The sequence below is a fragment of the Lepidochelys olivacea genome (assembly GCF_965140295.1).
Source record: "Lepidochelys olivacea isolate rLepOli2 genome assembly, chromosome: 4".
Taxonomy (NCBI): domain Eukaryota; kingdom Metazoa; phylum Chordata; order Testudines; family Cheloniidae; genus Lepidochelys; species Lepidochelys olivacea.
The window spans coordinates 17,082,818-17,359,985 of record NC_140414.1 but is presented as its reverse complement, the minus strand read 5'-3'; the positions used below and the strand labels follow the sequence as shown (position 1 = coordinate 17,359,985).

General features: G+C 45.5%; 2 protein-coding genes and 1 long non-coding RNA gene across 5 annotated transcripts; 2 read left to right on the top strand and 1 right to left on the bottom strand.

Annotated features, from left to right (window-relative positions):
* The first annotated feature begins 34,792 nt into the window (after positions 1–34,792).
* EREG (epiregulin) lies at positions 34,793–48,503 on the top strand. The gene is made up of 5 exons (XM_084625620.1): positions 34,793–35,060; positions 43,352–43,438; positions 43,970–44,093; positions 44,945–45,091; positions 46,871–48,503. Exons 1-5 carry the CDS (start codon positions 35,012–35,014, stop codon positions 46,956–46,958), a joined length of 495 nt encoding a protein of 164 aa, XP_084481746.1. The 5' UTR covers positions 34,793–35,011; the 3' UTR covers positions 46,959–48,503.
* Positions 48,504–66,229: 17,726 nt separating this feature from the next.
* Positions 66,230–249,904, bottom strand: LOC311519634. 3 transcript variants are annotated; one of them, XR_014711331.1, is made up of 11 exons: positions 249,807–249,904; positions 231,748–231,836; positions 206,050–206,148; positions 100,138–100,280; positions 99,802–99,833; positions 97,277–97,364; positions 96,997–97,028; positions 95,224–95,437; positions 71,820–71,999; positions 71,346–71,440; positions 66,230–70,123 (listed from the first exon to the last, which is right to left on the bottom strand). It is a non-coding gene; the product is annotated as an uncharacterized lncRNA (long non-coding RNA). The 3 variants fall into 3 exon arrangements; XR_014711332.1 differs by lacking the exon at positions 96,997–97,028; XR_014711333.1 differs by lacking the exons at positions 96,997–97,028; positions 249,807–249,904 and adding an exon at positions 232,282–232,380.
* Positions 77,909–87,864, top strand: AREG (amphiregulin). The gene is made up of 6 exons (XM_084627370.1): positions 77,909–78,030; positions 78,719–78,916; positions 81,889–82,078; positions 82,546–82,704; positions 85,284–85,383; positions 86,962–87,864. The coding sequence occupies exons 1-5, from the start codon at positions 77,988–77,990 to the stop codon at positions 85,369–85,371; spliced, it is 678 nt and encodes a 225-aa protein (XP_084483496.1). The 5' UTR covers positions 77,909–77,987; the 3' UTR covers positions 85,372–85,383; positions 86,962–87,864.
* Positions 249,905–277,168: the final 27,264 nt, after the last annotated feature.

The following is a 277,168-nucleotide window of genomic DNA, read 5'->3' as shown; positions in this document are numbered from 1 at the left end:
ACTGAGGTTATGTCGGGCTGCTCAAGTGAAACACCCTCAGTTCCTTCTCAACCACGTTGGCTTGAGATGGCACTTAAGAGTGTCCGCCTTGAGCATGCCTTGGCTAAAAGTTTTTTCGCTTCATTGATAGTTTAGTTTTAGATAGTTTGCTTGTTAGTTAAATTAGCTTAGTTTAGGAATCAAGAGGATTAGCTTTGATCCTCTAGCCTCCCTCTGGGGAAGTTTGTCTTTCTTGGAAAGGCATGTCTGGCTCACTGGGCTTCTAACACTGCATCCCTTGCTGGGTGGCCATCACTGTTGGCGACGGTCACTCCACATTCCTTTGTTTCCTTGGAAAGTCGCAGATTGATGTGTCATTAGAGGAGGTTTTGGAACAAATTGATAAACTAAACAGTAATAAAACACCAGGACCAGATGGTATTCTCCCAAGAGTTCTGAAGGAACTCAAATGTGAAATTGCAGAACTACTAACTGTGCTTTGTAACCTATCATTTAAATCAGCTTCTGTGCCAAATGACTGGAGGATAGCTAACATGATGCCAAGTTTTTAAAAGGGCTCCAGAGGTGATCCCAGCAACTACAGGCCGGTAAGGCTGACTTCAGTACTGGGCAAACTGGTTGAAACTATAATAAAGAATAGAATTGTCAGACACTTAGATGAACATAATTTGTTGGGGGAGAGTCAACATGGGTTTTGTAAAGGGAAATCATGCCTCACCAATCTACTAGAATTCTTTGAGGGGGTCAACAAGCATGAGGACAAAGGGGACCCAGTGGATATGGTGTGCTTAGATTTTCAGAAAGCCTTTGACAAGGTCCCTCACCAAAGGCTCTTAAGCAAAGGAAGCGGTCCTGGGATAAGAGGGAAGGTTCTCTCATGGGTGGGTAACTGGTTAAAAGATAGGAAACAAAGGGTAGGAAGAAATGGTCAGTTTTCAGAATGGAGAGCGGTAAATAGTGGTGTCCCCCAGGGGTCTGTACTGGGCCCAGTCCTATTCAACATATTCATAAATGATCTGGAAAAAGGGGTAAACAGTGAGGTGGCAAAATTTGCAGATGATACAAAACTACTCAAGATAGTTAAGTCCAAAAGCAGACTGCAAAGAGCTACAAAGAGATCTCACAAAACTGGGTGACTGGGCAACAAAATGGCAGATGAAATTCAATGTTGATAAATGCAAAGTAGTGCACATTAGAAACCATAATCCCAACTAGACATAGAAAATGATGGGGTCTAAATTAGTTATTACCACTCAAACGAGAGATCTTGGAATCATTATGGATAGTTCTCTGAAAACATCCACTCAGTGTGCAGTGGCAGTCAAAAAAGCAAACAGAATGTTGAGAACCATTAAGAAAGGAAGAAATAATAAGACAGAAAATATCCTATTATCTCTATATAAATCCATGGTACGGCCACATCTTGAATACTGCTTGCAGATGTGGTCGCCCTGTCTCAAAAAAAAAGATATAATATATCTAAAAGGAAAAGGTTCAGAAAAGAGCAACAAAAATGATCAGGGGTATGGAACAGCTTCCGTATGAGGAGAGATTAGTAAGATTGGGACTTTTCATCTTGTAAAAGAGATGACTAATGGGGGATATGATACAGGTCTATACAATCATGACTGGTGTTGATAAAGTAAATAAGGAAGTGTTATTTACTCCTCATAACACAAGAACTAGGGGGTCACCAAATGAAATTAATAGGCAGCAAGTTTAAAAAAGACAAAGGGAAGTATTTCTTCATACAGCGCACAGTCAACCTATGGAACTTTTTGCCAGGGGACGTTGTGAAGGCCAAGACTGTAACAGGGATCAAAAAAGAAATAGATAAGTTCATGGAGGATAGGTCCATCAAAGGCTATTAGCCAGGATGGGCAGGGATGGTGTCCTTAGCCTCTCTTTGCCAGAAACTGGGAATGGGCGACAGGGGATGGACACTTGATAATTACCTGTTCTGTTCATTCCCTCTGAAGCACTTGACATTGGGCACTGTCAGCAGACAGGATACTGGGCTAGATGGACCTTTGGTTTGACCCAGTATGGCCATTCTTATGTTCTCTCCTTCCCTGCTTCTGCTGGTCTCTAATGTCCAGCTGTTTCTATTGCTCTAGTGCAATGCAATTTATATCTAGGCATTGCTCTCAAGCAGCAAGGGAGGAAACAGTTACCAGCAAGACCAAAAGGAGCCCTCCTTTTCCATTCCCTGGTCCCACCCACTAGACACCACCTAGGGCTCTGTCCTGCAAGGCAAAGGGCACAGAATAAAAATAATTCTCCTTCTCCTTTGAACCATGTCCACAAAGCCTCTCAAGCAATTATCTGTATTGTACAGCTGGGGAGGAGAGGCACAGAGAAATTTGGCCAAGGTCCCACAAGGAGTCTCTAGCAGAGCCAAGAACTGAACCCAGATCTCCTGAGTCCTTGGCTGGTGCCCTAACTACTGGAACCTCCTTCTTTTCCACTGATAGTGAGTTTCTCAATGAAATTACAGTAAAATATTTGTATTGTGCACTACAGTAGTTCACAAAAATCAGAAGAGAAGGGGTAAGAAGGAAACAAGCTATCACTCTCAAGGTCAAGCAGTGTTGGAAGACCACGAGCAAATACCCTTTTTTTGACTATACATATGAAGTCTGCATCATCACATTAAAACTTGGTATTTGTCTGTGTATCCGTTCCCAGGGAAATGTCATGACAAACTGGAAGGATATGTCAAAATTATCATTTGAGAGTCTAGCTAAATAAGCTGATGGCTAGATTGTGCCACCCTTAGTCCCCTTGAATTAGAACCCTCCTCCTCAAGTAGTTTAATTGATTTCAAGGGCCACTCCCACAGAACAGAGCTATATGAAGTGAGTTAGGGTGGCTGGGTTGGCCCCTAATAAGTAAGCATGAAAAAGTAGTGAAGGGGGGAAAAACAGAGAAGTAATCTGTTATGTTTCACTAATCCTGGTCTTGGCCAAGTAACATGCACAGATTAGAAGTATCAGAGGGTTAGCCATGTTAGTCTGTATCCACAAAAACAACAAGGAGTCCGGTGGCACCTTAAAGACTAACAGTTTTATTTGGGCATAAGCTTTCGTGGGTAAAATACCCACTTCTTCAGATGCACGCATAAATATATATTGGCAAATGAAGAGAAGGGAGTTACCTTACAAGTGGAGAACCAATGCTGAAAGCCAATTCAATCAGGGTGGATGTGGTCCACTCCCAATAACTGATGGGGAGGTGTCAATACCAAGAGAGGGTCCCTATTCAAGCCCAAATTGATGGTGTTAAATTTGCAAATGAATTATAACTCTGCAGTTACTCTTTGAAGTCAGGACAGGCCCAACAAGGAAAATAACAGAACACCACTGGCCATCACTTACAGCCCCCAGTTAAAACCTCTCCAGCGCATCATCAGCAATCTACAACCCATCCTGGAAAACGATCCCCCACTCTCACAGGCCTTGGGAGGCAAGCCAATCCTTGCTTACAGACAGCCACCCCAACCTGACGCAAATACTCACCAGCAACTACATGCCACACCACACCACAGAAACACTAACCCAGGAACCAATCCCTGTAACAAACCCCGTTGCTTTCTCTGTCCCCATATTTACTCTAGCAACACCATCATAGGACCCAACCACACCAGCCACATCATCAGGGGCTCATTCACCTGCACATCTACCACTGTGATATATGCCATCATGTCCCAGCAATGCCCCTCTACCATGTACATTGGCCAAACCAGACAGTCTCTATGTAAAAGGATAAATGGACACAAATCAGACATCAGGAATGGTAACATACAAAAGCCAGTAGGAGAACACTTCAATCTCCCTGGACATTCAATAACAGATTTAAAAGTAACCATCCTTCAACAAAAAAACTTCAAAAACAAACTTCAAAGAGAAACTGCAGAACTACAATTCATTTGCAAACTTAACACCATCAATTTGGGCTTGAATAGGGACTGGGAGTGGCTGGCTCATTACAAAAGCAATTTTCCCTCTCTTGGTATTGACACCTCCTCATCAATTATTGGGAGTGGACCACATCCACCCTGACTGAATTGGCCCTGTCAGCACTGGTTCTCCACTTGTGAGGTAACTCCCTTCTCTTCATGTGCCAGTATATCTATGCCTGTATCTGTAATTTGCACTCCATGCATCTGAAGAAGTGGGTTTTTTTACCTACGAAAGCTTATGCCCAAATAAATCTGTTAGTCTTTAAGGTGCCACCTGACTCCTTGTTGTTTATGCACAGGTTAGTAACGTTACCAGTACGCAGTACACATACAGTACTATGCTCTGCAAGGCTGATACAGATCTGAGAGCTCTGAACTTCATCTGTCCCCTGTTTTCCCAGCATCTCTTTTTGGCAGTTGCGTTTGTCTGTTTGGTCACATCCCACTCCAAGCATGTTATTGTCCTTGTTGATATCAAGTGGAAGACACCTGTAGAGGTCCCTATTGTACTAGGTAAATCATTTGGGACTCCTTCACAGCCCAGGTTTAAAAAGGGATTGCTCATTAAGAGTTCAGTGTAAACAGTCTTTAATTACCATGGCAGCAATAAAATCTTGTCCTATGACTACTTTCTGGACCTGATTCTACTCTCTCTGAATTCAATGGGAGCAAGGCCTATTAGAATCAACCCTTATTAGCCTGGAGGAGCTGGAATGCTCCCTGAGTCACAGGGAGGAGGCTGCCATCTCCGGGTTGTCAGTGTGGTTGAATGCTGAGTGCATTCTGCAGAAGAGACGCACACACAACAGTATGATGATTATAGCAGCCCCTAGACGCCCCAGTCACGACTGACGTCCCCTCATGCTAGGTGCTGTATGCCCACATAAAGAGAGGCCAGTCCTGCCCCAAAGCACTTACAGTCTCAGTAGACAAGATGGACGAAGGATAGGAGGGGAAACAGACGCACAGAGAGGGGAAGTAATGTGACCTGGATTGCACAATGGCAGAGTTAGGAACAGAATCCAGGCTTCCTGCCACCCAGTCCAGGGCATGCTGCAGCGTTAAGGCTTTGCTCTTTTATTAGCCACTGCAGGAGAGATCAGGGTAGTGTAAGGGCTTGAAAAGAGAGGAGAAATGAATCTGGAGCAGCACCCTCTGGTCCCCAATGTTGCAGCTCACCCCCATGAGAATTGTGGAGGTCTTGGCAGGACAAACAGGAATTTGCAGTATCCAGTGAGGGCATTTTCTTAAAATAGGAGAAAACAAAATTCTCAGCATTCTTGTGGTAGTTCCTGCCTTCTTGGGACTGCAAGTTGATAAACAAAGTCACAGAAAGGACATCAGATGGCAGGTATTTAGAGTATGAAAGGCTTCAAGATACCTGTGTTTTATCCCTCTCTTGTCCTTCTAGTTCATTTCACTCTACCCCTTCCTGGTTTCTCCCAAAGCATTATGGTCCCAAGCCTGCAGTCAATTCCATGTGGACACCATAGTTCTCATTGCAAGACTGGGGCCCTGGCGGTTTAGCTTGTGAGACTCATTCATTGCTTTTGTTGGATAAGAATCTCAAACACAAATTAGAATAAGGACTATTTTAAATGACCATCCTTCATAAGAATTAGAGATGGGCTTAGAGCGTGGGTTTAGACATGTCTTACTGCTCCAGATTCCAGGGGAGGTTCAATTTGAGGTTTTCATTTGCCCCAGTATAGAGATTGGGCCATCTGTGGAATTCACATGTGGATTCAGAGTTGAATTCCTAACCCACACAAAGTTCAGAGATGTCCAGATCTGAGGTTTTGCTTCAGGCCAATACTTAAAAGTTGAGGTTCACGAATTTTTTTGCAATGAAGACTTTGTGATAAATTTATCTGATGAATGTCCTCAAACAGATTGTGATTTCCTCATATTTGTTCATTATTCATATCTATTCATCTTTTCCCCCCCTTCTTTTGCTCAATGGATGAATTGCAAATAGTTCACTGTGCACATTTAATACTTGATATTTAAAGGTCAAGCCGTGTGTCTTAGACATGACTGGTCAGAGAAGTCAAATAGTATTTTCTGTTCCCTGCTTAAATGAGCATATAACAGAAATACTGACACATGTGATGTTGACATTTGATTTCTGCAGACATTGATTCCAGCAAAACTCAGAGGTTCATGGACAGCAAACACAAAAGGGTCACAAAACAGGGGGATTATTTCATCCTGTGTTTTTAAAGCAAATCTGAATTTCTACTTTAGTGTCACAGTGGTTTGTAATGGATCTTTAGTCTTTTGTGGTAGATGCTAAGATAGGCAGTGATATTATAGAGCAAACATCTCTGTATTGGATGTTTTTCTACATGTTCTAGTTCAAATAGAAATTAATTCAGGGAACTCCTATTCCTTGTATTATACAAGAGATCAGACTAGATGTTCACAATTATCAGCTTTGGCTTCATAATCTATGAACAGTTAAACTTGCAACCTATTATCAAATGTGATTTTTGACTTCCCTTAACTTTGATACACACACAACCCCCTTCTTTTGGCCAGAAATGTCTGTCTCTCACGGGTGGGTTTCTTTTCCTTTTCTTTTTTTCTTTTTCTTTCTTTAAGTTCAAAGGAAATCAAGCACACGCTTTTAAGAAACCTGTTCCCCTTCCAGTGCCTTCTTCCTTTTACAAAGAAATGTCCACCTTTGCTTGGTGATACATACCACTCAAAAATAGCTCAACTTTTGGAGTTCAAATGTCTTACATATTTCAACCCTGATTAATGGAAACCCTTAAGTACATGCTTAGAGTTAAGCACATGTTTAAATCCTATTGAATTCAGTTGGATTTCAGGATGTGCTTAAACTTAAGCATGTGCCTAAGTGCTTCACTGCATTGGGGGTTAGCAGCCCTGCCCAACAACCATTTAAAACCAATGGGAGTCTTTCCATTAAGTTTAATGGATGTTGAATTGGGCCATGATGCAGTATCAGAGGGCAGAATTTAGTGCTTAAAGACTGAAATAATTTGTCACTACTCAGCAAAGCTCACTAGATATTAGTACTGGCAGTTACTATCGATATCGAGAGATGAAGGGCTCAGATATGGCTCTCGCAAAGCTGACCAATGCTGGGGATAGGGAGGCTGCAGTGCCTGTAAGTATTATGCCTTTGACAGGTATATGTAGAGGCAGGGAGAATGCAGGGAAGGCTGCCTTGCTACACCTGTGTCCAACACACAAGCACAGCCATCCAGTGTGCAGTGCAAGTAGGGCCGCAGATCTGCCTACAAATTCCCCTTCTGGAGCAGCTATCACTGCTGGCTGTGTTAGGTGCCAGCCCTTCCACTCCCCAGGACTGGAGCCAGATTACTGCTGGCCCCTGGATAGGGCGTTCTGGACCTTTCTCCTTTGTAGTGTGCCATGTTGCAGAAGCAATGTTTCGCACCGTTTTTACAAGAAACCAAAATCTGTCCAAATAATTCATATGCTAGGATGCTGTGGAAAGACTAATCTAGCTAGGAAATGTAGAAAAATATAGCAGCCAGAGCTGCAATAATTAAGAAGAGGAATGACTCTGCTTCCTAGATGTTTATGACTAACCCAGGCAAAGTTAATTACGTTATGATGAAGTATTTAAACTGAACTACCTAGAGATAAGAAAGTGTATTTGTCTCCTATTGTTATGGCAAGACAATAATGAGCTGCATTTTATTGAATTCTTGAGCTGCCTAATATGGGCAGCAGAAGATTTGGATATGACACACCTTCCAGGGCACCTCCCAGGGGTTAATAGTGCAAAGCTTAATGGTAGCTAGGCAACAAATAGATGGGAGAGAGGACTAATCACACAGCTACTGCAGCTTTATGTAGCAGGGAGGATCCACTTGCGTGAATGGGTCCCCACTTTGTAAGCAAGGCAGAACTGGCAGCAGCCAAAGTTCATGTGGGCTCTGGGTGAGCTGAGGCAAGCTGACCATGCAGTGGAGGATGTGAGGGACTGTTATCCCTGAATCACGATCCCAGAGAGCTGGACAACGGGATACGCATTTTACTGACGTCTTTGTGAATTTCTGGGGTCTGCGTATGTGTTTGAGGGCGGCTATCTGGACACCCAGGGACATAGAGCAGGAAGCAGGATGCCAAGGCCTTGTCTGCATTTGTGTGTCCTTCATAAATTCTCCACTCTTGTCTGTCACTGGTAGGGCCCTGCTTATGGTGTTCGCTGATGGAGTATTAGGGTACAATGCGTTTTCACAACCCAGACATCTAGACCCGCTCTGAGCAGGCTCATGTGACTCAGTAGTTAAAAACATCTATGCCCTGTCTACTCTAGCTGCACCAGTGGGAAAATCACTGACAACTTTTAGTGTAGACGCAGCCAGGCAGAGGGGGAGAGAGAGAGAGAGAGAGAGAGAGAGACTACTGGTAAAGGCAGCCATGCAGGTGTTCTAACTGGAGCTCTGAAAGGGGAATTGTCTCTGTGAAGTTTTGAGGTCTTTTCACTGGCTTTGTCTAGGTGAACAGGACTGGGGTACATATTGGTCCAGATCCCCTGATATGTTGTACGTAGGTGTAGTTCCATTACAGTCAGCAGAGCTATGCTTATTTACACCAGCGGAGGATCTGACAAATATCCAGGTTTCTGTCCACTCATTTCGCTCCCAACAAGGAAAATAACTGAGTCTAAAGTCCCAGCTTCTTATCTGACTGCTTGGCAGGCAGGATGGTATTTGTTTACCATGGGCTTGATCCTTCCATTGAAATCAGGGTCAGATCCTTATGCAGAAATAAGAGCAAAATCTGGGATGTGTAATGGCTGTCACTGTTTTAGGGGTGGCTGTTAAAATCTTTATAATTGGTTTCCATTAATAAATGTTACCATCGTATTTGCAGTCATGGTTCTTAGGCAAAAAGGCAAAATTTTAAAGATTTGAAAGATATGAGGAAAGATTAAAAACACTGGGACTTTTCAGCTTGGAAAAGAGACGACTAAGGGGGGTTATGATACTGGTCTATAAAATCATGACTGGTGTGTAGAAAGTAAATAAGGAAGTGTTATTTACTCCTCATAACACAAGAACTAGGCAGCAATTTTAAAACAAACAAAAATAAGTATTTCTCTACACAACACACGGTCAACCTGTGGAACTCCTTGCCAGAGGATGTTGCGAAGGCCAAGAGTAGAACAGTGTTCAAAAAGGAACTACATAAGTTCATGGAGGATAGGTCCATCGATGGCTGTTAGCCAGGATGGGCAGGGATGGTGTCCCTAACCTCTGTTTCCCAGAAGCTGGGAATGGGTGACAGGGGATGGATCACTTGATGATTACCTGTTCTGTTCATTCCCTCTGAGGCAGCTGGCATTGGCCACTGTCGGAAGACAGGACACTGGGCTAGATGGGCCTTTGGTCAGACCCAGTATGGCCGTTCTTATGTTCTAACCACTGAACATACTAAGTATCCAGTTGACTGTGATTAGCTGTGGCTGGCCCGCTGGCTGAAGTGCGCTGTTCTTAATGAGTCTTCCACATACTCACTGAAGGATTGATCTGGTACCACTGAAGTCAATGGGAGCAACACTGAGTACTTAGGGACAGAATAAAAATTCAAGAGACAGATCCTCACTTGGTGTCAATTGACGTAGCGCCATTGAAGTCAATGAGATCTGGGCAGATTTCCATCCTCTGCAGAGCTAGCCTCTACTACGCAGGTATCTAAACGATCCAGCAGTGCTTATGGTTTCTGGGTTATAAAAGGAGAAACAGTTGCCTGCACCCCTCGCTTTGGGGTTTGTTTCTGGTGGTGTGCTCACGTCATCATTAAAGAGCTGGCTGGAGAAAGACAAGCTGGATTTGGTTCCAGTTCCCACTCACACCAGGAATTACCCATTTTAAGGCACTGCTTGTCGCTTGCTTCTTCCACTCACACTTAGGATATTACGTGGGCCATGTACTGTGCATATATCATAGATAAACACAGGCTAAAATGTGATCGATCCCTGTCTTCCAGTCAAAGCTGTTACTGACAAAGAGCTCTGTGTAGCTCGAGAGCTCATCTCTTTCACCAGCAGAAGTTGGTCCAATAAAACATATGATCTTATCAACTTTGTCTCCCCAGTATCCGGCTACAACAACCCCACAAACTGTGAATACACTTGCACATGAGTCACAGCTGAGTAGTCTACTGAGCCTTCATCACAATGCCCCATACAGTTGTCTTGGATTGCTGGAATGGACCAGCATACAGAAAATACAGCCACAATGAAAGCAGGATGTCTAAAGATGCTGTAAACGGGAAATTCTGTTGCTCACCTGGCCCCCTCCCCCTGCCTCATTAGTACCTTTCTTGATTTTTTTCCTAGTCACACACTCAATACTTTCACACACAGGCATTTCTGAAAGTACGTAAGCCGAACGGTTCTTTTCCCTCAGGCTCTTCAATAAAACCCCCTAAATTCTTTCCTCCATCTCTATCTGCTTTTCCATCAAGATTAGAGCTACAAAAATGTTCTCCATTGAGGCTGTGGGCCAGATGCTTCCATAGGCATGAAAACCTGTGCAGGAGCCAGCAAATTCCATCAACTTCCTTGTAATCATTTCAGAAGGTGACAGGTCAGGGGCGTGACTCTCCAAATACGGCACTGTCCTGAGATCTTCAAAGAAATCCTATGGATGTCTCAGGATGGCAGTGAGAATCAGGGCAGAGCCCCAGCTGCTCCAGAGCTGCCATCCCCTATGGAAACACGGCTACTTCCAGAGCCATCCTTCTATGGCTGCTCCAAAGCATCCCCCCCAAGTGCAAAGGTCTGTCTGCACAGGGAAATTTACTTGGTCCACTTTGTCTCTAATGAGGAAATCTCCATGGATATGGAGCCTTGCCCTGACCCTGAACCCTGCATGCCCTTCTAAAAAGCTGAGCCATACCCCTGAGGAATGAAGAGCAGAGAGTCTTCTGCAGGGTTGGGAGGAAGGACAGAACATGCCATATTGTTACTGCTTCACCCTTCAGTGGCCCCCTGGCCAGTTTCCACTGGCTGTGACACCCCTCTGCTCACCGTAGCAGAGGGAAGCATATGTCCTCGCGCTAAGTGATATGGCAGTTGCTCTGATGCTATCACTCTTTAATGCTTCAGGGTTTGTATTCAGCCCCGGTGAGCTGCAGCATGGAAGGCCCTGGATCAGGCATTCTGTAAGGCTTTATTCTGAGCTTTTCTTTTTTTAAAACCAAGTATTTGTGGAATTTGGCCAGTTAAAAATCTATCTTTACTGAGGATTTTTTTTTAAAAAATAAACTGTACATGAGGCTGAGATTTTCATAAGCACTCAACCCTGGCCTAACTTTGCCCTGCTGAAGGCAATAATAAAACTCCAGTTGACTTCAATGGGAACAGGGATGGGCCAGCATGAAATGCTTTGTGAAACCCCAGCCTGACTTTCAGTAAATACAATCATGGAACCGTAGGACTGGAAGGGACATCAAGAGGTCCCCTAGTCCAGTCCCCTGCACTCCTGGCAGGACTGAGTATTATCTAGACCATCCCTGACAGATGTTTTTCTAATCTGCTCTGAAAAATCTCCAATGACAGAGATTCCACCACTTCCCTGGACAATTTATTTCAGTGCTTAACCACCCTGAAAGTTAGGAAGTTTTTCCTAATGTCCAACCTAAATCGCCCATGCTGCAATTTAAGCCCATTGCTTCTTGTGCTATCCTCAGAGGCAAACAAGAACAATCAAACTCCCTCCTCCTTGTAACAACCTTTTATGTATTTGAAACTATTATCATGCCCCCATCAGTCTTCTCTTCTGCAGACTAAACAAACCAAATTTTTTCAATCTTCCCTCATCGGTCATGTTTTCTAGACCATTAATAATTTTTGTAGCTCTGCTCTGGACTTTCTCCTATTTGTCCACATCTTTCCTGAAATGTGGCACTCAGGATACGGGACACAATACTCCAGTTGAGGCCTAATCAGCACAGAGAAGAGTGTAAGCAAGACACGAGAAGTAATTCTTCCAACAATCCTGCTAATACATCCCAGAATGATGTTTGCTTTTTTTGCAACAGTGTTACACTGCTGACTCATATTTAGCTTGTGATCCACTATAACACCCAGATCCCTTTCCGCAGTACTCCTTCCTAGACAGTCATTTCCCATTTTGTATGTGTGCAGCTGATTGTTCTTCCTAAGTGGAGTACTTTACATTTGTCCTTATTAAATTTCATCCTATTTACTTTAGACCCTTTCTCCAGTTTGTCCAGATCATTTTGAATTTTAATCCTATCCTCCAAAGCACTTGCAACCCCTCCCAGCTTGATATTGTCCACAAACTTTATAAGTGTACTCTCTATACCATTATCTAAATCATTGATGAAGACATTGAACAGACCCAAACCCAGAACCAATCCCTGTGGGACCCCACTTAGTATGCCCTTCCAGCTTGACTGTGAATCACTGATAACTACTCTCTGGAAATGTTTTTTCAACCAGTTATGCACACACCTTATAGTAGCTCCATCTAGGTTGTATTTCCCTAGCTTGTTTATGAGAAGGTCATGCAAGACGGTATCAAAAGCTTTACTAATGTCAAGATATACCACATCTACCTCTTCCCCCCATTCACAAGGCTTGTTACCCTGTCAAAGAAAGCTATTAGGTTGGTTTGATACAATTTGTTCTTGATAAATCTATGCAGACTGTTACTTATCACCGCATTATCTTCTAGGTGTTTTCAAATTGATTGCTTAATTATTTGCTCCATTATCTTTCCGGGTATTGAAGTTAAGCTGACTGGTCTGTAATTCCCCAGGTTGTCCTTGTTATATATTGGCACTATATTTGCCCCTTTTCAGTCCTCTGGAATCTTTCCCATCTTCTATAACTTTTCAAAATAATCACTAATGGCTTAGATATCTCCTCAGACAGCTTCTGCAGTATTCTAGCATGCATTTGATCAGGCCCTGGTGGCTTGAAGATATCTAACTTGTCTAAGTAATTTTTAACTTGTTCTTTCCCTATTTTAGTCTCTGATCCTACCTCATTTTCACTGGCATTCACTATGTTAGACATTCAGTTGCTATTAACCTTTTTGGTGAAAACTGAAACAAAAAAGTCATTTAGCCCTTCTGCCATTTCCATATTTTCTGTGATGGTTTTTCCCCCCTCATTGAGTAGAGCGGAAGAATTACTTCTCATGTCTTGCTTACAACACTCCTGCTACTACAGCCTACCCTGTCCTTGGTCTTCCTCTTGCTTCTAATGTATTTGTAGAAAGTTTTCTTGTTACCCTTTATGTCACTAGCTAGTTTAATCTCATTTTATTCCTCGGCCTTTTTTATTTTGTCCCTACATACTTGTGTTATTTGTTTATATTCATCCTTTGTAATTTGACCTAGCTTCCACTTTTTGTAGAGCTCTGTTTTGAGTTTCAGATCACTGAAGATCTCCTGGTTAAGTCCGCATGGTCTCTTGCCACAGAAGTAGAAGGAAGGGCCCAGACCCAGCATCCTCAGGCATGCGTGCTCCCTCTCTCCCACCCTTCTGCGTGGCTGTTTATCCCACTGCCGGTCCATTCAACATCCCCTCCCGTTGGGAGAAATGGGCAGGGTGGTATTACTGCTAATCAGCCTTTACATTCTCCCTTCCTTACTTCTGTCCTGTCACCCCACATACCACCCTAAATAATGACTATGCCTCCTTGGTGTTTACACCTTTCAGATATGTGTGCACTCTTCGTCATGCCACCTAGTTGTCATTGTAAGCAGAGCGGATAGTGATGCCTATAGTTAAGGTTGCCTAACGCTTTCCATTCCATCACCCTGGTGTCAGTTCTTATAACTTTGCCAAACTTGAACCACTTGGGTCAAAATTTTCCATGCCAGGTGTCTGACTCTGGCTGAATTGTTTTGGAAAGTTCAGCAAAAACAGTTCAACTGTTTCTGAAAATGAGATTAGGGAAGATACGTTATTTTGTCCATGTTAAAAAGATTCTTACAGTTGTAACATTGAAACACTCTAGCCCCTTCATGCTTTGGAGCAGAGACTTGAAATTTAGCAAAGGGGTTATCGTCATCCTGGGAATATTGTTGTCTCTGTAAAGGTATCTCTCCATATTCCGTTATTTTATAGCCAGGTCTTCAGCTGGCATAGCTCCATTGACACCTTCTGAGGATCTGGCCCATTGACTTGGATGGAGCTATGCCTATTTACACCCGCTGAGAATGTGGCCCTTACCCTTTCTTCACATGTCAGTCCCTCCAATGAAACTCAACAAGTGACCTCATACACCAGTATCTACCATGAAACTAAACTGTATTTCAACCCGTCTATCAAAGTGCTTGCAGTTTTCATTTAGAAGAAGGTGGAACAATAATAAAATATGGACCAAAGTCCATATGTATCCCTAGCATTTAATAAATAATAAATAATTTTAAAATGACATCAACCCATCAGCTCTTGCTAAGTCTTCTTATCATATAGGAGTAGAAAATGATTTGTTCATCCATTAAACATTAACTTGTTGCAGTAAGCCTAAAAAACCACCATGCTATCATACTCGTGTATCAAACCACACTCTGTAGCAATACACCGTATGTTATAGTAATTGAGAAAAGGGAAAACAATCGAGACGGATAATAAAAAGGCAATTGAAACGTCTGCTGCCACCCAGGCATAATTTCTGCTATGCCCAATGACTCTAAGTGTTATGGGTTATTGGCATGCAAATACATAATAAAATGTGATACATGCATTCCAGAGCCATATAAAAATGTCTAATTTTAGTGTGCATTCCACAGCCTATGCTAAATTGGCTGCTTGTTTCTAGGGGAGAATGCTGTGGATGCATATTCGCAACACAAAGCTCAGCTAACACAAAATGGATCCAGTACGGGTGTCCAAAGGAGTCAAGTTAGGACACTATGCTATTGTAAGTGGGACTGGGATCATCTCTTCTTTGTGTGTGTGTGTGTACAACACCTAGCAGGGTAGAACCCTGATCATGGGGTCTCCATGTACTACTGAAATTCATATAATCTGAATAATATCGTTGTATATCAGTTGTACACTTTTGTCTCCTTTTTGTCATCCGTAGCAGGAGAGAGAGACTGAGCGATGGTAAACTTCAAAACTGTGTCCACTTCGGGCTCTGACTTAGATATCAAAAAATAGGAAAATGTAAGAATAGGTCGGCAACTTTACCCTGAATTCCTAAGGGAAAGCTTTGTTAATGTGGAATTAAGGTGGTTCGACTCAATTGCGTGGGAGAAAACCCTGCAGAGAACCTTACCATTTTCTTAGACCCCACCCCAAATAAAAGAGATCCTGGAAATTTCACATTTAAAATAACCCGACGTGGGGAAAAAACCAGTTGCAGGATCAGAGCCTACGTCATGTAACTTCTAGCGCGAGGACAGGCTGCTGTCCTCTAGCTATGCCCCACGGCAATCACATACACGAAGTTGCCAGATAAAGACTTATGTGTGAAACAGCCTGGCATTGCAGACATCCAATTTGAAAACCCCTGGTTAGTGGATCTCTACAATCTCCCTGACCTGCCTGTCACACCTCCCTCAGTGCTGAGTGCACACGATCTGTAAGCAGTCAATGTTCCCTTTGAAACCATACTGCTGTTACCCTTCTCCCTTGGCGTTGCAGGCAACTGCAGAGATGGGCAGTACCTGGCTCGCTCCCTTTGCAACTCACATCACTCTAGGGTGACCAGATGTCCCGATTTTATAGGGACAGTCCCGATTTTGGGGTCTTTTTCTTATATAGGCTCCTATCGCCTCCCAACCCCTGTCCCGATTTTTCACACTTGCTGTCTGGTCATACTACATCACTCACCACCGCCACCATCACCAAACAACAGGGGGCGTTTCCGAGTGGTAGGAATGTCATTGGGTGGTTTTAGGTTAATGTTTGCCTGGGGAACTTTCACAACACTCACTAACAGAGGCTTTTGGTGTAAGCAGTAAAACAAATTGCTCCCGCCCTCCGTCAGCACACAATGTACAGTGAGCAGTGTCTGCCCCCCGGGTCATGTGCTGGAGAGGCTAAATCCAGCAACTCCTGCTTGGCTGGAAGGCTGGGGTGAAACTCTGGAGTCCTCTTGCCAAAGTCCAAGCAGCATGCACAGACCCAATGTTTCCATTGACAGGCCGGGCTACTGCAAGTCTCAAACAGAGCTGAGCATTTTGGGTTGGTGGGACGCATTCCTTCGTCCGGGTTGCGCATCCCTGCAGTGTGCTTAATTAAGAATGCAGTTTAAGCCTTGATTTCCTTTCTTTTGCGGGCTTGCGTCAGTCCTGTGAGCATTATTTGAACAGAGAGCTTTGTTTATCTGTCCCTTTGCCTTGTGAGGGAAAAGCAAGCAACCTTTATGTCTTAAATACCTCACATAGCTCCCTGAGGGTGTTTGGTTATGTTATTCCTTGGCTCTCGCTCAATCGTGGGTGCGATGGTACAGTTTCCTCCTCCTGCACCTGAGAAGAAAGCTGGAAATATACCCTGTGAAGCCGTGTGCAGCGTAGAAGGACAATATGCAATGAGTTTTCCTGAGCAAAACTAGTGCCAGCATAATGCTTTGGGTCTGACCAGTGTTTTCACCTCAGTTCTGAGAAAGAAAAAGATACAATTATTCCCTTTAAAAGTGAATCACCGTCAGATGCAGTGGACTGTGCATTTCAGTTGCGCTGCAGCAGGGTCAAGAGCATTGACATATCCCCTGCCTATGGTAGCCCCTCAGGCAGTACGGGACTGCTGGCATGACTCTACACCAACCCCCATTCCCATCCTCCAGCATAGGAAGTGCGGAGAGGGTGTGGCCACAGTCTCAGATGCCCACGGGGCCTATAGACAGCTAGATTGTAAATTAGGGTCCCCCCGAGGCTGCTCTAACTTACATGAGGAGTCAAACGTATCCACAGTTGTTCTGAGCATAGGCGCCAACTCCGTGGTGCTCCAGGGCTCAAGCACCATGGAAAACAATAGAGGGTGCTCAGCACCCACCAGCCACAGCTGTTCAGCGGGGCTGCCAATCAGCTCTTTGACGGCTGGCAGGAGGTGCTCGCGGGAGGGCAGAGAGCAGTGAGGGCTGGGCAGAGCAGGAGAGGAGCAAGGGTGGGGCCCCCGAGGAGGGGGAGGGGCAGGAAGAGGTGGAGTGAGGGCAGGGCCTTGGGGAGGAGTGGAATGGGGACGGGGCCTCAAGGCAGTGCAGAGGTAGAGCACCCACCAGGAAGAATAAAAACTCAGCACCTGTGGCTCTGAGAATATGGGGAGCTATCTTTCCTCTCCTTCCATGTGACCGATGTCAGAATGGAGAAAAGGAACAGCGGGGCCAGTGTTATGGTGACAACTCCGCTGTGGGGGTTGCGCTGGGAAACAAGCTTAAAATGTGGTATGCATTCCTGTTTTCCTTCAGGATGGAATGGTACTCAGCCGACAGCTCTTGCACCAAGCCTGGGCCTTCCGGGTCGCACTTTCGCAGACCCTGGATCTGAACAGCGTTTGTCTTGCTCTGTCTGGATCTTGCCCGGGCTGAGAAGAGTGCTGCTCGTAAGCACAATCCCCACACTGGTCTGCTACATCCACGGTAGTGCTGGGAGCACCAGAAAACTGGCCTGGTGGTGCAGTGAAAAGGAGCCGTGGTGATCCTTTCTGCAAGCAGAGCTGGGGGAAAGAGAAAGGAAAGGAAGAGGAGAAACAGCCCCGCTCCCATCGGCAGGGAGTTGAAAGGAAAGCGAGACAGAGCTGGCACTGAAAGGAATGATGGAGACTCGAAGGAGCTCTGGTGATGAGGTACCTTGGTGATGCAATGTCACCACTGATGTTTCACAGCAGAATACAGAGAAATGTCCTGATGACTTCCTGGCTCTTATGGACAGGTCTATTGGCTGGGCTCTCCAGCCACTCAAAGTTGATATCACTGTGCTGGTCTAGACTAGAACTGTCTCAAATGTTTCAAACTGGTTTTATTTTCGTCGAAAAATGGCCTTCTTTTGTAGGGATTCTTTTGGGGGAAAGGCTGTCAACAACCATCTTTTCACAAAATGTGCCTTTTGATGTTTTGAGCGAAACCATCAGGGAAAAAGCTAGCGCGTGAAAACTTTCAGCAAACAAAAAGGTCCGTACCCGTTTCGATAATATTTTCAATATTAAAAAAAAAGCAAACCCTAAAAATGTGGGAAAAAGCCAGAAATGGGTCTATTTTGAACACTTCAAAATGCACCCGATTTTGAAAGCTCCAATATTTTGCCAAACCGATCCTTTCGTTTTTCACCCAGCTCTGGTATCCAACGCAGCTCAACATGCATGGGGTCTGCTGCTGCATGTTAGCAGCTCTGGAGTGAAAATATCACCAAAGAAAAGGGCTGTTCCTAAAATTCCCACCTTTGCCTATGGCTGGCTGTGTGTCTGGAGGGCTTTACCTTACAGAGCACTACCAGGCATTTCCTTGCACGCAGAGAATGGCCAGGGTCACTGCTGAATCCCCTGAAAGAGCATACTTCATTCCGGGGCAGAGATATAGAGTTCGATGATCCAAGCCAGTAGAGGAGTAGGTGGGTGGCGGACGCCTCCAAAGGCCTTACAGGTAGGGCTGCACTGCACTCTAAGCCCCCTTCCATCCACACACAAATTAGTCTGATTCAGGTTAGGACCTTAGGACCCGGGTTCTAGAACCCCCACTGGGGGAGGGGCTTGAGTCCTAGTCCTGCTGTGACTCTGGTCCAAGCCCTGTCTTTTTGCAGTGTGGACACAGCTCAAGCCACAGACCCAAGTCAATAAGGATGCATTAGTAGTAGCAGTAAGGATGCATTAGCAGGTCCAGGAAGTCTAAACCTGGTTTTACAATGCAGTGCAGACGCTTAAATGTGGGCTTGGAAACAAGTGTCCCGTAAACCTGGGTTTACAATGCAGTGTAGACATACCCTAAGTTGCTAGTTCCAAGGAAAGCCATCCTTCTTGGGTGCAGAAACAGGTGTCAGGCAGGATCAGTTCGCCATTCCCATCTTATCTAGGGTCAGAGGCATGTGCCATAGTGCCCAGAACAACCAGTGTCCAGGGAGAAGCCTATGTCTATCTAGGCACTTACATGGCCCCATCATCACCACAGGATTATGAGGGCCTAGGGCAGCTGTAGTGTGGAGCTGTGCAGAGAGCAGTGACTGCAGGTAGCTGCCATGGAGAGGGGAAGGAACGGAGAGGCGGGGGAAGCAGCATGGGGACTGGTAGGAAAAGCCCCTGGAGGGAAGAGATGTGATGGGGAGATAAGCAGTTCAGCAGCTAGAAGGGGAAAGAAAGGGACCAGCTATGGGAGCAGGCCCAGACAGAAGCCAAAGGAGGCTACTGCCGACCACCTGTGGAGCTAGAAGGACCAGCAGTCTCCTTCTGCATGGTGCGTGACGGGGTGAGTGGAAAATAAAGGAACAGGGCAGGAAGGCCTCCGCAGAGATGGAGAGCAGCCCGCTCAGAGCAGCGAGAGCTGATTGCAAGGGTGGGGGACAGAACAGTGGCCCTGCAAAGACACAACACTGCAGAGGGGCCTTTTGCAGGAGCCAGTCCTCCAGGTTTCCCTTCAAGGGCAAAGCCAGTGAATTCGGCCCTCTTCAGCATGAGCAGGACCTGGGGCAGTGGAACCTTGGCTGTGGATTGGGCTGCAGGGAAGGGTCAGACTGGAAGGAGTTGTGGACCTTAGTAGAGTGTCTCTGTGTGGGTACCTGTGGTGGGAGATTGTGTGGTCTGTCCCCCAGAGGTTGAGGCTGGCTAGTGAAGCACATGAGACCACTAGCACATTAAGCTGGAGGGGAGACAATGGAGAGGGGGCCCCAATTAGACCATGGGCTACACCAGGATATGGGTAAAGCCCTGGTCTGCCCACCAAGGGAGAGATGGCTTCAGGCTGGAGCCCCAAGGGATAAGGTTAGCCCAGTACATGTGCCTCTGGCACTTTCCCCTCGGGGTTTTGTTAAGAACTTGCTCTGTGTAACTTCAACTGCACCTGGCTGCCCGGGCCAAATTCTGCGCACAGATGTGCACATCCAGCTCCCATTTAAGACAAAGGGACTGCAGATTTGTTCTTGAATTTGCAAATTTGCAGGCTTTAAACCAGGGTTTCTCCACCCTTTTCTTTCTGCCAGTTGTACTTAAGACTTCGTTCACATTAAACATGTTGGTGAGTGCTTATTGAGAACCCCACGTACTGCCTAGGATCTGGTGATTTTCCTCTGAGCCAGTAGTGTATTGTCAAGCTACCAAGTGCTAACACGCTGACAGTGATCCCTGCAGAAGGGAATTAGGAGTAGCAGAGCTTTGTATGGTTAATTCTTCTCTGTCGACTATTCTTCAATCAGTGGCTCTGTTAAAGCATTTGTATTCCTTTCCAAACTGGAGATTCCCTATGCATGTCGGCAAAAAATGCCCATCATTTGGAACTACACAGGGGAGTACCAATCTTGTAAGTAATTGCTGAAAATCCAGGTTGACTGTGTTCTGTTTTATACAAAATAATACACTTGGTATTATAGAGACAAGGTGGGTGAGGTAATATCTTTTATTGGACCAACACTAGGTATTCAGTCCCAAAGAAACGTTTCACCTCTCATTTGTCATGATGAGCTGTCATGTCATGGTACAGGATGATGGAACACAACTGGAATGTGCTGACACCTTTGCTAAGAAGTATTCTAAAATTTATTGCAGATGAATGTTGTGTTTATGTGCCGCTAAATGGTGATCCACCCCAATCAACTCCCATTCATCAATGGTTTAGAAAAGTCTTAGCAAATTCTTATAAGGCAATGAGTTAATAGGAATTCCTTTCATATTTGTGTGGAAGAGAACCTTTATAATCTCCAAGTAAAGTCTCAGGGCAAGATGTGCTAAAGCAAACTCCGCACGAGCATGATTCAGGCTGTTTTCTGTAGGCAAAGATGATCAGAAATGCACTACAATTGTGCAAACCCTCGAAAAATGAGGGTAGCAATAACTTATTACTTCCGTTAATTACTAAAGCCATGAGTTATAGTCCCCAGCTTACTAATAAAGCCATGATTTATAGTCCCCATGCACCATTGTAAAGTCCCTCTGACTCACATGAGATGTAACCTTTCCAATTTATGAATTAAAATGCGAAATACGTAAAACTGGAGGCAGATGTCATTGTTAGCAGTGATTGTGCAACTTTACCAGCAGATTCTTAATAAATCGAGACAAGTAACAAACTAGCGTGTTTAAATTAATCTATTCTGAAGCTGCAGATTCACAGCTGATGAAATTTCCAAGAGGATATATACGATTTGTTAATATCCTGTTTACAAAAACTGTGTAAACAGTAGAAGCCCATTACCCAAAGATCCACGTAAAGGATGCTTCCAATGTTTGTAAGACGGATGGCAATTCAGATGGTATGTGATACGGCTGATGCATATTGTAATCAAATGATGCCCCAACATAACCAAAGGAATGTTGCAATTTGGACTGCATTGCATCAGACTAAAATAAACAGATTTCCTTAAAGAACTTATTTTAAGTGCATTAAACCTCTGTGCCCATTAAAACCATGCACTTGGAAGGATAAGAAATAAGTGTTGTATACTGAGGCCTGAAGAACACCAGCCATTCATGGAGCGCTAGCTGGTGCTCCACAGAATGGAATATTCCGAGACCCAAGCAGAGGAAGTGATGGGAGATGAGGTGGGTCTGGGAGACAAGCCCTCTGTTACAAAGTGTGCTGCAGGATTTAAAGACTGGCAAATACCTGGTTTGTCCTGGCTAATCTCCTGTACTAAGTCCAAGGGTTTTGTTTTGATTTTGCACGGAAGTTGCATGTGTGTTCAGTGATGTGTGTCTCGAGCAGGGTAGATTAATATGGGTGTGGAGCTGGACCGGCTGTACATTATGTATGAAGGGACAAGCTCTGCTCTCAGACACATGTGCAGGACTTCTGTTGAAGTAAAGGGCCAAACGTTTGTAACCTGGGTGCATAAAGTTAGGCCTCTAAATCCCATATTTAGCCTCCTAGATAAAAATGACCCAATGTTCAGGGACACAGAGCCCACATCGAAGTTCTCGGTGGTGAGAGCAGGGTTCATCAGTGCCTCTAGAAATCAGGCCACTTTCATTTAGGAACCTAAATGTTGGATTTAGGTTTGCAGATTTGACAGTGATTGGATTCCACAGCCCCGTCCCCCATTCTTCATGTTTGTTTGATCTCCTGTGGTTTTTCACAGCACCACACCCGGTGCCTTCCATATGTATGAAGAACACAGTCCCCGCCTTCAGGAGTGTACAGCATTGGCTGTCTATCCTGGATTAGCGACACTCTCAGTTCAACGGCTAAGCCAAGTCCAATGAAACACAAGTTTCTAATACTGTCAGCTAGTTAAAAACAACGGTCACGGTGTTCAAAGAGCTGGTGTATCACTGACGTAGGGAAAAAAACCCTGCAGGCCATGGGATGTTGTAGCCCCAACATGGGGCAGGAGGTGTCTCTCTCTCTTTCTTTAATTACATGGGCTTTCGAAAGAGCCCCTGGTAGCCCCCCTCCTCGTCCTCATTCAGGAATAAGCTTGGTCCCCTGCTGTAGCATCCAAAGAGGCCCCCGAAAGCTCTCCTATGAGAGCAGCAGTGAGGCAGCTGCAGGAAGCAAGCCTGGCTGCTGGGGACAGCAGGTCTTCTGGAGAAACCACCAAGGGAGAGGCCCCACCAGAGGCTTCTTAAGGTATTCTTAAGATGCGCCGGAACATCTACCCTGTAACCCTCCTGCCTTGCACGGTCCCTGAGCGTGGGCTTGCGCCCAAATCCATGCATCTACACAGCAATTTTACAGCCTCCCCCAGCCCAAGCCCCACAAGCCAGAGTCAGCTGACCTGGGCCTGCCGCGGGTCTTTTATTGCCATGTTATCACACCCTTATAGCTAACAAGCAGTGCTGCAGGGCAGCCTTAGCCAGCCCGTCCCCACAGGCCAGTAGATGCACTCTGCTCCCTGCCAGGGCAGCTCCGGAACCTGCCCCTGGGAGGGCAGAACAGGCTGTGTTTGGCCAGCTCTCCCTCCCAAACCCTGCTTAGAGGGAAGGATTTGGCTCCCTTTCCAGGACTGAGGGCTGGGGGAGAGGATCTGGCCAAATACCTTTGACCTATTTCCTCTTTCCTGGTAGCTGGCGGCATCTCTGTGTGCAAAGGGTGGGAGAAGGGAGATTGGTGCCTCAGGCAGCTGGTTTCCATGAGTGATGAAACTGGCTGTGGCCTTCCCGGCTCTCCACCTCGTGAGGTGTTTGTGGCTTTTTCTCACGGGGCATGCTTAGGGCCAGGCCAGAGCCAGACTGGCTGATGTCTTAGCTACTGTGTCTCTGGCGAGGCTAATGCCACAGGCTATGCCCTGCCTGCGGGCTGGCTGGAAGGCGATGACAGGTGCCGCTGTTGCTCTCCCATTACCGCTGTAGTGTGGGGTTCTGGCTATAGAGAGAATAAATAACAAACCTTACATTGAGCTGTCAGGGGAAAAATGCAGAGCTGGAAACTGTTTACTCAAACTGATCATGGAGTCCGTATGTGAGCGTGTGATCTAGACACACATATGTATGGTACCTATCAGGGAGAGAGTAAGATAGATACCCACCTTGCACCGCTCCATGTGACTTAGCCAGGCGGTGAGCCACTTCTTTGCTCAGATGGTAGAGCAGCTGGCTGTGGGCCACAGAGGTGCCAGCTGGCATTGTGACAATGGTGATGAAGTGGACACACCGATTTAGAAGCTTTCTAGGGCAGGGACATCTCTTCACCTGTGCGTGACAATGCCTCGCACACTGGGGCCCCAGTCCTAATTGAGGCCTTTGGATGCTACCAAAATAGAAATGATTAATGTTAATTATAACAACATTAGGAGTGTCCTATAATTCTCCTGGATGGGGGAATTCCACTAATTGGTTGAGTCTGCTCCAGTGCCTAGCTACTAGTTACCAGGCAAAACAAATACAATATGCACATAGATTTCATTTCCTGCTAATGCATATGTTGGCTAAGCTGTCTGGATCCTGGAGTTTCAGGTGAATGTTGTTTATTCCTCCACTTGTCATTACATAGTCATCATTTTTATGATGTCCAGTAAAGATTAGGATGCTCATTCTGGGTTATTGGACAGCCAGAGATAAAGCACATAATGTCATAAAAGCACATAAAGCTACTAATGTCTACCCGCTACCTGGGCATAAGATGTGAGGGTCATGGCTAGCCAGAGTGTGGATACAGAAAGCCCACCCACCCCCAGAGCTTTAAACACACCAGTATACATCAATGGCCAGACTATAGTGTAGATTCCACTGTCCACATAGGGCAGGCTGCTGTCCTGACTCAGGTGAGAATGCCGATGGCTTCATAGGGACTCTTCCCTGAGTCAGATTAGCCAGGCTCCGCCTAGAGTGCACAGAGACTGACCCAACTCTTTATATAATGTATGTTATTTAGTTACTTCAAAATTGGGGGTGGGGTGTATAGGGCTAGGCCCAGGATTTAAGGGCCTCAGAACTGTCTGTAGTCTCCAAAAGCTCCAAACTTTCCTACTTCCCCTCTCCTTCCCTTGATTCCCTCACCTACTTCAACGCCAAGGGTAGTGTCACAAAGTGCAAAGTAATGCACATTGGAAAACAGAATCCCACTATAAGTAGAAAATGATGGGGCCTATATGAGCTGTTACCGCTCAAGAGAGAGATCTTGGAGTCACTGGGGATAGTTCTCTGAAAACACCCACTCCACATGCAGTGGCAAGCAAAAAAGCGAACAGAATGCTGAGAATCATTAGGAAAGGGATAGATAAGAAGACAGAAAATATCATGTTGCCGCTATATAAATCCATGGTACGCCCACACCTTGAATACTGCGTGCAGATGTGGTCGCCCCATCTCAAAAAAGATATATTGGAATTGGAAAAGGCTCAGAAAAGGGCAACAAAACGATGAGGGGTTTGGAACAGCTGCCATATGAGGAGAGATTAATAAGGCTGAGACTGTTCAGCTTGGAAAAGAGGCGACTAAGGGGGGATATGACAGAGGTCTATAAAATCATGACTGATGTGGAGAACGTAAATCAGAAGTGTTATTTACTCCTTCTCGTAACACAGGAACCAGGGGCCACCACATGAAATTACTGGGCAGCAGGTTTAAAACAAACAAAAGGAAGTATTTCTTCACACAACGCACAGTCAGACTGAGGAACTCGTTGCCAGAGGATGTTGTGAAGGCCAAGACTATAACAGGGTTCAAAAAAGAACTAGATACGTTCATGGAGGATAGGTCCATCAATGGCTATTAGTCAGGATGGGCAGGGATGGTGTCCCTAGCCTCTGTTTGCCAGAAGCTGGGAATGGGTGACAGGGGATGGATCACTTAGAATCATAGAATCATAGAATATCAGGGTTGGAAGGGACCCCAGAAGGTCATCTAGTCCAACCCCCTGCTCAAAGCAGGACCAATTCCCAGTTAAATCATCCCAGCCAGGGCTTTGTCAAAGCCAGGACTTGATGATTATGTGTTCTGTTCATTCCCTCTGGAGCACCTGGCATTGGCCACTGTCAGAAGACAGGATACTGGGCTAGATGGACCTTTGGTCAGACCCAGTATGGCCGCTCTTATGTCACTATCCTGGCTGAGAGCTGAGTATTTACTCTAATGGAGCAGTTCAGCAGATTCAGCAAAGGCACTGGACAAAGGGCTGCTGAGCAAATGCATCACGTATTCGCTATCTAGGCCTCAGTTTAGGTGGCAGAGGAAATCCGTACTGAGTGCTGCTGAGGCCAAGGCCCTGGATCAAGTTGAGTGCAGGCTCAAGTTATCATCTGCCTCCTTGTGAGGGCAGCCCGGTAGGATTCCATACGGAACATCGTCAACGACCCAGAGTCGCCTTTGTCAATATCTGAGCTGGCTGTTCAGTTTACAAGCAAAGGAGAAGTACCCAAGCTAGGTGAGGAAAGCCACAGCCAGTGCTGTCAGCTGTGCTGAAGGCCACGCAGCACAAACTGGAGAAGCCAGTTCCACCAAGCAAAGATCCTTTAAGTCGTTGCAAATCCCTTTGGCGGCTCTGCTGCTATCATTTCTCTCCCCTGAGGTCAACGTCACTCTCTGGGTTGCCCCGCCTAGTCACAGCTCTGCTCTCTGTGGTCAGCAGGCACAAATGCCGTCACTCGTTTAATGGAGCCATTTTATTTGCTTGTTGTTAAAAATAAAATTTGTGTCAGTCATTAGGCAGAGAACTGCAAAAATGATGGGAACATGCCTGTCAAGGCACTTTAGGGTGACCAGAGGTCCCGATTTTAAAAGGACCATCCCTATATTAGGGGCTTTGTCTTATATAGGCGCCTATTACACCCACCCCCGTCACGATTTTTCACACTTGCTATCTGGTCACCCCAAAGCACTTACTGCAGGCACCATCTAGAGATTGTCTCTACAGGAAAACCCCCAAATGGATGACAGGATTAACCCCATTTCAGTCTGTGACAAAGATCCCATTGATTTCACTGAGGCAGGAGCAGACCCGAGGGTTATACTGGCTACTAGTCACAAATTCAAGGGCTGCACCCAAGTGGCAGACAGTATTTACGTACATAGTGTTATCAGCAGGAATAGACCAGTCAGAATATTTGCACGTGGTTGTATCTTCCTGGATAGGTTAAGATGTATCTTTCTTGAGAGACGAGGGTGACCAGATGTCCCGATTTTATAGGGACAGTTCCGATGTTTGGGGCTTTGTCTTATATAGGAGCCTATTGCCTTCCCCACCCCACCCCCATGTCCTGATTTTTCACAGTTGCTGTCTGGTAACCCTACGAAAGACGCATCAAGAGCATGAGTATCTGGCTGGTGAGTCTAGCCCACATGCTCAGGGTTCAGCTGATTGCCATATTTGGGGTCGGGAAGGAATTTTCCTCCAGGGCAGATTGGAAGAGGCCCTGGGGGTTTTTCACCTTCCTCTGTAGCATGGGGCATGGGTCACTTGCTGGAGGATTCTCTGCGCCTTGAAGTCTTTAAACCACGATTTGAGGACTTCAATAGCTCAGACATAGGTGAGAGGTTTATCGCAGGAGTAGGTGGGTGAGATTCGGTGGCCTGCACTAGATGATCATAATGGTCCCTTCTGACCTTAAAGTCTATGAGTCTATGATCTAAAGCCCACTGAGGTCAATAGAAAGGCCTTCCCTGGACTTTGGGTCAGGCCCTAGGTGTGGACATCACATTTTCAGGTTGATATTGGCAAACTGGAAAGAGTTCAGAGAAGAGCAATGAAAATGCTGGGGGCTGTGGTGGGAGGGCCGGGTTAATTTATGAGAAAATATTTTAAAAAATACTCATGGTGAGAGGCAGCATAATCCAGTGGCTAGAGCATTGGACTGGGAAGCAGAGACCTGCATCCTATTCCCAGCTCTGCCACTGATCTGCTGGGTGACCTTGGGCAAATCACTTCTCCTTTCTAGGGTTTGTCTGTCTGGTCTCTTTAGATTAGAAGCGATTTGGGACAGGGACTGCCTCTTAGTAGGTACATGCCCAGCACTAAACACCAGGGGGCTTTGACCTTGCTTAAGCAATCTAGGCACTACAGTAATAGAAGAAATATGTACAGCTAAGCAACAAATAAAGGCAGAAGGGCATGAAAACAGGCTACAACTATCTGAAAGGTGTAGACCCCAGGGAAGGAGATAAATCATACACTATGGGGAATAGAGATACAACTAGGAGGAATGGGATGAAATTAAGAAAGACTGAATTTCAAGAAAAGCTCCCTATCCGTGAACAGGCTGTAAAATAGTCTCCCAAGGAAAAAGGGTGGAGATTTTTTAAAACTGGACAGCACTGTGCTCTAGAAAATGTCCTGTACAAAGCAATCAAGTGTGACCTGGCTGATCTAAGAAGCCTTTTCTGTCTCTATTGTCTATGATTTTGTGGGTTGACTAGGAATTTCTTTTCAGTTTATTTTTAGGTTTACACTACGCCTGCAGCTGTGCTAAGGCAGTGAAAAAAAACCGACCATCCAAAAACAAACAAAACCCTGTGGTCAAATAGCTTTGTCCTCACTGCATTATCTTTACAAGTTAGAGAAGGTGTTTCCTCATCTCCAAATCCTCTATGACATCAATGATAAATAAACCAATAAAACAAACCCTGTCTGAAGGCTGGTCCATACCTTTGGATTTTTCATGGATAGGCTGTCTGTTGAGCTGTCTGAAAGACACAGTGACCAAAGATAAAAATTAGGGTTGTCAAGTAATCACAATTAACTCACACGATTAACTCAAAAAAATGAATTGCAATTAAAAAAATTGGTCATAATGAATCGCACTTATAACAATAGAATACCAATTGAAATTTATTAAATATTTTTGGGTGCTTTTCTACATTTTCGATATTGATTTCAATTACAGAATACAAAGTGCACAGCGCTCACTTTATATTATTATTTATCACAAATATTTGCACTGTAAAAATGATAAACAAAAGAAATAGTATTTTGCAATTCGCCTCATACAAGTACTGAAGTGCAATCTCTTTATCATGAAAGTGTAACTTACAAGGGCAGATTTTTTTTGGTTACATAACTGCACTCAAAACCAAAACAGTGTAAAACTTTAGAACCTACACGTCCACTCAGTCCTCCTACTTATTCTGCTAATTGCTAAGACAAACAAGTTTGTTTACATTGACGGGAGATACTGCTGCCCGCTTCTTGTTTACAATGTCACCAGGCGTTCGCACGGCACTTTTGTGGCTGGTGTTGCAAGGTGTTTATGTGCCAGATATGCTAAACATTAGTATGCCCCTTCATGCTTCGGCCACCATTCCAGAGGACATGCTTCCATGCTGATGATGCTCATTAAAAAAAATTAAATTAAATTAAAAATTAACTTTGTGACTGTACTCCTGGGGGGGAGAATTGTATGTCTCCTGCTCTATTTTACCCGCAGTCTGCATATATTTCATGTTATCATAGTCTCGGATGATGACCCAGCACATATTGAATCTATTGCCCCGTGTTAAGTATCCTCATGCCTTTATGTCAACTGTCTAAATGGGCCATCTTGATTATCACTCCAAAAGTTTTTTTCTCCTGCTGATAATAGCTCATTTTAATGAATTAGCCTCTTACTCCACCTTCTCATGTTCTCTATATGTATGTGTGTGTGTATATATATATATATCTTCTTACTATATGTTCCATTCTATGCATCTGATGAAGTGGGCTGTAGCCCACAAAAGCTTATGCTCAAATAAATTTGTTAGTCTCTAAGGTGCCACAAGTCCTCCTGTTCTTTTTGCAGATACAGACTAACATGGCTCCTACTCTGAGAGCCAGCACATGTTTGTTTTAAGAACACTTTCACAGAAGATTTGACAAAACACAAAGAAGGTATCGATGTGAGATTTCTAAAAATAGCTACAGCACTGGACCCAAGGTTTAAGAATCTGAAGTGCCTTCCAAAATCTGAGAGGGATGAGGTGTGGAGCTTGCTTTTAGAAGTCTTAAAAGAGCAACACTCTGATGCAGAAACTACAGAACCCAAACTACCAAAAAAGAAAATCAACCTTCTGCAGGTAGTGACTCAGATGATGAAAATGAACATGCGTCGGTCCACACCGCTTTGGATCGTTATCAAGCAGAACCCATCATCAGCATGGACGCACGTCCTCTGGAATGGTGGTTGAAGCATTAAGGGACATATGAATCTTTAGCACATCTGGCATGTAAATATCTTGCGACACCAACTACAACAGTGCCCTGCGAATGCCTGTTCTCACTTTCAGGTGACATTGTGAACAAGAAGCAGGCAGCATTATCTCCTGCAAATTGTAACAAACCTTGTTTGTCTTAGCGATTGGCTGACCAAGAAGTAGGACCGAGTGGACTTGTAGGCTCTAAAACTGTACATTGTTTTATTTTTGAATGCAGTTTTTTTACATAATTCTACATTTGTAAGTTCAACTTTCCTGATAAAGAGATTGCACTGCAGTACTTGTATGATGTGAATTGAAAAATACATTTTGTTTTTTACAGTGCAAATATTGGTAATAAAAAATAAATAGAAAGTGAGCACTGTACACTTTTGTATTCGGTGTTGTAATTGAAACTAATATCTTTGAAAATGTAGTAAACATCCAAAAATATTTACAATAAATGGTATTCTATTGTTGTTTAACAGCGTGAGTAATCGCGATTAATTTTGACATCCCTAATAAAAATGTGTAACTGCAGCAGAGGGCTCAAGGATAGAATCACGTACAGATGTGATCAAACACAGTTGATCTGAATTGGGCCAATATACTTTTGAACATGGGTTTTCTTCAACGGTGGGCAGTTAGAGAGTAATTCAATTTTCGGTTACTGCAAGCACCCTGCACTAGTAATTTCACGGTAATCATAAACTATGTTATGCACCCTGCACTAGTAATTTCGCGGTAATCATAAACCATGTTATACATCCTGCTTGAAATGGGAAGGAAGGGAAAATAAGCCGTAATAAGTCTTTTGTACAAATTATTTGCATATTTTGTAAACACTGTGTGCTAACTGACCTAGTCCATAGGCATCATAAAAGGGGGGAAATTCCTACCCTAAACTGTAGAATGCAAGAGCCAAATGTTCAGCTGGTGCAAACTGGTGTAGCCCCACTATTGACTTTCATGGCGCTGTGCCAATTTACGCTAGATTAAGATCTCACCCAGTGGCTCAAATATATACACTCAGCGCCCAGTTGTGCTCTCCCACTCATATTGAATAGTACCTTACTACATACGCAATCTCTGTGACTTTAGTGAGTCTACCCATGAGTCTACTACTCACTGTGAGCAAGGGTGGCACAAGCTGGCTCTTAAAATTGCACATCTAAGTGAACTGAAGCACTGAAATTTACCATTTGTAGAAGACTGTTTTATAGGATGTTCAAAGAGGCAAACGCCATTTCTCAAAGTAACATTTGTAGAGAATACAGTGTACCAGCTCAGATGAGTGATGAGAAATTATACGCCACAAGACAAAGAAGATTACAAGAATACGAAACAAAGATGTTTATATGATGATAATTGTTTTCCTTACATTAAAATTGGAAAGAGGAAATTCCAATGAATTGCCGCGATCATGTCAGCTTTAAATGGTATCTGGGTACCAATCCAAGCCTGTAATTAAATGCTCTCCGAGCACTCATAAATCATAAGAGAGGGTAAGAGAGAAATTAGTTATAAGGTCATAAGTCAGTGGAAGTGCTGTGGTGATTCTGCTTCTCAGGCAGCTTCAAAAATCCCCATATGAACAAATAGTACAGAAACCCTTCAAGCTCTCTTTCTTTTAATCACAGTGATGCTTGCAGAAGCATGCAATAAAACACTTACTAAAGGGGATCAACCCTTATAAAGGAGAAACAATGCTGTGGGAGCAGAAAAGCTGCCATCTATTGACATCAATGCAGAAGTCTGATCTTACTGGGATAAGCGATGACCCTAATGCTGGGGGAATGGGAGGGGAATCACACGGAGACATCATCATTCTGTAGAGTGTCCTGTTACTATGCAAAGCATCTATCTGTCAGCGCTCTGTCCAATCAGAAGACTTACTTTATCATACTGTTTTCCCTAATCCTTGCACAACTTTGAGGAACAGTCTGTGATATCAAAGCACATAGTAACCTACTGCTTTTGCCTAATGTTAGCATTCTTATACTTCCTTGGGGCTTGTCTACACAGGGGAGTTATTCTGGAGTAAGGCTGGGAGTTAATTTCAAGTGCTATAGCTATTCTAGAATAACTCCCTGCGTGGATGCCCTTATTCTGGAGTAAGTGTCCAAAGAGGGAGTCATTCCTGAATAGTTATTGCAGAATAGCTTATCCCAAAATAGCTATTCTGGTCAATTTCTCTGTGTAAACAAGCCCTTCCAAAATGGAGAAATCTATCCACAGATTTTTGAATCAATCTGCTATTAAATTTCACTGCATTGTCACTGCTCAAATTCTTTCACACATTGAGGGAGGTACATCAAATGTTCTGGATTAAGAGAATAGCGGCATCTCCTGTGTTCTTAAGGTGAAAACCACAAAGCAAAGCAAAATGATTCTGCTACTTTAAACAGACAAAAACTTTGCACCCATGTGAGAGGAGAATGACGCCTACGCTGATTTAGATAATAAAAAAAAATGGTAACAGAATACACAGCCTTTTACTGAGTTACTGGTCAAATCCAGCCCAGTTCAGTAGCGATCATGAATTGCTAACATCTGATGGCTCTTCAGTGGTATACACAGGGCCTGGTTTACAATGGCTACCAGTGGCACCATAAGCTGGGCCCATGCTCAGAAGGGGCCCCGGCCTGCTCTGCTTGCACTGTGCCCCGAGACCCCCCCATCCCGCCCACCACTTGCTCCTCCCAGCAAGCCCACGGCTTATCTCTGCCCCCTGGCCGGCCCTCCAGCTCCGGGCAGCCTCTGCTTCCCACCACCTGTGCGGCCCCGCCTGTCTCCCCGGAGCTGAGCCACCTGGGACTGGTGCAGAAGCCTGGCCAGTCTCAGCCAGTTGTGGGGAGAACAGGTGGGGAGGGAGCCTTGCGTGGGCCCCTCCAGTCAAGTGGGGCCTGAGGGAGCCTGGCTGATCTCGCCACTCCCGAGGGGCCAGAGCAATTCCCAGGCCCGGGACCAGCCCTGGCTGCACTGGCGGCTCAGCCCGGCAGACACAGTCGCCCCCCAGCAGGGCCGGTGTGTGCAGCGGGGAGGCAGGGCATGGGGGAGTGGGTCTCTTGAGGGTCTGGGGGGGTGGGGCTACTGGGCTGTGAGGGGGTGAGGAAGATCTCTGTCTGTTGGGGCACTAGGCAGTGGGGGTTCTGTGTGGGGTGCTGGGCAGTTGTGGTGAGGCTGTCGGCAGGGGGGCGCTGGGCAGGGGTGGGGTTGTGCAGGGCACCGTGTGGTGCAGCATGGACAATTGTGCGTCTGGCAACTGCCGGTTTGTAAACAGTGCCCTTGCACTGTGCTGGGCGGACCATGTCATGCCCCTGGCCAGCCCCTTGCTCTGGGGACCAACACCGCACTGTGCTCCACTGCCCCCATGGGGGCCCACAAATATGTTTTTCACGAAAGGTTAATCCGGCCCTGGGTCTACATGAAATGAATTGGAGGTCTCAGTGGTACTTAGTGGACTGGTGTTCCCACCACAAAAACCACAGCCAGTATTGATACTAATGATCACCCTTGCTGGCAGGCTGTGTACAGGGCCGGAGGCTGAACTACCCTCAGCCCTTGAGAGAGCAGCCCTCTGGGTCAAGGTTAGGCACAAGGGTGGGGTACCTGGCATTCCTCTTGCCTGGGCTGTAATTTAATGGAGCATTTCAGACTCCCGAGCTGATTCCATGGCAGCCAGATGCTGTACTGCCCTGGTGGGAACATGAGAAATGTAGATAGACCTGAGATTAGATAAAACAGCTGCCAATCCAGCAAGGAACACTCATTCTTTTCAAAGCCATTCAAAGAGTGCTCTGGGCAACAGAACAGCCAAACAGCTCCTCCTACACATGGCGGACACAGACAATGATCAGCCATTGGTCCTTCCTGCTAGACTGGGGTCTCATCCCACTAAATTCACGGTAGGTAAATTTAGAACAAATAAAAGGAAACCCTCCAGGCAGTGTTCAGTCAACCATTGGCATTTACTGCTGCAGGAAGTCGCAGTCAAGTGCTGGGGCTGGAATTCTTTAACTGGCTGGCTAATATTATGACCAATAATAACATTTAAAATAATGCTTGCTAAAAATAAGGACCATGAAACCACAGGCTTCAGGGCTTCAGATGACAAGGGCCAGGAAGGAATTCCTTGTCCGCCACCCCAGTATAGTGCTGTGCAAGGGGTGAGGTGCATGGTGGGAGGTTTGGGCTCCTCTCTCCAGCACCAGGTATAGGTCACTGCTAGAGTAGAATAAGCAACGGCAGATCCAGTGTTTCCGCTGTATTCAGTGCTCTACTTTACAATGAAAGAGGTGCCCAGGCTCAAGCAATTAGGGGCCGGGGCTCAAGTAATCTTTTTACATTCATAAGGGATGCAGCCCCAGAGGTGCTGGGGCTATGAACTGCCAAGCCTGGAGGTGCCAGGGCTCAGCTCTGGCACAAATTAAGCACTGACTGTATTGATTCATGCACAGACCAAGGACACACAGAGTCCGTTCCTACCCTGAGGGACACTGGTGTAAAGTGAGAGCAACTTCATGGAAGCCCCTGGAGTGTCTCCAGAAGGTCAGGGGCCTTGTCAGGAGGGATAGCTCAGTGGTTTGAGCATTGGCCTACTAAACCCAGGGTTGTCAGTTCAATCCTTGAGGGGGCCATTTAGCGAAAATTGGGGATTGGTCCTGCTTTGAATAGGGGGTTGGACTAGATCCCTTCCAACCCTGATCCTCTATGATCCTATGAGGAGGATTGCAGCCACCCCACCTGTGGACCGCTCTCATTTCCCACCCTGTAAATCCGGAATAAGTCCATTGCCTGGGGGGGAGCTACTCCAGATCTACCCGGGGGTAACTGAGAGCAGAATTTGGCCCACTGATTTCCAGCCCTTGGAAGCTTTCCTTTCCTTCCTGCCCTGCCGCAGGTGCCTGGTTCTCGCCTACCCCAGCAGCAGGGGCTGGTCCTCTGGCCCGGGCCAGGCGCCCCTGCCGCCTGGCGCTAGGCCGGGGCCAGGGTCTCTCCCTCCCGCCGCGCGGGGGGTCCTGGCGCCCCGGGGCGCTGCGCCGCCTGGGCTGGGAGGAGCAGAGGGGCCCGCCCGGTGACCCGGCCCGGCGGCGTGCGAGGGAAGCCGGGGGCGGAGGAGGGATTCCCTGGCCGGCCGGCCGGCGGCTGCACAGCCGGCTCGCTGAAGCAATCCTCCCCGGGGCGGCGGGACAGGGCGGCCGGCCCCAGCCTCCGCGGCCGGCCCCGGGATTTCGTCACATGGGGAACCCACGCCGCGGCTTCCGCCTCCTCCCGGGCAGGGTATAAAGGGCGAGGCGGCGGCGGCCGGGGCTGCAACCAGCCTGTGGCCGACGCCGGAGCCGCGTCTCCCCCGGGATCCGGAGCGGTGCGGGATGGACGCCGGTGGCTGCCCGAGGATGCGGAGCGCGCTGCTTTGCCTCGGTAAGCGGCGCCCTGGGGGGCTCTCCTGAGCGCTCCGCGGCGGGTGCCGGGGGCCCGGGGCAGCCGGGGGTGGGGGGCAGGCTCTGGCGTGGCCCGCTGCCCATGCCCTGCCCGCCTGCCGGGCGTGCCCCGCTGCCCCTCGTGGGAGCGGGCAACCGGAGCCGGGCTCCCTCCAGCCGTGGCGCACGGGAGGCCGGAAGGGAGGCGGCGAGTCTCTGCACGTCCTTCCAGCAGGTTTCCTCTGCATCGCCATGGCAGGCAGCAGGGAAGGTCCTGTCGACTCGGGCGGCCTGAGCCTGCGGGGCTGCTTTGAATGGAGCCCTCTGGGGAAATCGCAGAGGGCTGTCGTCGCTGAAGGGCGGGCTCGGGCTCGGGCTCGCCGGCCTCATTGGTTTCTGGCAAGGCTTTTTAGCAGGTTTAGGGCCAGGTGTCCTCCGCACTGATCAGTGGCTGAGACTGGTCCCAAGGAAAGCAGTGGCTTTGCTTGGGTAGTAAGGTGGCAGGTGAGGGTATCGAATCTGGCCCTTGTAGGTGTCCACAAGGTCTCCCTTGCTTTCAGCTGCCTCATGGTTTTAGAAAATATTAATCCCTTAAGGGGAAAAAAAACAATTTTGTGTTCTGTTATTTCTTGTATGCAGGGTAGCTGTAGCCCTGTTGGTCCCAGGATATTAGAGAGAGGGGGTTCCTGGGGAAATATCTTTTATTGGACCAACTTGGACTCCAAAGCTTCTCTCTCTCATCAGCAGAAGTTGGTCCACTAAAAGATGTTTCTCCACCCACCTCATCTCTCTATTTCTTGGGATCTGAGCAGCAAGCTGGGCTTTTAAAATCTCAGGACCATCCTTGCAGTCTCATGAAGACAAAACTCCCATTGACCTCAATGAGAGCTTTGCATCTGTAAGGACTGTGGGGTCCCACCCTCTATATATGGTAATCATCATCCCATTCAGAGAAGGTCCTGCAGTCTTTAACTCTCAGTGACCTCAATGGGAGGTTTTCCCAGGACAGACTGAAGGGTAAGGGCCTGCCTTCTTCTCATAAAATGGTGACCAGTTTCCCCTGATGTCTAGGTTCTTCACCTTTTCAGTGCAGTGCAGTTCAGTTCAGTAATAAATTCAGTGTATGTCTGAAAGTTTGGCAAAGCCATGGGTGCCTAACCTGTGCATCTGTAGAGCTGGGACCCACGTTGATGGAGCAATAACAAATGCTTGTACTGCACCTTTGCTGGGCAGTGGTAGTGGTGACCCATGCTTATTGCTGCAAACTGACCAACTAAGAGCATGACTTAGCTTTGGTGCAAGGAAGATCAGAATCAGGCCCAGTGGGAGTTGTGCCCAGGTATCTGAGGGCAGAGTTGGGCCCAAAGTGTTTGAAAACGCCATTCATTGCTCTGTAATTCCAAAGTCTATTTTAATGTCTACAATGGGTTGTTAATTGAGACATTAAATAACAGAATTACATTGTTACCATACACCTAGTGCTTTTGAGCCTTCGCAAAGATGCTTAATTACAGAGCGGCTGTTTCATCATCTGCCAAGCCTATTTCAGCATGAGCTCATCAGTTTCTGTTTTCCACATGTACTTCCATGCCACTTTACATTCCAGCTATTATACCACCATCTTATTTGCCAACACGTTACAAATAAGCCATGGGCCTTTGTGATCTGGGCATCGACTGTTTCCAGCACAAGGATGACATTGAAATGTATTGTGCAAATGTCTGCGAACCGATGTCTCTTTTGGCATGCGTAAAAGCCCCTAGTAAAAAGGCTAGATTTGACCACCCTTACTCACAGAGGGCCAGACTGTGATATGCCACGTTAAACCGAGCTGAATAGTGCGCTACTCTACAAATGGACCCATTGGCTTCAGTGGAAGTAAGATGCTCCTCAGTAAGAGCCAGATTCCTTCACTCTGGCCTATGGAAGAAGAATGTGCCTCCTAAAATCTACTCCACATTCCTAGTTTTGGAGGGGATGTGTCTTTCCGGCCGCCACCCTTAAACCCTAGTCTATTTCATGACCGAATCTTATAAAACGATTTAGAGAAATTACTTTGGGCCACAGTGTGATTCTCTTATTCATACTGAAGAGCTCCTTCCCCCCAGAGGTTGTCCTAGTCAGTCCTTGATGCTGCTTTTAGAAGTAAGGCACTACTACCTGGATGAGCGTATGGGTCTGATAGTCTGGCCCTCTGTGATCTAAGGAGTTGTGGTCCAGAATCTTTAAACCTCTTGAACAATTTCTCAGCTGATTTAGAGCACTAATGTAAAGGTAAACTTGTGTTCAGGAAGGTAAACCTGGAAAGGAATCATTAGCATGGATTGGGCAGCCCTGCAAGAAAGGCTTATTTTTGCCTACAACACTTTTAGCCAGTCCTGTAAAAGATGTATTAACTAGGAAAAAGAAATGTTATTTATAAGGTTAAAGCAGCTAAACAATCAAATTGAGGGCATTATCACCGTGACGTTAGCTGAGAGATGATGATAGTAGCTGCTATAACATGGAAGCTTTACATGTCCTTTAGGGCTAACCCAAGCTAAACAGCTAGGGACCCCTTGCTTATGCTTAGAACTCTTCACCTCTCAGACTTCAAGCAGCATTGGGATACTAATTCCTTCTTAACAGGGATTTTTCCCCCCTTCTCTGGCATTCAAGTTGTGATGGGATGGGGGCTTGTGCACTACCCGCTTCAGAGATGTGGGGAAGCAATCAACAAAGTCTTTTGTCTACTGATGCTCCACAGTCCATAGTGTCTATAGGCCTTTTTTGGTTGGGAAGGAGATAACCACAAGAGGGGTTATTTCACATTTGGTAATGCTTCTCTGTGGTTTTACAGTCTTGGCAAACGTGTTTATAGTTACAGAACAAACACTTAAACATTCCCTTATAACATGGGATACAGATATAACATGCAGCATCCTACAAGCATTCCATAAAGTTTAAGCACGTTCTTATAACTCTAATATCTATTTTAACAATACAAACTCAGAGACGAGCCAGACAACTATGTTTGTAAGCCATCAGTGAGGCTGAGTGGCATTGGGATGAGCTGGCACTTGATCTGCCAGCGTCACGGTAATAATGCCCTCAATTTGATTGTCCGTAATCCCCACTTAAAGATGCACCAAATTGCACTGAATTAAAAGATTAGCTCATCTCCACCACTAACCTACATCCAAATGTAATGATATGCAAATGTGCTAATTAACATATATATTAACACATTCCACTGATGACAGTGGAAACTTTTTCCAAAGACGCTTTCCCAGAGGTGCACAGGGAGGAATTCAGACAGCACATCCTAAGCGTGGACATTATAAAATACACCGTTACTTTTAATGGGCCCAATCCTGCCCCCTTTTGACGTCAAAGGCAGTTTTGCCATTGACTTCAATGGGTGTAAGATCAAGTCCCAAATGAAATGAAGCGATTAGTTGAATTATGCCTTCCATGAACAAACTGCTACACAGCATGGCCCAGAACTTAGTGGTAAAACACACTCATTTGTGCCAGCCTAACTTATGCACCCAAATACTAGATGGGCCCACACAACTACCTGATTTACAATGTACATTTGGAACTTGCACAGCTAAGTCACTTGCACACAGTTATTTATGTGTGCATAGCTTTCTCTCTCTTGTACTGTATTGAAATGTGGGGCGTGTGACCTTGCTAACCATGGTCAGGAATGTTCCTCCATGTTAAATTCATATATTACTGATGACAAGTAAAACCTGAGAAGTGACAAAATGACATCTAAGAAACTATTTCAAAAATAAAAAGATTGGCCTATATTGCCTTAAAATGGGTTTAAATTTGCTGGAAGGATGTGACATAGATAACTGAGAATCAGGTCCATTGTAATTGGAACATATTAGAATTACTTTTACCTAAGACCCTACTGACCACTCTTGGTAGCTGCAAAAAGAAAAGGAGTACTTGTGGCACCTTAGAGACTAACCAATTTATTTGAGCATGAGCTTTCGCTGTTGCATATTGCACATCTGTTATGGAAAATCCCTGGTATACCACCCTTGGTCTGATTCTCTTCACCCCACACTTGGTCAACAGCATTAAGATTCCAGTAAGGCAGCCTGCAAGTATGACACTGCTAACCTTTCGTAAAGCAGGAAAAAGCATTCCATTTACATTCCAGCAATGCAGCAATAAATGTAAAAGTAACATTCCAGTGAATCGGTAATAAATACCCTCCATCTTGCTACACTCTGCAGTACAAGATAACAGTATTTGCTTACTGATCAAGGTAGTGGTATTAATACAAACAGGACCCCACCTTTCCCAGAATCCTCATTCGACACTCACCATAGCAGCAATAGACACATGTGTGTTGTGAAATTAACAGCCACCTGCAGGTAGTCATTATGGGAAAGGCTCTCCGCTTCGATCTACAATGCAGATCCCTTATCCACCACCCGGATCGCCTTTGCACTCCCATTGACGTCATTGGGAATTGCGTGTATGGAAAAAGGCCAGAATGTGCAACAAAGATCCCCTGTGCAGATTGGAGAGGAGAATTTTGTCCTAATGCCAGAAGATACAAAGGTGTATCTGAAAATGTACTTGCCATGTTGTGCTTTTGTAATGAACTTCTCTCCCCCACCTATCTGCAATCACCTAACACAGGAGCCCATCAGCTATTCTGCATAGGCAGCAAGTGACATGTTTTAGTTTGGGCTCTGACATTGCTGGCTTATTTTGTCTCTTTCTGTTGCTTAAATATGCATGTGTTCACTGTCTCAGGATGGACAGTACTGGGCCCCATTGAAGGGAAGTGTTGATAGGAGACACCTGGTATACCATTCAGGACTAAAGAAAGTTGCAGCTTTTGCACATACAGGGATTTCCAACTCTTTAGTTAGGGTTTTTAGTAAGGCCAGGTTCTGATCTCATTTACACTGGTATAAATACATCAGAAATCTCTTAATTTTAGTAGTCATTCTGGATTTACAGTCGTGTAAATGAGATCAGAATCATACCCTTTCTTTTTCACCCAAAAGAGCCTAATGTCTACAAAGGATCTAGAGCCTCTTGGGTTAAATTCTGCTTTCTGGTACATATGCACAGCCCCCATTGGCTTCAGTGGGAATTGTCTGTGTGAACCTATAAGGCAGAATTTGGCTTGTGCTATTCTCTGGAGAGCAGGTGAAGCTGGTCTCTTAAATTCACAGAATTTTTGTGGGTGTGAGATGAGAGTTGGGTTAGTTGACACTTATACATTCAACATTACCCTTGTGGTACAGTAGTGTGAGTGGGGTGCTTTTGAAAACCCCACTCCCTACCATTGATTTCAATGGGAGCAGAGTTCGGCCAACGTTGAGCACTCTTAAAAATCTCGGCATCAGTACCCAACTACCAGGGGCAAGCATCGTGAGTCAAGGATCTTGTACAGGTAAACCTCCCATCCAGGGAGATATTTACTTGGGGAAGGAGCTCAGGATTTGGTCTGTGTTTTGGCCCAGGTCCTCAGCTGGTGTAAATAAACATAGCTCTACTGTAACAAATGCAGCAACATCGATTGACGCCAGCTGATGATCTGGATCTTTGTTTCTAAATGTGAATTCATTTGAAAGGTCAGGTTTTGGGGTTTTTTGTTTTTTTCCCAAAAGCACTATGTGTTGGGGTAACACTGCTACACTCAGTCAAATGGTCCCATTGAAGTCAATGGCCAACACTCTGTGCCTTTGAAAAACCCACCTCGTAAAGGAAGCCCACCTGGAGCCCTTCCCTACTCCCATCTCATGCAATGGGAGTTTTGGCTGAGTAATGCTGGCAGGATTTAATTTTCATTGATTTGGAATATTTTTAATGTTTTTTTTTTTAAAAAAACAAAAACAAACAACCATTTGGTTTCCTGTGACATAACACTGTTCCAATGGCTTCCCCCGGCGAAATAGGAATCTATGCCCACTTTTCCCATTACACTAGCTATACTAGATAAAGATGTAAACTGAGTAATCGTCTCATTGTTTCATTAAAATGTTGGGTTTCAGAATAGAAAGTGACAAATATATATTTTAAGAGGGACAGAATTGACGTGACTCCATGGTTCATGTGAAATACATAGCACTTGGAAGTGCCTCATTAACTGAAATGAAGGAGAAAAGGGAAGCCTATTAGCAATAGTATAAAATGGAGTGGCAGCAGGAAGTCCATAATCATTTTGGAACTGACGTGGCTGAAACATAAGGAAACTTTCTAATAACTGGAAGTTTAATAAAAAGGATGATCGCGAAATTATGAAGGCACACTCCCTTCATTAGGCACTCATGACCTGACAAGTTGAAAGATGCTCGCAGCCCAAAGGCAAAGACAGAAATTACAGACTGCAATGGAATGGGGCTGACAATTAAACAGTTCATGAGCGGGTTAGCTTGTGACCACAGCAAAGGTGTTAGCAAAGCGGATTTCGTGACCAGTTTGGGCAAAGATTGATTATTCATCATGGGACTTCCGAATATTTGTAAAGATTAGTATCAAAACCTGTGCGGGGATGCACATTCCATTGATGGAATACCTGAAATCTATACTGGGGCAGCACCTTCTAACTCGAAGGACGCCAGAGTGCTTTACAAACTGTATCTCTAGGATTTCCCCTCATTGCTATCATGTGGCCACCTCTGCTATGCAAATGCAACAGCCATTCTGTGTCAGCAATACGGCACTGTGTGGATTTCTGGAGGTGAACTGAAGGGAAATGTACCCAGTTTAAACTACAGAGCCAGAGACTAGTCACACTTTTCCTGGGATCTTGTTCCTATTTCTCAATGGTTCACAAACCAATACACATGCAAATACAGCTGGAATTTTCCAAGGCACTGAAGGGAGTTAGGCACCTAACACCCATTGATGTTCAATGGTGACTGAGTGCCTGACTTCCTTAGGCAATACTGAAAAGGAGTACTTGTGGCACCTTAGAGACTAACCAATTTATTTGAGCATAAGCTTTCGTGAGCATAAGTTTTCGTGATGCATCCGATGAAGTGAGCTTTAGCTCACGAAAGCTTATGCTCAAATAAATTGGTTAGTCTCTAAGGTGCCACAAGTACTCCTTTTCTTTTTGCAAATACAGACTAACACGGTTGTTACTCTGAAACCTGTCATTAGGCAACACTGATGATCCCCACCTACATGTGATTGCATGCACAAATGGGATATTTATGTGCATAGATGGCCAGTTAAGTATTTAACTAGCCATTTGAATGAGCAAATATCTAGCTTGCGATCTCAGGCCTGATAACCATGTGTGTGGTACAAAATCAAACCCTTGGTGACCAGCTTTCACACAGGCATCATCTGAGCAGATGGTGTCCCCTAAACCCCAGAGCAGGGTGTTGGTTCAATGCTGAGTCAGCAGAAAGAGTGCCATCTACTGACTCACCAATGCTTCCCGCAGCATCTGGGGGGTTGCCTTTTAAAACTCCTCCTCAGTACTTGACCTATTTTGGTCTTGCTTGATTTATGAGTTCTAACAATATTAGTCTCCCCATTAACTTCAATTGGGCAAGCCCCGGGAATGGGAGCCTAGCATTTAAAAACAAATTTATTTAGGAGATCAGCCAAAACTTTAAAAGGTAAATGGCAGTGAAGACGTGAACTTTCTTGTATTTTGAGTGCAAATTTTGTGTGAGAAGTTCCTATTGCATCAATGGAGTATGTACATCCCAGTGTGGCATTTGGTACTTAGTTAGATCAGTGTGAGATCCATGGCCCCAAATCGGCAAAGTGTCTGAGCACATGCTTAAGTTCCATTGAAGTCCATGAGATTTCAGCATGTGCTTATGTATTTTTACATAGTCAGGACTCATGTCTGTGAGGCTCATACCACTGAGGCTGCAGTCAGAACATGGGTCAAATCCTGTTCCCCTTCTCATTCATAGAATCCCAATTCAACAAAGCATTTAAGCACATATTTAAATTCATCCCTACTGAACCTAGCAGTTAAACACAGGTTTAAATTAATCCTATTCCTATCACTATGTACTTTGCTGAATTGGGGCCATAGACCTCCAACATGGTGGTTTTATTATTGATTATTGCATTTTAATATTTCTGTTTGGATTGGTTGATCCTAAGGACCATACCTGTATTTGTTCTCTGGCTATATTAGTAGGTTTATGTTGAGATTACGATTAAACTCCAGAAATAAGTAAAGAAAATCTCTCAAACTGAGTAGTACTCCAAATACTATAACTAGAAGAGATTCCTCTAACACCACTTTTATTTCTTGGTGCCATTAATAGGAATTTTTGTTATTTGTCTGTCCCATAGGCTTTTATCTATTGCAAGCTGTCTTTGGTACAACAGTGATCCCGTTATGTGAACCAAATGAAATGGAAAACTGTACCACAGCGCTGAGTAAGTACGACATTTTAACACTGCCTCTTTAAGGACTTGGCCCGTTCAGCAAAAGTCTTCAGCGTCTGGCAATCCCCATTTTTCTCAGTGGGAGCTGAGCGCTTTTAAAAATAAAGTGAGCTAATATTTTAGGGCCTGCAAGGTGCTGGGGCTGAGAAGAGTTCCAAAAGGTACTAAGCATCTGGCAGGATCCAACCCTGAGTCTCTATTGCTATTAAACCGAGAGCGTTAAATAATTATGCCTCAGAAAACAATTCACTGTGGTACAGTATCAACTGAAATAACTACTCTTGTATCCAGAATTCCCAATAGAAAAAACAATTGGGGTGGGATTTTCAAAGCCCATCTTAAGGGTTTGGCTGCCTAAACCCTATTTATTTTAATGGGAATTGGCTTTGAAAATTTCAGCCCTAGCCTAGGTTTCATAAGAATAAATGCAAATGATACAGATAAACTCTGAGCAGGGTTAAGAAATGCAGGCAAAATTGTTGCAAAAAAGACTAACAAAACATTAACCAAATCTACTTCCAGTTCAGACGGAGAATAACCCGCGGGTGGCTCAAGTTGGGATAACCAGATGCAAGGCTGAAATGCAAGACTACTGCTTCCATGGACAGTGCATGTACCTTGTGGACCTAGACGAACATTACTGTAGGTAAGAGGAAATCTGTAGAATACCATTTTGCCATTTCTTCCTGAGTTTGAGTGCATATGTGAATTGCACGCAATTGCATGAACTGGCTTTGATCTCACCTGTCACCTGCTTTCAGACTCTGTCACATGAAAATCAAAAGCAATTTAGGGCACTGATGCAGTGAGGTATTTAAGCATTTGTCAAACTTTAAGCATATGAGTAATCCCCTTGATTTCAATGGGACTTGAATTCAGTGGTTTGAACTGACTGCAGTCAATTGGACTATGCGTGTGCATAAACTTAGGCACATGCTTAAATATCTTGCTGAATCGGAGCCTGAACCTGGAGAGGGAAAAACCAAAATAATGGCAAGTCACATAGGATGGCCCATTAGTACAGATCTTAAACTAGTCATTGGTCAATCATTGCAGCAATGCGTAAGTCACTTACGCTGGTGTAAATGAGGAGTAACTCTCTGGATTTACACCAGTGGAAAAGAGGAAAATGTGCCCAACAACTTTTACATACAGCATCTGACTTCCCAAGCCTGGTTTGGGCCAAACAGCCCATTGTTTCTTTATGAGCTTTGCCTCCACATGGCCCTGCAGGGCCAAGATCCTGGATATCTTATGAAGGCATTACCCTCTTCCCAGAGATGCTAGAGCAATGGGGATTATTGAGAAACCAATTCAATCCTAGAAATTAGACATGGAAAGGAGCTGTTATCATCTGGTCTTGCATGTGCCATTGCATGATTGTTCTCTGCAGGAAATTTTCTGGAGCTTCCCCATCCATAGTCTTCCATATTGACATTGGGTTTCAAACCAACACGGTGTATCTTTCTATAACAGTGACTTCCTTTGTTTTTTCAGGTGTGATGTAGGCTTCTCCGGGGTCCGATGTGTGCATTCGGAACTTCTCAAACAGCACCTGAGCAAAGAATATTTGGCACTGACCGTTATTTTAATCCTATTTTTCCTCATTACAATCTTGGTTACAACATACTACTTATACAAATGGTAAGGCACTCTCCTATTTTTACTGTGTGCTCTTAAAATATGACTCAGCTTCTCCAGCAAAGGAGAAAAGCTTTGGTTTTAACGAAGATGTCAGATGAGGAGTTCACAAAGAAGTCACACTGAGATTTTTTTTTTTTTCTTCTTGATTAAATTAAGTTTTTTCGGATACCGTGCATGCTTATTACACTGCGCTTATTGACTTAACTACTTTTGAAAAGGGTGGATTAATTATGTTTGCTTTGGCTACATGATCATAAATGAAACTTTGTGTATTTGCTAAAATGTATGATACATTGTTGGCATCCTGAATAGCACTAGTTCAAACAATAGACTCACATTGCTAGGGCACAGCTCTATCCACTGAATATAGAGAAAAACTAGAATGAAAACCATCTGGGGCCATGCCCACAATCCAGACAGCAGGAAGTGTGGGCTCACCCTTCTCTGTAAGGATATGGGGCAGTTCTATGGAACCACCACTAGATGAGTCAGACTTGGCTCAGAGTCCTGTGGCACCTTATAGACTAACAGACTGATTGGCGCATAAGCTGTTAGTCTATAAGCTGCCACAGGACTCTTTGCCGCTTTTACAGATCCAGACTAACACAGCTACCCCTCTGATACTTGACTCAGTTATCTACTCCAGACTACTCAGGTTCTGACTCCTGGTGACGAAACAGCCAAACCAGACAGGTTTCCACTTATATAGAAAATCTAAATGCTTAAGCAAAAAGAACCAAGCAATAAGTAAGCAAAAAATAACTAAGCAAAAAGGATAAAAGGGGGTTAATGTCAAATAATCACCTTAATCTAGTTACCAGGTTGGTCCAACCATAACCATTAAACCAACTGTTCTTTAATAAGCTATCTAATACATTTGGTATCATGGGATGTTTGTTCAGCAGTCAACATTATCCATCTCCAGGCCAATTGGTATTTTTATATATACTGCAGAATGGCTGAGACAGGGAGGTTCACAGCACTCCCGGGTTGAAGACTACATTCTGATGCTAGTTTAGGCAGCCTCCCCAAACTATGGATGGTTAGGTGACCACAAATCTTTCTCTATCCTCACCTATGCTATTCCTTTGAGTTGTAAAGTGCAACAAATTATGTTGTCTTGAGTTATGTTGGAACATTTCAGAGAACCCTTCTAGGGATAATGTGATTTCTCAGTATTAAATACACAATTTCTAATGTGTAATATGTGATCTTTCAAATAGCAAGATTATTTAACCTAGGGCTGTTGTGGGTGTTTTACCTAGTCTCTGGGTGCTGTTTGCAGTTAAATTCTGTGGGTTCTTTGTGGGCACGTATGCCCACCCTCTCATTACTACTAGCAATCTGCTGGAGTTCAAAAAAATTCCAAGGGTAAGAATACTAAAATGGAGGCATCACTCTCCTAACACAACGTAGAAAAAGGAAACAAACCCCCAAAAGGTCAATACTTATGCAGGAGGCTTGTTGTATCTATTGTGGTTTAATTCAGGTCTATGGTTGAAATGGTTAGCTGGTGATTTTCTTGGTTCAGTTGTTGAACATAAGCTCTAGCCAGCCAGCAGAAGTCTAGCACTTCATGGGATTTAAGAAAACGTTTTTGTACTTTGTTGAACAGGGAAGTTTTTTGCTCAGCACCTTGGAGGATGAAAGCTTCTATGGAGAAGTGGAATAAGTGTTAGAGCTGCTAAGTGGCCTTTTCATTCAGGCACAGTTATGCGTTTCATTGCTTTTTCTCTGGAGGCAACGTTTTAACAACCTCTCTGATCTTAATATTTCCAGGTACCAAAACAAGAAGGAGAGGCAAGCCAACAACCAAGAATACAAGGAGGTTGATGTCCATGAGAAGAACTCAGCGCTGCTTCCCTAGTGAAGGGGGAGAGAAACACACACAGACCAAGGATTTGTCAGCTCGCAGCTATTTAATATTAACCTTATTTTATTAATATTTATATGTTCTAAACAAAACAATTTAAATTTGTGTTAATCAGAATCAATATACAGGTCAAAAATGGATTTTTTTTTTTTTAGTATAAATATTTGAATGTCTCATTTTTAATGTTTTTATTTTTATTTTTTTATTTTAATGTTGAATATTTAATACTATCCAATGTGGAGATAAAAAAAAAATCCTACCTCTACGTAGGATTATACATAGATATATATTTTTATAAAAAATGTAAGCTTTTTGCCAGTAATAGCTGGCCTACCAAAATACTTTGTTTTAAAAAAAAAAAAAATACAATTTTGTATTTGTTCATGTGAACATAATGAATGTACTTTATGCTTCTTAAAATTAAGTCTTCTAAATTGGGTTGAATGAATGTGGTGTAACAATGGCAGGCAGTTTACCTGATCCATGCACTCGCCTTCAGGGAAGTTTCAGATAATCAGACATGAAAACATGGAAAGTACCTCTGGCCCTGGGAAATGTTGCTCCTCTAATCAGTCAGATGTTGATTGGTAATTTGTAGTTGGGGGTGTATTGTCATATATTTGCATCATGTTATGTTGCATACCTATGCAGGGGGGTTTTCACCAAAACTAAACTGAGGTCTAATATCCAGCTTTCAGTGAAGGCCTTGTTACTGGCACAATTTTGACACCCATGTGGGAAAGTAAGGAGGTGTAAGATGTTCTCTTACTTTTCTAGGCAGGCTACTGGCTGCCCCTTAATTAGGGGAGATTGTAAATCAACCAATCATTACCACAGTCCTTTATAGCGAGGACTGTCTTCTTCTTCAGAATATTTAAGTCACACATTCCCTTACAACAACTCAGTTTGCATTTTGGGACCGATACGCAACTGTTCTGTTAGCCTCATACATGCTGCCGGATAGGCCTTGTCCACACTAGGAAGAGTTAGCAGGCATAGCCAAAACTTCCAGTTGAGCACTGGAAAGTCTGACCCACACAGGTTAAAGGTGTGGAGAGTATCTCCCTTTGGTGGACACCCAGCAAGCCAGTTAGCTGTAAAATCCCTCTTGGTCTGTTTTCTGCTTGCTTTACTTGTAAAGGGTTAACAAGCACCCAGGTAAAAGAAAAGGAGTGAGCACCTGACCAAAAGAGCCAATGGGAAGATAGAACTTTTTAAAATAGGGAAAGAAACTTTCCCTTTGTCTGGTCTCTGGGCTGCAGGGACAGAGCAGCAATGCTGTATAAGGCTTGAACCATCCATACCTAGAACCTTATGAACCTTATACCATATGAACCTTCCATACCTAGAAGAAATTTATTTGGATAGGGAATGTTTAGTTAGACACAATCAGGTTTATATTTTATTTTGGCTTGTGGATCTCCTCTGTGCTAACCCCAAATGCTTTTATTTGCTTGTTACCTTTAAGCTGAAGCCCCAAGAAAGCTATTTTGGATGTTTGGTTTTTGGAATTGTTCTTTTAAATTCTAGCAAAAAGTTCCAGATGTAATGTTTTCCTTGTTTGTTAATAAAATTTACCTTTTTTAAGAACAGGATTGGATTTTTGGTGTCCTAAAAGGTTTGTGCACATTGTTTGATTAGCTGGTAGTTAATTTCTTTTGTTTTCTTTCTCCGCTCTTCCCCGAAGGGGGGCCGGGACTGAAGGGGCTTGAGGGTACCCCACAGGGAGGAATTCCCAAGTGCTCCTTCCTGGGTCCAAGGGGTGTGTGGTGTTTTTTGGTTTGGTTTGTTTGTTTGTTTTTGTTTTTTTGCATTTGGGTGGTGGCAGCGTTTACCAAGCCAAGGTCAGAGAGAAGCTGTAACCTTGGGAGTGCAATACAAGCCTGAAGAGGCCAGTATTAATGTTTAAAATCCTTGTGGGCCCCCACCTTCTGCACTTGGAGTGACAGAGTGGTGATTCAGCCTTGACAGGGTCCCACTGACCATTCAAAATGGGTGTGCATGTTGCTTTCCTCTGTTCCCCTCTGCTGTGGGATGCAGCTGATGGCCCAACAGTCTTGATCAAGCTCAGCTGTAGCTTCATCAACCCAATGACATATTTGTGGGAGTGAAATCTTACTGGAAACAAACTCAGTCCCATTGTGCTTTGGTGTTGCTGCCCTGGTGTTCCTCTGGCAGGTGGACTCAAAGCAGGGGTGACAATGACTGTACTGGCTACCCTGACTGGACCTCACCTCCAAATTTCCTTTCTTCTCTGGAACGAAGCAGGAGTGGAAGGGGTGCTAGGAAACTGGGTTTTTCTCTTTCACAAAACTCAGTACGGGCACAGGACACAACTAGTGTTAGCAGAAAAAAAATAATTTTAATGCAGAATTTCTGGTGAATACGAGTGACACTTTTTGCAAACCATTTAGGCCAAAATTTGCCAGACTTTTACATTATTAACCAGTAGCTTCAGGTAGCTTGAAATCCTTAACAGAGACTGAGAGTGCAATTCGTTGGGATGGTGCCGAATTGGCGTGGCCGTACTGAATGAATGGTGCTAGAACATGGCTTGACATGACTGAACTGCGAAAGAGGATTCTGGGAGCAGAATCCTCCTCTTAGCATCAGGCAGATACCAGAGGTGAAATTGACTGGCTCCATGCTGCGTGTAGGATCAATACTGATCTTTGGGTCAGCAAATAAGTCCACCTGAAAGCAAAGAACATGTGTAGAATGTCCTGAATGGAGCATGGGCTGATGGGGGGCATATTGACCCTGTTGAAGGACATCACGCAGGGGGCTGAAGTGAATGATTGATAAGGGAGTGAATGTGGGGTAATGTTCAGTTGGCATCGCTCTGCAGTCTCCTCCAAAAGTACTAACCATGTAAAAATTAGTAATCACACGCCCACTGGGCATGCTTTTAAGACATGTGACCCCTTTGAGGAAAGAGAGTATAAAAATCAAGCAAATTAAATGACTTGTTGGGGGCAATTCCTTAATTAACACTTAAAGAAGCAACGCTGCTAGACAGAGTAGCCAAAACTCTGCTCCGTGGGCTCAAGTAGGACTGTAACCAGAGGGGTTTCCAGGCAGCCGAGGCCTGGCCTCAAGGGAATCCAAGACAGACCAGAGGGCTGAGGAGACCAGACCTGGAGGGAAGAAGTCATCCATAGAATTGGTAACCACCACTTCTGTTTGCCAAGCAGGAACTCTATGAGGCGAGCACAGGGCCTGTTTGTGTATGTTTATGAAAGAGAGGCTCGCTAAGAGGAATGTATAGCTCTTACTGTATAGTTCTTTAATGTCTAACATAGGAGTTATGTGCTTAATGTAACCCTTTACTGCTTGGGTAATTCCTTCTCAAATAAAGTGCAGTGTATGCAAGTTAATTACTGTGGCCCTTTTTCATTGGTATGACAGTAATCTGCTCCACTGGGAGCCATCAAAGATCCATTCAGGGGTAGTAGCTCCCTAGTGCAAACACAATTCACCAGCACAAATAGGACCATATATACATCACTTATACAGGAGGGTTGAAGTGGTACATGGAGTCTTGTGCTGGCCTTCAGGTGAGCATGAATTGGATTTTGTGTGTAAACTTTCCTTGATGCTTTGTCACTATAGTGGCGTGTATGGGCATTTGGTCCCAGAGCCTCAGCTGGTGTAAACTGGTATAGCTCCACTGAGTAGGGCAAAGGCTTTTTGCTATGTTATTTGATGTGAATGGCGGTAATGGGTGGGTCTGTTTATTAACAAAGACTGGTTCTTGACGGCTGCAATGATCACCAAGCACAGGATTTTACAAACATGGAAGCATCAGCTTATGCCCAGAATAGAGCTGTGGTATTTGAACCTGGCTGAGTTAGCAGCCAAAGAAGAACAACTTATTGCTGTAGAGAGAAAGTATATGAATTTGAAGAATGTGGACCCTGGATCTAGATATATTTGAATAAAAAAAGTTGAGATGATGCAAAGAATGCCAGACCTGCACTCCACTAAACCTGCCTCTCTTCCCATCCTTTCCTTCTTTCCCCATTCGCATATGTCTGCGCCTGGATGAAATCAATAAATATGTTGATTTCCAGCAGCTGAGAATCCAGCGCGCTGTGTTTTAATATGTTTCCCATAACATATCATGATGTTATTGCCATGCATTTTTAAAGTGATCCAGGAGTACTATTATATATGGTAACAAACCGTGGAAAGGGAACAGTTTTATTGGCTTTATTATTCATGCTGAGGGGCAATAATGAGGCAGAGCAAACTGAGGAGGCAGTGTGTCCTAGTGGCTAGATCACTGCACTGGGTCTCAGTAGATCTGGTGTCTATTCCTAGCTCTGCCACTAACCGGCTAGGTGATCTTGGGCAAGTTGCTTCACCTCTCTGGCCCTCAGTTTCCCCATCTATAAAATGGAGATAATGATACTGACCTCTTTTGTAAAACACTTTGAGATCTATGTCTGAAAAGTGCTCTCTAGAAGAGCTAGTATATTCTTATTTATTAAATTATTAACTCACCCATTAACCTCATGATAATGTTTGGATTTATTCATACTGTGCAAAGAAAATGCAGTAAAATATTAGAAAAAAATTGTTCTTGTGATTAATACACTGGCAGTATTTTAAATATTATGTGATGGGTTCTCTTAATTAAAAATCCTTGTGATGGGGTAGCCATCTACCCCATGCCGGAAAGGAAGGGGTTAAAAGCAGCCTACGGAGGCTATGCAGCAAGCAGCCAATTGGAGAGAGGCTGCACGGTGCAGTCAATCAGGGCCCAGCAGGCTTACATAAAAGGAGCTTGTTACACTCTGTGCCTCAAATTAGCACCCTGGCAATCCCATGTTCACCACTGTCTTATAATTTTATGTTTTGTGGGGTATCACTTTAAAAGTCTTGATCTGTTGAACATTAATATCCTGTTGGATTGTAGGTGCTATCCTTGTACGTGAAGTTATGAAGTACTGCTATATGTGTTACTGAAATATGTTGTGGGGTTGGGAACACCCACAACCAGCCTTTCGGTTACAACAAAGGAGTAGCCATCCATAGCCAGACAGCATCAATGGCTCATCAACCCCCAATCCACTATCCCAGAGACTTCTCTGAAAAGGCACACACATCATGGGGCACACTAACCTACGTCACAGGAAAGATCTTTCTAGCAAGCTGGAAGAAAGTATAACAGAGAGACAGTGACATCATCACTTGACCGCTTCCCCCTGCTGCCCCATCTCAACGCCTGGAGGAACATCTGGAGAACAAAGACTCTGAACTGGGGAAGAGTGGTCCCAGGCTGGAAAGGGAGTGCAGTCTGTGTATTGAGGAACTGTAACCTGCTTGTGTCATCTGTCAGGATGAGAAAAGCTGTTTGATTCAACACTTGTTTAGACCAGAAGTTTAGGATATAGAATGTGCGTTTCTATTTTTATTTTGTAAAGTAACCTATCTGTGACCTTTATCCCTGCCACTTATAATCATTTAAAATCTATTGTTCTGTAGTTAATAACCTTATTTTAATGTTTTATCCTCACCAGTGAGTTTGTCTGATGTGCTCGGGAAATCTCAGTGTGGGGTACAAAGGCTAGTGCACGTCCACTTTCCAATGAAGACATGGCAAATGAGGCCTTGTCTACACTACACAGTTTCATTGACAAGACAGTGGAGGTGTACACACTAAAACACTCCTCCTGCCAATGTAACTCCCCTGCTATGCCGACATAATAAAACCACCTCAACGAGTGGCATAGAGCTTTTTGCGATGTAGTTAGAGCGACACAGCACCGGTGTAGACACTGCACGTGGTTATGTTGCTCTAATTGGCCTCCAGGAGGTATCCCACAATGCCCATCCTGATCACTCTGGTCAGCAGTTTGAACTTGGCTGCCTTGAAGGTACACAGGTGTGCGCCCCTCCCCAATTTAAAGGCAGGGGAATTTTTGAAATTCCTCTTCCTGTTTGCTCAGCATGCACAGTTAACACAGCATCTTCCCAGCTGACCACAACGCTGGCTTTCCGCAGCAGCCACTCTCCCACCTGGAGCACACTGGAGCTGTTGGATCTGCTGAGTGTATGGGGAGAGGAGGCTGTGCAGTCTGAGGCCACACCAGCCATAGGAACTTTGATACCTACAGGCTGATTGCTGGTGGCATGCAGGAGAAGGGGCACGAATGGGACATGCAGCAGTGTTGTGCTAAAATCAAGGAGTTGAGGCAGGGTACCAGAAGGTACCCAGTTATTTAGGCCAGTGTTTCTCAAGCTGTGTTCCATAGGACCCTTGCTGGTGTGGTGGCCTGTGGGAGAGTTCAAGGAGGACACAGTGATGGCTCTTTCTCCTCATTTCCAGTTTCAAAACTTCATTAAAAGCAGCTAAACATTTTCCTGATGTTATTTTTCCATGTAAGCAACTGATGTAGTTTTGACTGTGAATGGGAAGGGAGGCAGGCCGCGCAGTCAGCAATGGCAGGTGAGGTATCTGTGGCCCACACCGTGACACGTCTGAGCACACCTAATTTAGAAGAGGATAATCATGCGGGATGATGTCTGCTACCTTCGTCTCCGCCTCCTGGTTGATGCACATCCTTGGCTCACTTTTCCTGTTTTATTACTACTGACAACTACTGACCACAAGGGCGTTGCAGTCCCAGCAGGTGGGAGCTACAAAGAAATAGGTCCCCCAAAGGGTGCAGATTTTGATTACACCTCTACTTCTAAATGGAATAATTAGAACTCACTGTAACAGTATATTAAGCCCCTGATGCAACCTTAACTCCGGATCAAGAGACATGACAGCTGATAATATTGTCTCATTCTGCCAAGAGTCTGTAAGTAACTGGGCATACAACATACATGCAAACCAAGCAAGAGCTTGTTCATCATAAACTTTGAGATGAAATTAGGGTTTAATCGAAGATACTATTTCCCAGGGAAAAATCTACCTGGCTAAACATGTCAATCAGAGTAGTGGATGACTTCCCCATCTCCATCAAACTCAGTGCCATAGCCTTGGATTACCATATGGAGTAATCCCACCATTACAAGAATGTATCTCTCCTCCTTACATAATGTCACTTTACAATAGCCTTCTCACAGGGTGACTGGCTCCTAAGGGTGGGCTATGATCAGTGCCCCTGTGCCTTATTAGCAAGGCCTTTTGTTTTCAGGTTTTATTTTGTTTCAGATTTCTCAGGAATGTATCAGTGTTTATTACAAAAATGAAGAAATGGGTGAAAATCATGACAAAAAATGAGTGTCTCAGTTTTTTGAGTAAAGATCAGAGGACAGGGGAAAAGTAACACACAGAGAAAAGTAAGAGTATCGAAAGTAAAAGTAGTGTAATGTGGTGATTTATTTCATGAACTGTACATTAATGGTACATACACATGTACACACACATGTGTGTATCTTCCACTACATCATCTCACTTTAGCAGCCAACCCCACATTTTCACCCCCTGTATTTTTTTTCTCCTTCATGGCATTGAGCAACCGAAGAGCCTGTAGCCACAGGCCTATCAGCTCAGCAGATGGGTGGACTTTTTTTTTTTCAGTTCACCAAGCTCTCCTGGGTCCCTGGGGCACACCCCAGTAAATTGCTCCAAGAGACAAACTTCCCTCATTCTTATCATGGTTTCTGCAGGGATCACCTCCAGCCAGTTGCCCAACTCTTCACCATTTGTACGCCCATCTCAGCTTAAACTTTGGCTGCCTCTTTCTGTGCTGATGGAAGTGCTTGCCATGGGCTTCCGAGCTGAGGTTAAACCTTTCCTATGAAACGGCTTTGATCCATGCACAGCCTTCCTGGCAATTCTCTGGCAGTTCCCCTTCATCAGATGCACCCCTCTTCCCAAGCCCGGAGAGCCAGGCTAAGTGCAGAGGGGCTCCATGGTGACAGGAGGTGGCCCTGGAGATCTTCCTTGCCCATTTCTGCAGCCACATCAGTCCTCAGTTCTATCAAAATGCTCTTCTGAAGGTGTTTTCTGTTGGACTGATGATCACTTCCTCCTCCTAGGAAGCTCTGCCTTTTAATTCTGAGCCTTCAAGCACAGGCTCGCCATTACCACTCTTGAGGTCTACGTGAACACAACTTCCTTCATGTGTGTCTTCAGCTTTCTCTCTGTCAGTTTACACCTTACAGAATCCCAGGCCTGCAGGCCCCTAGGTCTGGATACTTTATTATCCTAAATCCATCACAGCCTCATGGGATTCAGGCAATCAGCTTTTGATTGTCAGAGCTTGCTCAGAGCAAAAAAGAGAACAGCTCTTCCCCTCACACCCTACACACATGAGTTCTTCTCCGAGATAATATTTACCAAGAACTCTCTCAAACATGCTTTCCGTGGGCAAACATCATTTGGTGGAGACATTTCCTTCACATTCAGATCAACCTGAAGCCTGATTATTATTATTAGTTTTTTAGTGAGAGAGGCAGAAGAAAAGCTTTGCAAGCAAAATTAGAAAAAGACCATAATGGGAATGGGCACACTGTATGAAACCCATTTACCCACTGTGACCCCAGCCCTGTACTCAGCTACTCAATGTATTAGTTCTGCCAACACCTATGCACCCACTATCACTGCGATCGAAATGACTGTAGATAGCTGTCCACGCACTATGCACATCAGACAGATTGATATAAAAACTTCTTGACTATCCCATTAACCTAACCCAAATATTTTGTCTGTGTCCCAAGGAACAAGTGAAAGCAAAATGTATTTTTTTCGATACTCTTATCTTCCTCAGTCCAATTGCAATACTCTTCCTGCATCCTTCTGGCCAGCTTCTTACAGAGACTATGGCAACTCCAAATGAATAGGATGAAAATGTGCTTCTCTCTTGGGTTCCTTTAAGAGTGGCAACTCCTTCCTTACAGGTTCCTTGAAGAGTGGACTCTCCTTCCTTAGGGGTGTTTAAGGTCAGGCTTGTCAAAGCCCTGGCTGGGATGATTTAGTTGGGGATTGGTCCTGCTTTGAGCAGGGGGTTGGACTAGATGGTCTCCTGAGGTCCCTTCCAACCCTGATATTCTATGGTTCTATGATTCTAACTTGTAGCGTAATGAGTTAGTGCACTAGTATCTCGCACAGGGAGGCTTGTGTTAAAATCCTGGAATGTTTGGTAAATGTATTCTAGTCTCCGTCGATCACAAAACAACCGGAGGATTTGGTACAGCATCCTGTTGCAGCTCGAAGAAAGGATCAGGTCTGGACTAGCAGGGGTGTTGTGGTGAAGTGTTGGTGAAATTTACAAATCATTTACTCAAAGCAAAGCTGGACTAGGCCAAAGCTAGTCATCCCTCTCTTTCATGGCCACTAAAAGAAAGAAAGAAGAGCTCCATCAGTAACTATAGAAGAATTCGGTCTTGCACAAATAGCCTTAATTAATTTAATGGAGCTGGCGCCAAACCTAAATTACCTGAGCACTCCCATTATATAATTCCATTCTGTATGATTAAAGCTTTCTCAGCAAACCCAGAGATCAAAACACAACGCTGGTGCAAATTTTTAGGACAGCTCAAAAAGATTGGGAAATCTCTATACGCTGCCTGGAATGGTGCCAGGCCGATCCTTCTCAACCAGCGATCCCAAGGCGCCGCCTGTCCAAATGCTATCAAGCATTGTCCAAAATGTCACCAAGCCTGTTATAGTCCAGATTTAATTACGGTATGGGGCAGTGGTTCTCCAACTGTGCTCTATGACACATTTGCTAGTGGACCACAGAAAGGTGGCAGGTCACATGACGCTGGCTCTTTTTTCCCCCCTCCAGCTGCTTCTGTGGCCCCATTGTCAGGTCCTTCCTTACAGCGAAAAGCCTGGACAGCTGTAAAACCAGTTGGAAACAAGGGAAGAGAAGCCAGCTTAGCTGCCTCCACCAGAGGCTGCTGCTACGTCACTGGAAGAGGAAATAGTAACTGACCTCAAGGATTGGAGCTGTCAGCCAGCGGGGCCAATGGGAGATGAACATCCACCAAGACAGTGGAGAAGACAGTGTATCCGCAGAAGGGAACCAAGCAGCTGAGCCAATTTGCAGGTGAGACTGGGAAAGTGGCAGGGCACTGTATGGTGGAGAAGAATTGGACCAAGCAGGGGAAGCATGTGCAAGGGGGCTGGACACAACTGAGATACAGAGCAGATGGGAGTGGGATTAAATGAAGAGAGAGAGAAAGAGACAGCAAGACTAGGAATTGAGGGTAGTGAACATCTCACCACACCCTGGCTGAACTCCAAACAGTTGGCTTTCATTTCTCCATTCCTCCTCCCCTTCGCTCCGCACTCCAAAACCAGATCTTTGGTCTGAAATGATGAGACCAAATGTGGAAAGTTTAAGTCCCAAAGGAAACTTTTCAGCAAGTTAATACTCCTACCCAGTTCTTACCTAGCGCATCCCCTCAGTAGATCTCAAAGCACTTCACAAAGGAGGCCAGTATCATTATCCTCACTTTACAAATGGGGAGTCCCAGGCACAGAGATGAAGTGACTTGCCCAGGCCACCCAGCAGGCCAGTGGCAAAGCCAGGAATAGACCCAGGTCTCCTGAGTTCTGCTCCAATGCTGTAGTCACCAGGGCTGGAAGCATTTAAACACGTGCGGTCAGATTCTCAGTTGGTGTACATCAATTTACACCAGCTGGAGATCTGGCTCAGGGAAGGGGTTAATTTAAACAATCACTTTTGCAACCACTTTGATAGCTTTTGCTGTTAGTGGAAGCTGTAATCATTAGAGATGATCCTCAACCAGCACCCTGGCTCCCATCACTCCTAAACTTCCGGACAGTTTCTCTCCCGATCTGAATGTTGTCAGTCTCGAATGATAACCCCTTTGCATCAATTTTTGAAACAGCAGGAGAATATGTAATGGATTTTAAATCCTGACCTGATCCACAGTTGCTTCTCCTTGTTTGCTTAGCAGCCAGGGAAATGCGGAGCTTATATGCAGCCACCGGAGGAATGCTGGTATCTAGGGCACCAGACTCTTTGTCACCAATACCAGACATCTCTCTTCTTCGCTCCTTCCCTTGGGTGCCGCACTAACTCTGCCAAGGCCGTGATTTCCCACCTCATCACCTTGTGCTGACTCACTGAATGCCAGCTCTGCTGCTACCTCAGCAGATTCATCTCCGCCTGCGCTCTGTGATGCACTTCATCCTGAAACAAGTCGAGCCAGTAGCTCTGCAGCCAAGGATGCCGCACTTTCCATTTGAAATCGAACTGGCTGGGAATTTTGCGATGGAAAATGCAGCTTCCACACATTTCTGGCTTTGTCAGGAAAATCAAATGAAGTATTTTTATTTGGGGCTGGTTGGGCTTGAATCAGAATATTTCAATTTTTTAACTGACCCAAACCATTCTGTTCCGAATCAGTTAAAAAAAATGTAACTGCATTACCCTATTGCACTTTGTCTTATGGGATGTTTAGTCCTGGCCCCCATTCTCCTTGGAGGACTATCTCTGCCATATCGCAATGCAGATTGTCCTGTGTGGTGCATCCTGGGAGCCATGTGGTTCTGGATGCATTATAGAAGATGTAGTCCAGCCATAGGAGAGAATGGGGGCTGGAACTACAATTCTTGTAATGCATTGCATCATGGACAACGCAGTTTAATGTTGAAATGACTTGAAAGGAATGCTTCCAAATCATGGCAACAAACGGAAACGTTTCAGGTTTTGAATTCTGAAACGAAAAGTTGCAACATTTCCAAATGGAAATTTTTTTGGAATTTCTGTTCCACCGGATATTTTGAAATTTCAACTTTTTATTCTCCACTCCAGGGGAAAAACAAAAGTTGAAATGTGGGAATTTCCCATGGATGGAAATTCTGAATTTTGCTCAGCTCTACTTTGAAGTGTATAATAGTTCTATAATGATCTCATCAAGCATTATGTTTCATGACCTCAATTTAATTACAACTGTTTAAGCAAGACCAAGCGCCTCTACATTTTACTAGTAGAGCTTTCTGTCCGTCTGTCTCTCTGTAACTTTATTGGCCCCAAGATAGAAGGACTAATAGCAGTTGCTTACATAGGTTCTGTGCAACCAAACTGACTGCTTCTAAGCACTGACCCACAAGACCACAACTACCCCGAATCCCGGCCTCTCTCGAACAGAGGCTGGAAGCTGTGTCAAATGACATCATTGATTTTCAGAGCAGATTTTCCTGCAATCTCACCAACTTCAAAACGATCTGCTAGAGCTCATCTGAGAATGTAATAGTCACCATCCGTGGGCTCCTGGACACTTGGCATGACATCAGCTGGGAGACATGTAGCATCCCAGTCCACCAGCAAGTAGCCAGAACTATAAAACCAGTGAGTGTTACTATAGTGCCATGTGGAGAGCAAACCTGAGCCCCTGGTGGAACAATGCGGAGGAATCCTGGTGAAGGTGAATGTCCTCTTGGAGACATCCCCCTGTTGCAGCAAGGGCAGTCCAGCCATAGGGCAGTCCAGCCGTATGGTTTTTCATATACCTCTATGGGCTAATTCTGGGTAAACATTTACTTTTTGATTCATCACCCAGCTGATCCCTCTGAAATGTTTGTTCATCTATGGTTTAGGAAGAAGACCCTTGGCCTTTTGGCCCGTGCTCCAGAAATAAACTTGCTGTCTTTGTCCTGCATCTCAAACAAACTATTCCATTTATTGGCAGAGTATCTTTAAAAGCAACCACTCTGCTGTTTTCAGGTAAGGAGGTGTTTACATCTCTCAGTTTCTAGTACCAAGGGCAACCGGAGTATGTTTTCAGGTAGCAGCAGAATTTTGGGGTGCATGAATTTGCCTAATGTCAGCATTTTGGGGGTTGTGCCTCTGTGGAAAGTTGTTTGCAGATGTATTTTTCAAGCTGAATCTGTGGCCCATTCATAGTTAGAGATTGCACCATTCCCACCTGACTATTTCAATCTTATGGCCTGCTTGCTTCTGTCCAATTAACTTTCCTCGGCAGCTTGCACGGGAAAGGGGCATTGGCACCTGCTGAAGATGAGCAGTCACAAATGAAGGGCAGCTTCTAATCAAATATATATGGCATGCAATCCACCAAAAATGCCCGGAATCAATATGCAAATTGCTAATATCACACACACCACTTTGAAAATGTAACTTTTAAGTTTTATACTACTCTTTTGTAGTCTGATCTCTTCCTGTAGGTGGAATTAAGGCTTAGTCTATGCTTAAAGGTTATATCAGCATAGCCACCCCTAGCAACATAGCTACGCCAGCAAAACCCCCAGTGTAGACGCAGCTATGTCAATGGAAGAATGTTTCTGTCAACGTAGCTAACGTTGTTTGGGGAAGTGGTGTTCCTACATCAGCAGGAAAAACTCCTTCTGTTGATGGAGGCTGCATCTACACTACGGGACTACGCTGGCATAAGCTTTGTAGTGTAGCCCGAGCCTTGGAGCATATAACTTTCTCCTCTAAAAATCTTTGAGATGAGCCGTATGACCATGTTCTGTGGTAAGTAATTTTTGAGTCCGTTATTCTGCTCTATAGCAAAAATATATCAGGAGGCAAACTTGTGTTACTCTAAATAATCACAGTCAAAATCTTCAAAATTTTGGGTGCCAACTTGAGACCCTTTAAAGAGGATGACTTTTCAGAAAGCACTGGGCACCCACCCTCTGAAAACCAGGCCTCTTCCATGGCTCTCAAGTTGGGCCCCCAAAATCACGTCACTTGTAAACATCGTGGCCTACCTCCCATAGCAGGAGCGTGGGAGTTTTAAATGCACTCAGCTTTGGTCTAAGTCTGCTCCCACTGAAGTCAATGGTAAAACCCTAGCCAGTTAGACCAAGGCTGAGTGCTTTCAAAAATCCTGTCTTAAGCGCGTAGCAACAGATGTCCAGCCATACTCATCATCTGTCTTACATTAGGACATCTGAACAAGGTCATCCAGGGGTCAGGCCTGCAAAATGCTGAGCATGCCGGTCCCAATCCAGCAAAGCACTTAAGCACATGCTAAACTTTAAGCACATCGCGATTTCCATTGATTGCAATAAGACCACTCACGAAAAGTTAAGTATGAGCTCATGTGCTTTGCGGGATCAGGGCCAGAGTCAAGGACTGCACCCTTATTGGTTGAGTAAGAACTGCTGCCGATTGATTCACTGTTGACCACATTCCTTCCGCAGGAAGCCACCATGCACCAGACACCTATCAAGAGATTTTTATCAGTTATGGAGGCTACCCCATCTTCTCATGATGGCCTTGCAGTAACAGCACATGCTGAGATACTGCAGCTCTCTGAGCAGGGCTGCTCCACCATTTGGAATGAAGCAGCATGTTAGTGGAACCCACACCCACGCGGGGCGGTGCTCTGGCCCCGGCTAGTGGTGGTCGGACGGCAGATACAGGTTGATGATCCTCCTACGGCCTTATAGAGTTGGGCCTTTTAGCTCCAGGAGTAGGGTCTCATAGTTTAAGATCAAGAGGTTGCAGGTTCAGTCCTGGCTCCAATATCCCACCCAGGGGTGTTGTGTTACAAGTGGCTGCCTGTGTGGGGCTTGGAGCACAGTATTACATTTGCACAGTATCTGGAGCTACCATGATGCCCATCCTCCCTCACTGGCTACTTTTATAATGGCCAATTGATTTTCATCTAAGACTGTTGGTTTTTAAAGTATGGAATGTTGCACAACTGGGCTGTATTCCAGACCTGCTTCTCTTAGTTTAATGGGTATCTGGGTACGTGCACACCCTTTAAGGATCCCACCGCCGCAACTTGAGTCAGTCAAAGCTGGATTTTCAAAAGAGCTCAGCTCCCATTTATGCTCCAGAAATAAACAGGCAGATTTTCAAACATGCTCAGCCTGTTCTTTTGAAAATCTGATACGTTTTCATCCAGCTTAGAGAGCGGTCACAATTTTTCCAAAATGTGATGTTTCAATGGAAAAATTTCAGGACAATTTTTGGAAAAATTTTGGAAAAATTTTGCAAACGGCTTTCTGCATTTTTTTGACCAGTGCCATCTTTGAAATGCATTTTAATGTATATGTATTATGCAGTACAGTGCCCTGGGATCATAAGTGTATTTATGTGGAAGGGCTTTATTATTACAATTATTGATGATTTCTCTCAATATTATTACATTTTTTGTTTGCAAAATTCTAAAATAACTTACATTTCATATTTATTTTTGCGCTCTCTCTCTCGCTCTCTCTCTCTCGGGTGCACAGTGGTTTTTACTTCTTGTTTGCCGTGTTGTTATACCCATGTTCCTCCCATGATTAGAAAGACAAAATGGGTGAGCTTACATAGAGCTTCTCAGCAGACTAGAAGAAGAGCTTTGTGTAGCTCAGAAGCTTGTCTCTTTGACCAACAGAAGTTGGTCTTTTTACCTTATCTTTTTACTTCTTGGCAGTTGTCAGATTGAGACAGGTTGGAAGTAACTTGTCTAGGTTGTAACTGAAAGAGGAGACCATTCATTGTCAGCGATGCAGGTAAATCAGAGAAAAAAGGAGACTTTTCCTATTACAGGAAATGTGTTAATTATCCAATTCCAGTCATAATAAATCCATCCTGCCCCTACATAGACAAACACCTATCAGGGATGGTCTAGGTATACTTAATCCTGCCTCAGCACAGAGGGCTGGACTAGAGGACCTCTTGAGGTCCCTTCCAGTCCTGCATTTCTAAGATTCTGTGTAAAATTTAAACATTTAACCATCATTGACAAAAAAAAAAAAAAAAAAAGAGAGAGAAAGAGAGAGAGAGAGAAATAGTTTTGTATCCAAGTGGCAGATTTCTACCACAACCCTTCTCCTGCTCACCACCAACAGGTTTCTTCCTCCAGGGACTGGTGCTCTGAACCAGACTTTCATCTCACATCTCCCTAGTTTTAAACCAATTTATTTCCATTGACTTAAGCTGAGCCACCTGTAATTTAATAGGAGAACAGAGTCAGGCTGTAACTCTTCAGGGAGATGTAAGCTGGGGCAGTCCAAAAAGAGGAGAAAGAGGAGTCCAAAAAGTGATGTCCAGTATGCACAAGAGTCTGCCACCCTCACTCACCTTGCTCCAGGGGGAGTCATATTGAAATCAGTGGAACAACTAGTGACGGGACATGTGGCATGTTGATTAGCCCCTTGCTACACCTGAATAGAGTTTCTCAGGGTGGAAGGTAAAACTCATGTGAGAAGGGTATCAAATCCAGCTAAAAAAACAAATATTTTTTTAAAAAGGAGTGCTCAGCGGCAGAATGGCTGAATGTGGCCTTGAATAAGCAGAGATACGTGGTAATAGATGTTTGAGGACAAGGGAAGAGATAATCAGCTGAACATGAGCTCCCAATGTGATGCTGTGGCCAAAAGAACTAATGCGATCTTGGGATGCATCAACAGGGGAATCTCAAGTAGGAGTAGAGGGGTTGTTTCACCTCTGTATTTAGCACCTGTGCAACCACTGCTGGATACTGTGTCCAGTTCTGGTGTCCACAATTTACGGAGGATGTAGATACACTGGAGAGGGGTCAGAGAAGAGCCAGGAGAATAATTAAAGGATTAGGAAACCTGCCTTATAGTGTAGTCTCAAAAAGCTCAATTTATTTAGCTTAACAAAGAGAAGGTCTTAAGGGGTGACATGATCACAGTCTACAAGTACCTACATGGGGAACAATTATTTAATACTGGGCTCTTCAGTCTAGCAGAGAAAGATTTAACATGATCCAATGGCTGTGGAAGTTGAAGCAAGACAAATTCAGATTGGAAGTAAGGTGTACATGTTTAATGGTGAGAGTAATTAACCATTGGGCCGTGGGGGATTCTCCATCAGTGGCAATTTTTAAATCAAGATGGGATGTTTTTCTAAAAGATCTGCTCTGGGAATTACTTTGGGAAGTTCTCTGGCCCGTGTTATACAGGCGGTCAGACTAGATGATCACCATGGTCCCTTCTGGCTTGGAATCTATGCATCTTGGATGTGTGACCAGAACCCAGCTCTCCAGTCTTCCTAGCCATGTGTTCTGTCAGTGGGGCTTCTTCATGGCTTCAAAAAGTGGCACTGCTTCTATACAATTGCGAACTTCTCCCTGCCAGAGGAAACAATTAGCTACTGAGTGTGCCTTGGAAGCCTCATTCAGGGCCTGATTGCACAGCCTCTATGCTAATGAGCAAGTACTCATGCAACAGTCCCCATTGGTGCTCCCCAAGGTGAGTAAGTGACCCACAGTCCAGCCCTGCTCCCTGCACATAGGAGCCGCTCTAAGAAGTGGAATGGATCACGGTGTGTGCACAAGTTGCAATATGTTCGGATCGGGAGGTTGGTAGTAGCCTTGCAAAGCAGTAACCCCTCCGTGCTATTTCAGCACGTCAAAATCAATGGCCGTATATGGCCGTGGTCGACTTATTCCAATGGCACCTTTCACCTTTACAGCGCATTCATTAGGGCCGCGGCATAATTAATTAAAAGCCACCAACGTCACAAGAGTGACTCCTATGCAGGCATATGCAGGTACTCCCAGCAAACAATAGGATTTCCAAGGAAGCAAAACAAACATGACTGTAAAACTGAATGCACTCTCGGGTCTCTTTGCTTATTCACAGTTTGTGGGACAACAAAATCCAGCGAGGTCTGCGTAATCATTATGTGCGTAGAAAGGCTTGCCTGGGCTTTGTTCTGGTGAAGTTTCTACTTTGTAATAGAGCTAGAAAAATCTAGTTTTGGCAAAGATGTAGAGGAAAGGAATTTTTAATTGCTTCAGTCTTTGCTTTGTGATTCATTGTTTCTAAACATGTAAAATTCCTTTAGCAGGTAAAGTAAATAGGACATTCAGTACTCGGACGGGAAAAGCTAAATGCAGGGGACACATGGTATAGTCCGTTCAGAGTAATGATGACAGTGAGATGCTGGCTCTGATCCTGCCCTCCCTGAAATGGGTGTAAATCAGGAGGAAATCTATTCAAGTCAGTGGGGATATATGAGCCACATTTACACTGATGCTCCTTTATGCTGCTCAGGCCGTGGGAAGGGACACTAAAGTGAATGTAAATATACCTTACGCCCACTCTCAGGGCTCTCAGTGGAGATGAGGATCAGGCCCACACAAACGTAAAACTGGTCCAGATGAGAGGAAAACAGGAACTTAATGCACAATTCTAAACTGATTAGTACCCTTTGGGCCTGCTTCTGATCACGCCACTGAGTTCGGCAGAGCTAGAGTACTCCTGGGTCACCTGCTGTAGGATGATCAGCCAGTGCCCCTCCACTGTAGACAATGGGCTTGCAGAGACAGGAGGCGTACTTGGGTCCTGCTTTCGCCCAGCACTTAAGCAGGTCCTTATTTTTAATCCCATGCTTGAGCCTCAAAAGATGTCAAAAGATGCAGTGTCAAAAGATGATTCCAAATGATTTCTCAGATTTTACTGTTGGCCCCACTGAAGTCACCGGGAGTTTTGCCATTGAATTCAAGGAGGTAGGGGGAGGTCAGGATTTCACCTCAGATGTTTGTATATGCACAATAGAGCGGGAGCATCTCGGCACAATCATCATAATAACAAACAAATAAATAAATAATATTTAATAATGATTTTGCATTTCTATGTGCTGAGAAAGGTGTTTCTTTTGAAATTCCACCATGGCTATCAGAGGGAAAAGGGGCCACTTTCTCGTTAAATAGCACGAAACATAGGAGAGAAAAAATATGATTGCTCTGTCATGGGCTGCCAACAATTGCCTAAGACTACAATCCCCAAAGTGGACAGATGCCCTAGACCTTGCTTGCATGCAGTGGGTTGCATGGGGACTTTTACATTAGCTGATACACATTTTCAGATACATCTTCCTAGTGGCTTCGTATCTAAGCCACTCATATAGAAGTATAATTAACCCTGCTGTACAGAAGCAGTTATTCTGCCTATGCAACCTTCATGTTTTGGACTGTGCTTTGCACTCAAAACATCCCCTTCTGGGAATCCTTTTGCTCAACCCGGGATTGGTGCCGCTCCAACCTAGACCCCTTCTGGATAGATCGTCATGATTTATGCATTGCATCAATGTGACCATCATAATACCTCATTTAAATGCTATCTCTTGATTGTATCAACGCAAACATGCATTTTATGGACTAAGGCTAAGGTTGGCCCGTGGAGTCTAAAGAGTTTTAATGGCGGTAGCACCAAGCACGTGCGCTGACAGAAAGTCTTTTATCACAGTTACAGGTAACATGATCATCAGGAAGTAGTGGGAGATGAGCGATGTTAGGGGGCTTATTCCTTCACCCACTTACTTCCCTGGTCCTTCTCGCATGAACAGAGAGCAACAATACCCGAAGTCCAAAGGTACAAACAATTCGATGTTTATTGGGGTGAACTTCCAGCAAGCATGATTCCAGTTTCCTTCCTTAGTGTCCCACTTCCCACCTCTGACACCACAGAGCCTTACACTTGTGTCCCTGTTCCCATTCCTGCCCTTAGCCAAACATGATTCCAATTTCCTTACCCCCATTCCCTGTTCCCATTTCCCCCTTTAGCAAAACATGATTCCAATTTCCTTACCCACATTCCCTGTTCCCATTTCCCCCTTTAGCAAAACATGATTCCAATTTCCTTACCCCCATTTCCCTGTTCCCATCTCCCTCACCCACACACCCAAGCACACACCCACCCCCTCACTTCCTGATTGACTGCAGACTATATAGTAAAACTTGAGTTCGGCTTAGCTATACCTTAACCAATCATTTTCCTGAAATTTAACTAACCAATCCTAACATATTGTAACATGATTATGTAACCAATTATATCCCACCACCTTAATTAGTTTACTCCCAGCAAAATTAATTATACAGCAGACAGGAACAATCACAGAACCAGAGAGATTATACAGACAAACAATAACAAAGTGGGAACTATAATGACAAAACAATACAGAAGTGAGGATTTCACATCCCAGCTATTGATAAGTGAGTTCTTGCCAGACAGGATGCTATCAAACTAAGTTTCCTTTTACATCTTCTAGGCACTTCCCTTTCTCTGGAGGTGATAGGCACTATCAGGACAGGATTGTATTCCTAACAGCCCAATAGCACCTGATTTCAATGTGACTAGTTTGGAATGTGAGGATGTGACCGGTCGCTTCCCAGCTTATGGCTTCCTCTGTTGCTTAGCCAAAGGCCTTAATCTAAGAACAGGGCCTCAGACTGTCACAGTAAGAGAAGGCCCTTACACTGGCAGACAGTGATTTTGATTCTTTCTTTTATACCTCTAACTAGCCAAGTGATAAGAATACACCTAAATTCTTAAAGTACAGGCCTTTGCAGACAGGCCCGAATATCTATATCCTAACAAGCGGAATAGAAGATGCATGACTAACATCCTAGGAATGAAGTAGTAGCCAGACTCAAGCCTTTAAAAAGCACTGGCTGATTTAACATGTTGACAATTTCTCTTTAAATGTTCAGCTCCATGCTCAGGAATTGGCTATCAAACCCCTGGGAGACTGAAGAAAATGCTTATTGTATTGAAGTATCATCATCATTGTCCAACTACTGTACTGAGCATATAATTGCAGTCGGTCTATACATCTATTGTGTTCTGTACAGTAGCTGTCAGCAGGCTGCGAGAACTTTGAGACCTATTCAATTGCAATAAAGAAGACCGGGCCTTTGAACTTTCCAACATAGCGCCACACTTAAATGGAGGAGCACTTAGAAAATGACATGTTGGCCACATCACAGTCTGGAAACTGACTAAGAGGCTGTTGTACTATACGAGTTGCAGGCTGGCCTTCATCTAATGCTGATTACTGCACAGAAATTTTACCAGGCGAACGCATGAAGTGATCCTAGTGTTAGTCTCTAGCAACTAACTAGGTCTATTCATAGGCAGGTTAGCAGCCACCGTTTTATTTTCAAAGCAGCAACAGCCCATGGCATGATAGACAAAGAGCCAGATGCTCAGAACGTCAGTGAAGCTGCAGTAAATCACAGATTCCCCCCAGTGAGGATCTGGCCCCAAATCGTCATATGACCTATAACAATGACATGGGACTGTTTATTTCTTTTAGTTCCATAGTGCCAAGCCAGCACAGTCACTAAGACTGTAGCAGTCTGTATTACCATGGAGATCTAGGGTTGGCAGGGAACTTGAGGACTCAGTCCCATGGGTAGGGCTGAGCACAGATGCTCCCGGAGGATTCGGCAGACAGTTTCCCTGTGCCACCTTATCTATATCTAGTAGCAACTGGAAAAAAGGACACAATTTATGTTGCTTTCAAGCACGCCAATAGGCTTGGTCATATCGTACGCTGGCGGAAGTCAGCTGTGGGCCAGATTCTGCTCTTAGTGATATACCAGCATAAATCCAGAGTAACCTCACCAAAATCACTGAGTGGAGTTCCTCTCAATTTGCACGGCTATAAATGAGGTCAGACTCTGTCCCTGAGTCCTGCAAACTGTCCCTGCACAGAGCTGGTTAGCACTGATGAATGTATTTAGTTATATTTTACATGAGAAGATGCTCTATGCACCATTCATAGAATAAACACACACCCCGAAAATACAGCAATAATACGCCAGAACTTAGCTCCAACACAACAGAGCTTCTGTGAAACCTTTCTTGGCCTACAGCAAGGTCTCTGTCATGGCCTCATTCCTGGGAGAATAGGTGAGCCTTGCAGCATGTCTTGAAGATCACTAAATCTCAGAAACTCTGCCAGTTTCTGCCCTCACGTTTGTCCCACCTGCAGAGCTCTGGTAAGCACAACGGTGAGGGCAGCATCTGATCCACCAAAGAGCTTTGCTAGACCACATGGAATTTTGGATGGAATGGGTGATTGGACTGCACTTCAAAGAGACTCGCTGCTCCCTTTGCATTGCTCCTTCAGCGCAAGGGAGTGGAAAGCAGCCAGGGATTCCCTTGGCATGGAGAGCCCCCAGCCGGCATAGAGCTAATGGAGCTGGCTCCTCCACCACGTCCCCATCCCTGCAGCCTTGGCAGTGTGGGTTGGGAGCCAAGAAGACTGGGTGTGGCTGGAGTGTTGGCAGACAGCCATTTGGGGGCCCTAGCCAGCTGGCATAGTTTAGAGTCTAGATTGTGCTAACCCTCCCTCTTAGCTACACTCTGAGAAAGCAAATGGACAGCAAGGGGGCCAGGATGTGCCCCAACATATGCAGATATTAGGCACCATTCCCCAGTGCCATGCCCCTCGGGTGGCTGTTTACACATGTACAAGGCAGATGTTAAAAATCCTGCCATTCTGAGTTGGTAGCATTTTATACCCACTTTGCAGGGGGGCAGGGCTGTGGAGAATCAGGCCAACTGGCCCAAATACTTTAGTACAGTTGTATGTTTCCTATCTGCATGAATCGCTACTTTATTTAATTATGGGCCAGATTCTCAGCTGACTTACCCTAGTTTAACACCAGGGTAACTCCACTGGGCCAGATCGCCAGATGGTGTAAATCAGCATTACACCACTGAAATCATTGGTGTTATGTCAGTTTACACCAGCTGAGGATCTAGCCCATGATTCTAATGGGGCTACTCCTGAGTTACACTGCTGTAAGTGAGAGGGGAAGCTAGCCCTGTTTGTCATGTAGACCCCTGGGTTCAGAGCTTCTATTGTATTTTTTGGAAATGCCACAAAATTCACTTTTTGGGGGGGGTTGATTGTTAAGACACTCAAAATACATGCAGCCAGACAGCTTCCCATTGGCTAACCAACTGATGATGGTCAGTTGTCAATTATTCCATCCCCAATCAGTTTTCAATTACACAATCATGCTCCAGTCCAAATCTTTCTGGGAAAAGGTAGAAAAATTGCAACAGTTTGGAAATTGCATCTCTCTGGGGCCCAGATCCCAACCCCTTTTGGAGGCTGTGAGCTCAAAATGCATACATCATGTGGATCTGCAGATCTTGGAGGCTGTGAGAATTTGCATGACCAGCAAAATGGTTACACTCAGGCCTTCACTTGCACTAGAAGTATGACCAGATCCTCAGCTGGTGTGAAATGGTGCAACTCCATTGTCTTCACTGGGGCTGTGCTGATTGACAGGAGCTGAGGCTTGGGAAGGCAGGTCACCAGCCCGATTGCAGCACTTCTACCCGATAGATGAGGGCAGTACTGATACCAGAAGACAGTGACATTTGCCAATCAAAAGCTGAGAGAAAGTCCAGTGAGCCACCCAGACAAATGTAAATTCCGTTTGAGTCATTGCTTTTAGCAGGTTCCCATGCAGTAAGTCATATGCTGGAATGGTGAGAAAGGATAAATCATGCTCTAATACCCAGGTCAGTCATGCCACACCCTTAGAAAATATACATTTTATTCTGCTGGAGCAATTGATGTGTATGCACTTGATCCACTTCCTTTAGATTCATGCATTTCAGTGGCACATTAGTGAAAGCAAATCGGATGAATAATGAGAGATCTTAGTTGGCACATGTACTGTCACTGAGGATGGAGGCCCGAGCCCTCTGCATCATGCCAAGCTGTTGTCAGGCTCAGTGAGTCTGGGGCAGAGCTCACATTCACACCACTTACTGCCACATTCACTGGCATTCTTGAGTAATGGCGTGTGACACAGAGCAGACTAGCTTGTGCCTCAGTGGCTACTGGATTGGGGCTCTGAATTGTTGGGGGGAGCAAAACTATGCAATAAACTAAACCAGGACAACTCGGGGGGACACAAGCCTTGATCTTCAGCTGTGGCTGAGATACGCTCAGAGCTGAGGAGTGGAATGGGAGAAAAGGGGGTTCTAACCTCCCAAATCCTTTGGCTGACTGGGAGTGGGGGTGCCATTCTGGGGCATAATGTAGCTCTAGCAATATATAACTTCACACACCCCTTGCACGTTACCTCTGGAGCTTTGCTCACTCCGTCTCAGAGCATCTTAGCTGGTGTAATTACCTGGCGAGCCCAGAAGAGAATGGTGTAACAGGAAAAAGCAACTAGTACCAGGTGTAAGTTAATACAAGATCTGGCCTAAATCTAGGAGCCTTAAAATTCCACCTGTCGTGTAGCAAGAGAGGGTCCTGTTAACATGAACTCAACGATAGTCAATGGAATTCACCATGTAGCCAGGAAATTCCTGCAGAACAAAGCCTGATTCTTCACTCTGTTATGCCAGCTTATGACAGTGTGGCCTTCTGGCGTCAGGACTAGACAACGCAGCCTTTTTATTTATTATGAAATGCAATCGTCTCATTAGATGCTCAGCTGTTCTATGGTGATGAGCATGGGATAAGTGCGATTTGGTAGGTAGACAGATTCACTTAGACTCCCTGGTGAATTAGGTCTACTGAATAGGAAATTACTGCATTTCACGAAACCAGCACCAGGATAGCATCCATCCACTGGTTTCAGGAACAGATACTTTGTGCATTGGGGGCTGCTTCAGCGAGTCAGTGTGTTGTCAAAGTTTCACATGCCCCGGGTTTAACAAAGCCACAATAAAAGTCTTAGTATTACCTGCATGGTCCTAGGCCATTCGTTTCTGTAGGGAAACCTGCAGCAGCCATTCCTCCAGCATGTCGTCCCCTAGCTCTGGCCGGGGGGATGGTGGCCTAGCAAGAAGGGAAGGGCTGGGGTCGGTAAACCAGCACTGGATGGACCCCACATATCCCTGGCTAGAGCCACCCTTCAGAAGAGCCTCTACTTTGCCTCCAGCTCCTGGCTTCCCATCTAGCAGCACAGCTGGTCGATGCGTCACAATGGCACTGGCTGCTCCCTCCAAGGAGGACTTTAATGGCTTGGGGCAGGGACTAAGGCCGGCCTCAAGAGCATTAACATCCGTGGCAACTGGCTGTGGCATTTTAGTCCTGTCCCAGGGAAGCACACAGTATAGACGAGCTACTCACTGGCTCCACCCCTTTCTCCTGCCAGCCTCCCACCCATGTACAGCAAAGCCCCAATCACACGGTGTCGATGCAGAATAATTCTCACCTGCTCAAAATAAGGCGCATGCTTCAGAGATACAAAACCCTCCTCCTCCATCCCCCATGAGAGAAGAAGGATGGTCCAGTGGTTACAACACTGCCTTGGCTTCAGTTTCTTCCTCTGCTACAGACTTCCTGTGTGATCTTGGGCAAGTCACTTTAGACTTACATCGCATCAGCTCTCCACCTGTAAAATGAAGACGATTTGAGATGCTTGCTCCAATGTTACCTTTCTTCTCTGATGTGAACAATAATTTTATTCTGGTTTGCAGCCACAGCAATGGAGGCGGGGATCGCATCAGGTGTTCTGACCTATGCAGGCTAATGGGTTCCCCGGCCAGGAAAATCCAAGTGCTGCAGGAACGAGGCTGGTGATTCAATAGGTGGCACCCTTCCCTCCATCGGAGTTAGCACTGAACCAATGTCCGGATGGAATGCTGGAGGCGTTGTCCTCCAGGTGGGGTCTACGTCCATCACCCACAATGAAGAACAATAGATCTTTAAGAATGTTACCAAAACCAATCTTTGAATTATTGCTGGTGAATGACACAGGATGGACAGTCCTGGCATCCTCTGTTTAAACAGAAATCAGCTATGGGATGAGCAATGGCAGTGCCCATTTCCCAGTGCCCACTGCCAATCTGGGCATGAGAACGGAACTTGGTTTCTAAGCCCATTTCATCTGTGGCGTCTCTGCTGAGACTGGCCAGAAGAGACCAAGGACTGACAAGTGCTGGTGTTTTTCATGATGCCACATTCTGCACAAGTTTGACACAGGGCATTGGGCAACAATAACTTTCACTCACTACCCGCCCGAGGCAGAGTTTTACTGGCAACCCAGCAGTGAAAGTGTATCTATGTCACAGCCACATCACCAGTCCCTTGAGCCTCACGGGGACTTGATTATAGACCCTGATGCTGTGGGGGTATCTGACACTGGACTCAGGTGTACATGTTATTTCCCCAGGAGTAATGGTCCCATTAAGAGCTCTTGATGCCGCTAAGACAGTCCATTGAGAAGGGGCCTTCCAATACTGCAGTAACACTGTGGCGAATCGGGCCGACTGTCTCCGCAGGGCATGCAGTGAGTTGGGGCATCTGAGATCAGAGACCACAGGCCAAAATCAAAAGGCCATGAACGAAAGAGGGCGCAAATCCTGCCAACTTCACTCAGGCAAAACTCCCAGTGGCTCCAATAACAGTTTAATCTCAGGAAGAATATGGTGAGCACTTCAGGATTTGGCCCTATAGATTTGAAAGGTAGGATTCTCTAAAACAGAGACTTCTATGGAAGCAGAATGAAGCCAGTGCTGAGTGCTTTATGAAGATCCCACCCTACTTGTCTTGTATTAGACACCCTTGAAGAATGGCTACCCTGGGGAGCAATCAAGTTCAGGAGTGGTTTCTCTGCTTCAGATTTCAGAGGCATGAGTTGCATTCTTCCCCAAGCACGAAACCCCCAGTATCTACATTACTGAGTCAGGGCCGGGTTCTGCCTGTCTTACTCACTGAGTAGCACCTACCCCATGAGTAGTCCTATGCACTATCCTGCACAGTGCTGACGCTGTGGCTCTGAGGAGGTCCACAAGGCCAGATGGGGGCAACCACTATAGCTCCAGGGGCGTGGTGCCAATTTTCCCAGGTGGGTATCTGGGCCGTAGGTTTCAATGGGACTAATAATATTCTTAAAGTTAAGCCCTTAGATGCTATTCGGGGTGATAAGGATGGCAGAGTTGGGCCCTCAGTAACAGAAACTAATTGAAATGGGCATTAATTTGCAAAGCACGTGTTTATTACATTTCCACAAGGGTTCAGGAATTCTCATGATGCTACCAGCACTCCCACTGACTAGGGACAGGAGACTGTGGCAATGAATTGAGATTTGGCCAGACTATCATCTTCCAGAGAAATGAGTGAAGAAAGTTTTTGCATCCACCTTCCAGGGCCTCCAATGAGAGTAATCACATGCCCTTCAATGGCCTTATTTCCACAAGTAAGGCAACCAGAATGTGACTCTGAAAGCACATGGAGAAGGAACAAGTATAGGAAAATATTTGAGATTAATTGAGCACGTATCCAGATTCAAAACTCCCTGGAAGCTAACAAAAGAGGCAGGTAAGGCAAACTTGATGCCTCCAGCAGAAGCGAGTAAACGGTGGCGTTTCTGCTTTCTATTTTTAAAACCGGGCAAGTTCTGAAGAGTGTGAATTAGGCAAATAGCACGCTTCACTATCACAGTTGAACATCAGCAATGTCACGAAGAACGCCAAAGCTCTCCAAAAAGTTCATTTTTCTTTCAGAGGGGAAAAAAAGGTTTGTTGACTATTCCACATATGTGAATATGTATCGGGGCCAAATTCTCTGCTGCTGTGGATCAGGGAAGCTCCGTTGGCAGGAGAGATGGTGTAGGGTAGAGAACTGCACTGGGAATCAAGAGACCTGGGATTTATTCCTGATTCTGCCACTGACCTGCTGCAGGACCTTGAGAAGACATTTCCCCTCTGTTTCCCTTCCCACCCTTTGCCTGCCTTGCCTATTTAGGCTGTCCAAGTAGTATGCTCCTTGGGGCAGGGGCTGTCTCTTAGTATGTGTTTGCATCTAGCACAATGGGACTCTGGTGTTGGCTGGGGTCTCTAATCGCTACTATTATACAAATAGTTCCAGGCAGCGCTACCAGCTAAGGTTGCCCTGTATCCAGTTGCTTGTAACTTTGCTACCTTTCATCGTTTGGGCTGAAATTTTCCATGGCCGGTGTCTATCTCAGGCTGAACTTTTTGAAAAAGTTTCAGCCATTTCTGAGAACAAGGATAGGTAAAAATATATTGCTTTGCCAGGACTGGAAAAAAAAATGCTTACAGCCCTTTCAGTGAGACGGAGCACCTCCATGCTTGGGAGCAGGGACTTGAAATTTGGCGGGGGTGGGGGGTTGTCTATATGTCAAGGATGTGCCTTTGCTGCCCTATGAAAAAACATCCACATTTGGCCAAGTTATAAGCCTTCGGGAAACTTCAGGTCACACACACTCAGGGGAGACTTGTTCGAGTTTGGCATCTGAAGTCTCAGAAGATTCCATCTAGACTGAGCATGTTCCACCCAAGGGTTGCACGGGCTGATTGCGACTTTCTCTGCAACTACTGCTCCTGGCTGCTGTGGAGAAGGGCACTGGAGCTGAGAGTGCAGAGAGAGTGGAAAAAATAGGATGTGATCATGTAATTAAAGACTGTATCAAAGTGCACACACGCAAGGGAGCCACATTAAGGCTGCACAGGCGACCACAACTCTTGCATGTCCAAACATCGGAGTGCTTGATTTTACAACCTTCGTGTTCTTTTAATGCATTTCCTTGGTTGTTAAAAAATTCCATCCTGTGTAATCATTAACGCCCACATGGGTCATCAGCTGGGCTGGAATCCCCCTCTTTTGATCTCCCTCTTTTAATAAGCCTGTGTTTTGTGGGTGACAGCAATTAGCAGACACTGGGAGACAATTTGGCCCATTGTCTCTGGGTCAGACTGACCTGGATCTAAATATAGAGCTAACCTGAGCTGGACACCTCTCTGAGAGCTATCTATCGCCCTTTGCAGTGTGTAACACAGGGATGAATGAATGAATAACTTGGAACGCCACCAAGTTCAGCAGAGGATTTTATAAGTTTACTGAACTATAAATAAAATACAGATTAGAGGAAAAGAGCCAATGCAAAATATCCTTCCAGTTCCCCTTATTCATTTCCAGGAAAGCATGTCCTTGCTTGAGACCTGAATCTTTAGGGGGCCAAAATCTCTCTCCCACACAAGCTAATCAAAAGGAATCCAAGAGATGATTTCACCTGTCATGGTGAAAAACCTTGGGGTCACATTCCCAGGGCCAGCTTGTGCCTGACCCTCACCCGGAAGTGCACGTGTGGTGGAAGGACTCAACGAGCCTTCCCTTGCCCCCCTTGTGTGACCCGTGCACTCTAGAGACCTGATCCCCTATCCAATGGAGTCAGTGGAGCTGTGCTTTTTTCTAGTGGACACTGGGAGCACAGGGTCAGTTCCCTCCCTGCTAGAGGGGAGCACAGTGAGTGCCCTAGAGTTGGTGAGGAGATGAGGCTATAGCTCCCCTACACAATGGCCCAGCAGATCAGGGAGGCCATGCAGTAATTCAGGCTGCAAACTGCAGAGAGGTGTAGTAGCAGTCACCCAGCATATGTGCACCTGGAGTTCTAGGGAGCATTGTGTCTCTCCAGTGTGAATACCCCTCTCCCTCCCAATCCCCTTTCCCCCCCACTCCCACCTAAGTGACACAATGCAGCTGTTACTCATGCCTTACTCAGGCAAACACTCACTGGCTGAGTAAGGAGATCAGCATCTGTTCCTTTAGTTGCTTTTTTGCTGGTGAAAAGTCACATTCACTATCATATCTAGCATGCGTCCACCCACGTGGGGGGCAGGGTGACCTGCCGGGATCGTCCCTGCAATAAACTCCTCATTCCTCTGTGTATGACAAATGACCCGTCCCTATGGCAACTCTTTGCGGCTTCACAATATTTTCACTTTACTGTGTAATTGAGTCACAGCAGAAGCCGGGGGTGGCGGGGTGTCAGGTGTGAGGAGAGACTGGCTGACACCTGTACAGAGAATTTTTCAGGGGACTTTATAACATCGTATACAGTCTGCAAGTTGTGGCAATAGTAAAAATACAGGCCCTGATTTTCAGCACATGCTTCAAGTTAACAGGATGTCAGCACAGGCTTAACAGTCAGCAAGTGGTGAAGTCCTTTGCTGAATCAGGGCCCGTTTGACATGGTTTTCAGTTTGGTTTCTAGTCAACAGCTGGGATGTAGCGTTGCTCTCTTAATCATAGAGCCAGGGTGGCAGGAGCCTTCCCAGGCTCATGGGTCAGGCAGAACTGCAATGGGGTATTTAGGTAGTCCTCTCCTCCGAACACCCTCAGGAAGCCCCAAAGGGGCAGGGAAGGGATGGAATCATGGCTCCCTCCATGCCAGCCAGCCCCCTGAGGAGGAAGCCACATGGGGGCAGGGTGGGGGTGTCATCAGGGCTGCACACCCCGAAGCATTGTTCCCCCAAGGCAGTGCTCCCCCCTGCAGCACACTGATAAGACAGCGCCCCGGGGGGGAGATGATACAGAGGCAGAATGGAATGCTCTCGCAGAGGGGAACCTATCGGCATTTACCCATAAAATGCTAATCCTTCCAAGCCTGCCAGGAAGGAAAAGCCCGGCCCTGCACTAAATCCCCTACAATCTTAGGTCCAGATCTTGCAGACCCTTATGCACCATCTTAGCCGTACACAGCCAGGCAGTCGCATGGACATCCAGGCGAAGTTTGGGCATAAGGTTTTGTAAGGCTGGACTCTGGGTACATGGGGAGAGCCAGCAGAGGGCTACAGCAAGCCATCCTTTCCAGGCAACAGGTGCTACCAATACCCACTTTCCTTAGGCACCCGAAGGCTGTTCTCAGAAATAAAACAGTCAGTATGAACGACCGTTAGAACAGATGCAGCAAGGAGGGAAATCTTATTGGCACGCCAGATGTTGCTCTCCCCATAAGCTGGCTGAAAAGCAGCAAACACTTGTCGGGATCTTTTTGAGAAAAACGGGGGGGGGGGGGGGGAGCATTTGCCTTAGATTTCGACATGCGCCTTCTTTGGACCAGGTGTAACTGGAAGGAGGCCAAGCTAGGCCAGCGCCAGGGCCAGTCAGCCGGGCGGACTCTGCGATCAGCTGGCTGCCCGGGGAGCCTTTCTGGGGGGACAAACACGTGCCCTGAGCCCGCACGTGGGCCGGGGTGGGTGCAAGGCGCTGCAGGCGGGCAGCGCACGTGTAAGGGGAAGCCCTGCCCGACTTTCACGGCCCCGCCCGCACTCTCCCCCCTCCCCACCCACGGCCCCGCTGGCGGGTCCCCCCTTTTCGCTCCGGGCCACGCATTCCTCCCGGCGGCCGCCCTGCGCACCCAGGGGTGGCGCCCGCCCCGCCTCCAGCCGCGCTCCCCTCGGCTGACGTAGGCCGACGCTCCCGCCCCAGCCCCGCCGGCCGCGGCCAGGGCTATATAGCGCGGCGGCCGCGGGCGGCTCCCCATGGAGCGCAGGCAGCTGGGGCCGGGAGCTCAGCGCGCACAGGGACCCCGCCGCGTAGTGAAGCCGGCCGGGAGGCCGGGACGCCGCCGTCTCCGATGCGAGCCCTGCTGCTGCTCTGCGCGCTGGCCGGGCTCTGCGGTGAGTTGCGGGGGCGCTGAGCCCGGAGCCGCCGCGGTCCGGTCGCGGGGCGTTCCGCCGGCCCCCCGGGGAGGGAGCCGCGGGGCTTCCCGCTGCAGGGCAGGCAGGGCGCTCGGGCTGAGCAGCGGTCAGGTCTCCTAACCCGTGGCTTTCCGTGCGGGACCCGGCTGAAAAAGAGCCTCCGGTGCTGTAATCCGGATTAGAACCCCCTGTTTCCTTCGGCCCGGCCAACTGAGTCGGTTTTGCTCCTCTCGTAGTACTTACCATGGGCCTGCGTTGCGCTGTCCAGGGGGGTCCGCTTTCCCCTGGTGGCCAGATGGAGGGAGGCTATTCACTCTTTAGCAATTTGGAAACTGCTGAAATCCCTCTAGAAACTGACTGCGGTCAACCCCCGCTCTGTCTTGCGGGGTAGACTGGCCCCCTGCAGTCCCCCTGGGTTTTAGGTCTGTCCTAGCTAAGAAGAAAACCTTAAAACCCAGTCTTTGGTTTTTAAATCCTTGGACTGGCATAAGTGAGCTTGCATTTGAAAAGCTCAGCGCTGCTTCTTTAGTGACTCACTTGTGGGTGATGGCATGTGTCCAGTAGCCGCTTAATGTGTGCTCCGAGGTAAACCCTTTTGCCAGCTTTGATTTGAGGGGTAGGCCTGGGATCCTGATTCACTTCAACGCGTCTTCATTCTGTTCTGTAGGGTGCCAACCTGCCGCTGGATTAGGACTAAATGCGACCGAGCAGGAGGAAAACGTGCCTATGGTATGGGACCACAGTGTGGATGGGAGCACCAGGCCTTCAGGAATTGACTATGAAGATGCTGAGGAAGATGAGGAGGAGGAGGAGGAGGACCGGGACCCAGCGGTGCCTATGTACATTGTAGATGATTCAATTAGAGGTGAGTTGAAGTGACGCTTCTGCGTGTTGTCCCCAAGGACCCCAAATCGTGTTTGACCAGGATAATGTATCACATGGAGAAATCTCTTTGGGTGAGCTTGCTCACTACTTGGCTACTAACTGTTACATACAAGAATAATCTTATTGTTCTAAAGATGACTATTTTGATGAGCCTTGAACTTGCCTTCCATTGATTCGTGCATCCTAATATTACACTGCTTGGTTTGCCAAATATATTGGCAACCAGTGGTGTGCAGGATGTTGAAGCAATTTAGCATTCCCCAAAAACCTAAAACTTTCTAGCTGCTATTCTCTGCTGGTGTAGTTACTTTAAAGTCAGACCTATGAAGTGGCTGGACTTTCATATGTGCCCTGTACTTCCTGCTCTCACGAGGTGCTAGTCAATGTGGAGTACTTGCAAAAATCTGTCTTAGAATTTTTTGACTTGCAATAAAATCAATGCAAATTCTCTGCTGGGAAGTAGCTACAGGGTGACTAGCAAGCACCAGTTTATTGTGCAATGATTGGAGTATGCCTAGACTAGGATAAAAGGTGGGTTTTTAAATGGTAGCTACTTGTCTTGTCCAACATGGTCTTAAAATATTAGTGTAGGTGGGGCAAACTTGTGTTGTAGCATGTTAGCTGGTTGAGGTGAACCCCAACTGCAGCTTGTCCGCACCAAAGCCTTTAACTTAAAATTCACGTTAGCAAATGTTGCACCTTTCTGTTTAGGTGAAGCCTCCAAGTTGCCCGTAACTGTTTTGTATGCCTGCGATCCAGGAAAGCACTAGTGTATGGTGACTAATAGTACAGGGTCTTCTCCTGTTTCCTGTTTGGCCCATGCCCTTGTATGTTAGGGAGGCTTAATAGGGAATGGCAATGGAAAAAGTCAGAGAGCTACTTACAGGACTTGAGGTCACTTCTGCAGTCTATAAGGTTGTCCTTGTATTTAACATCCAATAGTCTGCACGCTCCAGTGTGCTATGGGGCATGATCTGGTTGCCATTAGTCAGTGGAAAGATGCCCATGATTCCAGTGGTAGTTCAAAGGATCTGGCTCTTAGACGCAAGCCTGAGCTACAATGTTCTAAGTAGAACTTGCTTTTTGTGCAAGGTGGGTTTGGTCTGGGCCCATCTCTGATCTGTTGTGCCGAATGGTCTAGGCTTCCGTGAGAAAATTGAATCTGTCAACATAAGTTGGGCCTCAAATGTATTGGTTCATGGGCTAGATAATAGATGCACTTGAAACTGGGCTGTTAACCAGAGGCTGCTGTTTTGTTGATGGGCTATGGACTTTTTGCACTGGGCTGCTTAAAGCCCCACAAACTTAAATTCCGCATCAGATTGCTTCCCACACCATACCCGAAGATGCCTCAGCAGCTTTCTAAGGATATACAACTTGCAAACTATTGTTGGTTTGTATTAATAAAACCACCAGGACAATTGGACAACAGCCTTTTCCTTTAAACCCAAACTTACAGGTTGAGTCCTGTAAGGTAAGGGATGAAAGAAGGACCTGCTGTCAAAGTAGATCGATTGTCTTGATCTGCCAAAGTTAACTGAACAGCTGATGCCCTTGGCCTGACCATAGTGACTATGGATGGCTTTATTCTTCTAGGGGAAAAGAAACCAGACAACCGGGCCAGTACTTTTTGGTTTGCCTGCTGGTATAACTAATATCACTTCACAGGCAAAAATGTCTGCTAGCTGAGGATGGTGTCTTCTTTTGAGTAACCAAAATACATGACAAATTTAGTTAATAAGAACTTAAAATGCTCAGGTGTATATTTGGAGGCTTTTCCGCAGCTAAGTAGACTCTGGTTTTATGATAACCAGGGAATTGAACTAGCCTTTGAGAAGGGTAAGGTCATGAAGCGAATGACTCTCAAACCAATTTGATAAGCCATAGATTGAAAGTTGCATCATGCTGTGAGAGAGAGTAAAATATTTATTCTAGAGTATGTGGTGTACTGCTTGCGCCCATCTGCAAAGCAAGCAAGATCGATCAATAACTGTAGTTAACAATATATTTCATGAAAAGGACTAACACTATAAATAGATTTTCCTTGCTGTGCATTCCTGTGTATATTATCTGCATTCTAGAGGCTGCTAGGACTGTATATTATAGCTAAAGAGAAGTAGCTTGTCCTTTGTATTTAAGGATGCTACCATCTTTCTTTTGGAATGTAAAGAGAGGCCGTATAATTGCCTAGGCTAGCAGCTGAAGTTAAAAAATCATTTGCAGCATCATTAGTTTCCTCAAATGTATCTAATCTGGGATGACAATAACAGTAGAAGTAGTAGACCTGAAGTGACTTCAACTCTGGTGTGAATTTCCTTTCCAGTGTAAGATGTGAAGAGCTCTGAAGTAGGCGTAGTTACACACAATCTAGCATATTGCACACACTTATTTTCTATCTATGTATCCCACATAGCCATTGGGGATATCCTCACTAAGTTGTGAGGTCAAATTCTGCCTTTACAGGTGCATGCTGGCACCTGGTTGACAAGTGCTACCTCCGCTCACTGATGCGGTGGGGTGGGGGGGGAGACCTAAGTCAGTGGTTGCGGAACTTCACTCATAGTGGACCAAATCCTGTTTGTCTTGCAATTATTGTGAATAGTCCATTTGGGCCAATTCTTCATCTTGGCTTAAATGTGCCCCTGTAAACTAATACAGCGAGGATACCTTAATCAGTGTTTTATCTAAATTAAAAACCACGTGAAACAATGCTTAAGTTTTCCCTTCATCCTTCTATAGGGGTCATGTTTGAGGCTAAGTGAAAGAATCTTGGCCACAGAATGCTTAGTTATAAATATTCATTTGCATACGAATGCTTGCATTGTTTTTTTCCCCCCAAGACTCACTTCCTCACCCTTTTGCTGTAGGGTTAAGGCCTAAGGTATAATTCCATGTTGAACGGGATTAGCTGTTATAAATTCTGGACTGAACGTGACTTTATCTCTTTCCCAGTTGAACCGGTGATTAAACCCAAGCAAACAAAAACATATCGGGAAAAGAATCCTGACAAAATAAAAAAGAGAAACAAAGGGAAGAAAAATAAAAAGAAGAAGAAAGGGACACCATGTGAAGCAGAATACAAAAATTTTTGTATTCATGGTGAATGCAAATACCTAGAAGATCTCAAAGAAGTAACATGCAAGTAAGTTACAACTCAGATGTTGTCTAGATTATAAAAGTGTGTATCTGAATCTAGGGCAAGGTACTCATTGCGAATAATGGCTTAGTCAGAGGGAAATCAACTTGGTTCAACCTCTTGGATTGTCACGCAAGAGAAACTTTCCGCCATGTAAATTAGATGATGGTGGAATTCATAATCTGCATAACAAGCCACTGAACTCATCAGTTGGCCATAAAATTGAAAGCAGAAGGAATGGAAAGGCGTGCCTTCCTGAAACATCACACCCAAACTGATCTCAACTTGTTTCAATACCAGCAAACCTTGGGCTAGAATGATGACTGCATTTCCTGCAAATTCTTTAACACTAGCACCTGGACCCCTGTGTCAATTGACTGAAAAGTCACCTGAAAGTGTCTGTGTGCTTGGCTTCAGACAGGCCACTCAGTGCTGCTGGAACTAACGCTGATATTCCTGTGGGCTATTTTCAGGTGTCGCCAGGATTACTTTGGTGAACGCTGTGGTGAACAGTTCATGAAGACTCAGAAGAGAAATGACATCGACAACGATTCAACAACAATATTGGTGGTGGTAGCTGTCCTGCTCTCCAGCATCAGCTTCATTGCAATTGTCATCATTATTATAGCACAGTAAGTATAGCCCTTCCAAGTCCATCTGCTTGCCTAATTAAATAGTAGCTGGCACAGTATGGTGCCATTACAGAAAAATACTCTGGGGTTACACTGCCGCAGAGCGGGTTAAGGGCGCTCGGCCCTTCACGTGCATAAAATAAGACTGGTCCCTACCTTGAGGAGTTTACAGTCCAGCGCGCATTTAAAAAAAAAAAAAGGATCGATCAATGGAGATGAGTTTGTAAGGTGACCCCAAAGGTGGTTGGCTGTGCATGGAGCACAGGGAGTCTGGCTCGGTCACTCCTGTTCTATTGTACAGCTTTGCCGTAGCTGGGAGCAGAAGTGGCATTGGAGGACACGCAAGTGGAGACTAGTAGTGAAAAATGCTAATGCTAACTTGTTTAGTTGAACAGTCTCTGTTACAAGTAGATAATGTCCTCTAACGGGAACATGGAGCTCCCATTGATGTCAGTGGGGAAGGTGGGAAGTGGAGGTGGAGTATGACTGTATAGACCTCTAAATGTACTCTTAACTTCATAGGAGTAGGCCATCCAGATCACTAATCCCAGACAGAAAAACTGTGTAATATATATGCTTAGTGTAATCTCTATGGACAAGAGGTTGATTGGCAAGAAACTCAGGCAAAACTCTACCTCTACACTCGACCAAACGTTGATATATTGGACACATAACGGGAGGGAGCAAAAGTCATTCTTCTCAAGAGCAAACTACGTCAGTTTACAAACAAAAAACGAAGTTGCATAAGTAGCTGCCTCTTGGAAAACTGAACATGAGGGAGATGGAGTAACTGCCAACCCCAAATCTCACTGATTTTACCATCTCCATCTTGGTTCAGATGGTGATCTAAATGACGTTTATCTTGGATAGGCACATGCAGGGTCGGGGAAGTAAATGGGAACTGTTGACTTCTGCCGTGCCAGGTTCACAAGATCATGTCTTCAAGGCTAGGTGCCCAGAAAGCACAGTGAACTTGTGCTCTAATATATTGCCTTGATTCTTATCTCCGTGATATTACTCATGCAACTGGGTGACCACAAATGAAGTAATTCCATTGTTACGCTGGTGAACTAGAGCCCAGGCTTCAGTGAAGCATTCCTCATGTGGGCATGTGTCAATCAGATATCTGTCCCTTCCTCTATTCCCCTAAAATGTACAGAAACACCATTCCCAGATAAACGCAGAGGGCACTAAATGTAGCCAAAATCTGGAGCTCTATCCACAATAAACCATTTGAAAGCTGTTCTTCCTATCCTTGGCAAAATTAGCCAGTTATGAGCACTGTGTGGTAGCTGATGACACTCTGGTTTGTGCTTATGTCCCCCTTTTTAAAAACTTTCATGTCCGTTAGGGCAGGCTGGTATATGATGTGTAGTGAACTAGCATAGAATGCCACTGTGGAACTTAAGCTGGCTACGCAATAAATCGTACTGTACTGCAGCCTGGGATAATGCAAAGCAAACCCCAAAGCCAGGATCTAAAATTAGACTAGACAGACTACACTATAATAACTGAATCAGGTACATGCTGTACCTATTCCTGCAATTCAGGAAACCAAGGTGTGCACTTTTGTCTGTTTATTGCTTCATACTTAAGTCTCATTTAAGAAATGCTGTTGCAGACACAAATGGCCTTAAGTATTCACCACATTACAGATGGGATACTTCTTTCATACTCCGTGGCATTGTGAAGAGTAACTGGTTCACATTTGAAAAGCATGTGGGGAGGGTGATTAAAATACGGCTTATATATTAGTGTGGGATAAGACCAGTTTTTAATTTTATTTGATCAAACTAGGACCTTCCACAAATGTATCTTTAGGCATAAGTCTCAAGTTTGCAAAAAACTGTCTAAAATCGTCCAGATCTGAAGCCACCCTTGGAAAGAGCCGCTGGAGCTGAAAGTTCATTGAGCATGCTATGTGGGGTCCAAGTGCTCTGAAGATGAAGTACTAACACCCTTATAACAACCACATGGAGTAGTTAAATGAGACTTAATTTTCTGTGAGATATGGAAGCTGCTTATCTTTCTGAAATAGAATGTGGGGGTTTTTTTTACATTCTCCTGCTGACCTATGCTTTGGGCAAGAAGCCCTCAAAGTCTTAAGAACAGTAATAAGACAGTAGTTAAAGCAGGCGCAGTTGCGGGTGGTGGTGAATTCTTGGCTTCTATTCCGGAACCACTGTATAATCTTGGACAAGTTACTTAGGGTAGAATTTATCAAAAGCACTCAGCCTTGGCCTGTTCCCATTGGAAATCAATGGGAAAACCGATCAAAATGAGGATTGTGATATTTAACCCTTTCCTGTAAAGCACATGGATGAAAAGTCCCATGGAAATGTCCAGTATTCTAGAACTTGGAATTTCCTTTTGCTGGACCCAGCCCTGGAGCTGTGCATGGATTACAGCAGTGTATGTTCAGAGCTGGAGAATGCTTGGCAAACAAAAGCAGTTCTCCTGCTTTCCACAAGCTGGTTCCTTAAAGTTACAGTCTGACTATTGGAGGATACGCTTTAGGGATGGGGGGCAAACATACTCACTCAGAATGAGCTCTAAACCCTAATGCTTTGACTCCACAGGCTCAGGAAAACGTATCCTCAATGTGAAGAAAAGGAGGAAAGAAAAAAGCTCAGACAAGAGACTGGAAATGGCCACGTCGGCGTGTAAAGGAGAGCGCAGGTACAGAATGACATTGCCTTAGTTTGATGATATTCTAAGCTTGTACCATCCACAAAACACTTACACGCTTCATAATTCTGCATAACCGGGAGTTTTAGACTCTTGCTGTGTGCACAGCTGTTAGGAAACAGGATCCTAAACTCCTGGTGTGGGTAATAGCCTTGTGGGTACTTGGAGAACCTGTTTCTTGTCTTATGCAGAGGCAAGGGATAGAAAGACCTTGAAATGCCTGATCACAGGTGAATGACCTGGTAGCCTCTTGTCTCCGTCAAACCTTGACAAACATAGACCTGCGCAGAAATTCCTGTGGCTTTAATAGCATCCACGCTCCCTTCTGTGTCTGCTTTCCCCTGGCTCACAGGAGGGGCTGGAGCTGAGGGAAAGCCTCACAAAGGGAGCCATTGGCAGTATGGGAGTAGTACAGAACCTCCCTCCCCATCGGCTCTCTGGCAGTTTGAAGCGTGTGCTCCCTCTGAGGCCACAGACTGCTTGAGTCATGGCAGAAAAAGAAACCGAGCGTGGGCCGCCTGAGGGGAGGGTGCCAAGCACTCCTTTCCCTGTCATGGCCTTTTCTATTCATTCCGTTACCGAGGGAGGCTGTGTAGTATCTAAGTGACGTCCACACTTAGCTCCATGAAAGTTCATTCAGACTTGGCCTTGGAGACCAAATTTCCTCCATATAAGAACAGCACAAGCTTTGTAACGGCTTGTCCCCGCCTTGGACTGCAGGAGCTGTATTTAAATGTGAGGAAAGGAAATGTGTCTAGTTGGTCAATACAGACATTGTCCACTTGAGTGCCTACAGGGCTGCCAGCCTGCTATGATGTGGGCATCTGTCCTGTTAGAGAACTGACACCACCAGCATGTATTTGCAGGGGAGGGGTAAGAGGAGAAGGCAGCACATGTCCTAACTGAGTGCTGTAAAACAAATTCTCTTGCATGTCATGTGTTGGCTAAAACCTTGTCATGTCCTAGCTGTATCTAAATGTGAACTAGTGATCTCCATGTGACTTGGTATCCTGGCAGTTCTTTGAGCCATCCAGTTCTGCTTGGTCTTCCAGTCCTCCCTAAAATCCTTTTAAAATCTAGCTTTATCTCACCTACTTATGCAAAATCCAGATTGCTTTTCTTAATGCAGTAAGTGATCACTTCCCCCTCTTTTGGCTAAAGGACTAGGTCTGATCTCAGAGCCAAGGACCCCAGGCATATCTAGCTCATTGACTATAAGGGGCTGATGCAGTTGGCTAAAAAATAACTGGAAAGAATAATTTTGAGTACAAGCCATGGGGCCACACCTTGAACTGTTGTAAACTGTAGTTGGTGGATATATGCAGATTTACACCAGCTGGGGATCTGGCCCCATAGCTTTAGATTTATGCCTGGACCAGTTGATACTTACTGCCTTTCTATTAAGGCCTGAATACTTATCTCCTTGAAAAAGCAGTAAGAAACCCCAAATCTTTCAACATAGACTCTGACAGCAAAGACTGTGTTCAGTCTGCTGTGGCTTGACTTTCAAATCAGGTCATAACTTGCATTGCCCTTCACATGGTATGATTTAGTCTTTGTCTCTTGCAGAACATGAAGCTGAAATGACCTTTGCCGAAGCGACAGAGTAACTCCTTCATGAAGATGCATGTAGGAGATGCCCAGTGTTGGAGCCACTAGGAGCTGTTGCCAGGAGGCCCCACTCAATCAACATGGATCCTGTAAGGAGGCATCTGAAGAACAACTTGATGCTGAGAAGCTAGCTGGGCAGGGCTGCTGCCTCCACACTGGGCAGCCAGGATGTGTTGGATGTTGCAACTAGAGGGTTAAAAGCACCACTGTTAGGCGCTACAGGAACTTCTGACATTGGGCCCCATCCAGTTATTGATGGAAGACTACTATCTTTCTGCTGCTACCTGGATAACATTCCTTCTGACTCTTGCGGTTTGCTGCGAATGTTGTAGAAAGTCTCCCTTTAGGGAGATCATGGCTTTAAGGAGAACAGAGAGCTTGTTGCCCCTCTCTGCCCCATTGTTACACAAAAGGAAGTGGGACCAGATTTGATTAAGCTTGTTCCCCAGACCTTTGTGACTGGAGGTGCACTACAGGTGTGGGGACGAGCTTTCTTCTCCCACCCCTGTGATCCTACGTGCTGTATCTGCTTTATTAGCAGCAGGCCAGGAATCTGAAGGCTTGTCTGGACCACCGGGGTCTGAATTCTAGTGTGCTGTGGACTAACTGGTCTGTGTCAACCTTGCTGGTGCACGCTACAGATTTACCTAGTGCAAAGTTATAGTCCTGTTCCAAGCAGTAATGCACACTGGGAAACTTGCAATGCCAGCAGGGTCCACATAGTCCAGTTTGCGCATGACATACTAGTTCAGACTAAAGCGTGGTGTGGACAAGCCCTGACTCTGGTTCTTCCCCAAAATCTACTCATGATATCTCACTGAAGATCCCTTTTGTAATAAACCTGGGCCCTGATCCTGCGAACACTTAAGCATGAGTAATTCCATTGACTTCAATGGGACTATTCATATGAGTGAAGTTATGCACCCATTTGCTGGACTGAGTGATTGCTTTGGGGTCTCAATTAGAATCATAGAATATCAGGGTTGGAAGGGACCTCAGGAGGTCATCTAGTCCAATCCCCTGCTCAGAGCAGGACCAGTCCCCCACTAAATCATCCCAGCCAGGGCTTTGTCAAGCCGGGCCTTAAAAACCACTAAGGATGGAGGTTCCACCACCTCCTTAGGTAACCCATTCCAGTGCTTCACCACCCTCCTAGTGAAAGATTTTCCTAATATCAAACCTAAACCTCCCCACTGCAACTTTGAGACCAGTACTCCTTGTAGATTGTCTCCAGGTTTTTCTTCTAGTACCTTGGACAATGAAAACCTTTGTTCTAATTTTAAGTTCATAAGATCAAGAACTAGGTGCTGTTGCCCAGCTAAGATGCGCATTAAAGAAAACATGAGCACTCCGAAATTCCAGAAAATGTGGAATCAAACCCTTAGTTTTCAGGCATTCCTTGGGTCTTTTTTACAGAACCTCTGCCAGATAATTTATTAGTCATTTGTCTGTGATCTCATTGTCCATAGCTTCCTCCCTGGGCTTCCAGATCTTGGTACACCAGACCCTCGCTAGAACGTGGGATTTGGGATCCATACAAGGTACTGCGTTAACGCAGGGACCGCATTAAAATGAATTGCAATTAAAGTAATTAAATTTGGCATCCATGGCTGCGACCGCATTATATGCGAATTCGCACTCTATAGATGCGCGTTCTAGCGAGTGTCTGGTGTACTTCCAACTAAACCTCAAGTAATAAAAGATGATAAAAGATGTTTTCTAGATCCAGTAATAGAGAACCTCTCTTCTGGAGAAGAGCTAGAGTCAGATACTACTGCTTGCTGAATATCAACAATAACTTTTATAGATGTTGTGACACCCCCCCCGAAATGCACAGAATTTTCTAAAGTACTTTGTCTTAAAAATCTCCTTTTGCTGACCTGTGTCCTTATGATCTCATTTGAGAACTTTCCTTAACAGATTCAAACCAAATCTTACGCATGAAGTATTGCATTCTTTTCAGGAGTCAAGTATGTTTATAATTTATTTCAAAGGCTTAACCATCAGAAAAGATTTTTCTATTAAGCAAAACTGTAAAATTAAATTTTATTTCTGTAAAGTATGTAAGTACAGAGTTTTATACTATTGTAAATATTTATTACTGTATTTAATATTTAAGGTATGTGCACAACGTAAAGGAAACCTATTTATTTTGTAATTAAACTTTCTTTTTACATAAATAGTCTAATTTATGCTGATCAAGGGGTGTTGAGATAAAAGAAAAATGATGACCCAAAACTTGATCCCTCAACTAGGGTTTGCGAACAGGGAGAGAGACTGTAAACACACCCCCTTCTTAATGAGAAGGGTAAATTCTCAGTTTTCTGTTGTGAATCTCTAGTTTCCATGGGCAAGGCTGCAAACCAGTGATCTAAAAAACTTAGAGTAAATTAGTTATACAGGCAGATCTCCAAAGGTATGTAGCCTCACCCACATGCTGCTCTAACCAAATATGGAAAAGGAAGACACTGATTTGGTAAAATAGGAGCACTTAGTTCCTTTTACAGGAGTTACTGAACAAAGCTTCCAAGCCTTGCGTTAATGAATGGGGGAGTTGGACCTAATATCCGCGGTTCTGTAGAAGGTCTAAACTCTAGTTAGCTGTACAGACCATCAGCCCGACAGTATGGAATGGGAGGGAAAGCTATGCATAATAAAAGTCAAGAGACTATTTAGTCTTTCCTATCCTGCAGCTCTTTAATGAGTTTAGTGGCACGCTCTACTAGGGCTCCTCATAGTCTTGAAATGGTATGTAGAACAGGAAAAACAGAATGTTTGAAGGTTATTAGTCTGTCCGCATGTTGCCTTAAAGCCACAACTAGTCTCTGAATTGAAAGTGTCTTGCCAGTTTTAGTCTGTCCTCCACCTTTTTCACCTTATGTTGCTACCTGAGTCTGCCGTTAGCCTTTATTGACAAGATTTCAGAAATGACAAAAACAGAAGTGTAGGCGCATGTGGGGTGACACCAAGGGCAGGGATAAGAGACCTTTCTGGGAAACGTCACTCCAGCTGGACCGGGGTACAGCCTTATCTCTTGACTTTTCTAAGTTAATGGCTGGATGTTACTGACCGCTTCCATTACAAACAACATCTCTGTAGCGGGCTGGGGCTGGGATTCTGTAAGGGATGTTGGTTCTAGAAGTACAGTCAAGTATGTAGGGGGAGGGATACTCAGTGGTTTGAGCATTGGCCTGCTAAACCCAGGGTTGTGAGTTCAATCCTTGAGGAGGTCATTTAGGGATCAGGGCAAAAATTGGGGATTGGTCCTGCTTTGAGCAGGGGGTTGGACTAGATGACCTCCTGAGGTCCCTTCCAACCCTGATATTCTATGTCCCTTGGGAGAGCTGTTTGATGTTACTGCCTAGGCATTGCCTTGGTGGCCTTTACCACATGAGCATAAAACAAATTCCTAGTTTTCTTCACATAAACTTGCCGCCCTAATTATCTTAGCTGCAACCTATTACCAGGAAACACTCCGTGTACCTCATTCCTTCTGTCCTACTTGTGAGTGTGAAATTGGATTGAACATCAAGGAGACAGCTTCCGCCTGACTGGAATGTATTGTGACATTTTATGGCTAAGATTGCAGCACTTTGTTCCATGGAACCAGCCTCTAAGTAAACAGCATCTTCTTCCCCCCCCCACACCCAAGGTGGCTTTTTCTGCTGTTTCTTGCTACTAAAACTGGCAGGAAAGGCTGCCATCCTGTCTTAGGTGTCATGTGAGCCATTTCCATTTTGCCTTAATAAGCTGTTTAAAGACTCCGTGCTGTGAGAACCCAGTGTGTAGAATCAAACCGCCATGATCCTTTCCCTGTAAGCTCCAGCAACCTCACAAACTCTCATTCACATGATGGCTGCCTACCTGCAGAGTAAGTCCCATCATTTATTATTTGTATTCCTGTACAGCCTAGGAGTCCCAGTCACAAACAAGGACCCCATGTGCTAGGGTCTGTACAAGCCGACTAAATAAATAAAATGGTGAGCCTATGCTTAAGGTCTGCAGCGTCTGCCATGATGCGCTAGATTCCACTTTGCGTCTCAGTGTGAAGCACGTGCCGCCGGGCTGGGTTGCGAACTGATGTAAAGGTTTATACGTTAAAAGTCTCATGAGTCAGATTAAATGGTAATTATGTCCTCCAGCCAAAATAGTCATGGACTACAATTGTTTTTTAAACATGTGCTAATTTTTCCCTCATACAGCCTTTAACGCTGAATGATTACTGCCCGTTACCAGCTTTTACTATGAATCAAATATGCAAGTGCTGGCAGGAGCTGGTGCGTGAATGAGTGTATTCGTGCCAATGGGCCAGCCCACACATCAACGCTGCGAGGAAGAGCTTTCAGCATGGCTCCCCCACTTTACGCAGACGGGTGGTTCCCAGACTTTGATGCCATGACCTCCTTTGGGCTCAGTGCTGGTAACACGACCTTCAGGGTCCCTAACTACAAGTGTTGGATGTGGGTTGGGTCAGAAACCAACCCAGCTTTGGGTTGGGCCAGGCTGGGTTCCCTCGCCTGGCCTGTGGGCTCCGCACTGCGGCAGCTGAGGCCTCCCTGTGGCGTGGCGTGAGCGTGCCAACATGTCGCAGCACACACAGCGAGGGGCCGGCGGAAGAAGGGCACGCCGCCCTCTATCACTGCGCAGCACCCGTCTCACCACACTCTGGACCCAAAGTTTGGGAGATGCTGACAGGGAGGGAAAGGGAGGCGTATGGAGGGTCGTTACTCGCCCACGGTCCTGCAAGAGTCTATGGCAGAGCTAGGACTGTTGCCTAGACTATTTGCTCTGGTTTCTAATCACGCCCAGAAAACTAACCTGCCTCCCGTCAGCCTACTTGTGCTTAAATAAATGCCATACCCAGGTTAGCTTTCAGCAAACCGTGGGGATGGGGCTTTCACAAGGGCTCCGATTGGGTTTAAAAGGAGCCGAGTTGGATTTAACAGGCCAATGCTGCGCACCTTTGAAAAAAATCCTCAACTGAATGTATATAAAGCAATTGCGTCTCTCTGACAGCAAAGCGCTTGTAGCTCTTTCCTTTGGAATCTCACTGATTGACTTGATACTTGGTTTAAATAAGGAGCCTCATTTCACGGGGGGGGGTTTAACACTTTTTTTTATATATATCTATATAGCGCTAGAAAGGCCAATTTATTCCCAACACCAAGAAAAGAGGCTAGTCCCTAGTAGGCTAGTCCCTTTTTCCTACAATGGCCATCAGGTACAAATGGGAGCCAATAAAGTTATTTGTTTTGGCAGCTTCTACCTTTGAATGTAACACAGTGAGTTGTCTTTCTCATATCCTTGATGGCATTTCCAGTAATGGGTGTAAGAGCCGTTTCCTTAAAATAACTCCTGGCAGCTTTTAAATCAATATGCTAACAACACTGATTCATAGGCCAAATCTGTTGGTAAACGTTACACATCCGAAAGCTCTATTAGTGTCAGGAAGAAATCCCTCTCCATCTGAATCTTTATCAGTAAAAAAAACCATCCCACTCTCCTGCTGGTAATAGCTCATCTTAAGTGATCACTCTCCTTACAATGTATATTTTTTCATGGTCTGTGTGTATATATAAAATCTCCTCACTGTACTTTCCACTTTATGCATCCAGTGAAGTGAGCTGTAGCTCACAAAAGCTCATAATCAAATAAATTGGTTAGTCTCTAAGGTGCCACAAGTCCTCCTTTTCTTTTTGCGAATACAGACTAACGCGGCTGCTACTCTGAAATTTATCAGTAAAGACTCTCTAAGCAGCTGCTCCTTCAAAACATATGGAATGGTATACATACTACAAAGGGCTACTATAAGACAGCTTTAGAAGCACACTGGGCTATTGCTAGTTTGTGGAGAGGCATATAACTTTGAGCTATCGAGTGGTTTAATGAGGCATCTATCATTTGTCAACATAGAACAGTGGTAGATCAAATGATACCAAGCTCAAATATTTTCCTGCCACTGCACTGTCTTGCAGCTCCAAGTTTGGTGCAATTTCATGCCTTGTGAGCAGTTTAAAACAAGAAGTGAGCAAGGGGAGCACTAGTCACCTGTGAATTTGCATATTCATCCCCCATCACATGAGCGCAATCAGTGGACAAAAGTGTCAGACAAGCTTTAATAAGCAAAGCTACATCATTCCTACTTCGCTGGCTAAAGCCATGCATACTTATCATTCTCTCACTTGTTACAGCGCCCTGAAGCAAGCTACCCTCATTTACTGCAGCTCCGGCTTTGCCTGTCGCTAAAGATTGCTCCTTTTAGCGCACTGTATCCGGGAGGGTGGAAGGGAAACGGTGTCATACCAGCCAGTGTTCACTTGCTGTAGCTGTACAGCCTGACAGAAGCATGAAAGATGCGTAGCATCCTCACTCAGCCCTGGTCTACACTAGGACTTTAGGTCGAATTTAGCAGCGTTAAATCAATGTAAACCTGCACCCGTCCACACGATGAAGCCCTTTATTTCGACTTAAAGGGCTCTTAAAATCGATTTCCTTACTCCACCCCTGACAAGTGGATTAGCGCTTAAATCGGCCTTGCCGGCTCGAATTTGGGGTACTGTGGACACAATTCGACGGTATTGGCCTCCGGGGGATATCCCAGAGTGCTCCATTGTGACCGCTCTGGACAGCACTCTCAACACAGATGCACGATTGTTTGCTGTTGCTCTGACGCAGGGAGGGGCGACTGATGACACGGCTTACAGGGTTGGCTTCAGGGAGCTAAAATCAACAAAGGGGGTGGCTTTACAACAATGAGTATTTCAGCAGGACTTCACGGAGGGTTCCAATAAGAAATGGTGCACCTAAGGTATTGTTCTTATTGGAACAAGGAGGTTAGCCTGGCCTCTGATTGATAAATGGCTAGATTTACCTCGCTGCACCTTCTCTGTGAGTGACTGCAGTGTGACCTAGAGGAATAAGTCCCCTAGATGGGGCTGGGGGGGGAAGCAAATGAGTACAAAACAAATCTGGTCTATTTCTTGTTTTGATCCACTCCATCTATCTTTTACATCTTTGGCTGGCAGCAGACGGTGCAGAAGGACTGCATGCCATCCACATCTCATGGCTGCTCGGCAGAAGATGATGCAATAGGACTGCTAGCAATCCGTATCGCCTGCCTGCTCACCATAAGATGGTTCAATAGGACTGACTGCAGGACTAAAGAGAATGACTTGATCAAGTCACTCCAACTTTAGTCCCTGCGCCCATGTCTGCCCAGGTGCTCCTGATCGACCTCACACAGGTGACCAGGAGCACCTCGGACACGACGATGACGGCTACCAGTCCTATTGCACCATCTGCTGCCACAAGGCAATGGGTTGCTGCTACTGTGTAGCAATGCAGTACCGCGTCTGCCAGCAACCAGGAGACATACGGTGACGGTTACCTGAGCGGGCTCCATGCTTGCCGTGGTATGGCGTCTGCACAGGTAACTCAGGAAAAAAGGCACAAAATGATTGTCTGCCCTTGCTTTTATGGAGGGAGGGAGAGAACGGGGGCCTGACGATATGTTCCCAGAACCACCCGCGACAATGTTTTAGCCCCATCAGGCATTGGGATCTCAACCCAGAATTCCAATGGGCAGCGGAGACTGCAGGAACTGTGGGATAGCTCCCCACAGTGCAACACCCCGGAAGTCGACTCTAGCCTCGGTACTGTGGAAGCGCTCCGCCGAGTTAATGCACTTAGAGCATTTTCTGTGGGGACACACACACTCGAATATATAAAACCGATTTCTAAAAAAACGAATTCTATAAATTCGACCTAATTTCGTAGTGTAGACATACTCTCAGACATGCCCTAGAAGCTGAGAGCTACCAGTGCCAACGTAGCATGACTATTTCAATAACGTTGTCAAGGTTTTTTTGTTTTTAAACTATAGAAAAAGGCACGCTTTCCCCCCTCCCCCCCCAGAAAAAAACAAACGTCAACAATGTCAACAACAAATGAACACACTTCAGTTTAAATTGGTATAAATTATGTCACTCGGGGGCGTGCATAAGCCACTCCCTGGAGCGATGTAAGTTATACCAACCTAAGCGTAGGTGTGGACAGCACTATGTCGGGGACAGGGAGTGCTTCTCCTGCCACCATAGCTACCGCCACTCGCAGCGGCTGGAGGAATTAAGTCAACGGGAGGGCTATGCGCTTGCAGTGCTACAGGCAGTGCAGCTGTAACCTCTGAAGTGTAGCCGTAACCTTCATTTGAAAAATTTTCACCTGCTTTACTGGCAGCTGTTGGGGGCCAGGATGCGAAACCAAATGGTCCATTGGTCTGATCCACTCTGGCCATTCCTCTGATCCCATCCATAGTCACCTTCTCTTCATGCATAATTCAGACACAGGTAACATCAACATAGCTTCCATCTGTTTTTGGCCAGATTTTTCAGCAATAGTATCCTTCTTGCACGTCCAATTTTCCAATCCCAGTCAGCTGTGAGTGCAAAGACCACAATTAAGTACCGGATTGAAACCACAAATCAGGTCATTCCAAATGGTGACCCTTCAAACTTTGCCAGTTTTATTGAAGACAGATAAGCTATCGTCAGCCTCAGAAGTATTCCCTTGTACTTGTTAAAGGCAAGCCCTTGAATACTGCAGCTAACTAATTTCAAAGACATATTTAGTTAGCTAAAACAATTAGCAAGTTTTTAAGGGCCATGACTGTATAGTCTATCTACTAAGTGCTTTGAGATCAGTGGATGAAAAGCACTATATAAGAGCGAGGAAATGTTATTATATGGCTCCCACCACTGTAATGTCTGAGCACCTCAAAAACATTCGCGACTTTCCCCTCACAAGACCCCTGTGAAGTAGGTAGGTGTTCTCATCCCGGTTTCACCAATGGGGCCAGAGGTACAGGATGATTACGCGACTTGCCCAAGGTCTCACAGAGTCAGGAATTGACCCTTGTGCCAGTCCAATGCCTTAACCGTGAAACCATCCTTCCTCTCACAACTATCATCTGTGTAAGTGGCATGATTTGTGCTCACAACTGCTTACAGGTGTGACAATGCAGAGGGAAGTAATTGCAAGCGCAAATTTCTGACCTGATTTTCAGAGGTGCTGAGCATCTGTGGCTTCCACTGACTTCAGTCCCTACTTTTGCGTTCTAAGATCTCCACCAGAACCCCTTGGCTCTCTAGGTTTTAGCTGAACACTTTGCATGAGGGTGATCTCACATTTATAGGGCTCCTTCCAATCACATGGATTCCAGAGCACTTTACAGTCTATGCACAGGGATCACTTCAACCAATTCTGAAGTGCAGCCACCTCTTGGGTGAAGCATGGCAACTGGCTTACAGAGTTGAACAAAACTGCGCCATGGTTTTGGACAAGAAACGCCCTCCCAGTTGCCACACTATTCATTTATGATGAAAGTCAAATTGAGAAACATGAACATGAACTGTGAGTCTCAATCTTATTTAGATGTTATGTGAGCACGTAGAAAAATAACAAGATAACAAGATAACAAGATAACAAGAGTTTAGCCTTAACAAGATAACAGAGTTTGGGATATTATAATATTCCTAGTCTTGCAGGTGGAGTGAGGTGAGTGAATAGTATCAAAACAAAACAGCCAGGAATCAAAAATAACTCCAAGCTGTTACATCTTGGTAACACAACAATAAAACTGCCATGAAAAATGATACAGGATTTTTCAATCTCTAAATACAACCAAAGGACAATTTGAATTAGTTCTATCATCAGACTTAAATCAACACTTCAAGTGTTAAATGCCCAAAATCTGACCTAGGTTTTTTTCCCCCTATCTCTTTGCCAAGCCCATGCAGATGTTAAAAACAAAATACCATCAATAAGCCACATTCTATTTTTAAAATAAAACAAATAGAGAGCATCCATAACAATGCCAGCATTCCTGTACATACAGTCCACCCTACATTAAAGACCTTTGTACATCTGTGCAATAGCAGAACGGCATTATGGGAATGTGGGAAGGTAGTGCGTACTGTGACAAGAAAACAGATTTACCTTTCAAGCTTCCAAGAAGTTCATATAAACAGCTGTGAGAATAAAAAAGGATTTTTAAAAAAGCTGGAAAGCACCTTAGAGAATGCACCCTTTCGAGCTTTACCAATTGCCACATAGGTATGAGGAGTTTTTGTTCTGCTATTTTTACAGTTAACATAAGACCATAAGAACGGCCATACTGGGTCAGAGACCAATGGTCCATCTAGCCCGGTACCCTGTCTTCTGACAAGTAGCCGGTGAGAAGATGCTTCACAGGAAATGAACAGAACGGGGCACTTACCGAGTGATCCACCCTTGTCATCCACTCTCACTTAGAGGCTTAGGGACACCCAGAGCATGGGGTGGCTCTGAAATGGCTGAGGAGCTACCTAGATGGGGAATAAACTGTAATTGTCAGCCACACAACCATCTCTTTCAAAGATAAGGTCAATGTTTTAAAACAAGTTTGAGATCCAAAAATACACGTCAATCTGGACGTAGGTTGCACACCCAATGACTGCAGTTGCACATACAAATTAGGTGTCTGCATGCACAAAGGGGTAGTTAGGTGAATTTGTATTTGCAACTGGCCAGTTTGCACACACAGCTGTAATTCGGCTTGCAGCTGTACAGTTGCAATTGAATGCATATTTGGATACATGCCCTTTGGATTTTCTTCTTTAAAAACTGGGCCCTAAAGGTGTGTCTGTACTGCAATCAAACACCTGCAGCTGGCCCATGCCAGCTGACTCGGGCTCACAGGGCTCGGGCTGGGTAGCTGTAAAACTGCAGTGTAGACTTTCAGGCTCAGGCTGGCACTCAAGCTCTGGGCCCCCGCGACAGGGAGGGTCCCAGAGCCCAGACTCCAGCCTGAGCCCAAAAGTCGACACCGCGATTTTGCAGCCCCATACCCTGAGCCCCGTGGACCCGAGCCAGCTGGCATGGGCCAGCTGTGGGTGTTTCAATGCCGTGCAGACGTATTCTCAATGTCTGTGTCAGTGGTTCTCAACCTGGGGCCCAAGCAGCACACAGCTGCCTCCCAGGTGACACCCTCAGGGCCATACAGGCAGTATAGATATTGTGTGGACGTGGCCCACATCACATACAGAGAGCTGCATGTTCAGTCCACAAAGGTAAATAGGTTGAGAACCAGGCTCTTATGATTGACACAAGTATTCCCACAATGCAGTGGCTTTGTGCAAACAGTACAAAACCCGACAATGCCCCTCTGTTACCCAGGGTATCATTAGGAAAGCCAAGGTGGGATTTTCATGAACTGTCAGCATTGGCCTAAATGTTCCGACTGAAATCAAGAGGAGTTTTTACCATTTACTTTGAACAGGACCAACGCTAAATGGATTTGAAAATCCAAGCTTCCCTGCTATTATGTCGCATGACAAAGTGTTCTTTAGGACTTGATTAAAGCCCTTCATAATTCTCACTTCTGGAGATTATCCTGCCAGTGTTTAACAGCTACTTTCACTCAGGAAAATATACATGGCTGGATAAGGTCATTCTGTTGCGTTCAAATGTACTTTAAACACACTGTTTTAATTTGCATCCCTAACTGCCTATGAAAACCTTGGTTCTTGAGTTACTTTATTATGTGTAAAACCTTATTGAATAGACTTGAACCAGGTCCAGTTCAGTTGTTACCTATAATCTTCAGGTTGCATTTAAATCCCAATTCTGATAAGTGGGTTTTAGCCCACGAAAGCTCATGCTCAAATAAATTTGTTGGTCTCTAAGGTGCCACAAGTACTCCTGCTCTTTTTAGGGAATATTTAGTAATTCAGAGTGAGAATGGAATTAATATGGACGTCAAACCAGAGCAGTCCTTTAGCTGTCACTTGGGAACGTTGCATAACAGCAATCGCAAACTCTAAATGAGATCCATATTTGCATCATGCGTGATTGCAATACATCTCCTCCACATATGTATTGTTAGGGTGACCAGATGTCCTGACTGTATATAGACAGTCCCAATATTTGGGACTTTTTCTTACATAAGTGCCAATTGCCCGCCACCCCCTGTCCCAATTTTTCACACTTACTATCTGGTCACCGTGTGTATTGTTATTATTAAACATGTTTATTACAGTAGTGTCCAAGGACCAACCAAGAATGAGGCCCAGTGTACTCTGTACACAAGCATAGAGTGATGGACAGCCTCTGCCTTGATGAGCTTTCAATTGAAATAGACCAGCCAGAGAGCAGGTGGCGGGGAGGAGCAGAACATATATGCAGAATGAGCTGGTGATGGAGGAAAATGTCATGTTAGTTCCATGGTTTTATTTTAAGGTGGGTTTAATTAGGAGCTGATCTGGTGGTCCCTCCTGGCCTTAAACCCTACAAGGAGAGGATCAGCTACATGGAAAGAAAAGGGACAAGAGAGGGGCCATTGAAGTGAAGGGGGGTGAGGGTAGGTCAGGGGAGAAGATGGTAAGGAGCAGGTGTGGAGTGACCCTGAGGTGAAGAGTCTGGGAAGGAAGTGGGAGGGTTGGAGCAAACAGCCAATCAGCACAGGGCAGAAAAAGTCCAGACAACACTGTAACTTCTCTGCCTGTGCAAAGGGCCTTGCTTTGGCTGCTTCTGTTCCTACGAGCTGGAGTCTCTTGCTGGTCCCTCTGCAATTTTCCCATGCTACAGAGTGTGGGGGAGGGGAAGGACCGCCTGGGTCTTAGTTTCCCTAGGATGTGTATGGGGGTCTTCCCTGCACAGTTATGGGTCCTGGGCTGGCTGGCATGGAAGGGTGGCTCCAAGTGGGCCCTATTTTATTCCCTATCCCCAGTTGTTTGCTTTGGCTGCTTCTGCTGCTGCTCCTACCGGTTGGAGATACGCCCAATGGAATGGTCAGCCTGTAGGAAAACAATACATACAATCCATTATTTGTGAAGAGGAGCTGATTAATAACACCAGCTATCATCAAATGCAACTTCACACATTTTCATTTTTATGGTGCTTCAAACTGGAAACCTTTTGTGCGGCCTTACGCTCCACCCAGTAATTCTAGCTAACCCCCTCCCGGCCAAATTCCAATAGGCAACGTTGAGTTTGGAGCAAGGGTTTGAGCCAGTCCAGAGGGACATGGTTAGAAAATAGCTAGCTGGTTCGTTAGGAGATTTAATTCAATTGCACGAGTACTGGAGATGGAATGCTCACCGAGCTGGAGAGACCAGTTCTGACGGTTTCCACACGACTCCGCCCACCGGGGCTCCAGCATGGCATTTCAATTATAAGCATGACATCGCCAGACCAGACTCTCATTGGATGAGCCAGTGGGCCTAAAAGTAGAACAGTGTCACCTGGAGAAAAAAACAGCGAGAAGATTAACTCTTTCATGGGTGTGGGATACACCACAGGCAACCTGGTGAAATAAGAAATGGCACCATTCAAGTAATGTTGCCATCCCGGGCAATAACCAACCATCCCCAAAGTGACAGCTACATCACCACAAAACAGATGGGGCAGATTCTCAGCTACTATAATTTGAAATCAATGGAGCTATCCTCATTTACACCACCTACGGGTCTGGCCCCAAACATGAACCCCACTTCAGCTTTTCCAGGAAGGACGGCTTTGATTCACTATGTCATCTGCTCATGATTTGATCGTAAGTCTCACCCTTTTGGCAAAAAGAATGAGGAATACTTGTGGCACCTTAGAGACTAACCAATTTATCTGAGCATAAGCTTTCGTGGGCTAAAACCCACTTCATCGGATGGATGAAGTGGGTTTTAGCCCACGAAAGCTTATGCTCAAATAAATTTGTTAGTCTCTAAGGTGTCAGAAGTACTCCTCGTTCTTTTTGCTGATACAGACTAACACGGCTACCACTCTGAAACCTGTCACCCTTTTGGGTATATTTCCTAAAGCCCCCGCTCCCGCTATCCTGAGCATCTCAGCTGTCATTAAAAATAATACATTTCTAGCCCTCAGGGCTGTGCTGGAAACCTTGAAAACATGAAGAGCGTGCACCCCAGTGGCTAGGAAACCAGAAGACAAATAAAAAGCACAATATATAGACAATGATTTGCAAGCCAATCTCACGATTTTTGGGGGCGTTTCATGTTTTTTGAATGCTGGGCAACAACTGCCCTATAGCCAGGGGGAAAGAACTATGGGCCCTCAAAGGAGAAATGCCCATCTCATGCCCAGTCCGTGTTAGACCATGCGATAGTCAGAGGTTCCAACCTGCTGATCTCATGTGGAGCGACGGGAAGTAGGGCAGTCCTCAGCAGACAATCCCTCAGGCCTGGTTGTGAAACATACATGTACAGTGCCTCCAATTATGAAGCGTACCAAGGCCCACAGCTGCGGTGAGTATTTTACTAATTATGTCCCTGCCAGTGCAAGGAGGCGTCTGGCTCCCCCACCCCCACACTATTACTCCTGTCTTGAAAAAGCTGCATTGGGAATGACATTGCAGCCTAGAGAATGCTGAGTAAACAGGTGATATCACAGGATAGTGCCATAGAGTGGCCACAGCTACCGCTCAGCTGTCTTTGCAAAACAGGATACATAATACAGCACCCGTTGTCAGCAGGCATAGCCGCATTATTCAGTGCCGTGGAGCCAAGAGCTCGGATGGTCTGTCATGGACGTGCAACCTCGCCCACAGCTATGCTGCTTCTAGTAATGGAGATTTTGGCCCTCATGTCTCACATACATTGCCACAAAGAGTCCGGATATGTATGTTAGCAAACCTGATGATAACAGCAAGAGCCAGGAAGTGCAGGCTGCCCTGAAGATTTTGGATTTTATGCCACTTGGTCATGGGAGAATTCCTCGCTCCATGGGCGTTCCCCAAGTACACCCACCCTTTTCTCCACGTTACATTCCTGTCCTTGACGTGGTGCAGAAAGTCCTGGTTCCAGCTGCCAACATGCTAATGATTAGGTGTTTCTGCCTTATGGATGCTCTCCTAGGCATTCCAGTGTACTCAGCTACTTCTCACAGAGGGGCCTACCCAACCGAATTCAGCGGCACCTACATTTCCTCTCTACCCCTAGGTGTTGAAGGACGTGGTGCTGGTGTTTAGTGGGGAGGGGAGGCAGTACACCTTGTGTACTCAGTGACAGCTGTGCAAATGGGGTGTGTCACCCTAGCATGTCAGAACGAGGCAGTCTCCATTAAAGATCTCATGATGCTTTTCACTAGAGTGTTCTGGCCAAATTGCAACTTGGGTAATTATAGCGTGCCCGCCTGCCTGTCTTCCCCCTGAAAACTTTAATTGGTGAAGACATTCTTCACTTGCAATCCCATGCTTCAGGGGTGTTGTATGTTGTTGATGCAGTTGGACGACAGGTGATGTGATCCCTGGGTGATTACTGGGGGCCCGCTGGTAATGTTTGCAAAGTATTTGGAGATCCTTCAGGATAAAAGGAGCAATTCAACACATACAGGATACTTACTGCGGGTAGCCTAACTTGAAGATTAAGCTGCTTGATTCTCCTTGACACTAATTCTCCTCCCACTACGCCACTCTGGCAGCAGAAATGTAATGCCCTCCACCACTCTCTTCAGACGTTTTTAGTCTGCCACAGAGGTGCAAGGGGGCCTCCCTGCAAAGGAGAACCAAGCCTATCTTGTCTAGCCTGCAGGAGACTACCAACAAGGTGTGGAGCATCACTTTCGGGCACTAGCCAAGAATATGGCACTTGGTTCTAAATGGCCGCTGGTTTCAGCACTACTAGGACACCATATCTCAGTGCCTCAGCTTTGAAATACAAATTTTAACCTTGGGTAAAAGACACCAGGGTGATTTGCACGCTATGGCAACCAGTGCTCTCGATAGATAGATAGATAGATAGATAGATAGATAGATAGATAGATAGATAGATAGATAGATAGATAGATAGATAGATGTTCACCTATTTATGGCTATTTAAGGTTAATTTCCACCAAAATGAAAGTATTGCATGAAATTATAGTCCTTGCACACCAGCATCCCAAAAGGAATCTAAATCTTCTAGAGATACTCTCAGGGAAGAATAGCTTCTTAGCGCTATGCAGGTCCTTTGTGACCATCATCATCAATGAGGCACATGGGTTAAAACCCCCATGGATGTGTTTCTCTCCAACGCCCACCCAACTGTGGGACAGACTTAGCCTCACAAAGGGACCACAGAGCAACTCCTTAAAACCCAGCCTCCCTTTTTGTACGGGCTATAAATACTTAGAGTTTCACACCTGTAATTGTGCGCTGGAGCAACCGATGGTGAACTCGCTGTCATGCAGGCACAATCACAGAGATGTTTAAATTACACCAACTGCATGCACAATAGTCTTCCAGCTGCAAAAGTTTAGGCCCAACCAGTGAGCCTGGGTTGAGGGCCCATTCGAAATCCGGCCTTTCTCAATGTGCATTTCCACTGGTGGCCAGTGGGGCTTTTTAATAAGCTGCAAAATGCGATAAATAAAAAATTACAGAAGAATATTTCCTCGTATCTAGGAGGAGTGCTACGCAGCCACTTCCAGTCTTTGTTTTTTCTGTGCCACCAGGACAATGCATAGAGTTTCTGTAACAGGTTCTCACCAATCCACTATTTCAGGATCTAGGTGTATCTACGTACTAGCAAAAATTTATATAAGTTAATTCCCACACTCCCAAGTCGTGAATCATTAAGGGAACAAAGAAAGGTGCCTCCTTTTAAGCATCATTGCCACCTGCATTATGAACATACGCCCAAGAATACCTGCTGCCTATTTAACCCTTATGAAAGCAAATATATACTGCAGTCAGCTCTGGGATTGCCTTAACCTTCTGACACACATACCAAGAGGAAATAAATTCCTGCATCTAAAAATGCTAATACAAGGGTGAAAAAAAATCCCATGTTGTACTGGCTGAGCTATGCAGCTAAGTTTTGATCCTCAGAAATGCTAGCAGTGTCAGCTCCCATTAACTTTGATGGGAGTCTAAGGATGGGCCGCATCTCACAGGTTATGCTTAGTACATTGCAAGATCAAGCCCCGAATGAGCTCTTCATGCTGACCAAGCTTACAACTCTTATTTAGCTATTCACCTTGCTAGTAACTGATCCCTAGTTGAAATGAAGTTTTTGACTTTGTCAAAGCCAGGCAAGAGGCAGGCTCTTCCAGCTACAACTTCCATGGCTTCTGGTCACCAGTACTACAGTTTAGGGTGTAATCTTGAGTTAAGAATCTCCAAGGCAAATGAAAATAGGGGTAGGGTCATAACCTTTGTGGCTGCGTTTGGCACAGAACTGCAGGCTCGGTTGGTTTCTGTGTGAAATGTTGCAAATAGGCGTGCCACAAATAAATGAAACGAGATAAGCTCTATGTGCTGTATTAGCACATGAAAGAAAAAGCAGCAGACGCAGCAAAGGATTGCCACATCTCGTTCACATTTCAAAATACAGTATGTTGGTAGCAAGAGGCAGGTGCTTCTGGGTGATTGCTGCTGGTCACTCCTCCAGCCTGAGGAATCTTTTGTAGCATCATTCAGTTTCATAGTACTGTGGACAACTCAAGTGTGAGGTGGGAAAGGAGCGGATGAGCAATCACTGCCCCTGCTAAGAATTGTCAGTATTCCCATTATACTCTTGTTGGTAAGGATGGGCCTGAATCTGAGTGGAACGTTGGGATGCCGGGCCCAGATCTCAGCTGCTGTAAACTAGCATAAATCCATAGAAGTTAATGAAGCTATGGGTCTTCCTCCAATCTGTCACGGCTGGTTTAAACCAGGACCCCAGATTCGAACGTGGCTGCATTTTGGGAACGTTCACATCAAGAGCGGAATCTGCACTTTGAGAATCAAGCATCTCTAGTCTTAGGGATTTATAACCGGGCTCTAAAACTTTGTTCCATTCTAAAACTTGTCGTCTGGCCAAGACGCGGTTCTAGCCCAGGAACAAACATCCATTAACGTGTCTTTATAAAAACTCGGGAGAGATCCCTAGCTAGTCCATATCAGTGTCCCTCCATTCACTTCAATGGCATTTGCAGCACTTGTATTGACTCTTTCTAAGAAATGATGATGAGAATCGTGTCTTCCCACTCCCTTGTAGCTTATGTAATCCTGTACACTGGTGCAAAGTAAGCCTGATTCACTGGTGTCACTGGCTACTTCGTGCCTTGTTGGCAATGCAAAGCACCTGTAGAACCGGCCACTTACACTGAGTTTCTAGCTGCATTGCTCTAACTCTTGGCTCAGGGGGGTTTTGACTAGTTTCTTCGTGTCTTTGAAATCCTCCTTTCTAAAGTTTAGTGTCACTGTCCTAGTTTCTGGTAGATGGTTCTTCCTCCAAGAAGGTTAAATTTAATTATATTGTCACTTTTCTTTACTGGCTTTAATCTCACCCAATACAAACTCATAAAGCATTAAGGTTCGGCTTAGCACGTCATACACGTGTCTGCTGTGGATTATGCATTTCAGCAGGGGTTTACGTGATAGAGTCTGTTTGATTGATTGGGCGATGCCTCAGGACCCATCTACAGGAATTGTTTGAGTGGGAAGGTCATCGGAATCTTGGTCTCTTAAAAAGGATTGATGTTGATGAGCCAAATGACGTTTAAATCAATTAAACCAAGTGGGATCAAGAATTGTGGTGGTTAAAGTGTCTGGCAGCTGGGACTGAAATGCTATGCCAGGGAGCTCAGCAAAAGCTAGTGATTAGAAATAAGACTCAGAATAAGAAAACCCTAGCAATAATTTTTATGTATATAGCACATTCTAGTGAGTAGCCCCAAGTGCACTGAAAACATTCATTAATCCAATAGGCAGTAAGTCACTCTTATTACCTTTCTACAGATGGGTAAACGGAGGCATCAGATTTGCCTCTTCCACATCACCAGTGACCTTGCTTAGTCAGAAAGGGAGACACTTCCTCCCTTTGCCTATGGCCTAGGATACAGAAGCCTAGAACACATAAGGGCCCTAACCACTTGGCTGTCGAGTATCCTGTCTCAAACTCATGTATCCCCAGCCTGTCTTTCATGTCAGGCCCAATCTTCTGGGTGCACTCTGAGAACACCATCAGGGCCAGGTTTTGCAGGGGGCTAGGTTCGGGAATGCTTAGTCTGGGGATGCTGCGTGGGGCTAAAGCTCCAAGCTAAGGGTGACATCAGAACTTAGTCAGCTTTGCGCCTGCCTCCTGGTGGGAATGTAGGGGACTTTAGGCCGCAGCTGAACAGTGGTTTCGATAATGTCAGCAGCATCTAAATGTTGGCGTTAGGTGCCCAAGTACCTTTGTGGCTCTGGCCCCAACTGACTAGGAAGCCTAAATCACATAGGTGCTTTAGAAATGGTGCCTTATTAAGACTTGTCTTTGGATAACTAGGCCCTTGAATTCTTGCTGTGCAGACACAGCAGCTGGTTTTGAAACATCCTTCTCTGTGTCATTTGGAGGCTTGCTTCACCATGGCCTGGATCCAGTAGTATGCAGATGTCACTGCACTGAAATCACAGGAGCCAGGCAGTGGTGAATCAGGCTGCTGCTTGCCTTTCCACTGCATGAAAATCAGTCCCGTGGGCTAATACATTTTTAGAAATCGAAGCAACTTGTTTTTTTATTGGGGGAGGAGGGAAACTAAGCAATTTCTTATGAGTTGAGGGAAATGACCTGTGTGGCTGATAGATCTACACAAGCTCCGGATACACTGCACGGCAATCAAATCACTGAATCAGTAATTGTGTTTGGCTGATTACATGCAGGCCTGGCATTTGGTTCCCCTATGCAGCCAGGTCCAGCCGTTGCCTAGGATATGCAAATACCAGGGGCAGCAAAATACGTGGGGGTTGTTGATTATGTGTGTGTCGCTGCGATCAATGAGGGGCATAGATATGCCAGTTTGCCTAGGGCAGTGAAGAGGGTAAGGGTGACCAGTGAAAAGGTTTCCTTCTGTGTGACCGGATATTTGCTTTGTGAGCACTTTTATATATGGTGTTTGCTCTGGGTGAATGTGGGGTGGGCGTAGCTCTGCCTTTATTGATCCAAAAGCAGCTACAGTAGAGGCTGCAGAGTTCTGATTATTATGCAATACTGTACACAGAGAAAGGAATTTCAATCCCATGCTGTGCCAAAGCGAGATACCTTCAGTGGCCTTTGTCTTTAATACAATGGGGATCACATTTTTATTATTCTGAAGTATACTGCCAGGCTGAGAGAGATTCCTCCATACATAGCCTAGCGTATAGGAATAGAGTAGTATCCCTTTACATAGTCTGTCTGCCCATCTGCGCTGTGTTTTAGAAGAAACCAGTCAGAGCCGCATTCTCTGTATAGCTCGGCCTTGTGTGTTTGTGGATAGTGAATAAACGTGGTTCTTTGGGACCAGCTCTGCATGGGTCGTTCCTCATCTTGCTTTTGTGGGGTAGAGCCCAAAAGACACTTCACATGTTGCTCAAAAACTGCCAGGACTGGTGACAACTTGCACGACCCTAACAATTCAAATATTTGAGTGCAGAAGTGAGAGAGAATGTAAGAAGCTGCTTTTGAATGAATCTCAAAGGCCTGGGATGGAATGTCTTTGGGACTTGTTCTTTGGTTGTTTCAGTAAGCTAGCCATGAAATCCAAGAGGTGGGAGGTGGAAGGGTTCTTGTTGGTGGGACAAGGAGAAGAATTGTGACGATAATGAGTCAGATCTTCAGCTGGTTTAAATGTAATTTGTGCCTAGTGACAATGTCTTTTTGGAATATACCAGAAGTCCATTGCCATGGTGTAGCATTCCTGTATGCAAGAGGAATATGTAAAAACCTAGTCAGTGAGTATATAAATTGTATAAATGTTGCCTATTGCTTTCTCCCTTCTCCTGACCTCTGTCTTTAGATGGTGAGCTTCTCAGAGCAAGGATTGTCACTAAGAATTTTAAAATGCCCAGCACATAGTGGGTGCTACCGCAAATAAATAATATGACCACCAATAATGTCTATCATGCCCTTCTACTGGATGGAATTGGAACTGCATATCTGTGTATCATGTGCCCTATATTGCTTACAGGCGCGGCGGGTTTTCCCATTGCTCAAGTTACAAGGGCTCATCCTTATGGGGCAGGGCATCAATCCTGAGCATTTCCTACGGTCTGCAGCCTCTGGTCAGCAGTGAAGTCCCGAAGTGACCCATATTTGTTAGAATATTTTTTGCTTCAGTATTGACTTTCTGCCCTTTTCTTCCCCTTGTGCCAGAGATTTACCCCAAATTGTATTTAATCTACAAGGGCCAGATGGGATGGAATATGGTCTGAGGTGCTGTGGGGGAATGGGTTTTATTTGATTTTTTTTTTTTTTTTGGTAAAGAGGTGAAGCTGTTATGGCTGTGGCTTGCATAAATGTTGTAATTTCGAGTGACAGAAGGAGGCTCAGAAAGAGCCCAGGATGGGCCTCTGTATAGGAGCATGTAAAATTGAAATAAATAAATATACAATCCATGTATTCATGCAGGGTTAAATTCTGCCTCTGGTGTACACACACAGCTCCTAGGGACTTGGTGACTACTAATGCTTGCTTGGGATACATAAATACCGACATTCCTGCAAAGGTATCCTGAGTGCACAGCACAGTTCTTGGACCTCACCCACCCCAAGCACACCCCAAAGGCCAAAGCAAGTACCTATAAATAGCTACACCATTTGGGAGCCTGCAGGAGAATGTTGTAGCCGCAGCATTTGATCAAGGCAGAATTTACAACGCAAAAACATGCCTATAAAAACCTGTGATTAAATAACCAAGGCTGGGATTGTCAAAAGCACCCAGCTTTTGCCTAACCCAGGGCAATGGGAGTTCTACCATTTCTTTCAATGGAAGCAGAGTTAAGCTGGTGCGAAGCACTTTAGAGTATCCTGCCCACTAAGTAATCCTTACGCTGGAACCTGCTACAAGACAGCAGTCAGTTACCGCAGAGCACCTAAACATGAGTACATGCAACTTAAAACCCCACAGACGGCAAAGATCTCCACAGCATGTGAATGCCTGCCAGGTGTTTACGGATTTCTCCTCCCAGCACTCTGGGAAAGAGGGAACGTCCATTATCCCCATATTGCAGCAGCTTGCCTAGGGTCACAGAGAGCCACCGTCTGAATCCAGGTCCTTTTCACCCAAGATCGCTTCCACCTGCAAATCTGCAGGTCTACAGTCGTATGCACAAACAGAACATAAATGGATTCAACACAATGTCTCACCCTTTGGGATGAGCTCAGGCCCCACCAGCTTTCCTCCCAGGCCTGGGATTTGTACTGCAGGGATCAGGTAACTGAGAGCTGCATGGCCGGCTGAGAAGGCAGAAGCAGGACATAAAGTGCTTCCTGTTCTCGCTAGGGAAGAGAGATCAGAGGGGAACAGCAGCTGTCTGGGGAAGCCCTCCAAGAGCGAGGGGTCTGGGTCAGGGCTGCCATGATTCCTGGTGGAGAGGAGGTCAGAAATGGATGGCGGGAGAGGCTTGCCTGAAGCCACTTGGGAAGGTGTGGGAGGAGACCTGGGGAAGAGCCGCAGCAAGGTGTCTGGATCCAGGCAAACAGTAGCTCCCCAGGGAGAGGGAACAGGGGTGGTGGAAGGGCTTGGCAGACAGAGGTGCTGGGGAGGTTGCAGAGAAGACTGAAGGAGATAGGGAGAAGTAGGAAGTGGCCCTGGGAACTGTGAAGCAAGACAATTTGGAGCTCAGGGCAGACACAGAGTAAAGGGTTCCAGCCCCATGACACATTCTGATATTTCGGTGTTTGGTTTTGTCCCAAATTGGGATGAAAATTCATGGAACAAAAAGGCCAGAGAAATTTCTTGGAAATCTTGAAACGTTTGGTTTCTACTTGGTTCAACACTGAATTGTACCAGCCTGAGCCACTGTGGTGCCTCATGGAAGCTGTAGTTCAAGTGCCTCATGGCCCAGTTCTCCTCTATGGATGGGGCTTCCCCATCAGACTACATCTCCCAAGATGCACTGTGGTCATGGGACTCCCAGGATGCACCACAGTGGTTACGCTAGAAAGGATCCTGCAGTACATCATGGGAGATGTATATCCAACCAGACATCCTGTCCCTCAGAGGAGAATGAGAGCAGGAGGCATCCAAGCTACATCCCCATGAAGCATCGTGGTAGCTTGGGTGGACACCGACTAGCGTTGTACCGATCCAGTGTTTTGATTCACGTCAACCTGAGACCAAATAAACTATTTTGTTTCAATTTTCCATTTGGGCAAAATTAAAATTTTCCTTGAGAAAATTGCCTATCGTCCCTCTCCCCCATCTCCTGTTCTGTTACACCAACAGAAAAGACTGACACTGATGCAAGTTATCGTTTGTTGGTATAAAGTACATTCCGCACACGGTATAAAGTAACCACGCAGACATCAGCGGCTCCTCCACCAAGTGGATTGACTAGCTAGATGCATCTTGAAAGAATAGCCCAGGCTAATGCTCATGGCCCAGACTGAGCAAAAGCATGGTGTCCCAAACCCCATGCTTCCTTCTCTATGATTGTATGAAGTCTGGACATTCTGGGATACCCATGAAAAATCCCATGGAGTGGGGAATATACAGAGCATAGCCCGCAAGTCAGCCAGTCTGTTTAACCCAGTTTTAATCCATCACTGAAGATAGAAAATGTAGTGTTTGCTCCAAGATGTTGATTTACCAGAAACTTTATCACGTTTCTCCAGAACACTATCTCAGAAGGATAAACTAAACATTGCACAAGTGACAATGGGCATTGAGTGCTGTTGCCCTGCTGGCCTGCCTCTGTGATGACTGTCTTCCACCCCAGAAGTGAGTGCATTTGAGTGCTGGGGTCTTTCTGACTCTGAAATCTATCTGCAATGGAAATTAGCGGAATCTAGTGTGCATGAGGGTGGGGTTGCATATGTGCACCCCCTACAGGCGACTCATCCACACTACCAGCTAAATCCAGTTGTCTTGTGTAAGGAAGAGGTCTTTATGGATGCAGATGATCTGAGCAGGTTCTGCTGAGGCCTGTAATGGTTCGATTATTAACACGTCATCCTGCGCAAAAGTTAGAGCCTGCTTATGCCAGGGCTGAATAGAGGGAAACTCTGCAGCCAAGGAACGATTGTCTGAATAGGTACTCAAAACATCTCGGGCTAGCGTCTCCTCGACACCTTTGTAAATCTGGAGTAGCTCCATTGAAGGGAATCAGATTTCAGAGGAACAGCCGTGTTAGTCTGTATTCGCAAAAAGAAAAGGAGTACTTGTGGCACCTTAGAGACTAACCAATTTATTTGAGCATAAGCTTTCGTGAGCTACAGCTCACTTCATCAGATGCATTCAGTGGAGGTATTTTCTACTGAATGCATCCAATGAAGTGAGCTGTAGCTCACGAAAGCTTATACTCAAATAAATTGGTTAGTCTCTAAGGTGCCACAAGTCCTCCTTTTCTTTTTATTGAAGGGAATGGAGCTGTTGTTAAATAGATGAGACTAAGAGCACCACCAGGCCCCTACTTCCTTGAATCTGGCTCTACTGAAGTATTTCAGACACACAGGGATCTAATGACTGCTGCAGCATGCAGGTGTGGCCTACAATCTGGTTAAATATGCTGTCTGAGCTGTTCTGTAGACTGTAATCAAGGACAAGCTGTGGGAGATGGGTGTACAGCTCAGCAGGATGGGTACAGGGAAACACAGAGCCACTGCTCACTAATTGCAGCCTGGATAAACCACATTTTTCATTTTGATCCAGTTCCTCCATGGGCCCAGACAACCTTTTGTTCCTATATTTATATCAGTTAATGGTATTAAAGCATATTTCTGGTCATTTGATATTATTTATTATTTTCATTATGGTTTGCTTAGGGGCCCCGGTCAGGATCTGTTGTATCAAGTAGTTTGCATTAGATATAGGACTTCTGATTATCAGTTTTCACTGATAAAATATCCCAACCAAAAGAAAATTGGTGTTTACCCAATAAACAGTGGCTAGCCACCAGAAATGTTACTTGTATCTAAGGACTTGTCTACATGGAGCAGTAATATGGACTATGGGGTGGGGGGTGATTTCTAAAGTGGAGTAATGTGTTGTGCATTAATTAGACCCTGGTGAAGTAGGCACTAAAGGGTCCCTAGTGTGGTTTAACATAGGGCTGTTTGAAACAGTTAGAGTACACTAGGGAACATTACAAAGAGATTACTCATTACAGTACAGTATATGCTACTGTAATTGGTAATGTAAATCATGTACATTACTCATTACAGTAGATACAAAGAGACAATTCTGAAAAATAAACCCAATTTTGGACATCTACCTAAAACTCAACCATTGCTAAACATAAACTCCAAAAATGAAATGAACAAACCCTGCAAAACAGAAGCCTTAATTCTATACATATAGCATTTAAGGAACATTGATCCTAATTTTTACTTGCCATACTTCTCCATCTTACAGGGCCTGATCCTGCAATCCGAGATGCTATGGCCGAACTTTGTGGCTATATGGAGCCCTATTAATTGCAGTGGGATTCCAGCAGGTTGCATTGGCCTGAATGGATCCTACTGCAGGACCTGGGCCTAAATACGGGACTGAGTCTGAGCCAAAGATCGAGCAATGAGAGGCAGAATAAAAACGATGAACACAAAAAGAGAAATGAGCTGCAATTGTATTTTTAAATGACTCTGTCGGACCAATGTCTTTAGCACAAGAAGCGCTGCTTATTGTAATGTTTGATAAGTACTCTGGTGTCTCTGGTACCCTGGTGTCAGCAGTAGCAACCTTTGATAATTCATGAGCACCCAGCTCAGTTTGAACACACTCAGGCTTCTGGAGACACAAGGACAGATTGTAAAGCTGGTGTAAAGTGATATTGCTGTGCTGATTTGCACCATTGAATTCACTCTGGGCATGCTCAGAGGTGTAACACAGGTGTTAGACCAGGCACTCCCATAGTAGCAACTTGGTGACGATTAGAGCCAAGTGAAATCCAGCATTTCCATCCTGCAGGAAATTCAACATTTGTTCTTTGTCCCATAGCACCCTGGTGGTCTCTCCTTGTGGTGGAGGGCAGGCAAATGCCCCATGGAAGTTCCTGTCCACGGCGCGTAATGGGAGATGTTGTCTGGCTGGGAAGCCCAGCCTATAGAGGAGAATGGGGGCCAGGGAAAGTGAACTATAATGCCCAGGAGGCACTGGGACAGGATGTCCGATTCATTTGGGGGGGATTTGGTTTCTGATTAAAAAAAAAAATCAAAATTTTCCATGGACAGCAGGCATGGTTTGTGAAAAAAATACCATTTGGTTGAAAACCCAATTTGCCACTGAAAAGCAGTTTTGGTGGACATTTTTTGGCCAGCCGTGTTCTCTGCACTTCACGCATCCAAAGCACACGCAGGACCTGTGTATTACTTATGCCCTATTTTGAGGGCTTTCGTGAGACTTAAATGGTACATAGGCCTTTTGGCTGGCCCTCTCCATGAGGGTGCCTCGTTCACCCAGAAGGAATGCTACGGTTATGTTAATTACTTGCGAACACTCATTATAAAGTTTCTAATGTATGTTGAGTTGTTGCCTGTAACAGCACAGAAGGACCTAGCAAGGAGACATCTTGATAAGGAGGAATGAACACGGGATTGGAAGGCACAAAGCCCTGAGTAGTAATCTTTGTTCTGACACCGATTTGCTCTTGTAGCCTTGAGCAAGTCACTTCCTCTCTGTCACAGTACTGCCATCTCGACAATGGGGATGATAAAGCACATCAAGCCACCTCAAAAGGGCACTGTGAAGGTTACTTAGATAATGTTTATGAAGTGCTCTAAAGCTCTATTGAAGTGTTACATGTTGTTATTGATAAAGAATGATCACTTGGCTTACAGAAGCCACGTGACTTTCTCATGGGACTGCACTCTAAGAATCTCTGCAAGTGGAGTGAGATGTGTGTAAAAGGGAGAGAGGAAAAGGATCATTATCCAGCATAGGTGCTGACTTCTAGTTTTCCCTGGGGGTGCTTCACCCCCAAGGCCCAGCACTATTCTGCCCCTTCCTCCAAGGCTCTGCCCTCGCTCCGCCTCTTCCTGCCCCTGCTCTGCCTCCCTCCCCTGAGGCCCCCCCACTCACTGCACCCCCTCCCTGAGGCCCCTGCCCGCTGGCTGCTCTCACCCAAGCCCCTCCCCGAGCTGCCAAACAGCTGTTTGGTGGCATCGCCAAACATCTGTGGCTGGTGGGTGCTAAGCACCACCACTATTTTAATTCCGTGTGTGCTCCAGCCCCAGAGCACACACAGAGCCAGCACCACGGCTACCCAGAGCGCCTAGGTTTGGGATGACTTCGGTATTTGAGTTGGTTTTTATTTTAACTTTGCAAGTCCCAATTCCTGTAAATCCACATTTTTTGAACATATCACAAAATCTGTTTTATTAATAGATTCTTTGATTTTACAGCCACTACAATCATCTAGTCTGCATAATATGGGCCAGAGAATTCCAACTGCGAAGGGAGAATTATCCTTCCTGGCTATGTAAGGCCTGATATAGTAGGCCATATTATTCATCAAAGCACTTAAGCAGGTGCTTAAAGTTAAGCATGTGCTCAAATACTTTGCTGACCTGAATACTATTGAGCGCAATAATCAGTGGGTGAAGTAGAAAGACATCTAATCTTCATTTAAAGACTCTAAGTGATAATGAATTTACCATTTCCTTCAGTAATCTGTTCAAATGACTGATTACATTCCTGCTTTAAAAGTTGCATGGTGGGGCAGGGTATGCCCCAGTTCTAATTTGCTGCGGTGTTGCCAGCTCTTGTGATTTTTACCATGATCCTTGTGATACTGGGGGGGAGGGAGGGGAGGTATGTTCTGAAAGTCCCAGCTCCTGGAGTCAAGTGAGAATCTCAGCTTCATTTGAAAAATAAGTGTGTTTTTGGCCCTCATAACTGTAAAAAAAAAAAAAGTGTGAAAACATGTCTCCTGTGCACCCTAAAGGCTCAGCATCCAGAAGGCAAACTAAAATCATTCAGAAGGTACTATTTTAAAGCCAAGCTCGTGGTTTTCGAAATGTTGGGGTTGGCAGTACTGCTGATGTGACCTAACCAGCAGTGATACTACTGGCAGTGGAGGAAAGTATCAGTTTGCTTATTGGAAAATGAGCGCCAAGTTGGGCCCCAGGAACTCCTGAGTTCTAATCCCAGCTCTGTCACCAACTCATCGCATGGCTTTCTGCAAGGCCCACCACCTCTCTGCCTCAGTTATCCCCATCTGTAAAACAGAGATAATAGCACTTACCCTACTTAATGCATTGCGTGCGTAAAGTGCTCCGTATTGTCCCATTCTGTGCACAGGTTCCAAATGTCTCCTGACCTTGCTCTTCTTTTTTGAAAATGAATAGGCTCTAGGTTATTTGTGTGTCTGTCTTCCCACCTCCTGTACTGTGGACATACCACTGCCCTCTACTGGATGGAAAGGGTGTGTTTGCCTTCTGGGGAATTAAAACAGTAGTGAGCAGCAGCTGTATAGAAATTACATATTTGTACTGTAGGTTCGCAGAGTGGTTGGGGCAAAATCATGTAACAGTCCCAAGGTTGGTTTTTGGTGGGAGGTTCCCTATCCCTGTTCATTATTGGCAGGCTCTGAAATAAACAGCCTGTGAAACTGCTAGGGAAACAATCTGCATGCATGTAGGTCTAACAGCCCTGAGTTTGCTTAAGGAGGACCACTGTCCTGAAAAAACACCACCTTTTAAAACAAGGAGGAGGAGAATACAGTGACCGTCCCATTTGACAGCCAATTCCGTGGATTTTAACTGAAAGGCAGTGTCAAATATTATCCTGAGTCCCCCCCTGCCACTCCCATTTTTAATTGCCTCTTAAGGGCTGTTTGTGTCCTGAGTTGCCTGTGTAATTAGGGTGAGAAACAAAGAGGGGACAAACCCATAATGTTTTGTGATGACTGTAGGTATAGCTTAATGAAGCACCTGATCATGGAAATTGCATACAGTTGAACAGCTGGAAAAGTCTTCCTGTCTCCCAACAGCCAGAGGGGTGGGGGGGTGGGTGAAGGATGGCTGTGTGGTTAAGGCCCTGGCTTGCGACTAAGGAGATCAGGGTTTCATTTCAGTTCCCTGATCTGTGTGACCTTGGGTAAGTCACTTAATCTCTCTTGTGCCTCAGTTCCCCAGCTACAAAATGAGAAGAAGAATACTTTTATGTGTTGCCTATTTAGACAGTAAATTCTTTGGTGGCAGGGACTGTGTCTCATTATGCGTAGCACCCAACACAATTGGGCCTCTAGGCACTCCTTTAGTACAAATAACAAACAATGGCATTTGGTACTCGGAAGAGCATTAAAAACTGCTATTCATGACAACCCTAGATCTAAGTACACTCAGCAAGGAGAGAAGGTAACTCAATGAGTTGTATTTTTTGTCTTTGATTTACTTCTCCACTGAGGATCAAAGGTAATGAAAATTGGAGCAGATTACATAGAATTCTACACTTTGATTTCTTTTTTTAATCCTTGCTCTAATTTGGTCTTCTCAGATCCACCTATTTTTGTTCTTCAACTGTATTAATGTGGTTTTCCTCCTTAAATATATATTAGTCCATGCTAGTATGTGCCAGGATCACACGCATTCTTCAGCTTTATTCACGGTTTATTTGCCTCCTTTCTTTTGCTAAATCTTAACCTTTCTTTCTCTTCATTCTGTAAAACGTTAGGAACCCTTTCCACCGGAGCATTGTGAACAGGCTGTTCTTGTAAATAGTCCCTTTGTTCTCACGTTCCTTCATTAAACAACCCCAAAAATGGATTGTCAAAATGTTATGTTTGCAAATGTCAAGTACAGTACTTAAACTAACAAAGGCTTATTTAAAAAAGGACAAATACCCAACTTCTATTAATTCTGAATGCACACAGCCAAGTTTATTTTTAGCCATTATTACTAGGTATTCAGAATCAATTTTCATTGCCATTATATTAAGTGTGTAAAGAACATGCCAAACCTGACCCAAAGCCCATACCAGTCACTGGGATGACTCCCATTGTGACCAATAGGCTTTGGATTAGATCCGTGGAGTAATGCTTGCTTAGCGTTCATGGCAGGGTTAGAGAAGACCAGAAACAATGCTGAATTGCCTATAACACACGTAGGCAGATGTTCTGCTCATGGGAACAGCAGTGAAATGGTTAGCAGCCTCAGAAGTTAGGGCCATGTTTGTAAAAGACAACAATGGGATCCTACTTCCATATGTAAAACACATGGAGAGGAGTGTACAGTTATCACAACTTCATGCGCAAATGCTAGTTAAGTTTCTAAATAACACAGCAACAAGAACATAATAATAATTAATAATACATAGCTCTTTCCGTCGCTTTTTCATCCACAGATCTCACAGCACTTTACAAAGGAGGTAAGTATCATCATTAAATGCCTCTCATCACATTGCATATATTTTTCTTTGCAATCATGAGGGCTAGCAACTTAAGCCAAAACTCTCAAATTTTGGCAACAGACTCCTCAATGAAAGATTTGCTTACAGCATTGGGTCATATGAGTTTATCTGTTTCTATCACTTGTTCCCTTCATGAAGCCATAGTTTTCTGTTTGTGACATCATAATCATCTCCATAGCAACAGGTTGTGACTTATAAACGGAGATTTATGGCTTCAAGTTAAGAATAAGTCACATGAACATGTGAACTCTTAATAACAAACAGCATGCAAAAAAAAAAAGAAAAAGTCAAGGAAACACAAAAGTAGGACCCTGCACTGTATGAACTCTTAAGAGAATGTTTTCCCCGAGTCATTAGCAGGCATTCAAACATATTCAAAATGCGATTTTTTAGTGACCGTATTGAGCCTGATTATTGGGGAAAGGGAAATTCCCAGTCTGAGCATGTGGCAAGAAAAATTCTTTTAAGGCATGCACAAAGGTATGTACTCACTTCCAAGTGTCAAATTTTGAAAATTATGCCACTTGCTTCTTATTTGTCTTTCAGTGATCTGTGACAATGTAAGGATCAATAGAGACTTATCAGTAAGAAAAGCTATTTAAATTAGCCATGGAATTATTATACCCTCATCAATGGAATGCTAACATAAAATCTGACTACAAATGAATTTTATCATCTGTTTATATTTTGTTGCTGTTTGCTCTTAGTGATGATAATCATCAGACTGGTTGGAAGCTGACATTTGTACTGTATCAGCTATCTGGGTTATTTTTTACTATCCCTTTCATGTTTTATTTGCTGATTTATTTCACAGGTAGAGCTGGATGAAAATTTTCTGATGGAACTTTTAATGCCTTTTAATCAAGATTGAAATTTTCCATGGGAACATGTCAATTTTGATCCAATTTTGTTGCAAAATCAAATATTGGAATAGTTCCATTTCAACCGTATCAGAACAGAATACTTTGATTTTTCATTTCAAAATGACTTTTTGTTTAGAAGTGTATTTACTTTATATCATATACCAGGGATCGGCAACCTTTGGCCCGCGGCCTGTCAGGGAAATCCACTGGTGGGCTGGGCTGGTTTGTTTACCTGCAGCATCCACAGGTTCGGCCGACCACAGGTCCCACTGGCCGCGATTCGCCATCCCAGGCCAATGGGGGCAGCGGGAAGCGGCGAGGGCCAAGGAGAAAGCTTTTGCCGTGGGTTTCCCAGACATGGGATTTGAGTGGTGGAGTTAAAAAAAGCAAAATGATCTTAAACATCTTGCAAACTTTTCTCACTAGATCATATCAGTGTTTAAACAGGGCAATTTGTGAAGGGCTCAGTTATTTGACAGTACAGTACCTTGTTAAAGCCAGATGCTCATGACCAGTTATCCAATGTATATATTTGTGGTTTATTTTTCACACTTTATATTTAACTGAAAAGGGAAGGTACAAATGAAAGTAGACTAACATTTATATTCCCAAACCACTAAGCAATTCTTCTAAACCCTCAGCCATTTAACTCCAGCTTTCATGTTCCAAAACGGGGAAGAAATTTGTCTGAAAATGAAGGATTTCTGCCTTCGCAGAGTGGCCAAAAAGGAAAAGAGCACTGAACATCTTTAAACTTGCTGCCACCACAAAGAGGAGTTTAGTCACTTGGCCAGCGTTCTCATAACCGCTGCTGCCTCACCTCAAAGTCTGGCTAACTGCATGAGAACCCGAGAAACCGTGCCAGATCCTCAGCAGAGGTGAATCTGCCTAGCTTCATGCGGGTAGATCACAGTATGATCGGCCACTCCTGGGAATCTGGTTTTCTGTGACCAATATGCATAAAACTTTTTCTTTATATGCGTGTCCCATGTTTAAAGGACACTGTGAGAATCATCTACCAGGTTCATTTATAAGGAGAGACTAGAGGAATCTGTAGGGCATATTGGCCCACGGGGTGGGGGAGGAGGAAGGGGGTGCTATCCTTCACCCCTAGATCTGTAGAGTTTCTGTGGGGAAGGAAGGGGGCCATTATTATTTACTTTACTTGGCCTACACTACTCCTGCATGAAATGTCAGATATCAGTGTCTGGCACAAGAGGGTCATTCTGAAGCAGTTATCACACGGCAACAATCTCTTTCCTGCAACCGCACCAAGCTGGAAATCCACCAGCTGCACCCAATGCTTTGCACCCCTTCAGAATTTGCCACCTTTTGGCATTCCAGTGAAAAACAACTTAGGTACCACAACAACCATGACCAGCAACAGAAGATAGAGAAACTCACTGTCCTTCAAAGGTCAAATGGTTAATAAAATTAGCATTTAAGTGGCTTCATTAGGCTTCAACATTAACATAACCCTGTTCTGATGAAAGTTGCAATCTCACCCTCCTTTCAGTGTTGGTGTCACTCTCAGGCTCCCTGCACAACCCAACGTGCTACAAACTTCATTCACCTTTACACTCTAGAGACAAAAGCAATACCTGTGAAGAGGCTCCAGCTCCCTCTTTTTTCCATGCCTGTGGATTTTTATTTGCCCAGTGTATAAGTCTTTTACAAATATTTGACTGGAAATGGGAATGCTAACGGCAAACCAGAATATGATTGTGTAAATCTAGTGCTAACACGGCTGTTGCTGAGGAAAGCATGCCCATAGAGATCTATTGGGTTGCCTTGGAGATACTTTGCAATTGATCAGAGGGTGTAGTTTAGTATATATACACAATGTGGCTATTCCTGAGAAACTGTCTGTAGCCTCTGGATTGTATTTACACATTTGTCCAGTATCAACTTGGTTTGAATATATGAAATAAAGGCCATCACGTCTTTATGGCTCATCCCTCCCTCCTACCCCAAACTCAGGCAAACTTGAAAAAGGTGGCATCCACTTCCATTACCATGTGACTATAATTCCAAGACAGTCCTTTTAAAAATTAACCTTCACCTGGTGGAGGTGGTATAGTGTGGAATCCTGCCTCAGAGTCAGTTCTTCAGCTCTGTCCTGCATGGAGATCATTTCATGGTCAAAAAGAAAAAGAGTACTTGTATCCCTCTTGTTGCACATTCCCCTATCGCTATTCTCCTCCTAACATTACTGCCATAAAACATCCCTCTTACTCATGCAATATAACTCCTAGATCCACCTTCTCGCCTCCCTTGCTAATTACCATAATTAGCTGGCTAGACAAGTGTGTCATGGGATTAGAATTTCATCACAAAACAGGGTCATCTCAGGAAGTTCTTGCCATTTGGTTTTACGTAAATTTGTCATCTCTAGAGCTAGAAGGCAATTCTAAGTCTCTAAGGGTATGTCTACACTACGGAATAAGATCGAATTTATAGAAGTCGGTTTTTTAGAAATCGGTTTTATATATTCGAGTGTGTGTGTCCCCACAGAAAATGCTCTAAGTGCATTAAGTGCATTAACTCGGCGGAGCGTTTCCACAGTACCGAGGCTAGAGTCGACTTCCGGAGCGTTGCACTGTGGGTAGCTATCCCACAGTTCCCGCAGTCTCCGCTGCCCATTGGAATTCTGGGTTGAGATCCCAATGCCTGATGGGGCTAAAACATTGTCGCGGGTGGTTCTGGGTACATATCGTCAGGCCCCCGTTCCCTCCCTCCCTCCGTGAAAGCAAGGACAGACAATCGTTTCGCGCCTTTTTTCCTGAGTTACCTGTGCAGACGCCATACCACGGCAAGCATGGAGCCCGCTCAGGTAACCGTCACCCTATGTCTCCTGGGTGCTGGCAGACACGGTACGGCATTGCTACACAGTAGCATCAACCCCTTGCCTTGCGGTAGCAGACGGTACAGTACGACTGGTAGCCGTCATCGTCATGTCCGAGGTGCTCCTGGCCACGTCGGCTGGGAGCGCCTGGGCAGACATGGGCGCAGGGACTAAAGTTGGAGTGACTTGACCAGGTCATTCTCTTTAGTCCTGCAGTCAGTCCTATTGAACCGTCTTATGGTGAGCGGGCAGGCGATACGGACTGCTAGCAGTCGTACTGTACCATCTTCTGCCGAGCAGCCATGAGATGTGGATGGCATGCAGTCCTTCTGCACCGTCTGCTGCCAGCCAAAGATGTAAAAGATAGATGGAGTGGATCAAAACAAGAAATAGACCAGATTTGTTTTGTACTCATTTGCTTCCCCCCCTCCCCTGTCTAGGGGACTCATTCTTCTAGGTCGCACTGCAGTCACTCACAGAGAAGGTGCAGCGAGGTAAATCTAGCCATGTATCAATCAGAGGCCAGGCTAACCTTCTTGTTCCAATAAGAACGATAACTTAGGTGCACCATTTCTTATTGGAACCCTCCGTGAAGTCCTGCCTGAAATACTCCTTGATGTAAAGACACCCCCTTTGTTGATTTTAGCTCCCTGAAGCCAACCCTGTAATCCGTGTCCTCAGTCACCCCTCCCGGCATCAGAGCAACGGCAAACAATCGGGCATCTGAGAGTGCTGTCCAGAGCAGTCAAAATGGAGCACTCTGATGGGGCTAAAATATTGTCGCGGGTGGTTCTGGGTACGTATCGTCAGGCCCCCGTTCCCTCCCTCCCTCCGTGAAAGCAAGGGCAGACAATCATTTCGTGCCTTTTTTCCTGAGTTACCTGTGCAGACGCCATACCACGGCAAGCATGGAGCCCGCTCAGGTAACCGTCACCCTATGTCTCCTGGGTGCTGGCAGACGCAGTATGGCTTTGCTACACAGTAGCAGCAACCCATTGCCTTCTGGCAGCAGACGGTGCAATATGACTGGTAGTCGTCCTCGTCGTGTCCGAGGTGCTCCTGGCCACGTCGTCTGGGAGCGCCTGGGCAGACATGGGCACAGGGACTAAATTTGGAGTGACTTGACCAGGTCATTCTCTTTAGTCCTGCAGTCAGTCCTACTGAACCGTCTTATGGTGAGCGGGCAGGCGATACGGACTGCTAGCAGTCGTACTGTACCATCTTCTGCCAGGCAGGCAAGAGATGAGGATTGCTAGTAGTCGTATTGTACCATCTTCTGCCAGGCAGGCAAGAGATGAGGATGGCTAGCAGTCGTATTGTACCATCTTCTGCCGAGCAGCCATGAGATGTGGATGGCATGCAGTCCTTCTGCACCGTCTGCTGCCAGCCAAAGATGTAAAAGATAGATGGAGTGGGTCAAAACAAGAAATAGACCAGATTTGTTTTGTACTCATTTGCCTCCTCCCCTGTCTTGGGGACTCATTCCTCTAGGTCACACTGCAGTCACTCACAGAGAAGGTGCAGCGAGGTAAATCTAGCCATGTATCAATCAGAGGCCAGGCTAACCTCCTTGTTCCGATAAGAACGATAACTTAGGTGCACCATTTCTTATTGGAACCCTCCGTGAAGTCCTGCCTGAAATACTCCTTGATGTAAAGACACACCCTTTGTTGATTTTAGCTCCCTGAAGCCAACCCTGTAATCCGTGTCCTCAGTCACCCCTCCCTCCGTCAGAGCAACGGCAGACAATCGTTCCGCGCCTTTTTTCTGTGCGGACGCCATACCAAGGCAAGCATGGAGGCCGCTCAGCTCACTTTGGCAATTAGGAGCACATTAAACACCACACGCATTATCCAGCAGTATATGCAGCACCAGAACCTGGCAAAGTGATACCGGGCGAGGAGGTGACGTCAGCGCGGTCACGTGAGTGATCAGGACATGGACACAGATTTCTCTGAAAGCATGGGCCCTGCCAATGCATGCATCATGGTGCTAATGGGGCAGGTTCATGCTGTGGAACGCCGATTCTGGGCTCGGGAAACAAGCACAGACTGGTGGGACCGCATAGTGTTGCAGGTCTGGGACGATTCCCAGTGGCTGCGAAACTTTCGCATGCGTAAGGGCACTTTCATGGAACTTTGTGACTTGCTTTCCCCTGCCCTGAGGCGCATGAATACCAAGATGAGAGCAGCCCTCACAGTTGAGAAGCAAGTGGCGCTAGCCCTTTGGAAGCTTGCAACACCAGACAGCTACCGGTCAGTTGGGAATCAATTTGGAATGGGCAAATCTACTGTGGGGGCTGCTGTGATGCAAGTAGCCCACGCAATCAAAGATCTGCTGATATCAACGGTAGTGACCCTGGGAAATGTGCAGGTCATAGTGGATGGCTTTGCTGCAATGGGATTCCCTAACTGTGGTGGGGCTATAGACGGAACCCATATCCCTATCTTGGCACCGGAGCACCAAGCCGCCGAGTACATAAACGGCAAGGGGTACTTTTCAATAGTGCTGCAAGCTCTGGTGGATCACAAGGGACGTTTCACCAACATCAGCGTGGGATGGCCGGGAAAGGTACATGACGCTTGCATCTTCAGGAACTCTGGTCTGTTTCAAAAGCTGCAGGAAGGGACTTTATTCCCAGATCAGAAAATAACTGTTGGGGATGTTGAAATGCCTATATGTATCCTTGGGGACCCAGCCTACTCCTTAATGCCATGGCTCATGAAGCCGTACACAGGCAGCCTGGACAGTAGTCAGGAGCTGTTCAACTACAGGCTGAGCAAGTGCAGAATGCTGGTAGAATGTGCATTTGGACGTTTAAAGGCGCGCTGGCGCAGTTTACTGACTCGCTTAGACCTCAGCGAAACCAATATTCCCACTGTTATTACTGCTTGCTGTGTGCTCCACAGTATCTGTGAGAGTAAGGGAGAGACGTTTATGGCGGGGTGGGAGGTTGAGGCAAATCGCCTGGCTGCTGGTTACGCGCAGCCAGACACCAGGGCGGTTAGAAGAGCACAGGAGGGCGCGGTACGCATCAGAGAAGCTTTGAAAACCAGTTTCATGACTGGTCAGGCTACGGTGTGAAAGTTCTGTTTATTTCTCCTTGATGAAACCCCCCGCCCCTTGGTTCACTCTACTTCCCTGTAAGCTAACCACCCGCACCTCCTCCCTTCAATCACCGCTTGCAGAGGCAATAAAGTCATTGTTGCTTCACATTCATGCATTCTTTATTCATTCATCACACAAATAGGGGGATGACTACCAAGGTAGCCCAGGAGGGGTGGTGGAGGAGGGAAGGAAAATGCCACACAGCACTTTAAGCACAGGACTTTAAAAGTTTACAACTTTAAAATTTATTGAATGACAGCCTTCTTTTTTTTGGGCAATCCTCTGTGGTGGAGTGGCTGGTTGGCCGGAGGCCCCCCCACCGCGTTCTTGGGCATCTGGGTGTGGAGGCTATGGAACTTGGGGAGGAGGGCGGTTGGTTACAGAGGGGCTGCAGTGGCAGTCTGTGCTCCAGCTGCCTTTGCTGCAGCTCAACCATACACTGGAGCATACTGGTTTGGTCCTGCAGCATCCTCAGCATTGAATCCTGCCTCCTCTCATCACGCTGCCGCCACATTTGAGCTTCAGCTCTGTCTTCAGCCCGCCACTTACTCTCTTCAGCCCGCCACCTCTCCTCCCGGTCATTTTGTGCTTTCCTGCACTCTGACATTATTTGCCTCCACGCATTCGTCTGTGCTCTGTCAGTGTGGGAGGACAGCATGAGCTCGGAGAACATTTCATCGCGAGTGCGTTTTTTTTTCTTTCTAAGCTTCACTAGCCTCTGGGAAGGAGAAGATCCTGTGATCATTGAAACACATGCAGCTGGTGGAGAAAAAAAAAGGGACAGCGGTATTTAAAAAGACACATTTTATAAAACAGTCGCTACACTCTTTCAGGGTAAACCTTGCTGTTAACATTACATACATAGCACATGTGCTTTCGTTACAAGGTCGCATTTTGCCTCCTCCCACCGCGTGACTACCCCCTCAACCTTCCCCCCTCCCTCTGGCTAACAGCGGGGAACATTTCTGTTTAGCCACAGGCAAACAGCCCAGCAGGAATGGGCTCCTCTGAGTGTCCCCTGAAGAAAAGCACTCTATTTCAACCAGGTGACCATGAATTATATCTCACTCTCCTGAGGATAACACAGAGAGATAAAGAACGGATGTTGTTTGAATGCCAGCAAACATACACTGCAATGCTTTGTTCTACAATGATTCCCGAGTACGTGTTACTGGCCTGGAGTGGTAAAGTGTCCTACCATGAAGGACGCAATAAGGTTGCCCTCCCCAGAAACCTTTTGCAAAGGCTTTAGGACTACATCTAGGAGAACCGCAAATGCCAGGGCAAAGTAATCCTTTCACATGCTTGCTTTTAAACCACGTATAGTATTTTAAAAGGTACACTCACCAGAGGTCCCTTCTCCGCCTGCTGGGTCCAGGAGGCAGCCTTCGGTGGATTCGGGGGGTACTGGCTCCAGGTCTAGGGTGAGAAACAGTTCCTGGCTGTCGGGAAAACCGGTTTCTCCGCTTGCTTGCTGTGAGCTATCTACAACCTCCTCCTCATCATCATCTTCTTCGTCCCCAAAACCTGCTTCTGTATTGCCTCCACCTCCATTGAAGGAGTCAAACAACACGGCTGGGGTAGTGGTGGCTGAACCCCCTAAAATGGCATGCAGCTCATCATAGAAGCGGCATGTTTGGGGCTCTGACCCAGAGCGGCTGTTTGCCTCTCTGGTTTTCTGGTAGGCTTGCCTCAGCTCCTTCAGTTTCACGTGGCACTGCTTCGGGTCCCTGTTATGGCCTCTGTTCTTCATGCCCTGGGAGATTTTCACAAAGGTTTTGGCATTTCAAAAACTGGAACGGAGTTCTGATAGCACGGATTCCTCTCCCCAAACAGCGATCAGATCCCGTACCTCCCGTTCGGTCCATGCTGGAGCTCTTTTGCGATTCTGGGACTCCATCATGGTCACCTGTGCTGATGAGCTCTGCATGGTCACCTGCAGCTTGCCACGCTGGCCAAACAGGAAATGAGATTCAAAAGTTCGCGGTTCTTTTCCTGTCTACCTGGCCAGTGCATCTGAGTTGAGAGTGCTGTCCAGAGCGGTCAGAATGGAGCACTCTGGGATAGCTCCCGGAGGCCAATACCATCGAATTCTGTCCACAGTACCCCAAATTCGAGCCGGCAACATCGATTTAAGCGCTAATCCACTTGTCAGGGGTGGAGTAAGGAAATCCATTTTAAGAGCCCTTTAAGTCGAAATAAAGGGCTTCATTGTGTGGACCGGTGCAGGTTTACATCGATTTAACACTGCTAAATTCGACCTAAAGTCCTAGTGTAGACCAGGGCTTTGTCTCCTGGCAATTCACATGGGCTGAGTAGAGGAACACAAACTCAGACATGAGTCTCCTCAAAAAACACTGGGTGAAATCTTGGTCTCACTGAAGCGAATAGGATGATTGCACTGGACCTCAGTGGGGCCAAGATCTCGCCCACGCTCTTTTACTTGCTCAAGGAGTCATCCTCTAAAGACATGTAGAAGTGTATACATGAGCTTGCTAATCAGGTGCACTAATGCTTACATTTACTTTATCACCTGGTTAAAGAGTTTTAATATTATAGAATTGTTATATTTTATTGGGTATCCTTCATCTGTACGTCACTTCACTTTACCCCAGTAGAACTCTGTTGAAAGTGACATTGTACAGCCGAAGTAATAGTGAGGAACTAGGTCCCTCATTTTAAAAAAATGCCCCAGTTTGTGTTAAATCCATTGTCTAGTCACCTGGGTCCATATCCTCAAAGGTATTTAGATGCTAAATACCTCTAAGGTTCTGGTGCATTAAAACCCTGTTCCAGCAAAGCACTTGAAGCACATGCTTAACTGCTCATGTGGTTAAAGTTAAACATGTGTTTTTATGGGCTTGAGCTGAAGACCAATGAAGTCAATGGGCGTCCTTCCATTGATTTCAGTGGGCTCTGGATCAGACCTGAAGTGCTTTGCTGGATCAGGGCGTAGGTGTCTGAATTGCAATGTTTATCTATGAAGGCCAAAATGTGCAAACTTGGTAGCCTACATAAGGCTACTACAATCCACATTTAGGCACTTAATTCAATTTGGCCTGATTTTCAGATATGTCCAGCCTCCAAAAAATCCCATTAAAATCAATGTGAGTGTCGGGCCTTACCACCTCTGAAAATCAGGCCTAAATGTGCATTTAGGAGCCTTAAACGGCAGCTCAACTTGGAAAAGTGATATCATGAAACCACAACTTCTTACTCATCAGAACTACTCTGTTTTTATGCCCACTGTGCGGCTAGCCCACTGGATCAAGAAACAGCCGCTCAATTCTCTAGGGCACTGTTTCTGAACTGGTGCGTTGTGATGCCCAGGGTGTCATGAAAGGCCATCGGGGTGTCCGTGTGTAAGATTTTATTACAATCTAAAACGAAGAAAATCTTCTTATCCTACATACTCTTACCCTTCAAGGTCAAGTATTTCTGACAATCTCATGAAACACACACAAAAAGAAACTATACAGGCTTCTCAGAGTGATCCTTGATACTTTTTTAACTTTTATAGTGAATGCAAGGGGTTTGCAAAAAATTTTGACACCGAAGAAGGGCTTGCTGACCTGAAATGGTTGAGAAACTCTGCACTGGGCCAGATAAGACCTCTGTATACTCAGCCACCGCTAATTTCTTTAGTGACATGATTTTTTAAAACTCTTTTAGTGCTACTAGTCCTGGAGAACCAACACAGCTATGAATCTGGATTCTGTTGTAGCTCATGCATCAGCAACAGACTTGTTAACTCAGTATCAAATACAGGGCCAAATCTTCTTCTTAGTCACACCTGTACAGACCTACCAATGACTTGAGCTGGCTGAAATGTGCATTTTTTTAAAAAAAATTCAAAACTTAAAAAAAAATAATCAGGCAACATTTCAATGAAATGTTGTACTCGGCTACAAAGCAACTAAAAATATTGCAATTTCCATGAAATGTTCCCTTTTTTTTTTTCCTAGCTCTAGTGAAGACTATGGGAAATAAAGTTGAGGGTGTTATTTGAAGAAAGTGGGAGTTCGACATAATTGACTTTTTTTTTTTCAAATTAATGTTGTCAAGTTCCCCCCTTATTTCTTTAAACCCACTACTATGGGAACACAAAAAAAAACAGGAGTACTTGTGGCACCTTAGAGGCTAACAAATTTATAAGAGCATAAGCTTTCGTGGGCTACAGCCCACTTCATCGGATGCACAGAATGGAACATATAGTAAGAAGATATCTATATACATTCAAAGAAGTTGGAAGTTTCCATCTAGCAGCCTCTTGTTCATATTCCAACTCTAACTCCACATTCTACAGGCCATTATCCTCTGATCCCACAGAGGATTACCAAAAGAAACTACACCATCTGCTCAAGAAACTCCCTGAAAAAGCACAGGAACAGATCTATGCAGACACATGCCTAGAACCCCGACCAGGGGTATTCTATTTGCTACCCAAGATCCATAAACCTGGAAATCCTGGATGCCCCATCATCTCAGGCATTGGCACCCTAACAGCAGGATTGTCTGGCTATGTGGACTTTCTCCTCAGGCCCTACGCTACCAGCACTCCCAGCTATCTTCAAGACACCACTGACTTCCTGAGGAAACTGCAATCCATCTCTAAGGTGCCACAAGTACTCCTTTTCTTTTTGCGAATACAGACTAACACGGCTGTTACTCTGAAACCTGCAATCCATCAGTGATCTGCCAGAAAACACCATCCTGGCCACTATGGATGTAGAAGCCCTCTACACCAACATTCCACACAAAGATGGACTACAAGTCTTCAGGAACAGTGTCCCCGATAATGTCACGGCAAACCTGGTGGCTGAACTTTCTGACTTTGTCCTCACCCAAAACTATTTCACATTTGGGGACAATGTATACCTTCAAATCAGCGGCACTGCTATGGGTACCCGCATGGCCCCACAGTATGCCAACATGTTTATGGCTGACTTAGAACAACGCTTCCTCAGCTCTCGTCCCCTAATGTCCCTACTCTACTTGCGCTACATTGATGACATCTTCATCATCTTGACCCATGGAAAAGAAGCCCTTGAGGAATTCCACCATGATTTCAACAATTTCCATCCCACCATCAACCTCAGCCTGGACCAGTCTACACAAGCGGTCCATTTCCTGGACACTACAGTGCTAATAAGCGAGGGTCACATAAACACCACCCTATACCGGAAACCTACTAACCGCTATACTTACCTACATGCCTCCAGCTTCCATCCAGGAACCACCACACGATCCATTGTCTACAGCCAAGCTCTAAGATACAACCGCATTTGCTCCAATCCCTCAGACAGACACAAACACCTACAAGATCTCTATCAAGCATTCTTAAAACTACAATACCCACCTGCTGAAGTGAAAAAACAGATTGACAGAGCCAGAAGAGTACCCAGAAGTCACCTACTACAGGACAGGCTCAACAAAGAAAATAACAGAACGCCACTAGCCATCACCTTCAGCCCCCAACTTAAACCTCTCCAACATATCATCAAGGATCTACAACCTATCCTGAAAAATGATCTCTCATTCTCACAGATCTTGGGAGACAGACCAGTCCTCACTTACAGACAGCCCCACAACCTGAAGCAAATACTCTCCAGCAACCATACAACAAAAACACTAACCCAGGAATCTGTGCTTGCAACAAAGCCCGATGCCAACTCTGTCCACATATTTATTCAAGGGACACCATCATAGGACCTAGTCACATCAGCCACACTTTCAGAGGCTCGTTCACCTGCACATCTACCAATGTGATATGTGCCATCATGTGCCAGCAATGCCCCTCTGCCATGTACACTGGCCAAACCGGACAATCTCTACACAAAAGAATAAATGGACACAACTCTGACATCAGGAATCATAACATTCAAAAACCGATAGGAGAACACTTCAACCTCTCTGGCCACTCAGTAGAAGATTTAAAGGGTGGCAATTTTGCAACAGAAAAGCTTCAAAAACAGACTCCAGGGAGAAACTGCTGAGCCTGAATTAATATGCAAACTAGATACCATTAACTTGGGTTTGAATAGAGACTGGGAGTGGCTGGGTCATTACACATATTGAATCTATTGCCCCATGTTAAGTATCCTCACACCTTCTTGTCATCCTCACACCTTCTTGTCAAACGGGCCATCTTGATTATCACTACAAAAGTTTTTTTCTCCTGCTGATAATAGCTCATCTTAACTAATTAGCCTCTTACAGTTTGTATGGCAACTTCCAACTTCTCTGTATATATATCTTCTTACTATATGTTCCATTCTATGCAGTCGATGAAGTGAGCTGTAGCCCATGAAAGCTTATGCTCAAATAAATTGGTTAGTCTCTAAGGTACCACAAGTACTCCTTTTCTTTTTGCGGATACAGACTAACACGGCTGCTACTCTGAAACATGGGAACAGTGACTGAGAGCAGAATCTGGAGACAGGGGCTTTGCGCAGATGTAAGTAGAAGCAGGTTTTCAGAGTGGAACTACAATAGCTACATCCCAGGACCCCAAACCAGTGTTTGGACGTGTACATGCCCATCTCACTCTAATTGACTAAAGCAGCCAGCTCTGGGATCTTGGCATTCTGGGTATAGACTCATAGAATATCAGGGTTGGAAGGGACCTCAGGAGACCATCTAGTCCAACCCCCTGCTTAAAGCAGGACCAACTCCAACTAAATCATCCCAGCCAGGGCTTTGTCAAGCCTGACCTTAAAAACCTCTAAGGAGGGAGATTCCACCACCTCCCTAGGGAACCCATTCCAGTGCTTCAGTGTTTGTAGGATCTAATGTTTGCAAACAGAGGGCTCTCTTAGCTGCAGCTCCTTGGCGACATGCAGATGGGATTCCTGTTGTCTATTTCCTACTCCAGGGAGGGTCTTGATTTTTTCCTGAAAAAAGAAAAGGAGGACTTGTGGCACCTTAGAAACTAACCAATTTATTTGAGCATAAGCTTTTGAGAGCTAACAGTATGCATCCGATGAAGTGAGCTGTAGCTCACGAAAGCTTATGCTCAAATAAATTGGTTAGTCTCTAAGGTGCCACAAGTCCTCCTGTTCTTTTTGCGAATACAGACTAACACAGCTGTTACTCTGAAACCTGATTTTTTTCCTGGTGGCTGGTTGATTTGCCCATGATGATGTGGTTTCATTTGCTGCTTGCAGAATAAGGCAAATGAGTGACATTTTCTTGCATATAATTCCCATCTTTATGCTATTATCCTCCACAGTGTTTCCTGGAATTCCTCTTTGCTTTAAGCACCATTGGCAGTTCTGCTGGAATCAGTTGCACTTTTCAGGTAGTTACCCGTTGCTGTTGGACTGTTTTATGACTGTAAATGTTTAATTTTCCCATTGTGTTTCATGTCAGCAGATGAGACGAAGCAATCTGTCTCTCTATAAATCTCACATGACTGCATCATTTGCATGCTAACTAACTGTCCAGACATACCAAGGAGCACTATGTCACTACTGCACAAAATAGCTTCATGCCTTTTAACAGACCTATGGCACCAGGAAAATTTTATATTACCCCATTAATACTGCAAAAAGAAAACGAGTGCAGCTGTAGGTATAACCAAGCAAGACACTCCCTCCTTCAGCTACGGCAGCAGTTTAAATTAGAGATGGCTCTGGCGGTCATGTGTCTTATCAAATGCCCCTTAGACCTTCTACAAAAAATTGTTAATCCTCCAAGATGCCTCAAAATTCCGGGATTGAATTAAGCACATCAGGTGAAACAATGGGTGTGTTGTATTTAGTTTCCCTAAGAAATAGGGATTTCTACAGAGACAATAAGAGATTAGAAAAATCCTATAAAATGTAAGAGAGAGAAATCCAATAAGGGTCATTCAATGTTCAATAGGGTCCTGTAGAAGTGACCCTAAATACATACAAAGTTTAATAGAGAAAGATATGCTTTCTAACAAAATGTTAACCCACCTGTAGAATTGAACAATTATATCCCCTTGCTATAGAATTCTATAGGAGAGTTAGGCAAAAACCATATTATTCTCTATTAAATTATAAAAGACTGTTCTCTATGTAAAAACAACGAGGAGTCCTTGTGGCACTTTATATATTTTATGCCCAAATAAATTTGTTAGTCTCTAAAGTGCCACAAAGGCTCCTCGTTGTTTTTGCTGATACAGACTAACACGGCTACCGCTCTGAAACCTGTTCCATATGTGATACATATTTAGCAGTGGCTTCTAGAGCCTGGTCCAGTTTGCTGGTTTTCCTTCTACAACAAACTTTTCTTATTTGTTTTTGTAGTGTGGGTTTCTGAGTGAGACCCAAAACTACCCTGGTAATAAACTACAGCTGTTCACTGGAAAACTTCCAACTCCTTCCCATCTTTGATCTAGAATGTCTGTGATTCTGCAGGTAAAGCGGGAGACAGAAATATATTGGGGCCTTCTTCTGAGCCAAAACAAAGTCCCAGCATTACACACATACACCCTCCACTCCAACATTTAGATGCAAGAGCGTATCAAAAAATGTGAGGTTGAAATTTTTGAAGGTGCCTAAAGGAATTAGGCACTCAACCCTTTCAGAAACATAGGACTTGCCAGACTGGATCCGACTCCTGGTTGCTCTAGTCCAATGTCTTGTTTCCAACAACAGCCAGAACGAGAGCCAATGAGAGGAAGCTGCCATTTGTCATAGTAGACAGATGTGTGATAATCTGCCCTCTACATGAGATCTCCTTCTAATCCCTAACAGTAGAGACTCTAAGGTGCCACAAGTACTCCTTTTCTTTTTTTAGTAGAGACTGTTTAAACCCTGAAGCATGAGGTCTAATAGCTCCTCCGCAATTTACATAGCATTGTCTGTTATAGTCAAGCTTGTCAGAAATCTTTGTTTAATATACAGTGTTGACAGATGTCATTTTATTTTAAAACATTTTAATATGTTCATTGACTTAAATTTTTATAGTTGCCCAAAATTATGAGGTTTTACCATTATTTTTGGTTATTTTTATTGATTTAAATCTTCACAGTTGCAGGAAATTATGGGAGTAGGCCAGACAATTATTTAGTGAGCATAGACATTGAGAATCCAGAAGTTAAAACACAAATTGTCAACATCACAGATCAAAATCGCCAAAGTAAATATCTTTACATCAACAAATCATACCTCTTTTTTATTATTCATTGGCTTGTCCATTTGTAACAAGGCTAATGCAAAAGTCGAAATCACTGGATTTTGATGCTCAGAAGTTCTCAAGCAGCATTTTCCGTATTTGCCTATCTGTACATTTTGATGAGTGTCAGTGGAAATATATTTTTGTCAGTTTGTGTGTGGCCAGTGAAATCAACGGGTACTGACATTTACAGATGACAGTCTCATCCTGCCACGTCTAGTTCTAATGCTGGCTAGCCAGCTACATGTCCAATCCCTTTTTGAACCTTGCCAAATAGTTTGCCATAGGTGCCTTCTCACCCTACAGAGAAGCTCAGCTCCTTCCCTTCACATTTTCTCATTCTACAAATTTTGTAAGATGACCAAAAAACCTGCTGAAAGATGACGCTTTCTGCTAAGGGTATTCTTGCTGCATGGCACCAAACAAGGAGGGGTCACTGTCAGAAGGGATCACGGTCAGAGGCACTGACTCCATGGGTGCTCTGGGGTTCAAGCACCCACCCAAAAAAGAGTGGGTGCTTAGCACCCACCAGCCACAGCTGTTTGGTGGGGCTGCCTATCAGCTGTTTGTTTGGCAGCTGGCAGGAGGCGCTTGCGGGAGGGCGGAGAACAGTGAGCAGAACGTGGGCGGGGGGTCTTGGGGGAGGGGGCAGAGCAGGGACAGGGCCTTGGGGGAGGGGGCGGAGTGGGATGGGGCTTTGGGAGAAGGGGCAGAGTGGGGGTGGGGCCTGAGGGCAGAGCACGGCTGAAGCATCCACCGGGAAAAATAAAAGTCAGCACTTGTGACCACTGTGATCGTCTAGTTGACCTCCTGCAAGAAATCATTTGATCCCTTTCCATTTGTTACTGATACACTAGCTGACTTGTGAGTTCTGAGACCATCTCTCCCTTTGTTCTTCACTGCAGCCGCTGTGCGCTACATGGCTAGTGCAGCTGACAGTCTCCAGGCTTGGGGGATGAAGACAGGACCTTCTCCATGAAAGGGCCCACAGCAGTGGAACATACTACCTCCGGACATTAGTATGAGCCTGAATCTTTCAGTTTTCAAGACTCAGCAACATTTCTTGTGGAAAACCACGAAGAGCAATTCACTGGGGATCATGACTTCCTGTGGGTCATGGGGACATCTTGATGGGAGACTCTGGGTCCTAACTATTAAACAAAATAAAAACAGAAGGGGTCTCACAGGTTCAGAACTGAGGGGCCTCGGCACAGTAATTTGGGGAAAGTGTATGTGATTATCGCCATTCCTATTAGTTTGCAACCTTCATGACCACCATATTTTACTGATAATGTTAAAGTCTCACTAACAGCCAGAGAGAGTGACAGAGCTCCAGGCATTAAATTCACTCACCATCACACATCTCTTCACAGAGTGCTACTGGTCCCCACATGGGGGGAAAAAAAGACTTTCATCTTTCCACTTGTCATTTACAACTTCATTTAGACTGTTTAATAGGATGTTAGAGAGACAAGGTGGGTGAGGCAATATCTTTGATGGGTCCAACTACTGTAATATTGCCCCTGGAGTTTGTTAGGAAGCTAATTACCATTTTACTCATTTGTGGAGTCCTCCTCCATGAAGGTTTGGCATTATCCCACTAGCCTGCTGAGCCAAGGACTACAAAAGAAAAAGAATGGCTTTTCAGTGCTCTCTCATCTCTTCTCAAGTCCCTCATGTGTTGTTTATTGCTGAAAAATTACTCATTGACACTAGATATCAAGAATGAAAAAAAACCCACACCCATAAGCCTAAAAAGTAGGTTTCTAAAGCCACCTTTCGGCTTCAGCTCGCATCAGTGGGAGCTGATGGATGCATGGCATTTTGAGAATCAGGGCACTTATTTAAGTGCCTAACTGAGCACAATGCTAAATCAGATAGAGCAATGCATGCCTGGACCTGTCCTTTCTGTGAGCTGCATCTCCATACTAAGAGGAGAGTAAATGTGCAGCATTGTAGAACTCTAAAGGCCACACTCTGGCACCCTAATTAATACTCCTAGACAAAAACTCTATGAAGACAGAGCTAAGGTTGAGAGCACATCTCAGTAATTTAGGGCAAAAGCATCACAGAGGTATTGCAATTACATCATAACCAAGCATTATAAACCAAGAAATTCAGAGCTATGGTTAAACTCAAAGGAAATCCAAACACAGTAAGGTATGGGAATGCACAGTTAGGGCACTGAAACAACCTTCTCTCTGCCCTGTCGAGAAGGCACACAAAAACCCCATGGTTAGGTTTATGGAATTTAGTATTGGCGGACTCAGTTTAGATTAGGCTGACCATTCAATCACATTCAATTTTTAACTTTCCCCTTGCGGCGTCACTACCAGGCGGAGGTAGCATTGTTCAAATTCTTTCAGGATCGCTCATTCTACGCTCTTGCCATGTGCAGACTACCCATCGCCGTCGCTGGGCTGAGTATTTGGGAAGAAGGCAGACCGGTGTGAGCAACCCCACTGCAGGGAGACGCTGTGACGACTGTCGGGTAAGGCAATGAATGGACCACAAGCTCAGAGGCAAGTGTGGTAGGCACTCTACGCTCTTCAGGAGCTAGCCCTCGGTGGGTTCCCCAAAACTCTGGCACATGTCAGAGCGTAAGAGTCCTTTACGAGGGCTGCCATAAATAAACACACGAGGCACGACTGCTCTGAGAGTGACAGCAAAAATGCTAAATACAATAAGTTCCCAGCCTAGCCTCCGGGCTAGAGGTATGAAAGGAAGAGTCTGTCCTCCTGCTGCAGTTACCGCTAGCCCCTTGCCACCATCGTCCAGCTCTTGGACCTTCCAGGCCCACCACCCGAGCTGCCTGGTCTCCGGCCTTCACAGCCAGCGCCCAGGCTTCTGTGGAGTCCTCTACTGGCTAGATGCTGAAGTGGCTGGTTGCAGCGCCCAGGAACAAGCCAGCAGGCTCATTACACGATGTCCAAGATCAAACTGTTGCATGCCCTCATCATGGCCATCCTATTAGCCATCTCCTTGAGCCGCCTAGGCTAGAATGGACCCCTGGGCAGAGGGGCCTGCATAATGCCCAGTGCGCACCACTTCACTCTCACTGACTGGGCTTTGGGTGAGCTTTCTGCACAAGGGTGAATTTCACTGTCCATTCTCTTCCCAGTTGAGATCCAATGGCCTGCGCGGTAGCTCTTACCCTGTCCGCTTTGGCAGCTCTCCTCTCCCCAACTCTTCTACCACCTGCCTTCCCCAGGAAAACCAAGCCGTCTGGGCCGGCATGCTGATCAGAAAGGTAGCATTCTCCAAGGAATTTGGGGATTTTCTTTACTTCATTAAATGAAAAAATTAATAAATGAGCATCAGTGTGGAAGTGTCAGAGAGCAAAAGCCTGGCTCCTTTCCCAGCCAGCAGATTAAAATGGGGGGGGAGGTATCCAACACCGTCCTGTCATTCTGGCTGAGCAGGTTCAGCCGCAGTTCACAGGCATGAAATCATGGGGTGCATCCCTGCGCTGGATTTATTTCCTGTCAGTCCCTAAGGAAGGCGACGCTGCCTTTCCTGCTGGCTGCTTGAACTCAGGTACAAGGAAGAGAGCGCCACTGCACAGGCAGAGTTTGGCTTTCATTCTACATTTAAGTATTTGTCTAAAAAATAACAAATCTGTTTAGAAAGCGGGGGCCTTCTGATTGCGGCTGGCTAGCGACTGGGCTTTGCTTAATGCTGCAGGGCCTCCCATGTCCTGCTACATACATGAGATTCCATGATGCAACCTTTGACAGGGCTGTTCAATAATCTCTATATTCAGAGGCCGGATTGGGACAGGAAGTGCCTGGACTTTTCCCTGCTGGCTGCCATTTTGTGCTCCACAAGGGCAGGTCCTCCACCCCAACTCCTGCTGCTTTGTTCTAAATGGCCAACCGACGAGTCCCCCTTGGCAGATGAAGGGGTGTGCTGGGTGCGGCCTGATCCTCATCTGAAGCAGCAATTGAAGCTGCCATATGTTGGAGAAGATTTATACTGCTTGAAAGGGGATTTTTTTTCCCCAAGCCAGTTTAGGATTTGAGGTGTGCAAAGCTGGTTTAGACCCACCTTTCCCCACCATTTTCCTCAGACAGGCAATGTGTGAACTCAGCCCCACTATGAATCTGGCCCTAAACCTGAAGTCATTATGACTGTGACAGAAAACCTTTGCAAATGTTCACAATGCAGTGATGCCTGTCTGCATCTACAAGCCACCTGGAAGGATAGCTCAGAGCAAAATGTGCACTTATTCCATTCTTCTCATCCGGGTGTTGACTCTGCAGCGTGTTGACTGTTAACAGATATGCCACTGACCCACCCTTAAGAGCCAGAATGGGCAAGCCTTTGACGAAGAACTGCACCATCTCCTGAAGGTGTCATTTCATGAGTGAAAAGAAAAGGAGTACTTGTGGCACTTAGAGACTTAGTCTCTAAGTGCCACAAGTACTCCTTTTCTTTCTGCGAATACAGACTAACACGGCTGTTACTCTGAAACCTGATTTCATGAGTGGGTGAAATTCGGTCTGTGCGGGGAGTATCTCAGGAGAGTATCAGCACTTGCTCTGGTCCCCTAATCTGACCCCAATTCATATTAACAATGCATCTGTAGCCTTCTGAGAAGCCTCCTTCACTGAAGTTACAAGGTGGAAAGAGACTGCTCACAGGATACTATTAACAGTTTGGAAGCTGTGGCCATATGTACCCTGATCTAGATCCTCAAAGGTGTTTAGGTTCCTTACTTCCACTGATTTCAGGGGAAGTTAGTAACCTAAATACCTTTGAGGATCTGGGCCCTGTATTTCCTCAGTCATATGGCTGCTGGTCCAGAAAATCCTGGCATTTGAATGAACCTGTCTTCAGGTGGACTCACAAGGGGCCACTCCGATGAAGAAGAGAGAGAGGTTCTGACTAAAGTCCTTGCCAGGTGTCTACAGAGTATGGCAGTTGCCGATCCGTAACTGCCAGCCCTCTCTGCACAACGCACTTCCACGCTGTTTATCTGGAACGGATCTCATTTCAGTACATGAGATGTGGCTTCCAGGATGGGATGGGTGGCCTCCTTCCTGTGCTCTGAGGTTAGCAAATTCCCTCTCCAGCCCTATTATGTCTGCCGCACTGAGTAGGGGACACACACAACATGTTAGCTTCCCTCACTAGCATCTCTGCAGCCACATGTGACTGCCGGCGCCCCACCAAAGTAGCCAGCACCGTCCACTCATATCATGACACTGCAATGTGACTGTGCAAGGACCCAATGCTGGGATGCAGTGCTGCCCTTGCCCTTCCAAAGGGTGGGGGAGGGGACGGAGGCACCAGGGAGATCACAAACCTTAAGCAACTGCCTAGATTTTTTGTTGGGCTGTTTAATTCTCTTTCTTCCCTTAGGGTTTAGAGAGCTTGGTTCTGTGTCTCAGCCTGCCACTCCCCTTCAGCTTGACAGGCATGCCCTTCCCTCACTCCCAGACAGTCCCTCGCCACCCCAATCTGATTTCCACCAGCCTGAGGAGGAGCGGATGCTAATGTCACTGGTATAAACGAGTTCTCCCCCCAGGCAGCGTAACAATAAAGTGCAGCATTTATGTAGCTCTTTCCATCTTCAAAGTGCTTTATGAACATTAACTAATTAATTAAACAGCCCTCCGGGGGCGCTGGAAATAGAGGCATTCTGGGTGGAGCTCAGTCCCCTTGGGAACCTGGATATTTTTTTGATGGGTCCACAGAAGTCTCTCCACCCCAGGCCCTCTCCCCCATCTCCAGCACTGACAACATCTCGTGCTGCTGTTTACTGAGCCTCCTGTACTTAGCTAAACAACACACCAACTCTGGAGAGATTATCCCCTATGTACCATGCCTTGCAGTAACGGACTCAGGGAGCTCAATCTATTTAGTTTAACAAAGAGAAGGTTTTGGGACGACTTGATCATGGTCTGCAAGTATTTACATGGGTGAAAAAATGCTAATGGGCCCTTCAATCTAGCAAACAAGATCCAGAGGCTGGAAGTTGAATCTACACCAACTGGAGACTGGAAATAGGGTATACAATTTTAACAGCGAGGAGAGTGAACCACTGAACAATTTCCTAAGCGTCATGGTAGATCCTCCATCAGTGGCGATTTTAAAATCAAGATGAGATGGTTTTTAGAAGGATGCGCTCTAGTTGAAAAGGAATTATTGGGGAGCAGTTCTCGGGCCTGTGCTATACACGAGGTCAGACTAGACGATCACAGTGGTCCCTTCTGGCCTTGGAATCTATTAATCTGTAACCTGTTACCTCTGCTCTACCCATATGAGGCAGTGAGGCCTTGTCATTTTCTGCAATGATGCTTCAAACCCTATATCTTGGCAGGGGTTAGACGAGATGACCCTTGCGGTCCCTGCTAACTCTGCGGTTCTATGATTCAGAGACAAGTTCCCCGCCGACCAGGACGCACCAACTCAAAGCAGCACCAGACCTGCAAATCCAAAACCCGCAGACATATCTCCACTGCTACAATGATCAACACAAACACACCTTTCAATATCCAGGAGTGCTACACAATGCCTATCACAATATGTGGTGTACCTCATCCAGGGCACTCAATGCCCACAAGTATGTGGGTGACACTGGATAATCACTACGCTCTCAAATGAACTCGCACGGGAAAATGATAGAAGACAAAAACACCCCATCACCTGTGGGTGAACACGTCTCACAAAGCGATCGCTCCTTATCTGACCTCGTCTGCAAAGGAAACCTGCACAACACTTTCAAAAGCAGAGCCTGGGAGCTTCACTTCATTAAGTTGCTGGACACTAAAAATCATGCTCCTAATAAAGACACTGGATTTACGGCTGATTACAACACTCTGTAACCCACTAACCTCCCTTTTTGTCCTCTGACTACAGGGGTGGTAACAGGCCACTTCACCGTGAACGGTCCCTGAGAATATGTGCTAACTACTTATGGTGAACTCTCTGTTTGACCTAGTATTTAGCTGTGACAGGCTGAGTACCTTTCCCAGACCTGAGGAAGAGCTCGATAGAAGCTTAAAAGCTTGTCCCACACACCAACAGAAGTTGGTCCAGTAAAAGATATTACCTCACCCAGCTTGTCACTTTAGTGCAAGGACTATTGGAGAAATAATTGAACATGCCTTTTAAAAAAAAATTGTTTTATTAGATTTGCAATCTCCGATACTGGAACCAACTAGGTCATGGTGAGATGGTCAAACGCCTTCCTTGTTTACAACAACATCCCAAATCAGCGTTGCACTGACACATGAAGAGGGAAAGAGGAGGAAATGTTCTGATGCACACATGCAAATAGCAGACATGAAGCAATTGTTGCCTGAGCATGTCTTTACGGGAACAATACATCAGATCTGCCTGTTGACAATGCTATGTGCAGCCACACCCTTCGCCTGGATGAAACTTACTTTCTGGAGGAAAACATCACATCGCTGCTGGCTCTGAACCGTTATGAACATGGCAGTGTAGCTGAGAGCCAATCCAGACAGAAGAAACTGGCTGATTCTTCAGACCACAGAGCAACATTCTGGGATACTGCCACCTTATGGCAGCTTGGAGTCATGTCATGGCAGTAGAAAGCGAGAGAGGAAATAGATGGGAGAAGAGGAAGTAGTTATTGTACACGTGTGACTCCAAGAATTAGAGCATCCCTCCCCAGCCATGTACTGCCTTGGTGCCACTGGGTTCTCTGGATGTGCTGGGACAGTACACAAAGAACAGACAACTTTATCAAGCTTTCTCTGGCAAGTTGGACAATGCTGGCGTAACAGGCATCCTAGATGTTGAGATGCTATCTGCACAGAGTTGTTCACACTGTATTTGCCATTCTTTTCTCAACCCACCAGAAGAGGGATGAGCTCCCCGTGCCCTGGTGGTGGCTTGACTGGGAGGCAAATGCTTTAAACAAAGACATGCCAGCAGGGAATGTCAGCAGGGAATACAGGTAGCATTAAGCAACCTGCTGTCCTGCAAGTCTAGCTAACCTTTTTTGCTGCTCCTCTAATGTTCCACTGGAACACACAGAGCAGTTCAATGTTTAGGATGGCAACCACATCAACAGATGTGAAATCCCCATGGTGGCACCACATTATCCTTTGCATAATACAGCCCTCCCCACCTCTTTGGAAATGTGCAAACAATGCCTCTGCTCACGCACCCCAAATCTGGAAACCTGGTGCAAATCTCATTTGCAGGATAGCTGCAAAGACATTTTTCAAGCAATTAATATAAGGGGTTACTTCTATTGCTTATTAGATACCTTGACTATCCTACGGTACAGAGGGGAGAAGATGGGAAGGGTAACACCAAACCATTAAGGGCTGGGATTTTGGAATGCTCGCCTCCTCCTTAATGCACGGTTCTATCTGGAGACTGACAATGGACAAATAGCAACTTCTTGCTGTACAGATGTGCTTCCTGTGTGCATTCAGACTCAGGTCAGCTCTCTTTATAACAAGTAAGAGTTTTTTACTGCTCTTCCCTCCTGTTATCCCACTCAGATAAGAGAAAGTGAACTGGATTCCATCCCTTCTCATGCATCACCAGCAGGATTGTTTACAACATTTCAATCAGACAGCCAATCAGTTACGGCGGTGCAGCCCCCTCGCGGAAGGCATCATTTGAAGATGGAGGCATTGTACAGGTGTAAGTGAAGACAGAACTTGCAGAATCTTTAATATTGGTGCACAAGAAGGAAGGAATCTGACTTGATCTTCAGATTGCAGGTTGAGTTTGCAAGGCGGGGAGTTAAAAAAAACAAGCCAACATACAAACGACCATCATTTTACTTGAAAACTGAGCATGTTTGATATAGAATCACCAAGGGCCAATAAACATGGAGCCAAACCATGGTGTTTTACAGTTGCAGTACGCCCACACTCAAGAGTTCAAAAATGAGTTCCCCCGCCCCGCGAAAAAATCTTAAGATTGTCTTTAAAATAGTGCGATGTTTAAAATCATTCATGTTGGAATGCGTTAAATTTGTCTTCTGGTCTATAGGGGGCCACATTTCCTAAATTCTCTCTGAAACCATGAGGGCTAGAAATGTTTTTTTAAAATGAGAGCTGAGATCTCACATATGCACTTGACTCCAGGAGCTGGGTTTTAAGGGAAAAAAAGTAAATATTGCAAGACTAATGATAAAAATCACGCTAGTTGGTAATACTGTGAGTCACTTTCAGAGCAGCCCCATATTGTAAGGGGCATGAAGCCCATTTATGGCCTTGGGAAACTCAAACCTTTGGATTTACTTCTTAGCTTTTTTTTTTTTTTCTTCCCCTGGGATGTTTTTATTGTTTAGGGTCTAATCCTGCTTCCATTAAAATCAATGGAAAAACTACTAATGACTTCGGTAGGAGCAGGCCCAGACTCACTGCTGGTCAATCAGACCTTTTTGCAATATCGTTTCCAATGACTGTATTTATCGGGCCTGGTTGCCCGTCAGCTTGCAGGCAGACATTCTCCGCAGAGCTTACAGGCCTTTCCGTTTCAACATGTAGCACTGACAACAAGTGATTGAAAATCGTGTGCTATTATGTAATCCTTCTGCCAGGTGTCAACGGCGGAACCAAGGGCCAGGTTCAATGCGTCTGGGGTGCCTTCCCTAAGATAAATAACACGATAGCTCAAGACCCCGACCAAGCCGTACTCTCACTGCTGACTCTTGGAAGTTAAAATAAAACTGCTCTGGCCGTCCTTGCAGGAAGATTTTCTCCACTCATAAGTGCTCAGGCATTTGTTGGGAACATGGAACAGACATATCTTTTTATTTGGGGAAAATGGGGAAAACAGTCAGAAGGACCATGAAAAACCCAGCATTTATATGTGTTATGTCCAGCTTATGGAGGACCAGAACTCTGTCTCACCACAGTCCCCACCTAGCGAAACCCATGCACAGATTAGTGGTAGCCAAGAGCATCTGGAGGTGGCTCTCCTCTGCCAGCCTGCTCCAGTCCTGACAAAGAACTGCTCAGCCAGTGCAGCTATCTGGCCCAGTTCAGCTCTGCTTCCCGCAGCGAGGTAGGCTGGAGCACTGGGATGTCACTTCTGCTTTGTCACCACTGGTCCAGTCAAGCCTCACCTTGGAGCCAGCTCTCCTGCCACCAAAACTGTCTCACAGAACCCTCGACACAAGGCACGAGATCTCTTGCTAGGGAGCTCAGAACAAATCAGATCCCCTGGACAGAATCCTTGCTCCTTAGAATAGCCCTCATAGACCCCATGACAGCCCTTTCCTTCTCTGCAGAGCCTAGCTTTGTTACCCGGTCAACATACATTTCTGGTTCAGTCAGCGTGACCAAGTCACCCAAGGCATAGCTCGCACAATTCCCATGCCCTTTCGTGATTACAGTAATGATAACAACCCATTATCACCATGACACATCAAAACATAGACAAATTCCAACCCACGCAACAAAGCTTAGTAGGTGGAATCATGGATACACAACATTATAAGTCATTCAAATTAAGCTAGCTTTTACCCTTCTCCCCAACAGAGGATGCAGAGAGCTCCATCCCTCTTGGTCTAGCCAAGGGGCTTGCACTTAATTATTGTGGTATTGTGGGAATACTCAAACCCAGAATACTTCTGCCGTGAATTTACCATGTGCTGATGGCACAGCTGACAAAGCTTCACTGTGTGCAGATGCCTAAGTGTATTTCAGAGGGGTCTTTGGAGGTCATGTGGTCCAATGGATAAAGCATGGGGCTGGGAGCCAGGAGAACTGGGCTGTATACCTTGCTCTGTCATTGTGGAAACGTTACTTGAATTCCCTGCTCCTCCTACTCTTTGTCTGTTTAGATCATAAGATCCTTAGGCCAGGAAGTGTTCCTTATTATGCACCTGTACTGCACTAAACATAATGGGACTGCAATCCCAGTAGGGGCCCGGCTGTAGTACAGATAATAGAAATATCTAGGAGGAATTTCCCACCAAGAAAAAAAAATCACTCCTGGTCTTGTTTCTGTTACCAAACTCAGAGTATGTGTAGTATTAGAAACTACTGCTTCTGGTCTATGTTGTTGGAGGGGAATGGCTTTTTAACAGCACTGGAATGACACCAACACATGTAGCAGGTCTTCCCAATGCATAAATAAATTTTCCCTAGAGTATAACAATGTCTCTGTTATGTTTATTGCATCACTGAGCTAAAAGAGACAGGTGGTTCACACCAATGGAAAGTGGGTGTTATGCACCAGGGTGGGAGATACGGTCAGCATGAATTTTTGTGTTAGGGAATTGCAGATGTACTGGCCAACCCCGCAGTCCTTTCCCATCCAAACCTGCCATTGAATTCAACGCTGGACCCATTATGCTTGATGTACAGTTCACATGGCGGTAGTAATCTTAGATCCACGTGCACGCCAGTGCTGATGAACTCAGAAGCTTCTTTTAGCGAAACTTGATTGCACAGCTCGTATGCTCCCACAATAGGCATATCCTGTTCCTTGAAGTCAATGGGAGTTTTGGGCGTGGTGAGAATTCAAGATCAGGCCAGTAAATAAGATGATAAAGAGCAGTGAATCAGCGGGAAATGCTTTTGGGGAGTAATTTATTCCTTTCCCATAGACCGAAGCACAAGGAGTACCAAAGTACTGCACTTCATCAGCATAGTGCCTAGGAATGTTTTGTAATAGATCCAGTGAATGGAACACACTTTCCCTAAACAACACTGTCCTTGTCATCCAAAAATATCCGCTTCTGGAGAATGTGAATGACTGCTTAAAAAGCTGTTTTCAGAATTCTTGGATCGTGCAGACATGTTGTATGTAGCAGAGAACAGTCCATCAAAATGGGACATGAAGATCTATGCCCAAAAAGAGCTCGATGTGGTTATCAGGGGGCTGGGGCATGTCGTTTTTAACAACATTTCTCTAGCAGAAACATCTACCTTTCCCAACATGACAGTTTATAATATCTAAGAAGACTGTAGGTCAGTGGACTGAATATTATATATACCATAGCTTGTTTCCTTTTTGCTGTCGGTATCTTAAACTACACACATTGGGTATCTTAAACTACACACAACTACCCCAAGTGCTTAGTGTTAGCCTAACTCTACTCCCATTGAAGTCAATGGTAAAACTCCTAATGGGAAGGGAGCTAGGTGATATAAAGGGTCATTCAGTTCTTGAGCACCTCCCAGTGGCTGGGTGTGGTACCACAGTTCTTTTCTTGCACCTGATGCTCCCTGCAGGCTGCCAGCCAACCTTAGGCCTGGTCTACGCTGGCGGGGGGAGCGGGGGGGTGTCAATCGAAGTTACACAACTTCAGCTACGTTATGCTGAAGTCAACATACTCAGACCTACTCACCGCGGTGTCTTCCCTGCGATGAGTCGACACCTGACGCTCCCCCATCGACTCCGCCTGCACCTCTTGCAGCGGTGGAGTACCGGAGTCGATGGGAGAGCGCTCGGGGGGGGAAGGGGGGCAGTCAATTTATCGTATCTAGACTAGATGCGATAAATCGACCCCCGCTGGATCGACTGCTGCCTGTCGATCCAGCAGGTAATGTAGACAAGCCCTTAGTGGGTCTTCAATGGTTTGACCCTCCAAATGAACCTCTTCCAGGACAGTAAAGAGTCCATCAAATAAACAGTCTCTTTGCCCTCATGAGGCTCTTCAGCCTGGCTCTGGGTCCTTTAAATTAAGCCTTTTGTCCAGGCTCCCAAATAAACCCTACTCCCTTTGGGAGGAACCCAGGCCCACCCACTACTCCAGGTTCCAACCCAGGGACCCTGGACACAGCCACCACATTCAGCTCAGTTGCAATCCTCTGCTGCTATTTCTTTGGGCCTCTTCCTACAGGGCGTTTTATCCTGAACCCTAACTCAGAGCTCGTGTTCTCAGGTCCTTCCCCCTCTGCCATAGCTGTGTAAATTCGGCCAGCCATAAACTCTGGCTACTTGTTGGGCTCCTTTGGCCAGAGCAAAGCCCCCTTCTTCACCCCTTTGCTCCCAGATGGGAACTGACCTACTGAGGCCCTGCAGCTCCTTTTATCTGAGCCTGCTGGGCTCTGACTGATTGTTGCTACCCTTCTAGCCGTTGGAGGACCACGGCTCTCTAGCTTCCAAGATGGCTGCTCCAGTCAGGCATCTGTAGGCAGACCTGGAGGAACTGCCTCAGCTGCTCTTTTCCTCCCATCTTGCTGCTTCCTAGGATTGGGTGTAGCGGAGCAGCAGGGCCTCCAGTAGGGGACACATAGGGCTGGTTTGATGAGTGCTGAAAATCCCATCTGTAACATCTAGGGAAATGCATCCATTTTGCCTGTAGAAAATTCAGAGATTTTTTAACAAGATGTTGCCAGCTATGAATATAAGGGTGATTACCATGGACCTCCAGAAGTGATGTAATCCTCCTACACTGCACCACCCAATTGGATTAGGAAGTGGGATTGATTAAGAAAGCTAACTGGTATCTATGAATAATACACAAGATTGGGACCTCACAGAACCTAGCATTAAAGCAGGGTGTGAGAAAGGGCCTCTGAGGGCGTGAGAAAGAAATCCACTCTATCTGGCCTGCATTAAGAGACAGTTTGGCAAAAACACTGTTACCAGTAGAACTGGAACCCCCTGTTATTAGACAGGTAAGACAGCCAGACTCACACATTTACTGGGCATCATTGACAAAGATATGGCAGCACTGACAGATAGCTGGAAAGCTGTAGGTGTGTCCAGTGTTGTGCATCTATTTCATTATAACATATGACCATCCACCAAACTACAAATGCCTTGGTTACTTAAGGGGAAGATTTTTAAAGACATAGATGGGAGTAGGGCACTCAACACCAATGGGAGTTGGGTGCCTAACTGTCATTTGTGCCACTGAAAAACTCACCCTTTATTAATGCTAAATTAAGGCAATACAGGGCAGCTGTGAAAGGCTCTCTAACAGAGCTCGGTGAACATTTTCAAATTTCAAAATTGTGATGAATCATTTTACTGAAATTTTTGAATTTCAAGAGGAAAAAAACACCTTTTTTTTCATGATTTATCATTTCCTCTTGATTTTCAACCAGTGTCAAACTGGTCAAAACTTTTAAAATTTTCCCCAAAAGAACAAGAAAACTAGTTTTACAACATTTTCACAAAGTTTCACTCTGTTTTAAAACCAGCTCCCGGGTGGGGATTTGTAGATGTGCCTAAATTCCTCAGGTAATATTTATAGCATGTGATCCCACACTTTGCATGTTGCTTTCCTCAAAGGTCAGACTTATCTCCTTTCTGCTACCAGTTTTACACTTTTCTCAAAGAGCTCTTCTTTATTGTCTAAGCCCTTTGAAAGTCCTATTTCATGCCGTTTTTGCTTGATTTGTATTACTCATCATCTCTCCAATGCCTCCACACTAGTCTGTTTTATAAAAGCTCAGCTTCCTGGGACACTTTTATTCTGTATTTTCTCTAATGTTCATGATGCAATGTTTGTGGAGGTGACTATCTTTTTATGGCGTTGCATCATGTTCCTTGGATCATGAGCAACAACAAGGCTAATAAAGGAAACTTTGAATGTTCTGCAGTTGGAAGATATATTGGGCAAGGCAACCTTCAAATATTTTTCTTTAATGGAATCTAGCTGCAAGCAGGTAGTTTTATCTAAAGCAGTATCTATCCACTCAAGTTACTTCCTACCCAACACAGGCTACTGTAGAACAAATCTTCAGACAAGAATACACACACCTTGGTTTGCTTACTATTTATGCTGTTATAGGATGGTTCCCTCGCTATGTGCCAGAGTCTGTCACCCTTACATTCAGGCCATGTCTGCATGACAAAGTTTTGCCAACACAAGGTTCATTGGCATACAGCCACCACATCGCTGGTGAGTGTGCATACTTGGCTCCTTGTGTTGCGGTGGATGTTCTCACCAGGAGCAGTTGTATCAATGCATAGTGCAGTGCACCATGGGTAAGTATCCCACTGGGCAACCAGCCACTGTCCAGCACAGTGTGTTTTACCAATGCATGGTGATGCAGAAATGATTCACAGAGGGGAGACTGGGAGAAAGAGGTCTAAGTCCCAGGATGAAACAGTCTCCATCCCAGAATGCCATCGATAGCCCATCATTTTAGCAATTTTTTTTCAAAATCCCACAATTTTACATGGCCTTCCTCATTGTCCACTATCTCTGATGTATGCATGGGGCCTGCACAGCTTTGCACTATTGTCAAAAGCATTGCAAGCACAGGACACACAATGCTCTGGGATTTGCAGAATCACAAGAAGAACCGAATCATTGGGGAACATGGTGATTTCTTGGAGGACAGATTGATGTGGGACATACTGAAAAACAATTCAAGGTTGTTGGTGGCGTTCACGGAGCTGGTGGAGTGCTGCTTTGGGGCCTGAGAAACAAGCACTGACTGGTGGGATTGTATTGTAATGTAGGTTTGGGATGATGATCAGTGGCTGCAAAACTTTCAGATGTGCAAGTCCATATTGCTGGATCTGTGTGCTGAGCTCAGCCCAGCCCTCCAGCGCAGGGACACTAAAATGAGAGCTGCATTGACAGTAGAGAAGCAAGGGAATGCCAGATTGCTACCAATCAGCTGGAAATCAATACGGTGCTGGAAAATTCACTGTGGGGTCTGTTGTGATGCAAGTGTGCAGGGCCATTAATTCCCTCCTGCTACGTAGGACTGTAACTCTTGGCAATGTGCAGGACATAGTGGATGGATCTGCAGCAACGGGGTTCTCAAACTGCAGAGGACCGACAGATGGCACGCATATTCCTACTTTGGCACCAGGCCACCTAGTCACAGAGTACATCAACAGAAAGGTTTCAGAGTAGCAGCCATGTTAGTCTGTATTCGCAAAAAGAAAAGGAGGACTTGTGGCACCTTAGAGACTAACCAATTTATTTGAGCATAAGCTTTCGTGAGCTGCAGCTCACTTCATCGGATGCATACTGTGGAAAATACAGTCGGGAGATTTATATACACAGAGAACATGAAACAATGGGTGTTACCATACACACTGTAAGGAGAGTGATCACTTAAGGTGAGCTATTACCAGCAGGAGAGCAGGGGGGGGGAGGCGGGAACCTTTTGTAGTGATAATCAAGGTGGGTCATTTCCAGCAGTTGACAAGAACGTCTGAGGAACAGTGTGGGGGGAGGGGGAATTAAACATGGGGAAATAGTTTTATTTTGTGTAATGACCCATGCACTCCCTGTCTCTATTCAAGCCTAAGTTAATTGTATCCAGTTTGCAAATTAATTCCAATTCAGCAGCCTCTCGTTGGAGTCTGTTTTTGAAGTTTTTTTGTTGAAGAATTGCCACTTTTAGGTCTGTAATCGAGTGATCAGAGAGATTGAAGTGTTCTCCGACTGGTTTTTGAATGTTATAATTCTTGACGTCTGATTTGTGTCCATTTATTCTTTTACGTAGAGACTGTCCAGTTTGACCAATGTACATGGCAGAGGGGCATTGCTGGCACATGATGGCATATATCACATTGGTAGATGTGCAGGTGAACAAGCCTCTGATAGTGTGGCTGATGTGATTAGGCCCTATGATGGTGTCCCCTGAATAGATATGTGGACACAGTTGGCAACAGGCTTTGTTGCAAGGATAGGTTCCTGGGTTAGTGGTTCTGTTGTGTGGTATGTGGTTGCTGGTGAGTATTTGCTTCAGGCTGGGGGGCTGTCTGTAAGCAAGGACTGGCCTGTCTCCCAAGATCTGTGAGAGTGATGGGTCGTCCTTCAGGATAGGTTGTAGATCCTTGATGATGCGTTGGAGAGGTTTTAGTTGGGGGCTGAAGGTGATGGCTAGTGGTGTTCTGTTATTTTCTTTGTTGGGCCTGTCCTGTAGTAGGTGACTTTTAGGTACTCTTCTGGCTCTGTCTATCTGTTTCTTCACTTCTGCAGGTGGGTATTGTAGTTGTAAGAACGCTTGATAGAGATCTTGTAGGTGTTTGTCTCTGTCTGAGGGGTTGGAGCAAATGTATCGATACAACCTCCTTAAGTCTTTGCAAATTCACGGCCTAAGTGATCTGCCCAAGGTCACAAAGGGAATCAGTAGCAAAGCCAGGAATAGAACCTGGGCCTCCTTATCTTAATTATAGCATCGTCCCTTTCCTTTTCATAAATGCAAATATTATGTGCTCCTAGAGCAGCATTCATGTGAGACAATTGTTGCCCAATCATAATGTTAACAAAAATATCTTTACTGTCAATGCCATTGCATCATCTGAGACTTTGAATTATGTTCTTTTCCAGGTCTGAGGCCTGATATTGCTCCAACTGAAACCACTGACAAAGCTCCCATTGTCTTGAATGGGAGCAGGCCACAACCTGATTCCATTACAATGCCCAGTGCAACATTTCGTTGTGTACAGTACACCTTTTCCTGTGTAAATCTGGAATCTTTGCAAAATAAGGTCCATCTGTGAACTATAGATTTTCTAAAAGGCCGTTTAAGACATCTCTTCTGTATTATTACAATTGCTACAGAGTGCAACTCAGTGTAAGGAACCCAGGTAATAAATGGGCAGGACCTACTGCATACTTTGTCTGTACAGTGCCTAGCACAACCGGTACCTAGGTTGAGATTTCTAGTTGCTACTACAATAAGGGCTGGTCTATCCTAAAAAGTTAGGTTGTCCCAGCTACGTCGCTCAGGGGTGTGAAAAATTCACACCCCCTCGGAAACATAGGTAAGCCAACCTAAGCCATAGCGCAGACAGTGCTAGGTTGATGGAAGAATTCTGCCACCTCATGGAGAGGTGGATTAATTACAGCGTCAGAGGAATTCCATCTGTAGCTAGCAGTGCAGCCGCACCACTGAAAAGTTTCTAGTGTAGACATAGTCTAACTGTTAAATAATCTACCCACTCCTCCAATGTTGGGTGGCGAGAGTGGATTGGAGTTGGACAAGATTTGCCCAGAGGCATACATGGTAAGTAGGCAGGATTGTTATGTCTCACCAATGAGCCCAAGGTGACAGTACCCAACTCGATGAGTAGACCCACTGATTTCATGGGTAACTGTGTGCAGAGCAAGGTACTACTTAGGCCTGCTCTACACATAATCTGCCTTGCATCGCCCTAGCTGTGCACATGTCTACACTTAAATTAGTCTCCCACTGATCTAAGCTCCCTGTTATGCCGATCTAGTAACACCATCTCACCGAGTGGCGTTAAGCCATGGTCAATGTACTTAGGACAAGGCAGCACAAGCATAGACCTTGTGTTACTTATGTCTGCCCTAAAAGTCCTCCAGCAGCTGTCCCACATTCACCGCTCTGGGGTCACACAGATTGGAAGCCCCGCCGACCCATTAAAGCCCAACGAGTTTTTGAAGTGCCTTTTCCCAATTGCCCAGACTGGTGAGCGCACCTAGCAGCGCTGCATTGTTATGTGCAACTTGCCCAGCTGACCATGCCAGCTACACACGCCAGCCACACTCCAGCCTGGAGTAGACAGGAGATATTGGAGCTCCAGGGCCTGTCGGGAGAAGAGGCTGTGTAAGCAAAGCTACAGACCAGCCACAGAAACACCAATGTCTGTGAGCAGATTGCTTGGGGGATGCAGGAGGAGGGGTACGACAAGGACCCCCAGCAGTGCCACTTGAAAGCCAAAGGGCTGCGGCAGGCATATCAGAAGGCCAGGGAGGCCGACAGTCAATCTGGTGCAAAGCTCGTAAATACACACTGTGGAATGTTATGGGAGTGACTGAATGGATACAAATAAATGGTGTATTCCATCAGAAGTGATGAAGTTTATTAACGATACACTCCTGAAATCCTGTCTTTTACTGTGTCTGTGACTTAAAGTGGTTCAGCTAGAATCAGCCAGGAAATTTCCAACAAAACTACATCTTGTTGCTGGAACCCATATGTCTCAACTAAAATTTCCTCCAGACTGGGCCAGGCTGGCTTTTCCGGTCAAAGAAGGAGAGTTTAGCCCACCATAGAAGAGCCAGTTGCCGGATAGTCAGGTAGTCCCCTGAGATGAGGGAGACCCCAGCTCCAAATCAAGTAGAGAAGGAAGTTGCACTTCAGTCTGCCACATGTTAGGCGAGTGCCCTAACCACCAAGCGATTGGCTATTCTGGGGTGAGTCATTCTTGTTGGAAAACTTCAAAAGGTCTCTGGTTTCTCCTGACGCAGAATGGGAAAAAAATTGAAATTGTGAACATTTTTGCAGGATGGGAAAACCATTTCCTGTCCAGCTCCAGGCTCAGGCAATTGAGAAACCAGCACTGGTATGATAATAACAGCAGGAAACAGGAGGGGGAAAAAAACCCACTGCGGCAAATTCCCTCATTTTCACCAGTGTAAATCCAGCGTCATTCCACTGCAGTCAAAGAAATGGCTCTGGATCGATTCTGGTGCAATTTAGAATAGAATCTGGACCAATTACAATATATAACTGAAAACAACTCATTCTTTTCTGTAATTAAGGACATGCCAGATGTTACTCATTAGTTGTTGTTGGTTCATATGTAAATGAAATTCCCGAAGATTGCTATCTGTGGCTCAGTAAGAATGAAGTTTCTGATCTGTGAACTTAAAGTTGCAGGAAGTTGCCCACGGTACCCAAATTTATATCACGCATTCAATGTGGTGGCTGTATCATGATAGGAGCTTGCAGAATGTTACAGTTAGTGATGGACAAGGTGCTGAAGGTTCTGGGGCCCAAAGAGGTGGATGGAGCTGCCGCTAAGCTACTATATTGATTTTAAACAGTGTATCCTCCCGCTCACTGTGTCTGAGTCCATCTGGTACCCTACTGCATTCAGGGTTCTGTGGTGGTATCATTTGTAAACCATCTGGAAGAAGTAGTCCCACTTGAACAAGTGAATGAGATGAGAAAACAGGATTCCAAATGTACACGTTTGCAGGATTTATTTATAGAGCTACTTCAAAAAGGGGGTGGAGGGGAGAACTCTGTAAACATATTTTCCCCCCAGTTGTTTCAGGTTTTTAGAAGTCCTTTTTGTAAAACCAGCACTAGAGTTGGGTATTAAAAAGTGAGCTTCAGAGAGACACCCGAAGTGTAGATGCTTCTTTAAACAATTTAGGCCCATTGAATTGGTCTGGAACTCTCTTGAGAATGTGAGACACATCCCAGGAAAAGATCTTGTGATGTTGCAGCTGCTTTTTTATTGACCCACATCTGCAATAGCCTCTAGGAACCCCAGGCCAGTTGAGACCCCATTATGCTAAGCACTGGCTGTACACACAGTGAAAAAATTCTCTGCACTGAATAGCTTACAATCTCAATAGCCAAGAGATTTAAAGAACAGGAGCTCAATCCATTTCAAGGAGCTCAATCTATTTAATTTAACAAAAAGAAGATAAAGGGGTGACTTGATTTCAGTCTATAAGTACCTCCGTGGGGAACAAATACTTGATAATGGCCTTTGCACTCCAGCAAAGAAAGGTCTAACATGATGCAGAGGTTGCAAGCTGAAGCTGGACAAATTCAGTTTGGCAGTGGATCATGGTGGATTCTCCATCACTGGCAATTTTTAAATCAAGACTGGAAGTTTTCCCAAAAGCTCGGCTCTAGGAATTAGTCTAGGAAAGTTCTATGGCCTGTGTTACACAGGAAGTCACACTGGATGATCATAGTTGTCCCTTCTGGCTGTAGAATCTATGAAATCCAACATGGCTGAGACAGAAATAGACCACACTAACTCCCTTATTCACTCTCTCCTATTATACAGGATGTTGTGGAAGAACAAAGATGTATGGAGGCCAGAGGTAAATTTCTTGTGCAGCAAGAATAAAGAAAATGGAGGAGACCACCTTCACACACGCTTAGAGGACAAGTGTTTTTATCATTGATTTCCATCTTTTTGCAGGAAAACAAGCAGAGAATGATTTAATTAGCTCATACCTGTTTGGCAAATTGAATGACCCTTAACCACTATGTGGAATTCTGTCAATATAAGTGCCTGGATTTACTGTAAAATGAGAAAAGTGGGGCATAATTGTTGCACGCTGGCCTTGTGTCACTCACTGAGATTGAAATAAAGCCCTCTTCTCACGCCTTTAAAGTTTTTATGAGCCTATAACTGATGCAGGAATTTCTTCCCTGAAAGAATTACATCAGCTTCTATTTTCCCGACAGCCGTAAATACTAAGCAATCGTCTAATCTGATCTGACCCAACCAGTGTTTTCCAGGTTTTATCATTGTACCAGGTAATAAATACCAACAGAATTCCACAACAAAGCCAACAAGTTCAAGGGAAACCAGTCCATGAGGAAACACATGGAAGAAATGCAAGACCTAATGCAGGGGTTTCCAACGTCCCGTGCTACATCTTATTATAGTGATTGTCTCTAGACCACCTTCCCTTCCATTCATACTCTGTGGGTGACCTACCTTTTCATGTAAGCAAACACCATAGTTGCCACAGAGATGTTTTGTGATGATGGCTTCAAGGGTAACATCAGGGAAGTGTCTGTGTAATTGGATTGCCTTCAGCTTGCCACGGGGTTTAGTCCTATTTGAAAACAAACTACCCACACTGTCTACCTTTTCATTTTACTTCCCTTTCTGTTCTGTTCCTCTCACATCCCTTGCTCTGCTGACATACCATCCCCAGCTTCTGCACCAGTCTCTTCTTAAGGCAGATTCCCCATCTGGAGATCCCCCTAGGATGGTGTGACTGAAATGCCCCCTGGATATACACAAGGATCCTGCCCTGAAAAATCCCAAAAGGTATTTCACAGGAGGAGGTCTGTTAACCCACAGGTAGTAAGCCAAATTCCATCTGGAGTCATTGCCTTCTCCAAACTCCACTGTACTTATTATTATTTGTACCCACCAGTAGCACCTAGCTCTTTTGACTGAGAACAGGGCCCATTGTGCTGGGCACTGGACACACACCTCGTAGGAGACAGTGCCTGTCTTGAAGAGCTGAAGGTCTAAATAGGCAAGACACTCAAAGTAAAGTCTATTCCAGCTGTGAGAAAGGTGACATGGAGTCTGGTGGTGAAGGAAGCTCCTTGCTCTTTCTTCCCTTGCTTGTGTTTGCTGAAATACAAATTGTTTTGTTTCCTACCATCTCCTCCCACTGCTGTCTTGATGGTCTTGTTTACTGCATATATGCAAGATGAAGTAAACACTTGTTACTTTGTTTAGGCGAGATCTGTTTAACAACTCCCCCGACACACTTGGTTTACACACACTTTAGTCATAATTCCAGCATTTATCCATAACGCTTCATACCCATCGCATACATACATCACACAAGAGTATTAATAATCAGTGAGTTTTTAGTTTTCAAATGATACCTCGATAGGCATGTTTTGTACAAAGATTATTACCACAGTGAGTATGGTGTGAATACAGGGGAGCTTCATGTCACAATAGGATACTGACAAAGTACTTGCTCTCACTAAGGCAGCGGAAGGGTTGGATTTTTGCAAAACATTTTACAAAGTTACTGGATGAGGTACCAACGTTCTCATTGCTTCTTTGTGTTCCCGTCTTTCAGTCTATACCCACCTCATCTCTTGTCTTACATTTAGATTGTAAGCTCTTTGGGACAAAGCACCCAGCACAACCTCCATGACAAATAAACAACAACATATAATAAGAAACAGGGTTGGTAGCAATGTGAAGAGAAGGGATTCTATTGAGACATTTCCTGCCGAGCAGAGAGAGCCATTGAAAAACAACTAAACTCTCTCTTCATTTCCTATACAGGAATTCACCAGCTTTCCCAAAATCGTTTGATCTCTTTATTGTTTCAACTGCTCGTTCTCCTGAAACTGCAAGAAAGCCATTTCACTTCAGCTCTAGTAGTTAATGGCAGACACGCGGTAGTGGGTGTGGAGGATCTGTGTGCTCTAGGAAAGTATGCTCCAGTTACTATTTATAGATTTTTGTTGCACTTTTATCTATTTCAAAGGTTATTTTTGGGCAACAAACATTCCATCTCTCAGGGTAACTGTATAAGCAACATAGGTGAGCGGAACTAGGAAGAACTTCGGCCTTAAACTCAAATATTTAATAGGCTAAGGAAAACATTGCCTTTACCAGAAAGCCCAAGTAGTCAAATAAGCAAATGAGAGTGAAATTTCCTCCTGGAAAATCAGATTAATCTCGCTGACAATTGGAGTGATGCAGCCTTGTCACATCCCACCTGACAAATTTTTACTGATTTAACCCCCTTTGCCCCTGGATGCATCTTTTAAAAGTTTCCCTGTAAACTAACAAGTAGGTTTCTCCATTGACATGAATCATCATCACCACCAAAGCAAGTCTCATGACGCTTGCAGATCAAGGATCACCTGGGGCATTCTCTAGATAGGTCCTCATGCGCTCCTCATCCCAGGATAGCAAACTGGTTAGGAAACGTTAAAGGCCAGAGCTGGGATTTGTATATATGCTAAAGGGAATTCCTTGGAATTGGTCACCTAACTTTCACAGGCAACTCTGAAATGGTGAGCTATTTGCACAAAGGCTCCTGTTCACTTTAGTGGAAGCCCTTGGGCAGATAATTGCTCCCCAATGGGAGCAAGGGATTCAAAACCTGACCCTAAATAACTAGAACTCACAACAGCCTTATAAGGTTTTTGACCAATTTTTCAAGGGGGTAAACTGAAGGGTAGCAAGGTGAATTCACCAAGTGTGCGTAGTGAGGCAGGGGCAGAACAGGGAATTGATACCCAAGAGTTCTGAGTCACAGTCTCCTCCCCTAAGGCCTGGACTCCTAGCCCTTCCTAACTGCCTGCTCTGGTCTTAGGGGAGCTGAAGCATGAATCCAGTCATGAATGCAGCCTCTAATAAAATGAGAGGGCAGCCCTGATAGCGGCGTGGGTGTTACTGCTACAGAAAGCCCACAGTGATACTGGGGATCTAATACTGTAAAGAGAGGGTTACCTGGCAGTGGAAATCACTACTGAGAGTAGGTGGTAGTAATAAGCATTTATCTTCTCTTATATATTTGCCAGGTAATCATCAGCTCTCAGCTCCCTTCCCGTAGGCCATAGAAAAACGCGATAAATGTTCTATTAACTTGTCATGCTAGCAGCAGTGAAACGACTGATCAAATGGATCCAGTTCTAGTGGGAAGCACTAGCCTGACGCCCCGAGAACGGAAGTCCTTTTTATCCATACTGCATGCAGCAGGAGCTGAAATGGTGTAAAGAGGGAGCTCGAACACCTAGCTCACAGCGAGGTGTCGAGACTGACTTCGGGCTTGTCTATGTGGCGCCTAAGTTAACAGTTGCAAAGCTCTGGACGGAGCTGGGTAAGTGGAAAAATACTATTTCCTCCAAATGGATCTGCCAGCATTCCTCCTACCTAAGCTGTAGAGACCACGCCTAGGGCTGAATCCTGACCCCACTGAAGTCTATGGGAGTTTTGCCGTGGACTTCAGTGGGCCCAGAATTTCACCCGCTGGTGTTTAAGAGGGCAAGTCAGTCCTCAGCCTCTCTTAGCCAGCCAGGATGCCAGCTAGTAGCCACTGTGACAGTGATGTTTGTGAGGTGAACACTGAGCATGATTTATCACAGGCCATTGAATTGCGAATTTATTTTATTTGTTTTTTAAACTGTGTAAAGTTTACTGTTGCGGAAGCCTCATCGCTAGTAACTGAGCACCATGGAACTCCGACTAGTAGGGGAATGGAGCCAGCTTCCAAAGACAGCAATGAAATAAAATCAAAGGCAGTCATCAAGGCCTGCCTTGTCTAGAGAGGTTAATACCCTCCCCACACACACACACACAATAAGACGTTTGCATTAGACGACCTGGTCTGGGACCCTTCCAGTCCTAATATTCTGTGGACCAGATCAGCAGCTGGTGTAAGTCAGCTTAGCTTCATTGACTTCAATGGCACTATACCCATTTACACCGGCTGAGGATCTGGCCCATTGATTTCAATGGCGCTATACCCATTTAAACCAGCTAAGGATCTGGCCCCAGGAATTTGAGAAATTGGTTTATGTCTTAGTTAATTTTTCACAGAGTGAAAACTGATAACTGCTCACAGTTAAAGGGCCAGGTCCTGAGCTGGTGTGTCTCAGGATCACGCCAGTGAGGACAACTGTGCTATGCCGACTTACATCAGTTGAAGATCTGGCCTCATGTCTTTAGGGTTAATTATGTAGTTCAAGAGATTTGCATCGCTGAAGGTATCTTAATGCTTCAGAGGTTTAAACAATGATTTGTGTTAATATCCCCCTGAATGTATCCCAGCCATGCAGAGACTGCAAAGTTATGGTTGCTCCAAATTAACATAATGCTCCAAATTAACATCATTCCGCCACTACATTTGGCCTCCCTTAATTTGTCAGATCACCAGTTTCCTCTTGTCATCCTGGCCAACTACTACAAAATACGGAAAAAGAAACAAACCTAGAGGGACTCCAACCAGTAATATCCCCTCTCTCTTCACATCACAGACACTTACCACTATACATCCCAGGATACTGTAATGAACTCATTCTGTATACAGTGACCTCAACAGGACAAAGGCAGATACACTTAAGTACTTGAACCAGTGCTGGCTTCTAGTGGCTGATCTCCAGTGGCTGATCACCTAGTGCAGTGGTTTTCAACCTGTGGTCCATGGACCCCTGGGGGTCCACAGACTATGTCTAAGATTTCCTAAGGGGTCTGCACCTCAATTCAACATTTTTAGGGGTCTGCAAATGAAAAAAAGGTTGCAAACCTCTGATCTGGTGGCTAGCCTCATAACAACTAATGGGACAGAGGTCCTGTGGAAAAATAGTGTGATCGTGTAATGAATGAAGAGGAGGGGGCTGAATTAAGGTCATACGGGCATCCTAAATTCTGACACCTCCTAACTTTTGAGTGCTTGATTTTGCAACCTTGACAATCTTGTAATGTAGCTGTTTTGTACATCATATTATGAGTACTTGGGGCATGTGTTGCTGGAATAGAAGGTCCCAAGAGCTGTTTCTTGCATTGTAGGGCTCAGTCCAAAGCCCACTGAAGTCAATGGGATTTAGTGTGTGCTGAATCAGGATGCATGCGTGTAGTTTACCTAGTTGTAATAGTTTCCACAGATACGCATTAGCTACAGTTGCTGGGACTTTCAAAAGGGAGTTAGGCACTCAACTCCTACTGGCTTGGAGAATCCCAGCCAGTGTTTCTAATACCAACTGTTGTTTCACTTCAGAAGATTCTCTCATTTGAATAATATTTGTGTAGGGACTCCCGGAGCATAGTATGAAAAAAGTTTCAAGTCAATAAAATGTCAGCCTTACTCCAGAAAACACAGGGTAACTTCCTTTGTTCAGGGGAAAAAAAGAGACATGAGGAAATCCTGTGCCTTGGGAATTCCCAGGGATAGAGAGGAAGTGTCTGATTCATCCACTAATAAAGGATGGAACATCCTGAGATGACAGCCTGTTACGACTCCAAGATCCTCCCAAATCCCTGTGGAATGGTGCCACCTGTGGCAAGCACCTTTCTCTGCTATTTGAGGGGCACTGTTTGCTGCTGTTTTCTCCCATCTCCTTCTGATCCCACCTACTCCTATTTCTTTGCTTACTCCAGCTCTATTTATTGGGTTATTTTAATTACTAGCAAGAACAGTCTAGCTGGGATAGGTACTTAATCCTAACGACATGGAGTGCTGCATATAGCTATTCCGGAGGTCCCCAATCTGTGGGGCATGCCCCCCAAGGGAGCACCGAGGAACATTCGGGGGGGGGACCCAGGCCAGCTTCCATGGGGGAAGCACCACCCTGCTCCACACCTGGCCCCGGTCCCAGCTGCCTGCCCCAAACCCAGGGCCCTGCGCCCACCAGCCCCACGTCACACTGCATTCCTGCCATCAGAGCCTTTCCCCTCTGCCTCTCCCTAGCCAGAGCCTTTCACCGCCACGTGTGGCTAAACACAAGGTGTGGATTCAACCTGCTTTTCACTGCAGCGTGTAGCTACACACACCCTCAACGCCCCTGCAAGTGGTGTGTAGTGTAGACACAGCCTCCTTCTAGCTAATGTTAAAATAGGTTTGAAATGGGAAGGTAAAATATCCCAAAGTGCAACCACCACCCAAAACTCACAACGGTGGTTTTTATTAGACTCAGTGTTTTTCCTCATCTACCCTCTCTCGTGGCAGGTGTAGCTAATACAGGCTTTGCACTAATTACAGGATGCAGTACCTTACCTGCTTTAAGTTTTCCTCTAAACTGAAGGCCTAGCAGGCCCTTTCACCCACGGTGCCGAATTCCAACCAATAGGAATGCATTTTGCCATTTATTATATTGCCATTCATTTCCTCTCAGCTTACGCCAGCTAATGTGTCTCTCTACCACAGCATTTGAGCTAAAATAATTATTAACAAACAGCAGCAAACTTCCCTCAACCCACCTAGCTTTCTATTCCAGGACTTTGGATTAGACAACCCAATTCTCCAAACCAATTAATTCTCCATCAGACCTTTCTGTTGCCCTGGGCCAACACTAAAAATATTTTTCCCCGAGCCCACTCTGATTATGGACAAGAAAACAAAAATCTTGCCCTGTCCTATCAGCTGTTTAGTGTATTGGTACCGAAGTGCAGTCAAGGTCAAGTTTCTTGCTATTTAGAAAAAGGGCTTTCTTAGGTTCATAGATTTTAAGGCCAGATGGGACCATTCGATCAGCTAGTCTGACCTCCTGTGTAACACAGGCCAGAGAATTTCACCCAGTGACCCTTGTACTGAGTGCAATAACTTGTGTTTGATTAAGGCAAATCTTCCTGAAAAGTATCCAGTCTTTGAAGTCATCAAATGATGGAGAAGCCATCATTTCTTTTTTTTAATTGTAATCTGAAGGTATCTGCTCTGGAACAGGGGCAGTAAATAGGTACAGCAGAGCCTAGATTGCCTGGTGATCGGTACATACTAGACAGAGAGAGCTGGAACCCCACTAATCCTAATTTTGCAGTCATTTTTCAGAGGAGAATGACTTTTCAAGGGTTTTGCTCCATAAACCTTGTAGCTATCTCTGCTTCAGGATTCAGATTTAAGGGGAAAAGCAAACATTAAGGGGAGAGCTATCCTGTGACTAGAACTGAAGATGTACATATGTATCCCAGCCTCTCTAAGGACCTGGGGCGGGGGTCACTCACACGTCTATACGCTGGCCAGGGAGTTGGATTTTCACACCTTTATCTATTATTCCTGCAAAGGCGTTGCCGTGTTTTCTCTTCGACCTGCCTAACCAGGCATTGAGCAACTGGACCGTCAGTCCGGAAATTCTGACTAGCCTGGGTGTGTGCTTCTTGTAGGAATTACTTCTGGGAATCCTTCAAAAGAGCTCGATAACATGGTTTCCAAATATTTGTTACCATACAGGGTGCATTTAAGCATATTGCATGACGTGAGTCCAAAACATAACAGGTCTATTCTAGAGCGGCCGGCTCATCTGCTATTTTAATACATGATCTAACTCTTTTGAGCTGTGAGCTATTTGCACATCTATCATTTATATATATAGTTTGTGTGAGATAAACAGGGTCAGGGCTCATTTAATTTCTTCTTTTATTACAGAGTTATAGTAGACAATGTATAGCCCATGTTACCCCCAGGAGTATAATGTGTATCTTAGCAATGTTATTTAGCCTCTGATATTCAGGGGACATGCCCAGGTAGGGGGTTACATTGTGGCAGGATCTGAGCTTGAGAAAGTAAGGTCCATCCAACCCCTGAACGGCTGCGATTGGCGTGGATTCTTTGTTCAGGCCCTGGCCAGTGGAGCTGTCTGGACATAAGTGGGAGAGTCTGATCCATCTGATAATGGGCTGGCACAGCATATTCCCCACACCAAAGAACAGAGGAGGAGGAATTGTGGTTCTGTGAGGTGACTGTAAGGCACAATTCCTTCCCAGGGCTTATGCACAGGTCTCCTAGCTCCAGGCCAGTCCTCCCTCAGGGTGGCTTAGTCTAGCCTTGGATATATTGGGCTTTAGCTGACTTATACAGCTAGCCTTATTGTCCACCTGGTGCTATACTGGAAATATGGTCCAACCACATTTATCCAGAGAGGATCAGGGACATATGCTACCTTTGGATAAAAGGAGTCATAGACAAAGAGGGGACCAGTGCGCTGATGGGAGGAGCCAATCCATGATTGGATCATAGTTAACGTTCTGTTAATGAGACTTGGGAGTGATGCCGCTGCATTGAATCATGAGAACTGTCCAGATTTGCAGATTATTAACTATATTGATGTATATTCACAAACACATTCTGTTTGTGTGAAACACACCAGAGTCAAGGCTCTACAAGCTTCTGGAAAAGCTTAAGGATCCCATCTGCTTGATTTGATTATGGCTATGCTTATGACGCTGATCAAGCCAAAGGAACGACTGTGCAACTACATAACCACAAGGGGGGTTTCTCCGCTTACCCATGGTACCCTATGGCAAGGTCTGGATAATGAACCTTTATGTTTGACATGGGCTGTTGTCCTAGGTCTTCCTTGGCATCTCTCGTGCTTTGAGTTCATTCAGAATTCAGGTTTCACAGCAAAGCATTCGGGCAGGTGGTTGTATTGCATGTACATAGACCCATTTTGGTCTCCCATTGTAGTGAGTGAGTCTTTCCATTGACTTCAGTTGGAGCTTGATGGGGCCACAAGCCTCTGCCTTGACAAGAAAGTATTAGAGTGACTTTTAATTGGACCATTGGTTAACATGTGATGTTGAGTTAAATTAAGCCTTGATCATTTCCTGCATATCTGACGGGACAATTCAGCCACTGACCATGGAACCCTGCTGAAACCTGAATTCCATTTGCACATGCAAATGGGTACTTGCATATGCACATGAGCTGAGCATCTGTCTGGTCTGCATCTGCAAGTACTCATTTGCTAAAACAAATGTGGCTCTTTTAGTGCATACACTGGATGTTTTTTAACTAGCGACATCCAGGGGCCCCAAAAACCCATTTACCCCTGCCCTGCAGTAATGGCATCCTAGAGCCAGCCTTGGACGGATGGCTTGCTGAATTTTAGTTTTCTCTCCCTGTGCCAAAAATTCAGCCATCATTAAACCTCTCGTCCAGGATGCCAAGTTAAGAAAGACATTACCCGGAGAAGTTCTCGTTCGCCTATACGCTGTGTTGGTGTGTGCATACTGCCCTCTGGTGCCCATGTAATACAATAGCGGGCCTAATTCTGATCCGACTTAGGGTATGTCTACACTTAAAACGCTACAGTTGTGGTGCCATTGTGCTTTGTAGACACGCACTACAGCAATGGAAGAACCCCTCTTGTCACTATAGTTAATCCACCTCCCCAAGACGTAGATAGCTCAATGCCATTCTTCCGGCGACCTAGCACTGGCTACACTGAGGTTAGGTCGGCATAGCTACCTCTCTTAGGGATGTGGATTTTTCACATCCCTGAGAGGCATAGCTATGCTGATGTAAGTTCCCAGTATAGACCAGCCCTTATATTGATGTAAATCAGAAACAACTCCCCTGAAGCAAAGGGAGCCAGGCTCCCATACCGGTAAGAATTTAATATTACTTTCACCCCTGCTGAACATCAGCCACTTTTTGATCCTTTTCTAAGGTTTTTCTTTTGATTTGCATTGCCCTATTGGGCTGTTAGGGACAGGTGAATGGGAAAGCCTCAAAAGGGCTTGCATTATAAGAAAGACAAGGTGATGTCTAGGGATGGTAGGCGACTTCTAGCAGTGTGCAGTCGGAGAGGGTTTTATTTCTGTGTTGAAGCAGGTTCCCTCCGGGCATTTGGGGAGCCCATTCCACAATGTGATCTACTTCTCTGATGGAGTGTCTTTGTTGGGCATGTTTACATGTATATCCCAGATTTCTCCTCAGAGCATATTCTGTAACATCTGAGTGCCTGGCTGTAAATAACAGATTTCTTAGTGCGTTTGCAGTGGTTACTGGATCTGTGAATTCAAGTCAGCAGGACCTGATGCTATTCACCCCAGGGTGCTGAAGGAATTAGCTGAAGAAATCTCAGAGCGACTGGAAAAAATATTTGCAAACTCATGGATGACAGGAAAGGTCCTGGAAAACTGGAGAAGAGCTAACGCAGAGTCCATCTTTAACAAGAAGGAGCCAGAGAACTACAGACCAGTCAGCCTCACCTTGATACCTGGGAAGCTACCAGAGTAATCTATAAAACATTCAGTTTTCAAATACCTGGAGGATGAAGGGGTGATCACTAGCAGCCAGCATGGATTTACTAAAAACAAGTCATGCCAAACCAGCTTGATTTCCTTCTTTGACAGGGTAACTGGTTAGGTGGACAAGGGGACATAATATACCTGGACTTTAACAAGCCTTTTGACACAGTCCCACATAACATTCTCATAAGTAAGCTGGCAAAATGCGGGCTTGATAGAACTACCATTCAGTGGATACATAATTGGTTAAACAACCGCAAAGAAAGAGTAGCTATTAATGGAATGATGTCAGATTGGAAGTAGGTCTCAAATGGCATTCCACAGGGATCTATTCTGGGTCAGGTGTTATTTAACATCTTTATTAATGACCTGAGTGTAGGAATAGCGAGCATATCCATCAAATTTGCAGATGACACAAAGCTGGGGGGGGGGTTGCAAAGACTTTGGAGGACAGAGCTAAAATTCAAAGGGATCTGGATAAATTGGAGAACTGGGTGATAGACAACACAAAGAAATGCAACAAAGACAAAAGTAAGGTGCTACACTTAGGGATGAAAAACCCAGTGCACAAATACAGCATGGGGGATAATGGCTTGGCAGCAGCACTGCTGAGAAGTATCTGGGAGTTGTGGTGGATCACAACTTCAACATGAGTTAACAGTGTGATGCTGGTACAAAAAAAGCAAATGAAATTCTGGGTTGCAATAACAGAGGCAGAGCATGCAAGTCATGGCAGGCGATAGTACCGCTCTACTCGGCGCTGGTTAGGCCTCAGCTGGAGTAGTGTGTCCAATTTTGGTCACCAATGTACAGAAAGGATGTAGAGAAACTGGAAAGGACCCAGAGGAAAGTTACAAAGATGATCAAGGGGATGGAATGCAAGTCATAGGAACAAAGGTTGGAGGCACTGGGTATGTTTAGTTTGGAAAAGAGGAGATTAAGGGGGGACATGATAGTCCCACAGGGGGCAGGACAAGGGGCAATGGGTTAAAACTACAGCATAGTAGATTTAGATTAAATCTCAAGAAAAAATTCTTAACTGTAAGGACAGTAGGACAATGGAACAGATGCCTAGGGAAGTTGCGGAAGCTTCTTCACTGCAGGTTTTCAAAAGGAGGAGCCATCTATCTTGGATGATTTAGACACTACAAATCCTGCGTCTTGACAGGGGGTTAGACTAGATGACCCTTGTAGTCCCTTCTAACCCTATGGTTCTATGATTCTAAATAGTGAAGATAAGAATACTAAATAAATATACAAGCACTGTTGGGAATTAAGTAGACAAGAAGTAACTGTGTGCCACAAATTCCCACATGCTAACAGGGTCAAAAGATAGGTAAAAGAGGTGGGTGAAAAGGAAGGGCTGGAAGAAATTAAAATCTTTAGACCTGGGAAATCAAACTACAGCTGGATGGTTGTCTCTCCAGTTGTGGATGTGGAATTATATGATAAAACAAAGGAAGGAGCAGGGCTGTCAAATACGACAACTATGATTTATGAGATTATACGTGGCAAATGGGGTCATCGTGGCCAAATCTCTACTGACGGCTCTGGAGATGACAGCACGGATGGAGTGGGAACTGCCTTTTTGTATTCCTGAATTTGAAATTAAGAGCTCTATGAGACTATCTAATTTTGTGGCCACTATGCCAGACAAATTGATGGGCATATTATTGTCACTGACCTGGAAAGGATGTACACTCAGCTCTGACTGTTATCCTATCTGACTCTTTATCAAATATAATGGCAATTAGAAAGGTAGCCTCAGAAAGTAGGAATGACAATCAATGAAATACTCTCCTTAACGACAGAGATAGTACAGTTGGGTTACATCTAGTAATAGAGTGGGTTATGGTGCACATCAGGCTACTGGGCAATGAAATGGCAGACAATGCAGCAAAAAAAATGCCATACGAGATGAGAAGGTTGATCTAAAGAGCCCTCCAAGTAAACAGGACTTCAGAAGTTTGGCTGAGAGAACTTATAAGGAATGGCAAGAACTATGGACCAAAGAGGAAAGGACAAAGATTCTATGAAATGTGTCCTAAACTTGAGGATAATGGTATACTTAATAGCTATGACAGAAGAAATGAAGTGACTATATTTAGAGTGCTAACAGGTCACTGTGACCTGAATGGCTATTTATATTTACTGAACAAGCAGAAAGACGGGTTGTGCAACACATGTGAAGTCCAAGAAACAACTGAGCATCTCCTATGATAATGCAGGGAGAATTACAACAAAAGAAATATACTTTATGAAGAACCTCAAGGTGAAAGAACATAGTCTGAAAGGACTGGTGAGAACAAAGTGGGATAGCATTAAAAAAGCGTTTCTCCACTTTAAGGATACGGGACTGGGTGAGAGGATACAGATATTTTGCTTATGCAAAAACTGTGGTAACTGGTGGTCATATGCTCCCGTGCTGAGGCTTCTGCATCATAAGACGACAGGAAAAAGAAAGAAAGGGGGTGGAAGGGAAAGCAGTCTGCAGTCACTCCCTGGGAGAAGGGAGATATGTTTGAGGACTATAGAAGCCAAAGAAAAGAGCAGTTTACAATTACGCTCTGAGAGGAGGGAGTTTGGGCTGATAAACCCAGAGGAGGGAATATGAGGATAGAGCTGGGAAGTAGGAAGAAGTCCACGGAAACAGCAACTTGGTCTGGGAGCAAGCAGCTCATAGTTGGTAGACACAGGGTCCCTGGACTGGAACCTGGAGTAGTGGGCAGGCCCAGGTTCCACTACCGGTGACTGGCAAAGCAGCACAGGGCCTGGCCCTACACTGGAAGACTGTCTGGAGCCGTACGAGGGCAGCTGCTCCAGTGGGATGAGTCATGGAGAGAGAGCACTACGCGTCCCGTAGAGAGAGGCGGGACACAATGTGAGAATCTATCAGACCTGAGCGGAGCTAACCACCCAGACCCAGCCACAAGGAGGTGCCCAACAGTGAGTGAACACAAAGGCCATCGTTCAACAAAATGGTTGCGTCACGTGTCAAAGGGGGTGTCTCTCTGGCCCTGCTCCAGCCAAAGCATCTGTAGTTGCATTGGCAGAGGCAGCAAAAATGTAACCAACTGGCAACTGGGTCAAGAAATGTTCATTTTATGGCAGGAATTTAGAACCAGTGCCTAATGCCTTGGCGCCTAGATGCCTTCCAACCCACTGCATCAAATACAAACCCAAATGCCAGTCTCTTCACAATAAAGAGATTCAAAAAGGCACCTTCCCACCCAGCTGCACTGCAAGTCCAAGGCCCCACCAAACAAGTGAATCAAGTGCTGTACCCGGAAGTTTGCCAAAGTCAGGCTGATGTATTGCAAGTGGCACTAGAAGCCAGAGGTATGGGTGCTAGACGTGCCCCACTGTGAACCTCAGTTCCAGCATCTGACATCAACACCAGCCTGGCAGATGGCTACAATAGAGCACTGGGGAAGAGGTGATCTCTCATGGGTTATTATTAAATGTTTGTTTACATTAGTGTCACATCTCAACAATAAATAAGGGACACCTCAGCTCGGAAGAGCTCAGAATCTAACAATTCAGGGGGGCGGGAGGGATAGCTCAGTGGTTTAAGCATTGGCCTGCTAAACCCAGGGTTGTGAGTTCAATCCTTGAGGGGGCCATTTAGGGATCTGGGGCAAAAATTGGGGATTGGTCCTGCTTTGAGCAGCAGGTTGGACTAGATGACTTCCTGAGGTCCCTTCCAACCCTGATATTCTATGATTCTATGAAAGATAGACTAGTAGACGGGCGGGGGGAATAACAATAGGCAATTTATGAGAGACATCTAAAGTCACAGTAACCAACATGGTTACTTACCTGCATCATAGGATTTGCCTGTTTAGCCCTGAACTCGGGGCCCCTTTGCAATATTTTGAGTTCAGACAGTTTGCCACACTGAACCATTCATTTAAAAAAACCCCACCCCTGAAAAAAATATATATGTCCTGCAGAGAATTACATTATTTCCTTGTACAGACTGGAATGTGCTTTCTATATTCAGAGACACTCTGAGACCAACCCAAAGAGAGCAGGTAAGGTCCTGAGAAAATCTCGCTTTTCTAAATCATCATGAGAGCTTGTGTGAATATCTAATTAAGGATGTATCGTGCAATAGAGTATGTCCACACAATAAGGACACATACCCTGGAACCCCAAACCATCATGAGAAAAAGGGGAAAAGATCTTGGTCCTGGACCAAAATTCAGTGTATTCAAGTCATGCACTGGGACCGGAGCCCATAGTCTTTCCTGGTGGTGCAGTGCTTTTCGGCGAAGTAAGGGGTTGGGATTTGTGTCTGTACCTTTCCCTTTGTGGCAATCCGCTGTACGTGAAGCAGATCTCATCCTCACACTTCCCAAAGGCCTCATTGCTGTTCCCTCTTTCCATATGACACAACGATACTCAACCCTATGTCTCCTGACTGAACAAATAATAAATGAACCCACTACAACAGTATGTTGCACCTTCTTAGAATACATAAGAAATAAGGAAAGCCAACACGTAAACATACTTAAGAGCTGAGAATTTGAAGGGAACCACATGTGCTTAACTTACATCATGACTTTGCATGCAAATCAAGTAATTGCACACATATATAACCAATTACACACACAACTAGCCCTCTGTAAAAACACCCAGTTTGCACAAACAGTCGTGGTGTCTGGGCATGCAATTTTGCCATACTGTTGTGAAAACTCCTCTATGAAATTCAGGCCCCAAACATGTCTGATAGAGAGGACTTGAGAGAGTAACCAGGGGCCCATGGGAGACATTTATAAGTTCCCCAAACCTGAACACTGTCCTTTCTGAGCTTCCTGGGTTAGTAATTTCATCTCTCTTTTTAATGTGGATGCTGGTTTTATGTGTGTTTGTTGTATATGTATTATATTCTATCATGTTGTCTTTTTAAAAAAGTTAAATTCAGCATATGCTTATGCGAGATTATTTTTGCACAGTTCATGCATATTTTGTGCATTCTCTTAGACACACTTTTCCAATATAAACATTATGGTTCATGCATGATTCTATAGTGTGCATAGCATTGCAGTACTGAAACTGGATTTGTGCAATCTTATACATAAAGCTACAGGGTTTTGCAGTGCTGCTCTTGGGCTTTGCATGAGCTCTTAAATAATTTTCCCTATTTCACTATTGCCAATGCTTACAATTTTAATCACAAGTCTTGTGATGTTTGTTGTGTTTTGTAAAGGTCCAGCTCCTGAAGGCATGTGATTAGGTGGAAAACCTCAGCTCTCGCTTTTAAAAAGTAAATTCTAGCTCTCGTGGTTGCAGAGAAAAGCCTGAAAACATGCTCTGGGTGCACTCTAAAGGCCTTAAAGTAGAACAAAACAAAAATTCAAAATGTATGACCTTATTAAAATCACGATTTTTCAGCTAATCTCATGGGTTTTGGGAGCCTGACTCATGACTTTTAAATGTGTGGGGTTGACAGCACTGATGTCTTGGTGCCAGACTTTTGCATGATGCTATTTGTTTTAACACGATGATTCTAGGCGTTGCACGATTCCCCTGGCGATCCTAGAAGCAGGAAGAGAATTATTTCAAAGGGAAAACACGACGATTCTTCCAGTTTGCATCACACCAGTGAACGGCTGCCACTTGGAAAATACGCCATGTTACTCTAGAACAACTGGTTCCAAACCAAAACTGGGCCGATGATGCTTCAGCAAAACCACTCCCGGTTTTGCCCATTTCTAATGATAAGCCACTGGGATGTTTTTCTCTCATCTTTTCTGCAGGCTGATTATTGAGGTGCTACTCTCTAATTAGACCAATCCCATGTGTGTGGAGGTGGCAAGAATGTGAATATACGTAACTCTTCATTGCATCTGCTGGGGTGCTTGGATTGCTATCCTGAAGGGGGGAGTGCATACATGTGCACGCTTGTTTTCTCTGGAGCAGCAAAAAGATGAAAGCAATTCTCTCTAGGAGATGATTGTGTGCGGAAACTACAAAGTGAACACAGTTAGCCGCAGGGGCTGGTGATAGCCAAAGCCAGACAGGGTGAAATGCTGACCCTATCGTAGTCCATAGGAATTTTGCCATTGACTTCAGTTGCACAGGATTTGAGTTGGCCAGCAATTTTCTAACCAAATCTTTTTTGGTTGGAAAACGCCAGTTCAGCTAAACCAAAACCATTCGAGGGAGCAGGTTGGCTTCAGTGACTCTCCCAGTTTGGAAAATGCTGGACAGCGTCATAAACAATATTTCAAAACACCCCCGGTCAACATATTTTCTACACAAAAAGTTTAGGTTCAAAACAACTTTTTGTTTCAAAAGTTTCGTCGTTAATTTACACCAAAAAAGTAAAAGGGGGTTTAAAAAAAGATCAAAATTGAAATACAGCATTTGCGCTGATACGCTCTGATTTTTTTTTCTGATATTCAGTTTACAAAAATGTTCAAGATTTTGACTTTTGGGGAGGTCAATTCAGGATAGGGAAAATATTTGAAATCTGAAAAACTCTCACTAGGTGGAAAGATTTCCCTCCCAGCTTTGGCCAGGACGTTACCCATACAATGATGGCCAAGAGTGAGTGGTTGAATATTTTTCCATCATTTTAGTAGGAATGGGGAGACCCCTTTCAAAAGTTGACATCTGGCCTCTCTTTTTGTATGTGCAATTTGCACCTGTAAAATGACTGGAAGCTGCAAATCAGAGTACTCGGGACCCCCAACTACAGGACTTGCTTGCAGAGTTATTAGCCAGTGGTGCAAAACTAAAGGTCGCAGTTTGCATTTACAAATTGCCATCTGCAGAAGAAAGCCAACAATTTTCAAAATGTGGCCCCAGATGAGAACTCACCTAAACGTTCTCCTAGAGCTCGCATGGCACATATGGGGGTTTTCCGAGTTTAGAAAAAGTTTGAGTCACTTTTTTGTTTCTAGATTTTTGTGCATTTCTGTAGTTCCTGATTTTGGCCAGAAGCAGAAAGACTGTAAATGTAGGCTATTTTCACAACAGTGGCGTAGAGCCAATCCAGCAGGAGAAAGGAATCACAGAGGAAATAATCTTCTCGCCACACTTGGAGCAAGCACTGCTGGCCAAAACTTCCCATTTCCTCCTTGCATGCTGCTGTGCATGAAGCCTTCACAGAATAGAGATCCACATTGCTAAGAGAAGTGCATGACCTCTCAGAGCCAGCCCCCACTCCTCTAGCACTGTATTAGGTGCAGTGTTATTTAAGGAATCCTTCCCAAGTAGGGTTAACTGAATATTTTCAAAAGCAGGAAATTTTGACATTTTCCCTCCAAAGATTTTTGTCATTTTGTGACCAGCTTTACAGTCCCAGCCACTGAAGAAAGGATGGGATTGGCCCCAACATTTGCACATTTATTAATTTTTTTAAAGCATGCTTGGACTTCAGTGGATGAAATAACTTTATCACTTTTAATGGGAAAACCACAACCATGCTCTGATGCATCGGGCACAAACTATCGTTCCAGACCCCGTCGGCCATTCAAAACGCTTGGGTGTTTGCATTCCACAGAAACCATTTTCACCGCTCCAATCCTTGGCCATGTCACCCGTAATTAACACTGGGCTTTGCTATGATGAAACTGCATTCTCACATGCTCTTTGATAGCAGAATGCTTTATGGTGAATGTCATTATAATGCCTCACAGGGGCATTTTAATTCAGGTCTGTGAAGTGCTTTGAGGTGAGAGGTGTTACTACAATTACAGAGCAGAGCAACTGGGCACACTCCACAATTGAGCTTTGTCCTAACCTCCCAAGGCTCCAAGAGCAAGCCCCAGCCTTGCTGGAAGGATTGTCCAGTGGTTAGAGCACTAGCCTGGAATTCAGAAAACCTTGGTTTCATTATATACTCGACGGCAGTCTTCCTGCCTGACCTCAGCCAAGTCACTTAGGGCAGTGGTTCTCAAAGCCGGTCCACCGCTTGTTCAGGGAAAGCTCCTGGTGGGCCAGACCAGTTTGTTTACCTGCCACATCTGCAGGTTCAGCCGATCGCGGCTTCCACTGGCCACGGTTTGCCACTCCAGGCCAACAGGGGCTGCGGGAAGCAGTGCGGGCCAAGGGACGTGCTGGCCGCCCTTCCTGCAGCCCAAATTGGCCTGGAGCGGCGAACCGCGGCCAGTAGGAGCCGCGATTGGCCGAACCTGCGGACATGACAGGTAAACAAACCAGTCCGGCCCGCCAGGGGCTTTCCCTGAACAAGCAGCGGACCAGCTTTGAGAACCACTGACTTAGGGTACAATTTTCAAAAGCACCAAGGTGACTTAGGAGTCTAGATCCAGCTCCTCAAAGGTATTTAGGTGCCTAACTCTGATCTGGGTCCTAAGACCCATTTTCAAAAGACTTTCAAGGGGAATGAGGTGCTTTTGAAAATTTTTACTCAAAGGGTATGTCAACACAGCAAAGATAAACTCACGAGTGGCCCATGCCAGCTGACTTGGGCTCACAGGTCTGTGTCACCCACCCCACAGGGTCTCAGAGCTCAGACTCCAGGCTGAGCCTGGAAGTCTACACAGTAATGGAACAGCCCTGCAGCCCAAGCCAGCCATGGGTGTCTAGTTGCTGTGTAGACATACTCTTAGTCTTTCTGTGCCTCAGTTCCTCATTTGTACAATGGGTACAATAACTCTTCCCTACCTCACAGGGATTGCGAGGATAAATGCATTAAAGACTGAAGTGCTCAGATACTACGGTAATGGAGGCCAGATACATACCTACGATACATAGATAGATTACTGGAGTAACAGCTCCCCTTAAGACCAATCCACAGTCCCATTAGGTTACTTGCTTCCATAAGTCTAAAGGCTGCCCTGGGCATCAGGCCCTGCAATCAGCTCCTCATAGCCAATACAATTCTGTCTCTTACAAAAGGTCCATCAAGTAAAGGAGGAGCCCAGAGTGGCACAGGAGTCAGCCTGTGCGTTATTGAGCTAACCGTGAAATTCACTCACAGGCAGAGCACCAGCACACGCCCTCATAAATCCTCCAGATCGGGCTTAGTGGCACAACTCCTGTGTCGGTCTCTTCCCCAGGGGTCAATTGTACCCCTGGATTTTAGTATTGGTTGAAACAAATGGGGTGGAGATTTTCACGAGGGCCCAGCATTGGCCTAACTCTGCTCCCATTGAAACCAATGATAAACCTCCCTTCGAGTAACTGGGGGGGAAAGAGTTAGACCACAGCTGAACAATTTGGAAAACCCCACCCATAGAGTAGCACTTTTGCCTTGTGGAGACCGAAAAGGCGAGGGGTACATCCCTGCTAACACTTTACCGGCTTGTAGGAAGATGGGGAAACCAGGCAAAAAGCAGCCCTGGCTTCTGTTGGAAGGACCAGGAGTTAGATTCTTAGCTGGCTACGGCATAAAGATAAGCTCACAAACAGCAGCTTGTTGGCACAAGTTAAATTACCCTGTTTAAAAAAAAATAAATGCTGACATGTTCTCTCCTCTCATGATGGTTTCCCCATTATTGTAAGGATCCGGAATGCTGATTGGGTGCTAAATCCTGACTCATCACTTGCTGTAACTGGCCTCTTCTGAAACACAACTCAGAAAGCGATGCCAAGAATGGGAGGCTCTCACACAGGAGCATTATATGCCGTCTGCACGGTATAGATACATACTTGCTGCACATCTAGCACCCCGGCACTTCTGTGGAGGGCTGTAAGGGCTCCCCTCGCTGCAGCGGTGCAGCCTGGTGGGCAGGTCTGGGAATTCGCTTTTACCCCTGTGAGGGGTTGGGTCACAGAGACACCTTTGGGACTGCCACCTGATGTGCTGGGACTGCCTCTGAGCCCATTTTCCCTGCCGGACTGGGACTTCAGTACTCTGCCTTGTTGAGCCAGACACGCTAGCCTGCTACAAACACAGGCCCAGGTCTGAACCACGTCCCCCACAAGCTGCAGGCTTAACTGAAAATGGCTCAGAAAGTGCTCCTGTCTCTAGCGCCCAGATATCCAGCTCCCAATGGGATCCAAACCCCAAATAAATCTGTTTTACTCTGTATAAAGCTTATACAGGGTAAACTCATGAATTGTTCACCCTCTATAACACCGATAGAGACGCACAGCTGTTTGCTCCCCCAAGAATTAAATTACTTGCTCTGGGTTAATAAGTAAAAAGTGATTAAATACAAAAAGTAGGATTTAAGTGGTTTCAAGTAATAACAGACAGAACGAAGTAAGTTACCAAGCAAAATAAAATAAAAAACACAGAAGTCTAAGCCTAATACAGTAGGAAACTAAATGCAGGTAAATCTCACCCTCAGAGATGTTCCAATAAGCTTCTTTTACAGCCTAGACTTCCTCCTAGTCTCGGTACAGCAATACTCACACCCCCTTAGTTAGTCCTTTGTTCCAGTTTCTTTCAGGCATCTCTTTGGGGTGGAGAGGCTATCTTCTGAGACAGCTGAAGACCAAAATGGAGGGGTTTCCAGGCCCTTATATAGTCTCTCTCTTTTGGGTCATCACAGCCACAAGATGGGGTCTCTGGCCACTTGGGCAAGTCACATGTCTATGAATGATTCAGCTTTTTGCAGTCCGACACCATTGTTTACATGTTAGTTTGAACATTCCCAGGAAAGCTCAGATGTTGATTGGAGTCTCCCAAGGTCCACTATTAGCTAAGTACTCCCAATTACTTGAATAACCCCTTTACGCTATGTTACCCAAATCTGCCTTATGTGCTTCCTACAGCAAAACACTCTAAACACAAGCAATGAACCAACGCTCATAACTTCAGATATAAAAATGATACATGCATACAGATAGGATGAATATATTCAGTAGTTCATAACCTTTGCAAAGATATGTTACATGGCAAATCTAGCATAAAACATATTCCAGTTATGTCATATTTACACTCATAAGCATATTTCTATAAAGCATTATGGGGTGCAACATCACAGCCCCCTCATCAGTTGGTCATGTTGTGGGCCCTGTTTTCTCTTGGTGACTTGCAGTGATCCCTCTGTGTGACTCAGTCCTCCAGCCAAGTCACTACACAGTCCCCCCAGACAAGCCGTCCAGAGAGTCCACCACTAGGTCCTGTGCCACTTCCCAGGGGCCTGTATGGGAACTCGGGTCCATCCATAATACCAAGTTCCAGCCCAGGAACCCTATAACTAGCCATCCAGATCTGCTCAGTCTCAGTTTGCATAGGCTCCTTCCTACCCCACCTCTCTACCTCCTGGATATCTCTGCGATTACCAACAGAACTTCCTCTGCTCCCTCGGGATACTTCACTCCTCTTGGCTTCTTGCCGGACTCCATAGTCCAGTGCATGAATCCAGGACCTCTGGACTCCCCGCCCTTGTCCCTGACTGACTCCCTTTCTCCCTAGGAAGTGACTTCAGGTCTCTTCCCTGCAGCCTATTCCGGCTCTCACTTACTGGCTTTCTAATCCTGTTCCAGCTGCCCCCCTCCCAGAGCTTGATTGCCAATAGGCTTTACCAGGAGCTGGCTCCCCTCGAGATGCAGCATATAAGGCTAATTGGCCCCTTCTGGCCCACTTTAACCGGCTCAGGGCTTGTGCGGGGTGAATGGCCTGTCACAAGGCTGCTAATGCTTGTGTGGAAAAGCTGAGACAGAACTGAACCCTTTAAAAAAAAAAAAGTTGAATTATGTAAGTAAAACAGCATTGGGGCATTGCTTTGTCTTTGTTTACCAGAAATGGAGTTGTGGTCACTGCCATCCTTAACAGGTGGATTTGTTTCCATCACTTTCAAGCAGTTTTTAAATTTGTTTGAATGTTAGTTTATACGACCCTTCAGATGCAACACCCACACTAGGGGGATGGATGAGGGTGGAGTTTCCTGTACCTGCCCTGATGTTAACCTCTGCTGGAGACAGAACGCTGGACCAGACGGATCCCAGGTCCAATCTCGCAGGCAATTTCTATGATCTTGATTTTGAAGAGTGACCAGAGATTTTGAGAGCCCAACTGGTAGGGTTGCCAACAGTCGCTTATTACAAGGGATGTCCCTTATTTTTTCCATCTCTGTACAAGATCAGGAGTTGCCAAGTGCTACCAAAAGTGGCAGAAAATACCTCTGGCAAATGTGGGCGAGTGTTGCTTATTAATTAATATTAATAATATTGGGAGAAGGGGTGGGGGAGGGATACAAAGAAAAAAACATCTCTTATTTTTGAAAGACAATGTGGGCAGCCTTTCTGAACAGTTTCTGGAACTCAGGCCTGTTTAAAGCATCTCAAGTTAAGCACCCAAAAATGAGGCACCCAAAATCACTAGCCCCTTATGAAAAACGTGGCCCCGAGCAGTCTAAAAAACCTTTTCCCTGCAGCGCAAGCTGTCCTGCTTGCATGAGAGCTGGTAGGGATGGGAGAACAGGGCGGGAATATGAGGCTAACAAAACCATTCATAGGGACTTTCTGAAAATATTTCCCTGCTTTCTCAAGAGAGGAAATCAAAATACCTTAGTCCAAGCAGATTGATTAGTAGATATATTTATTACAGTATGAAAAAGGACACATCACACTGTCAGCCCTCTGGCTTGATGGATCTCCCAGGGCTGGCTGACTCATCAATAGCCTTCTCTCTACTCGGAGGACTTAGTTTCTATCTCCCTTGCTGCAACGTCCTTGCCTGTTTAAGGTGTTATCCTCTCTCCACCAGCTGCCTGGACCGTATGTTTTGGTAGTGCTAAGAAGCCATAACAGAGATCAGGACCCCAATGTCCGAGGTGCTGTATGTACACCTATATTGAGATGGCCATTGCCTGAAGAGTCGACAGTCTAAATCGGCAAAAAGGAAGCATGGGTGCTCCTATGTTACAGGGGGAATCAAAGGGGAGATTTTCAAAAGTTCGTTTGGAACCTAATTGCCAGTAGAAATCACTGACCTCGCTGGGGTGGGATGAGACTTATCTACCTCAAGGGGCTGTGGTGATGCTTCTTTAATTAAATGTTTGCCAAGCACTTTGCAAAATCATGGCTGGATCCAGAGAGAATTGCCTGTTTACTAGTGAATGTGAGAATAATTCTTTAGCTTCTGGACACTACAGGACAATGCAGCAGCTTTAGAACAAGAGAAAAAACAGTTTTTCTTTTTGAACTAAGGAGAGGTGAGGATTTTATTTGAAATAGAGGGGATGCAAGCTGAAATGCTCTTAATCTCCCAGCAGACATGCTATGTCCCACGTGAGAACAGCATGCCACTTACGGATCTGACCGACTATTGCACATCATTCGGCAGGGGCAGAAGCTACAAAAAGTTACAAAACAGTGTAAGGCTAGAAGCAAATGTACATTCCTGTGTTGTGCTGAGCAGAAAGAATAACGGCTCGGTTCTGGTTCTGACAAGTTTGCAGAGAGATTTTTCAGACAGCAAAAAGACTAAAAGCCAAGATTGAAATCCTAACTTCCACAGGGCCAGAATTTCATCAGAGATTTCTAGATTTTTGAAAAGGTGGCCGTATATTTCACGGACCTGATTTTCTGTGAGCAGGATTCAAATGAAAATATTCCTATTTTTTTCCTCTCTCTCTCTCTCTCTCACACACACATATGCGATTAAAAGCTTGAAAGAGACAAGGATTCCAAGCTAACTAACTACCACTAACTGTGGTAGACTTCAATAGCTGTCTCTTGTGCCTAATTATTCTTCAGGACAACTAATGAATATGCCAGGGTCCCAATTCAGAAAAATTCTTCATCATGTGCTTAAGTCCAGTGCTATTCAGGAAAGCACTCACCATGTATAAATCCAGTGCTATTCAGGAAAGCATGTGCATAAGTCCATCAGTATTCAGGAAAACATATACACACCTGTTTAAACAGGTGTTTAAAGGAATTTCAACACATCCTTAAATGCTTTCCTCAATAGGGATGCGTGCTTGAATTGAGGCCCAGCTGAACTGATGTTTCCAATTATCATGGAGCCATGTGCACAGCTCCACAGTTAATGTTATGACCAGGTTTCACCCAAACTGAAACTGATAAAAAAAAAAAACACACACACAACACAAGGGGGAAAATACTGAAATATTTCATGCAAATTTTTTCCTTTACCAGAATTTGAAGTGGCAATGAGATATCTTGTGGATATTTCATAATTTGAAAAACAACCACCCACCCCAGAGGTGGCCAAAACCCTTCCTTGTAAAAAAAAAATCTAGTCCAAATTTTTTCATGAAATTTGAAATTTCAATTAAAATTCTCATCAAAACGTTGAAATTTGAAAAATTTCACCAGCCCTAACAACAACCTCCACTCTTGCTGGTTTTTCATTTTGACTAGAAAAGTGGGTTTTCCTTGAAAATTGGCAGATTTATTCTGACAGCAAGAATTGTTCTGAGAAGAGGAGCTGACAGGAGCAGTGGAATCTAGAGAGGCTGGTGTTCGTTTCACAGCCTATTAACAGAGTAGATAAAAACCTTCCTGGAAGCTTGCAATACAACATTACTTTAGGTCTAAGAATGTAGAAGAAGAACGCAAAACCAGAAAGAGAAAAAAGCAGGCTGCCACCTAAATCAGAGAAGCACAACTCTATCCACTTGTATTAAGTTGGCTATTTGTGACACTTTGCTGCAGAACCCCCTAGCCTGCAGGAAAGACCAGTGATAGCTTGCAATTCCTACAGTTCTTAATACAACACAGCTGGATTCTCATTTATAGTAAGGTGTTTTCAGGCTAGACCTCAAAATGGATGTTAATGAAGGATGCAATTTACACCCACTGCCAGACAACCTTTGTGTAAATGAGACTCAGAGCCTATGTGTTTATTGAATAGCAACAGCACAGATTCCTAAAAAGGGAAAAACTTGCACAATGCCATCTTCTTTCCCCTAAGCACACTTGAGTTGGTTGAAGGACACAGGGCCCATCTAGCCTGGGTCCATACAGTGACCTTTACAGCAACCTTTACAGCATTTGTCCATTGGTCCGTCTGTCTAAATGATCTGTATTTATGAATTTCCTACAGCTCTAGGAAGTGGAACAGAAATACAGGGAAACTGTGCTATTCATCTAACAGAGACTCTCCATTCTCTGGCCTTCTCTTTCTGTTGGTTTCTATTGCTCTTTGAGGGCAGCAACTGGCTTTCTGTAGTCATTTGCCAAGCGCCTTCAATCCAGGAGTGAGTCTCACGGTGAGCTGATGACAAAATGCTGGGAGACCATGCTGACTGAGGACATGCAGACCTGCATGTTCTGGGCCATCTCATGGTTGCTCCTATGTACAGTAGATGTACGCATCGCGTCACAAAGGAATCTTGTGAGAACTATTGACGTGGAGACGCAGCTGCCCAGAAAGACTCACTGAAGTCTGATGGGAAGAAACAACAGTGATTCCATCCATTCCTGCCCAGAAACCCAGAGGACTCCAGCAAAACCTTGTGATCTACAGTCTAAAAGGCAGCCGAGAGGTGGAGGCAGCCAGTATTTCTCTTTGGTCCCTTGCCACAAGGAGGTCATCCATAAGCCCATTTCTGAGCCGGACATCCGCTTCACGGAGATCTGGGATACATGCACAGGTATCTGCTGTTGCTTGAGCCAGCTTGCTGGGACTTTTTCGAGAATCCCACCCAGGAATGAGAGATCCGAGTCTAGGCAGCAGTTGGTGAGGGCAGAATAGTTTTCGTGACAAAACACAGCTAGTTTTACCCAAAATTACACATATTTAGATGCCTGCTCTCAGATGGCACCTGAAATTGGGGTGGGGGCAGCAGACTTATCCCAGACCCTTTGTTTGAACTCACTGTGTTATTATTGGTATTACGGTAGCACCTAGAAGCCCGAGTTGAGATCAGGGCTTCACTGTGCTCGGTCTTGTACATCCACGTGTGCTGAGATAGCTGCTGCCCCAAGACTCTTGCAGTCTAAACAGACGAGGGGAGGATGGGAAACAGAGGCGCAGAGAGATTAAATGACTTGCCCAAGGTCACACAGCAGGTCAGTGGAAGAGATGGGATTAGAACAACAGGCTTAGGCAGGTCACCGGACACCAAGTTCGCCGTCCAATCCTCATTGCTTCATCTGAAGAGTGACACAGCTGGTACTTCTAGTGCCATCTGCTGTACAACAAGCTGTCACAAAGGAACCAGGCAGCCCCAAAGGTGTCGTTTCTACAGGCAGGTTTGTCATGTTCTCCTGCAGTTCTAAGACTGAGATCTTCACAGGACTGTAACGGGCCCGCATTCTTCCTCACCACTTGCTGCGGCTGTTACTACAACAGCCATTCCACACCAGCGCTGCTCCTCCGTCCTGTGTGTCTCACTCGCCGCTCTTCCTTCTCCGAACCAGTTTTCTACCCAGACTGTGACTGTCACAGCTCAGACCCCGACATTAACCTCATGCCTGGGCTGCTGTCAAAAATGCTTTAATTCCCCTTTGGGGGGGGGGGGGGGTCACCTGACGTACAGGAGCTGTGGCTAGCGTTCAGAAGCATTTCCCGTTCGGATCGACACGCTGGAGCCGATTGATTTCGGAGCCCTCTTGGGGTGGAGCCAGCGGGATTTCTGAGGCTCATCACCTCAGTGGGTCGGTGTAAGGAAGCAAAAGAGCCCAAAGCAAACCTCTGCAGGACATAGACGAGTTACGTAACAGCCCTACTGGAAGAATATGCTGACGCACATGGGTAGCTCAGAGAGTATCTGTTCAGGATGCTCCTTATGCCAATCCCATCCTGATCTGTCACCACAGTGGGCTGCAAGACGTGCAATGAGCCACCCCTCCTTCCTCACTGGATTCCCCACTCCTCCCCTCCACCCCCACTCCACTCACGGCTTCTCCTCCCGACCCATACCCTGGCACTGGGTTCTCTGCCTTATCCCCCCAGTAACACTTGTGAGGCCCCCTGGGGAATGATTGCAAAAGGGGCTGGGGACAAAAGCACAGTGGGGCAGGAGCTAGGGTTGGTCCCTGGAGCAAGGGAGGGGCCAGGGGTAAACTGCAAGTGCAGCAGGGCTGGGGAGGGGGTAAAGAGAATCACAGACACACCCCCCCGCATGGACCGGGTACCGACCTGGCTCTAGCCCATTCTCTTCGGCTCTCTCTGCACCAAGCTGCCCCTCCTCCCGCAGCAGCAGGACCGGTTCTCTTCCAGCCCTCTGGGGTGGGTGTTGGGAGCAGGAGGAGCGGAGGCTAATGTGGTTACTCCTATAACCGGACTTTTAGTTTCCGGTCAGCTCTGCTAACCGGACACTCAGGTCCCGTTTTCTACTGGAGTTTCCAGGCTAAAACTGGACACCTGGCAACAGGGCTGCCAGAAAAGCCTGATGGGGGGGGGGGAGCAATCATTTTTAAAAGTGAGAGGGCTAAGCCTTAAGCTGGGGGCCGGGGTGGGAAGCCAGTGGTGGGTGGGCTAGGGAGTGGAGAGGAGCCATGTCTGCTGCACTGCCCAGATAGGTTGGAGACTGTGCGGAGCAGCTGACACAGTATCCCCAGCCCAGGTGACGTGACAGCCAGTGGCGGATTTAGAGTGAGAGTGGGGGGCCCCCAGCCCTGTGCTCAGCTTCATTTCTGGGGCCCCTCCTTGGGACCCAGCCAAGAAAAAGAACGTTCTCTGTGATCTCCCCCCGCCCCTGTTTTTCATTCTTTTTTTCCTTCATCCTCCTATAAGTAAGAGCAAGTAAATGAAAATAAAGCACGGTACCTTGATTAGTCTAACTTCTTTTTCCCACAGATCACTTGAAAAATTGCAGAGGGTCTCGACGGACCACTGAATGATCTTTAAATATTGTATTTAAAAAGTTGGGGTCCCAGGCCTGCCCAGGAGCTAGGGTGAGGAAAGGGGCTCAGAGTTGGGGCAGGAGGTTGGGGTGTGGAGCACTTACCTGGGGCAGCTCCTGTTTGGTGCGAGGGGTGCAGGTGGGAATGGGGAGGGGGATGCAGGAGCTCCCATTTAGTGCTCAGGATGGGGGTGGGGCTATGTGGGGGGGTGCATGGGTCGGGTCAGGGCAGGGTGTGTATGAGGGGGGTGGTAACAGGGTGGGCAGAGGGCTGGGGTCGTGGGGGTGCCCACAGCAGGGGGCTGGAGGGAGTATGCCCCGATTCCAGCCCCTTCCCCAAGGCCCCGCCCCTGGCTCTTCTCCGCCTCCTCCTCCTCCCTGGAGCGGCGAACGCGCTGAGGCTCCGCTCTTCCCCCTCCCTCCTGCTGGGAAACGGCTGTTCAGAAGCAGGGAGAGGGGAAGGGTGGGAACACAGCATGCTGGGGGGAGAGGCGGGGGAGGAGCTTGGCCTGCTGCAGCAGGAGCTGGCAGCATCAAGCTTCTGCCTCCACAGAAGAGAGCAGGGGCCGGAGAAGAGCAGGCCAGGGCCCCTTTGGACCGTGGGCGTGGCGCCATGGTAAATCCAGTACTGGTAACACTTCTCTTTTACCCTGTCCCCAGCAGCTGGTCCCACACATGAATCCAGTACAGCTCAGCAGCTCCCTTCCCTTGCCAGGATCAGCACAGACTCTAAAACCAGGTTCTTCTGCTTTGTTTAGGGGACAAAGGGGGTGAGGAAAACTGCAGCATCGGGATGGGGGTGTCAGATATGGGATGTGAGAGTTGCCTGAGGAAATGGGGCAAAGGGATTGGATGCAATCTGTGCATCCCAGCCTTTGACCCAGTCAGTCCACCCCTAAGGTAACTCATGTACCAGATCTTTAATTGCAGTGATCTCCAGATGAACACAATCTAAAAACATGCTAGCTGGGACCAAAATCCAGAGGTTGGTGGAACTGTGATGTCAGAGGCAAGTGTCCCCGTTCATTTCTTCCTGCTTTGTCCTCCCCCCCGCCTTTTCTTCCTCTGCACCTGCCCTATAAATAGCTCATTCTTGAGGGACTAGCATGGAGTGCAACCTTCCTTCTTACCATCATAGCAAAGACAGAGAGAGAGACTGTCTAGTGGATGGAACTCGTGCCATCCCGATTTCTAATCCCAACTCTGCTATGGTCTCCCCTAGGCAGATCCCTTCACCTCTCTCTTACCTACTTCTAAACGGGATGATCAGAGCTGGAGGGGAGCAAGTCTCACCTTAATTTTATTCAGTTTTTTCCAATTTACAAAATTTCAGCCAACCACCTCTGCTAAGGAGTGAGTTCATTCAATACATTGCTCCTCTTTCTGTTTGCAAAGTGTTCACAAAGCAGATCACAAATGTCTCTAAGGGCGGCTCAATCATTTTGGCAAATAATTCTTGCTCTGCAGAGCCTCTTGTGACTTGGGCAATCACAGTGAAAATACAGTGAGTCCTGCAGACCCATTGGCACTTTAGGTACTGCCCTTTGGAGGCCTTTTCTCATGTACCACACTGTTGAGCTTATAATATCTAACAATATCACAGATTGTAGTGATGGGACATCAATAGAAGCATTCATATCCAGGACAGCCTTCGAGTCACCAACTGGCCACATCTGTAGGATTATGATGTTTTAAAATCTTATGATGCTTATGACTAAACAATACATATCTTCTTGATCATGGCCTTAAAAATCTATTAATCTGCTTTTGATCTCAGACCGGCTTGGGGCAAATTTCTTTGCCTTCTCTTTAATGGACTTTTTAATTGCTAGGCAGGAAGATTGGTTGTTTGTTTGCTCTTTGAAACAGTTGATGGGCTTGGGAAACGATTTCTATGCGATACATACTTGGCTACTCATTCGTTCAGTGTGCCACATATTTGAACAAGAGGATTATAGCTTCAGAAAGGCATGAAAGAAGCTCCCTTTAGGTCCTTGCACATTCTTTCAAACTGCCAGCCACTCAGTGCCAAACTGCGTTTCACGCCAGTAGCTGAAAGGCTTCACTTGAGACATTCCATTCAGTTATTGTGACTGCAGACGTACAATGCAAATGTCTCTCTGCTTTGCAGGCAGGAGCACAAATATGCTTGGAGTTCCCTGTTTGGTTAACACTATTTAAGTGTACCCGTAAAGAGAGAGGGAGACCATACACAAGACTCGGCAGAGACATAGGAGAAGTTCCAAAGCTGAAGACTGGTTGCTAAGGGAAGGCGGATAGTTTGGCATATGGGTAATGGTGGTTCTTCCATTCTCCTCTAGGTCAGTGGCTCAAATTCAGCTTGGTAGAAACTAAAAGCTGTTATCAGTTACCACCTGATGGCCTTTAGGAAATGAGTTTGGTCACCTCAGCCAGGCTTCTAAACAGACAGCTATGTGAGTCAACAAGGGTGCCCTCTGGTTATTGGTAACACTTACAGCAAGGTGAGTCTTCTGTGGAAGACCTCTGGTGCTGGGCTTATGCCCATCGGCATATGCAGCCTTCTGTAGGGACCAAATGATATTGCAAGTGTTAGTATGCTGGACTCTTGATCCAGGCTTTCGCGCCAAAACCCATTCCTCAAATCACAGACCATAAAGATTCTGGCTTTGGAAAGTTTGGAGAGTTCTGATTTAGTTGGGGATTGGTCCTACTTTGAGCAGGGGGTTGGACTAGATGACCTCCTGAGGTCTCTTCCAACCCTAATATTCTAGAATTCTAAGATGTCATCAATTGTTGGCAGTGGATAGTAACATCTTTTCAATACCCAGTTCAGTGGCTTTGGGTCTATGCTGACATGTAATTTGCCAGATGGCTTCTTTACCACCACCATATTTGCTTGCCCAGATAGTCTGCAAAGCCTGGGTATCCTAGCACCTACAGAGGCCAGGACATTTTTGCTCCTCGTATACTGGATTATGTAGTGCTTCTGGAATTTTCCTTTATGGTAAACACACATATTCCACTGTGGTGCCTACTTCCAGTCGTAGCTTTCCTTCAAGGCACCCGTCGCCTTTGAAAACATCCCCATGTGCTTTTTGTCTCCTCTGCCCCAGGATTCCCTCTTTAACTTCTTGCAGTGCAGTTATAGCATTCTGATGCTGCACCCTGATCAGCTCCATGGCTTGTACGGTTGTATTGTTACCATCCGCCACACACTTCTGTCGGTACTCTATTTCTCAGGTTCGTTACTACAAGGTCACATTTTCCTCTCGACAACAATATGCTCTCATTGTACTTTATTAGATGGCACCTGCTCTTTGTAATGGGCATGTTCAACTCCAATTCTCCCTGAGGAATCACATTGCAGGAGGCCCCGCCACCCAGCTAAAAATCACACAGGGCGTTTCCGTATTACCATTACTGCAGGCACAGAGGTTGGTTTTATCGCTTCCCTGTCCCGACAGTCTGAATGCGATATGCTGTCGGACTCAAGGTGCTAGTGATGATGTCATTACTACTCTTCCGTGCCATCCCCCTTTGGTACAAGTCTATCTCCATCTTTCTGAGACTGTCTTCTGGTCTAGCACACACTGCTCCACCTTGCCACATTCCTTACACGCTGTCCTAGTGCAGAGCAGTTCTCCTTTACCCGCTCATGCTGTCTCCCACAGTAAATCTGTCTCACGATGGGTATGGAACTCTGGCCACTTGCTCTCCTTTGTAGTCATCTCACTGCATGTATTTCTGGGGGTGTGGTGCCTCCCAGGGCTTTCATCTTCTCTCGAGGCTTCTGGTGCATGCTCCGTGTCTAAGCATCCTGTCTAATGTGAGATCACTTTCCCGGAGCAGCTCCTCCACCAGGTGGTGACCCCAAGCGCTGCAGACTATCCTCTCCCAGATTAGGGAATCAGTCTCCAAAATAGCTTGAGAAGCAGTGCTCTATGCTATCTGATGTGGGGGACTGGCAATTTTTTTTTCCAATGTGCACACAGACTGGCAGCCGATGGCTTGCGGACCGGCAGCTCTCCACGGACCACCACTTTGAGTAGCACTAGCATAGAGCAGTCACTGTGTGTGTAAGGCGGTAGTAACATACTGTGTGTGTAAGGCAGTAAGGTAGTAGAGGTCTATCCCCTCCCCTTCAAATTGGTCTCTGTTGTAAAACCTTGTGTCACTCCACAAGTGTCATACGGCTTTGAGGAGCAATAGGTCCCCCCTACTATGAGGCTTCGGGCATTGGTGAGCTTCAGCATGCTGCAGACCACTCTGCCTTGTTCCCCAATAAGGTAAAGTAACAGTTTTACTATCCTGCTGTTTTCAGCCTCCTGCATGGCCAGGCCTGTCTACAGCTGGAATGCCTCCTTCCATGGGTCCCATCACTGGGCTAGGTCTGCAAAATCCAGGGCTCTAGAGGGCTTCAGACCAAGTTCCATGGCTCAATCTGCCAGCTGCTGCACTGCAGAGAACACACACTCAGATGCAGCCACCGTGTTTAGTTAGCAGAGAGAGATGCTGAATGCAGGTTAAGTTGAACGAGCGGAGTTTTATTAAACCTTGTGCACAGTTCTGTCCATGTGGCCGAATTGCTTCCGGCCTAACTCCCCGTGTTCCTGGTGTCCCCTCAGTAACAGTCCTTCCAGCAGACAGTGTGCTCTCTGACTCCAGTTCCACTCATTGTGATTCCCCCCACACACACAAAACTCATTTGGCTCCAGGTTGGGGGGAAGACGTTATCCTGCCTCTTACAGCTCTGATTGGCTATTCTTCAGGGAGGCAGGGAAATGGGGATGAAGAATCAAAAAGGGGTTTCTCCTTGGCAGGGCTGGAGCTTCTCACCTCATCACACTGGCTCCAGCAGGGGCCAAAAATCACCTCACTTGCAATTAAGGCATGAGAGTGTTGGCAACAGTGCAGTTTTCAGCTGAAACAATTGAAGGTCATTTGTGACATAATCACCTTGCAGGAGGCCTTGCTACCTCGCTAAAATTACCATTGTTGCATGCACCGAGGTTGGTATTATCCCTTGTTGCACGGATCAAGAGACACCTGGCTTCCTTTCCATATATCAAAGATAAGTTATAGTTTCAATGAGGGGAACACGTCGCTGTGAAGCCAGGGGCATCCTCCCACAGGTAGACAGTCCCAGAGTTTTAAAAATAGCAACATTCAGTGGAATGATGGGGAACCTCAACAGGTGCAGAGTTCATGTTTGATTCATCCAAGCCAAGTAGACCTTCAGAGTCGGCAAGACTGGGCTCGGGAAAAGACTCATGATCACACCCACTCCCGCAATATTTCGGCACACCTGGCACTTGAAAGCCAACAGGAAAAATCTTATCTAAATTCAGTTGTAGAAAGGGCTGGAAAATAGCACAAATATGCAGGGCTGACGTGAGCATTTGAAAAGTTCTCTCCTTAAGAGGATATGGAGTTTGGGTGCCCATAGCAATACCTTCTTAGGGCAAGATGAGTATGGTCTTGAGGGTGCACTGTGATCTGGGAGGTATTATGGGCACACTTCAGAAGCACACAGTTGTGCAAATTAGACTGTGTGAGCTGTATTTGCTGTAGACTTGCAGTGGGGCCTTACACAAATCACTTTCCCTCTCTTCACTTCACAGGTTTTAAGTTTATAATAATTAATTTAGGGCGGACAGTTGGTTTTCAATGGGAATTCAGTGCCTTACTCCCCTTTGGTGCTTTTGAAAGCCCTATCCTAGTGTTTTTTAAAAGCTCCTCTGATGGAAGGTACCATAGGGTGCATAGGGTCAGTTGAGACTTACATTTTCAGAGCCACTACTGATTTTAGGCATCTCAGTTTTCAGGCTCCCAACTTCAGACACTTTTAAGTTCTGATTTGCAGAATGTGATCGTGGCCTCAAAATGGGCCCCTCAAAACTGAGGAACCTCAACTCACTAACGGCTTTTGAAACTTAGCCCCGTAACAGCTTAAAGTTAGTTTTGTTGCCCCTAAAGTACCCAGAAGAAAAATGCAGAGACAAAGAGTTGTTGATTGAGGAGAGACAAGCCAAAGATAATCTTTGTAGAGAGAACAGCCTCTGTCCTCAGAGAGATCTGGAATCCAAGTCCACACAGAGTGAAATTTGTAGATTTCAAACTTTGGGCCTGAGTCTCACTTATGATGAGACAACCTCACACCACAGTGGCAAATTACATTTATCCCCACGGTGGGTATTTGCCCCACCATCATAAACCTGTGGACCTGGGCTGGGACACACCCTCTCAGGCCCCTTTGCACAGCTTGAGTGATGTAAAGTGGCCTTAGTATAAATAAGAATTAGGCCCTTTGTCTTCATCAGATCAAATCTTTTGCTGAAATGAATAGAAATGTCTCCACCTCTATGGGTAAGTCTATTTAGGAGAAAGCAGTGCTCCATTTGTGACGTCACTGGGGGGTTTTGCAGTATTGGGGATAAACTGGTTTCATATACCCCATGAGAGTTAATAGTTTAATTCTCTAACACAAGTTGAGCTAGAGGTTATGCCATTAAGCTGATTAAAGTTAAGTTGAATAATTAAGGAGAGGTCATGGTGGGTGGACAGCCCTGTGAGGCTCTGAGTTCCCCACCCCCACTTCAAGTAGATGAGTGTTGGAATTGCTTCATGTTAGCATCTTCATGTTAGCATCTGGAGTAAGTTTTGCTGTGGCATTGCCAGGAAGATTATAGCAGAGGAGGTCAGGTTGCATAAATAATTAATGGAAATTTGTGGGCTGTGACCATTGTCATGCAATAGAGTTCCCCATATCTCCAGCAAGGTCCTTGTTATGCTGCAAAGTGTTAATGGCTGCTATCAAGCAAGTCTTTGATCTATAGAAAATCACAGGCCAGACCTGCTAAGCACCCATCTTTCAGGCTGAATGGAAGGAGCAATTAAGCCCCTTAATGTAGCAAGATAGGTGGAGACAACAGAAGCCACCACCCAAGGCAAAGGGCAGCCTGACAAAGCCTGACCTGAAGCTAAGGACACATCTTCACCAGCAATGTTAAACTGCTGCCACAACTCCCAGCGCTCTAAAAAAGCCACCTCCATGAGGGGAACTTTAGATACTCCCAGCACTGGGAACACGGCTCAGTGTGATGCACAACAGTAGTAACAAATAATCAGAACTGAACCCAGGTGGAAAGCATGTTGCTTGAGCAAGTCACAGATTGAAAAGTTTTTGTATGAAATACCCATTGATTGGTTTCAAATAATGAACATGAAACTGTTAGTCAACAATAAATTTTCCTTCATTGTTTTTTCCTATGTTCAACTCAATGAACAGTTTCACAGAAAGTATCTGGTTTCTTCGTAATTTTTTTTTTATTTTTGCATCAGAAAACTGAAGAAATGAAAATCAAAATGTTTTGGCTGAAACCTGAAAAAAAGTGGGCCAATTTTGTTGTTTACTTTCATCAGGTTTGGACTGAAAACTTTTGGTTTGCAGTAGATAAAACACTGGGGGGGGGGGTGAGTAATTTGGGTGGGACACGAGGATTAAGTTAAAATTGTTCACTGAACACTGACAAAACTAAAAACTAAATGTTTTCATCAAAAATTTGTTGGGAGGGAGAAAAAAAAACAAACCACCACACACACACACTCTCCATTTTCTTACCAGCTCTCTCATTAATATTTCGGAACCCAACTAAACTGGTAGAATCAAAGATTTAGAGTGAAGGGAATGATCCGCAGTTCAATAGTTTCTGCATACAGCAAGTGCTTCATATAAATAGGTAGATGTTTAAGGCCAAAAGGGGAACTTATGAAGACCTAGTCTGACCTCCTGTATAACACAGGCCAGAGAACTTTAAGTAATTTCTGCCTCAAGTCCATGAGAGAGAGAGAGAGAGAGATATAGAACTTTAAGGGTACGCAAAGTAAAACACTGCCAAAAGATTTAGCAAATATGTTAAGATTTTCAACATAAACACAACCAGAGCATGATTCAAGGCACTGTTCTCAGAAGCAAGTTGCTACAGGCATAGGTTATCATGGGGAAACAGATCACATGCCAATAACCACCTCTCTAATAAAAAGAGGTTTAATTTCCTCACTAGGTGTGGGTAAATATTACATCCTGGCTTGTTTGACTAGGTGGGGAAGGAACCTTTTCCTGGTGGATATGAGGTGTTTGCCTGGGATACTGTGTGTGTTCTAGGCACCAGCACAAGCCTCTAAGACAAACAGAGCAATCTGTGGAAAATGCTAGTCTCTAAGGTGCCACAAGTCCTCCTTTTCTTTTTGCAAAGACAGACTAACACGGCTGCTACTCTGAAACCTGCTTATGGATAGAAACCAGGTGAGGAGCATTTGTGATGGAACAGTCAGGGGGATGAGCACTGGAAGAGCTTGAGTAACCAGCAGATCCAATAAGCTACCCTTATACGTGCTGCACCTTACTGCGGGAGGAGTCCCATGACGAGTCTGTGTAGAGGAGTAGCAGGCTGTAAAGGGCCCTTTTGTTCCTCTGCGTAATGGGTCTCAATGCAGAGGGAGCAGCTGCTACCAGGCTACTGCTACTCCTCCTGCAGAAGTCAGCCAGGAATGGGTGGGTAGGGCTGCAGAATGTCTCTGCCCCCAGCACACTGGTCTGTGCAGCTACAATGGGACAGAGTGGGGAGTAAGCTGTACTGGGATAAAGTGCTCCTGCAGATTACGTCCTGCCCACAGAGCAAGGGGCCAAGCATATTTAGGCAAATGCTTACAGCTAGGCATGAGCTTAAGTGCTTTGCTGGACTGGGACCTAAAATTGCTCAGTGACGTTTCCGCTCATTTAAAATATAAAAGTTTTAATAGTCGCACCAGTCATTGAACTGATTATTCACCAGGGCTTTAAAGAAGGGCGGCATGTGGGTGGGGAGGGGGAAGGGTCGGCCCTCATTCTGAAGCAGTGAGCCATCGGGTTCAAACCCTTAGCCTGGTGACTGCAGCGTTATCCGGGTAGAAAGTCAGTAGAACGCTTCCCGTCATCAGGCTGTTGGATTCCCACCAGGGACTCCAATGCCCTGAGCTACAAGGCTAATACAGGTGGTCTATTGCACCACTGAGCCCTGTCTACACCACTCACAATAGCAAGTATCTAAAGCTACCTGCCAGGTGATTCAGGCGATTCGTCACTACCAAGCCTTTAAAAATGGAGAGTCACTGCCCCCAAAATCATGATATTTAAAAAGAAAAAACAAAACAAAAAAAACCAAAACACTTTAATTGCCTTCTGAGCTCTTTGGGTCCACTCGGGTCACATTCACGAGCTTTTCTCCGCAGCCATAAGTGCTCAAAATGTGCTATTTTAAAATGAAAGCTGGGGATTTAAGAACCATGCCAAATATTGCAAAACTCTTATGAGTTGACAACGCCAGGTGACCTAATGAATGTCTAGGTGATGCTTTTGTGGAGGTCTAGCTCTGCACTGCTTCGCACACTGCCACTTACAGACAAGCTGGGAACGGGAGTCTGAGAGGCAGTTACTGCATTTCTAAGCTATCCGTCCTGCTTCTCCCACTCAGGAGGGAAGTGTTTGGAGTGGGGAGGCCTACACATCCTGCAGGTCCTGGAGCTCTGTGGGGGGAGGGAAGCCGCTTCCCCACAGAGAGCGTGAACCCCCCTGCGGCGACAGCTGACCCGGAGCTCTAGGGACCCCTGCGGCAGCCGCCATTTCCACACCAGACCTGCGCATGCACCTCCCTTGCTGAGCGGCTGCAGGCGGACATGAGAGCTAATGCGGTATGGAGCAGCGTTATCTCTCAGAGTTATCCGCTTGGCTAGAGAGGAGCAAGGCCCAGACGGTGGCTGTTGCTCTGGCCCATGGAGCTACTGTGGGCTCAGCATGGGAGGGAAGGCCGTACCACAGAGTTCCTGCTACCTGCTTCCACCCACCCCTAACTTGGATCAGCTGGGTTCTGCTCCCTTCCACTCACTGTAGAAAAGGGGCATGTTATAGCCCTAGAGGGAAATCATAGCCTTACTCATATTGGGTAGAGCTGTTACTCGGTGAGTAGGCCCGTGGGAATCCAGGTACAGTAGAACGGAATCAAGCTAACTCTTCGAATCACCTTGAGGTCCGATTCCCATTGGTGACCTGCACACCACTGGCTGCAAGATTAAAGCAGTTCATCTACTGTGCCACCATCTATCATCTCAGCATGAGTAAAGGGATCAGAATCTGGCCCACAGTAGCTGGGAGTTTTAGCCATACACTCCATTTACAGTAATAATAATAAAAGCTATCCAAACAGGCTAGGGATCTTGGACAAATATTTAAAAGTACATTTTAAAACCCCCCTAAAACCTAACACTACTAAATAAATAACCAGACAGCACAAAAATATACCAGATTCCCCACTTTCCCCTTCAAATTCTCTAGCCGCTGCTACCTAATGACATGCAAGATAAAGGAAAAGGAAAAGTAAAAAATCAGAACAATTTCATCACAGTGTGCGGGCAAAGTGCCATAAACCACAGCCCTAGTCACCCTTATGGAACACACCCAGTGGAAACCATTGTTGTGATTGTTTGGTGAGCTTTTCTAGAGTAGCTGGGTTTGGATATCAAGGTACTGTAAAGAAAAGAAAAATGGGGGCAAGCACGAAAGCCAATATATGAATAACAGAAGGTAGTAGCATCCCAGGTATGCATTCAGGTGGGTGGGAAAAGAATGAGTCATTATTCTAATGAAGAGTTACCCCGGCAATAAATGTATGAGTAAGCATAAAACGACAATGAATCATGATTGCATGGGCAGAACTGGAGCAGGTTCGTTAGGGATGGGCACAGTTCAGAATTGAAGATTGGCCGTTCTTTGGTTAACCACACTGGGTTAGGCCAGTGATCCATCTAGCCCAGGATCCCGTCTTCCGCTAGTAGTCAGGGCTAGATGCTTCATAGGGAATGAACAGAACAGGGCAATTGTAGAGTTCAATTCCTGACCATCCTGGCTAATAGCCGTTGATGGACCGATCCTCTGAGAGCTTATCTAGTTTTTTTGAACCCTGTTATGTCTTGGCCTTCACAACATCCTCTGGCAAGGAGTTCCACAGGCTGATGGTGCATTGTGTGAAAAAAATACTTCCTTTGTTTGTTTTAAACCTGCTGCCTATTAATTTCATTCAGTAGCCCCTAGTTCTTATGTTATGAGAAGGAGTAAATAACACTTTCAGAGAAACATCCACGAAGTAGGATGCTTATGCAAAACTCCACTGAAGCCCCCTGAATGATTGCAGCCACCACTTCCAAGCAACCTCACCCCTCGGTTTTCTTCACTAACCCTGCCCCTCAAATAGAATCTATCTTGCCTATTCCTAGTTGGAGACTTCATTTGGCAGAGAGGCCAAACAGCTAGCTAGTGCTTCCAGATCTTTACAGGGGCCAACTCTGGCAAAATGGACATTTCTAAATAGCACCAGAGAAAGAGATGGGAAATATTTCAGAATCTCAAAAAGGTGAATGTTTGGCAGGATGGGGCTTATTTTTTGCCAACCTCTGAACCAGTTCACCCATCCCTGCACCTGAATTAGATTACACAACAAAGTCAGTCCTGGTCCTATACATGCCCATAGGGCAAAAATTGTGTCCCGAGTGCTGCACGTCCAGAGAGTCACAAATGGCATCCTACAGGTGTGCTCCTGGTCCTCTCCATTAGCAAGCAGCAGCTCTCCTGGTGTGTATCAGTATCCCAGTGTCTGGCAAGAGCCAGCTGAGATGACGAGGGAGGTGACCTGATGTGGGTAATGTTATTATATTGGTTTCAGAGTGGTAACCATGTTAGTCTATATCAGCAAAAACAATGAGGAGTCCTTGTGGCACCTTAGAGACTAACAAATTTATTTGGGCATAAACTTTCGTGGGCTAGAACACACTTCATCAGATGCATGGAGTGGAAAATACAGTAGTAGGTATAAATACACAGCACATGAAAAGATGGGAGTTGCCATATCAAGTGGGAGGTCAGTGCTAATGAGACCATTCAATTAACAGTAGGGTACCAAGGGAGGGGGGAAAAAATCACTTTTGTAGTGGTAATGAGAGTGGTCCATTTCAAACAGTTGATAAGAAGGTGTGACTAACAGTAGGGAGATTTAGGTTTTGTAATGACCCATCCACTCCCAGTCTTTATTCAGGCCTAATTTGATGGTGTCCAGTTTGCAAATTAATTCCAGCTTTGCAGTTTTACGAGTTTGAAGTCACCTACTACAGGACAGGCCCAACAAAGAAAGTAACAGAACGCCACTAGCCGTCACGTACAGCTCCCAACTAAAACCTCTCCAGCGCATCATCAAGGATCTACAACCTATCCTGAAGGACGATCCCTTACTCTCACATACCTTGGGAGACAGGCCAGTCCTCGCTTACAGAGAGCCCCTCCCCCCAAACCTGAAGCAAATACTCACCAGCAACTACACACCACACAACAAACCCCGGTGCCAACTCTGTGCGCATATCTATTCAGGGGACACCATCATAGGACCTAACCACACCAGCCACACCATCAGGGGCTCATTCACCTGCACATCTACCAATGTGATATATGCCATCATGTGCTAGCAATGCCCCTCTGCCATGTACATTGACCAAACCAGACCATCTCTATGCAAAAGAATAAATGGACACAAATCTGACATCAAGAATTATAACAGTCAAAAAACAGTAGGAGAACACTTCAACCTCCCTGGTCACTCAACAACAGACCTAAAAGTGGCAATTCTTCAACAACAAAAACTTCAAAACCAGACTCCAACGAGAAACTACAGAACTGGAATTCATTTGCAAACTGGACACCATCAAATTAGGCCTGAATAAAGACTTGGAGAGGATGGTTCATTACAAAACCTAATTTCCCCCATACTAATTTCCCCCTACTGTTACTCACACCTTCTTGTCAACTGTTTGAAATGGGCCACTCATTACCACTGCAAAAGTCATTGTTTTTCCTCCCTTGGTATCCTACTGTTAATTGAACAGTCTCATTAGCACTGACCTCCCACTTGGTAAGGCAACTCCCATCTTTTCATGTGCTGTGTATTTATACCTGCTACTGTATTTTCTACTCCATGCCTCCGATGAAGTGGGTTCTAGCCCACGAAAGTTTATGCCCAAATAAATTTGTTAGTCTCTAAGGTGCCACAAGGACTCCTGGTTGTTATACGGATTACGTGATCCTGGGAGTCACACATCTCTTTGGGGGCCAGGAGCCGTGGTCACAAAAACAGACCCTGTTCGACCACACAGCTAGCCTTCCAGGCAGACTAATGCAGGTTTAAAGTTGAGGGCTTGCTTCCTGCTTATTCTAAAGCGGTCACATGTTATTTCTCAGCAACGCGTGGCACGTGGCAGGACTGGGCAGGAAATCCAACGATGCGGTTAACGGACAGAAGGAACGTGCTTCGAGAAGCCATCCATTGGTACTGAGGTTACCTCTGGAGGACATGTGGCGACCATCAAGGGCTGTTGTGTAGCCCCATGTAGCTCCCAACCAAGTTCCTGACTGACTGGTGAATCCAGCCTGTCCAGGGCAAATGTTCCAAGTTGTGAGTCCAGTAGCCTCCAGGCAACTTATGGCCTAGCCTGTGTGGTGTAGCACACACAGTTCTCCAGTGTGGTGTGATGCACACAGACAGCTAGGACGCTGCTCTGTTGTCTGTCTGCACTCCATCAGCTAAAGGAAACTCCATGCCACTGTCATGCTTGTGGCATGCGTGGCAAAATCAGGTGACAGCCCATTGTGTGGTTTTGTTGTTGCCACCAACAGCCCATCGGCACTTTCAGGGCACGTGGGTTTGCTGTTGCTGACCAGTGGCTTCGGGGTACGGCTACATGGGGTGAACATTGCATCATGAAGGCAGCATGGTGATACAATTGCTACGGAGGCTTTGCACAGGCCCCTTCAGCGTGCATGCATGAACGCTGGCAGCCGGCTCTGTGCCATGGCCAGGTGCACTTTGCTCCTGTGTGTAGGCATATGCGCCTGTGAGCTCAGAAGTAAGATAGTCACCACTGAGGGTGACTATTAAGTGCTTATTACAGCATAGTGCCGTGGGTGGTCAGGCAGGCTTGGGTCACAGCATCATGTTCAGTCCTGCAGTTCTCCCCTCACGTGACTTGGAAGGAGACATGAGCCGACTGCTGTACCCATAGGTCTAATTCACGGGGCAGTCACTTGGTGCGTGGTGTCACATGTTGTTTGGAGCCTAGCAACTGATCCTGCACCGGATGTCAACTCCACACCGGGGCCTAGATTTAAAAAAAAAAAAAAACAACCACCAACTAGCAATTGTGCACATGGATGTGTCACTTTGTGGGAGCCCAGCTTGAGAACCCTGAACAAAGTCAGATTTTGAGAGTGGGGATGCTTGTCCCTTTAGAGGGGTCTCTGTTTTTGGGGGCTCAATCAGAGGTGCCCAAAATCAATATTTAAAAAGCAGGCCCAGAATTTCCTCAGCGTTGTGCATGTCAGAAAGTGAAGGTAGCACGTTGCATCATCCTGGTTTGTCAGGACTTTGTAGGCACAGCTACACCACAACCTCTTGCAGTTGCCAAGCTAGGGTAAGGTATATTCAGTGTTGAATACAGATCATGCTGTATCATGCTACTTCTGGGACCAGATTGAATGTGCTGGTGAAAGGAGACTGGCTTAGTCCCAGGTGTTTTCAGATGTACAGGAGGTCACAGCTGCAGCTGGCCCCTTCTGGTACCTACAGAGAAAGGGCAGGTTTCAGAGTAGCAGCCGTGTTAGTCTGTATCCGCAAAAAGAAAAGGAGTACTTGTGGCACGTTAGAGACTAACCAATTTATTTGAGCATAAGCTTTCATGAGCTACAGCTCACTTCATCGGATGCATAAAGTGGAAAATACAGTGAGGAGATTTATATACACACAACCATGAAAAAATGGGTGTTTATCATACACATTGTAAGGAGAGTGATCACTTAAGGTGAGCTATTACCAGCAGGAGAGTGGGGATGGGGGAGAGAAAACCTTTTGAAGTGATAATCAAGGTGGGCCATTTCCAGGAGTTAACAAGAACATCTGAGAAACAGTGTGGGGGGAGGAGGGAAGGAATAAACAAGGGGAAATAGTTTTACTTTGTATAATGACTCAACCACTCCCAGTCTCTATTCAAGCCTAAGGGTATGTCTACACTACGAAATTAGGTCGAATTTACAGAAGTCGGTTTTTTTTAAATCGGTTTTATATATTCGAGTGTGTGTGTCCCCACAGAAAATGCTCTAAGTGCATTAAGTGCATTAACTCGGCGGAGCGCTTCCACAGTACCGAGGCAAGCGTCGACTTCCGGAGCGTTGCACTGTGGGTAGCTATCCCACAGTTCCCGCAGTCTCCGTTGCCCATTGGAATTCTGGGTTGATATCCCAATGCCTGATGGGGCTAAAACATTGTCGCGGGTGGTTCTGGGTACATATCGTCAGGACCCCGTTCCCACCCTCCCTCCCCCCGTGAAAGCAAGGGCAGACAATCATTTCGCGCCTTTTTTCCTGAGTTATCTGTGCAGACGCCATACCACGGCAAGCATGGAGCCCGCTCAGGTAACCGTCACCCTATGTCTCCTGGGTGCTGGCAGACGCGGTACGGCTTTGCTGCACAGTAGCAGCAACCCATTGCCTTCTGGCAGCAGACGGTGCAATACGACTGGTAGTCGTCCTCGTCGTGTCCGAGGTGCTCCTGGCCACGTCGGCTGGGAGCGCCTGGGCAGACATGGGCGCAGGGACTAAATTTGGAGTGACTTGACCAGGTCATTCTCTTTAGTCCTGCAGTCCTATTGAACCGTCTTATGGTGAGCGGGCAGGCGATACGGACTGCTAGCAATCGTACTGTACCATCTTCTGCCAGGCAGGCAAGAGATGAGGATTGCTAGCAGTCGTATTGTACCATCTTATGCCAGGCAGGCAAGAGATGAAGATGGCTAGCAGTCGTACTGTACCATCTTCTGCCAAGCAGCCATGAGATGTGGATGGCATGCAGTCCTTCTGCACCGTCTGCTGCCAGCCAAAGATGTAAAGGATAGATGGAGTGGGTCAGAACAAGAAATAGACCAGATTTGTTTTGTACTCATTTTCCTCCTCCCCTGTCTAGATCACACTGCAGTCAGTCACAGAGAAGGCGCAGCGAGGTTAATCTAGCCATGTATCAATCAGAGGCCAGGCTAACCTCCTTGTTCCAATAACAACGATAACTTTGGTGCACCATTTCTTATTGGAACCCTCCGTGCAGTCCTGCCTGAAATACTCCTTGATGTACAGGCACACCCTTTGTTGATTTTAGCTCCCTGAAGCCAACCCTGTAAGCCGTGTCGTCAGTCGCCCCTCCCTCCGTCAGAGCAACGGCAGACAATCGTTCCGCGCCTTTTTTCTGTGCGGACGCCATACCAAGGCAAGCATGGAGGCCGCTGAGCTCATTTTGGCAATTAGGAGCACATCAACCACCACACGCATTATCCAGCAGTATATGCAGCACCAGAACATGGCAACGCGATACCGGGCGAGGAGGCGACGTCAGCGCGGTCCCGTGAGTGATCAGGACATGGACACAGATTTCTCTGAAAGCATGGGCCCTGCCAATGCATGCATCATGGTGCTAATGGGGCAGGTTCGTGCTGTGGAACGCCGATTCTGGGCTCGGGAAACAAGCACAGACTGGTGGGACCGCATAGTGTTGCAGGTCTGGGACGATTCCCAGTGGCTGCGAAACTTTCGCATGCGTAAGGGCACTTTCATGGAACTTTGTGACTTGCTTTCCCCTGCCCTGAAGCGCATGAATACCAGGATGAGAGCAGCCCTCACAGTTGAGAAGCGAGTGGCGATAGCCCTGTGGAAGCTTGCAACGCCAGACAGCTACCGGTCAGTTGGGAATCAATTTGGAGTGGGCAAATCTACTGTGGGGGCTGCTGTGATGCAAGTAGCTCACGCAATCAAAGATCTGCTGATATCAAGGGTAGTGACCCTGGGAAATGTGCAGGTCATAGTGGATGGCTTTGCTGCAATGGGATTCCCTAACTGTGGTGGGGCTATAGACGGAACCCATATCCCTATCTTAGCACCAGAGCACCAAGCCGGCGAGTACATAAACCGCAAGGGGTACTTTTCGATAGTGCTGCAAGCTCTGGTGGATCACAAGGGACGTTTCACCAACATCAACGTGGGATGGCCGGGAAAGGTGCATGATGCTCGCATCTTCAGGAACTCTGGTCTGTTTCAAAAGCTGCAGGAAGGGACTTTCTTCCCAGACCAGAAAATAACTGTTGGGGATGTTGAAATGCCTATATGTATCCTTGGGGACCCAGCCTACCCCTTAATGCCATGGCTCATGAAGCCATACACAGGCAGCCTGGACAGTGGTCAGGAGCTGTTCAACTACAGGCTGAGCAAGTGCAGAATGGTGGTAGAATGTGCATTTGGACGTTTAAAGGCGCGCTGGCGCAGTTTACTGACTCGCTTAGACCTCAGCGAAACCAATATTCCCACTGTTATTACTGCTTGCTGTGTGCTCCACAATATCTGTGAGAGTAAGGGGGAGACGTTTATGGCGGGGTGGGAGGCTGAGACAAATCGCCTAGCTGCTGGTTACGCGCAGCCAGACACCAGGGCAGTTAGAAGAGCACAGGAGGGCGCGGTACGCATCAGAGAAGCTTTGAAAACCAGTTTCATGACTGGCCAGGCTACAGTGTGAAAGTTCTGTTTGTTTCTCCTTGATGAAACCCCCCGCCCCTTGGTTCACTCTACTTCCCTGTAAGCTAACCACCCTCCCCTCCTCCCTTTAATCACCGCTTGCAGAGGCAATAAAGTCATTGCTGCTTCACAGTCATGCATTCGTTATTCATTCATCACACAAATAGGGAGATGACTACCAAGGTATCCCAGGAGGGGTGGTGGAGGAGGGAAGGAAAATGCCACACAGCACTTTAAGCACAGGACTTTAAAAGTTTACAACTTTAAAATTTATTGAATGACAGCCTTCTTTTTTTTGGGCAATCCTCTGTGGTGGAGTGGCTGGTTGGCCGGAGGCCCCCCCACCGCGTTCTTGGGCGTCTGGGTGTGGAGGCTATGGAACTTGGGGAGGAGGGCGGTTGGTTACAGAGGGGCAGCAGTGGCAGTCTGTGCTCCAGCTGCCTTTGCTGCAGCTCAACCATACACTGGAGCATTCTGGTTTGGTCCTGCAGCAGCCTCAGCATTGAATCCTGCCTCCTCTCATCACGCTGCCGCCACATTTGAGCTTCAGCCCTGTCTTCAGCCCGCCACTTACTCTCTTCAGCCCGCCACCTCTCCTCCCGGTCATTTTGTGCTTTCCTGCACTCTGACATTATTTGCCTCCACGCATTCGTCTGTGCTCTGTCAGTGTGGGAGGACAGCATGAGCTCGGAGAACATTTCATCGCGAGTGCGTTTTTTTTTCTTTCTAAGCTTCACTAGCCTCTGGGAAGGAGAAGATCCTGTGATCATTGAAACACATGCAGCTGGTGGAGAAAAAAAAAGGGACAGCGGTATTTAAAAAGACACATTTTATAAAACAGTCACTACACTCTTTCAGGGTAAACCTTGCTGTTAACATTACATACATAGCACATGTGCTTTCGTTACAAGGTCGCATTTTGCCTCCTCCCACCGCGTGACTACCCCCTCAACCTTCCCCCCTCCCTGTGGCTAACAGCGGCGAACATTTCTGTTCAGCCACAGGCAAACAGCCCAGCAGGAATGGGCTATACTGAGTGTCCCTGAAGAAAAGCACTCTATTTCAACCAGGTGACCATGAATTATATCTCACTCTCCTGAGGATAACACAGAGAGATAAAGAACGGATTTTGGTTGAATGCCAGCAAACATACACTGCAATGCTTTGTTCTACAGTGATTCCCGAGTATGTGTTACTGGCCTGGAGTGATAAAGTGTCCTACCATGAAGGACGAAATAAGGCTGCCCTCCCCAGAAACCTTTTGCAAAGGCTTTAGGACTACATCTAGGAGAACCGCAAATGCCAGGGCAAAGTAATCCTTTCACATGCTTGCTTTTAAACCATGTATAGCATGTTAAAAGGTACACTCACCAGAGGTCCCTTCTCCGCCTGCTGGGTCCAGGAGGCAGCCTTGGGTGGGTTCGGGGGGTACTGGCTCCAGGTCTAGGGTGAGAAACAGTTCCTGGCTGTCGGGAAAACCGGTTTCTCCGCTTGCTTGCTGTGAGCTATCTTCTTCGTCCCCAAAACCTGCTTCCGTATTGCCTCCATCTCCATTGAAGGAGTCAAACAACACGGCTGGGGTAGTGGTGGCTGAACCCCCTAAAATGGCATGCAGCTCATCATAGAAGCGGCATGTTTGGGGCTCTGACCCAGAGCGGCTGTTCGCCTCTCTGGTTTTCTGGTAGGCTTGCCTCAGCTCCTTCAGTTTCACGCGGCACTGCTTCGGGTCCCTGTTATGGCCTCTGTCCTTCATGCCCTGGGAGATTTTCACAAAGGTTTTGGCATTTCGAAAACTGGAACGGAGTTCTGATAGCACGGATTCCTCTCCCCAAACAGCGATCAGATCCCGTACCTCCCGTTCGGTCCATGCTGGAGCTCTTTTGTGATTCTGGGACTCCATCATGGTCACCTGTGCTGATGAGCTCTGCATGGTCACCTGCAGCTTGCCACGCTGGCCAAACAGGAAATGAGATTCAAAAGTTTGCGGTTCTTTTCCTGTCTACCTGGCCAGTGCATCTGAGTTGAGAGTGCTGTCCAGAGCGGTCAGAATGGAGCACTCTGGGATAGCTCCCGGAGGCCAATACCATCGAATTGTGTCCACAGTACCCCAAATTCGAGCTGGGAACGTCGATTTAAGCGCTAATCCACTTGTCAGGGGTGGAGTAAGGAAATCGATTTTAAGAGCCCTTTAAGTCGAAATAAAGGGCTTCACTGTGTGGATGGGTGCAGGTTTAAATCGATTTAACGTTGCTAAATTCGACCTAAAGTCCTAGTGTAGACCAGGGCTAAGTTAATTGTATCCAATTTGCAAATTAATTCCAATTCAGCAGTCTCTTGTTGGAGTCTGTTTTTGAAGTTTTTTGTTGAAGAATAGTCACTTTTAGATCAGAAATCGAGTGACCAGAGAGACTGAAGTGTTCTCCGATTGGTTTATGAATGTTATAATTCTTGACGTCTGATTTGTGTCCATTTATTCTTTTACGTAGAGACTGTCCAGTCTGACCAATGTACATGGCAGAGGGGCATTGCTGGCACATATGACATTGGTAGATGTGCCGTGAACAAGCCTCTGATAGTGTGGCTGATGTGATTAGGCCCTGTGACGGTGTCCCCTGAATAGATATGTGGGCACAGTTGGCAACGGGCTTTGTTGCAAGGATAGGTTCCTGGGTTAGTGGTTCTCTTGTGTGGTTGCTGGTGAGTATTTGCTTCAGGTTGGGGGGCTGTCTGTAGGCAAGGACTGGCCTGTCTCCCAAGATTTGTGAGAGTGATGGGTCGTCCTTCAGGATAGATTGTAGATCCTTGATAATGCGTTGGAGAGGTTTTAATTAGGGGCTGAAGGTGACGGCTAGTGGCATTCTGTTATACAATGTGTATGATAAACACCCATTTTTTCATGATCTGTGTGTATATAAATCTCCTCATTGTATTTCCACTTTATGCATCCGATGAAGTGAGCTATAGCTCACGAAAGCTTATGCTCAAATAAATTGGTTAGTCTCTAAGGTGCCACAAGTCCTCCTTTTCTTTTTAGAGAAAGGGCAGTGAGGCTGACTAATATGGTTTCAGTTTGCTTTATCTCTTTGCTCTGCCTGGAGATGCGAGCACTGATAAAGGATCATGCCTCCTATATAAACTTTCTGCTTCATCCCTAGAGCTGACTTGTGGTAGACTCGTCTGTGGCCTGTACCCCTAGAGATGAGGTGCTGTGCGTGAGCGTAAGGTCAGTCTAGGTTCTCATAGAGCCCCCCCTCACCAGGGTATCTGGTCATAGCAGGTTTGATGGGTGAAAATTCTTCCTGCATTTGACATTGTTGTCACAAATATGGCAGTGATTTATTACGGGATCACTTCTGAAGGTCAAGGATGATCTTCAGCTACACAGAGAGCAATGCTACTTATAAGGCCATCTCCACCCTAGTATCTGAGCACCCCATCCCACCACTGAATTCATCCTCAGAACCCCCCTGTGAGGTAGGGCAGTACTAATATCCCTGTTCCACTTGGGAAACTGAGGCACAGAGCAATTAAATGACTTGACCAAGCTCACACAGGAAGAGAGTCAGCCACAAAATAATAATCCGGGGGAAAGGTCCCCACCACAAAAAGAATGGACATTTTCAGTTTTTAATATGAAAACTAAATGTTTTGTTTTTCCAGTGGCTGGGGTGGATAAAAACACAGAGAAAGCATTTTCCACAATTTCAAAACAAAAACATTGTAAGGTCTCCTTTTAAAATTCATTTCAAATTTTTGTGGAGGAGAGAAGTAAAACATTTACCTCTGAAAATTTTCAAAAATGGGGTTTGGTCAAAACAATTTTCAAAAACCAACTTTAGTCCCAAAGCATCAGTCTGGAAGCCTCCGGGAGAGCTGGGAATCACACCTTTGTCAGCTGTTCTTGCCTCACTAAGGCCTATTGCCTGGGTGGCGCACCTCGCCTTGCCATAGCGTATGGGCAGGGAAGCGATTAGTGTTCTGGGAATGGTGTGTCAGTTGCACAGGCCTATGCTGAACACATGCCAGCTCTGGGACTGAAGCAGCTTCTCAGGCTGGCTGTGGCAGCTCTCCACCCCTCGTTCATTTCAGGGGATAGGGTATGAGGGCTTGGCTAACCTGAAACATCCAAAGATCACACCTTGCGTAGCCTAGAGCCAGCAGCGGCTGTATAGGGGGTTCAATCTGTATCCAACGCCAAACTTCTCCGTGGTTGTGTGAGAATGATTCACTTCCTCAGGGTTGGCCAAATTCTGATGCTCAACAGCAGTCAGAGCAAAGAGACAAGCAAATAACAATACGCTCAGGCTGCTGGGTGGGGATGCTGAGGACTCTTTGTAGCTCACAGAGAAAAAAAAAACCCAACACCACTGAATCAAATCTAGAGACAATAAAGAGAACTTCCCCCCTCCCTTATAGGGCATCGCACAAGCCAAATGACAACCAGGTAACCCCAAGTGCCACACACATGTAAGAACTTAGCAAAGTATTATCAATGTCTAGTATTATTTTATTCAATTATATCTTTATAAAAGGTATTTCTCCACATTTTGAACTACTCTCCTGCCAAACTTTGGTCTCTCGTCCAGGACAGCTGCCAGTGCTATCTAGCAATGAGACAGTTTAACAAACGTTCTGCAGGAGCAAATATTTTCAACAAAGGAACCAATCAAGCCACATGGCAGTGGATCCAGATTCTTGATAAGCAAACAAACTGCATTAATTTACAGGAGAACAACAATATGGCTAGTTGGGGATTAAGTTCTTTCTTTCACTAGATGCCCTAGTCCATGGCAGACATACTTTAACTGTACTGATCCAGAACACCCACCTACAACGCTCTTAAAAACGTAGATTAGAAGCGCTCTTTCTGAAGAGCTGGATACCTGCATTAAAGAGAAACAGGGCTCATTTTGCTCAGCCCAACAGTTGTAAAGTTGTACACATAAGAAGCACTCGTCAACAGGTATTGTGAAAGGTGTTTGAAAATTAAGGCCAAAAGTTTGTCATCTAAATAACAACCTCAAATAAAAGCGGCCCAATGTGTTTGTACAATGTTTAGCACAGGGGGTCCTGCTCCATGACAAGGCCCCTGGGCACTACAGGAATACAAATCAATAATAATGTTTCAGAAATAATGAGCCTGCCACTACATCCAGCAAAGTCAACGGGAACTTGAGAAAAATCAGGCCACTTTTATTTACGTGCCTTAAGTATGACTCAGGTATCCATTCAGCAATTCTATCTGTGACAAAATGGTATGGTGGGGTGGTGTCCTAGTCCTTCCAGCATGCTTTTCTTGGCGGAAGGGCTAAGACACCACCCCATTCCCCACTAGTAGCCTAGGAAGCTTGTAGAGAAGGGAAGGGGTCTGGGTTTGTTTCTCACTCTGAGCCACAGCAGGTTTTTTTTTTTTTTAACCTTCTGCCCCCTTAGGTAGGGTTACCCTACATCTTTGATGTTGGGGCAGGGTCTCCCTTCCTCTGGTTCTCTGGTCTTTAACTTGTCAGCAACACACCTCCAAGCTCCAGTCCTCTCTCCTTCCTCACTCCACCCTGTCTGCCTGAAGCAGGGGAGGTTTATTAAGTTCCTGACAGAGCCTTAATTGACTACAGGTGCTCCAATTAACCTGTAGTAACCTTCCCTAGTCTATAGGGAGCCACGCCTTAATTAGCTTAGGGCATATATATCTCCCCTCTCCCACTGCTCCCTGGCCTTGCTGTATCACATATCCCATTCAGCACTTGTTTAAGTCCCATTAATTTAAATGGGATTTAAGCACATAAAATTTAGCATACATTTAAGGGCTTTGCTGAATAGGTAGGGATTTAATCCTGGGCTTTAATACTTAGCTGAATCACTATTTAACAGCCTAACTTTGGGCACCCAATTTTGAAAATTTAGGCCTAAGGATTGTACTATGATTGACATTTCTGAATTGCTGCGGGTGATGGCCATCGTCTTGAGGAACAATATAAATTAGGGACAGACAGCAGTCTATTGTAGTAATTGGATTTACAAATCTACCCTGTGAGCTCAACTGTAAAATAATATATGAAAGTGATAACAAATGCTGATGGGAAAAGGTATGAAAGGGAGGCAAATACTGAATTAGTGCAGATAAAAAGACCTCCTGATATAACAAGGACTGTCCTAGGATCATGCCTGGAAAACAAGAACAACATGGGATCGAAAATTAATGAGCCAAAATTGGTGTGTTGAAAATTAGGCTTAATTGGTGGACAAAATAATAAGGGGATGGGCTAATCCACCCATCACTCCCTTTAGGGAGACAGAAGAGCTACTGGTGCAAGTTTCACCATTATGGCTGCTACCCCCACCGTTTCCTAGGACCCCAAACCTTTGTTGTCCCAATCCTTAGAGATGTCCTGACCAGGCGCAGAGAGAAGAATCCAGATGACGTCACCCCTACCAGTTCCAGCTGAATCCCCAACTCCACCTGGGATGAAACAGGATTGGATTTTAACAGCAGCAGCTCCTGCTCATTTCAACTAACTTCTCTTTTCACTATAAGGACAGTTATTGTCCGCTAAGTCAGTGGTTCTCAACCAGGGGTCTCTGCGCGCGAGAGGGGGGGCTGTGAGCAGGTTTCAAGGGGGCCATCAAGCAGGGCCAGTGTTAGACTTGCTGGGGTTGAAGCTGAAACCTGAGCAACTTAGCTTTGCCATGACCCCTGTGGCACGGGGCCCCGGGCAATTGCCCGGCTTGCTACCCCCGAACGCCAGCTCTGGCTTTTATATGCAGAAAAACAGATGTTGTGGCTCTGGTGGGCCGTGGAGTTTTTATAGCATGTTGGGGGGGCCCTCAGAAAAAGGTTGAGGCCTCCTGTGCTAAGTGATTGTCCAGCAGGGGGCGTTTCCTTCTGTCCAGCTAAAGGGAAAGAGAACAAAGGATGTTGTTAAAATGAAAGCCGTGTTTAACCCTTTATATTTCAAACACCGTAACGGTTTTTCCCTTCTTTTCTTAATCTTTAATAAAAAGGTTAAAAGGATTTTTAATGGTGGTTTACCATGGTACGAAATAGACTAGCGTCCCTTTATACCAAACCTCTAACCTTGTTCACCGCTCTTAAATGATGGACAATGACTTATGTTTACACAGTTAGCCCTTATATTTCATCTAAATAAATACAATAATTCCCCACCGCATGTCTTGGCAGAGACTACGATCCATTTTCCACCCTGTTTTTATGTTAGTTTTACAACTAAAAGAAAAACACTGTTTTAAATTCAAATACTTCATCTTAATGTCCGTATTATTTTTCAGAAGAAACCAATATTCCAGCATGATGCAAACAGAGTTACAGACTGTCTTTTCAATGGGTTTCTACATTGCCAAGCTTGGAAACAAGATCATTTATAAGTAAGAGGCCTCCGACCAACAGCAGGCCCAGAAATGACATTCTCCTTTTTTTCCCCGCTCGAATGGCAAAAGACATTTGAAAAAAGCTTCTAGTGATATTTTCATGGTGTACAGAACCCAGGTTTCATGGTATAATGGACCATGATTTCATTACAACTAGAGCTGTTCAGAAAACAGGGCTTTCATTTATTCATTCATTCATTTTTTAAAATGTAGACAAACATCTAAAATATTTAATACATTTCAGTTGGTATTCTATTGTTTAACAGTGCGATTAAAACTGCAATTCATCTTTTTGAGTTTATCACGTGAGCTAACTGTGATTAATCACCAGCCCGACTAGAAATCCCTTTACTTCTCTTCTCCTTTTCTGTTTGTTATTTCTCAACAGCTCTGCCGCATGCTGTGGACTGCGGCACTTAATTGCTTGCCACTTTGGACTTGATTCTTCGCTTCCAAATTAAAAAAAAAACCAAAAAAAAAAAAAAAAAAAAAACCATACCACAACCACAAGTCATTTTGCAAGCCAGCAACTGATCGAACGTTAGCTGCATTTCTTCAGCATGACATGTGACAGAGCAATAGCGGTGACTTGCACAGACATACACTGGTGTTTTGTTATAATTCTGGGCACAGTCCTACACCTTTGACATCCATGGCACGTTTACTATTGGCTTCGGCCACTTATAACCGCAAAGCTATACAGCTATCTACCACCCTTTATTCAGGAAACCTAGAAACACATTTTACATTGTCCAGTACAGGAGCCAGGAAATTCAGTCTTTATTATGATGTCCTATTTATATTGCAGTGGTGCCAAGGAACCCTAATCAAGTATCAGGGCCCCCCTGTGTTAGGGAATATACAAACAAGTCAGTTTCTGCCCCAGAGAGCTCAAAATCTGTAGGTAGACAGGCGGATGAAACAGATAACAAGGTGGGGGAGTTGGATGGGATAACGGTAAAATTAAGAGGGTGAAATCCTGACCCCATTGAAATCAATGGCAAAACTCCCATTGACTTCAGTCAGGTCAGAATGTCACCCAAAGACTTACTCATAATACTGTAAGTCTCAGCTCACGACTGGCCTAACCAGTGACAGATGGCATTTATGATTCCCCTGCATACCTGGGTGCAGAATGCAGATAGTAAATGGTTAGTCATACTCAGAGTTTAAAGGGCAAAAGGGACCACTAGGTCATCTTGTGTGATCTCCTGTACATCACAGGAGCCCTCCCTCTGCTCCCCTGCAGGATTCTGATTGTCTTTTGCCCTTGGATAGGACCTGCAAGATTGGGAGGAGGTTCCATGCACCCCTGACCCCATGCACGTGAGCAAGGGACATGGATAATCTGTCCCTGTACATAGCTGATCTCATTTCCTCCTTCCCTTTAATTGCATAGGTAGAGCAGATTCTGGGAGATGCAGAGGCAGACAACAAGAAACCAAGACCTGAAACCTGGCCACTCAAGGCATCTTTACCAAGGATGAGGAGTGAATTCACCAGCCAGTTCTTTGGACCGGAAGTATATGAATCACACTCTGTTAATTACATGAGCCAGAACCGAGTCCCAGTGATTAAACTGCAAGTATCCTAAGAGTTTGCTTGGAAGTAAAAACTTGGTAACAAAACAGATTATTTGGATTTGACCCCAATAATTGGCTTGGCAGAATGTACACTGTGATGCAACCACCAACCTTCTGGCTGAGGACTGGATCATACACTTGTAAGTCCATTACTACTCCTCCATATTGGCCAGAGAATTCACCATGACACAATGTGAAACATTCCCTGCATGCCAGCAAATGAGCGCTGTCTCCACAGAGCTCCAAGCCCCTGCTAGCTCAAGGACAATGAGAGTGGGACCAGAAATTGACCCACCTGTACGCTGCCTAGGACGCTCCTGCTAAGTCACTACATGGTCATTAATCATCTGCATGTTAGGTGGCACTGGCTATCTATTATTTATTAGGTCAGAGGTAACTTTTTGCAGTCCTTTGACTTTGCCATAAAAACAAATAATTCTCAAAAAGAACAGGAGGACTTGTGGCACCTTAGAGACTAACCAATTTATTTGAGCATAAGCTTTCGTGAGCTACAGCTCACTTCATCGGATGCATTCAGTAGAAAATACCTCCACTGAAATGCATCTGATGAAGTGAGCTGTAGCTCACGAAAGCTTATGCTCAAATAATTTGGTTAGTCTTTAAGATGCCACAAGTACTCCTTTTCTTTTTGCGAATACAGACTAACACGGCTGCTACTCTGAAATAATTCTTAGTGCAACCTTTAAAAAATCATCATCAGGAAACATCACAGAAAGACACATGGTACTTTCAAGACATGCTCCCAAGTCCACGGGCTGAGGCTGGTAGTCATGACTTCGGAGACTTAACATTGCAATGCAAAGAAAACTTGCATCAGCACATTGTCTAAGTCAATATAGAATTCAATGGCAATGCTATCTCAGGGGACTAGATGAATGAGAGCCAAAAGTCAAAATCAGCTAAGAGTGAGAAAGACTTGGCAAGAAAGGAAATACTGATCAGGAAGTGGATATAAAAATCACTGCAGACAAAATTGTGGATGACACAAAGACTGGCAGAATGGTAAATAATGATGAGACTGGTACATTTATGCCTCAATATTAAATACAAAGTGGTTAAGTATGTTAGCTGTAGATGCCATGTTTTGAATGTCCTGATCTTTGTGCATTTAAATTCTCCATAACAACATCAAATCAAGGGATATTTTTTTTCCTTTTAAGATTTTGCAACATAGACTCAATTCCAGTATACTAGCAACCCTGAGAAAAATTGGCTCCAGGGCAAAAGGAAATCTGCGGGTGATTATTGCATTAAAATTATACAGTTTGTGTGCTGGGGACCAGAAATCCCTGACTTTCAAACACATCTATCATAAGTGAATGTGCAATTAAAGCACCAATGGGAATGCTAAGGTATCGATTTTCAAACAATGGCTGCTCAGTATTTTCTAAAGTTCAAACTCTTTAAGGGGTTTCAAGTTGGGCACCCCAAAAAATGGAAGAACCCAAGTTCACAAACACTTTAATTTTTTTAACTATTAAGGCCAATATTTTTAGGCATATATTACATTTATACTCAGGCTAAGAGCCCTTTACACGGCCAGAAAGGTGCGAAGATGCCACTGTGTAATTGAAAATCAGGTCCTTAGTATTTTGTCTCAATATTAATCTTATTTTTCTCCCAGTTTTTGAACAGGTACCACAGCAAGCTGGAAACCGCATTGCTGCTCATGTCACTTTCTTGGCAACATTTCCTCTCCCAGCAGTGTGCTCCCAAGTGCCAAACGTAATTAAAACCTATTTGCAAATCCATTTCGCCGTGGTTCACGCTAGGTGAACCTTTCAGAGAAGGCTGGGCAGAGCTCTACCGATCTGTTGTGGAAAATCCATGTTCAGACTGAGCTATCTAATAAACCAAAGAGCAATCCTGAGATGCTGCCTGAAGAGGAAATTTTCAAAAGCTCCTAAATCCCATTTTCCAAAAGGGATTTATGGAGTTAGGAGCCTAAGTATCATTGAAAGTCAATGAGACCTAAGCTCCTAAGGTTCTGATTTTTATAGATATTTAGGTGCCTAAAGACATAGACAGACATTGAATGGGATTTTCAAAAACACCTTGGTGTCTAACTCCTGTTGAAATCAATGGGAGTTAGGCATCTAAATACCTTTGAGGATCAGGGTATTTAGCCAAAAGAACAGGAGGACTTGTGGCACTTTAGAGACTAACAAATTGATTTGAGCATAAGCTTTTGGGGGCTACAGCTCACTTCATTGGATGCATGCAGTGGAAAATACAGTAGGATGATTTTATATACACAGAGAACATGAAACAATGGGTGTTACCATACACATTGTAACGAGAGTGATCAGTTAAGGTGAGCTATTACCAGCAGGAGAGAAAAAAAACCTTTTGTAGTGATAATCAAGGTGGGCCATTTCCAGCAGTTGACAAGAACGTGTGAGGAACAGTAGGAGGGAAAAATAAACAAGGGGAAATAGTTTTACTTTGTGGAATGACACATCCACTCCCAGTCTTTATTCAAGCGTAATGTAATGGTGTCCAGTTTGCAAATTAATTCCAATTCAGCACTCTCTCATTGGAGTCTGTTTCTGAAGATTTTTGGTTGTAATATTGTGACTTTCAGGTCTGTAATCGAGTAACCAGAGAGATTGAAGTGTTCTCCGACTGGTTTTTGAATGTTATAATTCTTGAAGTCTGATTTGTGTCCATTTATTCTTTTATGTAGAGACTGTCCGGTTTGGCCAACGTACATGGCAGAGGGGCATTGCTGGCACATGATGGCATATATCACATTGGTAGATGTGCAGGTGAATGAGCCCCTGATGGTGTGGCTGATGTGGTTAGGCCCTATGATGGTATCCCCTGAATAGATATGTGGACACAGTTGGCAATGGGCTTTGTTGCAAGGATAGGTTCCTGGGTTAGTGTTTTTGTTGTGTGGTTGCTGGTGAGTATTTGCGTCAGGTTGGGGGGCTGTCTGTAAGCAAGGACTGGCCTGTCTCCCAAGATCTGTGAGAGTGATGGGTCGTCCTTCAGGATAGGTTGTAGATCCTGATGACGCACTGGAGAGGTTTTATTTGGGGGCTGAAGATGAGGCTAGTGGCATTCTATTACTTTCTTTGTTGGGCCTGTCCTGTAGTAGGTGACTTTCTCAGCAGTCTATACCCTTCTGTATAACAAGTCACCATGCCAGCGACTTGGCAGCTACAGAGAGCTAATGGTCACATGCTTGGTCCTTTCAGTTGATATAAACGTAGACTATTGTGAACCACTGTGACTGTTCTTTCTGGTATACTATTCCTAGGCCCCAGTTCAGCAAAGTACTTCTGAAACACATGCTTCACTTCAACCTTCTGAATAGCTCTGTTGATGTGACTGATTCTACTTATATGCTTAAAGATAGCCATGTGCCTCGATACCTTGCTTCATCAGGCTTCTCATGCAATATGGACTATCGCTGCTTGTCAGTGCATGATGGTCTGATTGTCCTTTGTGTCACACAATAGCCAACAGCAAGAAGGAGTAACTCCAGAGACACAGATCGTGCATTTTAAAAGTTTGAATCATAAAGGTCAATGTTCCAACACTACGTGATAATAAATTATCCTCTAATCCTCGGTCTTTGATGATAGCATCTCAAATGCATGCACATCGGCTCGCTGTGACCACAGGCTGGGTTTCAGAGCTCACCGTGATTGCTACAGCAAGGTGGCTATTAGCCGTGTGTAGTTTAAAAAGAGCTCTGACACAAGAATACTTCCGTGGTCACCTTTCATCCCCAGATCTTTGTGTGCTTTACAAACAATTAATTAAGCCTCATGGCACTCCTGGGAATGCAACCAAATTAATTTCCCATAAGAAGCAGTGACACTTAACTAATTTATGTGGCTTGGGAAATTAGATAGGAGGTTCAAGGTGTCATTCCCCCTCCCCTCCTCCAGCATAGTAACTGTTAGAGTTACTGTTGCCAGCTTTCTTGTCCAGGGACCTGAGTTTATATTTATGGGTGGGGGGTGGTCGCATCTAAAGTGAATAGAATCATAGAATATCAGGGTTGGAAGGGACCCCAGAAGGTCATCTAGTCCAACCCCCTGCTCAAAGCAGGACCAATTCCCAGTTAAATCATCCCAGCCAGGGCTTTGTCAAGCCTGACCTTAAAAACCTCTAAGGAAGGAGATTCTACCACCTCCCTAGGTAAAGCATTCCAGTGTTTCACCACCCTCTTAGTGAAAAAGTTTTTCCTAATATCCAATCTAAACCTCCCCCACTGCAACTTGAGACCATTACTCCTCGTTCTGTCATCTGCTACCATTGAGAACAGTCTAGAGCCATCCTCTTTGGAACCCCCTTTCAGGTAGTTGAAAGCAGCTATCAAATCCCCCCTCATTCTTCTCTTCTGCAGGCTAAACAATCCCAGCTCCCTCAGCCTCTCCTCATAACTCATGTGTTCCAGACCCCTAATCATTTTTGTTGCCCTTCGCTGGACTCTCTCCAATTTATCCACATTGTACCGTATGCTTTGAAAGGAAAACCATCAGTGAAGGAAATGAAGAGCCCAAAAACATTCAAGGCTCTCTTCTGGTAGACAGTATTTGAGTGGCAGCTGCAGACCCCCCCACACCCCTGCATTTCAATGTCAAACTCTTTTCCCTATAGGCCACGAGGAATGGCTCTCTGGACCACTAATGGTTCACCGAGCAGAGCGTGAGAGCCAATCAATCAGTTAGCTGGTTTTAATCATTCCCCCTTTTTCTAAAATACGCAACAAACTACTCCCACCTCACCCCAGGACAGCCAATGACTAAACACTTTCTTAAACCTCAGACTGGGCATTTGTTACCCACATGAACTGAAGACATGCTCCAGCTCAACCACAAGGCATGAGTGGGATGCAATAAGTACTGGGTAAAAGTCTACAGGCCGTATTATGCAGTCAGTCAGACTGGACGATCATAATGGACCCTTCTGGCTTTAATGTCTGTGGATTATTTCCTACCATTCTTTACAGCACAGCTAGAAGCATTAAATTGCAAAATAAATGGTCCCTCTTAGGCGCCTATTAAGTATCTGGCCTCTTGGGACCTGATGAGAGAGTACAGCTGTGTCACCCTTGGGCATCAGCCTCAGTGTTTTCAGTAAGGTGTTCAGCTGACCAAGGTGAAAGGATTTCCACCCTGGGTAATGGGGGGGTTGAGTTTTAAAATTATGCCGGTGTGGTTCGTATGAGATTCCATCCAAGGGTTACCCACCATACCCATGCTCTCCGCCCTGTTGAATCATCCTGAAAGCAAGCACAGGCCTCCGCATCAGGAATCCTTTGAAAAATCCACCCCTCTGCCAAGGGTGAGCCATGCTGACTGTCACATCAGACCGCACAGCACCACTGAGCACACAGCACACCTGACCTCCACAGGATAAATTTGGGGGAATTCAGGGCTGGGGGAGGGACCTCAGAGCGTAAAGGTAGGTATATGCAGAGACCCGTGGTGGATGCTGACAGATTCAGAGGGTTCCAGGGCAAGTTAAGGCTGACTGTCACAATTCTTTAAAAAAAGAGGGACGCAGAGACAAAGAGCTCCAACTCATACTGTGTTGTGTTACAGTTCCATATATCTATGCAGCCAAATCAGTCACAAACACCCCTGGGTCTTAATTCATCCATTTGCTACAGTTATCCAATAGACAGTTCATTCAAGAAAGCAGATCTCACACTGTGGCTTGTGCACAATACCAGGGACTGAACCATTGTGGCTTCAAGCCCTGCTACTGCCTCAGTTTCCCCTTCCCCTTCTTCCTTAGTTAAGAAAAAAAAAAAACTTTGCCATGTAGGTGGCAATAAACTCTGCCCTTTTGGGAGTCTAAAGGGCTGAGTCTAAACTAACACTCTAAACCTTCCAGCCATCTTTCCCACGTTAAATTAGTTCTTTGCCGCTTACAATGAGTCAGAGGTGTGTAAAGAAGGGAATCAAGCCCTAGAGATCCCTTTACACACAGCTGAGATATTTTCGGTGTTTATCTGAATACAATCTCCGCAACCTTTTGGAGTTCTCCCATCACTATAGGGCTTGGTCTACCATGTAGGAAGAGTGTCCACACATGGAATGACTCCAGAATAGCTATTCTGCTTTAAATTCACACCCGGCCTTAGTCCAGAACAGCTTTCATACGTAGACAAGCCCTAAGTAAGCAGAGGTTCCATTCCGCCTGTGGCTTTACAATCAGTTTCCGACCTCGGCTTGTAGGTTCATCATAGGAACTTCCATTCCATGCTTTCTCTTTTTGCAGATAAAATGTCCTGTTTTGCTGCAGGACATAATGTGTGATCCTTTCGTTGGCTGCTACCTGCTGACACTTGATGCTGCGTGAATCCAGAGAACAAATTCCTGCTGCGGGAAGAGGGGATGGAGATTTATCAGAATCAAAGGTCACTGAAACAAGGGTGCTACATGGGGCATGCTGCAGCTGTTCTCAATATCCCACACCTAGGACTGGGATGCAGGCAGCACGAGATGTTGTTTTGTTTTTCAGTCTTCATGAATGACATCTATGCACGGCAAAGGGCCTTTGTCGAAGAAGCCACTCAAACTGCTGGCATGTTGTAACAATCTGGGAGGGGAGGAGAATTATAACAAGATTGAATTGACTCGGGTTGAGACACAAACCAGCCTTATTAACAGAAGACCTTAGGCCAGGGGTGGCCAACCTGGGGCTCGGGAGCCACATGTGGCTCTTCAGAGGTTAATACGCGGCTGCTTGTCTAGGCACCGACTCTGGGGCTGGAGCAACAGGCGCCAACTTTCCAATGTGCCGGGGGTGCTCACTACTGAACCCCTGGCTCTGCCCCAGGCCCCAACCCCACTCCACCCCTTCCCGCCCCCTCCCCTGAGCCTGCCTTGCCCTCGCTCCTCCCCCAGAGCCTCCTGCACACCACAAAACAGCTGATAGCAGGAGGCGGGAGACACAGGGATGGAGGGTTAGGTGCTGATCGGCGGTGCTTCTGGCAGGTGGGAGACACTGGGGGCAGAGGGGGAGACAATAGGGGGCTGCTGACGTATTACTGTGGCTCCTTGGCAATGCACATTGGTAAATTCTGGCTCCTTCTCAGGCTCAGGTAGGCCCCCGCTGCCTTAGGGAGATCCTCCGCTGGTTTAAACTTTAAATCACTGCAGCAACATTGACTTCAGTGGAGCGATGACAATTCATATACCAGCTGGGGATTTAGCACATGGTCTAATTAGATTGCGGTAGCGTTTGTAGAAGCATGGGGCACTGCCCCATAAAGAACATCCAAAAGTTCAACCTTCTTCCTATGTGGGATGGATCTAGGATTTCTGTTAGCAAAAGAGAGATGGACTATGTAGGTGTTCTATTTTCTGATGATGACTGTGGCCTTTTGGGACCTTCTTTGGGTAGAACGGTCTCCAAGCCGGTCCTCTGCTTCTGCTCAATGCTTTGGTCTGGCAAGTCATCTAGCCTCTCCCAGGATACCGATACTGGTCCCCAGAAATTCAGAGAGAGAGTTTCTTGGATCCCCCAATCCTGAATGAATCCACCAATTTTACAGCCAGATCTGGGTCTCCCACCTCGGCCTTCTCAGCTATAGTAGGACCCATACCCAGTACAGCCTTCAAACTACAGCATGTCACAAGCATAATAAAGAGTCATCATCCGTCTGGGAATGAAAAGGCAATAGGGACGTGTTGCAGCAGTCTAGCTTTCAAATTCTGAGCATCAGGTGAGCTCTTTCGCTTGTGTTCCTAGAAGGAGGCGACAGGTTCAGATCTGGATTCTTCATTAGACTCCTGTGTTCACAGTCAGGCACCTAAAAAAGGGGGGAGGGCAGCCTGATTTTCAAAGGTATTGAGCATCTGTAGCCTCCAGGGACTGGAATTGAACCCTACTGCTTGAGCCCCTGAATGGGAGTCTAGTGTTAGAAACGCAGGTTTGAAAAGGTTGACCTTGTTTTTAGGTCTCAATCCTCGGTTAACAGAAAAGAAGCATCAACCACAAGCCAGTATCGAACCTCGCTCCTTCAAGTGCCACAGCCCCTTCCAAAACCCACGTCTCCCCAGCTCGCGCCTCTGAATTTAATAGCAACATCTTCTGTGCATCAGCCAGCAAAAGATGCTTGTGGAGCGAAGAGCTCTCATGCACCCATTCTTCTGCCCTTCCTGCATCACAGACGAAGTCCCTCACGTGGTAACTAGCTTGAGCTGTTTATTCTTCATAGTTTGCATGAGTGTGTCAAACCCAGCTGTGCTGTTCTCAGCTTGGGGATGGAGGGGGAAGAGAAGGGACTAGTAATATCGTGAGGTAAGGGAACGTGAGTCATTTTGACTCATTCACCCAGAAGCTTGTTTACAAACATCATTCCTGTCCTCAGAATTCCCGCACTCGGTCTAACAGAAAAATAGATCATTCTTGTGGAAGACTACGTATCCGTTTCCAAGATGAGACTGCAGCCGTGTCATTCACTCTGGATGAGGTAACCAAAACAAAAACCCCACCTGCAGATCATATGGTCAACAAGGATTTTATGCGTGAGTGTGAAACCAAGAGGTAGACGCTACTGACAGACAAATAGGGAAAGGGGAAGGTAGAAACGGATCTCAAATGCCAATCGCAAAGAACTGGTGTCAGAGTTTAAAAAAAAATAAAAACAACCTCTGAAACAGGAAACAATTCAGCATGCAGGTAGATACAGCTGGGTCCTAGCTCCCTTGGTACGTGACTCCACTAGAGAGGGGCCCAAGACTATGAATTAAGACCTAGATTCAGATCCAAATCCAAATCTCCTCAAAGTTTGCTTGTCGATAGATCAAGTATTTCCATTCATCCCATTACAGAGAGAAGCTTGAAACTAGATCCAACTTATCCATAGCTGAGTGGGATGGGAGGGAGCAGTTCTGATCCAGCATTCTAGTTCAGGCCAATGTCTAGTCCTTACCAATTACATGCAAGGTGAAACACTAAGGGTAAAGTTTTCCTCTTTGAAACTGGCTGCCGATCTCTCCTCCTCGGTACAGAGACCTGTTGCACATTCAGTAATCCTTTCACTGGCACCAATGGAAGTGTCTCACGCAGACTGAATGCAAAATTGCAGTAAGATCTACTCAATATGCGGCAGCAGTCAAGAAAACAAACAGAATGTGGAGAACCATTAGGAAAGGGATAAATAATAAAAGACAGAAAATATCATAATGCCACTCTATAAATCAATGGCATGCCGACACCTTGAATACTGTGTGCAGTTCTGGTCGCCCCATCTCAAAAAAGATCTATTAGAACTGGAAAAAGTACAGAGAAGGGAAACAAAGACGATTAAGGGTACGGAACTGCTCCCATCTGAGGGGAGTTTACAAAGACTGGGACTGTTCAGCTTAGAAAAGAGGCAGCTAGTGAGTCTCAAACTTTATTGGTGATCCCTTCCACACAGCAAGCCTCAAAGGGCACGACCCCCCCCTTATAAATTAATAACAGTTTTTTATATTAACCAGTATTGTAAATGCTGGAGGCGAAGCAGGATTTAGGCATGGAGGCTGGCAGCTCATGACCCCCCACATAACCACCTCACAACCCCCAGTTTGAGAATCTATAAGGTCTATAAAATCTATAAGGTCTAAAAAATCATGACTGGCATGGAGAAAGTGTTATTTACCCTGTCACATGACATGTGAACCAGGAGTCCCCAATGAGATGAATAGGCAGCAGATTTAAAACAAACAAAAGGAAGTATTTCTGCAGACAACACACAGTCAACCCATGGAACACATTGCCAGGGGATGTTGTGAAGGCCAATGGTATAACTGGGTTCAAAGAAGAATTAGATAAATTCAGAGCTATTAGCAAAGATGGTGAGGGACTGAACTCTATAATTGCCCTGTTCTGTTAGTTTCCTATGAAGCACCTGGCACAGACCACTATTGGAAGACAGGATCCTGGACTAGATGGACCATTGGTCTGACCTAGTATGGCCATTGTTATGACCTAACCTATGGCCTGGAGAACACTATTTATCCCTAACTTTTTTTTTTTTTTTTTTGCAGGATGAGGATGAAGGAGAACAGACGTCAATGTCTTTATGTTTATTTATTTCAGCAGGGGGTTTGCCCACCCATTTATACTCAGACTAAGCTTCATTCTGCAGAAACCGGCTGCTTTTTCCCTTGTTTGTGCCTGTAAAGTTAATGGCACCAGAAATCTCGAGTCATAAAACAGAAATGGCATTAGGCAACACAGTGCTATCTCAAGCTCTGCCCTCTTTATAGAAAATATTAACTCTTTTTAAGGTCTTTGTGACACATTTTAAAGGCCATTGTCACAAATGTAGCCCTCGGCAAGTTAGGAGGGGAATGGTCGCTTCAGTTGATCGATTGATTGAGCCATATTAGCAGTTTCCTTTCCCGCTTCCTTTGTCTTTTTTTTAATGACAAAGTGTGGATTGACCCTGGGATAGCTACAGTCATGGTAAATTCCACCACAAAAATAGCAGTTACGTGATTTGATGCAGCTCAATAACGCAACAGAGGAGCACACAGGAAATGAGAGGGAAGCGTGATTTATGGGAAATGTCATTTTGGAGAAGTTAGGCCACTTAGTGAGGGTCTGTTAAAGAGCCACTCAGGCCATAGGGAAAATGTTGCACAAATGGAAGCTCTTTCACTATTCCAGGGCAGGGGAATTCCACTGTACTGGCGTACTTTGAAATGTATGTTTGTTTTAATGAAGCTAGAAAGGGACCCCAAGTGAAATGTGAAATCTGAACAATCCCAGATTTCCAAGGGAGATTGAGATTCAAAATCCAAGTCCAGCCTTGCAATTTTGAGGCTCATTTAGATCACAAAATAGACATGTCATGTTTTCAGGTTTCTGTCAAGTTTGAGCCAAAATCTTACTAGACCCCCTCACAAAAAAAAAATCACAGCACAGGAAAACTTGTGATATGCCCTAACCCTGGAGTAGCTTGAATCTGAACAAGGAAGCCTAACCTAACCTCAGTCCAGATCTGCGTCTCAACCTGCCTCCTCAGCATACAGCTAACGAAAGGGGATATTTGTTTCTTAAATAGGTTCTGGTGCTTGTTCCCCATTAGAATTCACATGTCACAGTGAAGATGCCAGGTGGAAAAAAAGCTCTAAGAACAAGTGAACCACAATGATCCTTTTATTAAAATGTAAATTGTTCCTAATTGTTCCATAAAGAGGAAAATCTACCCACCTCCTGCATTCACCAACCCCAATAGCTGACTCCCACCCTACTCCTACATGCTAGAAACGCACATAATCCCTCCTGACCACACCACCTCTCTTGACTGTAGGGATCCTTCCAATTTCCCCTGCTCCACTTCATGCCTAGCCCACGCCCTATCACCCCTGCCTCCCAGACACCAGAAATGGAAACTTCTCTCTGCCATGTGGTAATGGTAAAGAATCACAGAAAGAGTTGGGTTCCTCTAACCCTGAACAAGGAACTTGGTTAGAATCATGGAAACAGCTAACGCTACCCTCGCTACCTTTGTCCTTCACTATAGAGCTTCTGTCTTTTCAAGTCCCTCCTACCTATCGTCTGGCTACTGGTTTAAAGAGACAGCACACACATCTTTGCAGACCCTACTGATTCCCTCCCTGAAATCAAGACATCCCACTGAACTTCACCCTCCCTCCCATTGCTCTCATTCATGTTATCAGACGTCCTCCCAATGGGCCAGTCCTGCCCCTTCTCCCTATTGGTAGCAATGAAAAACCTTGGATTCTCCTTTCCAACCAAGCACACAGGGATGGACTATAGACTCAAACCAAAATTTTCTGAACACAGAAGGCATGCACACATGTATCTGCATTTGGCTTTGGATTCCTACTCAGCAGGTTTCTACTGTGCAGTCCTGAGTAGGAATCCAAACCCAACTGCAAGTGGGCATTCTTGTTTTATATCCCATGGAGCACGTATGGCCTCTAGGGGAAAACACACGCACACACACCTTATAGAGTAAAAATAATTCTACCCATGAGCGCCAGAAAGGGACATCAGAATGCTTGAACTGTAGCAAAGGAGCAGTGAGTGGGGCTTTATTTCTTCAATGCGTCGTCAAGTAAATGTGGAACGTATGCAACAAACTGCAACTGGTTGCGTCTCTCCCGGCTTTCCGTCCAACAGAAAAATCAGGCCTGTTCAAGAAATGGTGATTATCTTCCCTTCCAATGCCTGTTGGTACAGGGCCAAATCCACAGCTGGTGTGACTCAGCAATGCTTAATTGCTGTTGATGGAACTTTGCTGATTCACACCAGCTGAGGATCTGGCCCATGTGCTACTAACAATACTAGTGACCAGCATGTGTGGTGAAGTATTCATTGCAATTTTTTTTTAAATAGCTTTTCAAAAAAATATGACAATGTGCCGTTCCCTGAAAAGCTTTTTGACCCATTCACTCAGGCTAGTGTGAGAGAATGTAAGGAGGAGCAATGCCCAGCAATCTACACTAAAGGAGGAAGTGAGCCTGCCAGCCACCAAAGACCCCACTCAGGGTCCTCCTTAACAGGCAGTTAACACCGTTAACTTAGTTAAGTTAACTTGCTTGGATTCAGCGCTCTTCACATGGGATTTTAGGAAACACACTTTGCAGAATGGCAATAACAAAACTCCCGCTACAAGCACGAGGCCTGTAGGAAGGTTCTTTTACCCATGATCCTCTGAACATCCCACATGTTCCAGGGGAAGTGAACTCTGCAGCTTGCTTACCGATTGATGTTACACCTACTCCCCCACCATGATCATGTTGGGGCAAAGTGTCTGAATTAATGGGTTGATTTCAAGAGTCAACTATCCTTTAATGCAACCCAAGCCCTCAGACAGCAGTGCCTGACGCCCTGAGGGAGGCAGCAGTTGGCATCACTGCCAGAGGATACTATACTTCCATTTTTTATTGCTCCAACCAGCAAGTGAAAGAGGGAAAACCAATCACAATATTAGCCACAAGAAGCCACTGCAGGGGCATCCGTAAGGGGGTGTGGGTGGCTCTGCCTGATCTCTAGAAATGGTCTCGTCGCATTTTGATTTTTTGATAAATATTTTGTAGAGATTTGGACAAACTTTTTCACGAAAATATATGGGGAAAGTGTTCCCATTGATCAACCAGCTCTACTGATTCCTAATGCAATCCAATGAACGTGTATTTTATACTCCATTTCTGTTCAACTGCAGGCATTTTGGGGGAGGTAGTATCATCTGTGACCCCCTCAAGCCCCTAAAAATGAATCACACATTATCTTCATTGGCATGCGTTAGCATCCAGACAGTCCTCTAAGGCACAAAGCCACTGAAGACACCCTGACCTAGGATTCCAGAATAGCTATCTTCACTAAGGATCATATCCTAGCACATGTTGTAAATGCCCCACCTGTGGCACCCAGCTCACTAAGCGAAGGTGGGAAAAGTACTGCTAGGATCTATACATGCACGCACCCGGATCAGTCACCTTGATCATGTGATGCAATGCAATGTACCTAGCAAAGGCTGCGTGAAGGACAGCTACCAGGCAGGCACCCAATCCGTCTCTGCATGTGATGGGGCATATTGGGTCCACCCACAGCAACCAAGGGATTAGTAAATTGCTGTCTGATGAGTGATTAAATCTGACAGCGCTGAGAATTCTATCCAGGCTGGTTTGATCACGGTTCCATCACAGCTCTTGCGGACAAAACAGAAATAGGTGTCTATAAATAGTACCCAAGAATCACTGTTGCAAGGTGAAAAGAACACCTCCATTGTTTTAGGTCCTAAAACGACCAATTAAGCGCTAAGAGGAAATTGTTCAAATATTTGCAATGTATTGTTTTTTCCAGTCACCATGGAGAATACTTCACCTGAACGGTATGCTGATTCCAAAAGGGTCCATTATGTTTCCAGTGGAGAAAGGTATCCATAATTACAGCCTGGCTATACTGTAGCTAAAACGTGCCCTGTGTTCTGAAACCAAGATAGTACAGTGGAAATATCCTAGTGACAGGTAAGAGAGGCCATTTAACACCTGAACATCCTTGCCATTCCATGTGGACCACCTTGCATCCGCTTTGAAGAGCATGAAGATTGTGCCAGGCTATTCAAGCTACTAGAGTTAAGATTTAATCATCCCCTTCTACGTTTCATTAGGTAGAGTGGAGAGCCAGATGGCAAGACTAAAAATAAAATGTTTGTGTGGTAGACGTGAATCGTGGGGAGAGAGAAGGAGGATAGGAGACTACAAAGGGAAGTAAAGAATCATGAGAAATGCACCCCTGTGCAAAGCAAGCCAGTTCAAGGTGGGTGCACCACTTCAGTCCCACTTAAGCCCTGGAACATTTGCATGCAGAAGTGGCACGGAAGTGGTGTATTAGGCCCGCCACGGTCCCTAGACACAGGCATGAATTTCACCCAGAGGGAAGAGAAGGGAGCGTTGGAGCTAGTGGCATGTCCTAGAGAAGAAAGGAACCAGGGAGGTAGGGGAGGGTTGTGGAAAAAGCAGGAGAGAGCCTGCATGATCAGAGACAGGGGAAGGAGCTCTGGCCTGATCCAGTTGTCACTGAGGGTTAATGAAAAGACGGCTATTGAGTTCAGAAGGAATGGGATCTAGCCTGGGAGGATGAATGTGGCACATGTTGGAGGGTGACAAAGACACATAGGCTGGGCGGTACTGTAGAGTGATGGATGGGGAGAGGAAGTGCTGGCTGGCTATAGAGAGGGACGTGAGGGACAGAGAACTACAGAAGAGTTACAGAGAGGGAGCTTCCAAAGGTTGGGACAAGCATCCCTACTTGTCCCTGGTTATCACTGTCCTCACTGACTCTGACCAGGACCCTGGCAATCATGCTGGTGTCCTGTTCCCTCCCCCCCCCCCCCCGCAATGGGATGCAATAGACCCTGGTTTAAATCAAACACTGCACTGCCTTCTCGGTGACATGGCAAAGGACACTTCAAATAGGCAACCCTGGAGAGCAAATATCCCCTGCCCATTGGAAAAAAAACAAGGACTTTTTTCTGGCTAAGACATCACTACATCTGGTTACTTTCCATTTAATTCAAATCCCTATTTTTATTTATTTTAGATGTGAGAACTTTTTGAGCTAGTAAAATAAGAGACTGGCACAAGGTCTAGAGCCGACAAATGCTGAACAGTCTTCCCAGGTAACTCCATAAACTCCCTGCTGAGCTGCCATAAGCCAAGGTCTCCAGTGCAGGGCCTCTGATGAGCCCAGACTAGCAGGGCAGTGGCTTTGTAATGGAGATGAACAATTTCTAGAGATGACTCTACACTACGAGCGACAAGAGATTAACAAGTCTCCAGGGGCGAACAGCTCATACATCAATCACACACTAGCCACCTAGTCCTAGAAAATACTGAGTCCTCAAGGGGTGAATTTCAGCCCTCTGCAGAAAGTCAGCACAAAGCCTATACACCACTTAAGTCCTCAAGATAGGGTCTGAGTGGTGCCTGGGCTTCATGACGCTCTCTAGGCCCAGACGAATTCCACCCTAACTAATCTACCAACCAGAAAAAGGCAGAGCAAAGTGGAGCTGCTATTTTTTAAAAGCCTTAAAATTCTTCTTTCATATGGACGCTAGCATCCCATTGACGCTGGGGTCCTGGAGACGACCGAACCAATGAATTTCAAAGATGTGGAGCAACGAAGTGAAAAGCAGTCTGCATGAGGATATGACTCCCTGCTCTGTCAGTGTAAGGTATCAGTGAATGCATTGAGCTGCCTTTAGTCATTTATAAATGGAGTTGTGTCATTCCTTAGCGTATGACCTCTTCTCCATTCAGCTCTCCAGCTTGCTTAGGACACCCTCTCCTTTTCCCCCACCCTTCTGGGCAGGGTTCCAGGGAGGGGTGTAGCACAATGGTTGCTTAAGAGATGTGGTGACACAACATTGAACCATGGTGATGCAATGTCTGCCAAACTGACCTCCTGTACCTAGTTCAGTGGATTCAAACACACTATGATGCACCTTGTGGGCTCTGCTTATCAGGCTGGCTAATCACAATGCTAACTGCTTCCCTTGCAGAGCTCCCCCAGCTGGTAAGAACACTCCATCCAGCAAAGATAAAGCCTGGATAAAGCCTTCATCCAGAAAAGATAAAGCCCGGATCGGGTTGAACAATTGTTACCACAATCTGACTTGGCTTGAGTTTTTGCTTCCCTGCTTACAACGTGGCAGCCTGTGACAACTACAGCCCTGAGCCAGAGCAGACTTCCAACTACCCAGAGTAAGCAGTGATTCCAATGAAGTCAATAGGGTTACATCAGTGTAAGCCCGGAGGATGAGATCAGAGATTCATTCCCAATATGTGTACTCCCATCTTAATCTCCTCTTTAAAATTTTTACATGGAAGTGAGAACTGTGTTCCTCCAATTCTGATTTGTATTGTATTAGCACCTAAAGGACCCAACATAAATTGGGGCCCCATTGTGCTAGGTTCTGTATAAACAACTGGTAAGAAACAGGCACTTCCCCGACAGCTTTTGGGCAGGGACTTAGACTTGCCCTAGGTCACGCAGCAGATCAGTGGCAGGGCTGGGGATAGAAACTACCTCCAGAGCCCCACGTTAGTGCCACTATTCATTGAATGACACTGCAGAGTCTACAGAAATCACTGGGTTATGGGATACCCCAACTGCTACTCAGCAGTCATTTATGATTGGAATGGACAAAGCCTTGGAGAACACAATGCTGAGACCTACCCTGCATCAGCGGAGGGTGAGGAGAAGGGATGCACCAGGTAACATAATGGGTCTTTTTTGCTGGATTTCTGTGATGTTCCCTAGTTTTTCTCTGCAGCCATAAGGGATAATACATGTCCAGGGAGGTTAACCTGTGTGCCACTGACTCCCACGGCACTGAAAGTACACAATTTCTCTTCTCTCCTTCCTTTCCAAAAAAAAAAAAAAAAAAAAAAAGCCACTTTGAACAGGCATTTCAGCTCATACCTACCAAAAGAGTTGGCTGGATCGCCCATTCCATGAGTCTCTAAAACCCTCCCCACAGATTTATCGTATTCACACAATCGACCAGTGGATGACAGGAAAGAATTGTGATTTTCATTATCAAGCATAAGTGCCTAAATCTGGGTACCTAACTCCATAAGTAGGCACATAAATAGGGAGTCCCAGTAGTTGCCAATGCAATAAGTTAAAATCAGGCCATTTATTGAGACGTCTATATATTTGTATTATGGGGCCATATTCTTACTTACATTGAAGCCCCTTCACATTGTCAGAGTGGTGTAAAGGGGCCTGAGTGTAAATGAAAATCAGGAACTGGATGTCTGACTCTAGGCCCTTGGGTTAGAAAATTTTGGCCCATGTTTAAGGTGACTAGGACCCCATGATGCATGGTCAAGTTCAGTTGTTTCTACGTAGTTTGCCCCCATTAAAGCAAAAGTAACTATTAGAGCAGAAACCTACAGTAACAATGATAATAACCAGCCAACACCAACCAGAGGTGATAGCTTAGTGGTTGAAGCTTGGATTGTAAATACATATAGGGCCTAATTCTTAGGGCCTCTTAGATTTTACCAGTTTTATTCAGTCTTCACTGAGGTAAACTCCTAATGAAGCTGATAGGAGTCTGCCTGAGTTACAACTCAGTGAGGACCTCACAGTTTGGCCCATAGAATCACAGGTTCAAATCCTCTCAAGGCTAGTTCAGTCCTTCTGAAGCTCACTGATTCTATTTAATTTAGGGCGTGAGCAAAGTGCAATGGGAGAGTAGTTTTTGGATAAGATGTTCCAAACCAAACTCTTGCCTTACTGAAGTGCTCAAAGCGACTCTGGTTCTGTATGCATGCCGAACCGATATCTGTGCCAGCAGATGTGCATCTTCATATTCAAGTGGGGCTATGCTCCTGTCAAACCAATCTGCACAAGCAATTACCAATTTGTGCATGCAAGTCGGGCAGTTAGATGCGTAGCTACAAGATTTGCATGTTCAAATCTCAGCTTGCATGCACCACATTGGTGATCCTATTTCCCTTAAACCAGTCCTAAGATTGCAGGCACCGCCATTTGAGAAAAATCTTGTTATAGGTCATTATTCTCCTCCACTTACTTATGAACCTCTTACAAAATGGTGTCAGAAAAACAAACCCAGCTGAGTTGTATATATTTTTCTTACAGTGCAAAGTCTTAGGGTGAGATTTTCAAAAGCACTCAGCATTAGCCTAAATCTGAAATTCCACCCTAATACAATGAAAGATGCCTTTTGTCACACAATCTATCAGACAAAGCAAAGGCATGGTCAGCTCCCAGAGAGCTTTTGCTAGAAATATATTTCTATAGGGATAATACACCCCATAAGCTAACACTTGCCTTTGTTGAGGTTTAAGGTTGCCACATAGCCTGTGGAAGAGATTTAATGAGCTATTTCACATGAGCTGTACAAAGAAAGAGGAAGAAACATGTCACAGAAATGGGAGCGGATATGGTTTAGTTGGGAATAAGAGAGAATATGGAAATCTGAGCCATGGGCAAAAAAGAGTTATAGATAAAGTCACACATCTCCTTTCTGCTCCTTTGCCAAAAAGATATAAGCAGCTAGTTTGGAACCTGGGCCAGGACTTTGAGATGCCTACTGAAGACATCATAAAAGGCCTGATTTTCAGAGGGGGTGCTCAGCACTTTCGGAATGTCAGACCCCTTTAAGGTGTCTTAAATTGGAAACCCAAAAATTAAGGCATCTGAAATCACCAGTCACTTATGAAAATCTTGGCCCAGGGCTCAGGCTGAGGGTAGAGGAGTTTCATGAGGCTATATGTGGTTTTCCTGCCCCACCATGTCAATGTCTACACAAAACAGCTGTCTAACTGGAATATTAGCCTTCCAACATTCCAGATCCTATCTTGCTTAGGGGACCAGGTCAATGGTACACACCCCACCAAACCTGGGCGTTGAAAGGTAGGGGCCTGGCTCCATATTTAGGCATCTAAATGACTGGCTTGATTTTCAGAGGGGCTGAGTCCCTGCATCGCCTTAAGCCCCCAGCTTTGAAAATACTGACATAATATTTTATTACATTATCGGTACAATCTGCTCACTGTTGATGTACAGATGGAATTACACTCTCACCCTTCCAAGTTCTGAAACATCAACAGGGAGGTACGTTGGTAGCTTGTTGTTGCCTTGTCCCAGAATAATCATGCCAGGCCATGAAGTTTGAGAATGAAACTGACAAATCTTACAGGGTCCTTTGTAAGGGCTTGAGAGCTTTCTTCACCCTTACAGAGAAGCTTACACTGAGCAGAACTTGTATGTAAAGTCTTCTCTGGTTGAGCTGTGACTACCAGTCCACTGGACCCCTGCCCTTTCTTCCCACATTCCTGCCACCATGGACAATCCAGGCCATAACTCAACAGTCCTGTCTGGGAAGCACATCCCACCCACCCCCTGCCCAAGTCCTTCACGGAGAGAAACATTTGACTCTGTATCCAAGAGAAGACAGTTATCAGATTAGCCAAGCTGTCTTCTTCCAGAATCAGTTCTGCTGAAGGGCACTTCCCCACTGACACCATGGCAGAGGGAAAATACTTTCTTTCATTGCCATAACAGGCACAGCGGGGGGCAGGGGGCCTGGATTAGCGTTCACTTCGCACTCCCCATCAGTACTCAGCAAGCTAATGATCCAACCAGCGGACCAAATTCAGTGATGATGAATCCTGGTCACATGCCACCTCAAGCATGTTGCACATATGCTAAGAAGAAGATGACAGCCCCAGCAAACAACTTCCAAAAAATTCCTTATGTGGTGAGTAGGGCTGGTCAATATGTTCAAAAAGAGTATAAAAATATTGCTCAGGCATGCAGGAGTGAAATCAGGAAGGCCAAATCACACCTGGAGTTCCAGCTAGCAAGAGACGTTAAGAGTAACAAGAAGGGTTTCTTCAGGTATGTTAGCAACAAGAAGAAAGTCAAGGAAAGTGTGGGCCCCTTACTGAATGAGGGAGGCAACCTAGTGACAGAGGATGTGGAAAAAGCTAATGTACTCAATGCTTTTTTTGCCTCTGTCTTCACGAACAAGGTCAGCTCCCAGACTACTGCACTGGGCAGCACAGCACGGGGAGGTGGTGGAGAAACCCCTCTGGAGAAAGAAGTGGTTCGGGACTATTTAGAAAAGCTGGACGAGCACAAGTCCATGGGGCGGGATGCGCTGCATCCGAGAGTGCTAAAAGGGTTGGCAGATGTGATTGCAGAGAAAATTGGCCATTATCTTTGAAAACTCATGGCGATCGGGGAAAGTCCCAGACGACTGGAAAAAGGCTAATGTAGTGCCCATCTTTAAAAAAGGGAAGGAGGAGGATCCTGGGACCTACTGGCCAGTCAGCCTCACCTCAGTCCCTGGAAAAATCATGGAGCAGGTCCTCCAGGAATCAATTCTGAAGCACTTAGAGGAGAGGAAAGTGATCAGGAACAGTCAGCATGGATTCACCAAAGGCAAGTCATGCCTAACTAATCTAATTGCCTTCTATGATGAGATAACTGGCTCTGTGGATAAGGGGAAAGTGGTGGACGTGTTGTTCCTTGACTTTAGCAAAGCTTTTGACACGGTCTCCCACAGTATTCTTGCCAGCAAGTTAAGAAGTATGGGCTGGATGAATGGACTATAAGATGGATAGAAAGTTGGCTAGATTGTCGGGCTCAACGGGTAGTGATCAATGGCTCCATGTCTAGTTGTCAGCCAGTATCAAGTGGAGTGCCCCAAGAGTCGGTCTTCGGGCCAGTTTTGTTCAATATCTTCATAAATGATCTGGAGGATGGTGTGGATTGCACAGCAAGTTTGCAGATGACACTAAATTGGGAGGAGAGGTAGATACGCTGGAGGGTAGGGATAGGATACAGAGGGCCCTAGACAGATTAGAGGGTTGGGCTAAAAGAAATCTGATGAGATGCAACAAGGACAAGTGCAAAGTCCTGCGCTTAGGATGGAAGAATCCCATGCACTGCTACAGACTAGGGACCGAATGGGTAGGCAGCAGTTCTGCAGAAAAGGACCTAGGAGTTACACTGGATGAGAAGCTGGATATGAGTCAACAGTGTGCCGTTGTTGCCAAGAAGGCCAATGGCATTTTGGGATGTATATGTAGGGGCATTGCCAGCAGATCGAGGGACGTGATCGTTCCCCTCTATTCAACATTGGTGAGGCCTCATCTGGACTACTGTGTCCAGTTTTGGACCCCACACTACAATAAGGATATGGAAAAATTGGAGAGAGTCCAGCGGAGGGCAACAAAAATGATTAGGGGACTGGAACACATGACTTATGAGGAGAGGCTGAGGGAACTGGGATTGTTTAGTCTGTGGAAGAGAAGAATGAGGGGGGATTTGATAGCTGCTTTCAACTACCTGAAAGGGGGTTCCAAAGAGGATGAATCTAGACTGTTCTCAGTGCTAGCTGATGACAGAACAAGGAGCAATGGTCTCAAGCTGTAGTGGGGGAGGTTTAGATTGGATATTAGGAAAAAGTTCACCACCCTCCTAGTGAAAAAACACTGGAATGAGTTACCTAGGGAGGTGGTGGAATCTCCTTCCTTAGGAATTTTTAAAGGTCAGGCTTGACAAAACCCTGGCTGGGATGATTTAGTTGGGGATTGGTCCTGCTTTGAGCAGGGGGTTGGACTAGATGACCTCCTGAGGTCCCTTCCAACCCTGATATTCTATGAGTCTATGAAAATTCACAATGTTGGTGAAAATTTTTGTCCGAATTTCAATTTAAGAAAGGGGCAATGTTTGCACAAAAGTTTTGTCCCATTTTTTGCCCAGTTCTAATCATAAGTGGTCAAATTCAGAGCATGATTCTATTACTGGCACACTCAACTCCTTCCCCTGCCCTTACTCTATTGGGGGTCATGTATCTACCAAGGTGCCGTGTGAAGGTGCCATGAGGGCATGGTATTTAAGAGCTGCTTTATTAGTAACTGATGCCCTCTACAGCATGGATCACAGAGTTTTCTCCCTGAGAACTCTGAAACTCAGCTGGGCCAATTAATCTCTGGGGATGGACCATTAAAAGTAGGTTCCCCCAATCCTAACAGGAGCATGAGCAATACCTCTCTTGAAACCACAGGAGGTAATTGGTCTGACTAATGCAACCCACCCTTCTCAAGAATAAAGAAAGCCTATTCTCTCCTTCTGACTTCCTTGATATAATCCCACCCACATTTCTGGGTGCACAAAGACTGCACCCCAATTCTCTATAGCTGCACTTCCTGGCAGAGATGCTCTTTCGGGGTCTGATTCAAGTCCCATTGAAGTCAATGGAAAGAATCCTATTGAGCTCAATGAGGTTTTCCTCAGGCCCTCAGGGAGGAAACCCCTGCCTTGTGAAGGTAACGAAGAAATTGGCCAGAGAAGAAAGGAAAGAGTTGACTTTCCACCATCTCTGTATGTAAAAAAACCTAAAACCCAGGCAGAGAATGTGACTTACTCAGTCACGGGTAATTGACCTAAGGTGAACCAAACCCGCTTATCTTTCTCAGAAGCAGGCAACTTCCACCTACTGGAAGGGTGGGTGATTTCCTGTCTGTGTTTAGTTTGTACCTGTTCCAGTGCTTGTGGTTTGCAGGGTGTCTTGCACCTTCAGTTATCACCTGGTGTATAGTTAAATGGTAGCATTGATTTCGCAACTGGGGAGATGACTCCTGAATTCCTCAACGGGAAAAATAGGAAGCTCTCATTTTGGCAGCTAATTTTTCTTTTCTTTTTCTCTTTGACTCTCACATTCAGCAAGTCAGGTCAAGTTGAACCTACACACTGAACATCATCTGTTACTCTGCCTCTGAAGGTTTGTACATGCAAATCATTTGGGGATCTACCATGGAAATATAAAAAGGAAAAGCAAAACAAAAGGAAATGGAACCACACCGGAAAAAAAAAAAAAAAAGAGTATAATGTACAAAATCTACATGGATTTGTGACTTCGCTGAGGGGTTATGCAAAGAGGTGCATTATTTCCAAGGGCTGTAAAAGCTCAACCACACACAGGAATGGAGATATCTGAAATCTTCCCAATCATCATCTGAACCAGAATAAACTCTCCCATACTAAAAACGTATCCAGAGCAGATCGAACAAACCAAAACTTACCTCTTGCCATATATGACCCAGCTGCCAGCCCCAGTGGGTAGACTATAGCCAAGCAGACTCATTCTGAATCCATCTAGAGACACATTTAGCTGCAACAAAAAACAAAAAAACATCATACAAAACTAAAGGGGAACGTTTACAAAACCCCACCAGCCTGTTGACTTTGGTTGGCTGAAAATTTTTCACCTGAACTGTTTTGTGACAGACAATTGGGTTTTTGACTAAATGCATTTTTTAGGCGGAAAACATCTGCTTTCCATAGAAAATTTTGTCTGCTACTCAAAAAAAAAAACTGGAAACCCCAAAACTGAAACTTGAATTTTTCTGTGGGAAGTTTAGATTAAAACTCTCCCCGCCCCCCACCCTAATTCTCTTCTAAACTTTCCAAGGGAAAATAAACCCTTTTCCAACCAGCTCTGTTGCTGACATGACCCAGAACTACCTTCCATCAGCTAGAACCAAAACAGCCTGAACCACCCAACGCCACCTTTAATACATTCATTAATAAAATTGAACATGGATCTACTACTGCACCATCATGTGGCTCCGATTATTCTAGCTTGGTTAGACGTGATCCTGTCCTCCATGCTCTGTAGCAAGCTAGAGCTAAAATTCGATGCCAACGTTCCTGAATTCTGTGGCACTCCTGGAAATTCTGTGGCAGCTTCATTTAAACTAAAAGCCGAGGTTGTCTACTGAGTTAATGATTAATACACTCAGGACAATTGTTCCTCTGATCTGTTGATGTTAAATCCACTTGTTTTACATTGGCCCCACATCTTCCACTTTTGAGGTGTCAAAGGTTTGTCTATTGACAGCATGTCACGCCCCCCTAGACTGTGTCAGCGGATCAGCTGGAAGTTTTAGCAGCTGTGTACATCTGTTTCAAAAGGCCTACAGACGCAAGCAAGCAGCTGTCCGCATCAGGTACACTTGGTTCATGCTTGCAAGGTTTTCTTTATAAGCAGAAGGGTTAGAAACAATTTTTTTTTACATGAAAGCTTAGCTTCATTGTATGGATTCTGTGTCATGCTCAGAAAGTCTTGGAGCACAAGGGGTCCTGAGTACGATAGATCCTACAGAGTAACTCTCCACTGCCTTGTGGTTTATGTAGTCACTTACACCTTCTTTGCCCACGTGTAAACAACTGCACAAGGAAAGGTTGCATCAGATCTGATGCTTCTATGTAGAGGAAGAGATGAAGCAGCTTACAAGAAGTGGAATATTGGACAAATGACCAGGGAAGAGTATAAAAATATTGCTCAGGCATGCAGGAGTGAAATCAGGAAGCCAAAATCACACCTGGAGTTGCAGCAAGCAAAAGATGTTAAGAGTAACAAGAAGGGTTTCTTCAGGTATGTTAGCAACAAAAAGAAAGTCAAGGAAGGTGTGGGCGCATTACTAAATGAGGGAGGCAACCTAGTGACAGAGGATGTGGAAAAAGCTAATGTACTCAATGCTTTTTTTGCCTCTGTCTTCACGAACAAGGTCAGCTCCCAGACTACTGCACTGGGCAGCACAGCATGGGGAGGTGGTGGAGAAACCCCTCTGGAGAAAGAAGTGGTTCGGGACTATTTAGAAAAGCTGGACGAGCACAAGTCCATGGGGCAGGATGTGCTGCATCCGAGAATGCTAAAGGAGTTGGCAGATGTGATTGCAGAGCCATTGGCCATTATCTTTGAAAACTCATGGCGATCGGGGGAGGTCCCAGACGACTGGAAAAAGGCTAATGTAGTGCCCATCTTTTAAAAAAAGGGAAGGAGGAGGATCCGGGGAACTACAGGCCAGTCAGCCTCACCTCAGTCCCTGGAAAAATCATGGAGCAGGTCCTCCAGGAATCAATTCTGAAGCACTTAGAGGAGAGGAAAGTGATCAGGAACAGTCAGCATGGATTCACCAAGGGCAAGTCATGCCTGACTAATCTAATTGCCTTCTATGATGAGATAACTGGTTCTGTGGATGAGGGGAAAGCAGTGGACTTTAGCAAATCTTTTGACACAGTCTCCCACAGTATTCTTGCCAGCAAGTTAAAGAAGTATGGGATGGATGAATGGACTATAAGGTGGATAGAAAGTTGGCTAGATTGTCGGGCTCAACGGGTAGTGATCAATGGCTCCATGTCTAGTTGGCAGCCGGTATCAAGGATCAGTCCTGGGGCCTTTTGTTCACTATCTTCATTAATGATCTAGAGGATAGTGTGGATTGCACCCTCAGCAAGTTTGCAGATGACACTAAACTGGGAGGAGAGGTAGATACGCTAGAGGGTAGAGATAGGATACAGAGTGACATAGACAGATTAGAGGATTGGGCTAAAAGAAATCTGATGAGGTTCAACAAGTGCAGAGTCCTGCACTTAGGATGGAAGAATCCCATGCATCGCTACAGACTAGGGACCGACTGGCTCGGCAGCAGTTCTGCAGACAAGGACCTAGGGGGTTACAGTGGACAAGAAGCTGGAGAGGAGTCAACAGTGTGCCGTCGTTGCCAAGAAGGCCAAATGGCATTTTGGGATGTATATGTAGGGGCATTGCCAGCAGATCGAGGGACATGATCATTCCCCTCTACTCAACACTGGTGAGGCCTCATCTGGACTACTGTGTCCAGTTTTGGGCCCCACACTACAAGAAGGATGTGGAAAAATTGGAGAGAGTCCAGTGGAGGGCAACAAAAATGATTAGGGGACTGGAACACATGACTTATGAGGAGAGGCTGAGGGAACTGGGATTGTTTAGTCTGTGGAAGAGAAGAATGAGGGGGGATTTGATAGCTGCTTTCAACTACCTGAAAGGGGGTTCCAAAGGGGATGGATCTAGACTGTTCTCAATGGTAGCAGATGACAGAATGAGGAGCAATGGTCTCAAGTTGCAGTGAGGGAGGTTTAGGTTGGATATTAGGAAAAACGTTTTCACTAGGAGGGTGGTGAAGCACTGGACTGCATTACCTAGGGAGGTGGTGGAATCTTCTTCCTTTGAAGTTTTTAAGGTCAGGCTTGACAACGCCCTGGCTGGGATGATTTAGTTGGGGATTGGTCCTGCTTTGAGCAGGGGGTTGGACTAGATGACTTCCTGAGGTCCCTTCCAACCCTGATACTCTATGATTCTATAATTCTATGAAATGTTCAAGCAAGAGATGTTCAACCTGTCACACGGTAAGAGTCCAACCCAACACCCATTCCAGTCAATAGAAAGGCTCCCTTTGAACTTTAGTGGGAATTGGATTGGGTTCAGTAGGAACTGGACATGTTCAGTACCACACAGGACTGGGCCATGAGCAGGCAGCCCAACATTGCAAAAAATCACTTAAAAAAAAAAAAAGAGTGGATTGTTATTAAAGCTCTGGAAATACATAGACAAAGAAGCCAAATCGGCCCCTTTCCCAAACTGTGGGATTTGCGTCATTCCCTGGAATGTGCACTTTAGCGGTGCTTTTTGCGTTCTGATGGTCACTAAGAGCCTTCCCTGCGTCAGCAAGCGCACCACTGAGTCTGAGTCAGCAGGCTTTGTGGAAAACTACCCGCCTCACTAACACTAGTGACGTTTCAGGTTAAAGGTCACTTTCTTTCTCAGCCCACAGTCAGTGGAGCAATAGTTACATCTATAAACTTGGTGGAGCCCAGGAAATGTTTCCACTTTGGAAGAAATGCCTCTTTAGCCCTTGATTTTGTACTTCCCAGCCAACATATGGCTGGTGTTTGGTTTGGTTACAAACATGAAACTCATCCCACATATTTTTAAAAGCTTATAACCCCTCCAAGTAGGGTGACCAGATGTCCCGATTTTATAGGGACAGTCCCGATACTGGGGGGCTTTGTCTTAGATAGGTGCCTATTACCCCCCCACCCCCATCCCAATTTTGCACACTTGCCGACTGGTCACCCTACCTCCAAGAGACTGTGGGCCCAGTTTTGAGAAAATCTAGGTCAATTCATGTTTCCCATTGCTGCCATGTGTAACTTGGTAGTTTGGGCTGACTATGAGCTTCTGGGTTCATTCAACCCCCAGAGTCAAAGGTTAATTCAGAGACTGCAAAGCAAACCCGAAGGAAAGGATTCCATGGACCAAAGCCACCACATTTCTGGGAACTCTGGGGCAGCTGTCTTTTCAGAGAAGGCAATTCCTGTAGGTTCTTAACAGCTTGGAGAGGACAACCACCATGATATGATAGACAAGACAGACCCCTCAGACTCATCCTGCTATATTTTTCTAATTGCACAGGCATTAATAGAGTTAGCAATTACAATCTAGAGGGCTTTGCTTTACAAAGACCAGATAACATGTGGTGGTAGTAAGTGCTTTGTACAGACCTGGAGAGACATCGTCTCCATTTTATAGATGGGGTGACTGGAGCACAGATGTTGCAGACCTAACTTCCTCGTGCTGAGCACCCCCGGTTCCAGCTGAAGTTGGTGAGCTGAGGTACACAGCTCCCCTGCAGACTAGGCCCTAAGTGGCTTTGCCCAAAGCCACATAAAAAGTCAGGGGAAGAGCTGGCAGCTAGGAACAGAAGCACTGACTTCCAGTGCTGTCCCTCTCCACCAGACCACACTGCCCTCCTCAATTCACCCAAACTATACATAAAATCCAGTCCAATGCAGAAAAATCTTAAACCCCAGCTTCATGAACCAAACAGTGATTTCATCTCATGCAGCCAATTGCCAGGATATTGCAATAGGTTATGTTCTGTTTACCCAGTGCAAGGAGCTTTATTGTCCCACTTGGTCCGGAGCCAGTTACACTAGAGCTCTGTTTATAACGGTTGCTAATTGTTTCTGTTCTACATGCCTGTGTGCTGACTGGTGCCATTTCTCTGGGCCAATGCCTTCTAATAATTAACTGTGTGATTGCTGCTGCTGAGCATGCCAGACATTTCAGCCAGGACTGGCCTAGGAATTGCAGAGCCCTGTGCAAAGCACATGCAAGAGCCCACCCCGTTCACTCCCCACTTATGGGCACAAAGGTGTGGTGGGACCTGCCATAACACCTCTCTCACTGATCCTATCTACCTGCAACCCCCTTTACACATCTGAGGCTCTGTGGCCTGTGGCAACCTCCCACATTGAGTAGCGGAAGGCAGTAAGGAATCTAGTGTTTGAGGTCACCGATTCACACAGTACCCAGACAGAGCTATGGAGGAGGAGTCTGGGATGGTGCAGAGACACCCCTGCAGGTGGTGCATGGCTCTTGGAAAAGCAAGACCTCCAACTATCGCAGTCCTAAGGCTGCTACTGGAACCATTGTTTTCTGCGAGAGACACCGGAGAAGACCCACCAGATCACTGATTCCATCTTCAGGTTATAGCAGGTAGAGGGAAGTGCAGCAGCAAGCCATAGTGGTTTGAGGTCACTCCTAGGCTAAGTTCCTTCTAAGACAGTGCCCCCAAACTCAAAGTCATGGACCTATTGGCAAGTGTGGCCCCGTCTTAAGAGCCAGTGCAGTAGTAGGGAATTGAAGGACCATGGCAGACTTGTCTCCTGAATACTTTTGAAAATACTCCATCAAAGATTGGCACAATGAACCTCCCATGAAGGAAAGGTGGGAGCCTCAGTAAGAGGTGGCAAAAGCCACTAGGATGGCTCCATGGTGTGGACTCCGCAGGAGAAGGGAAGCAGAGACAGTAAAAAGCCACCATTCCTGGAGAAATACATGAGACAATGTCCTCTGTTTTAATGGTAAGAGCAGAAGCGGCCCAGGGATTCGGTCTTCTCTCACTCTGTCCATTTTGCTGCTTCCCAAGGTCAGCAAGCGGTTTTCCAGACCAAAGTGCAGAAGTGATGCAATGGAAGGTTTATACCCCATGAAGCACTTAAGCCAAACTATCACAGGACCTACAGCAATCATCTTACTACACTAGATGACAGCACGGGGCCCAGTGAGTGACCTTGGCTTAGACAATCATTTACCCTTCGCATGCATGGGAATAGCACCACTTCCTCTATGTCTGAATAATGATTTTCACAGGTGATGCAAGAGGCCAAGGGCTTATCTCATGGTTTAATCTTTGAACCTTTTCATAAGCTACCTGGTGTCTGGCACATGTTTGTCATAAGACCATCTGCTTTAGTAACATCACAGGTTTATGGCATAAACTGTGGATATAGTGTACTTAGACTTTCAGAACTCCTTTGACACAGTCCCTCACCAAAGGCTCTTAAACAAACTAAGTTGTCATGAGATAAGAGGGAAGGTCCTCTCCTGGATTAGTAACTGGAAAAAGGGGTAAACAGTGAGGTGCAAAATATGATACAATATTACTCAAGATATTTAAATCTAAAGTAGACTGCAAAGAGTCACAAAGGGATCTCATAAAAGTGGGTGAATGGGCAACAAAATGGCAGATGAAATTCAATGTTGATAAATGCAAAGTAACACACTTTGGAAAACAACCTCTACTAAACAGATAAAATGATGGGGCCTAAATTAGCTGTTGCCACTCAAGAAAGAGATCTTAGAGTCATTGTGGATAGTTCTCTGAAGACATCCACTCAATGTGCATCAGCAGTCAAAAAAGTTAACTATGTTGGGAACCATGGGAAAAGGGATAGATAATAGGGCAATAAATATCATAATGCCACTATATAAATCCATGACATGCCCACACCTTGAATATTGCATGCAGTTCTGGTCACCCAATCTCAAAAAAATATATATTAGAATTGGAAAAGATGCAGAGAAGGGTAAAAAAAAAAATGATTATGGGTATGGAACAGCTTCCATATGAGGAGAAATTAAGAAGACTGGGCCTGTTCAACTTGGAAAAGAGGGGACTGAAAAGGGATAGGATAGCTATAAAGAACATGACTGGTGTGGGAAGTGTTATTTACCTTTTCACATAACACAAGAACAAGGGGTCACCCAAATGAAATGAATAGGCAGCGGGTTTAAAACACAGAGTCAACTTGTGGAACTTGTTGCCAGGGGATGTTGTGAAGGTGAAAAGTATAACTGGGTTCAAAAAAGGATTAGCTAAGTTTATGGAGGACAGGTCCATCAGTGCTATTAGCCAAGATGGTCAGGGATGCAAACCCATGCTCTGGGTGTCCCTAAGCCTCTGACAGCCAGATGCTGGGACTGGATGACAGGGGATGGATCACTGGATAACTGCCCTATTCTGGACATTCCCTATGAAGCAGCTGGCATTGGCCACTGTTGGCAGGCAGGATACTGGGCTAGATGGATCATTGCTCTGACCCAGTATGGCCGTTCTTATCAACCGTATGGAATGTGACCAGTCATACAGCTGCTGGACTCAGCCAAGGCACTTCCATCAATAGTATAGCTCTTCAAGGCCACTGCTCAGCTCTAGCCTGATAACCCCAGAATCAGTGGCAGGATCCATCAGCACCATCCAGGCAGCCAGTGGAAGATTGAGGCAGGATCCTTTGAGCCAGATGGAGCAATGAATCAGTGACCATCAGTGGGATTACCTGATTGTTATTAGCCAGCCACCAGATGCTGGTGCAGGACTTAGGGGAGAGAATAGCAGCATAGGTGAAGTATGGTTTCAAAGCAGTTACAGAAGTGTAAAATCAGAATCTTGCCAAGGTGAATCAGGTCCTTTATATCACATGACAGGGGTCTGGGTTACAACAGGCCTGACGGTCAGTAACCTCTAACTTCAGTGGCTACTGGTACCCCCACCCATGGCGTGGATTGGTTGAGTACAGCATGGCATGGTGGACGGGCATCTCTCTCAATCTGCTATCTTTTTCTTTAACAGCCCAACTTCCCTTTAAAAAGGGACAATTTCTAGGTGTAAGAGTTGTGGAGAAAAACCTCAAAAACATGACCCAAGTATCTGCAGAGTTAGGAGCAATGGGGGTGAGAAATGGCCCATTTGTCTCAGCTGGGGGTTCACTCACACGCTCACGGATGTTAATTGAAATAGCAACATTGCTGACTATTTCACCCCTCCTGTAAAAAAGGAGAGGGAGGGTCACAGATCTGCACAATTTACCATGCATGAGATCTAATTCTGTGATCTGCATAAGAGGCAGTTAGGAGACACCACTTATTCCCCACTCCTCCAATCAAGACGGTGCTTAGTGACATCAACATATTATGAATATCAGCACAATCTACTGTGAGCCACATCTCATTTTGGTGACTCACATGGGTGGAGCTTATTGTGTGGGTGAAGCTTGGAAGAGTACCACCCCCTTCCTCTCCCCACTGCAATTTTGACCCCTGTATCCTCCATTGAAAAAAAAAAAAACAAAACAAAAACAAAACCAGACATCTTTGGAATAGAACATGGCAGCCATTCTGAGAGAGGCTATTCACCTGCATGCACCCCTGGTGGATGCTAGGAAGAGATTAGTCACAGTTGGGAACGGAAGTGGATGGATTTAGGCAAACCCAGAATGATTTATCTTCCAGATGCCCTGTCATCTCTCGTAGATGCTCTGCGAGGAGGCTGTCTGTCTTCGATCTGCCCATATTCAATAAAGTTCAGACACTCCTCTTTTCAGTGCCAATCTCTCTGCCCTTTGTTATGCTCAGTTCAAGGGACTCTGTCTAGAACATGAGTGGGATAGCCGAGAAGGCCACTGCAGAGGATATAGGGCAATACTTAATGGCCGTGCTATGAATGCAAGATACGAGCATAGATTTTTGGACCTATCATCCTAAAGCTACAAAAGTGTAGTAAATGTTCTAAGTCACTCACCACTGATTATAAAACCATCTGGTGTTTTACTCTGTCTGAAGGTTTTTTGGTCAGAAGTCAGGTGCTAGGTTGCATGCACAAGAACCACACACATACACAATTACCACCGTTAGGATTTCTGTTCTTATTGAACTGTTAGTCTGAATCCCTCGGAAAGCATGCCCAGACTCTGCATCTCAGGGGTCCATGCACTCCTGCTAGCCAAGACATGCAGTATGTTAGGTCACTGGTAAAGGACTGATGGTTGCATCAAGCGTCTCCCCCATCTGTCACCAATTCATTTCCCTTCCTTTTCATATTAAAGGCTAAGGAGGAAAATTTCTAGCTATGGTAGCAATGCCCAGCACTCCAGTTCAATGCCATAGGATTTAGGAAAGGATTATGCTGGCTGGAAATGGAGAAACTATGGAACCTGAAAGATTTAATGTCTCTCCACCTGATTCAGAGCTTGTCCATACCCATTAGGGTCCGGCCCCTTAGGGTCCAGCAATCGAACCACCTCAAGAACTTGCCTTGTTGGGACTTTGCTTTTATAAGTGTATGTAAATGAGTTTTTCACTTACTGGTATTGGCACATTAAGAGAATATTCCTTGACTCATTGTACTCACATGTGCCCTGGCTCCACTGGCACAGGATGTTGGGGCAGGTGCTTCCTGGACACCAGAAACAGCGTCACAATTAGAGCTGGATGAACTTTTGTTTGTCAAATGAAAAATGCATTTCTCAGTGCTCCAAGGGACTCATAAATTTGGATTAAAGTCAATGAATAGTTTTAGCTGAGAATTTTTCAAAAATGTTAAAGTATTTCTGTGTTGCTGGTAGAATAGGTGTTCACTCATGCCAAAGCCCCAGGCCAAGTCACTTATGTGTTCGTATAGATTGAAGGGATTGCTAAAATGTATACAAGCATATTTGGTGTTTAAACGTCATGAAAACTAATGGGATGTTACTGGCATTGTTTCACTTATCTGTATCCCGTTATAACGTAATATCACACATTTACACAGCGTACACCCCTGTAACTAAATAACCCATCAAGCAAGAAAGAAGCCTTGTGGAATGAAAATGAAGAACTTTAACAGAAAAGTGCTAATTTCAAAGCAAGTGGGCATTGTATGTGATGATCAGAAGTCAAAGACTCTAAATGCATTCCTCACTCTCCGTCATCAAAGGGTAGTGATCCTGTCAGCTTGTTTTCTGTGAGAAGAAACTCAGTATGGAGTATGGGAAAGTTCCTTTGTTTCTGGACTGATTGGACTCTTACAAAAGGTGGAGCAACTGAACGAGAAGACAGATCCCCAGCGTTATTTTGGGTAACCTTGAGAGACTTTTGGGAAACTGGCAGATGACTACATTTCTGCTACCATTTGGAATTATAGACTGACTCATCTGTACATATATTTTAACCTGCTTTAACCTCTCATTTCCTTTCCTTGGCTAATAAACCTTTAGTTTACTATAGAATTGGCTTCTAACATTATTTTTGCTGTAAGATCTAAGGTACCAGTTGATCTGGGGTGAGTCTCCTGGGACTGGAAGCAACATAAATATGATGTGATTTTTGGTGTAAGTGACCTTTTAATCACAAATTCCAGTTTGCCTGGGTGGCAAGACAGTCCCCTTAGACTCTCTAGTCTCTTTGTGGCTGGTATAGTGATCCAGAAGTTCACATTTGTTACTGGCTTGGTGAAATCTAATTACGGATCATACACATCAGAGTTTGGGGTCTCTGCCCTGTTTTCTGACAGTCTGCCTGAGGCCGGCACTCATGGTCATGAGTCATTCCAGATAGTACGACAATTTCATTTTGAACCTTTTTCTTCAATTGTTTCAAAATTGTTATTTTGAATTCAAATATGGACGGGGATTTCAAATATTGCTGGTGAGATTCACAATATGAACTCCCTGGCAATAGGACTAAAGCATGATCCTAGAGGCAAGGTTACTTCACTCTCTGATAGGAGAATACTGGCTTTCATTTAATCATGTGTAGGGCCCTACCAAAATTCATGGTCTATTTTGGTCCATTTCATGGTCATAGGATTTTTAAAATTGTGAAATTTCAGATTTAAATAGCTGAAATCATTAAATTTACAATGTTCTAATTGTAGGGGTCCTGACCCAAAAAAGGAGTTGTGGGGGGGTTGCAAAGTTATTGTGTGTGGCGGGGGGGGGGGCAGGTTGAGGTACTGCTACCCTTACTTCTGCGCTGCTGCCGGCGGCAGAGCTGCCTTTAGCTGAGCAGCTGGAGAGCTGCAGCTTCTGGCCGGGAGCCCAGCTCTGAAGGCAGAGCTTCTGCCAACACCAGCACAGGATGGCATGATATGGTATGGCCACCCTGACTTCTGCACTGCTGCAGGCCCGGTGCTGCAGGCCCGGCCAACAGCTGCCCCTTTCCAGCTGCCCAGCTCTGAAATCAGCGCAGAAATAAGAGTGGCAATAGACCCCCCCCAACATAACCTTGTGATCCCCCCACGACTCCTTTTTGGATCAGGACCCCCAGTTTGAGAAAGGCTGGTCTCCTCTGTGAAATCTGTATCGCATAAGGTAAAAGCACACAAGAGACAAGATTTCACAGTGGAAGACCAGATTTCACGGTCCATGACATGTTTTTCCATGGCTGCGAATTTGGTAGGGCCCTAATCATGTGACATGTTCCTGTTTGGTGGTTTCATTTTTGGCCAGTACCAACATGGGGCCAGATGCAGCAGCCCTTACCAAAGGCTCTCTGAAGTAAAGGAATCATGCCTGGAGGCTACATTTGAGCTGGTGACCTAGAGATGACTCTGAATCTTATAATTAGGGCCAGGAACTATTCAGTTCCCTCCAAAAGAAGGGAAAACTCAAGCAGCTACATTGAGAAAAAGCAAAACTGAAGAACTTCAGTAGTCTATATAGTATGGTTTTAACTGCTCGAGTGCCTTAAAGTTGGCCACAGGACTAGGAACACCTTCATCTCTGAACACACCTCACATATGGTGTTGAAAATGTAACCTAAAATAGCTGCAGGAAGAAGCTAGACAGAGCTGGTATTTCTACTGCATGCAAACAGCCTCAGTGAGCGGGGTTCTGATTCAGATCCCCGTTCAAGCCCCAACAGATACGGATTTGGCTTTGCAGTTGGTTCTTAGTGACAGCTGCTCCTGCACACTCACAAATTCCTGCTAAAAGTCGGTTGTCTGTGCCCTGGCAGGAATGGAGGAACGTGTCAGCTACCTGAAGTGGAAGTTGCTCAGAAGGCAAGTCTCTTCACGTCAAGCGTCTCAACCCTTAACCTTTCCATCCCTTGAAGTGTGCAGCTGGGAAGAAGAGTTCTGATAAGATCAGTTCCAGGCAGACTATGACAAAAGTGGAGTGTAGGTGACTGGAAGATAACAGATATATTTACATATGCAAGGAGTTCTTAGAGCAGTGAGTGAAATCAACCTGCTGCCACATTCACTGTGGTATTTGCCCAAACAATCAGGGCTTGCTGGTACAATTCTCATTTCCTTTTGCAAAGAATGGATAATTTGCCTGTACATGTTAATCTGCTGAAAGATACGGAGTCAAAAGGTCTATTGAATCATTCACCTAGCTGTGCAAATACTTACATGATTATAAAGATCATCTATACCGAGATTTGAGACAGAGGGACAAAATTAACTAGTACAAACAATTCTCTTACTGCCACCGCTCCCTGCTTATCTCTTCCAAGTACAGCCACAGCGCTCCTCTGCTGTTCCTCCAGGCTAAAGTCTGCTGCCTCCTATTGCTGACTGCTCACAAAGCAACCGTCACTTCCCCTCTCAAGTGCTGACTCATCCCCCTTGACTTCCACAGCAGCCCTTGGCAAATTCAGGAAGCGATGAGTCACCAAGGCAGAGAAATGGAGCTGTTCCAGGGGTACAAGGAAACTATACAGACCAAGCAATATGAGATGGGAGGGTGGGTGCGGACCAAAAGAAGGTGGCTAGAGAAGAATACTTAACTCTTCCTTGGTGCTTCTCATTCATAGTTTCAAAAACATCCTTATCCCCATCTTAAGGAAGGAGGAATTAGGCACAGTGGCAAAGTGACCCCGGGTCAGTGGCAGAACTCGGGACAATCCAGATGGTCCAGTGTCCTTTCCCTGAACATGCTGCCAATCATTCAGTAAGGGTGAAGACAGTAGCGAGGTTGACAGAAGCAGTCTTTTGGGGAGGGGGTGTTCCTTCACCAACAGAAAAAAATCCTGTCAGGTGTTGTGTGTGTCTGTGCTCTGGGTTTATGTCAGCATAGGTACAGCAGTGCAGCTATGTTGGTATAGTCACTATAGCATATATATGGCCAAAGAGTAGAGCCGGGTCAATAAGTGATTTTTCAGTTCACTGGCATTTACAAATAGAAAAATATATATATATTATTTGGGGTCAAATTAACCATTTCATTTGATCCCACTAAACTGGGAAGAGAGGTAGATATGCTGGAGGGGAGGGATAGGATACAGAGGGACCTAGACAAATTAGAGGATTGGGACAAAAGAAATCTGATGAGGTGCAACAAGGACAAGTTCAGAGTCCTGCACTTAGGACGGAAGAATCCCATGCACTGCTACAGACTAGGGACTGAATGGCTAGGCAGCAATTCTGCAGAAAAGGACCTAGGGGTGACAGTGGACGAGAAGCTGGATATGAGTCAACAGTGTGCCATTGTTGCCAAGAAGGCCAATGGCTTTTTGGGATGTATAAGTAGGGGCATAGCGAGCAGATACACGGATGTAATCGTTCCACTCTATTTGACATTGGTGAGGCCTCATCTGGAGTACTGTGTCCAGTTTTGGGCCCCACACTACAAGAAGGATGTGGAAAAATTGGAAAACGTCCAGCGGAGGGCAACAAAAATGATTAGGGGGCTGGAACACATGACTTATGAGGAGAGGCTGAGGGAACTGGGATTGTTTAGTCTGTGGAAGAGAAGAATGAGGGGGGGATTTGATAGCTGCTTTCAACTACCTGAAAGGGGGTTCCAAAGACGATGGATCTAGACTGTTCTCAGTGGTAGCAGATGACAGAACAAGGAGTAATGGTCTCAAGTTGCAGTGGGGGAGGTTTAGGTTGGATATTAGGAAAATCTTTTTCACTAGGAGGGTGGTGAGACACTGGAATGGGTTACCTAGGGAGGTGGTGGAATCTCCTTCCTTAGAAGTTTTTAAGGTCAGGCTTGACAAAGCCCTGGCTGGGATTATTTCATTGGGGATGGGTCCTGCTTTGAGCAGGGGGTTGGACTAGATGACCTCTTGAGGTCCCTTCCAACCCTGATATTCTATGATCCGAAACAAAATGTTCAGTGGCGGGTTTGGGCTATTTTTTGTTTAAAACTTGTATTTTTTAAATAACTTTTCATTTAGAAATTTCCTTCCATTTATTTTGAATGGAAGGGTTTTGCTTTTTTTCCCATTTTGATTGTGCTGAAGCAAAACATTTCAATGTTTTGGGGGATTTTATTTTTTGACAAACAGTTCAGCAAAGTCAACAGAAATTCATGAAATGTTTCTGTGGACTGGAATTTACTTTTTTTTGGCAGAGAAAAAGTTTCAGATGAAAAATTTTGCCCAGCTCTAATTAACAGACCCTGGTTCTGCTCTGCTCTGTTTGTGAATTGCTTCTGTAGGGGTCTGGTGCGTCTAAAGGCTCTAGAAAGGCAAAGGATAAGATTACATCGTGGAATCAAGGGTTAGTGAGTGACACTTGCCACCTACCCCACTTAGGCTCCTACATCAACAGCGATGTCTGTTCCTTTTTTTAAAAAAGGATTTTAAAAACCAAAGAGTAAAAAAAGTCAGTTACTTTTTTGTTTTGGCACAAGAGACAAGATGCAGAGTTAATGTTAAAGATAGGTCTGCCAAAAAAGCACCAGACCCGCAAACTCTTGGGACGTGTATAAGATCTCTTTTCAGAGTAGCAGCTGTGTTAGTCTGTATTCGCAAAAAGAAAAAGGAGTACTTTGTTAGTCTCTAAGGTGCCACAAGTACTCCTTTTCTTTTTATAAGATCTCGGTGGCTCAGACCTGCTTTCATAAACTGGATTTTTATTGGGGTGCCCAATCCGAATCTCTCTTTGGAAACATTCACATTCAGATCCCAATTTTGTGGTCCAAGTGCCACCATTAGTCAGCATAGCTAGGATCTTATTAACAGGAACCTCAAACCCTCCCCCCTTGGGACCTCAGAGCAGGGCTCTGCAATATTTCCCAGCTGTGGAGTGATTTATTATTACATGCATTATGGTAGTACCAGGAGGCTTCAGCTGTCCAGAGCCTAATGAGACACGTATCTCAGGAGCTTCCAATCTACATGCCAAGACAGAGCAAGGGCAGGGGGTGAAGCAGAAGCAGAGAAGGGCAGTGACTTTCCTGAGGCCATACAGCAAGTCAGGGGCAAAGCCAGGGCTAGATCCTGCGCCTTACCCACTTGACCCTACTCTTCCCCTTCCATAAAGGGGTTTGTAAGCAGCCTTCCTTACTGTTTCACTGGCCACCACCATGGATGCTTTCCTTTCCTCTGGAGCTTGCTAGTGCTCCACACGACTCCACCCAACTCTGACTTAAACCCAAAGGAGGGTTCCAATGGATCAGTCAGTTGGGGCCAGGAGAACCCCACGGCATGACATGATCTGCTTAACCCAGGTGACAGTTAAAATACACAATGTTTGCAGCACTTGTTCAAAATGGAATTTGGTAAGAAACTAAACAGGATTCCGTTTATTTGGGCTAAAGCCCAATGGACCCGCTAACCTGAGGATGTAAGCAAATGGCCACGCATGTTACAGCCTGGGCATGTGTGTTTACCAGAGGAACCAGCAAAAAAGTCGCACTGGCGGATTAGCAAGCATGGGAAAGGAAATCCAGGATGTCTGTGTGGATGTACCAAATGCACTTTTAGCCCATGGCTTTGGAAACTAGTCACAAGAGCTGTATGAAAGCCTTAAGCTTACCCTGGCTCAGAGAGGAAGCCAACACCAGCATCCAGTGTGACAGTCCTTGTTCAATGCTATCATGAAAGCAAAGTTTTTCTGACCCTAAACATAGAGGGGAGAACCCCATCCTTGCCTTTGCACTGACAGCTCTTGGCACCAGGTATAGCGTGATGCACAGCTTGCAGGGCACAGGTGCCGGCTCAGGGCACAGAGAAGCCAGGGGGTTCTGGCCTGAAACTCTAGGCTACGAGGACACATGTAGGGCCACAGACTCAGGAGTGCTAGCCGTGGGTTGCTATGCAGCTTTTCGGCATGCCGGAGAGCAGACTGCCCTCTATGCACCCACCCAGCCCCGCAACAGTCAGATCCAGGTACAATGTGAGAAGATTGACATCCAGCATGGCCCACCATTAAGGACAGACTGAGCTGCTCTCCCAGTTCACCACTTCCAACAGGAGAGCCGGGAAAGCCTCAGTACCATACAACACAGCCTGTCTGGCTATTCACATTCACTCCAAAAATGGCCAAAAGTTACGCTCAACTGAGGACCATCCAGCCTATAAGTTCATACAGGGCCAGCATCCATTGCAGCCACATCTTTCATGTGTGTGTTATTGGAGTAGGGTTTGAATAGTCTGGGTTTGAACTTGAATGGGACAACCCATAGCTATTTTAGCTGGGCTACGGTCACTGGACAGCTGAACGAAGCTTCTTGGATTCATTCTCCTGGGCCGACCACTGCATCGCTGTGCTGGCGGGCTGAATAAAGGGGGCATAGACCTGAGTAGAGATGAGGGAATACTGGATTTTTCAGTATGGTGGTCAAACGAAAACAAACTAACTATCTGGCAAAACAAGTCTATTATTTTTGACCTGAAACTGAAGTTTTTCCTTGCCACAGCAGAAAACAAATGGTTTCCAGTCGAACAAACCATTTTGTTCAACCCTAAAATGAAACTTTCAGTTTTTCCATTACATTTTGGAGGGGTTTGATGTCTTTAAAAAAAAAGAAAAAAAGCTAAATTTCTCACTGAAGTCCTGTTTTGAAATGAAACTTCCTTTTGAAGCTGTCAAAGTGAAATGTTGACACAGATTTCACTTCCATTTTTTTTCCAGCTGAAACTATTTACAGAATTTGATCCCATGTCACAAATAATTTTGATGGATGCATTTCAGCAAAAATTTGTATTCTTTGGGGGTGGGGAGGGTGGAAACAAATATTCACCCAGCTCTAGGACTGAGAGCTATCATAGCTCAGCTAGCTCCTCAAGACAGATAGTAGAATCGCATGCTTGTCCCAGGCAAATGAAAGTAAAGCTTACATTACAATACCCTCTTGTGGTAGAATGACAGACCTACATGACTGTAGAGTACATAGAAAATAACCCAGAAGTAATGTGCACCTCAAAGTACCAAGGTCTTCGCTTCTCACAGAGGACAGAATTGTCCCACTGGCTCTTCTAACTTGCAAAAAGAAAAGGAGGACTTGTGGCACCTTAGAGACTAACCAATTTATTTGAGCATGAGCTTTCGTGAGCTACAGCTCACTTCATCGGAGGCATACTGTGGAAAGTACAGAAGATCTTTTTATACACACAAACCATGAAAAAAAATGGGTGTTTACCACTTCAAAAGGTTCTCTCTTCCCCCACCCCACTCTCCTGCTGGTAATAGCTTATCTAAAGTGATCACTATCCTTACAATGTGTATGATAATCAAGGTGGGCCATTTTCAGAACAAATCCAGGGTTTAACAAGAACGTCGGGGGGGGGTAGGAAAAAACAAGGGGAAATAGGTTACCTTGCGTAATGACTTAGCCACTTCCAGTCTCTATTCAAGCCTAAGTTAATTGGATCCAATTTGCAAATTGCAGCAGGAGAGTGGGGTGGGGGGAGAGAAAACCTTTTGAAGTGGTAAACACCCATTTTTTCATGGTTTGTGTGTATAAAAAGATCTTCTGTACTTTCCACAGTACGCATCCGATGAAGTGCGCTGTAGCTCACGAAAGCTTATGCTCAAATAAATTGGTTAGTCTCTACGGTGCCACAAGTCCTCCTGTTCTTTTTGCGAATACAGACTAACACGGCTGTTACTCTTCTAACTTGATAGAACAAGAAGCTCTCCATAGTTAAAGATTGCAACCAGGTTCTGGTACTCGCCCTAGTTTCAGATAAATCCTTTGTCCCACAAATTGACTAATTCAAGTGGTTTGGCTTGAAAATTGCTAGGCTTATTCTGTAAGTACAGGAGAATTTTTCAGATGTGTTTGAAGAGAATCTGTCTTGTGTCTGAGTTACAGGTCACTTTTAAAAAAAAAGTTAACCCCAATAGGAAACTGACTCTTCTCTGTCCTTCAGTTCCCACTAGCCAGCTAACTTTTCATATTGTTTACATCTCCTGGAAAGCTTCTCCACCAGCTGTATTTCATCATAATTAAGCAAAGTTATTAATGCACTTACTTGTAATGATCAGAGACGTGCACGAACAGTCTGACTGCGAGAGGGGGAACCTTAAAGAACATATGGATTTGTCTGTCCTGTGTCACTGCTGCAGAGGTTTGGCCTTCGCTCAAGGGAGCGAGATCTGAGGTTGGAGTTCAAGGACCAACATACAAACCCTGGATTTGCAGCCTTGTGTGGATTATTTAGTACCAGTGGTTATTTGCAGAGGTGGATTTGTTGCAGAATGGTGCCCAGTGGTATTTTTCCTGCCGAATAGGCAGATAATTGGACAAGCTCATCTTATGTCACCCAGATTAAGTGGTGGAGCCAAGAAACTTCTGAACATACAATTTGCTTCAGAGGAAGGTTCAGCAAAACTATTCCATAAACAGTTATGGGACAACCTGCCCCTAGGGAACATTCCTCCAACCCCCACGAGTTAGAGAGTGACTTATGCCTTCAAACAAGAGGGTTTAGATTTCCCTTCCACCACTTATTTGGTTTCTTAGTATTTATTAAAACTCTGGCTATTCTTCTCCATGTAAGTGTCTAAGCCCCGTTTCAATCCTGCTAAGCTCATGGTTGCTGTGATACCGAGTGGCAATGAGTTCCACAGGCTCGTTGTGTGAAAGTTTAGTACAGCTCTTGGGATTCACAAACATTTTGATTATGCAGAAGTCATCTGAATGCTCCTCATATGCAATAAGACCTCATATGAAGCCTAGTGAGCCAACCCCAGCATTCTGAGCTGCAGAAATATTTACCCATCTGGTATTTGTTTTGTTTTTACACTGAAACCAGTGACACCAGTGTACCTTCCAGCCAGCAAATTTTATCACCACCTGTCTGAGCTGCTGCATCCAAAGTGAATCTAATTCTTAAATGCCTGGGGCCCATCCTGACAACACATGGGAGTTAAGCCTAAGTAAAGACTGCAATTCTTCTCCTTTGACAGTTGGGGGAGGGGATGCTATCAGAGAAGCAAGGGACAGAATGGGGATGAACTGGTCAGAGTGAACCATTGTGGATCCTGGTGAGGTCACCTAATGAGGATGCTGAAGCTGGTGAGAAGGTGTGGAGAGGAAAGAGAGACGGACCTGTTAGACTGAAGAGTCTTGGCTTGATGCCTTTGTTAAGAGGCCTCAGGCTGCTAAAGGAGGACATCTGAGGGGAGCTGGAGCTCAACCATCTTTTTGTATTAATTATTATTATTGAACTGGTTGATGAATTAACCAGCCCTCCCGCTGTCTCAGACAGCGGCAGAATAGCCAGATTCTCCCAGGCACTGGGAGAGGGCCAACTGGCCATCCTACAAAGCCATTGGGAGGAGGATGCTGGCTGCTGTGTACTTCCATGATCACTTCACCGGCCCCCAATCAGCACCCCACAGAGATGAAAGGGAGGCAGGGATCCGTCAGGAGCAGGTGGCTGGGAGGAAAAAGTTGTGTCTTTCCAGGCTGAAGTTACACAGCTCACCCATTTCACAAGGGGGTGACAGCAAACCAGGTTCTGGCTGAGTTTAGGTTGAATCTCAGGGGCCACCAGCTGGAAAAACAAAAACAAGGCTCATACTATATCCACATTTCACAGGGCTCTCGTAATAACCAGCCTAAACCATTCCTCCTTTGGCTTCAGGCCATAGCTACTTTAAAGTGGTCATTTGTGAAGTCTCCGATTCTCCATTGGGTTTCAGTACAGTCTAAAACAGACAATATGCCTAATCAGTCAAACCTGTACAGCTAACAATGCCGGTGCGCTGGAGCTTGGCCATTGCCATCGCTATAGCAAAGGATCTGGAATATCATGGTATTCTTCAGAGTCATTTCCTCTCATTCCTTCCTGCACACTTCCCCCCTCTGCTGACTGAACGATCCCAGACATGAACTATGAACAGCACCCGGGACCAATGTGAATACAACCAAAGAATGTCATTTGTACAGGGAAGCATTGTCAGCTCAGCATCTTCTGTTCAAGCTGTAATTTGAGGCGGATGATCTGCATTGACGGGGTCTCCTAACTTGTGGCTGCTGAGACAGAGCAGAAAGGGGAGCGGATTCAGACGGATCAATACCCAAAAGCCCACTGCTTACTCCAGTTTATGGCAGGAAGTCAGACAGCCCCATGGGGGCTGAACTTTAAAATGGAATCACTATGGCTTGAAACAAGCAATTGTAACCTGGGGGTGGGAGGTCCTGTGCCTTTCCTCTCCCAGTGCTAAAGGTGTGAGAGCCTACACTGCTTGAAGGAACCTCGCCTATGGATTGGCACCTGGTTTCCTACTTCTGCTGCTCTGTTCAGCGTAGCCCATCCTAATAGACTCCTAGAGCTATTCCAGTGGCACGCTGGAAACCAGGTGCATATCGGCTGCCTGCTTTCAAGTGTGTTTTATGATTAACTTTCCCTCCTTTTAGTGACAGTTAATCTCCAGCTGCACCCAACACACAGAGAATGACTGCACTTCACAATGACCTTCGAACACACTTGCCGAGCACATGGTCATGTTGCGATTACATTGTCCTGGCAACTTTTAAAAGGCTCATTGGACATCTTCACTTGAAGCTGAAAAAGCAACAGCCTTGTCTGCAAGAATCAAGTGCAACAATGATCCCAAATATCTGAGCAGCTGGGAACTGCAGGAGACACCCAGGAACCCTCTGTGTTCTACAGAAGCTGCTTTGTAACTTTGACACTCTGTAAATTAATTTAAGTTGGGGGAATAAGAACCTGATCCAAAGTCAACAAGCGTCTTTCCTTCAGTGGGCATTGGGTCAGATCTATGTGGTTGATTTTCACGTCTTACCTAATAGCGTCATATGTCCAGGCAGAAACTAGCACGAACGGTGACAAGAGGCAAAGACTTACTTTTTCAGTTGTAACCGGGACACGATACAGAAGCGCTACTGCTGGGTGCGGCAAGATGTACTGGAAAACACTGCAAGTGAAATGTTGTACAACTACTACTGACTGTCCTTGTACACCCATATAAAATGCTCAGTCTCTCCCTTTTTACAGATCTGGCGAGTCAGTAGTAAGAAGGTTAGGTCCGTCAGAGACTCGTTCAGCTCCTGAATGGCAGCCGCCGTCAGAGACAACTTTGGCCCAGATTGCCTTATGGGGAGTAGTACTTTACTCCAAGATGTTATTATTGTGCACGATAGTAGCTAGTGGCTCCAACGGAGATCCGGGCCCCCAATACGCTAGGCCCTCTACAGACATACAGTAAGACAGGTCCTACCCAAAGAGATGGCAATGTAAATTTATATGACAGACTACAGGGTGGGAGAGATTCCATATTGTTAATGCCTTTTTTACAGACGTGGAACTGAGGCATTGAATGATTAAATGATTTCCTCCAGGTCAGAGAGGGGCTGTGAATCAACAAATGGGATCTAAAAGGACACTTTCTGTTAACCTAAAATCGCAGTTGGGAACTTGAAAAAGGAAAAGGCCATTTAACGTTATGTAAAAAAGGTTTTGCTGACGAAGACTCACACTTCAAGCACCATGCAAGAAGCCGGCCCATAACTGCATCACAAAGCAGCCAGGTGTAACGGCAAAGGGAAAAGGCTATTTTCACTGTCCAAACTTTGCAAAATGGGGAAATAAAACTATGTACCCCGAACATAAAAACACCCTTACAGGGTCAGACCAGCATCCTGTCTTCCAACAGTGGCCAATACCAGATGCTTCAGAGGGAATGAACAGAACAGGTAACCATCAAGTGATCCATCCCCTGTTGCTCATTCCCAGCTTCTGGCAAAAAGAAGCTAGAGACACCATCCCTGCCCATCCTGGCTAATAGCCGTTGATGGACCGATCCTCCATGAATTTATCTAGTTATTTTTTGAACCCTGTTATAGTCTTGGCATTCACAACATCCTCTGGCAAGGAGTTCCATGGGTTGACTGTGCGTTGTGTGAAGAAATACTTCCTTTTGTTTGTTTTAAACATGCTATTAATTTCATTTGGTGGCCCCTAGTTCTTGTATTATGAGAAGGAGTAAACACTTCCTTATTTACTTTCTCCAGTCACGATTTTATAGATTTTTATCCCCCCTTAGTCATCTCTTTTCCAAGATGAAAAGTCCCAGTCTTGTTAATCTCTTCTCATACAGAAGCCATTCCATACCCCTAATCATTTTTGTTGCCCTTTTCTGAACTTTTTTCAATGCCAATATAACTTTTTTGAGATGGGGCGACCACATCTGCACGCAGTATTCAAGATATGGGTGTACCATGGATTTATATAGAAGCAATACGATATTTTCTGTCTTATTATCTATCCCTTTCTTAAGGATTCCTAACATTCTGTTCACTTTTTTGACTATCGCTGCACGTGGAATGGATGCTTTCAGAGAACTATCCATGATGACTCCAAGATCTCCCTTCTGAGTGGTAACAGCTAATTTAGACCCCATCATTGTATATGTATAGTTGGGATTATGTTTTCCAGTGTGCATTACTTTGCATTTATCAATATTGAATTTCATTTGCCGTTTTGTTGCCCAGTCACCCAGTTCTGAGAGATCCTTTCGTAGTTCTTTGCAGTCTGCCTGGGACTTAACTATCTTAAGTAGTTTTGTATCATCTGCAAATTTCACCACCTCACTGTTTACCCCTTTTTCCAAATCATTTATGAATATGTTAAATAGGAACGGGCCCAGTACAAACCCCTGGGGCATACCACTATTTACCTCTCTCCATTCTGAAAATTCACCATTTATTCCTACCCTTTGTTTCCTATCTTTTAGCCAGTTACCAATCCATGAGAGAATCTTCCCTCTTATCCCAGGACTGCTTACTTTGCTTAAGAGCCTTTGGTGAGAGACCTTGTCAAAGGCTTTCTGAAAATCTAAATACACTATATCCACTGAATCCCCTTTGTCCACTTGTTCATTGACACCCCCCCACCACCCAAAAGAATTCTAATAGATTGGTGGGGCATGATTTCCCTTTACAAAAGCCATGTTGACTCTTCCTCAACAAATTATGTTCATCTAGGTGTCTGATAATTTTGTTCTTTACTATCGTTTCAACCAGTTTGCCCGGTCCTGAAGTCCGGCCTGGAGCCCTTTTTAAAAATTAGCGTCACATTAGCTATCCTCCAGTCATTTGGTACAGAAGCAGATTTAAATGATAGGTTACAGGTGACAGTTAGTAGTCCTGCAGTTTCACATTTGAGTTCCTTCAGAACTCTTGGGTGAAGACCATCTGGTCCTGGTGACTTATTACTGTTTAGTTTATCAATTTGTTCCAAAACCTCCCCTAAAGACACCTCGATCTAGGACAGTTCCTCAGATTTGTCACCTAAAAAGAATGGCTCAGGTTTGGGAATCTCCCTCACATAGTCAACCATGAAGACCGATGCAAAGAATTCATTTAGATTCTCTGCAATGGCCTTATCGTCCTTGAGTGCTCCTTTAGCATCTCGATCATCCAGTGGCCCCATTGGTTGTTTAGCAGGATTCCTGCTTCTAATGTACTTAAAATTTTTTGCTATTACTTTTTTGAGTCTTTAAGTAGCTGTTCTTCACATTCTTTTTTGGCCTTCCTAATTATATTTTTATACTTTGTTTGCCAGAGTTTATGCTCCTATTTTCCTCAGCACGATTTAACTTCCACTTTTTAAAGGATGCCTTTTTGCCTCTCACTGCTTCTTTAACTTAGTTGTTTAGCCATGGTGGCTCTTTTTTGGTTCTCTTACTATGTTTTTTTTTTTTTAATTTGGGGTATACATTTAAGTTGAGCCTCTCTTATGGTTTCTTTAAAAAGTTTCCATGCAGCTTGCAGGTATTTCACTTTTGGCACTGTACCTTTTAATTTCTGTTTAACTGACCTTCCCATTTTTGTGTAGTCTCCCCTTCTGAAATCAAATGCTACAGTGTTGGGCCACTGTGGTGTTTTCCTTGCCACAGGGATGTTAAATTATAGTCACTATTACCAAGCAGTCCAGCTATATTCACCTCTTGGACCTGATCCTGTGCTCCACTTAGGACTAAATCAGGAATTGCCTCTCCTCTTGTGGTTTCCAGGACTAGCTGCTCCAGGAAGCAGTCATTTAAGGTATCAAGAAATATTATCTCTGCATCCCGTCCTGAGGTGACATGTACCCAGTCAATATGGGGATAGTTGAAATCCCCCATTATTATTATGGTGTTTTTTTGTTTTGTTTTAATAGCCTCTCTAATTTCCCTGAGCATTTCACGGTCACAATCACCATCCTGGTCAGGTGGTTAGTAATATATCCCTACTGCTATATTCTTATTATTCAAGCATGGAATTGCTATCCATAGCAATTCTATGCTACAGCTTGGTTCATTTAAGATTTTTGCTTCATTTGAGTCTATGCTTCTTTTCACATATAGTGCCACTCCCCCACCAGCATGACCTGTTCTATCTTTCCGATATATTTCGTACCCTGGTATTCCCATGTCGCATTGATTATCCTCATTCCACCAAGTTTCTGTGATGCCTATTCTATCAATATCGTCATTTAATACAATCACCCATCTTATTATTTAGACTTCTAGCATTGGTATATAAGCACTTTAAAAACTTGTCACTGTTTAGCTGCCTGCCATTACATGATGTAATTGAATAGGACTTTTCTTCATTTGACTGTTTGTCATCAGACCCCACCTGTATTTTATTAGCTTCCATCCTCTCCTCCTTATTAGGACATAAGGAATCTTCATTTATAGATCCTCCCCTAAGGGATGGATAGATCCTCCCCTAAGCGCCCGTGGGTGGGTGCATAGAAGAGAATTCAAACGTGTGTGTCCCCAGTACAAGAGGCTGGGGTAGAGAGGACACTGCTCTCACCTGATCTGGATTTCTGATCATGATGCAAACCAAGGAGGCAGCTGCTCAATGAGGTGAGCAGTTGTTAGACAGCCATAGGTGCAGTGTGAACACTGCTAATAAAAGTGACATGTTCCCTACGTGCACATGCGTTGACGAGGAGAATGCAGCAATTGGCTGATGTACAACTTCTGGGCCCAAACCTGCAGCCCTCCATTGATAACACTACTCATGAGAGTAAGAGTGAAGAGTTAGGCCCACTCCTGGCACCTAAGAGCGTAGCATGCACACGCTTCTTCAAGCAAGCTTTCAACTACAGCTGCATAACTCACTGTGACCCAGCGACCTCCCAACAATTGGTACTAGAGGCCATAAGGGGTGCATAGCATTTTACTGGAATCCTCTAGGTCAGCTCTGTGCAGAATAGCACAAAAAGGTGGCATGTGAAGTCTCTACTTAGAGCCAATAGCCCACTGGTCATCATCGTCGTAAAACATATATACAGATAATATTTAAAGGCATTATGTATCTATACCTAAAATTATGTTCATAAGTTCTTGGAGTTAAGGCAAGTCACTGGGAGGCGATGTGTTCCTTTGAGGCAGGAGGAAACAGACGTGTCTGGTCATTGGTGCATTGCATACCTCACACTGTATGCTTACTTGCATATTGAGCCGCAGACAAAAGATACTGGGGGGAGGGGGGGGGAGAGGAACCTCACACAAAAGGCAATTCACAGGATGAAACTAACAGCAGGGGGTGGCCTGTTTATGAGTAAAGACAAGGTACTGGTCTATCTTGGAGTGCCACGTGACACGATGAATCCTACACCGTGAAGGCAAGCTGACAGCAGGCTTGTCTTATGAAAGGAGGATCACAGCCAGCCTGGCTGTACTGTACGTCAAGGATTTGGAGCAAACAATACTCTACCAGACGTGAGATAAACTAGTTAATTAAGTCCAGATTCTAGAACATGTGTTGATTTAATTTTATATGGAACCATTTGTTTCCAGCACTTCTACTTGAATCTCAGTTCTCTGAGAAATAACCTTATAGCTGATTTTACTATAAACATGTCCAAGTGCTGTGTGTTCAGCAGAGCAGTGATCTGAGGTGGAACTGGTAAGCTGGGGTGTACTGTTTCTTTGGAAGCATAAACCTGTGAATACCAAGAGTCTCCAGGGGACCAGAGGCTTGACACTCCAGGGAGACACCCAGAGTTAGCCTGTAGAGACAACGGGGCCTGCAAGGCCTAGAGGGGAGGGCTTGTGTTGTTGTACACCCAGGGCCTGGGGTAGCAAGGGGCCTCCCAGGCCAGGGTACTCTGGGTAGCATTATTGTAAACTTTCTAATCGCACAAAACTGAACACCCTAGGCCCGCCCTTTCCCGAGGCCCCGCCCCGCATTCACTACATTCCCCCTCCCTCAGTGGCTCGCTCTCCCCCACCCTCACTCACTTTCACTGGGCTGGGGGAGGAGGAGGTTGGGGTGCCGGCTCCAGCAACAAGATGTCCAGGGTGTGGGAGGGTGCTCTGGGTTGGGGCAGGGAGTTGGGGTGCAGGAGGGGGCTCCAGACTGGGACTAAGGGACTCGGAACGTGGGAGGGGACTGGGTTTAGGCAGGGGGTTCGGGTGTGGGAGGGGGTACTGGCTCTGGGCTGGGGGGGATGAGGCCGAGGGATTCGGAGTGCAGAAGGGGGCTCCAGGTTGAGGCAGGGGTTTAGGGTGCAGGAGGGGACTCCAGGTTTTGGGGGGCTCAGGGCTGGGGCTCAAGGTTCAGGTATGGGCTTACCTCGGGCAGCTCCCAGTCAGCACTCCTCTTGCCCACAGGCGCCACCCCGCCCCCCCAGCTCCCATTGGCCAACGGGAGTATGGAGCCAGTGCTCAGGGCAGGGGCAGCATGCAGAGCCCCTCGGACCTCCTGCCTAGAAGCCGGACCTGCTGGCCACTTCTGGGATGCAGTGCGGTGCCAGGACAGGTAGGGACTAGCCTGCCTTAGCCCTGCAGCACCTCTGACCGGACATTTAATGGTCCAATCAGCGGTGCTGACCAGAGCCGCCAGGGCCCCTTTTTGACCGGGTGTTCCAGTCGAAACCTGGATACCTGGCAACCCTACATAGCATCATACTCGCCTACACCAAATGCCAGGAGGAGAAGGCTGCAACGGGCAAGTTCTAAAGGCCTGCTTCTGCTAAGGTCAGCTGAAAGAGCTCTTACCATTGATTTTAATGGGGACAGACGCCAAGGGTCTCATGTTACGGCCCCCTGCCCCACCAGTGATCACTGACTTCAGTGGGAGCTGTGGGTATTCAGAACCCCCCAAATCAGGCTTCAGGGGTCTGCCTTCACTGCAATGTGAAGTCAGGCTCTTACCTGGCTTTAGGCACCAGGTGGGGGGCAAGTTAGAGACCAGGTTCCCATTTCACTCGGGGTAAACTTTGCAGTGAGGAAGTAGGCTCACCCACTCGAGTGCGGATATTCCTCCAAAACCCTCTATTACATTCTGGGGTGCAGTCCAGACTCCAGAGGGGTTGGGTTACCACCTGGCCTGCAACCATGGGTGCCTTGCAATGCTTTGCTGCTGTACTTCCCAACCTGGGCCACTCACAAACAGCCTGCCAGCATGCAGGTCACACCTTGAGTGTATAACCACAACCTGCCAGCCACAGTCCAGTCTCCAGCAGCCTTGCTTACCACCTGCAGGGTGACCCCAACCCATTCCCCACAAATGTGTCCTACACTGCTGAGCCCTCTCCTGGACGGTACAGATATTAGAGGTCAATATACAACAACTTGCTACTTTAATTGGAGCTACCGAACAATTCAGTTTACACACCACATCGGATTAGTTTTGATTAATGAATAAAACAAGTTCATTTAACTACAAAGAGATAGGTCTTAAGTGTGTACAAGTAGAAAGTATTAAAGTCAGAAATGGTTACAAGAGAAAAAGATAAAATGCTTTCTAGTAACTAGAACTTAAACTGGACTTGGTTCAAGGTAAAATCCTTACCACATGTTCCCATCAACAGCGCTGACCAAATTCTCTGTAGCTCACGAAAGCTTATGCTCAAATAAATTGGTTAGTCTCTAAGGTGCCACTAGTACTCCCTTTCTTTTTGCGAATACAGACTAACACGACTGCTACTCTGAAATCAGGCCAGGATGCCTCCCAAAGTCTGGTTCCTTCATCTTCAGTGAAAGAGAAATACCTGGGGTGTTTTTGCCTTTCACTTTTATACTCCAGTCCCCCTTTAAAGTGGATCCTTCTGAGGATTACCCTTCTGTCAAGGTTCCTCCCCCACTCTGAACTCTAGGGTACAGATGTGGGGACCTGCATGAAAAACCTCCTAAGCTTATCCTTACCAGCTTAGGTTAAAACTTCCCCAAGGTACAAAATATTACCCCCGTTATCCTTGGAATGGCCGCTACCACCACCAAACTAATACTGGTTACTGGGGAAGAGCTGTTTGGACGCGTCCTTCCCCCCAAAATACTTCCCAAAACCTTGCACCCCACTTCCTGGACAAGGTTTGGTAAAAAGCCTCACCAATTTGCCTAGGTGACTACAGACCCAGACCCTTGGATCTGAGAACAATGAAAAAGCATTCAGTGTTTTACAAGAAGACTTTTAATAAAAAATAGAAGTAAATAGAAATAAAGAAATCCCCCCTGTAAAATCAGGATGGTATATATCTTACAGAGTAATTAGATTCAAAAACATAGAGAACCCCTCTAGGCAAAACCTTAAGTTACAAAAAAGATACACAGACAGAAATAGTTATTCTATTCAGCACAATTCTTTTCTCAGCCATTTAAAGAAATCATAATCTAACACATACCTAGCTAGATTACTTACTAAAAGTTCTAAGACTCCATTCCTGTTCTGTCCCTGGCAAGCGCAGCATACAGACAGACAGACAAACCCTTTGTTTCTCTCCCTCCTCCCAGCTTTTGAAAGTATCTTGTCTCCTCATTGGTCATTTTGGTCAGGTGCCAGCAAGGTTACCTTTAGCTTCTTAACCCTTTACAGGTGAGAGGAGCTTTCCCCTGGCCAGGAGGGATTTCAAAGGGGTTTACCCTTCCCTTTATATTTATGACACGCCCCCCAAATCTCAGCTAGGGTGAAACACTGGCTGGGATTTCTTCCTGGAGCTCTAGGAAAACAGAGTTAATAAGACACATGCATCTCTAAATATACTACCAAGTACATAAAGACTAACAATATTTTCCACATCTCAAGGACGATTTTAACCAGTTGATTCTGGGAAACTTTCACGGGAGAGTGCATCAGCCACTTTGTTAGAAGCTCCTGAGATGTGTTGGATGTCGAAATCAAAATCTTGGAGAGCTAAACTCCACCGAAGAAGTTTTCTGTTAGTTTCTTTGACGGTGTGAAGCCACTTTAGTGCAGCATGGTCGGTTTGCAGGTGGAAACGCCGTCCCCAAACATATGGGCGTAGCTTTTCCAGAGCGTAGACAATGGCATAACATTCTTTTTCAGTGACTGACCAGTTGCTTTCCCTCTCAGACAGTTTTTTGCTGAGAAACACTACAGGGTGGAATTCTTGATCAGGTCCTTTCTGCATTAAAACTGCTCCCACACCACGCTCGGATGCATCTGTGGTTACTAGGAACGGTTTGTCAAAGTCTGGGGCCCTTAGTACAGGGTCAGACATGAGTGTCGCTTTAAGCTTGTTAAAGGCCTTCTGACACTTTCCGGTCCACTGAACAGCATTTGGCTGTTTCTTTTTGGTTAGGTCTGTCAGTGGGGCAGCGATTTGGCTGTAGTGCGGTACAAATCGTCTGTAATAACCGGCCAAGCCTAAGAAGGATTGAACCTGTTTCTTTGACTTTGGGACAGGCCACTTTTGGATAGCATCCACTTTGGCCTGTAGGGGGCTGATAGTTCCTTGACCCACCTGGTGTCCAAGGTAAGTCACTCTGTTTAGGCCTATTTGACACTTCTTAGCCTTAACAGTTAGTCCTGCCTCCCTTATGCGCTCAAGGACTTTTTGTAGATGTTCCAGGTGGTCTGCCCAGGAATCCGAAAATATGGCCACATCGTCAAGGTAGGCGACTGCATATTCTCCTAATCCCGCTAGGAGACCATCTACAAGTCTTTGGAAAGTGGCGGGTGCATTTCGCAGCCCGAAAGGGAGTACATTAAATTCATACAGCCCGAGATGTGTGATGAAGGCTGACCTTTCCTTGGCAGATTCATCTAGCGGTACCTGCCAGTACCCCTTGGTTAAGTCCAAGGTAGAGATGAACTGGGCCCTTCCCAGTTTCTCTAATAGTTCATCTGTGCGTGGCATGGGATAGTTGTCTGGGCGAGTTACAGCATTTAGCTTACGGTAGTCCACGCAAAAACGTATTTCCCCATCTGGTTTGGGAACTAGAACCACTGGAGATGCCCATGCACTTTCAGAGGGGCGGATTACCCCCATCTGTAACATATCCTGGATCTCCCGTTCTATAGCAGTTTTAGCTTGAGGAGACACCCGGTAAGGTTGGACCCTAATTGGGTGAGCATTACCTGTGTCAATGGAGTGGTATGCCCGTTCAGTCAGTCCTGGGGTGGCTGAGAACGTTGGCGCGTAGCTAGTGCACAGCTCCTGGGTCTGCTGTCGCTGCATACGCCCAAGGGTCATGGAGAGGTTCACCTCTTCCACACCACCAGCACATTTCCCTTCGTAGTAGACACCTTCAGGCCACTCAGCGTCGTCTCCTCCCTGGGCTGTAAACTGACAAACCTTTAATTCTCTGGAATAAAAGGGCTTTAGAGAATTAATATGATACACCTTAGGCTTTCGGTTGGAGGTGGGGAATGCTATGAGATAATTAACAGCTCCCAGGCGCTCCTGGACCACGAATGGCCCTTCCCACGATGCTTCCATTTTATGGGCCTGGAGCGCCTTTAAGACCATGACCTGGTCTCCTACTTTGAAGGAACGCTCTCTGGCATGTTTATCATACCAGGCTTTTTGCTCTTTTTGAGCATCCTGTAAGTTTTCTCTAGCAAGGGCTAAAGAGGTTCGGAGGGTGTTTTGTAGGTTGGTTATAAAGTCCAGAATGTTAGTTCCTGGAGAAGGTGTAAATCCCTCCCATTGCTGCTTCACCAACTGCAATGGCCCCTTAACCTCACGGCCATATACAAGTTCAAATGGGGAAAACCCTAAACTGGGATGTGGTACAGCTCTGTAGGCAAAGAGCAACTGCTGCAATACTAGGTCCCAATCATTGGAGTGCTCATTTACGAATTTACGTATCATGGCCCCCAAAGTTCCATTAAACTTCTCCACCATGCCATTTGTTTGATGATGGTAAGGAGTGGCAACCAAGTGATTTACCCCATGAGCTTCCCAAAGGTTTTTCATAGTTCCTGCCAGGAAATTAGTCCCTGCATCTGTGAGGATGTCGGAGGGCCAACCTACCCTGGCAAAAATGTCTGCTAGTGCCTGGCACACACTTTTAGCCCTGGTGTTGCTCAGAGCTACTGCTTCCGGCCATCGGGTGGCAAAATCCATGAAAGTCAGTATGTACTGCTTTCCTCTGGGTGTCTTTTTCGGAAAAGGACCCAGAATATCCACAGCTACTCGCTGAAATGGAACTTCAATGATGGGGAGTGGCTGGAGAGGAGCTTTGACCTGGTCTTGGGGTTTTCCCACTCTTTGGCACACCTCACAAGACTGGACATAGGTAGAAACATCCTTGCCCATTTCCTCCCAGTGGAATGACCCCCCCAAACGGTCTTTGGTCCTGTTCACCCCAGCATGGCCACTAGGGTGATCATGGGCTAAGCTCAAGAGCTTGGCCCGGTATTTAGTTGGAACTACCAACTGTCTCTGAGGATGCCAGTCTTCCTGGTGTCCCCCAGAAAGAGTTTCCTTGTATAAAAGTCCTCTTTCTACAACAAACCTGGATCGATTAGAAGAGCTGAGAGGCGGTGGGTTGCTCCGTGCCGCCGTCCAAGCTCTCTGGAGGCTTTCATCTGCTTCCTGTTCGGTCTGGAACTGTTCCCTTGATGCTGGAGACATCAGTTCCTCATGGGATTGTGGACCTAGGCTTGGTCCCTCTGGAAGCGATATAGGGGATGGAGCTGTTTCTGTTGACTGTGAACCGCTCTCCGCTGGTGCACTATGTTGGGATTCAGGCTCCGGCTGAGCCTCTTGTGTAGGGTTATCGGCTGCTGCCAGTTCAGGTTCGGTGGGGCCCTCTGGTGTTGAGGTTGCAAGTACTGGATTCAGTGCTGACACGGGGTCTGGTGTTGGTTGTTTGGCTGGTTCCGGTTCTGGGACTGGTTCCGTCTGGGTCTCTGGGACTGGATCTACTACTGCTGTTGCAGACATTGGCCTGGGGTCCAGGTCCATCACCTCTGACTGGGTCCTGATAGAAGTTTCCGGAACAGAGCTAGGCCTCACGGCTTGTTTAGCCTGGTTGCGGGTGACCATTCCCACCCTCTTGGCCTGCTTCACATGATTGGCCAAGTCTTCCCCCAACAGCATGGGGATGGGATAATCATCATAGACTGCAAAAGTCCACATTCCTGACCAGCCCTTGTACTGGACAGGCAACTTGGCTGTAGGCAAATTGAAAGAGTTGGACTTGAAGGGTTGAATCGTCACTTGGATCTCTGGGTTGATTAAATTGGGGTCCACTAAGGAAGCATGGATAGCTGACACTTGTGCTCCGGTGTCCCTCCACGCGGTGACCTTCTTCCCACCCACACTCACAGTTTCCCTCCGCTCCAAGGGTATCTGGGAGGTATCTGGGCCTGTGGACCTCTGGTGTGATTCCGGTGCAATGAACTGTAATCTGTTGGGGTTCTTGGGGCAGTTGGCCTTTACATGCCCCAGCTCGTTACACTTAAAACATCGTCCAGCTGACGGGTCACTGGGGCGAGGGGGGTTGCTGGAGAACGGGGTGGTGGGACGATAAGGGGTCTGGAGGGTTCTTTGGGAGGTAGGTGGGGCTTTGGGCGGCCCCCGGTAATAGGGTGTGGTCTGGGGTGGTCCCTTCTGGTCTCCGCTCCAACTGCGACCAGTTTTCTTCTTCTCTGCCACCTCCACCCATCTGGCTCCAATCTCTCCTGCCTCAATTACAGTTTTGGGTTTCCCATCTAGGATGTATCTTTCTATTTCCTCAGGAACACCCTCTAAGAATTGTTCCATTTGCATTAGGAAGGGCAAATTTACTGGAGATTCAACACTTGCTCCTGATATCCAGGCATCCCAATGTTTTACAATGTGGTAGGCATGTCGGGTAAATGACATGTCTGGTTTCCACCTTAGGGCTCTGAACCTCCGACGAGACTGCTCGGGTGTTATCCCCATTCTGACTCTCGCCTTGGATTTAAACAGTTCATACTTGTTCATGTGTTCTTTAGGCATTTCAGCTGCCACCTCAGCTAAGGGTCCACTGAGCTGCGGCCTCAGCTCTACCATGTATTGGTCAGTAGAGATGTTGTACCCAAGGCAGGCCCTTTCGAAGTTTTCTAAGAAGGCCTCAGTATCATCACCTGCCTTGTAGGTGGGGAACTTTCTGGGATGGGAAGTGGTACCTGGAGAAGGATTGCTAGGGTTTGTTGGTATATTCTGCTGGGCCTTTATCCTCTCCATCTCCTCCACATGCTTCCTCTCTTTTTCCTTCTCCTCCTCCTTCAGCCGCATGAGTTCTATCTGTCTTTCATGTTCCCTTTGTTTTTCCTCAGCCTGAAATTTGGCTAATTCCAGCTGTAGTCGAGCTGAGGATTTGCCCATTCTAACCTCTCTGTTTTTAACTAACTTTACACCCGAGGTTCAGAAATAAACAAACAAAACTTGGCTGTAAAATTTTGCTGTGCTGGAATAGAATACCTATTCTCTGATAGTGATTGTCAGCCTACAGAAAAAGACAATTCCCTTGTCTCTGCTCTGGGCCCAAATTAAAGCAAAAAACCTCCAACTACTTGGAAAACTGCTTACCCAGCCCAAAGAAAAAAAAATTTCTTTTCAACCCTGTGCTCCTTGTAAAACAAAAAAAAATCAAAATCCTAAAAAAACCCTGCCACTTTTGTCTCCAGGCAAATGGGTAGAGCACACACCCCCTATTTACTTTTAGGAAGAAAAGAAAAAAAAACCTCTGGGTTGGAGGACTGTGAATTTCCCTGCAGGAGTTAAGTACCCTGCCTCCAGGCAAAAAAAACCTGCAATTCACAAGATAATCCCCTTTTGTCTCTGCTTGGCCACAAAGCAGAGAGAAAACAAGCTGCTTTCAGTTTCAAAGCTGCTTTCTGGACTTCCTAAAAATTCCTTTTTAAAATCTGTATTTCTAGTTCAAAAAATCTCAACTGGATCTCAAAATGATTTCAGGTTAATCCCACCACTGTGCCACCATGTCCAGGTTCCTCCCCCACTCTGAACTCTAGGGTACAGATGTGGGGACCTGCATGAAAAACCTCCTAAGCTTATCCTTACCAGCTTAGGTTAAAACTTCCCCAAGGTACAAAATATTACCCCCGTTATCCTTGGAATGGCCGCTACCACCACCAAACTAATACTGGTTACTGGGGAAGAGCTGTTTGGACGCGTCCTTCCCCCCAAAATACTTCCCAAAACCTTGCACCCCACTTCCTGGACAAGGTTTGGTAAAAAGCCTCACCAATTTGCCTAGGTGACTACAGACCCAGACCCTTGGATCTGAGAACAATGAAAAAGCATTCAGTGTTTTACAAGAAGACTTTTAATAAAAAATAGAAGTAAATAGAAATAAAGAAATCCCCCCTGTAAAATCAGGATGGTATATATCTTACAGAGTAATTAGATTCAAAAACATAGAGAACCCCTCTAGGCAAAACCTTAAGTTACAAAAAAGATACACAGACAGAAATAGTTATTCTATTCAGCACAATTCTTTTCTCAGCCATTTAAAGAAATCATAATCTAACACATACCTAGCTAGATTACTTACTAAAAGTTCTAAGACTCCATTCCTGTTCTGTCCCTGGCAAGCGCAGCATACAGACAGACAGACAAACCCTTTGTTTCTCTCCCTCCTCCCAGCTTTTGAAAGTATCTTGTCTCCTCATTGGTCATTTTGGTCAGGTGCCAGCAAGGTTACCTTTAGCTTCTTAACCCTTTACAGGTGAGAGGAGCTTTCCCCTGGCCAGGAGGGATTTCAAAGGGGTTTACCCTTCCCTTTATATTTATGACACCTTCAAAGCAAAGTTTATTCAGGAAAGAAAGCAACATGGAATCTGGGGGCAAAGGTTCCCCCATGCTCTTTTTCTTCTCCCCTGTGTACACCTAAATGTGGATTTGCCTTGTCTCTATCTCGCTGTCTCAAGGACCTTGTTTGTAAATTTAGGCAGACACACACTCCTTTGTTGAAGACAGACCTGCATAACCCCTCCTGCCTAACCAGGGCTATGTGGGTTTGAACCTGTGCTACCAATAACATACAGAGGGAATTCATAACATTACAGATAATGTTGCTTCATACATTTCATCAGGACATTATTGGCGAGCGAGTTATTAGCTTTCAGGTGATTCCTCACAAGGCATATTTTGCACAGATATTACTACACTAGGGTGTAGGATGGAAATATAGGGGTGCATTCAGTCACACCCTCCCACAAGCCCTACTGTGCACCTAGGAGGACAGACAAGTTCTCCCACAATCTCTGTGAATCTTTCCCAAGGACAACTCAGCTTACCACAACACAAAGCGCCACGAGCTATGCCCCCAGATGCCCCAGCAGCACACCCGGGGGAGCGCAGCACCCGTGAGAACCCAGCAACTCCAGTACGGCAGCTCTCAACTGGGTGCTGACCACCCAAGTTCTCTGTGCAGCGAAGATTCACCCTACACATCTAGCTGTGGAGTGCACACACCCTGTATGCAGCTCTCGTAAACCACAGCTAATGGAGGAATGATTGTCACATGACCAAACATAACAAAGGAGTTGCCACAATACACCAGACTAATGATCCCACTCACATAGGCCAATTCCAGCAGTGACATGTACCAGATGTTTCAGAAAGTGCAGTAGACAGTTAAGGGATAACCTGGGAAAGCTTCCTCCTAAACCCCCACTAGGAGAGGTTGGCAGGGACAAGAGAGGTTATATTACATCCCTTCTAGGAGAGCCAGTAGTTATTTACATAAACAGCTGATCCTCCAGTTGAAGGCTGCTAAGCTCTTGGCCCAATAATACTTCGGGATAGTGAGCTCCAAAAGCTAATTGTTCGTCATGTGAAAGGGTTTCTTAGGATCATTTCAAATCTGCCACCTTTCAGTTCCACTGAATGTCCCCTTCTTCTGCGACAGGGTGACAGAGTCCCTCATCTACTTTCTCCACACCAGTCATTATTTTGCATACCTCTCCAACGTGTCACCTCTAAAGTAAGCACTGTCTTTTCACAAGTGTGCTTCCACTCCCCTAATCACTCATTGCCCATATTTACTATTATTTATAGTTACCACAGTGCCGCCCAAAAACCCTGAACACCCTGTTTCTGCATGGTTTTGAGATGGGTGCTGAAGAGGAGTGCTGCTCCCAAGTGCCCCATCATGGCCTGGGATGGCCCCGCAGACACCCTGCCTCAATTTCCCTGCCAGGTTTCTGGAAATGACCCACTCAGAGTCTTTACAACAATATTCCCCCTCTCTTGAGGTATAATGTATTCACCATAGGGTAGGTCCCAAAGTGAGCCCCCTTTCATCCACCCCAGGTTCAGGCTTTCCACAGCCCTCCTTCCTAGGACTGTGTGGTTCAAGTACTGTTCTCCCTCACCTGCAAACCCTCCCCTTTTGTTCAGGGTTTCCACAACCCTCCTGCTAGGACTGTGTCCTTTAAGTATGGCCTCTCCAGCCTAGAAACTCACCCCCTTTAGATCAGCATTTCCACAACCTGCCTGCTAATGACTGCATCCTAGCAGAGTCCTCCTGTCAGCTCACTCCTTCCACTGCATTCCTCCTGGCTTGGCCTCAGAACCTCCTTTTGAATCAGCTTCCCAGCCAACCACCCTCTTGATCCTCCCCAGATGAGTCTAATAACCTCCCACACCTGTCTGTGCTGGCTGGGAAAGAGGGGACCCTTGCCTCACCCACTCTAAACAGTCCCAGGCACTTAGAGGAACAATAGTCACTTGGACCATAAGGTCCAGAACCTCAAATAGTATTTAGGAGCTTAACTCCCATTGAAATCAAAGTTAGAAGCCTATATGCCTTTGAGGATCTGGCCCTAACCATGCCCCAGGACCGTCTTCCTCTCTCCCAGACTGTTTCAATTATTTTTCCAGCCTTCCTCTGTTTCCCTGGGACATGTGGACTAGGATAACTGGCCTCCAAAGCTTCCTCCTCTGACCTTGAAGACAGTACCTGTTACTATGATCTGTTCTAGTCACCCATTTTCCAAATGAAGGCAGGCTATTGGTTTGTATAATTTCGGTTCTCGTCATCCCATCCTATATACATCCAATAATTTGTTTGCTTTCTTTTTTTTTTTTTGGACTGTTGCTGCAAATTGTGGAAAAGCATCTGTGGAGCTGCCCACAGAGATCCCCAGCCCCAGGTGGTTACAGTTAACTCAGAATCTAGCCTAGTGTAGAAGTAGCTCACATAATTCCCTCCAGCGTGCATTACTTTGCATTTGTCAGCACAGAACTTTACGCACCATCCCGTTGCCCATTCACTACCTTGGTTAGGTCACTCTGAAATTGCTGAGTCTAACGAGGTCGCAGCACATTTAGTTAGGTTCATCATCTGCATATTTCACCACTGCAATCATCACCCCACCTCCCCCTTCCAAGTCATTCAGTATATTAAACAAAACACAGTCCTAGCATAGACCCTCATGGTAACCACACTTGAACTTGTGCTAGGATACAAATTGACTCTTTATTGATGAGCTTTTCTGCTTCAACCAGTTTCTGATCCAGGACAATATTTTGGCCTCGCTCACCATGACTATTTAGGCTTGGTCTTCACTAACCCAAAAGGTGTGGGGGAATGGTGAGAAACACAGCACGAAGTTACCTCATTGTAAAATCCTAAATGGACACACAGCACGTGTCGTTTTTGACACAAGGCAGCTTGGCAACGTCAGCACTAGAGAGTTAGTGATCCCATGGTAGAAACCAAAATTTTTGCCAGTGAAGACATAGCTTTAGTTTTTTCAGTAGCCCTTTTTAAGGGACTCAGGCAGAGACCCTTTGGAAATCCTAATTAATTAGAGCATCTGGTTCTCCTTTTATCCACTACTTTGACATGCACAAAAAATTCTAAGAGGTGAACCTCAAAGAATGTCCGATTGAATCAACTGATGGCATATACTACTACTGTACTATAAACATGTATTGAATAATGTCGCTTACGCAAGCTGGTGCCACACGAGTGATCAGTACCATTGTGAAATGTACGTATTAAATGCTATATGAGGCATTATGGAGGCTCGCTGATATTAAGGTTTTGAAGTCTGTGCCCAAACAAAAGGAGAAACAGGTTTTCTCCCCGACAGGAGGGAAGGTAGCTAGCTACCTACCTGTCTTCAATGTAAATTAAGCACTATGGAATCCTAAAAATGGAAGCCCTATATACAGAATGATCAGCAGGGGGATGGGAAATCAACACAAAGGGAAGAACAGCAAGACATCATCTGGCCTCTTGGAGAGAGAGACAATGAATTTTGGGGCCTATAAAGACAAGCAAAAAGCCATTTGGGGATCCGTCAGTGAGGGGACAAAAAGAGTACAGCACCCTTCGAGCCTAGGATCGTTGGGTCCTCTGGTCTGGAGGACAGAGGATGCTGAGAACTCAATGCAAGTAAGGAAACATGGAGACAAAGATTGTAACTTGTTAGAATTACATTTTAATCACTAGAAAGCGTGTCTGGTTTGTAATCTTTCCTCTCTCTTTCACTCCTACTGGTGATCACGTCAACCTCTGGTCTTGATAGTAAACTTAATCTTGTTTTATTACCAACTCACCTCAGTGCAGCCTATTAAATTGAAGGGTGGGTCTTCAGCCAGGTTGGTGGGTGTGCTCTGTCTCTGTAGGGGCAGTGAACTTGAGAGCTTCTGTGAGGGCCCAGTGAGGGCCTGACCACTGCAGAAGAGGCAGTTTTGGGGAGACCTGGGACTGGAAGGGCTGCTGGTGTCACCCTGCCAAGAGTAAGCTGGCTGGTGGGAGCCAGCGTCAGGCCACTGTGCTGGGAGCAGGCTGTTGGAATCAGGGCTCTGAGCCAAAGCTGCCAATAATTGCATCCACTGGCTTCTTTAGACTGAACTCTTCGGGAGAGGGACGTTCTCTTATTGGGAGTCTGTACAGCACCTTGCACTTGATCTCAGTTGGGGTCTCCAGGTGCTACTATGATGCTAACAATAGGGAACATTTGCAACAACATCTTAGGATGTAAATTTGCCATTCCCAGCAGCCGCACTAGGGATCTGTTGGACATTCCACTGCATGAGCTGGCATTTCGCCCCCCTTCCCCCCCCCACCAATGAAGCCGGAGCATTCCAGAGCCTCTTACAATTTCCAGTGAATCACGAGCTGCATTTAGAAATATTAATAGCCTGATGCTGTCCCCGCTTCCATCAACTAAGAATTTTAAGAGCCAAAGCCAAGTACCACAATTATATTTTCAACCTCCGTCCACCTCACTATCAACCTCAGGCTGTGAGTCATTAGTCCATGTCATTTAAGAAAGAGGATCCATTACTCCCCCCTCCCCCCCTCAGGAAACGTTTTATTAAAAAAAATGGCCTCATCATTTGGTTATTGTCTGAACTAAGTGGTATGAGACAGTCAGGTCTATATCCAGGCTAGATTTTCATTTCTGCAGTGTTATGGGGTCCATAAACTATACTTCTACTGAGCCATAGTTCTACAGGGCCCTTCACAGCCTATGAGCCATACACGTGCAAAACAGACTCCCATCTTAGTATGAAAAGAAAAAAAATACATAGAACTAGAGACTAGAATACTGTAGAACCTGCAGTTACAGGACTGATTCCACTTCTTTGTCATGCGTCTCAACAAGAGTGAAGGCTCAGGGAATGCACTCCAAAAAATCCCTGTGTTTGTTTAGGCCTTGTCTACACTTTTGCTCTCCTTACAGCTTCCTACTCACGTGTAGCAGGAGCGGGAGTGCTCCATGTAGAGTGTTGCTGGTGTGTAGACCACTGCTATCTCCACCTGCTCTGAGCGTGCTTGGACAACACTGGTTAAAATGTTGGTTGCCAAGCTACGCTACCCCTAGGGGGGCTGCATGGTGAAATTTTAAGTGGTAGTGGGAACAATAGTAGGCCCCCTGCTACAAAGTGTGAGTACTCTATTACAGGCAGCAGGACCACACGCTTGCATGAAGGTCAATTTTTGCTGGATTGAGGCCTTCTTTCATCCAAAGTATCAAAGCAGTGTCTTATCATGAATGAACAACTAGATGGCACTTCAGGAGGACATGACTCCGTATCAGAACCCCAGGTATGGAGGCTACAGAAACTAAATGAAGGTAGGGTCGAATAATGAGGTTGATTCATGCAATATGATCAGACACAGCAATCTGAGACTTGCTGGAGGAGTGTAATAGAAACACTGTTAGTGATTTAAACAGTGACCACTGATTAATTAAACCCGAATCAAGCATTTACGTCACATTTCTCAAACAGGCATGATACAAAATATTTTTAAAATAGGTTTCATTACTGGCCCTTAGGCTAGATTCTGCCATCCTTACTCCTGCTGCATGACACCTTGCTACAAAAATAGTGCACAGCGTGAGGTGCCAATCTGGCCACTAGGTGGCAACTCTAACATCTTGCTCTGAGAAAAAACTTCAGTGCTGTGATCCTCTTTTAAAGGGAAGCCCATGGCCCAGCTCGACTGTCCTTTTGGCAGCTGCAGCGGCCTGATGCATAAGGGTAGCTACCAGTGCCTTAAAGCGTGCCAAATGTCCTGCACCTGGCTGGGGGCTGACTTTCAGAGGGCGGGTGCTCATCTCCTTCTGACAGTTTCAAGTTAGACTCCCAAAGCCATTCTCTCTTGCAAACTTAAGCCAGTAATTTGGAAGAAATGCCTTGCCTAAAACGAGACTGATCATTTGAAGGGACACCTTGGTTACTGGGAACATGACAAGCCACTTTCAGTCCAAACTGCTGACCGGCCCTCTAACTAGATACTGTGTTCTAAATATTATTTATAACAAATAAGGCCTTGGGGCCAGAATATTAAGCCTACTGTTTTTCTTCATACTTATTGTAATGAACCATGAATTATACTTTGTGAACTATACAGAAGCAGAACCTTAATATAAAGGGTTAGCAAATTTTATCAGCATGTTACAGGCATGAAGAGTGTCCATTATAGATTATAAACACAGCGATTGGTGTTCGGGTGGTTACAAGCAATTTATTCACATCTAATAACCTGCAGCAATTGATGTCCATTCAGGGTGGTCCAAGCTTTTCAGTGCTGTGGGCCAGGTGCTAGGTTTGGGGCACCTCCCCAGGCCACATACAGAAATATAAATCCACATTCTAGAGTCAGATCTTGCTTTAGGATTTAGTCATTACAGCATTAATGGGGTGAAGAAATAATGAAATGAAATGAAAGAGGGAAGCTCACCACTTCGTGAGAATCCTGAGGAAAAGGTTTTCCTCACCGTAGCACCCCAATGTCAATATTACTGTACTCTTCCCAGTGGCAAGCCGGAGACAGTGGCCAAAGGTGACCTACCATGGCAATAGGACTTCTAGGCATTTTTCAGATGGTACATTTGCCACACTCACTCCTAATTTAGGAAGGAGATTCTGCAGCAGCCTCACTAATGAGTGTTGTCAACTGGCATAATCCTGGCTGCGTTTTCCTTTGGTAAGAAATAGATGGATACTGCCATTCTTATTTTCCATTCTTGCTCCATCAACGGAGCGCCCAGTGCCTCATGCAGAGTGTAAATAACATGCCCCAGGTAAAGAATTAGGGACAACATTCTTTTTTATTATATGCCTCACTCAGTAATCATTTGTAATTACAACTTCATGACGGCCTGGTGCTGGAGATTAGACACTTAGATTATGGACTATACACCAGCTTCTTTAACACTACAGGTCTTGAACCTGAGATTTACCCAACTGATACCTGAGGTGCTAATTACAAAGGCTCCTGCGTGCGGGGCTAGATTAAATATCTCTTAGTGTGAGTATCATGTTACTCTAAGTAGCCCCATTTAAACCAGTGGGCCCACTGGAGAAGTAAGGTAATAGTCAATAACACTAAAGTAACAGTGTCCAGTCCCGAGGGAGGATGTTGAGACTCTGGAAGGAAGGCACTGGCCAGAAGAAATTGTTCTCTGGCACCACATTACTATGAAGAAGGGCTGTGGGAAGAGGCAAAGGAGACAGAATTAAGAGGCCCACATCACCTGAGGGCAACCTCGAAAACTGGGCCAGGCAAGGGCTGCAGACCTGCTTTTGAATTCATGAGAGGGCATCACCATCCCCAATCAGGGCAAAATAAGGTTTTCCGGAGAGCTAGCACACAGCAGTTCTCTCCATCCACCACTGCAAAGGCAGAGCTAGAGCCAGCAGTGGTGGCTCAGAACCCAGCCCCAAACCTGGGAGAGGCTCCAACATTTGGATGTCAAGCCCACTGACAAGTCGTCAGCACTGGAGTGACACGATATGGGCCTTACTTGCCAGGCTTTCCACCAATCCCTGAATTTATGTCATGGAGCTTTCTACGGCTGTTAGAAAAGAGACTGAGGGTGCCTGAAGCAAAGGGAAGTAAGAGATGTTACAGCAGACATTCTTCTGTCTGAAGAAATGACACATTGTTTATTGCAGACCGCTCAGAAGAATGGATTAAGCATGGGGCACAAAGTAAGTTTTTTTAAGCAGCCTTGAACTGCTTACCTAAGAACATATACACAGAATTTAAGCCTGGGAAACTCTAGCAGCATAAACTCAACAGCCCCTTGAAGATTTGTTAAATGCATGGAGGAAAAAAAATACACCCAGGCTTGTAGTGGAGTCTGCTCAGATGGAATCTCTCTGTGCTGGATCAGGCTGCGTAATGGAATCACTTGTTGCAGTGCAAAACATGACAAAAATGATTTTAAAATATCCCACAGGGGAAACAACTAACAACTTAAGGTTACATAGGGAAGCACCCCTGAGAATCAGGAAATGGCAAATTTAACGGTGCCTGCCCTGTGCGTGTATGTATTACCCCAAAGGATCTCTACAGCACAACAGGTTCCCTCATAACCTTACTTCGTGTGTAGCATTTTGTATTTCTGTGCACGATAGATCAGGAATGCCCCACATTTCTGTGAAAGTACTTTGCACAATAAACCAAACTGAGCTGCAGCTATCCTCAGCAATAGGAGCTAAACTCACCAGGAACAAGGACACTAGCGCTTCCATCACTGCTATTGCCAGTGATTGAGAAACAAACAATGGAAGTTTTCCCCCAAATGAATAGCACAAACGGTGCAAGTCTTGGGGGTTTCTTCTTCTTAGTTCCTCTAAATTTGGGCCTTGATTGCACCAATATGAAACCCCAACCTGTACATACCAGGTCAGCAATAGCTAGTGAACCATGCTCCAGCTGCAAGTGAAGATAAGCCAAGCCATGAGCAGCACCAGTTCAGTCACTTACCTTGCCTATTGCAATTACCACTCCCACAGCTGTGCCAGTTAACTAATTGCTTTACAGAGAATGGCCCATTTTCCTACCTTAAGAAGAGACCTGTTTAAACAGATCTTTGTTTGAGTTTTCTTCTTCCTAACCATGTACCAAAGGATGCCAACCTATACATATTCCTGTATTGTTGCTCTGAAATGGAATGTAATCAGTGGGCCATTCGGGGCGTTTCAGGTATATTTTGCAGCAATGACTCAGTTAAGCCACCAGGACTGGCTGAATCCCCTCCTGTTGAGTTAAATTCAATAAAGGTTTTACCTAAGCAATCTAATTAAGAGTATATGTAAGAGGATGGTACATAAATCTGCATTTAGTGCTGATTGTATTGTGTGCATTCTTTGAACTTGTCAGAGCTGATATGATGAAGATGGTATTGTGATGACACCTCTTCCACCACCAAATGAACGTGGGGGCGTTGGTCTGGGACAGAAGAAAAATGGCTTTACCCGACAGGCACAGGAGTACCTTTAAAAACAAACTCGGGTTTATAATGAGGCAGCTGCTCACATACACCATCCTTTGCGCAAAAATGACCCTGTTAGACATAGCTATTGAATTTAACAGAAAGCCAAAGTCTGCTTTAGAAGTGGGTGTTCAGGACGGATTTCTTCCATTCATCCAGGTGAGATTAACCACAGCTGCTTTCTGGAATCTTCAGATTAGGGGCCCCCCTCCTTCCCTAAAGCTGATTGCAGCCCACAAGATGAGGCAGTCAAAGTGATTTCAGACCCTGGATTGAACAGGCAGGGTTCCTGGCTCCATATGCAAACAACACTCATTTAGGTGTTATGCGATTGTGCTAGAGACAGGGGTATTCAAAGAGTTCCACAGCGGTACATATATTTGGAAAGTGTTTTAAAACATGAGATTTCTGCCCTTTGTGTTTTTCCTAAAACAGGTAAGTTTAAACGTGAGCATACAGTCAGTCACTCTTCAAAGCCCCTTCACTAACTAGCACACTCAGTTCATTTATAAGGAACTGCTTGTAAGGGCCCTGCTTGTCTGCTCCAAGCACGTATCAAATAGCTCACGCTTTTACACAAGGTGCTGAAGAGAAAAACTAATGTTTAAAGAACTGGGGGGAGGGATGCAGGTTCATTCCCCCCCCACTTTAATACAAATCTTGCATAAGACCAGGATACCAACATGCTATTTAAATTAGCATAGACTATTACGTACATCTTTGTTCTTCTACAGTGACTACATGACGCTGATATTTAAAGCAGACTCCACACAGAGGTAAACAATCTGAACTGCCCAATCGCTGATGGACTCCAGTATAATTTACCTGTTAAGATAAACTGTAATACTGCACTTAAAGCTTTACTTTCCTAATATAGAGATTTGAAGATGAACTTGTTCCTCTTCCACAGTTCCAGCCTTCAAGGCAAGAAGGCACTGAACAAAGGACGTACCGCTTTCCTTTGGGCTAAGTGGTGCTGACAGTTAGAACACATGAGATTTGCCAGACAGGACATCCAAACAGCACGTTAGCAGCCGGTAACGCTTTCCGTGCTAGCACCAGGAAAGGTTTCGCTGTAGCGATCACAGCGTTCTTACAAAACAGGCTTTGGTGCATTTGCGCATAGACCCATAGAAGATCAGAGTTGGAAGAGACCTCAGGAGGTCACCTAGTCCAACCCCCTGCTCAAAGCAGGACCAACACCCACTAAATCAGAAGTGGGAAAACTATGGCCCACAGGCCACATCCAGCCTGCGGGACTGTCCCGCCCGGCCCTTGAGCTCCCACCCGAGGAGGCTAGCCCCCAGCCTTCCCCCGCTGTCCTCCCTCCCCCACAGCCTCACCTTGCAGCGCTGCCAGTGCTCTGGGCGGCGAGGCTGGCTCCGGCCAGGCCGTGCAGCTGCGAGCTCCTGCCGCTCTGAGCGGCATGGT

Coding starts and splice junctions, on each gene's coding strand:
- EREG (XM_084625620.1), top strand. CDS start 35,012: ATGGACGCCGGTGGCTGCCCGAGGATGCGGAGCGCGCTGCTTTGCCTC. Junction 43,439..43,969: donor AAACTGTACCACAGCGCTGA/GTAAGTACGACA, acceptor ATCTACTTCCAG/TTCAGACGGAGAATAACCCG. Junction 44,094..44,944: donor CTAGACGAACATTACTGTAG/GTAAGAGGAAAT, acceptor TTGTTTTTTCAG/GTGTGATGTAGGCTTCTCCG.
- AREG (XM_084627370.1), top strand. CDS start 77,988: ATGCGAGCCCTGCTGCTGCTCTGCGCGCTGGCCGGGCTCTGCG. Junction 82,079..82,545: donor CTCAAAGAAGTAACATGCAA/GTAAGTTACAAC, acceptor GGCTATTTTCAG/GTGTCGCCAGGATTACTTTG. Junction 82,705..85,283: donor GTCATCATTATTATAGCACA/GTAAGTATAGCC, acceptor TTGACTCCACAG/GCTCAGGAAAACGTATCCTC.